Source organism: Psittacula echo (assembly GCF_963264785.1).
Source record: "Psittacula echo genome assembly, chromosome: 11".
Classification (NCBI taxonomy): Eukaryota; Metazoa; Chordata; class Aves; order Psittaciformes; family Psittacidae; genus Psittacula; species Psittacula echo.
Genome location: NC_137746.1, coordinates 11,518,587 through 11,806,944, shown reverse-complemented (window position 1 = coordinate 11,806,944; position 288,358 = coordinate 11,518,587). Strand labels below are relative to the sequence as shown.

The window sequence follows — 288,358 nt, the reverse complement described above, 5'->3', positions numbered from 1 at the left end:
GAAAACCCAACGCATTAAATCCACTCCCTGTCATAACCTTCTGATATCACTTGAAGTTGCCCCATGCCATTCTCTTGTGTCTGCTGTGCCCCTTTACACTCGTGTGCAGTGAGGGACAGGACTGTCTCCTTCAGCAGCAGCCGGACTGATGGGCACTGCCATGCGTTGCTTCTGTGCATTGCACACAACCATTGAAACCTAAACTAGGACAGCTACAGACAGTTGCCTGTGTATAAATCTGGGTAAGCAGCTTTGGAAAAGGTAACTAGATTTCTCTTTTTCTTGTCAGAGTTCAACAATTTGGTATGAAAACATTTCTAAAAGGAAGTCTTCTCTTCTAATGTTTGGGTTATTCTTCTATCACGTATGGTAGGAAGTGTCACTGGGATGCTTGATGCTTTCTTTGTGCAAAGACTGTGGGTGAACCTTCAGTGAGGCTGTTTAAACTAAAACTATTCTGAAGCTTGAAATGTGTAAGTCAGAAACATTTTTAAATTGCCGTGCTTTTGCCATTTTAGGATTATATTTTGATGATAATTTTTGTCGAACTCTTCTAGTGCAAGGGTAAAAGATCAGGTTTGGTTTTTAACAGCAGATCTGTTAAAAAAATTCTACAATCCTTATCATTCCTGGTTATCTGCTGATCTATAATCAGTTTTTCATCTGGCTGCCAGTGTAAATTTGGGGGTTTGAACTTTCCTTCAGATTGGTTGCACTTCTTGCTCTATTTTCCATCCTGAAATTTCAGAATATCTTAATTTTCTTCTCCTCTGGTCCTGTGAAGATTTATGATTTGACTGTGAAGCTGGATGCAACCCAGAGATTTGTAACCAGTTTAAATATCGCCACAGTTTGGATGCAGTCAGGCAAGTTTGCTTCATCTCTGAAGTTCCTTGTCATTTGTATTTAATTGGGATTTTTTCCTATTTTAGATGTATTCAGATAAAATTTTCCTGACTCATACAGGCTGCTGTCTCCATCTGAATTATCACTGTTTCAGGATAATATATATTGTTGTCATCCACATGGTGACATGTTTTTCCATCTTTTATAACTTGTTTTTCATGCATGGCATTTTCTTTTTGCTGTAGTCATAGGGGATGGCTGTTTTAGTTCTACACAGAATCACTTCAGTCCACTGCTTTTTTCCAAGGCAACTTTTTTGTCTGCATTGTAGCTGTTCTTTCAAGTCTCAGATTTATTTGCTTTAAGATGGCTATTTGTATGCTAAAATCACAGCCTTCAGAGCACTCTAACACTGGAGGTAGAATGAAAGCAGGGGACTATAAAATGTCATATAAATGAAAAGAAGAAGGCCTTCATTTTTCATAGAAAATGAAAGTTTTTCTTTCCACACTGACACCAGGTCAGCCTTTATTCCACACTATTGGTGCCAGTTAATTTGATAGTAATTTTTTCCACCTTGGTAACAGAAAAACTACTTGGGGCAAGGGATGTTTCTTTGCAAATGTGGGGGGTATTTTGGCTTTGGTTTAGGGCTGAACTCTTAGGTGAGATTCAGACACAGTTATAATAGACACCTAATGGTGAAAATAATAAATACCCCTTCTATAGAGGCATTACTCAGCTCCTCATAGTTTGACTCTTGGCAATGGCAACAGTCAACACATAAACTAACCTGAAGGCAGGCAGATAATTTCTTATAGAAGTAATGACTTAATCCTGGAACACCAAGGCTTAGGTAGCGTTCATATGGGGGCATCAAAACACATCTGAAAAAGTCATAAATGGTCTTCTTATAAAGCTGCGGTTCACGTCTTATTATTTCACATTGTTTTACAAGACAGCAAGTACATCTAGTTAGTCTGAACAAAAAGAGATTGTTCCAGATATGTTTACATCTTATCTTAATGACACAGCATCACTACAAAATAGCAGGGCACCCAAAGAGACCAAGTAAAAGGAAGATTTTCAGCAACACCGTAAGACCACAGTGCCAATGGGCTTTATGTTTCTCTTTTTTCAGGAAGGTTGTTTAAACCACCTAGGCCACTGGCAAGTACTTGAAACAGCTTATTTCAGTTGTTCCCTTTTTCTGATGCAGGTGAAAAACCTGACACTGGAGCTTTGCTTGTGCTGTGTTTCTCCTTCTCACCCTCTATTTCTAATCACAGGGTCTCACTCAGGTGGCGTTTTGATTAAAGTGGCTTATGTCTGTCTTGTTAAATCCCTTCCAGGGAGGTAGCAGTGTTCTTTATGGCTGGGGACCTCAGAGAGAAGGATGGGAGCCCGAGGCCTGACCCAGCAGAGGACATGTCCTGCCACAGCCCCACCAGGCAGGACTTCTGCTTTGGGGCTGCAACAATAAACCTTTCACCTGTTCCCTCTGCTCATGCTGTAGGTAGCCAGGATGTTGGAGAAGCCTCATGCAAAGAGCATCAGGAGCCTGGACTGAGCAGTTCTCAGAGTCTGGAGATGGCCTGGTGGTTTAGATGTCTCTGTTTCCTTCCCCATCCTCTCATCCCTGCATGTGTCCTTTTATTGCTTTTGGAAATGCAGTAGTGTTTTTTCCTAGTTGCACTTATGTCAAATATTTAACAGGGTTGTCTAGCCCTCAGCAGAGTGCTATAAAATGAAAAAGAAGAAGCCAGGCGAGCACATGTAGCAGGATTCCTGGGGGGTGGGTGAGAAGAGACAGGCTGTGTGCAATGGCAGGGATCCAGCAGCAGCATAAGGTATTCAGCCCTCCGTCAGTAACTGCAGCTGGAGATCACTAATAGTTCTGACATGTACAGTGTGTGGCAACTGATGTGAAGCTTTTCTTTTTTGAAGCACCTGAGAGAAACAATTCTCCTTTCAACATTCATTTGTCCCTATTAGGTCCGTGCAGACTTCCTACCCTGTCACACTATCAGTCTACCAATGTAGATATCAGCTGCACCATGTTGCTGAAAACAGCCTTTCTTTCATCTGAACTCAATTCAGCATTTTCTCCTCACGTTCAAATGATTTTCAACTGAAAGCAGCTTTCTTGACAGTAATAGCCATAAATGCAGCCATTATCAGCTCTAGGCAAAAGTCCTTGAGAATTTGATATAAAACTTCTTTCTGAAAACTTTCTCTGGACAAATGCACAGGCTTTTGCCAAAATATCTCTTGGCTTTGCATTAGCAAGCTCAGGGTTACACAGGACATGAAGCTTTGTCTTGTCATTTTCCCTGTACATATCTTCCTCATTTCATCAGCTATATAAATGCTTGCTACCATAAAAAATTGTTGTATGGATCCTTAGAGAAATATACACTTTTATTCATCACTGGATTTATTATTTGTTCATTGCCATTACTGTAAAGAATTTACAATTGACATTATTCACAGCCTTTTAGGAACCTGATGGAGTTTTACTGAAAATACTTGAACCCTCATTTACTGATCATCTCTGTTCAAACAGGATATGCATAGCCTGCAAGTTGTTAATGAATATTGAAGTTGATACAATTTTACAAGTGATCTGGGCTTTTCATGTTTTCTTAGTTTCAAAAAACTAAGCCACATCCCAAAGACTGAAATTATTCTGAGTTTCAGATGAAGTCTTATGTTTCTGTGCTAGCCCATTGTCCATTTTCATCTCAACCATCTATATAACAGAGAGGCTTGGAAGATTGGTAGGAATGCTGTCAGCTTCTAGACTGGAGATAGGAAGATGACCCAGTGGTAGGGATGATGACTTGGAGTAAGGTATTGAAGGGTATTGTATAAAAGATACAAAATTAGTGCGTGTAACAGCTTCATTAGCTGACACCATATTGACCCCAGTCTTTACCAGCCAGGTCACATTTGGACTGTGTGGAAATAAGTTGGGAGAAGGAGCTTTGGAGGAGCTCAGCTCCACCATGACCAGATCTTTGCTGGCAAAGCAGACTTCCCTGCAGTGAAACTGCCAGCACCAGAGCAGCATCCCTCCTGACATCCCTTCAGCTCGTCTGAGAGCTCTTTGAACAAGCAGAGCCTCTGCCATTACTAACAATATCAAAGGTATATCTAATAACTTCCCAAATTAGAAAACAAGAATCTCATTGCCTTTGAGCTTTTTAAGTATGTTTTTCCATGCACTGTTTTGCTTCTAAAATAGCTGCTCTCAAAGTCTTCACTTAATGCTTATCCAAAATTGCAAGTGTAGGGTATCTTTGAAGGCAGGAAACAAGAATCATGGTGGTTTTGATAGGTAGATAAAGTTATGAAGAAGTACACAGAAATAGTTATGGAGAGGACAAATAAACAGCCCTCTTCTCATTATGCTGAGTGAAGCCACCTTCATCTTGAAAACTTTTGAACTAAGATGTGACAAAGCACATTGATAGTGCCTCAGCACTGCAAAGATAAGGTTGCTTCTAAAAATTAAGTTATTTTTAGGCCTATATCTTTTAAATATGAAAGGTCAGTGTACTATTCAAGAATTGCAATTACTAGAAATGGCTTTGTAAGGTTCAGGATTGTATTAAAAAAGATCAAAGCCTTATCTGAGCAAGAGAAGGAATTACTTTCCTGTAGCCAAGTCAGCCTTCCCTTTTCAAGAGACACTCCACATTAATGGGCCCAGTGAACATCTTTTCACAGACTGATTTCTGCAACTTCAAAAGTCTTATTACCAGCCCAAAGGACCTTTCACACACTGGATTTACTAAATCCAAGTTTTGAATTCTTTTCAGTGATGTAAAGGAAATATTTAAAATTAGAACAGCAGAATTGTAAACCCAATTTCAAACATTTCTGGTTTAAAAAAAAAGATCTTAATAATGTTGCACTGAATCTACTCCCCTCCCTCTCTACTTTAACTGAACCATGGATTTTCTTCCCTTGGCACTAAAGCTGTCAGCTCAGCTTAGTTTTATTTCCAAGGAACTTAATGAAAGGGCAATGGCTGTCTTTGGGAATACATCAGAGTAATTCTGTGTTATCCTTGCGCATATAGACCAGACTCATCTCAGAGTGGAGAGTTTGTTGGTTCACCCTGGGGAAGTAAAGGATGTGGCTTATGGTTGCTTGCAGCCATCAGCAACAGAGGGACTTTCTCAGCTCTGCCACAGCCAGGCGATGCACGACTCTTCTTGGAAGGGGAGGATCACTCTTTGGAGCAGTAACTGAGAGCAGCAATGGGTGAGTCTGTCCTTCCTGTATCAGAAATGGGGAAACTGTGTGATAAAGGAGTAAAATCAGAAGCAAGACCTTCCTACATCTAGAGTCTGAGGACCACCAACCATCTGAAAGACAGTGAAAGGTGTCAACTCCTGCTCATGCTGGTCCCCAGGGACAGCTGGGACCTGGCTTGTATTATCAGTATCATCAGTGAAAATGATGGAAGTAACAAACAATAAAATTGTGGCTATTGGAGCATGTCATTATCATCTCCTTTCCCAGTTGCCAGCTCACAGTGAGATACATGGTGGCCTTTTGTCATTTTACTTTTTCAGAAAGGATGTGTGATCTTTTAGGTAAAAAGTCTAGGAGCGTTATTTTGGCACATGTCAAGGCAATAATATTCTTTGGTTACTGAACTTATGCTTGGGTATTTTCCTGGAAAGGATCACTTCCTAATTAATTGGCTACCGGTTGTTGCAGCTGAGGTGGATTTTCTTTGAGAAACTTGCAAGTGTCTACAAAATTTATCTGAGCTGGAACTGGAAAGAAGTGCGAGGGTAAAAAAGCTACAGAACCCAAAGAAAAGAAAGCTGTTATTTTCTTTTGGCTTTTATCTTCCAAAGCCTCTTTTCTTATTTTTAAATATTTACTAGTACTCCTAGCCCAGCTGTACGAGGTTTAAACAAGGAATATTTTGGCAGGTAAAAATTTTTCACCTTTAACATTTAGAAATGTTTATATTTTTTCAAAGTAAAAAAACCCCAAACAGTCTCAGTTTTCTCTTTTTTAATGTAATCTTTTGCTTTTGAAAAATTTATCTTTTCTGATGAAACGATTTCCACTGAGAAGTTCCCAGGTTTAACTAGAGCTAGTTAGTGGGATTCATCAGAGAGCTCTGTGTTTCTTTCTGTGCTTTCTTTCAAATAATTCATTTTATCTTATTAGTATATCAACATTTTATTTCATATCTTGATGGATAACATCATTGAATTCTTTACCATGATTAGGAATTCTTTTCTGTATCATCCATATATCATAGAACACCCTGAGAGTTTCTCCTGTGTTTCAAACATGGGTTATTCTACAGAGGAATAAATGGAAACATGGGAGGATTAGGGTTAGTGAGACTGACTGCTGAAGGCTAAGCTATGTGAAAAGGAAAGAGTGTTCCCTTTTGAGAGGAGCAGGAAAACACAGCAGCAAGAAGTGTGAGATGTTCTAAAGGAAAGATAGGGTTCTTCCTTCTCTGCTGCCCCAAAATACGTGTGGCCTGGGAGGGAAATGCTTGTAACAGCACGCATGGGAAAGGCCCTGGTCTGTGTGAATGGCAGTGATCGTCTTTTAAAATATGTGTGCAATAATCACAGATGCTTTTTTCTGCCTCTCAGGAGACAATAAAAGAGATTGAGAGTTTTGTTCAAAAATGTAAACACTGAGGTCAGCACTGCTGGGAAAGTAACTCAGTCTGTGAAAGGCACATTTGGGCTCTCTGTCTGCATTAGAAATACAAGTGAAGAAGTCCAGCACGTTGCTTGGATGCTGCATGGTCAGTGCACCCCTGTTCACAGCCTGGCCACCACCAGCCGGGAGCCAGCACTAACAGAGAGGCTCTGGTACCAGCAGTGCCAGTACTCAGGATCCCCATGGAGCCCAGCTTCACCCCTCATCGTCCATCCCAAGAGCCCCACATGAGGGTCCACAAGCTCTGCAGGACAGCAGCGGTGGCAGCTGCAGTTGTGAGGCAGGAATCAAAGGTGAAACATCAGACCTCAAATCCCTTTGGGGGATTTCAGTGTAAGACAAAACAAGAATAAGCGATGCTGATTTGAAGGTACATAGCTACCTCCACATGCTGAGAAACAGGGAAGCTGAGAAGAAGAAAACTCACTGAACCTAGTATTTGTGTATATGGTTACTTTATATTCTCCCTTTCTGAATTACTCATTTAATATCTGGCCACATGCTGCTATGGGCTTCAGGGAGAGATTAGAGAGGATAATTACTCTCACTTCTCGAAAGTCCACACAGCACATTCCCAGGATTGATTAGTTTCTTCATCCTTTAAGTTTTTGTCCCTGACAGCTTTGAAGCAAAGACAGACAGCTTTTTAATTTCCAGTCTTGATCCTGTCTCCTGATAACTGATATGGGTTACACCTACCTGACATTCACGATGCACACCAGATAGTTCCCTGATGAATAAAACACCACTGGCTTTAATTTCACATATGAGAAACTTCATTCAGGCTCTCCAGACGCTGTCATTTGGGAAACCCTGACAGCGGCTTCTGCCTGGTTGTTGGGGAAAGAAAAACAGCACTGCGGTGGCTCTAGAGCATCTGTGTACACGCAGAATGAGCCACTGCTAAACAGCTGGTTAAACTGGCTGTGTACCAAACTGATTAGAAGTCATGGCATTCATCTGGGTAGGGCTAGAAGAAAATGAGATATTCTTTTTAATGAGGAAGAAAATTCCAAGTGTGACTGGTTTTCATTAATTCTCAATCCAAACAACATCTCTTTTGTATCCAAATGGATTTACTGTGCTTAGGATCAACAACCCAGATTTTAAAATGCTTTGTAGGTGCTTAACTCTCAGACACTAAAGGTCCTGGCCCCATTGGAGCCAATGGAGAAAGTGAAAGCATAGATGGAGGCAGGGTCTTGTCTACTCTATCTTTAACAGTCCTCCTAAATCTTGGGTTTCCTAAGAATCCTCTGTTAGCTGTGAAAATACAAATTACTAAAGCTGGTGTTAAGTGATTAGTGATAGAATTGGTAATCAAAGAAAGAGCACAATTTTGACAATGATGTGAGAGAGGTGGCTGGTGACAATGGCAGTGTGACAGGATAAGGCAGCTGAAAAAGGAAATAGAAGATGGCCCTGTCAGGAACTTGGAGACATTAAATAATCATTCATTGAAATTCAGGAAACTACTAAAGAGAGTTGTATTTTTCTCCTGAGTTGCTTGTGGAGGGGACTCAGGCTGCCTCCTGAGTGAAGGCAAAGCTTCCAAAGCTCCAGAGACAACTTGTTTCTTCTGCACTAACCTGTTGCCTTCCTAAACCACACTGACAAAAAAATCACATCCTCTGCCTGAACCCAGAGAAGATGAGAAAACGCAACTGTTCTGGTACAATGAGCATTAACTTCACTTTGTTTCAAGCCCCATTTTCAGACTTCAGAATCCAGCAAACATTTTCTGTGTCCGATGTTTGAAGGAAACGTAAATTTGTTGAAGCTGTCTCCACCACTTTGAATCCTACTGCCCCACTCCAAAGACAATCTGCAGATGCAACCCATCAACAGGAGCCACAAACCAGGGGCAGCTCAACCAGGCATGTAGCAGGAGATGGGGAGGGAATTGATGGGGCAGCAGCCTCTTGCTCCTATGTACAATCAACCACCATGTTGTATGTCACAGGACAGGAAAGAGGGGATTTTATACAGCTGCAGCTTTGCTGTCTCTCATCTCCATCAGAGTAACCAAGATGGTCCTGGAAGACTCAGAAGATGGATGAGATACAAATACCAGCCAGTCTATTTTCTTACCCAGGTAACTGCTGACTGGAGAGTAACAATTCTTGTGTATTTGTGTATTTGTAATCTGTTTTTTTGAACAAAAAATTAGTCTAGGGCTGACTTATAGTTCTGAATGTCCTCAGACCCCTCTTTATTTAAAAGACAATCTCTGGAGCGATTGACTGCACACTGCTACAGGTTTTCTTACTACCACACAGCAGCCTCAGCGTGGCTGCTTTTGCAACCGTCTCAGCCTGATTACACAAACAGTTTTGTGGGAACATCCAGAGATCTCAGACTTTGTTTATGAAGCACTCCTCAAGACTGGGAAGACTTAAACCCTTGACTGGAGCCAAAAGAACAGATGTTCCTTTTCCCTCCTCAAGGCAAGAGCCTACGGGGATAAAAAACCTTAAATGGGTTCACGATAGGATATCCTCACTGTGTTTGCTTTCATCTAGGTAAAATGTCGAAACAGTGGAATAGAAATTTTAACAACTATAATAAGAACTCTAAACTCTCAGTGGAAGAGGTACCCATTCTCTCTGGCTTCATTTTTAAACACATATATAAACAGCAAAGACTGTTCATGCCTGATAGCATTAGAGAATCACTGTGTTGGGAAGGGACCAAACAAGGTCTGAGGTCCAGCCTCCTGCTCACAGTGGGGTTAATACTGGCTTCAGATCAGGTTGCTCAGGGTTTTGTTCAGACAAGACAAAGCAGCCTCCAATGACAGAGACTCTGTAGCCTCTCTGGACAATATGATCCAGTGCTTAACTGTTCTTATGTTTCCCCCCACCTTTCTTTCAGTCACAATACCCTGTGTTTCGATTTATGACTATATCCATCAGACAGAATTGCTTTTCTGATGACTTGTATCATATTTTGATTGCCAGGCAGGACTTTCGTCCAAAGAGCTCATTCAGGAATAGATCTTTTGGTGGATTTAAGGAAATGGCTGCTGCCTCCATTCTGTGTTTCAGCTGCATTTTGAGCTAAGCTAGTCCACGTTTTAATGTGAATGAACAAGCACGGTGGGAATGAAAGGATAAAAAATGCAACCATAAATCACATTTTGCCATGGCATCATCAGCAGAGTTCTGTCAATGTCAAGATGTGGCCCTGTATTTTTTCCCTTAAGATTAAAATGATCAAAATTACGTGGTTTGTTACATGCAACTTCTAACTCTTTAAATATTCTCCTTTTCTAGACATAGTAATTTTAAAGAAAGGTTCAAGCCACTGGTCCGTATCATTTTCCACTGGGTGGTGGCATAAGGGTATTTATTTTTACTGCACTAATTATTATAAAAACATAGTTTGTCACCTAAATAAAAAATAGTTTGAGTTTATGAAACAGCTTCCATCTAAGAATGGGAAAGTATTTCAAGCAGTCAGTCTGCTTAGTGACTATGTCAGTGAGTAACTTATACCTAATTTTATTGGCAGGCACTACAGAGAAAGATTAATGCTTTTATCCTTCAAAGAGATGTTCCAGCACTGGCCCTTGTGTGGGATTTACCAGTAAACAAGGGGGCTCTGATGTGCAGCTCAGCCTCCTCCCTTGCACAAAGTTTGTCTGCTTGGATAAGCTCTAGATAGATTTAGAAAAACAAAACCTGCATGACTGTTTCTCTGAAGTTCCAGTTTTGAAACACGTGTCCAGATGGCTCAGTCATGCAGCGGGTTTTCACAGCTACCGCACAAAGCACTGAGTAGTTAAGGGGAAGAAGCACTAGCATCCTGCTTATTTTGTCCTGCTTATTTTGTCCGACTGAGCAATGCTGTGCTTGGAAGGCACTGAGTTCATGTGGAACCAGTTACCTCAGCTCTAAATGCCAATGGGTGTGAAATTCCCTTATTCATATAGAGGGATATTTTCGATCTGCAAATTAGGATATTTTTCCTCCTTAGGAAATGACTCGTGGTGCTCTTTGGCCTAGCCAGGGCTGCTGTTATTTGGGTGACTAGTTTATTGAGCAGCTCATCTTACAGGAAAGCAGAATTGCTTCATGAGTAAGGAAGTATGTATGTAGTTGGTGCAGAATAATTAAATGGAAAAAGATTATTTTAATACACAGTTAGGGATAACTTTGCAGCTCTGCACAAAGGGTTTTGCAAGATGGATATCTCAGAATTTGCCTGCTCAAATAATTTGGCCCATAACTCCAAAATTCAGCTCAGCAGCCATGGAGTAATTGCTACTTATATCAAGACAAACAGCAAGCAAGTATCTTTTCCCTTGGAGTATCTTAGCTGGTGTAAATTGGTGTTTACAGTAGCCAGGGATGTGGTCTCTATTGTTGGCTTTTCTTCTTTTCCTTGTGATTGCTAATTAGCAAATAAAAGTGCAACGAATTAGCAAATGCATTAACCAGGGCTTTTTCTCACAGCCTTTGTGAGTCCTTCCTTGCTCCTGCTGGGGTTGGACTGACTCCTCATTCCAGTCACAGGTATTTTCATGAGAACAGACTATTTTTGTCATAGGCCACAGCTGTGGCTCTGAGAAGCCTGAGAAGATGAGATTAAAAACTTCTTTAGTGACAGCACAGCAGCAGCAGAGGAAACAAATCACACCAATAAAAACTGCTTTCTTTTTTATTTATTTATTTAATCTAGGATGAATTGAAACCCTTTCCAGCAAGTTGTTGACTCAGTCTTTGGTCCCTGTCTCTGTTCAACCGTACCTGCTCAAATCTTCTCCAAAACATTTTGGAGATCAGTTTCTACCCAAGCAGTCAAAACACTTGTGGTATCTTGGCTGGTTTCTCTTATCTCTCCTTCCTAATACTTACATTGCTTGCTTCCATACCATCCGTATGAAATTCCACTGACCTGATTGTTTTCCAACCTAATTTTGCCTTTATACACCTTTCCAGCTTCCTAACACTGTACTTCAATATGCAGCTTTAAGAAGTACATGAGCATCAAGGTGTTTGAGTGAATTCAGTACACAAATTGGACTTTAAAGTCTCAGCAACACTGTGTTTCATTCCTATCGCTGCTCAGGATGCAGCATTGTGGAAAACTTAACATTTAGTTATCAGGAAATTAAAGCTGCTGCATAATGTTTTATTTATACTGAACGAAAGGTTCTTTGGGAACTGTATGATACCATTTTTGCAAGTCTCAGAGAAGGACTTCAAGCACCACGGGAAATTAAATACAGGCATAAACATTCATAAATAGTGTTAATTTATTAATTAACCAAGGCTGGGGATTCACAGTGTAGATTAGCATGGTGTTCTGAAGTCAGTAGTTTTGAGCTCTAGTGCTGCAGCACTGTACTAGGAGGGTCAATGTTATTATTGCCATAGCAAAGATAGAAGAGCTGTGGATATGGACATGTCAGTGATTTCTAATGCATAAACAAAGGTACCCTCACAGAAAGCAGCTGTAAGTAATTGCCCAAATTCAGGATCATGTCCTGTACTATCCCACAATAAGCATAAGATAGCTAAACCCATTTCCATCTACCATAATGAAGTCTACCACTGGTAGGTGTACATTAATGTCTTACCCTACTTCTTTCATAGTAAATCATTTTGTCTGTGTTGTGGTGGGCAGGGAGGTGAATTATTGGATCTTGGGGAGAAGTAAATATTGTGGACCTGTAAGGGGTGGTAGGAAACCTCAAGAATAAAAACCAAAAACAACAACAAAAAAAGATCAGTCCTAAATAATGGGGAAGGTAACTGGTAGCTTAAGGATAGAGACCATCTCAATGACAAAACTGAATCAAGATTTTAAGAAACACAAAACACAGTGATGAGACAGGAGATTACTGGAGATTCCTTACATGACACTATGCAGGTGTTTAAATTCTGTAAAAGTGGTGTAAGGTCCTGGCTGCATCCTTTCTCCCTTCCAGATTCCTCACAAAAATCACAGCGATTGAAGACTGTCCACAGCTAATACGTCTTACAGCAAAACCAGGGTGTGCTAGGGAAGTGTTACTAAAGATGAGCCAGTGATGTGTATATACCCACAGTGCCGTGATGTGACACAGTATGACTTACCCACACATTCTCCAGACCATGTGCTGAGGTCTTTTCTTGGTAGAGATTCCTCTCCATCTTTGCAGAAGGGCATGAGCTCTGTTAACAGTGGGGTTGATGTGCTAGCCTCATCTTGAAAGGTGGGCTTTGCATTTCCCTGTGTATTTCACAGCCTCATTGCCTTCAGGAAAACCACTGCAGGGACGTTTGCTTGGGCTCCGTGGGAGCTGCTGCAGAAGCCTTTGCTATTTGATAAATTTTCCCAGTTTCTTGGCTCAGATAGAAAAAAAAAAAAAAGAAATGTTTCTCTTTTTACTTAATGCAGAGGCGTTTGAGGATAATGAGGCGCCTGAGTTTCCAGCATTCACCCTCTAATAGTGATAGATTTTAAGGTAATATATGATGGTAGCAATGATTTGACTAAAGCAGTAAGTTATGGCTTACTGACTGCAATAATGACTCAGGCTGCATTAAAAAAAATGTTAGGTTGATCAACGCGTTTTCCTTTTGACTTTTGTAGTTGTTATATAGCCTCTTGAGATGCCAGGCCATGCAGCAAACTATTAGCCTAGCAGGGAGCTGAACTACAACTGACAGCTCAGGCTTGTCCTGCGCACTGCACAGCAGCTGCTGGCTGTGCTGAGGGCAACTCTCTGCCGCACTGCAGAACAGGCCATCATGCTAAGGTCAGCTCTTCTCCTGCTTTGTGTAACTGATATGTTGCAGAAAATCTATGAGTTTTAAGGCCTTTTTTTGTAGCCTTTGTTAAGGCAAAGAACTACTTCAAGGCAAATCCAAGAGTAGGTCCTGATGGAGGTAAGCAGCTATTCTTTGTGAATAACAATAGCACAGTGAGGCCCTAAATGAGATCTTATTCAACCTTTATCATTTGTCTTCTATAAATCACCTTCCCTGTGCTGGCATCTCTTTTCCCTAGCGAAAAGGACTGACTAAGAGCATTTTATTATAGCGAGCAGAAGACAGCAGTGGGAGTAAAGAGTCAGGATGAGTTAATATTATATTTCAGACATATAATTGAGAATGGTCGTTAATACCTCTGTTTTGTACATCATATCAGGGAGTCAGGAGGTGATCTTCAAACAGGGCTAATGGTCAATGCATTGCACATACAGATAGTTCCTAAGCCAAAAAGAAGTGATTAATCATCTCACAGCCCCAGATGAAGTTCTGTACTTTCAAAGAGTGATCTGTGACATCTAAGCAGACAGCAAGGTGCAAAGATGAGCTTGCAGATTGCTTGTATTCTCTTCTCTGGTTATTTGGTATTGTCCATTGCTGAGACAAGACACTGAGCTGCTGGACTGATGCAGTTGCTCTTTTGCTCCTGTCACATTATCATGATGCTGCTGCATTGTAACGTGCGCTCCTCCACTGCCTGTGTGCCAGTGACACAGGCAGAGGGCAAGTAGCTGGGACTGTAGGTAACAGACTTGGGAGAACACCATAGGACTGAATGGCATCACAACCCTTTTCTTACAGCTAATGATGGGGTTTCTCTTCAATGATGTTTGAGATATCTCTGGTTCAGTTTCTTGGAGTGCCATGTTAGGGAAGCTACTCTAAATTCAGATACTCAGATTTTTTAGTACCCATCCATTGTCCTGTATTAGTGAAGAATTAAGAATATTAATACTATCTCCTGGGGACTTCTCCAAAGCTGGGAAAGATACTCTTGCACCCCCCGTAGCTTTCCCTGAGACACAGGTTCTTTTCAAATGTTCACTCCCTCTGAAACACGTTTTTCTATGCTGAAACAAAGTGTCTGAAGTATTCTGTTTACACCCTTTGACAAAATTTCTGCCTGCCAGCAAGAAAAGCTAACGGAAGAGGCCATGCCGCTAAATAAATCTTTAACTTCCATCATGAAGAGAAGGCAGGGTAGAATTCCTCTGGCATTTTCTCAAGTCCCACTATTTCTAATGATCCAGTGTTCACTACTTTATATTACAAACACTTCAGAGATATACCTAATTTCCAGTCTAGTGCATAAGCTGTTTTGAGGATTTTCAGATGTAATCTTGTTTGTAGCCAGGCCCCTGTGAAATTACCATATATTTTAAAATGAGAAACAATAAGTGTTTTCAGTGCAGAAATTATGAATGCTGTCAGCCAGGTAAAAAAATAAATGGGTGAAGCAGAGATTAATTTGATTTTTGTGTATGTGAAAATACCTTTAATCTGTATGAAAAGGTTCCCTTCTAGTTTGACATGTTGTCATATTTTTTATTTTGGGGTTTCTTTAATGGGTGAGTTGATTTGCCATCACAAAGCTTCATGTGTCTTTTACTCACTTACTTACTTGGTATTTGTTCAGTAGCAGTCTTAATTAGGTCCAGAACTGCAAGTGGCAGAGCTGTGGCAGATTGATTCTCCAGATGGGGCATTTGGCTATGCTTTCAGGTTGCTATCCCAGCTATAACATCATGTGGTGACACTGGTTTTGGGATCCAGGCTGGTACCTGTACATGGACGGTGTGCTGTGCAGACATCAAAGTTGTCTCTGAGCTGGTGTTGCATCGTGTGGGAGAGGAAGATCTGCCATAAGCTGACCAGAATTCCTAGTGCATGGAACCATCCCAGAAGACAGATCTTCTAAGTCTCAGTGCCTTGGTTTTTACTCAAGACAAAACTGCAAAGAGGTCTGGTGATTGCTCATTATTTTCATAATTCATTTTTTGTTATCAGCTCCTGGGGAAAGGACAGGTTGTATTTTTCAGAAACACTGTTGAAATGATAAGTCCCTCACAGAAGTGATCTTCGTCACAGCAGCCAGGAACATGCTGCATGCTGGCACAACAGGCAGCTTGCCAGGAGTCATCACTGCACTCTTCTCTCTCTGGCAAAATCCTTGAGAGCACAAAGTTTCGTGTTGCAACTGATGAAGTCCCAACTTTTTGGCTGCTTGATTCTGATTCCGGAATCCAAAATACCTCTAATGAGTATGATTACATATCAGTCTTCAGATGTTTACAATTCTAGCAGCTATTTAGGCAACTGTCCCCATGCCCCTGTTAACCCAGCACAGGGTGTTCAAGCAATACTCTCCTCAAAGCTGCACAGTGAAATAGCAAGAGTCAACAGACACTGAAGGAGAGCCTCCTCCTACGTACAAGACCACTCCAAGTGAGCATGGCAAGATTTGCAAGCTTGTCATGTCCATTTTGTAGTTATGCTGGTGGTACTGAAAGCCCCAGATCTCTCAGCCATCAACACTGTCTTTCAATACATTCACTCCTCCAGAAAAGCTGTAGATGATGAATGAATGCCCCAGCACAGGCAAAGCAGGAGCTTTTCCTCCTAAGTTAGTATTTTTCACTTCTTGTTTTAGTAGGAAAAAGTTACAATACTCTGAGCTGTTTTTATCTGTATTTAAGAGCTATATATCATTGCCACAGAAGCCATGCACATTTACTTATTGATTTTTCTTTCTATTTTTGACTGTTATTCATAGCTATGGTGAACTATTGCCAGATTGTGAGAACAGGAGTCTGTCATAGAGGCCAAGTGACTTCTTGGTTTTATAAGAGAAAATGTTTTGCCTTTGACCCTTCTCTGATAGTGTCATTTTACAGTGAGCCTCAGGCACCAGCCAACCAGTTTTGATTCTAGAGGGTAGTTGGCCTCTCTTATCTTGGTTATCTGAATTATGGAGGCATGACCAAAAGCATGCAGAGGACTCAACTCAGAGCAAAGTGGGTTAAGGAAGTGGTTTTCCAAGTTGACAGTAAGCAAGGATGGAGGGGAAGCAGTCTTTCCCATCAACAGGCATTAATATGATCTCCTGGGGCTACATGCAGTGTGTGAACTGCTGTGTCCTATGCAGTCTTTTAAGTGCTCTTCATTTCAAAATCTCACTAGCAATTAGTAAACCAGTTGCTTAGTTTAGGGACTTGGGGACATTCCAGTGGGTAGAGATAAGGGATTATCGTCCTGATTTAACCACACACTGAGTCACACATTCTTTGAAAGTTTGTTTGTCGGACTCTCTGATTTGATGTTCTGTTTTTCCATACAAAATAATGTCCTGAAGTGAGGAATTATTCAATTCTTCTTAAAGGCTAATTCACAAAATTGAAATCTTTGTAAAATGCAAAGGAAGAGCAGCTGAAATTTCAGTGGATGGTGTGCAAGGATTATGAATATGACTTCCAGTGAGTGCAACTGAGTCAACTAGTTTAAGGCTAAAAAGTCTCCTGAGGCACACCTTGGTTTAGCAAAGCACTTTAGCAGAAATTTCAATCAAACATCATTAAGCTCAATATACAAACATATGAATCTTGGTCCTATCACTTATGTGGTTAAGCATGATTAAAGTTGGACAAAATGGGAAAATTCCTTTCCATTGGTGATTCTCGGTTTTCAACCTTGTTTTTTGTTTGTTTCTGAATTGAATGGCAGGCTAAAAGAAACAGATGACGACAAATGGGCTTAATTTTTAGAGCAGGTTCATTTTCTGTTAATTCAGTTGAGACATTCAGCAGATTTAAAGAAAAGGTTCAAAATGCTTGGCACCTCTCAGGTTTTTAAGCATTTTTCATCTTCTCCATAATAAAAGAATATTTCATGAGACATGGGAAAACAGAACAAGGAAATTTGAAGAAATGGGGAAGTGCCACTGGCACTCTGCAAAGTTCAATTCCATGGAAATAGCATTGGATTTGACAAAATACTTCACAGTGGAAAAAAATGAAGATATTTTGCCTACTTTTTACTTTGAAACTCAGATCCCATAGTGAATACTTGCATGAATTCCAGACAGAGTATAAATCTAATATCCACAATAAGACAGACGGAAAGAGCACAGCATGCTGACAGGAATTTGTTGGTGAATTTGTAGCAGGAAAGGTCAATTTGGTTTTTCTTACCTTGCTATCTGTCATTGAGAATGGAGTGCTACAGTATTTGGAGCTACAGAAACACGTACAGTTGCAGAGAATTCTGTTCTAAGGGTGCAAAGAAAGCACACAGTGTTTAAAATCCTTTTCCCTCCCTTCTTCCTTTTTTCCTTTCTTCTTTCCTTCCTTCCTCCCTCCCTCCCTTTCTTCTTTCCTCTCTCCCTTCCTCTCTTTCTTTCTCTTTTATTCGTTTCTTCTCTCGTTCTCTTTCTCTCTTTCTCTCTTTTATTCAGTAGTTGTAGCTCACTTTATCAGAACAGTAAAAGGCAGTCTTGCCAGACCCAAGTGAAGATGCTAGTCTAGTTAGCTGCTGAAGGAAGAATACAGGACTTGCCAGACTGCACCAGATTGCTCAGCCAGCACTTTTAATCCTGTCTGTCCTTCAGCCTTTGCCAATACTGCACCCATGTAGGACGGAGTAATGAAGTGTGAGATTATTCCCCACACAGTGTAATTCCAGCTGACAGTGCCAGGATGTTTTTCATTGCCTCGAATCTTCAGATCAGCAGAGAGCAGTGACAGCAGAGCTCCGGCTTGTGCTTCAGCATGAACAACTTTTACACAAGTTAAACAATGTATAACATTGACACTGGCTTCTGACCTCAGTGTGTTTTGTCAGATCTGAGCAGTGCTTCCATGGTGGTCATACAAATAGCATTCAGGCAGCGTGAGCAGAAATTTAATTCCTGCTGGTTTAAGGGCATCTGTATTTATTTAAATGCACTGTTGCTTTTAATTCTGGTTGGAAGAAAACAAAAGCGGGTTCTAAAGGTGAAGGATGACATCCCCGGTGTTGAAGTGGAGTTACTTCTGGAAATTAGGCTAGAGTGTGACAGGCACTCTGAGATACAGCTCGCTCTCCTCTTCCTGAGGGTGGCTGTGCTGATCCAAGGTGGGTGATCCACTTCGCTGAAAGCTGGTTTCTGCAGCTGTGTAGGAGGGTGCTACATTGAGGAGGGACCTGGCAATGTTTCTGGCAGCAAAAACAAACACTGCAGGTTTTATCAAGATATTCAAGTATTTTTTCAGTTTCTGCAGAGAGAGAAATCAGCGCTTTTGGTGAGAAAAATATTGGGCAAAATCTTTGTCTTTCTTTACAGTCTTGTAAAAACTGTGAGTGTGACATTGCCCCTCATTTTCTGAGCAGCTCTGAACATCACCCACAGGAACCATTCAATAGAGAAACTGCTACACAGGCCTACTCACAGCCCTCTGATGTAGATAGTTGGTCTGGATTTATACTGGACAGTGGTCTCTGTCCCAGTTGGTGCAATCCCAGCCATTCCAGTCTGATGGCTGCAGGGACTGTAATAACACTAACAGAGACATGTCAGTTGGGCCAGAGCCCTGCGCACAGCTCCTTTTATTTATAGTGCATTAATGATGAACATAAATTATTCTGATATCATTTGTACAAAATTTTATTTGGTAGAAAAAAAGTGTTTGTTCTGAATAAGCATGGAAAAACTACAGTTCTGTCTCATTTCTTGACAGAAAGTCACTTCTTACGTTGTATCGAACTGTGGTAATTCATGTGTGCAGGTGACAACACAAGAAAGCTATGTGGAACTGGGTTTCCACCAAACAGAAAGTTTCCTGAATATGAAATATTTGATAACCCCTGGCTGATTAGTGAGACAGCCAAAAGGTACCTAGAAAAACCATCTCTTGTAGACAAGCAAGCACTGCATGTGTTTGCTGCAAATGAACAGAGCAAGTAAATCATATTGTCATACCGAAGGGCCATTTGCTTCATAAAGCTTTGCAGCAAAATGCTAGCTAACAGCAGGAGAGGAGAGGCTCTGTGAAAGAGAAAGAATTATTAATGGACTTAAGCAGTGTAACTGCAAAATCTTATTGAAGCTATGAAGAAAGCCATCACTCAAAACCATGGCTGCATCTAGCTATATGTTCAAAACGCATCGAGCTGTATGCCCTGCCTCTGCTGCAAGGAGTTTATGTTGAGGAAATGAAACAAAGCAGCAATGAGGCTGCATAGAAAGATATAACAATTTGTGTGTGTTGACAATATCTCTGCTAGAACCATTTCAGTGAGATCTAATACGGAAGTATTCTAGGTTAATGTCACAAAGTTAGATAAAATAGCACTTAGCACCCCGATCCTTTATCTGGATCATTTCTTGTCCCTGACAAGACATGTGATCTTCTCCTTTAGGATACACAAAAGCCCAGAAGGTTTCAGTTTCATGATCCTCCTCATGCAAATGTGTGTAAAACTTTCTGAGTATAAAGCCTGCACTTACTAAGCCATGACTGTACTAAGGCTTTCAGGGAGCAGTTCTGTAGAAGTATCACTGGGACTGTGGCAGGCCGGCTCAAGATCTGCTGCTAGGGAAGCATCATGCATTAGTTATGCTTTCCAAGTGGTATCAGAGGCCTTCACTGAGATAGCAATTTCAGACCACCCCATAAACAGCTAAGGAAGACAGGACAGAGCCAGCAATCCTTCTGTGAACCTAAGATGAGGAATGGGTTAATGAAGAGATGGAAAATGTAGATCACTCTTTACTCCAATGCCCAAAATACACAGATAACTATTTTCTCAAGTGACTAGGAATAGTATAAAGACTTTCCAATAAAATAGGATGAGGAAAAATAGTCTGGAGAACCTGATGAAGAATTAGGGAACTATTAGGGAGAATGTTACGCCATGTAATAGCCACTGTGAATTAGAAATAGAGATGGTAGAAAAGCAGAACCCCACAATGTGTTAAGTCTCTGCCAAGCCACCCTAACTGTATCCAAGCAGAAAACCAGTTTCTGCCATTTTACGTTCATTACAATCTCTGTCACTAAAAGCCAAGCTGCTTTTTGTTGTTTTTCAAGAGGAGCAGGAGTCTGTACACTTGGGTATGCATGTGAGGAAAGTAAAAAATGACAATATATTTGCTCCTTTTGAGGCTGACACAAGCTAAGGGAGATAAAAATATGCAAGTGAAATGAGCCCAAGGAGAGGGAGTGCAGAGGAATTGCTTATCACCACCTCCAATTCCTGCATTTTTGCCTTTAAATAAAATGCAGCTTTTGAAGAACAAAGATGAAGAACAGAACCAAATCAATAGGCAGAAACAGCTTTTCACTGTTTCCTTGGGGGGGGATTTAACAGCTCCAAGTGGGTTTTAGATCTTGTGACATCATCATTCATCTTTGGCCTTCTCTCACTCCACACTGTCAGCTTTGTTGAACTGCACTGCATGAAAAGTATTTTTCTCCTTTGGCATGGGACCAGCAGGCAAGAGACATTTCAGCAGTTCTGTCCTGTGGGGATAGCAACTGCTGGATTTTACTAATCCATCTGAGATTATTGCTCTGGTTCAGATAATGGAAACTACTTCTTCCCTGCTATAGGTCCCTCCCTTTCCTACAGAACTAGCTACCAGTTCTGAACTAGTTCTCTATTTTCAGGAAAAGAGAAGAGAGTACCTGACTCGTGGGTGGTTATTTAACCAGATAAGGACTTTCTCTGGGGCTTGTAATGCTTCCTAGGGAAACGACCATTGCTTCTTTCTGACAGAAGATTTAAATACTGAGCATTACTTACAAGTGAGAAAACACACACACTTTCAGATGTCATCTTCATAGCTTTGTGCGTTTATCAAAGGACTAATGAGGAGACATTACAGAATCTGATTCCCTTAAACCACTTAATTTGCATGAAAAAGACATCTAACCTGGTGGAAATCACTCCCAGGGAATGCCCCAGCACAAGATAACTTTCTGCTCATCGCAGCAATGCTGCAGCAGGTTTTCCCAGGGTGTTTTAGTGCAGAGGCTGTGTTTTGCCTGTCAGCCAGCTTTGTGCTAACTAGAACAGCTTTAAGGCTGCTCTCTCTTACACAGGGAGCTACGCAAAGAAGCATTCTTGCTCCTATTTTCATATTTCTTGGGTGAATCAAAGCTACAAGGACACAGAGAAACAGTCGTGCTTTTATTTCTACCTTTCTGAAGCAGAATGGAAACAAGAATGAGATAAGTTACCTCTGAAAAACTTTGTGGGGCAATACCAACACATAAACTGTCATTAAGTGAGAAAACCAGTTTTGCATTATTGAAGCCTGAGGTTTTAATTGTATCCAAGGGACTTATGTATTTATTCCCTGTGAAATTCAGACCTGTGGAGCACCATATAATTCCTTGGCATCCCCAGTGGCAGCACTGAAGATAACTCAAATTGTAACACTCCACCCCACTCCTGGGACTTCAAAAACCACAGCAATGGATGTACAGGCAAAATAGATGCCTATGAGATTTTGGCAGAAACTGGTTTGAGCACAGCATCTCTGGGGAGCATGAAGAAACAAGGCGTTCATTCCACTCTGATAAGTCGTGGATGCCTCACAATTTGACAAAGAAAGGTTTCCTTCAGAGACAAAACTGTCATGGAGCAAGTAGCATTATTTTGGATACCCTTTTGCCTTTGTTCTGTTGGCTACTCCTTCTGGTCCCTCTGCTCTTGAACATAATTTCTCTGTTAGAAAGTGTACTTCTAACAGCAACTCCCATCACACCCCAAGGATCCCTCCTAACATGAGCTTTGCAGAGCACAAAGGAAAGCAGTGTACGGGGGTGGCATTGTGTGGCCCTGCTGAAGTTGTAGCTCTTTAGTATATTGAGAAACAAGGCCAGGTTTCTTTCCAGAACATATTTAGACAAACATTTTCATCGTATGGAGCTACAGACCTGTGATATGAAGTGCTGAGGAGGGACTTGAGGGATCTTGAGCTTGGTGAAGAAACTTTTCCTTTCTTCTAACCTCAGTTGAGGAAATACGCTCGGGATTTATACCCTACTCCCTTTTAACCAGTGGGACAAATTCAGAGGTTCACATGTTATTCTGGCCTTCTAAGAAGAAGCAGATGCAAAGGCTTTAAAAAGTTCTTCAGCCAAGAGTTTTTGAGTTTTAGCTAAAGGTTCCATACCCATAGTAAAAATGGTAGATAGCTGTTGTAGTCGTAGTCAACAGGAGGGACCTGTCTCTTCAGAGGAAGAACAGAGCCACAAGAACGTGTTCTTCAGCCTAAGCAATCTGTAGTCCAGGAAAGTCCAGTGAAAACACAGTAGCAAGGTACCTCCTATGAAGAAGAAATGAGAGTACAGACTTCAATGTGGAAGCGTGTCAGGCTCTTCAGTAATGTCATGGACTTGCTGCTTGGTGGCCTGACCCAAAAGTTATGAACAGAGTATTGTGATTTCTCCCTTTATGCACCCAACATATCTGCATTCACCGACAAGCTTATCTTTCCTCTTGTGAGAATTAACATCTGAACCCAACTCCCCGCCTTCTAACAGATAATTTTGAAGATCTGGGGAAAAAAATGGCTAGTGAGATCACATTTTCAAAGAAATGACCCAACTTTGTGCCCAGCTGACTGGTTCCCTTCTAGTGGTTATTACCTTTTAGAAATTTGCTGTATAAAACACAAATTGTTACCAGTTTGGCTCACGATGCTGTGGGATGAGGAGCAGCCTGTGGAGTTTGAAGGACCTGTTTGTACTTTGCCAGTTGGAGCCATTTGAGCTGGAACAATCTTTGCTGTTAGTCAGGAAGTTAATTGCTGGGACATGAAACTGAGGTAGCATGTCTTATTGCAGCTTTCCTCTGAGATTACTGAGAAACAACTGAGCGGAAGAGAGTCTTAATAGCAATCCAGTATGGACCATTTCCCCAGACCTTCCGTTTCTTGCTGAAGATTTGTATTTCTTATTCTTTTAATGAAGGTTGTCCCAGAGGTCAAGAAATTCCTAATTGACACTGGCAAGCAGGATTATACATTAAACAGTGCTCCCAGCTACATGCTGGCTGAGAGGCTTCTGGGGCAGAAGTTCTAGGGGATCTCAGTCATTGCAGACCCCTTGCAGTGCTCAAAAGTGCCCTTTTTAAGTAAACTAAGTCATAATTTACAGGCCCCAATTTCATCTTCTGATTGAACTTGTTTGAGGAAAGAAGTCATATTTTTAGGCTTATTAAGTTGAATTTTCTGCCAGAAGCACTATATGACTGGATCGCACACATATGGAAATGAGTTCTTATCTGTCCCAACACACTCCTGATGGAGTTAGCTCTCAAGGACTTAATGGAGGCAACGCTGGTGTCTGGACAATTTTCTTCATAGCTGCTTAAAGTCCTGTTTGTTATGTGTGGTATGTCTAGAGAAGATAGGTGCAGTACTCATCCTAACAATATCAGCGCTAGCCAAGGCCTACAGGAGGATAATTTTATTGATGTATCAGTGTATGAAGGCCCACCTGCCTTCATTCCCATTTCAATGTTGTTCCAAGGAGGAAGGAAGTGGTGGCAGGGAAAGGCTTTATTTCATACAAGTTAGAGGTATCCTTTTTTCACATAGGTCCTGAAGGCTCTTCTCCCAGCCTTCAGCATGTCATAATGAAATGAGACTCCTAGAAAAGCACCTAATATCCAGCACACTCCTCTTCCTGCTTCAACAGCCACTGCTATTGGAGATGCTTCCGTCACTTCAGGACCACATAGCTCAGACAGCAAATGAAACATTTTGTGCGAAAGCTCAGGCTCAGGTTGGTGCTAATGTGGCTGGAGCTAATGGAGGAGTTCCTACGTCCCACTATTATCTGTGCATTTGACCCCCTTGCTTGAGCTTCTGACCCTGGTGGGTGCAACCATCAGGGGCTGCTGAAGCTGGATGCGGCAAGGCCATGGAGGTAGCAGTGGCTGTATCTGCCCTGCGCTAGTGGAGAAACCATTTCCATGAGGTGGCTTAAACCACAACACCCATTCACAGCTTCAGTGCCATCAGCACTTCTCTTGGTTTTCTTCTAAAATGATGAAGTGATCCCAGAAATGAATTATTGTTTGAAGCTATTTCTGAACATTTAATTTGTCCAGATTTTTATGCTGCAGGCTATGATTGCGTTTGAATAAACAGAGTCTGTCTGCCAGGAAACCTGTCTAGTAGGGATTTTTTAAGAGCAGGAATACAGCAGAGAGCATCTGCAGGCAGTGGGATAAATGTGATTAAGCATGAGTATGTGCCTGGAGCTCACAACTTGGTTTTACCTGCTGAGGTCTAAATTATGCAGTGTGACATGGCAGAGATTTGTGGGAATAAAACTATATTGGTGGGAACAGTAACACTTATTAACTGGAAAACAGATATTTAGGGAAATGATGACCTTAAACAGCTGTCCCCAGGGATGCTTAGAGCTTTAAAGAAACTACTTCCTTATTACCTTAGTAGTAGAGTCTGTTCTTACCCAGAGAGATGGACGCTGTCCAGAGAGAAGCACTCTCCAGTGTATTGTACTATCCATTCACTGCGTGTGAGAAACTTCTGTAAAAGGGCACTGTGTGAGTGTTTCTGGCATATATTGAATCCTTGATCTTTTCAATGCCTTTAAAAATTTCCAGTTATTCTGAACAAGTGGCAATTGCTTCTGTCAGTTTCAAAGTCTAAATATGCCAGCTTCCTGCCGCTTCTGATTGTATTAGTGATGGTGTGAGCTGCAGCCGCTGGCTCTAGGCAGGCTGCAATTAGATCTGACAGGGTCTGAAGTTCTGGTATGCTTCAGTATGGCACTAAGCATCACTCACGGCACCAAGATCAGTTTCCATTAGGACTTTCACCCTTGCTGAGACTAAGGGAGAGCTGAAATTGTGGGTTTCACACTCCAGAATACTTATATGAGAAGGTTGAGGGCTGAGCCAGCTCAGCAAGACTGTGCCTGTTTAGGGTTTTAATTAATGCTGTATTAAAGATGGGTTTTCATTGTGGTTTGATTGCATGCGCTAATTAGGTAAACAGAAATTCTGTAATTTGCTACAGGGAATTTTTCCCTTATGCTTGTTTTAGGGGTGGTACATTCAGAGCAATGACAAAGACAATATACCCACTTCTGCAAATAGATATACAGTGCCATTTAATGGACATATCTGCTTCCTTTCTTAGTCTGTAAGTAGTGACACCACTTTGCTGATTGCCATGAACAAACTAAGGTAAGAACTATGGGAAATGAGGCTGATGATCCATCTGCCTTTGAGAGCTGCTGTTCCAGGTACAACAAAAGGCTATTACAGACTCATGAGTGAATTTCTTCCCTTGCTCGAAGCTGTTATGCCTTGTCCAATCAAGAACGAGGAGCCAGAGTTGCTCCTGTCTCAGGAAGAAGATGAACACAGTTTGGTAGCAGAAGCAGGAGAGGGAAGTGGGGAAGAAGTGAGAGCACAGGAGACATGGTTTTGGGAAAACATGACTTTATGGGCAAAATTAGGCAGTAAAACTTCATTTCTCGTCATTGGATGAGACAACCTGTAAACTGCATTTGCTTGCAAACCCTTCACTGCGAAAAGCAGCTGAATCACTGCTGAGAGACTGAATCACTGCTGTTGCTGACACAGAAATGAGGGGCTTCCCATATGCTCACTTTATAATATTAGCTCCAGCATATGAATGTGACAGGTCTAGGAGCGAATAAAGAAAAAAAACATCAAAGGTCCTGACATGATGGCATTTCGGAACTATAACAGCCAGCATCAACCTGATGTTCCTCTGTGGCTTATATATATTGGAATCCAAATCAGATTCAAACCAGTTCTCCAATAAGGGGAACTGGCAGAATAGTGAATGTCCTCCCCAGGCAGCTGTAATAAGCATATACAGAACATATCATTCTGAATAAATGTAAAAAGAACATATTTTGTGGCTTTTAAAACATCTTTTTTCAATCTCCTAACACAGGATTGGTGAATCATCATGTGATGCTGTCATTTTTGGAAGTGCAACAGATGGAGGAGCAGTCATCAGTGATTCATCAGAAGCCATCTCAGGGATGAAACTGGTATCAGGGGGCACCGGTTATGGAAGACAGCTTCTGTGCATGGTCTGCAGAAACCCTGGACCACAATATTTGTGATGGGCGCATATATTTTATATGAAACTACTGGAAGCAATGTTACCAGATCATTCATAAAGGTGTCAAAAGCAAGGCAATACTACAGTTACTCTTGCCTCATGAAAATTACATCAGCCATCTTATGTTTATGCATAATGACACAATCCTTAATTACTCGATTGCTTACTAAGTTGATGGAGGACCTGTCTCCACCACTGCCCAGGGTGAACTTTGTGGGATAAATCAGCTGCATAGCAAAGTACTGTTTGTGTGCAAGGCTCTGCCTGCTTTTTGGAGGCATGGAAATTCAATGGACTGAATCAGTTGGCAGCCTGAAGACACAGAAGGAATAGATGCTGAGCAAGCCACCTGAAATCAGACTCCCCAGAGGTGATTGCTAATTGTGTCACTAGTTTTGTGGTAGCTGTGATATTCTAATATATGGCAGCAAGACAGTTCTGTAGCAGTTCTGGCAAAGCACAACTGCAGTGAATGCTGATTAGTGTTATGCTGTGAACAAATGAAGTGTTGCTGGTACAGAGGTGAGTACAGGAGAAAATTGTGCTGAAAGCATCCCAAAAATGTGCATCCTGATCAGCACAGGTTTGGGTTTTTTCTTTTGTCTGAGCAATAGGAATTTTGCCAAATTTAGCTGTAAATCTGTTATGCAAATAAACACCAGTGATGTGAAGCTCCCAGATTAGTGTTATTAGTGATGTTGAAAAAGTTAATAAAAGCTAAGTATTATATTTATTGAATAATACCACAAAGAGGAATAAAGTCCCTTAGAATCTGATTTAGTGTTGTCCCTCCCACAGGAATAGCTGGGAAAAGGCCACCCTATTTGTTATTTTTATTATAAAGCCATACAGAACAGGTAATACATTTCATTGTCATCTTCAGGGAGCTGAACCAGGGTCATTTGGGCCTCAACTTGACAACTTGCTTCCTCTTCCCCTCAAAGGTGAAGAGACTAAGGCAGTCACGTGAAGTGGCCAGCTAGGAGGCTGAACATTTTCTGATAAGTCTATAGGCAGGAGGAGGTGGGATTTTGCAACATGCCTGATACAGAAAGGAGGCGTAAAAGTGCAAGTGGAAATCAACATGCAGGTATGATGGAACCAGAGCTTGGTCTGTTCCTTTTGGTTCTCCAACCTTGTATGCCCTGGCTCCACTATGACCTCCATCTTGCTGAGTCTAGTAAGAAATAAGAGTTCTTTGATCCTGGTCCTTTTTTAATTTTTAAGGGTCTGCAGATCCAGCTCTCAAGAGCACCTTGTGTGTTTGATTCCTTTTTTATCATGGTTTCCCCTAAAAACCAACCAGTACAGTTTGTGAAATAAATGGAAAGACCATTCCTTTCATTTGCAGATAATAGCAAAATCAAGACAAGACAGGTTTGGAAAAGCCAGTTCGAAAACTGGGAATAGGGAAAAAAGGAAAACCCAGAGGGAAAGGGGTAGTATAGTCACAGGAATTTATCTTTAAATTTTGCTTTCTATAGTGGAGAAAGAGAAAGGGCTTCAATTACGTTTATCTTGCCAAATCCTGATAATAATTGTAATAACTTACAATAGTTGCAGAGGTGGTTATAGTGGTAAGAGAAAAACCTTCTGGAGGATCTGACAAGTTCATTTTCTTGGCAGAATTAGGAAATAATCAGCTGAAGAGAATCAATGGAGACAGACAAACACAACAGAGAAAGGGGAAAAATCTGTTCAGTGACAGGTCTAGGTCACAACTTCGGGATTAATCAGAAGGGACAAGTAGTGTAGCGTCCTGGGTCTCAGTTTAACAAGGTTCTTAACTATATGCTTAAACTTAAATTACTGAGCCAGTGTGTAAACTGACTCAGTAATTTAGTAGATGACCTCAGCAGGTTCTTTGATTAATCTCAGCAATATTAGCTTGTTGATGTTTAAGGGCACATTTATGCCAACTATGTAACTAAATTTGGATTCTAGGGGCCACAGCAGCAGACAAGAATTTACTTTCAGTGTCTATGAAAGAGAAGTAGCTAGGCCTGAATAGTTAATACATCTATTTTGCTTCTTGCCTGCACTGAAAATGAGATCAGCAATATGTTTATTACATTCCCTAAATCATCAGACACAGACAGCAACAAGAAATTTTCTAGCTGGCTGCTTGAGGACAAATTAACTCCTACTTCAACTCCATCACCTTTGAGGATGCTTTTCCCACAATGGCTTTGATGTTTAGTGGACAAAGTAGAGTGGAATCAAGAGGGGAAAACATTAGAAGTATCTGTTTGACCTGCACTGCTTGATGCTGCTGTGATAAAATGCAGCTTATTTTTTGACAGATGTTTTCGGAAGATCCATCCAGTCTTGAGCCCAAAGTACAAAGTTACCTCAGCTTTCCTGTAGCAAGTGTCAAAAGACTGAATATTCATGTTATCCCGAAATGACCCATAATGTAGAACTAGTTTCTCTTCCCCTCTGCTGACTCAATGACTGTGTACTTTCTAGCTAAATAACATTAGAGGGTATGGAGTTGACTTTCTGATAAGGAAGGGCCTTTTTGTTTTTCTCTGTTGTTGTCATCATTTTCTGGTTTAAAAATTATAGATTCTTTCCTTTTATTAAAGTTTAGCTGCGGAGTTGCAATTTTCCTTGATATTGCTCCAGGTCGGTATTTGTAAGGAGTAATAGTTTGAGTGCAGAGTGTCTCTGAGGTATTCTACAGAAGCCCATTTCCTGTAGCAGCATAATTTTTGGCAGCATACAACCATGAAGGAGACATGCTGGTTCTCCTTGTGAAGTAAAGCTGGCACTGAGTTCTACACTTCCGCTAGGAAATCATGGCAGGGGGGTTCTCCAGTGCTGCCCATTCAATAGACATGAGATCTAAGGGAGACTTTAATGGGAGATAGATAAGTCACTGGAAGATTTACTTCTTTGCTTGTTTGATGGCTTTACAGTGTTTTCAGATCTTTACAGCCCTCGTTCTGTCCCTGACAAGTTTATCAGGATTTTAAGATTTTGCATTCCCAAAGGCAAGGTGCAAAGTTTCTTGTCCCTCTAATACTGAAAGGGTTCACAATTCCCACAGAGGACATAACAAACCTGTTCTGCTGTTATTTATGGAGGAAAACTGTTTGAATTGTCAGGACATGCCTGCTTCCTTTGTGAACACATTCACAAATCCTAGGGGCTATTAAAATACAAGCATAACTATAAAAATACCTGCACCAGGTGGTCCTTATTCATGGCATGCCACTTGTCATTCTTGACTTTAAAAGCTTTAGTTGGCAGTTCAGTGAGCAGCATTTATCCTGTGTGACCCTGTAACAATGGAGAGACAATACTGAAAAACTCAACAGCAGAAAAATTTGTCCTCCAAATCAACTCAAAGACAAAAAAATTCTCATTTTACTTGAAAAGTCCCAAAATCGGATGAAATGAAAGGATAAATTGAAAAATGTAATTAATATAAACCACAGACTATACTGTAATAAAATAATTCCAAATAATACTTGATCAAAGTGCTGCTTGTGCTGACCTCATTTTTCTTAGCTTGAATAATAAAACCTTCTTCTTTCCAGTTATGAAGAGATTTTCAGTCGTAATTAGAGTGGTGTAGAGCAGACCATGTGTATAGGGGGAGTTTTACACTGAAGTGCCTTTGAAAATCCCAGTGGATATTGATCTTCTGGTGTATTTCACATTCTCATTTCTTTTTTTTAATTAGGTTTTTGAAGTGTCCATATGTGGTGAAACAACGCTGATGTGTCTGAGCTGTGACTTGTTAAACTTACTACCTCTGAGTACATTTCAAGGCATATTTTAGTATGATGAAGGAAACTCTTGGTCTTACATGCTGGAGTCTACGTTCGGCAGTGATTTGACTTGATCAAATTCTTTTAAACAAGTGTAGCAGGTCAGAATATCCATGCTTTGAGTGTGCATTTCTTAACAAGGTGTGATTCCACACTTTCTCAGAGCATCTCTTACATATGGCCTATCAACCCATAGTTCTCCCAAAAGAGGAACAGCTTATTATTAATTTGTGTCTATTTCCTCACAGGAAATCTTTTAGGATTTTACCACGGAAGGAGCCATATGATCGATGGAGTAAAGTGTCAGGAGCTGTTAGACAGACTAATGCTGATGGGATATAGCAGCTTTACTGCAAAATCTCAGATACCTTCCATCTACCAGACTCCAGAGACTCAAACTGCAGAATTTTCCTTGGATCTCAGGGGATGACAAGGTAAAGACAGCATGTGCACAGCTCCAGGTGTGGAGGTCAGTACAGGCAGCATGGGCACAGCTCCAGGTGTGGAGGCCAGTGATGGGATCTGGTGGGTGCCTTCCAGTCTGGAATAAAAAAACTGTGTGCCCAATCTCAGGGTACACATTGAGATAGAACATAAGGCAAGGTTCAAAGCAAGTATCAGATTTGGCTCCACCTGCAGCAGACGCTCTCACTCTCACTATACTGCCTGTGCATACCCCAAATAGAGCGTAAGCTGTTAGCATCCTAGAGACAGGCAATAAAATGTCTTACTCCTCTCCCTGTGTTCACACCTCTTCCCATCTTCTTTCTTCCTTCTTCTTTCCCGTTTTCTTTCTGAAAAAAAGAAACCTCACAAAATGAATCCAAAACCAAAAAAATCCCCAGAGGTAACTTATCTATAACTGTGATAACAGCATTTATTTTCATAATGTCTTAAAGTATTGCTACAATGCATGGATTTCTTTTCTTGCTGGTTCCATTGATCTGAATCCAATACAGGTTACCAGTTGTGGTATTCAAAGAGAGTTTTTATCAGCTCACAGCTTACAGTGCTGACCCTGTTGACATAAGCCATATGTGTAAATTCATTTGCAGTGAATAAACGAAGGAAAAAAGCTGAGGAAATTAAATCTCAGCAAAACCAAAGAGCTTGCACAGTATAGTTCCTAGAACATTTTGTATCGGCCTTGTGCATAAAGATTTGAGAATGTAACAGCTATTGCATGTCATTCAGCAATTTCCTGTGTGAGTCAGTGCAGAGGTATTTATCTCTGAGGAACTTGCAGAAACCTTCAATCTTAAGTCACTTGAAAAGAGAGAGAATTATGCACTTCAGATTGCAAACTGTAAATAAGCTCTGCAGTGTGGTCTGGAGCCCTGATCCAGTCTTTGGTGTCTGGGAAGCATTCAGTGGCTCTTCTAGCCAGCCTGTAAGGATCGCTGTAAAACTTCCCAGGGCTTTTGGTTAGACCCAAATAGAATGATGGTCTTTTGTAACTTCACTTTCTGTGATTCTATTAGAAAACCTCACTTCTCATTCATACAGCAATATGTCCATAAGGCCAAATTTCACTCTCGCTTTGGAAAAATAGCAGCTTTTGGGCTCACCAAGAGCAACATTGAAATTAACTTTAAGCAGTTGCCTTCAAGGCTTCCACATTCATTAGAGTTTACGAAGCATTTCGTTCATCAGTGTAGCTTTTCAAGTAGAGAAACTGGCAGATCATACCCCTCCTTCCACGTACAGCTCCCTTTGTACAAGTGTGTCTCTGTCCTTAGCTATGGCTCCTCCATGTCACCTTAGTGTAAGCAGCAACAGCTCTTTACTGCGATCGAGCAGTCTTAGAAAGTAACTGAAGAAACTGTCAGTAAAACCTGAACTTCTGAATTCTGGAAACAAGCCACAGCTCAAGCTGGAGGCCGTTAAGCTCCCTTTTCCTGATCTTATATTACCCTCTAGTGGCTGAGTCCTTGAGCACCAGAATCTGAAGTATTGTTTAACTCAAGGTTTTCAAGCATTGCCCTTTAACTGACCATATTTGACCTCTAAATTTCCAATAGGTTTTATGTTTTTTAAAAAAACTTTCTTCAAAACAATAGAAAACTTGTAGAAACAGCCGAATCACTTTATCTTTGAAGGAAATGAATGTGAGAAACAGCATATTTTTGCCAAAGCAGAAAAAATGGTCTTCAGCACTGAAAAATGGAGAACCACAGTCTGAAGATAAAAATAGACCCTAAAAATGGATAAAGGTCTATTTTAAACCTCCCTGACATCTTCCAGACTAGGTAACGAATGAGAAAGGCAGAAAAGGCAATGAGACTAAATATTAAATACTTCAAAGAGTTTATTAAAAACTTCCCTTTTTACTTGGGGTTGTTGGGAAGGAGCAGTTGTCCGGGGTTCCTAGGAATAAAATTGTTTTAAATTTCAGCTTCTATTTCTAATTTCAAATTCCGTTAGGGGTTTGGAGGAATCGACATAATGTATATTGATCAGTGTGTTTATCTCAAGGAATTTGGCAGTGTAATTGCTATCATGGCTTGCATTGTTCAGTTTGTTCATTCTTTATTATTCTAAATTTATCAAACAGTCAGAACAGTGTGTCTATTGCTATTAACAAATTGACAGACTCCCATTAGATTAATTCCAGTTAAAGCAATAAAATAAATCTCAGGGCAATTAGGTAACTTTTGACACTTCTGTTATTTACAAAGGAATACAGATTCAGAGGTGTATTTGCTTCAGAATAATTACATTAAATGCCATATTTCTCTGACTTTGGTTACATTAAAAATGTTCAGTGAGTATTCACGATGTGCTCTTTGCACTGCATGGTAATGAGTTATGTGATATTAACTCTGTTCTGGCAGGATAACTTATGTAAATAACCAACATGATTCTAGTTATGAATATGAGAACAGAACAATCAATTTGAAACTACATTGTTTCAGTGTGATTCTATTGTTTATTGTAACTAACTGAAACAATTCAATCAACTTTGCATAACTGCCCAATATATTTAATGGTCCTATTTTCCTCTAGTGAATCTTTCCATAAGAATTACAGCAAAGTAAACTGAGTAGACATTCTTGATAAAAACTTTCCAAATAAAACTATAATATTATTAGAAATTCATTGAGGATGTATTGGAGCTTGGACCTCCAAGCATATGAATATTTACGAATCACAAAATAGTCCCCAAGATACCATAAGATCAACATTTGTTTGTAACTGAAATAAAATGCATAGAATGTTTCCCCCTACCACTCAGGCCCTGTGTATGCAGCAGTCTTAAAAAGCAAGTTGTTGGATCTTTTACTTTGCTGCTCTCAGAATGAGGCAGCTGCCCAAAAGAGCATCCTCTCTTTCCATGGAACATCACTGTTGTAAAACTCAAGTATTGTTGGGGATGTTTTATGTCTTTCAGTCCCAAACAGCTGGGTACTGTAAAACCTCAAAGAAAAGAAATCATATCCAAATATCAACACGCACAAATGGAACGGCCACGAGGATGATCAGGGGACTGGAGCACCTCCCGTATGAAGACAGGCTGAGAAAGTTGGGGCTGTTCAGCCTGGAGAACAGAAGGCTGCGTGGAGACCTCATAGCAGTCTTCCAGTATCTGAAGGGGGCCTACAAGGATGCTGGGGATGGACTCTTCATCAGGGACTGTAGTGACAGGACAAGGGGTAACGGGTTCAAACTTAAACAGGGGAAGTTTAGATTGGATATAAGGAAGAAATTCTTTACTGTGAGGGTGGTGAGGCACTGGAATGGTTCAAAGATGTTGAACAAGACCTGTCCCAACACCGATCCCTGAGGGACACCACTCATTACCGGTCTCCAGCCGGACATCGAGCCATTGACCACAACTCTTTGCGTGCAGCCATCCAGCCAGTTCTTTATCCACCGAGTGGTCCACCCATCAAATTGGTGTCTCACCTATTTAGAGACAAGGATGTCATGTGGGACAGTGTCAAACGCTTTGCACAAGTCCAGGTAAATGATATCAACTGCTTTGCCCCTGTCCATCAGTTCCATAGCCTAAGGTCCAAATTGATCAGGCAGGATTTCCCGTTAGTGAAGCCATGCTGGCTGTCACCAACCACCTCCTTGTTTTTCATGTGCCTTAGCATGCCTTCCAGGAGAATCTGCTCCAAGAGTTTGCCAGGCACAGAGGTGAGACTGACTGGTCTGTAATTCCCCGGGTCATCCATTTTCCCCTTCTTGAAAATGGGGGTTATATTTCCCTTTTTCCAGTTGTCGGGACCTTCTCCTGACTGCCATGATTTTTCAAATATGATGGACATCTTAGCTTTCCCACTATATCACGACAGATTAATTAATTCTTCCGAGTTAAGAATAAAGATAAAATCCTATCCTCCCTAGGATATTAAGATAAGTTTTTCTGTGGTGTTTATCTCAAGCTGATAGCTTGTATGAAAACAGTGTTTCAATTTCTCATTGCAAAGAATGATCACATACTTTGAATACAGGAATATTGAAGCCTTTTTATGTTAAAGGCAGCAAACTTCCAGGGCTGTTGAGAATGTGAAACTGCTGGAAATATCACCATAAAGTTCACACTTTTCCACCCACGATAAAGCCAGACAGTGCCAGTGTAAGAGAGGCCTGAACTCTGTTTTTACTATCCCTTTGGATTTCAGCCTTTGAGACACTAAAGGATTTACCACTAATCCTTTAGAGCTATATAATCTGGTGCCCTACTGACCATTGATCTTAGAATCTGATTATTTTCATCCCCTTGATGCAACTCCAGTGAAGTTTTATATTTCAGCAGCAGAATTAACTTTTTCAGTAAAATCATTCTCTTTTAATCTCAATGCATCCTATTTTGTGTTGCTTTGCCTCATATGAGCATTGCTTTGCTAGCCTCTTTCCAAGGTTCAGAGATAACAGGACACAGGTGCTCACAGCTAATTCCTGGTTGAAACACCTTCCTGATCACACCCTTTTTGTTGGAAGGTATAAATTACTGTGGTGCCCAGCTTTGTTGGTTAGAGGGAGTTTTGGATTGTGTATGTTTTCTGTTGGAAGTCTCTGATATGCATGCATGCATCTATATGTTGTTACTCTAATGCTCTCTGGTAAGACAAAACTATGAGGAATTCCTTAGATTCGTGCTGAAAGCTGTATCTATCTAGCTAGAGTTTTCTGCTGGGTTCTCTTTGTAGTTTGTGTTTAAGCAGCAGGAACCTCCAAAAATGCAGCAATTAAAAAAGCTGAAGTATGTTTGAACTGGTCAAAAAATCTCAAGGTTTTTTACGTAGAATTACTTAGAAAAAAGTGGAGTTTTTTTTATGGTCCTTTCAACTCTGAATCTAAAGTCTCATTTGGCATACATTGACAATTAGCTTTCTTCCAGTATATTGCTGCCTTGCTTTTGCAAGTGGCTCTGGATTAGGATATGAAGGAAGTGGGAGGCTAGTTATTTAAAGTGAATGTAACAAATGTTGTATAAGCCTCATAAAGGTCCATCTGAATTTGATTCTGGCTGAGGCAGTGGTAGTAGTTCTGACATCTTTATAGACAATTCTCTTTCTTTTCCTGAAGTATTATTCTTCAACACCACACTTTAATAGTGTGAAGTCATTAAACTTCCCTTTAATTTTCTAAGCCAATTAAGGAAGTAGAAGTTTGTTTCCTGGCGGCCCACCTTCTTTTGCAATCTCTAGTGTGTATATTCATATGTAACTGAGTTTGTCATTCTACTAAATTAAAAATTTGTAAGTAAAAGATTGCTCCTGAGCCTAGAAATAATTGGGAACTTTAGAACAAAGTTTCTGTTTCATTGAAAATGCTCTTACAGGGTCCTAAATTCTGTAATCTTTAATTACAAATTCCCATGGATTTCAAAGGCAAATTTTCAACAATTAAAAACTGCAGAATTTAGTCAAAGAAAAGGGGTGGGTAATCCTTTGGGATCCTAAAGAGAATCATGTGGATGTGCTGGTCTGTTTCCTGAGGTGTTACTGTGTCATTAAGACCCAGATTCACACTTTGGTTCCCAGCACTCAACTGACTCTGCAAAGAGTCTTTCAGATGAGATTTCAGAAGCACTTGAAAGGTGCTTTGTGGACCTGTGGTCTTTTGACTACCTTGATTAGCCAAGCATGGAGCACAGCTAATGATGTCTCCCAGGTATATTTAATTACAAGTCCTGAAATGCAGTTAGGTTTCTGCTTTAGTGGCCTGTCAGTTGATTTGCAGTCAGATTTTGGCATATTAAGTTTTTCTTCTTTGAGTGCTTCACTTACAAAAGGTGCTCTCTTGGGTCCCAGTCAGTGTAACATGGTTTGCCACTATGAATGTGTAGAGTAACTGCTGTCCTTATCCAGCCTTTAAAAACCTAAAGAATGAGGAGTGATAAAAATGAGTGACTAAAGATGCTTGCACGGTTGTATGGACTGGGTATTCATGTCCAGCTGTGCATATAACTAAGTCTTCCCTGGTTATTTCCCTGAAGAAAGCCCCCTGTTTGACCACCACCTGCATTTCTTGTAATCTACCTTTACAGTAAAAAATATAAGAGAGCTACCTTGATGAAATGAATGTTTCTTAAAGAGTTGCTTGGGCACAGAATGTATTAAGAAAATAACCTAGGTAACCCCGCTGATGTCCAGCTGGAGACCAGTGGCGAGTGGTGTCCCTCAGGGATTGCTGTTGGGACCGGTCTTGTTCAACATCTTTGTCGGTGACATGGACAGTGGGATTGAGTGCGCCCTCAGCAAGTTTGCTGATGACACCAAGCTGTGTGGTTCGGTTGATACGCCGGAGGGAAGGGATGCCATCCAGAGGGACCTCGACATGCTTGTGAGGTGGGCTGATGCCAACCTGATGAAGTTTAACCATGCCAAGTGCAAGGTCCTACACCTGGGTCGGAGCAATCCCAGGCACAGCTACAGGTTGGGCAGAGAAGAGATTCAGAGCAGCCCTGCGGAGAAGGACTTTGGGGGTGTTGGTTGATGAGAAAATGAACATGAGCCGGCTTCAGTGTGCGCTCACAGCCCAGAAAGCCAACTGTATCCTGGGCTGCATCAAGAGGAGCGTGACCAGCAGGTCGAAGGAGGTGATCCTGCCCCTCTACTCTGCTTTTGTGAGACCTCACTTGGAGTATTGTGGGCAGTTCTGGTGTCCTCAACATAAAAAGGACATGGAACTGTTGGAACAAGTCCAGAGGAGGCCACGAGGATGATCAGGGGACTGGAGCACCTCCTGTGTGAAGATAGGCTGAGAAAGTTGGGGCTGTTCAGCCTGGAGAACAGAAGGCTGCGTGGAGACCTCATAGCAGTCTTCCAGTATCTGAAGGGGGCCTACAAGGATGCTGGGGATGGACTCTTCATCAGGGACTGTAGTGACAGGACAAGGGGTAACGGGTTAAAACTAAAACAGGGGAGGTTTAGGTTGGATATAAGGAAGAAATTCTTTACTGTGAGGGTGGTGAGGCACTGGAATGGGTTGCCCAGGCAGGTTGTGAATGCTCCATCCTTGGCGGTGTTCAAGGCCAGGTTGGATGAGACCTTGGGTGACATGGTTTAGTGTGAGGTGTCCCTGCCCATGGCAGGGGAGTTGGAACTGTATGATCTTAAGGTCCTTTCCAACCCTAACTATTCTATGATTCTATGAACCCCTGGGCTATCTGATAGCTCAGCTGTTTCCAGGCAGAAAGGAGTTTATATTGATGCAGCATACTCAGGTTGGTATAACTATCCTCACTAGAATGGTTGTGACTACTGCCAGCCCTACAGCTGTTTCTGCTCTTCTTCAAGGGGCTCATTCTGACACCATCCTGCTTAAACCTTATTTCTATGAGCAGTTGTCCACAATGTGCCCTAATTGCAAAACCTGATGTTGATTTTGCAGGTCTTTAGCTTTTCTAAATGCAGCATAGAAATTATTGGTAGGTGTTAAGGCAGCCAAGAAAGAAAAGCAGGAATAAAAAGTTTGCGCTTTCTGACTCTTGTGTATTGATGTGAAGTCTAAAGCTCATTAAAATGCAGCCTTGGAATAGTGGGACGAGATTTCTCACATAGGAGAGCCAGAGCCTTAACTTCAGAAAAATAGGTATTGTATGAGTAGGTTTTTTCCTTTCTCCTTTCTGGGCACTAGGGTATTTACTCAATAGAATGTGGATTATTTCCTTGCTGTTTGGTAGCTTCAAAAACATCTGTGTCTGAAGAGAATCAGAAAGTCAGATTTGAGCGCCTGTACCTGCCTGATGCCTTGATCAAAATTCAGTGCTTGTACAATTGCAGAGACTCTCCTGTGCCAGCTGCTGTATGTGAGCGCCTAATGAAATACAGCGCAGCACAAACCCTGCTGGAGTCGAGTCCTCACAAACATTTTAGGAAGTCAGAAAAAATGTCAAACTTTCCAGCTCAGTTGGTTGGGCAGATTTGGAGTTACCTATAACAGTGTTTAATGAGACACTTCGATTTCTGCTTAGGACCAACTAATGACTTACACCTACTAAAGAAAAGGATGCAGGGGCAGGGAGGGTGCATAATGCCAACATCTTAATACTGGTATCCACAAAGAAAGCAATATTGAGACTGAAGACTGTGGTTCACGGTAGCCTGCATTGGAGAATTGCCGCTAAGGTGGGAAATTTTATGGCACAAAACCTGACTTCAGAGGGCTAAGAAGCTGAGAGCTTATTTCACTATTTGTATTTGAAACAAGTCTCCACAGAAATGAAGAAGCCTTTTTCAATGAAAAGGGTATCTTTCTCATAACACTTAAAAGAACACATGGAATTTTTGTTCACTTCGAGAAGATGATACCATTCCTCAATTCTAAATATGTTTCAATGTGTGTGTTATTTTTTTTTTCCTCAGACCACACCGATGTTGTCAAAACTGTCTAACTCTCAAGGACTACAGAGAAAATACTGCAGAACTGAGAATCTGAGTTGGGAATGCTATGTCAGTGGTGTTCTGACAGTGTTTTAACAAGGGGATCTACGAAACAGCTCTTTTCTAGCAGCAGTGAAACCACTAGGGAAACTTGTGGGTATGTGTTTGCCAAGAGGAGAGAGAAAGGTTGAGATTCATGGTAGGAAGATTGTGGCATTTGTAATATTCTTGCGGCGTGTTTGTGATACACTGCTGTTGTTGCTTGGGTGATTAAAAAGGTTAAACAACTTCCAACACAGAGCAATGGAGAGGCTTGTAAAGCCAACAGGGGCTAATTTTTCTTTCAGAGTATTTTTCTAACTAAAGGGATAAATTGTCTGTGAACTGGCAGCAGAGATGTAGGGAGAAGTCCTTGCCCCTGCTGTGCAGTGCTTGGACATTTTTAGAACAAGCCCCTACAGACGAAAATAACAAAATCAAAGATTACGGGAAGACTTTGTATTCATGGGGCACAGCTTAATGTTCAGGCTGCCTCCACTGAGATGTAACTTAAAAGGTCTGAGGCTCCAGTATTTCATCCAGGACCTGAACTGCATGAGGACATGTCTGACCTGCTGTAGGAGTAGCAAACCCACCTGGCTGCTCCCTGTCTTGGCCAGGGCAGCCACACACAGCAACCAGCACACAGAGTGCTCCAACCGGTTTCCTTGTAACCTCAAAATGTCTGTCCTGCTTTCAGCATGCCACACACACCCCTTGGGCTCCAGTTTTGGGAAAAGAATATGGTGCTTGTCCATGTACCGTCCCAGTTAATGAGGGAAGTCTCTGGAAGAATGAGATGCTGGCTCTGCTGGACCTTTTGACTTGCTCCTTATAAAGCACTGCTTAGAGGAGCTGAGTTAATATATTTTGTTCAGATATTTGGTGTTAAGCCAGTTAATGGGACAAGGGCTCAGAGAGGACTTTTCAGTGAGATTTAGTAAATGACTTGGGGAGTTTCTTTTGCTTTTTTTGTGGCAGAAAGAGATGTGGTCCTTTCTTTAGGTGTTTCAGAAATTCCGTAGAATTGGAGGGACTCATACTCAATGTAATGTCCTTGGTCTTTCCTGCAGTGTTACTGAGACACTGTGCACTGGGTTCAGTGCTTAAACCATGGCATACTGGTTTTGTAACCTTCAGTTTTAAAGGCATTTTGAGCATTTAATGGCTTGGGAGGGGGCTGCTCAGGGAATGCTTTGGAGTAAACATCTCTTGTGTGGTCATGATGACAGGGAATTGATCTTGGTGATCCAGGTGTCTCTTCCAATTTCTTTTCTTTAATAGGCATTTCTTTTTAAAGAAAAGTTGTCTTAAAGGGGATAAATATCTTTTATTTATATTTTTTTATCCTCAGGGCAAAAAATATGGAAATGTGAACTCTGTGGCCATCACTGAAACGCATGGTCTTTCTTTTCAGTGTAAGCTAATTGGTTTTTTTTAAAACTTGGATCTACCAGTGAAGGGCAGTATATTCACACATGTGGAAAATGAAAAAGGAAGAAAGAAAATTGCCCCAGTGAGTTTTCCCATTTCATACCCCAATTAGTCTTGTAAGACATCTCTTGATGTCACAGGAATGAAGCTACCCGGGATGTTTTCCACCCACCGAGGAGGCAGGAAATGCAGTGTATGAAGATTACATTGCTTTCTTAAGTACTGCATTCTTGGGTTACTTTATGATTTTGTTCTTGCTAAAGCAAGAAATTTGAATGCTTATGCCTGGTTCTTTCCATGTTTGCCGCTGGCTCCCAGCCATGTGCACTAAGCTGGTGCTGTGCAGCTCGTCAGCCTTGGGAGCTGGCTAATGTGCAAGGAGGTGCAATATTTCCAGCAGCCAAGACTTGTAAGTACACCTGGAGAAAAGCAAAGTCTCATGTTTTGGCCCTGTGTCCCAGAAGTCCTTTGACTCTGAGCAATTGCCTGAGCCGTGGAGGAGCCCAAGGGTGGTAGCACAGCACTGACTTGGGTACATGTGCCTTGGGAATGGGCACAGCTGGTCAGAGGTGTCTGATTCACCCAAAAACATGAACTGGGTATAGGGAGAAATGACAAAAGGGAAGTACAGTGAAGAATTGACTGTACATTAGGAATCTTTGTGGAGTTTGTTAATTTTGAGATGAATTGAGAGCATCAATCTTGCAAGTGAGATCACCCTCAATATGAGTCTAACTGGAATTTATCTATCAGAAAGTGGAATGAAACTATTCAAACTTTCTATGAAGCTACTTGTTAAAGATCAGTGGCTTTCTGTTGCAGTAGATTAAGGTTGGCAGTGAATTTCTGATTCATAACTAAAAAGACATCATTGTCATCTTCTATGCTGGAAATTCTTAATACAATTTCTTTCTCATTTTTAAGTAATTTGCCTAAATAGAGAAGAAGACTGACCTTGTAATTAGAGCACATGGCAGAAGCAAATCGTGTGTTTGTATTGCTATAGTCAGGTAACTTAATCAGTATGTTAATTTCTCAGTATTAAATGCCATGGTAATCCACACCAGGACCTTGTGAATTCCATAAGAACAGTCAAGACTATTGGTGTGAAATTATTGCAGGGAAGGTACAAATGCTTAAATAATAAGTTAACAAAAGCAGTTGCAAACTACTAAGTTGACATGGAAAACTGCATCAGGTACTGTTTTCTGCTGTTCTTGATGGATTGAACTTTGACAGTCCAGTTGCTGATCCTTCTTAAACATGTTATCCCAGGGATGCTACCACTGTCACTGATGGGTTTCAGCCTTGGCCAGTGATGGGTCCATCTTGGAGCCAGGTAGCATTGGCTCCATTTGACATGGAGGAAGCTTCTAGCAGCTTCTCACAGAATCCACCCTTGTAGCCTCCTCCCCACTCCCACCCAGCTACCAAAACCTTACCAGACAGCATCATGTCACTTAGTAGTAGGTGAAAAGGCAGTGTGATGCAGAGACCAGTGTGTAACCAGGTATAGACTACTGTATATGCTTTGCAGGGTTTTCCAAAGCAAATTCACTTGTTCAGGACAGGTTCCTAATGTTTGCAATGCCAGCTCCCTTTGCATTAGTTCTCTTGTTCTGAAACTTGAAGCTTTTGGCTTGAATAATTCTTCATTTCCCATAATTAGATCTTTTTGTGAAAGCTGTTAGCAAGATTTCGTTTTGATATCATCTTCTGCCATTGCATGCTTGCATTGGTCACATGAAATTTGTTGGCACACCGCAAGTGAGACTTGTAGTCACATTGGAAAATACATTAGTTGCCCAATTTGAATGTCACAAATACTTTTGAAGTTTCTGATGCCAGCAATGGTCTCAGAGTGTTAATGAGGTCTGGGTTTAGTGAAAATGTTCACAAAGTTCAAATAAACTGCAGTTTCTGAGGGGGTGTTTTGAAAATCACTGAGCTTTGAGAATTCTGGATCTGGTTTAAGCACTGCAGATGATTCCTTAATATAAAATGAGCACAAACTAAAGCCTAGAATTAAACACAAGAAAGGTTAAAGTTGGGTATAAAATGCAAACTGGAATGTATAAATGGTGGACAAAATATTGTTCAAGTCAAGCATTTTATACAACTTTATTACCTTCAAAACAGAAGAGATTCTGCTGAAATGCACTTGAGGGGGATGAGCATGAAGGGAATGAAAAGGGATAAGAGACTGTATGGTTTGGAAATTCAGCAGAAGTCTGGAGAAAGAAACTCAGCTTGTCTGTGATTAGAAGGCTGTGGAGGAGAGTGTGTAATAGGTAAGGAAGGCAGCTGGGACACTGGAGATGCAAGGATGGGGACAGGATGGAGGCTGTGGGACAGAGGGCTGAGAAGGAATGATGCCAACCATGGTCTGCAGTTGCTACAGCGGGTTCTTGGCAGAGATAAACAAGGGGTTGGGGCTTCTGGTGATCAGTGTGACACCGCTGCCAGCAAACAGGGACAGAATCTGCCCAAATTACAATGTCAAACCTCATCCTACTTGCAGAGCTGATGGTCCTCCCTGGCTCCCACCACGTCTGTCTTTACCTTATCTGTGGGTGTTCAAAGGCTCTTGATGACCTAAACAGTGTCAGTGTGACATGACACGATGAAACTTCTGTATTTCCAGTTTGGTTTTGTTTATTTGTAAGTCTGTAAGAAAAGTACAGACAGAATAACCACAAAAAATTACTGAAATTGCAAGTCGGTTACTGAGATGTGCAAAAGTCCAAAAGAATAACTTCCACTTGAAGGGTGGTGGTGTGGGTATGGGAGGGGATGAGACTCAAACATCTCTACAGCCCATGTAAGTGCTGCAGAAGAAACTTGTATCAGAGCGTCTGTGCTCTTCTGTCAAACCAGAAATTCTACTGAAAAAATAATCTTCATAGTTTATTCTGGTTTATTTTGCAACAGTAAAAAGTTTGCAGGTACTGATTAGTGTTTTTGAGATGTGTCCATCTTGCTTTTCTTCTTATTTGCCAGCACCTGGAATATGACATTAAAATCCTCCTTGTCTGTACTTAATCTCCACTGAAGCAGTCAGAAATTCCTTAAGTCCTACTGCCATTTTGTAAGTCATATCTGTAAATACCAGGAGTGAAATCCTGACCCAGTACAATGAACACACGTTTTTGTTCATTCTAAGTTAAATATTCCTTTATTTAAATGGAGCTGAGATACGGCTTCAGTTCTTGAGCACCTCAAAATCATCAGCCAGATCTTGACTCCAAAATAGTCAGTATAACATCACCAGTCACAGTTACGGAGCTGTGTGTTGACATGAAAAATACATGACACAAGAATTGATTAGTTGATTGATGTCCAATATAACATGCTAGGATTTTATGTCAAAAAAAAGCATTCAAAATCAATACTTGAGAAGTTCTCCTCAGAAAATTAAGGAAATCAGCTTCTTTATCATTATTTTTCATAGGCAACATTGATTTTTCACAGTGTGAGAGATTGTTCTATGTAGAATATGGTAAAACTCTAAAGAGGAACTGATTGATCAGCAGGACAGGGTATGTACAAAATATCGGTATAGTTAAAGAGAATTAGCACATTCTGTGCTTTAAGGATGCTATTTCTTTAATGCTATTTACACTGTTGGGACATGCTTGGGCTTCAGTGTTGTTTTTAAATAATACACAAAAAACATAGTTTTTTTTTCTTATGCAGTGTTTTTCCATTGAATTTTGAGCTGGGCCATCACATCCTCTAAAAAGACACAAATATAATTCCATCCAATGCTACCCACTGGCAGAAGATAATGACAACATGGCAGCACCTTTGAGTTTGCATCAGAGCTTATATGTTCTTTTCCTGACATACAAACCAAGTTCACAGACCTGGGCTTACAGACAGATAAAACCCTCCTCCATCAAGCTGCAGGCATGCACACTGCACCTGCCTGATGACTTTTGAAGGTAATAATCTCTGAAATCACAGGTTTTCTGGCCTTTGTATTTCACTGGATCAAATTACCCTCCTGTCCCCAGCAAATGTGTTTTCTTCCCTTACTCACTGGATCTACAGGTCTTAATGTCGTTCTTTCTCATCATCCTCCAGCTGACAGCTACACAGAGATATTCCACCAGCCCTACTGTGACAGCAGTATCTGTGGCTCAGCTTTCATGCTCCTGGGATACGATCGCCTACAGACCTGTTACTCCTGGCTCTGGAGATGATTTGGAAGTAGAAATGCTGTCGACTCAAGTAAGAAAACCCAGCAAATGTATCATACTTTATTTTCCCATACAAGATTTCTGTGTGGCTTTGAGAGAGACATGGCAGGTATAGCAGAGGAGGAACAGCACAGGGTGAGAATTTCCAAGTTGCTTTGAGCTTTTCATTTAGTTTGGGAGTTTGCTTCATATGAACTTCATCAGAGATGCTGGAGGGGAAAATTTGTGTGTGCACACGTGTGTGTGTCTGTGCAAACACACCACTTTGCTCAAAGTGTAACGGCTGCTGCTCTTGATATTCACATGGCTGCTACAACAGTGCACTTGCCTGTGACAATGAAGAGCCAGTTTCAGGCTTCTGGGGTTTGAGGTCAAGTTAGGTCTTACAGACAGTTCTGGGGGAAGTACTACAGTGAGCACAGACTTACATCTTCTGTGAAAGGCTCACTATTTTATTACATAATAAACAGAGCTCCACTTCTGACTCATCACTTTGGTTTTTTTCCCCTATATGTAAATGAAACCACAGAGTTGTTTTGACTGGAGCTGGTTGTACATCCCTAGATAACCAGTCAGCAACTGGAAGCTTTGCTGAAGTCAAGGAGGCTATGCAAATCAGTGTCTGCGTACTCTGCCTCTGGCTGCTCTCAGAAGGAAACAACAAAGTTTTTAACATAACAGAACTGCCTTAGTATTTTGAAACTGAAAACTAGAACTGGGGGAGGGGAGAAATTGTGACTGCATCAGGAAAAAGTACTATTTTGAAGTCACGTTCGGTACGTTACAATGACTTTAAAGGACACACAGGTAGTCTTGCATGGCCAGGTTTAGGCTGAAGCTGTTTTGTCTTGTGGTGAGTGAGAAGGTGGACACGAGCAGCACCGACCTGCTCTATGCTCCTGGGGGAAGGTGCAGTGAATATGCACAGTAGTGTCAGTGGACACAGATGCAAGGTACTGAATGGTATTTCAAAACAGCAACTCTTTTCTCATGCTGTGAAGGAGGAGGCTGTGGCCCCATGTATTTATATATTAGAGCATATGAAGGATACCACCAGAATAGTGGGGTTGTCTTGCACCCTGCAATGAAAGCACATGGGACACCCACGTCCAGCCAGCATTGCTATCTGCTTCTGCACTGAGCTCCTCCCAAGACCTGTTCTCTCTGGTGGGCTTTCAGAGTTTGTTTTGGTTGCTTTGTTTGTTTTCTTTGGCACACTTCAGCTTTGTTGGGCTTGATACAAGTCTTTGTAAGGAAAATATTACCTTTCCTTTCTGAGGCAAAAAAGTTACCCTCAATGAAACTGTCCGACTCCTTGTGAGAGAAGAGTTTCCAAAAAGATAAAATGAGTCTGAACTGGCATTTCACTCTGCCATTGCATGGCTGTTTTCATACTTTTTCTGCAGCTTTTTTTCACTAGAGAGCTTGGCATACTCCAAACTGTGCAAATGGCCAGTAAAATGAGGGGAGAAAAAAGCATGGGAAAAAGGAAAGTCTGAGGGCTTCTTCTGGACATTCATTAATTTCCCAAATTTATCTTGGACAGATAAAACATTGCTGAGACTCAAGGTGGTTCCTTTCCAGTGAAATTGTGAAGGAAAATGGAATTTTCTTTTTTTACCAGGATTCCCCTTCCAATTTTAAAATATCAGTTCTTTTAGGAGGAGTGGCTTTAAATTTTCCTTCCCAAATGCAGATATGCTAAAGTTGTTTGTGAGGAATATTAAACTTAGCTGCATTCTGCTGGGTTTCAACACTATAAATCCTTGTTTAAAAATACAAAATGAGAAATGGAGGTAAAGAGTTTGTAGGTTAAACCTTTTAGCGAAGTATTTGAACAATGAATAGTGATAACAGACATAATCTGTATGCAACTACACACAATGTTATCTACTCGTGCCTTGTCCATATCATATAGTTTTATATGTGCTGTTCATGGAAACGTACCTAGGTCTTTTCTACCACTTTCTGCATTGCTTACAACGAATTCAGATTCAAGTCGAAGTAAAAAAACACCTCACGTTGTTGCAGAGTTGGCTTCCGTGGAAGCTATGTGATGACTCCAGGAACATGGCTGTGTTCATACCACATCCTGTGTCTGTGGTGTTTCTGCCAGCTGGCTCATGGAGCAGTGCCAGGCATACAATGCTGACCACAACCTGCAGTGTGACCAGCCCTTTCAACCAGCATGAAGTTCCTTGCAGGTCTGGACGGAAGTGTCCTTTCATGAGGATGCTCACAGTAGTTATGTATATTCATTAAATTCACTTGGTTGAGATAAACAAAGCGGAAGGTAGCAGTTCACGTACAAAGGATACTATTTGCTCTACTGCAGAATTTTTATTTCATCCAATCTGTTTATAGCATTGAGCTACCATTACTGGGCTGCATCCTGTGATAAAATGGTTTTCTGATGAACTCTCTAAAAATGGTTGACATCTTGTTTGCTTTGGGCAAGCAACAGTTCCTTTGACAAAGTGACTTATTGTTATGATCATCAGACTAACGCTCTCTGAAGTAATTCTTACTCTCAGATGTTAATTATAGGTGGAGAGAATTGAAACAGAACATCTAAAATGGATATTATTATCACATATACAAACAAGCATAGCATTAATGTTCTGAGGTAATCAGGCATGTGCTTATGGAAGATATTCTACAATGCAGGGCTTTCTCCTGCTGTTTCTCACTTACCTGTGAAATTCCATTGCTAATTGGAAGATAGTACAGCTTTGGCTCACAACATTAGAGGAATTTGCACTGTGGAAAGTCACAAAGGCAAGCAAACACCTTGCTCACTCAACACGAATCAGAGAAATAACTAGTGAATATTAAGTGTACTGTTTTCGTATGATGTTCCTTGCAGTAGCTATTACCACGGAAAGGAAGTAATGCCATTTGTGGCTGGAACCCACATTTGATTGACTTTCTAGTGCTGGGGAAACGTTTGGTGGAGTTACGAAGAAACTCCATTGTGTGTTCATTACATCAGTATCTATTGTGTAACTTCATTTAGCTTTGTACAGAGAAATTGAATTTTTGTTTTGAGTAATCTGAGGAACATCCTAGGGGATTTTGCCTATAGAAAGAGGCAATGGAAAAGCCATTTGAAGATGTAAAGTTAAAAGTGGAGTGACACACTTTTGGCTCAAATAGCTTATGAAGTCAAGTGGAACTTGGGTGCCGATTAATCTTTATGCTGTGCAGCTCCGCACTGCAGGGTTGGAGGCTGAGTTTAATTTCCATCCTGGTCATTCATTCTCCAGCTAGATAGAGTGATAACTGCCACCCCCCAAAAAGCAGTTAAGCTTCAGGGAAGAGCAGAGTTAGGAACAGACAGGAGAGTCACCAATCACTGTGTGATAGCTGCAGGGGTTATTTATTTACTTAACAGGTTACCATCCTCTTCCCTCTGTAATCTAGAAGGTCTTGGTTTCATTACCTTCATACTTTCTGCCTATAATGACAGCAGAACCCAGTAGATACTCTCCTTTTCTGATACAGGGTCAAATGAGCTCTCATACATGCAAAAAGCAGTCAATTTTAACTCAAATTGAGAATTGTCAGTGTGTATGCAATTCTGAAAAGCCCTGGGTATAAGATCACAAAAAAAAAAAAGGCACTGGGTTACATTTTTGGCAAAACCAACCCTAGCACAAATCCATGAACATCTTAAATGTGAAACATTTCCTTTTCTTTTTTTTCTCTGTTTCCTCAGACAAATTTAAGACACATCTCATTCCTTCTCAAGTCCAGGAATTTACTGACATTTGTCAATGATTTCATCTATGTGACAGACCTGATTTTTACGGAGCTGTTGTGCATTTACTCAGGATGATGTCAGAGCCACAGAAGAAGCAAAAGAGCACAATTCCCAATATGAGCAACTCCAGGCACATCCTCATACTCCACGGCATGATGGTAAGCAGAAAACATGTCCACTCCATGCAAGCAGTTTCATCATTTTTTGGGAAAGTACTGAGTGGAAGTTCCCGCATGCAAGGATTTCTCCTTACTTTGACACTTAAATTTCTTGTTGAATGACAGTTATTGACCAATCAGTAACCTCCCCAGAATAAGGAACAGTGGGTAGGTTCACACTCAAAATCTCAAAAGACATCCCATAATGACGTGAGAAGCTGTGTCTGCTTTTGCTTTGCTCAAACAGAAATGGAAGCTGTCACCTCCTTTCCTGTTTTCCTCTCTCTGCTCCTCACTTTCTGTAGTTCAAGCAGTAGAGACCTGGATCCTTTGATGAAGCAGCTTGATCCCAATGTCTTCACCCTTGCACCTGTACACAGGGGCCATACCAGCCGTCTCAGTGTTCAATTCTTAGCTGTTTGATGTTGTACCCCCTGAAAGCGTCTTTTTAAGAAACTGCAGAACAACAGCAACAACACTGGAGGATGTGACAATGTCTGTTAATCCCACTGCTGTTAAATCTTGAGGCAAGGCATTGCAATGTCACTTGCTCCCAGAGCAAAACTGCTGTTCAGTTGGCATCAACACAAACAAGGTATTCCTGGTTAGTAATGGCCATGGCAAGCTCAGGGCAGGGACCAGCCAGAGACACAGCTTCAGGCTGGCATTATTATTCCATTCTTACAGCTGGCACACCAGCTCCCACACCTGCCCCTGTGTTGTGAACGAGAAGCCTTCTGCAAAGATTTCATTCAGAAATGTGTGGTGGTGACAAATGGAGTTGTTGTGGTTAAGTATGAAACAATCTAATTCCCATTAATCTTGTAAGTCTGTATGTCAATGCAGCTAAGAATGAGACAGATAAAATACAGTTAAAAAACTAAAGACTCGTTTGTCTCTTTCCTCTGCCTGTTTAATTACTTTTTTGGCTGCAGATGGATCATTTTAGTGGTAAAAGAAATTTTTAAAAGACTTCCCCTTTTCAGTGTGTAAACAAGATGAATTCAGATAGCTGATCCGTATCATAAACCTTGTAACAAGAAAGCTGATACTGTTAAGAAGGGAAAACAAAATATATCTGGATCTCCTGTTTTATGGCTATGATAAATAACTGTAAAAAAGGATGAATTTTCAGGGACCATAATTTTAAGAAGTAGAATAATGCAATACAAAGTAAAGGCTAAAAGCAGTACTGCAGAAAGCGTGGTTTTGGACTGAAAGATGACACTGTAAAAATAACTTTTGGGGGTTCCAATTTTTTAATTTACAAAGAAATCAATTGAAAAATATTGAAATATTCATATGCTCCCTACTAGAGTTCAGATCTACTCTGAACATCTTTTTAATGGACCAAGTTAAGGAATGTGAATTCTACTGCATGCATCCAAGTTAAGCTCGTGGGTTGCTGCTCTCCCTAGTGGTTTGCTGTGTGATTAACTATGTGAAACTACAGGGCAAGAGTAGTTTTGTGTCCTTGAAATTCCATGATCTATGACTCAAGTGGATATTGAAAACCTGGGTTTCACATTTCTTCAAATTTTCCAGTGGAATTTCAAATGTCTGTTGAGAATGTTATACCGCTGTGGTGACCTTACTCTTTTAGAAAGCTCATTTATAAGCATCTTAGAACAGACTGTGAGCAAGTTTGCAAATCTCTGTTGCAGAAAATGTCTTGAAGACTGGCACATGCATTCATTGCCTATGTAAGCCAGAGGATAGACCCAGTCTCCTGATCCCCTCTTTTTGAAGACAGGCAGCACGCTTCAGGTCTAACCATGATCCATTAAAAACCGTGGAAGGTTTCCCTATCGTCAAGGTTGTTTCAGCTACAGCCTGCATGTAAGGGGCAACCCTTCTGCAGACACCTTGGTCAGAGAAGTCTGAAATGAGTTCTCCTGTCTAAGCATTGTAGCTTTAGTACCCAAGAGATTTTTGTGAACATTGGCGCAGAAACTGTTTTCACTGACATCTACACTGAAACACCATTATATTAGAGGGAGAAGGATTAGCCCTTTACTGTTTCCTCTTTAAACTTGGAACATTCCTTTTTCCACTGTACAAACTCTCTATAAATTCACATTAATCCAAATTTGGCTCTATCAGAAATAGAAAATAAAAGCCAAAAAAAGGCTTTTCTTTCAGCTTTCTTTTAAGAGCTTGCTGCAAAGTTCCAGAACCTGCTCACAGGTTACCTTTGCCTTTGCAGTTTATCAACATAAAAGCTATGTAAAGCTCTGAATTATGTAGTTTTAATTAGTCTAGGCTAGTACCAAGCAACCTTATTATTTCTCTATGTATAGTATTAATAACTCTCACAATTTTACAGAGACTCATCTTTTCTTGACATAACTGTTAATGTCTAAATTTGCATGTTAACACATGAGAATCAATTTTCAGCTTACATTGTTTACTAAAATCAGCTTCTGGCTATTGTGGTTGCAAAGAACAGCTGATGAGTGCACGCAGCTGCATACCAGCAGAAGACAGAAAAATACTGTTTAAAAAGTAAGTCCCTGGAGTTGATGATATGTGGAAAGGCCAGCAGGGCCGTAGCCCCTCCTGAGCACTTCTATTCCAAATGTTATGTGGTACGTAACAGCAGGGAGGATTTGCCAGCCCAGAGTCCCTCTCTTTTCCCCATTCTACTGCGGTTGCTAGAAACCATCACACGTCAAAGCTGCTAAATTTTTAGCACTCAGCGGTGGTAATACTGTAGTCCCTCTTATTACAACATGACTTCAGCAGAGCCAACGTTGACACAAGTTGCAGAAGTGAATGTCGTGTCACAAAGCAACCACTGGAGTCATTTCAGAAATTTCCTTTGACTTTCAGAAGTTGGGGGACGCTTCAGTGGTTCGTTTCTGAAACATCTTTGCTTTCCAAATAGGCCTTGTATGACCTCATTCATTAACAGTCATAGGAGGCATTAAAGCTCTTATTACATACTTTGAAATATCTATTCATCCCCTCCAGGAACCTGGAATTTTCTGATGGATAAAAAATGGTGCAACAAGATGCTTACCTCCTGACTGGTCACTGAATCTTGCTGCTGGTATCCCTTATAATATGGGGTCCCCATCTCAGTCTCTAGGTTTCAGTATAAAATAAATATATAAACATTAATAATTACATAGCAAAGTAGGAAGTTGTCATTACTTCCTTATTCTTCAAGGTGTATCCTTGAGTAATTTATGTCCATTTTCTCCTTCAAAATAGCAATAAAGGCAGACAAGAGAAGTATTTTTCCTAATGGTTACACTTTGTACTGACAGACATGCACTAAAAGTACAATTGAAATTCTATTAATACAGTGTTTCATACCTGAATATCAGCTCGCTCTGCTGGGATCCTGAGCTTGATCCGAAGTTGCACAGCAGTAGTTAGCACAGTGCCAAGCCTGAACAGCCCACCCTCTTAAGAAAGCCTCAAATCTGCTTGTGAAATACCATGTAAATGTAGACTTAGTCAACAGAACTACTAGTAAGAATAACTCCTCTGCTCTGCTCTACTTTGCTTTCCTGTCATTAATGCTATGATAACAGGCTGGTACATGAGCAGTGTGCTTGTATATAGCACAAATCATTTTCCCCAAAGGAGGAAGTATCTGTGGATTAGAAGGGCAAGGAGGAGACTTTACTTTGTTCTTCATAAACACATTTCAGTCGGGGTGGTGAGCCACTGGAACAGGTTGCCTAAAGAAGCTGTGGCTGCCCCCTCCCTGGCAGTGTTCAAGGCCAGGTTGGACGTAGCTTGGAGCAACCTGGTCTAGTGGAAGGTGTCCCTGCCTGTGGCAGGGGTTGTAATTGAATGAGCTTTAAGGTCCCTTCCAACCCAAACCATTCTATGAGTCTATGATAATGTCTTTCAGTGCCTTTGGCAATTTTTCCTTTCTCCCTAAAATAGGAGTTAATGAACGGCACTTTTATTTCTAGTTCTTCACTTCATCAGAGCTGCAGATCACTTGGCATGGGCTATGCTAGCCAGTGCAAAAGCAGCGTTCCTTCACCTATGATTCATGAGCAGCCTTTTCCTCATAAGGCCCTTGGATACTACATGTAGCCATAGGGATTTAACAAGCTCATACTCCATTAAAGGAGAACAATGTCTCATGTTTCTAACAGTTTATTATTCCTTTAATCCCTGAGACTGCAAATCCTAGTGCCAAAACAAATTCTTACAGTTGCTGAAGCAGAATAATTTAAAAAAGAACCCCAAACAGTAACCTGTCCTTCAAAGACTGTGCTATTGGCAGGTGAGTGAGGTTAAAATCAAATATTCTATATAATTCCGCAAAAAATTACAACGTAATGACTCCTGCAATAGGTGTTGTTATAACACCTCTCTCTGAGGCGTGCTTAACTTTTGCAATTCCTTTCTGAATTTGCAGCCCAAAGATTTTTTCCTTGTCTATTACTAACTTACTGTGAATACCCCAAAAAATGTTATATGCAATTTTAGAATTGCAAAGAAACCAAGTGTCCGGCCTCCTTTCTGTAGAAGTTGCCTGATAAACAAGAAATTGCTGCTTGAATTTAAGTCAATAAGTTACAACTTGTTTTTTCCCTTGACTTTCAGTTTGATATGTTATTTCCGCCACTCCCAGCACTGTATCCTGGCCTAAGTTATGGTGGCAGTGGATTTCAAATAGCTCAATGTCACATTCAAGAAATGAGTGAACTTTACATAAAGTGAGCAACTTGCATCTAGATCCTCCAGCTGGGTGTAACATATCAGACTTACCAAATGTAAACAAGAGATTTGTGATGGAAATAGAGGATTGATGTAATAGGAAGCTTTGCATTGCACTGCATTGCAATGCACTTAAAAAAGCAATGAACCATCTTCACATGCATGCTCAGGGGGAGGAGCTTTTGTGCTTCCTGTGTTAAAGAGAGGCTGGTATCTCTATCGTTCTGCGATGAATCTGTTTGTTTTATATCTCTGCCCAGTATTTTCTGAGTGACTGTGGAGATTTGCAAAAGCATATCATAGACTTGGGTACCCAAATCCCATTGATTCTGGAGTCATTTAAGTAGAAGATGTAATTTGGTTCTTAAAACTCTATTGAAATGACATACCTCGTTTTGCTTTTTTTTTTTATTCTTATGCAGGATAGTACTAGCTCCTTCCTCACATTATTTTTTCACTTCTAATGCTGTTTCTAAACACAGGTTGCGCGTATAATGGAGTGTATAGAGAGACATTCAGTGTATCGTGAGTTTTAAGTTGGTTGGGAAGACGTGAATTTACTGGGGGAGGAGTAGGACTAAGAGGCGAAAACCCCTTCTTTCCACTTCTCTTTATTTAGAGAAGCATGTGCTCTGTGTCTGCATGTATTTTATATCCATATTCAGCCCTACCCTGAGCAACAGTTAGCATGGTACTGGCCAATTAATTGGGTCAGGCCGCAGTAATATTACTGTTCAGCTTCTACTCTGGAGGTAGTGGATGGCATACCAGCTCAGAGCACAAGCGAGGTAAACTTCTTACTGTGCTCTCCATCCAAGAAGAGGTGCTCGAAGTCCCCACCTTGCATGGCTGCTCTAGTTGTGTCACTATGCAAAGAAATCACTGTTGTATAAACCTTATAGGTTTTGATTTGTATAAAAGTGGGATTTATTTTTCCCCTCTATTGCTTTGCATTTCCCTCAAGGTTTAATCTTGGTTCAGTGATTCCTTGTATTAGCTCGCAACTGGAATTTTTTAGGAAAATTCATTGATATACTAATATTACACAGTATTTCCTCATGAAGTCACACATGTTTGGTGAATTAAGTATAAAGAACAGAATTCCCTTCTTACTGCTACTACATTAGTAATAACAGTATTAAAATCTGATCTTTGGCATTGATCTCCAAATCAACATACATGCAAAACCAGCCAGATGCTAAAGGAAATTCCATATAGAGGAATCACACTAATTATACAATTTGTATGAATCTTCCTTTTACTAATGTCATGCAGGTTTTTTCCTGGGTTGTGGTAAAATAACTGTGTCATTCCACAAAGCAAAAATCATCTGTCATTCAAAAGAAAGGAAAACCATTTTCAAACAGGCCATTCCTGCCTAAAAGGAGTGTTTCCATTGCGTTAGAGGAAAGCAAAATATGGACATAGAGTTTCCACCATTCTCTTTCAGCATCATAAGGGAAGTAGGATAAAATAATCGGAGAGAAGCTGCTCTCCTCCAAATTTCCCCTTAAGAATATATGAGCTCATAATGGAAAACCAGACTGTCATCAAAGATATTTTCACAATCTCTATGTTTTAATATTTAAAAATTCCTCTGATGGATCATAGCAAACTATCCCATCATGGAAGTTCCACGCAGATGCATCTGTGCTTCATAACTGGCATCTAAGATTCTTGACATAAAGCTGGGGTACTGAACTACTTCACTTGCCCTGTAGCAATAGCTGAACTAAGGCAATTCTGTAGGCTTCATGCATGTATGTGCACACTCTAAAAAAGTGTATTTATTTATATTAATCTGTAAGTGTTCATGTGCCAGAACTGAGCAGGCATTAAAAGACTACCATCAGGTTGGGCGGATGCTTATGCTATGCATTAGTGACGTTACAGTCAAAAAAGAAAAGCCATAATACATGGTTGATTAAGTAAGCAAACTGGCAAGCTAAGATGGGTTGAGAAGGAAGTAGGCAACACGTATGTAAGGTTACTTGCGCCCTTATTTATCTGCTCACTGACTGAAGGCAGCTTTCAAGTCTTCCTGGTCGTTGCTAACTTGCTGTTGTACTTGTGTGTTATCACAAAAGTGAATTCTGGATATTGAAAATTGTCTTAAATGGGAAAAAAATGTTGCCTAGCCTAGATTGATCCTGGGGTCTTCCTCATTTGTGAAAGCGGAGCTGCCCTAAGTGCTTCCCAGAGGCTGCACTTTTAAGAGGCTAAGAATGCAAGGGGAAACGGGTGTCACTGCTCACTGGAGCTTTTTCCCTGCCCTTGCTACAAGGTCTTCCTTGGGAGGAAAAGCAGATGAATGGGAACATGGTGCACAGCCCAGCTTCCTCCTGATGTGAGTTTCAAAGGTAATCAGGGACCAGGATCAGGAGGAGATGATATTTTCACCTGGAACAGTTTGAATACCTTTCACTTGCCTGTGCACAAGCTGCTTCTGTCACATGTTTCTCAGCATGCCTTCTCAGACCACCAGCTTCTCTTTCTCATCAGTGAAACAACACTGACAGAGGAGCTGTCAGAGTCTGTGTGAGCGACTTTTGGCAAACTAGCCTGGATAACAGCAGATGTGAAGGTAGGAGTGGGAGTATAAACAGTGTATGTGAATGGAGGATCCAAAACTGCCTGAGAAGACATTTGTCCCAAACAATCATGTAGGAGAGGAAGACAAGCATCAGCCAGATGCAAAGACAGTTCAAGTGCTTGTAACCCACACGTCCTCTCAATATGTGTGTAAGACCGTGTGTATGTGTGGAAGGGGGAAATAAGAGCTTTTTGGGATAAGTGGAGGGTAGAGACCTATAGGTATTAATTAACAGTCTGGAAGTTTCTAGTACTCTGCCTTGTCTGTTATACTGTTGATATGGATCTGGAATGAATAGTTCACTGTTGCTGGTCAGTTCTCTGTCATGAATAAATCAATAAACCACTTTGATCCAGATTCAGTATACAGCATGTGAAGGGAGCAGTTTTTGTCTATGGCAAAGCCACCATTTCAAATCCGCTTCCAGGAGCTGCACTCGCAGCCTGCAGCCCTCTCGCTCTGCTCTTGCCAGTTCTGGCTGTGAGCTCTAGCAAAAGGAAATCTGGGCTGATGTTTGAGTAACAGGTTGGGTACACTGGGCTTGGCAGGGAAGTTGTTAGGCCCATCTAAGATTGCAGTGCTCTAGTTTTGCGTTTAGTCAGGTGGGAGTTAAAGTTCAGCAGCCAGAGGTGTACGTGAGCCTACTCAGGCTGTGCTTGAACAGGATGGTTGAGGAGAGAAAAGCATTCCACCGGCAATGTTGTATGTTTGTGTAAGGCTTTCAGCACAGTTAATGTGGAATCCTGAAACAACCCTCTTTCAAATTAGAGCACGCCACCCTGTCAGCTGTTTGCCTCCCAGATGTGTGACAATAAACGGGAGCCCCATGCACTGGGAACTGCTGGGGTTCATAATAAGTTTATCTCGCTGCTAATTTGGGTAGCTTCTCCTTTTGTTTTATGTTCTTGCCATATTTGGAGCACCAAATAAGCAACATATGGCAGACGCTTGTGTTGGTTTTTCCTTGAGGAAGACTTCCAAAGACCATGGCCTACAGCAGAAGGGACAGACACCCTTCTTTTCATTGCAGGATTACTAGATTATAGCTTTGATCTCTGGGCTATGGGAATACTCCTGCTACTAGAAAGCCCAGAGGGTAGAGTTGTGTCTCTTCGTGAATTCTGAAAGTATGTCAGGCTGAATTTCAAGCCATTTTTTTGCTTTTATAAGCAATGTATTTCTTCTTGCTTATAACTTTTCAGTCATTTTAGGCTTAGAACAGGGCTAGAATCACTTAGTTTTGGTTTGCCTTATAAAGTGAATGGTTTTCTATTGTTTCACAAATAACAAAAAAAATCAATAGAAACTTTGTCCTCATTTTCAAAGCATATGTTATGTGTGGGGCTTCTGTTATGCTTGAGGACAGGTCTCAATGGAACATCAGGTCGTAAAGAAAAAACAATAGGTTATACTTTAAAAGTGCAGTATGAAATAATGTGACAACCTCAGATTTTGATCTGGGAGCCAGAACTAATAGTTTAATTTTTGGTTAGCCCAAGTCTCAATTATTAGATGAAATGCAATTCTAAAACAGCAATTAAAAATTAACTTCCCCTTAGCTTCTGATTGCTGGGATTTTATTTCATGTAATTATCTCTTTTGTGCTTATCAGGTAGAAATAGATTTATTTTATTTAACTTTCTCTTTCTGTCTTCATAATGTATTTCCCATCAGATAGTTTTGGAAGTTTATTTAGTCTGTATTTACTCTTCCTCAGATGATGAACAAGGCTGCATGAGAGGGACAGAAAATCAGGCAGGAAAGGAAATGCCTCTGGCATGCCATAAAGGTCACTGTAACAATCTCATCATCTCATTTCCTCTTTAAAGTTTACCTGGGAGTCCCAACTCTTTTTTTTTCTGCTTTAGCTCTGCCACTATGTAAAAAAGGAACCCGAGCCACGTGTTGCAATTCTGTGGTATTGCGGTGAAACGGAGCATCCCTTTCCTTTCGGAGTTTAGAAGTGTTTATAAGGGAGCCAGCACTTTGCTTCCTTCAGATCACAAAACCAACCTGCCTGGAAACTTCAGCTAACAGGCACCGCAGGAAAAGGTGAGAATTCCTTTCTTCTCCAACACTGGGGCAACACAAGTCTGGTACCAACTGATTCAGGTGCAACTAATGAAAACTTAAAATTATTTATTTTAAAATGTTTTTAAATAGTAGTTGTGACATTTTTCACAGGACAGTATTTATATGCTTTTGTGCTTGAAGTTAAGCACATAATGTGTATATATATACCTCGTAGAATTGTTATCTAACAGAACAGCTGATGGTTTGAGGTAATAATCTTTTGTATCTTACCAGGATTCATTCTGCTGGGGTATGTCCATTGACAAATATGTATTTATGGTCAGACCATTCTCTGGATTAAAAAACATGCAGTGCCATTGACTTGGCCCTGCCTTGAGCTGGGACTGGGCTGAAGTGAGGCCCAGAGGTCCCTTCTCACATAAATCATTTTGTGATCCTCAGTGAAGGAATCTGTGCTGATTTACAGCAGCTCCTGCTCCCTGCGCACAGGGAACCTACGATGCTGGCACAAATTCCTCATGTATGAAGTGCTCAGGCAGCTGCACTGATTAGTGATGTTCTGAACTGGGTTTATCTCTGATCAATTTTGCAGTAAAATTTTGAGGTGGGGGGGTGGGGGATCTTCCTCTATCTTCAAAAAGGAATAATTTTCCATGAAAATTTTAATTATTTTTTTTCATACAAACCTGAATTATGAATCTTCTCCCTAAAACCGGGAGAAACTTTTCTGTTTTCAAGTTACAGTTTGTATGAAAGGCTGATACAGAACAGAAGGCATGTTTTACAACCTTCTCCTCCAGATTTTAGTTGATATTTCAGATATCAGCTTAGTGATGGATGCCATGTTACAATGAAAGAAATTAGCATCTTTTAGAAAGTTGCAAAATGTGTTTTTCTTTCACAAATTACAGATAATCCTGCCTGCAGTAGAAAATCATCAGGAGCTAAGAATGTTTGCCTTTTAATGAAGCAATAAACTGCTGATAGGCTGCTTGATAGTATCTGGCTTTTCGCTGAGAGTAGTGCCTCTCTCTGAGTATAGATGCAGTGTGAGCTAGTTTCTCTCCTAGATACTCTCTCTGGATACTTGTAGCTTCTGATCCCATTAATAGCTATGTTGTGAGGGGTTCAAAATCAGATGACTTAGCACTGCTTCAGAGACAGCTGACTTCTGATCACAATTTATAACTGCTAATAATAGCAGGAGCTGCCAGTGAGTGACAGATTTGGAGCACATACAAACTCTTCCTTCATAAACCCAAACAAATATGTTTCATGGCATATGAGAAGAAATCAGGACTACTGTCCTTTCACTGAAAAGGATAGTTTGGGAGGAAGAAAATTCCAAACCACTTAATGTTGTGTTTTTCATGTGCATTCTTTTTTGAAGTCATACTCCTGTTCATTTGATTTAATCTCCAGTTGAAAAGGTCTGAAACTATAATTTGTCGAAGGTTTTTATGCACCCAGTGGTTACTACAATATTTGGCAAATGTGTTTTGTGTTTCATGAAGAGCTCTAGCTGTATTTTTCAGTCAGGACAAATATACATTTATATATTGTATATACAGCCACATACTTGCATATTCTCATGTGAGATATATGTTTATGTCTCAAATGAACACAGCTACAATGATATACATACCCAGCTATTTCTGCAAATATAGCTGTGGCATTGAATCCAGTAGGAATTTTGCCTGAAATTGCTTGCAAAATTAATTAAGCTATGCAGCCTCAGGTAGATATTATAACTGGCACCAGTTAGGCAAGTGTCAGTATTGACACCAGCTCTACAGTGCATTACTGACACTGCTGTCACTTGTTCTCACCAAGGTGGGAAAGAATACAGTCCAGGAAAACACTTCAGCCAGTCCTTCATTTTATTTGCAATCCTTTGTTTTAGAAGGACTACTGACATGTACATACACCAAGAAATATATTTATAAGCTTTGTATGACTGGAATTTAATGTCTATTGATCCTTTAGTCAATGCTTTGCTCATGCAAGTAGCCTCAGTGACATCAGCAGGACTTTTCTTGCCTGAGGAATATTTAACTGAAGGACCTGGGAATGCTTCTGAGCTCCTGATCACATGAGACCTATGCACACAACAATTTCCTCGAAGTTCCGTGGTCTCTCCTCTAAACTGGTTTGTGGTGTCAATAACCAGCAGATCAAAATCTCAGCTTGAGCTCCAGTACAAACCTAATTTCAAGTTTTCATGTAGTCTAAGATCTCGTAGTTTACTGGAAGTGACTCTTGTTATTATCCTGCCCAGCATTGAGCTTGATTTCTGTACACACTCAATAATCCTCAATGAAGTTTAGTAATTTGTTTTTTCCCTGCAGATGTCTCATCTACTATTTGCCATACTTTCATTATTTTCCTTTGCTGCCCTTCTGGAAGCACAGTGGAAACTGAGGGAAAATGGTAAGCAGTCTTCAGTTACTGAGACCTGCAGCTACTGTAGGACACAAGGGTATTTCAGAGTCATGCTTGTGTTCACAAGTACATTTGTTAATTATAGTACCTTAGGCCAAGTTCTTCCTGTTTGTTTGTGAATAACTAGCTACCTAACTGGTATTAAAGTCCTAAAATGTTGTTCAAGAGCCATTTGAATTTCAGTATTAGAAACTGTCTTATTTCCCACTCTCTTGTTTCAAAAGTTTCAGTCATGAGGTCTGGAAGCAGAAACAGCATCTTGTGACTTAGGTAACAGCCCACAAATGAGCAAGTGAAGACTTAATTGTCAAAAAGAATATTTCATAGTAAAACCTAAAACCTAGAACTGGCTTATCCAACTTTTCTGGTAAATAATTTAAATGTAAATACATTTGTAAAAATACAGAGTCAGTTATAAGCAAATCTTCTGAATGACTTACCAGAAAATTGGGCTAAATTCAGCTGATCAAATTTGCTGTTCTTATTCACCCAGCGTAGCTCCATAATCCAGGTTGTCTTCAATGCAATTAGCCAAAAAGGACCCTAATCAACATGATGAAAATATTTTCAGTCTGATTGTGTTTTAATTTGCAAAACCTAATTAAATTGCTTTTCCCTGTATCTTTACATTTAAAAAATATTTATCTTGTGGGTTCCCTGGACAATGCCATGATGCTGAAAACTGTGCTTGTCAGTATTGAGAATAATCTGTGCTTGAAGTCTATAAGATTTACCTTGCCTGTGCTTCAAAGGTCCATAAGTAGTTTGGTAAGCTTTCAAGCTACCTGGAGTTGCATGTTTTCTGTCATTTTACATTCAGTGTTTGACACGTATTTCTTAGTATTCTTAGCAATAAGGTCTTAAAGCTCTCATTCTGGTAGCGAGATGCTCTGATGAGAAGATCTTAGAACTCTGATTTCCTGAGCTGAGCCTTGCAGTGGTCTTGACACACTAAGAAACGAATTTTTGCCTCTTCTTGCATGTAGAAGTGTCTCTGAGGTCACTGAGCATGGTTGGGAAGCCTGTGACAGCAGTAGTAAATTTGAGCAATGACAGTTACATTTGAGAGCTGATGGCACACAAAAATGTAGGTGAAGTTCTCTAGCAAAGAGACAAGAGAAAATAACATTTCTTTAATGGGATTGTTATTTTGTTATGTGGTATGTCTTCTGATTTGGAAGGGCCAACAGGGCTCTTCAGAATTACCAGATGGCATTTAGAAGACCTCTGTTGTAGTCCACTTGGCTCTGCTGTAGCTCAGCTCAGTGATACCCCATCTCTTAGTAATTGCTCCACTGGGACCAGGGTGAAAGGAGTACAGATTGTTCCCTGCAGAAAATTGAAAACAACAGCAGCTATGGGCAAATACACACCACTTACCCAGAGCTCCCACCTGTCTCATTGCTTACTCCCAGACTTTGATTCTGAAGTAGGCAAAGAATCATAGCTTAGCTTTAAAACCACAGTGGTTTTACATGCCATTCTGTGAGGAAAGGCCACAGGCCATGTGCCCAAGGAATACCTGGGCTCAGTGTGTCCTGGCATCCTCACCTTTAAAATAAAGGTACCTGCTTACTTCCTATGGTTATGAACTGCTGTAAGGTTCTCTGGGAACATGGAAAAAAAGATAAATCACTTCTTCCGTTAAAATGTCACCCCTATTGATCAGCAGGTTCTAGAGGCACAGTACATTTTTTAAGTTGAACCTCTTCTTTCAGTTAAGACTTCCAGGTGATGGTGAGGCCTTGGGCAAGAAAGCCAGAGATTTGTTAGTGGTTTTCCTGGAAAGTAGAGCTGAAAAAAGGGCTCAGCTCAATCTTTATATTGTTAGGTATGAGTAGCTGCTAACATGTCTTTCTTTGCAATGTCCAGTGTATGTCATAGAATCAGAGTGGAATAACGAGACACCAGCTAAAAGAGTGGAGCTCACCTGTAACACATCCGATGAGACACTGCCAGTGTACTGGGAAAAGGACACCGAGCTGAAAGGAACTGGAAAGACTCTGATTGCTGAAGTGAAAGAGTTCCCAGATGCTGGCAACTATACCTGTCTGACAGCTGATACCCACGAAATCGTCAGCTATGATTTCTTCCTCATAACTAAAATAGACTCCAATGGGCAAATGATAAGGTCCATTCTGAAAAGCTTTGACGGTACGGTCATCATATGCTGCGATGTATCTTGTTCAGCTTTGTGCCTTGGAACTTTGTGAGGTCCAGAGGGAGCTCTCTGGAGAAATGTGCCAGAAACATCTACTTTAAAATGGGTCCTCTTCAAATGTTTTACTGACAGTGAATGGCAAAGCATTACTTTTGTGGGTTTGTGCATGGAGCAGCTGATGAGCAGCATAGGAATCTGTTGCCATGGGATTAATTTAGACTCTCTAGACCTGTAGGATGGGGTGATGGTAGGAATGGTTAGAATCAGGATAACATCAATACTATGCCACTGCTTTTCTGATGGGGAATCAAGTGACTTGCTTTGCCTTCATCTCACAGACCCAGCACTCAGGAGAGAGTTTGCAAAACCAAGGCTATATGATTTGACATGACCAGGGACTGACCTGGATTTTAAATGCTGTCATTTGGGCTTCTCCATCCACAATTAACTCACTGGACAAGCTTGTGATGTTTGGCATTTTCTGCATGAACCTCACTCATCTGTGTCTGATATTGCAGTTCCTTACTGTTGTGCCAAGAACTTAGAAATTTCCAAGGCTTTTTCTCTGACTCCTGGGCCTAGATGTCAGATGCAGTAGGCTGGTCTGCCAGTCAGCTACATCCAGGGTGCAATATAGACAGTCTTGCAGTGCTGGGCAGCAGAAACAAAACACACGCCTGTACTAAGGCCTCATTCACTTCTCACACTGGAAACATTCCCCAGGTGCCCCAGTGTGTGAAGATGTGAGATGATCCACTGCAAGCACTCTCATGCACAGGGTAACAAATACAGAGCTTTGCCAACTGAATAGCTGCAATGTTTCTTTGTGAAAGGAACAATGCCTTTGTCTATATAAATCTCTTACAGACAGCTATCTGCAACAGCTGGGGTGTGCCCTAGCTCCTGTCAATAGCCATGTAGATGTGGTTAATGTGGGCCCATGTAAACCAGCCTTCAGCCACTTACTAACTGTGATTATATGGCCTTTTAACTATAGGTGGTTGTCCAAGGACAGTATGAGACTGTGTCTGCTGATGTACCCACCAGCTACCAAAGTAGATGGGAGCCTACTGAATCACTGTTTTCTCTCTGCTTTGACCTCTTTGGCAAAAAGACTAAATAAATCATGTTTTCTGTCTTTTTCCATCTAGAGCCAAACAAGACATTTTTAAAATGTGAGGCAAAGAACTACTCTGGAATTTTCATATGTTCATGGATGACAGAAAATGAGAGTCCAAATGTGAAGTTCACAATCAGAAGTCTAAAAGGGTAAAAGCTTGTACTTTCCTTAACAACCTCATAGTAAGGCTGGAACACCGTTTGTGTTACTCTCAGTAGGAGATCCTGGATTTTAAGCTGTTGAGGACATGTAGAAGGCGAGGAATCCCTCTTCCAGAGTCTGAACATGTGCAAAATATTTTGAGCCATCACTGGGACTAACTTTAATTATGGGCATGGAAGTTGCTCAGAAATTAATAAAGGCTTGAAAATGGACCAACCCCCACTGGACTGTTACAGCTGCTACAGTACAGCCACAGAGTAACTTAAGCAATAACAAACCAGTTCATGCTGGGGAGAGAGAGGAAGTTGAGCCAAAAGCAGAAACAATTGTAGTACCGAGTCCCTTTGCAGCAGATCCAGCGGAATGAGGGGAGTGGGAGGCTGCACCCACTGCAGAAGCCACATGCCACTGACGAGTCTCTGTTGAGGAACGCTGCAGAAACCTGCAGGGGAAATATGTGAGGGGAACCTTATGGGGATTTCCTGCCTCCCACTACTCTTGGGGGTTTCTCCAAAACATGGAGGGCTTAAGCAAATGTCACTTCAGTTTGTTAAAGAAGAAACAATTGCAAAGTGTTTTATTTTGCTGAATGCAAAAATAGAACTGGATTCAAGTAGTACTTTATAGGTGGCTTTTGTTATTTATTTCCCAAAGTATACATTTTAACCTTCCCTTATTTCTTCCAGCAAGGCTTTGGAAAGGGACAAGGAACAAAGTAAGATACTAGAGCTTGTCATGGGACAGTGGTAATAAGTAATGAGATATCCTGGTTTAGGTTTAAACCCTAATTCCTTCTGCTAAGGCAGGAGGGCTTTTGTGATTTATATTAACATGTAATATAGCACTGAAAATGTAAGAGCTAAGAACTCCCACTGTCCCGTAGCTGTTGAAGCACAGCCATAAAATGATCCAGGCAACATCAGAACATTACCTTACCAACTACGTGGTGTCCTTGTGGCAACGTATTCTCAGAACAAACCAGCATTTCCAGTACTTTTCTCTGTTCTGTATTCAGCTCTCAAGGAGACGTAATCTGCAGCAGCCCTGTAGCTCGCACTGATACATCAGTGACTGAATACACAGCCCAGTGCCAGAAAGAAAGCTACTGTCCCTTTGCTGAAGAGCACGAGCCAATTGAGATGTTCCTGGAGGTCATTGATGAGGTGGAATATGAGAACTACACTACCAGCTTCTTCATCAGAGATATCAGTGAGTAGATCAGGAATCATGATTAAGTCTTAGCTTTATTCTTGCCACCAATAGTGGAACTAACAATGGGAGCCGATCAAACCAAGCTTGGGAATCCCTGCCCTGTTCTACTGTAAATCTGTATCAAGCCCCCAGTTACAGGAACAGGGGAAAACAAATCATAGCAGTAGTCTGGAAGGGGATGAGGAAGTGAAGAATCAACATTTTCCTAGCTTCAGACCTCAAACCCTCAAACACTGCACCTCCCAGATGTTTCTGTAGCCTTCTTTATTAGATGGAGATATTTTGTAAGGGGTATGTGAGAGAAGTCAGAGAATAACCAATAACCCACCAGACTCTTCTCTGAAAACTGCAGATTTACTCAGATAATGGTTAATGCTCTCCCCCTGATCCATTCTTACAGATGGGCATCCAGGGCAGGGTAACAGAAACTGACAGGAAAGAAGAGGAGCAGTTGTGTCCATGATGCCACAGGGCACAGGAAAAGGAAGAAGCGTCCTACAGAAACAAATGCTTTGCTAAATGTCCTAACAGTCAGCAGGGCCTGAAGACATTCCTCTGTGTCCAACAGAGCCCTCTGCAACCCTCTGGGCAAAGAAAAAGAAGGATCTTAACCTGGAGAGACTCTGGGAGTGTGCTTAATTTTTCATAAGAAGCATACAAGGCAATTTGTATCCATCATGTCTACCCCTCTTTTAATCTCATGGGGGCCCTCAATGATGACTCCTATAAAACTACCAACAGTAGTATACCAACATCTAATATTATGCTGCTAATGAAAACTCTGCATTTTCTCTTGCAGTAAAACCTGACCCACCCCAGTGTCAGTATGTGGCCACAAATGGAACAGTGACCTGGACATATCCCAGAACATGGAACACACCCAAGTCCTACTTCCCTTTGACTTTCAGGGTCAAAGTTGAAAGTACAAAGAAACACAACAGCCAGCTAGAGGTACAATATTTGAAACCAAATTTTCTTGCTTGAACGGACAGTATAAATAATATAAACTTAGTATGCAAGAATTATGGACTAAAATTAAAAACTTAATAATAATAAAAAAGGGTGCTGAGATGCAAATGTGGCAGCGTACTGTCTTGGCACAGAGACCTCTTCCTAGTTCTGTGAGCAGTAAGATCCAAACAAGACACTCTGGGGTGGATGCAGTGATAATGTCACTGGGGAGATAAAATCGTGCCCAGCATTGCATAGCTGTGCTAGTGTGAGAAAAGTGTTTACTAATTCATTAGCAGGCTGTGTGGGTCCTAACGTGGGAAAATCCCTATTTCCAAACCAAAAAGTCTAGGATCTGTTGCACTGGTTTCCTTTTGTGCTGTTTCTTACCTGGGTAGCTCAGACTTTCTTTGTAGGTGACTTGGCAAATAAGGAATCAGTGACTCATTTGGTAGCATTTCTGTGGGGATTGGTGCAGACTAAAGTCTTGGGCACTAACCTTCCAGTTATTAGTTAATTGTTAACTAATCATTGGTACTCTGTATTAGTCTGAAATCACAGAATGGTTTTGCTTCATTTGCTAATGCTCATGGATACACACTGAAGGGTACACTACAGCAGTATGGCAATTTGCTTAGGTTGACAAAACAAAAGCAGAACTGGAAAGAAACACACGAATCAGCGGACCACAGCTCACGTCCTTAACTGCAGTGCTGCTCTTCCTTGGTCCAGCAGTCAGAAAAGCAAACCAGTGTAATTAGCACTCCGGTTTGTAAACCAGACACTAGAGGATGTCTTTTTCTATGTGAAAAAAAAAAAAAACCAACCCAACCAGCCTGTACCGGCAGATGGGGCCATTCCCCTTAGTGCTGACTCCTTGATTTTAGTGGCGTTAGCAGAGTCCCTTGTCCCTGAGGTAGAGAACACGGAGCTCTTCTTGTAACAGCCACAAGCCCTCAGTGGAAATTTCAGCGATACTGAAAAGCAGCAACTTCTGTCTTTTAGGGTTCTCACTCTGGAAGAAGAAGAAAAAAGAGAAAACCCCAGATAACCAAGTTAACCCTTTGTTTTAATGACTGAGTTTGGGAGTTGGATCACTTTACAACACTAACTCCAGTAGAAAGTGGGCTTTTAGTTTTTTACTGAGGCTTAAGTTTTCACAAGTCCTCATGACTTTGGTATCTGCGAGTGAAGACTGGTGCATTGGAAACAACAGACTGCCAGTGGAGTTTTTATGTTATGTGTGCTTGTTACAGTCTGTCTGGCACTTTATTGTATGTTCTGCTTGACCTTTACAATCTGCTGATGGAGCTGTGCCCTGTTCAGGTCTATGGCACTGATGAGCAGTCCATTCAGATTCCAGTGGCTGGGCCAAAGAGGAAGATCTCTGTACAAGCCAGGGATCGCTATTACAATTCATCCTGGAGTGAGTGGTCTTCACTTTGCAGGTAAGACCTAGAGAACCTTCTGCTGGAGGAGCAGGGGTGATTCCTTACCTAGGAGAGTAAGGTGCCCATGAACTACTTCTGCTTCTTAAATATTCATTTGTTTCACAGTTCCTTGTAGTCCTCACTGACATTTTTGTCTTCTGAATGTTTGGTTATTTAACCCATTTAAAACAAAGGAAACAATGAACTTAGGTTCATGGACGAAGGTAGGATTCTTCCTCGTTAGGCACTTACAAATATTGCCTAAGAAATAGATGAGCATTTGGTTGTTGCCAGTGTTGAATCAATGTTGAGCATCCAAATGCAGCAGACAACCCGTATATAGCCAAGTTCTACCAGTAGAATAAGAAAGGGAGTAAGAGAGAGCTCTGAGATGTTTGCTATTAGAAAGAAAAGCTATAAGCAGCTTCTGCTAGTCCTAGAAATGGCTGTTTCCTTGTTCTGTGAATTGATCAGTGTTCTCTGACAGCTCTAAATTACTCTCAGCCCAGTTTTCCAATTCAAAACATATTTTTAAATATGGAAATATCCTCCTTCAGATTCAACACCCAAAAGAATTATGCAGATTTTTCTCTTCTTCTTCTCTTACGTAATTTTGGGGTGGGTTTTTTCACTTAGATGTAGATGCAAATCTCTCTGACCTCCAAGTATCCTGAGTCACACTCTTGAAAAGTTGTAAACTTGTAGCCCTATTGAAACGTTTGAAATGAGATCACACTTCTGTCATGTTCACACGGGAACTTCTGAGCCTTGCATTGCATGGTCTGGAGTCCTTTAGAGCAATTGAGGAGTGGCATTTCACTGAATGGCTCAGACCAGCAAAACCTTACTGAGAAATGGACTAAAAATCTAGATCTAAGGGAAATGAAGATAGTTCTTAGTTCTTAGTTCTTATGTAAATTTCCTTTCTCTTATTTTACAGATAACCAGTAAGAGATTCTAGGAGAATGGCACAATGCTCCTAAAGAAAGCAAAGAATGAACTAGCACAAGAACATAATTAGAAGAAAATCTACATTGAGATTATTAAGAAGCCATGCTTACTTTTTTTGTAATAGATTGATGTGGTCCTGATTTTGGCAGCTCTTTTAAATTCCTTAGATTTTAGTAATACCTTTAGCATACATCATGTTATATTAACATGCATAGTATTTTGATGCATTGCTGTTAGCCATTATTATAGGTTCTGCATATTCTTGTATTGCTTCTATTTATTTATTTGTTTGTTTATTATTTATTTACTTGACATGACTTGCAATGCCAGATGATGGCAGTTGCTATTTAAATTGTTTCATGTGTTAATTTATTTGAGAAGGTAACGTGCTGAAAGAACTGTTTTAGTATTCCATTATTTAACTGTTTAATTATTTGATAACCTATTTATTTTAATTTACTATTATTTATTGTGTTGAAATGTATTGGCACAGAAAGCCTTGGCTGCATGGAGCAGCCACATATCATGTCTCTGGGCCATCGTTGTTGGCCACTGCGATGGCAGATGTTTTAGTAACAGAAGGAATTGCAAGTTCCGAGTCCCAGCAATGTTTGCTGCTGAAGTATTTCCACTGCCTGTGCTTACATCATGTTGATGTCCAGGTACGAACACTGCAAATGGTTGTTGTGTGAGAGGTCAATCACTCTTAAAGGCCTATGCCTGTAGCTGAGCCCAAGCTGCAATGGCAGCAATGGGAGCTCTGGCATGGAGGCAGCTTTGAGGTGCTGTGGTTGGGAAAGTCCTGTTGCTGTAGCCACCTCTGGTGAACATGAAAGAAAAAGGGAGCCAGTAGCTGAATATAATACCTCCTTAACAAAACTCCTTTCTTTCATGCCTGTGATCATTAGAGGACCTTTATTCAGTGACCCAACTTGTACCCAGTGCATCGCTTGCAGTGGTTTTTTCTGACAGTAACATTAAATCAGATCTGCTGTGCCACAGGCAAAATCACAGGGCACAAGTAGTCACGAATCTGCAACTGAAACCAAGGCGGCTTAAATGATTTAAGAAAAACTGCAGCTTATCTGGTATTTCAGATAGCAATTGGTAACTGGTTTTATCTGTGGATGTTAAACATCTGGTTAGAGTTTTAGAATACAGATTTTTATAGTTCATTTTGAAAGTATTGCCCTACTTCTGCAACATATGCTAGGTGCCTTCACAGAACCTTAGGGAAAACATCAAGTCCTGGCTCTGTACTGCTTACAGTGTAAGTGCCCAGGTCTGGAAAGAAGTAGAAGCAAGTGTTGAAGCCTGTACATTTTTGTAAAACCACCTAAATCCTGACTTCCAGGAGGGCGAAATACATTAAAATATCTTAAAAGATTTAGGCCTTAATCCTTGATAGAGAATCACTGAAATTAAAGACAGACTTCCATTGTGACCGTGCTTCCTTTTTAACAGTCTTAGCAATTTTAGGTGGTAATTTAAGATATTTAAACATTGAAATGTGGGATGTATCTGATATTTCAGAAAACTGCTGATAATCTAGCTACAAGTGCTGTTAGTATTTATTAAGGTATGCATCTTATTTTTGCTATAAATGCAATTTACTGTGCTTTTTTTACAAATAAACTAATAAATACATCTGAAAAACAAGAAAACTTGGTTTACTTATGATATTTGAGAATGGTTTGTATCACTTTTCACCTTCCTACCAGTATATTATACACTACTTTTGAGACAATGTCTGTAGGGAGAAGTAATGTTACTGATTAATGCTACCAAGTTCATGGCTTGTAAAACTGTACAGGAGAACACAGAAGAGTCATGCCTGTTAGTTGTCAGTCTCTTCTAAACCCTCTTCTGCAGGCCAAGAAAGGATTGTTTCTTTTGAAGCCTATGAGCATGCTGAAGTTCACTGGCCTCTGTGGTCAGGAGGTTTGCAACTGAAACTAGGCTGACACATATCTTGAGGTCTTTGAGGTTTCTCTCTAATACTGTTGGTACAGTGTTCAGAATTAATAGGACCTTCCTGTTCTTTGAATACCTGGGCTGAAACCCCGGCACCATTGAAACCAATCATTGAAACCTCTCATCACCTTTGATTCAGCCATTTTCACTCCCAGAAATACTCCGGCTGAATTTACAAGTATCCTGATAAAGACTATATGAAACTATTACCTTTGGAGGAAAATGCCTTTCTGTGCCTTGATCCCATAATGTGAGTTAAACCTCCGTGCAGGAAGCTTCAGTGAGGAAAGTCATTGGCTAAGATTCTTCAGAAAAATAGCAAAGCACAGCTTGAAGTTGGCTTCAATCCTTGATTATCCATATCCTGGGCCTTATATGGATCCAAGTGCCCCTGAATATCTGTTCTAGAAATTGTCAGTCTCCCATCTCTGGGGAACTCTCTAGATTCTATAAAAAGGTGTCCGTATCACAGCACAAATATTCACTATGGTGCCTCCATACACTGGAGATCATTTCTGAACGTATTCCATCCAGTCAAGATGTTATTTATATCAAGCTATTATTTATAGCTGATGTGTCTGTTAATCCTTGTACTTCTCTATCTTAATTCCTGTCCTGGTTGCACTGCAAACGACCTGAAAACCTTTTCCTAAACGTCACAATGAGCAGACTCAATCAGGCTGCACAATGTACAAAATTGCCTCCAATACCCTTATATATAAAACGATGTTTATTCCTGAGGCATCTATAGTTATTAATCATATAGATACATAATAGATCTTCTACTGGACCCCTGTCTTAGTGATCCGGCATCTCCTGGGAAGGGGCAGCTCCTCCAGCTTTCTATTCATACTCTTCATTCATCATATGGGTTTAGGTTTTGCCTACCACACCTCCCTAAATCTGCACTGCACTGAGACTGACTAATTCCCTCCAAGGCTTTTTGTGGGTGATCCTCATCTTTAAGATGGCTTTACAAATAGTTGCTGTACTTAATGAGGCACTAATAGGTTGCAGTAGGAGCTTGCTATCCTCTAAGTGCTTCACCCATTACAGCTGGGTAAGCAGGGACTGCTAACAGCAAAAGGGGGGGGGAGACTTATGTCTAATTAGAGGTTTTGTGAAAGAACACAGGTTTCAGGTCCAAATTCTTCACATCCACCCCTCCTTTCATGTTGACCTTCATCTTATGCCTCTTCTACTTAAGTCGTAGCTTCTCTTTTTTATGAGAGATTTTATAAAAATAGAGGTAAGATTTTTAATACGGGCAAGACCAATGTGTGTCCTCTAACCTTGTTCTGAGACATGATAAAAAACTTAAAAGAAAGCTTTCCTCAAATATGTCAGCTTGACTGACTTGAGTGTGACAAAACTTCGAAGTGCTAAGCACCTGGAAGTTAGATCTTAAAGTACAAAATAGAGTGTGATTCAAAATCAGTCCTATTCAGAGCTCACTGTCCAATTCATTCAGAACTAAGTGCTAAGCTGCTAATGCCTGTTTTATATATATCTGTGAAGAATCAAGTCATTCAGAAACATCAATGGTATAACACTAAGTAACTGAAGGGATTCACAAGGTAGTTGCACAATAGTAGGTATCACAGCTTTGTAATTTACCTTAAAGAGATCAGAAGACACAAAGAAAAAGAATAAAGATCAGCTTCAGCCTTTGCAGGGAGTCTGCTGCTGGGTATTTTTACTTTCTAAAATAGCACCTGAAAGCTTCAGTGGGGACCTGTCCCAGCTTGACAGCTGCAATTTTAACTAAACCCTTCTTTGATCTCTCTTAAGGTGTGCAAAATGGCAAACTCACCTTCCTTCAGGCAGATACCCAAATGTTTTGGCACAGTTTGATGCCTTAAGAATACATCATTTGGTTCGCAAATCTTCCATTGAGCAAGACTTTAGAAGTCTGATACATTAATTGCACATGGGTGGACAACCCTAACCACCCACTCACAACAAAATTGATGGAGCTTGTGTACTGGGTTGTGTATAAACATGCACTTGAATCACTAACAAGTCTCAGTTCCCACTCGTGACTCTACCAACATCTACCTTGGCTTGTGCATTTTTCCCAGGTATACATAGGGTGTGAGAATATGTTTTTTAGCTGTTTCATGTGTCATTTTTTTCAGCACTGTTGATGTCCTCAATATGAGGCACTCCACATGAATGGAACAAGCTGCTGCCACCAGCACTTTCTGGAATGCAGCAAGATAACATCCTCCCATGCAGAATAAAGCAGGCACTTAGCTAATGACATGCTACAGCAGCATTCCTGGCATCACATTTGTGCGCCATTCAGGGCTCCAAAAATAAAAGCAATGCATCAATAATTGTGAGAAATGTTCTCACTCAGAAAAATATGCACTAATATTTCATCAGATATAACAGGCCCATTAAAGTGAATAATCGTGTTCAGCAAGCAACTGCTTTTTCTTCTTCTAAATAACAACTCAGAGAGATAAGAAGTTGAGAAAAGACAAGATACAATAAGGAAAGTAGAAAATTACCAGAGGCCCACAATTAACATATATGTATTCAAACAGTACGTCCCAGCCAATGGAAACCAGTACGAAACCTAGAAATGTGAACTCATAAGGACAAATACAATATGCCACAAAGCCCCAAAGCAGCTGATTGCCAGCAACAGCTGACATTCACCTATGAGAATCACAGTTCAGGTGGACTGATTCCATTCACTGGAGGACTCTTGGTTTCCCACATCCTTGCCCCACCACCAGACCATGGTAAGAACAGATTCGTTTTTCAGTCTCTCCAGTGATGTCTCTGGGCAACCTGTTCCAATGCTGACTGCTCTCATTGTGAAATTTGTTTTCCTCACCTCTAATTGGAATTTCTCTTGCTGCAATTTGCTCTATTTCCTTACTTCCTTTCACTGTGAACCTCCAAGAAGAGTCTGACTCTTGCCTGCTCTGTACATCCCTATAATGTAGCTGAAGAAAACAGTGAGACTTTGCCTTCTTTCTTTAAACTGAACAAACCACTTCTCTCAGTCTTTCCTAGTATGCTTCATCTCTCTAAACTTCTTTGTGGATCTTCGCTGTATTTGATACAGTATTTCAGTATCTTTCTTGTGCTGTGGAGCCCAGAACTGTACACAGAACTCCAGATGCAGCCTGAACAGGGGGAAACAATGATTTTTTTTTCACTTCATAATTACATACTTACTAATACAGTCTACTATGGAGAGCTGGAAATGTTCACTGTAGGGGCAAACCATTTGCTTGTGTTCAGCTTGCCCATCAAAAGAATTGCTTTATTTTCCTCTGAGCTGAGCTGAGTGTTCTCAAAGACAGTACTGTGATCTAGGTGAACCCTTGGCCTACCTGAGGATGACAGGATGACAGCTGGTTGTCAGACCAGCTCTGTATGAGGACTACCAGGACAAAACAAGCCTTTGCAAGCTTGGACAGAAAGATGCCTCAAATGAAGCATTTTTTCAGTCAAATGGTGACTATTATGGCTAATGTGAATTCTGCCCATTTTTAAAGCTAGGCATATAGATACAGAGATACTTTGGTATCCTTTTAAATGGGAGGTGCAATAAATGTTTTGTGGCACTAATTTTTATTGAGATTTTTCATGAGTATTACTCCACTGCAGAAAGTGGAACAGGCTGTTGTTTTCTGTGTATGGCATTTTAATTCTCAAAGCTTCAAGATAGCTTTGATGTTTCCAAACGCTAAAATCTCCAGAACTTCAGCTGACCGCCTGTTGTGCCATGCTTATATTTAGTGTCTATTTGCACACCCTACAGTATGTCACATATTGTCACAATATGTCACAGCTTCTTGTCAGAACTGCATCCCTCCTATCTGAGTTGCCTGGGCAAGCCCTACTAAGCTTAAGGTCCACTGCTCAGAAAATGAATCTTAATTTGATTCAAAAGCCTTAATCAAACCACTTAAACATTACCAGAAAGAAAACATTCACACCATGGCTTTTCAGTTACAGGTCATAGAATAAACGTAAGGAATCCTGTCAATAGCAAGGTCATTTTCAAATGATGAGAAAAATCTGACCCAAAATCTACATTCCCCATTAGTTCCCTCCCACTTCCGAAAGTCCTTTCTTCCTTTCCACACCAATCCTCAGAAAATCTTCCTGCATCAACTCAGAAGACTGCAAAGAGATGTTTATATTCTTCTGTTAGAGGGATGAGATGGATATCGAGGTTGCATCAGACAGTAGACTTTGTAGCACCATATTAGGCAAGACAGTATAACCAAAGTGGCAGATTTCCTCATACCAGTGTCAAGGAACCTGCATGTTCTGTCAAGCTGCAGTTTTATAGTTTGAAGCCATTCTCAAGAGACTTGTTTGCTCAAAAATCTTCAGACGAGGAGTACCTTCTGGGTGGTTTGGGTTTTGCTCTTGTTGCCTAATGTTGGTAATTGTCCATCAACCAGCAAACATGTCCTGAATATTCTCCAGGAGTTTATACATGCTCTGTGGGAAGCTCTTCAGGAAAGATTTGGGCTTTCCAGAACAAAAATTTCACAAAGCAGCAGAATCCAGACCAACCTCAATTTAAATTACAGCTGTCTTCTGCCATATCCACTTCACAGGAATATGCACAGATGTCCAGGTTAAGAGTAAAGAACAACTTAAAATTAAATATCTGAAGTTAGAGCATTTAAAGAAATAAAATCTACAGGCCTGCAGCTCAAACCAGATCTTTGTCTGTCCTGGAACTGGAATTTGATGGCATCTGGTTTGGGTTTTTTTTTCTCTCATAAAGTGATGAGAACTTATCCATTTATTCACCATTTACATTCTTTAGAAACAAGATTATCTATATCCCTCTTTGACTGAATTAGTGGGGCCCAAGGTCTACTTGACCTATCACAGCCTTCTCTGTAAGCACTCTCAGTCCCTCTGTCTAAGTGAAATTAGCATGTATGACCCTAACTCCTGCATGGGGAAGAAGCCTTAGGCTATCTTGTGATGTAGGGAAGATGATGACTGAAATACTGTGGATTGTAATGATGTGCAGGGATCTTTCATATTGAAACAACTTGCAAATCTACATTGTAAATCGCTAAAGAGAAGGCAATTCTGGAAGGTTCGAACCAAACTATAGGCTCAAAACTCCACATAATTTTGAAATTTATGAAAATTAAGACTCAGCGCTGAGTCTCCCATTGTGACTGTACCCCTTGTATGCATTATAAAAGGGAGAAAATTATGCTTATTGATTAAGTCACTAACACACTGGTATATTGGATTTGTTTAAAGGATCCCACATGATATGACACCTATTGTGCTGGAAATAGCAGCAAAGGAGAAGACGGGCAGGCAGAGAAATCTTCTCCTTATCTCCATGACAGCAAAGTAGGCAGCAACTCAGCGGGATGCACAACTGCTGTGAACTCCTCACTTCACTCAGCAGCGCATTGCAGTGTCTTTGCTCCTTCTGTCACAAAGCTTTGTTTCTGACCTCTGAACTGGAAGAACATTAAAAGCAGAAAACACTGAAATTCTGGGGGATCTTTTGAGCTGTGTGTGAAGGTGAGAGCATTCACGTGAAACATAGACATTTCCAAGCAGCAACTACTACCACAGAGCAGTCTGAAAGGGCTCAATGTATGGCCATAGTAACCAGCATCACCTCTATCCACAGCTAGTGACAAGGCTTTCCAAAGTTTCAAGAGATTAGGAATTATGCATTTCAGCTCTAATGGCATGAATGTTTTGGAACACACCCAGTGCGAATAATTTTCCCCTGGGAACTATGTTCAACTCTGAGGGTCAATATGGCAATAACAGCAATAAGTAACCACCTTACTGAGTCACTCCCTGAACTCGCTAATGGAGATGGAACAGTTAATTAAGCAAGGAGCTTAACCAAAGTACAATACATCTCCTGTATCAACACAATCCATGCTGTGACACTCATCTTTGCCCTGTACTTATGACCTTCATGTTGTACAGAAGACATTCTTATTGACACTACCCATGGGCAACACCTTCTTCTAATTACCTTCTCTACAAGGGGGATTTCATCATCAGGGTTCCTGCTCTGTGCGTGCGTGTATATATATATCTGCTCTCACAGATACAGGAATACACATCTCAGATAATCTTACTGGAATACCAAGAGCACAGGCCAGCTGTGAAACAAGTCAAGAACCCATGAGTACCATGAAGATAACAGGTGCCTTTGTGCTTCTCACACTGGCAGTTCTTTGCGTAGCAAGTGAGTAACCATTTTATTTTCTGATATATTATAGTTCTCCTGTTCAAACAATGCAAGCTTCTCAGTCTACTGGGATAGAAAACAACGGCTGTGTAGCAGAAAGCAAGTGAAATTTTACGCTTGTGCACTATTTAGCAAACAATAGTGCACCAGCTTTACAAATTCCAGCTTAAGCAGATGAAACCTATTCCTTTGATGATGGTGTGAATCAGAGCTGCATTCTACATTGTAAGTAAAAAGTGAACTGTAAAGCCTCAGAACTAAAGCAGGATTTTACCTTCTTATTTTTTTCTTCCATCTGAGCAGGAAGCTTGGAGCTGATGTGATACCTCTCCTACCACCCTGACCAAGCAGAAGACAGTTGATTATAACATGGGCCATATAATAAGGCTATGAATAACCTCTTCATGAGATTAGTTTGCTCGGCTGGAGAGAGCTTTGAGGTGCAGGTTGCTCTGTGGTAAAATAGGGAGCTGAGAGCAAGTTCTTGAGCCTCCACTTGGCAATTTTTTTTTTTTGGTTTTTTTTTTTTTTTTTTTTTTTTTTGTTACCAAAAAATATGGAAAAAAAAAAATAGAAGTGGAGTTACAATAATTGAAAGAAGAGAGTCCAGATCTTCACTGCCAGTAGTATAACAGTTCAATAGCATTAAAGAAGCAAAACAACAAAAATGTTAAAGCCAATATCATGAGCCAAAATAATCTTTTTCCATTTTGAATAGCTCTGAAATGTTTGCTTTGAAAATTGTCTCAAAATCAAAATTCTCATGAGAAATGTTGATTTCAATGAAATGGCATGCTTTTGATGGAAACTGTTCTGTCAGTGTGCAGTGAGTGCAGAAAAATAAATGAATATTGTTTTCTGAAGAATCCCAGCAAATCCTTTCCTTGAACTTTTTAGTTTATCTGGTCTGCATTAAAAATGTATGGATCAATACTTTTTGAGCCACATCTTTATTGCATTCATTCCCAAATACATAGTGGCTTCTAAAAAGTTATCAGAGAAAAAAATAACATCTTGATATTTTTATGGGAGGGGGTTATATCTGATCCAATTCCAGAATAATGAAAATTCAGTCACAGTTGGAGCATTTTTTTTGCTAGTTTTCTTCACCATGGACAACTTTATTTGTTGGGAAGTTGTAAGCAGCTCCATGAAAGGAAGTTTCAGTGGAAGGCTCGATGGCTTTAAAAACTAAAACCAGTTACACTTAGTCAGAAAGACAAATGCTTGAGCTGCATTGCCATAATATGTTTTCTTCCTGCTCCTTCTGTACAGAAGCCTCTGCCTGATAACTTTTATCCCTTGGAAGCCACAGAATGACAGTTACAGGACAAAATACATTCCTAAAGAAAGCAGCAAGTGTGTCACTGCAATGGAGACATGCCAGCGTTACTTGATGACTTTCTGGGAGGTGTACATGTCATTGTGTTGAAGAAGCTTTTTGAAGTCCCACCTGAGAACAGGGCTCCATTATATCAGATGCCATGTGTATACAAAATAGGAGCCAGCCCTTCTGCCCAATAGTTTAGAATCCATATGAACCAGGAAGGGAAAACACTTTTTAAAGTGATATTATGATCCAAATTGCATTATTTTTATTATATATATCTAGTATTGTATTTCAATGAAGATACTATCCTCATCATTGACAGAAATCCAAAGCAGAAAAAGACCTTGTGATTGCTTACAGCCACATCCAATATTTAATTTTTTTAAAATAAACTTGAGAATTAAAACCCAGGTATGCTCTACAATTCGTTTATCCTAAACAGACTGGCCATTGAACGTAACATTGACTTTGGGTCTCTAATCTTTTTCTGGTGAAAAGAGGAACAATATCTTTCCTCCCCTCCCACAGCAAAGGCTGTTCTAGCTGCTGACACAGATTTCTAAGGTAAGCAATACAACAAGGTCCACTTGTTTAATAGGTTCTGACACCTGCAGCTTATTAAACATTGAAACCCCAAGTATTTACTTTCAAGCTAGTAAGAGATGTAGTGTTGCTGGAAGGGCTGGTAGTGAAATCATCCTAGTTGCAAACTGAAGGTTCATCAACAGTGGTTTTTAATTTATCTTTTGTGATTCTGCTTGCCTTGCAGATGCTGCCAAAGAGAATGAGGTGAGTAATTTTCTTCTTTATTGCTCTATAAAAATATGTAGTTAGTAAAAACATGAGGTCAGATAAAAACATATTAAGCATTAATTAAATGGTGTCAAAATATTAAGATTTCAGAAAGAAATCCCTTATTAAATGGTGTCAAAGTATTGAGATTTCAGAGAGAAATCCCTGAGTTTGAGATATGTGGTTTCCATACACTTGACCTGAGAACTTCCAGATATTTTCACTTGTACTGCGTAGTGGACAACAAATTGGGCAAGGCCAAATTTTAAGTGAGAGAAATCAGGATTTTTTTAGTATTTACCTGCTGATGACACTTCAAGGTTTTCTGGTGACTTTCAGATCCTAAATCACGTACCTGGAGATTTTTATTTCCGACAATGCTGCAGTGCCCATTCTGGGGTCAATCTCTGACAGAAATGGGGCACCAAATAGTAAAAATCCTTACTCAGATGAGCAGAGACAAGCCCCCTCAGAGTCCGGTGGACAGCAGCATGGAGTGAAAATTTGCACACACATAGAGCTGGTCCCATATTAGCACAATATATGCAGCTTTTGATGCCTAGAACTACACCAAGACATCCATTTTTTCCCAAGAAGAGCCTGTTCCGCTCTCCACACCAAACTATGTATCTTCCCTATTTCACCAACTGTTACACAGATGTACATGGCACAAATTTGCCTAGTTTCTGGCTTTTTTTATTAACTAATCCTTGCCTCTCAGAAGTTGGTGACTGACCAGTTTTAAAATGCTAAGTTACAAACTACAGAGATTCCTTCCCATGCCATTGCTGGGTTACGTTGTGGGATTACTTTTGCAGTTGAGGATAGGTGTGCTGCCTCCTGCTTTACAGCCAGACTTCGAAATGTGTGAACAGCCAGGGCTTTGGAGGAGAGGGAAAGGGCCAAGCAAAGGAAAAACCTACAAAAATTAACAACCTGTATGCTTCCCCCCCCCGGATTTAAGCCTATTATTCCGAAAGGGGTGATTGGCTAATGACTCTTTTTGCCACTGGAGACCTCTCAGTCTGTGCTGAGCCATGGCACAGGGCCTCGGCTGCTGAGGGGACTGACCACACACAGCTCCTCACTTCACTCACTTGCAGGCCCTGGGCAATGACTACCATAAAACCAATCATACAATCTGTAATAAATTCCAGGGTTTGGCTGAAGTAATACTCCTGTCCTTTACTAAGAATTACAATGAAGGGGGGGAGGGAAGGGGGAAACAGTCCATAAGAAGAGAACAGCAAAGCTGGGTTCTGTTTTAAATATAGAAATCTATAATACATATTTTGGCTAGATTTTCAGAAAGCAAAAGCTGCAGACAGTGTCCTTCCAAAGACTGATATGTTTCAAACTGTCACTAGACTAGCAGCAAAAAAAGCTCATTTTAGTTACAACAGCAGCTAATATGACAGGCAATTTCCTAGGCAAGCAAATCCTAGGCTTTTGAGGGTGACAAACAGCAGATTAAGTAGAATATGTGCAGTGCACAAGGACTTCTTGCTTGTCAAATACTAGGAATGAATTCTCTTGACAGAAGATAAAGCTCCAAAACTAGGACAGGAGTATTTTCAGTAATTTCTTTTATTAGTTTGTACTCCCATTTTCATATGTAAGCCCGTAATGAATACAGCCCCACTATCAGATGAAGGCCTTTCAACAATTTGTTTTCATGATAATACTTAAATAGGACTTAATTCCACTTGGGCAGATCCTTTCACCTTTCACCAGTGTAAAAAGCATAAAGAGCTGATACTTGTGCAATAAGAGATAGAAACCCTTCCCACTCTTGAGAACTAATCTCACCTGAATTTACTGTCAATTGCAATCAGGTAGAAAAAATATTGACTCCTCTTTTGTGTAGATGGAAAAGGGGCTGTGTTTTTTCAGTGACTTATTCTTATACTGATAGACAGCAAAGTCTCTAAATGTGCTCAGTACCTGACATGGGTTGCATCACACACATCTCTCTTAGAAGGAACATTTATTTCTTTAGGCTTAAGCTCAGCAAATGTAGATGGTGGTGCCCCTTCCCTTGTCTGTGCTGCTCTAAAGCAGCTGGCAAACTTGTCCAAAAATTTCATATATTCAATATTTCTGTACATAAATGGAGAATGTTAGAAAGATGGATTCAAAGAAAATTGATGCTGTATTTGCAGGTAGACTGCAGTGAATACAGTCGGTTAGAGAGAGGAAGACCTATTTACTGTGAAAGACTCTATCAACCTTTCTGTGGCTCTGATGGGAAAACATATAACAACAAGTGTTCTTTCTGCAAAGCAGTGCTGTAAGTACAATACTATGTAGTTACTCTTGAATATGGCAAAAACTGAGATTAGCTCAGTTATCTGGTTTTCCATTCCACCTAACTGCTGTCATGTTTTTCAGGGTCACTACTCCTCTGCTCCTTTGCTTAATCTTTATAGACTAATTGCTTCTCCCACCAATAAGGTCCAATTACTCTAAATGAATGACCTTGATATTTGTGTGAGCAGCTTCTTATTCTAGCACAAATGGTAGAAGTCAGACAGTAAAGAGAAGAGTCCAATGAACAGCACAGGGTTAACAAGGCACCTGAACCCAAATCAGACCAGCTAAGAATTCAAAAGTAGTACCAGATATACTTTGCTTTTTAGAGATAAAATATAACTTTTTAAAAGGCAAAATGTTTACAGATCAGAGCCTTCCTGCCTCCTACAAATGTTTATAGTATCTTTTGTGTTTAGCAAGTTGTTAGCTGAGGACTTCAGAGATATTTTAGTGCATAATGTTAAACTTATTGTCTGCAATGTGTATGTCTTTCATTCCCTTTGCAGGAAAAGCAGAGGTACCTTACAAATGAAGCAAGCCGGGGCATGCTGAATCGATCCTGCATGGTAGAGAAGAGTGCTGAGAACAGCTTTACACTGCCTTATCACAATCTCTTAATTTAATTTCATTCATTCTGCCTGATCTGGTGATGGTGAACAAAGCACACAGTAGCTTTTTGAGCTGTGCTGTATCATTTGCTGCTTCTCTCTGCTCCCAAGTGTTGGGATTGACACGTCTGTCCTCCCTGCAAAGCACCTCCTCAGAATTCCTGATTCTGTAGCAAATTGGTTTTCACATGAAGCCTATTCTTCTGACAATGCTACTTGATCTTAGTGGACACGTCTGTGCAGGCACTGCCTTTGTTTTCCTTGTTGAAGTGTTTTCTTTCATTTATTCAGACTTTTGCAGATGGTTTTTTTCCAAAGGCTTCAGCTTTCCCAGGTAGTTCTTTGATTCTACCAGGTTTGCAGCTAAATTTTGCATGCTCATTTTTCCTCCACCTCTCTACAATTCTGATTCATACGTGTTGTTTAGCTACTTAGTCTGCATGTTTATTAAAATAAACGTTGACTTGGTTTTTTTTGTCCATGGTGATCTTTCTAGAGAATAAGTTTATTGCATCCACTATTCACAAATGAGATACTTCACAAGTATACAGAAAATAATTATAGAGCAGGAGCTAGAGAGAGCGGTAAAAAAACAAAGCCTGGAAGACAAAAGTTGTCTTCCACTAGATGGCCTCATGTTCCTGGAATTTATCCTACAGTCTGGCTCTCTTTTTTTCCTTCAAATGAAGCAGAACTGTTACACTGTAAGACTCTATAAACTTCATAGCAGTGCGTTGGTTAAATCCTGCATTTAAATGTCATCATTAATGATTCTGTTCACTTCTGACAAATTGGCAGCTTTTAGGCCTGAAAAAAATTCTGCTCTTACATCCTTAATATCTTCATTATTGAACTAATTTGTCTTTTACACTTGAATAGTCAGACAAGGAAATGCATTTCCCAGAATTAAAACTTATGAATGATTGACTTTACTGGGGTTACACAGGAATGAAATTTTGGAGCTGGAATGTGGGTGTCATATGCTGTCTGGTACTCGATTCTCCAGACGAGAGAGGCTCTATTTCATTTGCTAGTCCACACTGATGTAGCTCTAGTCTTTAGTCTGATTTATAATGTGACCTGCCTGAACTATTTTTATGGTGACTATTACACTTAGCACATATAGAACATCTGAAAGAATGATAAAGCTGAAAACAACAAAAAATGAAAGGAAAAAATGAGGATAATGAAGTGCTAGATTAAGTATGTAAATGGAGTCCAACCAAGCAAACACAATAAAAAGTAAATACTCTGCATTTCTTTGTCAAATAATTCTAAGTAATGATTGTATTTAACAAGGGACATATCTTTCCTGACTCTACAACTCCCTGATACATTGCATTTCTGGGGAAAAAAAAAAAACAAACCAAAACAACAAAGCAGTTGTTACTGAATGTTCTGTAAATCTTGGCCAGAAAAATTTCTTACCGTTACTCTGTGCTGTTCCCAGTCACAGATGTGTCCCATGAAACCACAGATAGCAGGATAGAAGCCTAGACACTGTTTTGGGGATGGAGTGGCGTTTATTCCCCATTGTGGGAGCTTTAAATTTGACAGTGGTGCTCTTAGTACATCAAAAACCTACTCAACACAGGATCATTCAAAGGCCACTGAAACTTATAAGGTGCTACCTATGACCTTGGCTTTAATTCTCATCTTTCAGCAATCATAAGCAGAAGATGCTTTGATGTTCTATTGAGGTTTTCAACTTAGAACAAGTGTTAGCCAAATGCCACGATAAAACAGGAAAATTAAATATTGAGACTAACGATGATGGGTGAAGAGTTTCTACACAGATCACAGCCTCCTTGCTCTTTGTAACTGAAGTCAGTATTAATTAGCCTTTTCACAAGTCACAGGACTGACTACTGCTCTGAATGCTGAACCACGCAAGTATGTGAGGAACATAAAGCTTGTACAGTGAGGAGTGTGGTCACTCTCTACATAGTATCTGAGAGACTGTGTTTCTGCTGGTGTATTTCTCTCAGGAAACTTTATGTACAGTGTGTGTAGGGAGAAGTGGTGGAGGGGCTTGTCTTCAGGGGCCATGTTCTTCATGAAACAGAAAAAACACAGTTTATTACAAGCAAGCTATGGCTCCCTACGGTGCCAACTTATCAATGTTATTCCAGAAATGCTGGCAGAACAAATCACATTTACATTCTTCATCTTTGCACTTTGTTAACAAAGGCCATTTCCATGAAGCCAAATGTTTGTTTCACAGTGACAAGAGAGCTGCAACATTCTCTTCATCATTAAGGTTTTTTGATTGTGGGAAGTTTACATTGCTATGAACTATTTTCTGATGGATATGTTTAAACATTTTTTTCATGAGAGTGTCCCAACTGCTGAAGTAAGACATCAGACTGACACATTTTCAAAAGTAATTTACACTCATTCTTGCTTTGGAAAGCAGACCTTCCTTCTAAGTTAGTGAATAACACACTCAGTAAATCACAGATCCTGAAACTCAGCATGTTCAAGCATCTTCAGATGGTGGCAGTGACAGCACCATGAGCAAATGATTGAATATCAAGCAAAACCACTGGACAATGTTTTAACATGACACAGGAATCCACCAAATGGAGATCAAGACATATAGACTAGAGTTTAATAACCCACAGGATCTCTTGAATTTTGTTCATCTCTTCCTCTTCATTAGTCCCCACACTGCACCCTGAAAGAGAAAGAGAAGAAAGTAGTAGATAAACGATACTGGAGATGAATATATCAAATGCTGAGAAAGAATTCAAGTCAAAGAGGCTTATTTTTTGTGGAAGGTAAAATACATTAACACAACTAAAGGTGAAATGTAACAAATACTACAAATCTTAGGAAAAATGAGAGGAAACCTTCAGGAAAAAAAAGCTTGGAGATTTTAAACCAGGAAGCTGGACAGCACTTGTTTGTATCTTCTTGTTGTCTTTCCAGGCTTACTTCACTGCACAAACCAGAGTGATATAAGGAAGAAATTCTTTACTGTGAAGATGGTGGGGCACTTGAACAGGTTGCCCAAAGAAGTGATAAATGCTCCATGCCTGGCAGTGTTCAAGGCAAGGTTGGATGGAGTCTTGGGTGACCTGGTTTAGTGTGAGGTGTCCCTGCCCATAGCAGGAGGGGTGGAACTAGATAATCTTAAGGTCCTTTCCAACCATAACTATTCTATGATTCTCTGATATAATCTTTACTGATTCCTAAGGATATATCTGTCAGCTGAAAAAAATCTGTAATGAAATACATATTGATCATACTGCCTTCTTTCTTTTCCTGTGATTGCTTGGTGGAAAAGGCTCCATTTATTCAGCTAAGCCATGTACTCAAGGATCCTACAGGCTGCCTGAAAGACTAATAAAGGGTCAGGTGCAGATGGCATAGTTTTCTCTTCTCTATGAAATAAAGCAGTTGGAAATCTTTGTAAGTCTAACATAAACAAAGTCACATGGACTTTTTTGGTGGTTTATATGGTTACCTTCCCACTCTCTTTCAATGTAAACTTCTGTGAATAAATGATGGAGAACACGAGAATGGTGGCATATATTAGGAAAATACTGATGTAAACTGACACTGGGGCGGCAGGGTGGTGGTGTTCCATTTTTCTCTGGCCAAAGATAGGAACATTACATACCATTGAAGTATTTCCTAAGATCACTCTTAAAGAGTCTAGTGACATTGCTATGTCTTGATGTTTCAGGTAAGACATTAAGACATCAGACTAGAAAAGCACTGCAGTAAAACTCCTCCATTGGATCACCAGACTATTCAGGTACTTCCAATGCACTTTTAGTTTCTTCTTTAGCTAGACTGCACATATTAACATTAATTAGATACATTGCTCATAAAGAGATGAGTTCTAAATCTGTACTAAAGTAATTAGAAATTGTTGGCCAGAGCCACAAGTGCTCATGACCTCTGGCACAAGAACAGCAAGACTTAAGGGCTGTGTGCATGGGCTGGTGAGAGAGGCTCGTCAGGTGGCTCTATTATCTTTCGGAATACGATATGTATAAAGCATGAGGATGTAGGCTGGTACTGCAACTAAAGATAAATCAGTGGCAGCAGAAAAATCTGCCAGGATGAAATGCTAATGCTCATCAGCTAGAGTTGTTTCCTGTTAAAGAGACAAGCTGAGAAACTTAAGGAACCTAATTCTTCTAGCACTGAATGAGAGGAATTAATGGAGGACGTTGACAGAAAATTCTTTTCTTTAACCTAGGACACAGGCTAAAGCCACCACTATAATAATAATTCTGTTTATCTGGAAGTGAGGTCTCAGCAATTAGGTAGTAGGAATGAAAATGAACAAGGTAATATTGTAAGTTTCTCATAGCTCAAAGGCTTGTGGCTCTGAACAGTCAACCTAAAAAGATTCTCAGAACAAGTCATCTTGCTTTAAACGTGTCTTGCTGAAAACAAATGAGTAAAAAAGCCAAACTTTGATGTTTACCATGATTATTCGGGGATAATTTCTGCCTTCCAGCTTGGCTTGTTACAGCCTAAATGGATATTGACACCATCTGCTTTAGTATATTGAGATACTTAACTGACTGTGTCTGTGGACCAAACCTCCGATACTATGTTTCCCATGCAGCCAATGCACATCCACGAAGCCCTGTGAGTTAGAGATCTAAAACAGTCCACCATGGACCCCTGCATCTACCACAGATCCCTGGAATCTTAATTTGTTTCTGATTATTTCTGACATGGAACAGTAGATGAGAGCAGCTGAGAGCAATAATTTCCAACACAGAGTGTCTGTGCTTTTTATCATCTCCTGTAAGCGTCATGTGCTGGCCCATAGCTGCAGATAATGCTGAGAGGCAGACCAGCTTTTGCCACATACCGGAACAAAGAACATGATTTGTAAATTGCTGTAAATAGCATCTGAAGAAAATGCTGAAGTGGCCAGACAATCCGGACTGTCAAGTTTGTGTGATGGAGCAATGACATAGAAATATGGGGAAGGAAAAATGCACATAGCTTGAATGAGGGGATGAAACATGCTCAGATCCTGTTTGCTACAAAATAAAACAGAGCTAGACAGATATTGGCACTGAATGGAAAAATAGAAGACATCTCCTTGCATTTATTGAGGATTAAAGTTTTCAAAACTCTGCACTGAAAAGGTGCTCACATATCTTTGATGTAGCTATTTATATGTGGAGGAGAAGGAAGGATTTTCATAGTAAGGTGTTATGACATTTTCTTTTTCACTTCTGTGACAAGAGGTAATGAAACACAGGCCTGAAAATCAGATGGGGCAGATTGTCAAAGAGAAAATGCCAGTGCTATAATAAAGCTACTTCACCTATCCATAAAGCCCACAGTGTATTTTCTCATATTGTTGTTACTGTTATCTTTTGATACTGTTGTTACTGTCATTGTTCTACCATATAAGTACAGCAGATGAAGAGCATCGGTGCTTCACCTGCTCAATGTAAGAGATGGACCCCACGCCTAAGACCGATTGATCCGGAAAGCAACCTGTTGGGGGAAACATAAGCACTTTAATCAAAGCCTCTTATATGTCAAAGATGTATGAGTGAGCCAGCACCAACATCCAGGTCCCATGACTCCTACACCAGCAATTACATTTTTAAAGGCATCAGGGCAAGATGAAAAATTGCCAGCTGTGTTCTACAGTTGCTATTGCATAAATCATTCCTTAGCTCAGATCAGAATCCTATGTCTCTGGATTGAAGATAATGTCAGGTGACTGACTGGTGAAGTATAAGGGAATATAGTTCATATTCAGCTGGCTTCCTTATAATGTGTCAGTGCCTGGTCAGCCTGGAGAGCCGCATTCTAACTGCTCTAAAACCAGCATGATACTGCAGTGGCTTTTTTACACTAAATAGCTCAATATCTCATGCTTGTTGAGTGTTTCGAGTTACTACAGTTATTCAGTGCTTCTGAATCTTTTAATAATACAAAATATTTGGGAAAAAAAAACAAACAAACAACAAAACCCAACAAAACAGTTCCTTAGTGTCACAACTTAAGAAAATGCGAGCAGAAGACATTTGCAACTATTTGATCTGAAGATCATAACGTCTTACTCCATAACACTCTCTAATTCATGGCTGTGTGAACTGGTTAAAAAAAATATCATCACCAAAATACCAGTGAAGTTCTCAGCACTGTCATGTGCCAAGAAGGAGACATCTTAAAAGTTTAAGCCTGGTAACATTTGGGTTCTTGGATTCAGCAGGAATCGGGAGACTGAGGCAGTAACAATCTTCCTTGGGAATCACTCAGAAGGAGGCACAATCAAATTTAAATAGTAATCTAAAGTGGGCATCTGAGTGTCTTTGAACAACCCTTAAGCATGTAGTAAGATTTTCAAATTCTATTTTACAAATGCTTTGACAGTTTGGACAATTTCCAGTAATGCAAAGCTTTGTATGCAAGTTATAGACATCATGAGTTACATGAATTAACTGTCCATAAAGGGATAACTTTGCAATCTGTGGGACATGAGGTATGTTAAGCTATTGAGACACAGGCAAACACAGAGATATACATTAAAATTCTGAAAAACTGAAAAGATTTAACATTTTTTCTTTCCTTTCTTAATAGGACTTAATTCCAGCACAAGATAAAATTTCAGCACAAGATGGTCCCAGGGCTCACTAATTACAACACTTTCCCCCTGTTATGCCTAGATATTCTCAGGGATAACAGGAAGTCAGCTACAAGCATGACAGCTCTAGTATCTCATTCCCGAAGGTTAATGATCCCTCAGTCCCCCAGAGAACAACAGCCCCTTAAGAGAGTAGAGAAGTATGTTACATAAACCTTACACCAATTCGGGCAAGCGCCTTCAGACCTCTCAAAAGCAGCACCTAGAGGCTGAGGAATGTGGCCATGGGAAAGGCTGTTTTCCCATCTACGCCGCTGAGATGCCACCTCCTGGGAGAAGCGCAGCATATCTGTAGCTACTGGCCTCCCACTACCATATCTTTGCTCTTTCTGAGCACAGCTGAAAGGTGATTTCAGCTGACACAGAGCATAACAAAAGAAGAATAGGATTGCTTCTGCTGCTGCACCCAATGTACCCACTTTCATGGGTAGTTCCCACTCCTGTAGTGAACAAGCCCATCATTGCAAGACCAAAGCTGCATTTACTTCTACAGACTACACTTCAGCGAGGCTTTACAGGAGGGCTTGAGGATTTTGACAGGGAAGGACTCACACCCTTCCAAAGAGGGGAATGATAAAACAAGAGAGTTCCCTCCCTGCTCCAAACAAGTGAACTTGTCTCAAAGTTTAACCTTGTTAAAATAGAATATTTCTAAGTGAAGAAAACACAAAAATGTGAGGTGAGATATTTAAACCTTGATGAAAATACTACTGACATGTAAGAGGAACCCCGTATGTCAGAATCCCTTTGATTCACTTTTATCAGGTATCAGCTGCAGAGAGAGGAAAAAAATACTAACATGCTGATTCAGTGATGCAGGTGAGATACATTTGGTACCAATTTCTTCTAAATACAGAGAGAAAGATTATCTTTGGAAGGGAATGATGATCTGTTGGAGTTTAGGGAATGTTAAGGTATTTTCTAACAAATATGTTGATGGGATAGGTGCAGATATAAGAGAAGTGTTATATAAACTGTTAACCACTTCATATGTAGATGGTACCTAATTTTGTCATTAGTTGGGATGGAGAGCATTCATTGTCTCAGAAGGTTAAAGCTTAGAAACATCACTTTGAGAGACTGGTAAGTATTGAGAGGCTGTGAGTTGTAGGCCTTTGGTTTTTTGTTTTGTTCTGTTTTTTTCTTTAAAGCCTAAAGGGATGCATTAATTCCCTTAAGTCTTTTATTTTTGATTCAATGATACCTGTGTTACAGAAATAATATTATGAAACCTCCCTACAGTATAAACTTGTAGTGTGTACGTTCAAATAGCTTCCACCAGCCATAAATAAGATGTCCCAACACCCTACATAAAAGGAAGCAAAGGCAATGCTCTGATATTAGTTTAAGAAACAATAGCCTTTTAACTTTGTAAACTTCTCAGTAGTATGCTATATGTGATGCAGTGTACTATTTCATTTCAAATTTGACCAAAACCAGAACAGTATTTTTGTTGATGGATGTTCAGCATCTCAAATTTCTAACTGTTTTGCTTTGGGTTTTAGTTTAGATATACTCAAGTGACTCAAACTCTAAACTTTCTTATAAATAAATAGCAGTGGAGAGAAAAAGAAATAGATCAGTTATACATGGGTCTTTGAAAGCAGCTTGCTGGTTCTATGTGATAACTGGGTTTCTCTTAAGAAAAAAAGAGGGTGGTTTTGGTTTCTGCTGTTTATCTTGTAACCACTAAACCATTCATATACTGTGGCTGTTTATACACAAGTCTAAATGACAGTTAAACCAAGCTGCCCTGCCCAAATTTCTTAATTCAGTTTAGTCTCTATTGTGTCTTTTTAGCAGTCTCCTCTTATTGCCACTCAATACATGCCGCTTGCCTTTGTGGGGAAGGCAGGAACAATAGTTACTAGACTTGAATCCTGCTATTGATGAGCTACTGTTTCCCTTTTCTTGTTTTCTTTTCAGAGGAGGCCTCACTTGCCTACTTTTCCCTATGTTTTGGGGTCTAAACTTTTTGGATGCTGCTATTGCCTCTTTTAAAATCCATGCTGACTGCCAAGAAGAGGGTCTGTCCCTCTTTGTGCAGCTGTTACTGTTCTATGTTCAGCAGTAGCATCAGTGGCACCATTTCCTCTCTTTTAGCAATCAGCTTAAATTCTGTCCTGCATGTGTTCCTGTCACTGGTTCATTCTTTCCTGATGCCTTCTGCTTTTTCTCCACTGTACTCAAATGATCTTACAGGAACATAATGTGCCAGGGTGTGAGAGGCTTGTATGAGGTATCAGCCAGTATATGTTCCTGTTGTCTTTGCTGTAGGTAGCAGTGATGATGTGAGAAGTTAGCTGAGGGATGAAGAGAAACAAGACTTGGACATAACAGTTATTTGGTTTTTATAGTCATGAGAACTACCTCTGACATGTAAGAGGAAAAGCTGTTTGCATTTCCTGAAGCCATTTCACAGCTGGGGTAACATCAGGCTAAATGTGAATGCTACCATATGCATTTGCAGTACAATCCCTCAAAAAGAGGTGGTCTCAATGCATCCTGCACGTGGGTTTTCCTAATGACTTCTCAGTGACTCATTCTGCAAAGTCAATCTGAAAACTGATTTTGTTGCTTCATATTTCACTGCAGTGTTGTGGGTTATTCTGGAGTGATCATTAGACCAGTAACTGTGAACTCTTTGTATGCTGGCCTTCACAATAAACCACTAATAGTCTGCTTGGTAATAAATGGGCTCTGTTACTCAATTCCTTGGTGTTTACATGAAATTATGAAATGCGCCTCCAAGGTGTTTAGTAAATTGTGATTTTTGCTGGGATCCATCCAAATGCACTGAATAAAAGATGGCCTAAATGTAGACCCACAAAATGCTGCAAATACACTTTGGCAAAGGCAACTAGCAGGACTCCTGGGGCCAGGCTAAAGCCTCTGCAGGTAATGTATCACTACCACATGTCAGTGCATACAGAACTGTGCGTTAGGGTATAATTTTAATAAATTACACTTCTCTCCCTATCTGTGCAAAGTGACTTCAGGGTTCTGGTATTTTAATCCACAGCACCTCACAGGTGCCACACAGGTAGAGTTGCTGTTGTCGTGCCAGAACTCATCACCAATCTCTCAGGGTTTCTTCAGTTCCTTTCAAAATACCCAATTTATGGCCCTGTACCTCAGCTGGCACTTGGTGCTCTCGGGGATCTGACCGGGAGCCCTCCACCCTGTCACCGGCCGGGCTGCGGCCACCACCGGCATGGCGGCCCTCAAAGCGACGCCACACTCAATATGTCGGCAGCAAAGCCCCGCTCCTCGCTGCCCTCAACATGGCTGGCACCGGAAGTGGGACCGGAAGCGCAGCGGCACTGGCGGAAGTGGACGCGCAGGAAGCGGCTGCCGGGGTTAACCCTCCCCCTGCGGCCACAATAACAGGGCGGCGCTGAGCACAGGTAAGAAGGTGCTGGCCGGCGGCAGGGCTGGCCGGCTGCTCTCTGTGAGCCGGGGGCTACCGCCCCTTATCCGCTGGCGATGGGTGGGCCCGGTGAGGTGGAGCGGTGCCGTTGTCTCTGTTCACCAGCTGGGGCTGTGTCCAGCTCGGCGGCCTTGGGGTGGCACGGCCTGGGGCCGGTGAGGCCGTTCTCCGGTGTGACAGGTCCTGAGGAAAGCTGCTGTCCTTCCGGCTGCTGCCGGGAGAAGGGAAGCCCTGAGACACCGCGTTAGGGGTGGCTGCCGCCCATGGTTCACCCCCTCCCTCCCCGCTGAGGGAACGGCGCCGTTTGGGCTGGTGCAGCGAAGGCGGCTGTGGGGAAACCTGCTTTTATATCGCTTATCCAGCAAAAATAAACTTGTTCTTTTTGTTGTTGTTTTTGCTGCTCCAGGTTGTAAGGAAACACCCCTTAAACTGACGCCTGCCAGGCGGTCCCTAGCTGTTTTCTCCGGGTTTTGTTCTAAGGCGGCCCTTTCTGAGCGTCCCCCCGGGAGGTTTTAGCCTTTTTAAAGTCGGTGTAGTAGTTACTTACCATTGAGCTGTTTCATACACGGACTTGTGAATTGAGTGTGAGAGAGCAAAGCTCTGTTTTGTCAGCTTTATAAAATACCTGAAGGGTGAGGGGTTTTAGGTTGGGTTTTGGTTTTTTTTCGTTGCTGTTGCTGGTTTTTAATGGGGTCAGCTTCCTAATGTAGAATGAGATGGTAAAGCTGCAGACCTTAGCTGAAAATAGTATCAAGAGGAGCATCTGTTTTCTAGAAACTGCTGCCTCATAAGAGACTAGGTCGTTCTTTTTCCCCTGTTATTTCATGACAGGAGCCAAACTAAGCTACTGTCCAAACTCAGGGGGCAAATTGTGCTCGTTACGTTGAAGTCTTACAGGATTCTTTCAGTCTTTTTCTCTATATGCTGGTCAGTCTGTTAATATCTTTCTTACTTTTGCAGTCGTTTCAGTGCTGTCCTTTAGATACTGCTGTATTGTTCTCCATCATGTGTCTGCAACAGTCTAGATTTTTTTACATGGTATCCTGCTCTCTGTTCAAATTAAGTCAGGTGACATTCACTGGGACTCTGTGTAATACTGGTTTTCATCAGAATCCAATCTCATGAGTAGTTTGAAGTCAATTTTTGGCTCTGTGAGGTTGAACAACATTACAGTGCAGTATTATGAGCATACTGATGCCTTCCAGTATGCACCAGTAGGAAGGGTAGTGTGTGTATGGGCAACAAGCTCAGTGTCTTTAGCTTTGGCTGGAGACGTCCCAGCCAATTCAGAGGAGCAGAGACATGTTTCATGCTATTCATGGGCAGAAGGTGCTAATTTAGGTTTTTAATATCACCATTTAAAAATAAAATTAATTATGACAACATACAGTTGTATATTTAAAATGCATATGCGAGTGTGTGAAAGCACGTTTTTCAATAGTTAGATTACAGTGAGGCTACCAATATTTCAAATTTTATGCCAGCATAGAAATCCTTTATGTTTCCTTTTTCATTTTCACAAGGTACTTTGTTTTTCTTCTTGGTTGCCACTTCCACATAATGTGAAGCAAACACTGCGATATTCTTACATCACAGTGAATGCCGTAACAGAAGCATCTCTGTTAAGTTTTCCAAAATTGGTCTTTTTTTTTTTAAGTTGTTTCTCCATTTAATATTAGTATTCAACCTGCTAAACAGGTTTACTGCATTAATGATGCTTTACCTGACTTACCAGAAAGCATTCCTTACCTAAAAAGCAGCAGAGAAGCCATTTCTCTTGCTGTTCATATGCATGAGGTGTTAATGCAGTTATTTTAGTGTTAATATTAAGTTCGTATTTATTTAGTTACTACTTCTTGTAATTGATTTGTGTGTTTTTAAGTGAAACATACAATTATTATTTCAATCCTTCTCTGCCTGTATTGTGTGCTTCGGGAACAATGTAGACATGAGCACATTAATTCAGTAAAGAGGAGAGGATATCCTGCACATTGTTGCTGAGGCAAGGTCTTTCAATTTTTCTGGGGCTTTGACCTTTAAGCAACCTGAATATTTTATTTGGTATTTGGACCTCTAAGAAGAGCTGATTTGAGCATCTTTAATAGGGATTTTTTTTTTTTTTTTTTTTTTTTTTTTTTTTTTTGAATGATTGGTAGAAGCCCATTTTTTATGAAAGTAAATTTATGTATTTTTCGGCCAAACAGAAACTTTGAGCTTTCTTTTTCACTAGAATGTCTTGTTGGTGTTTGCTTGGTAACCTCTGTAGTCTCTACATGGCTTTTTTGTGATTTGTCTTGATCACAGGATGATATCTCTGAAGACATTTTATTCACAAGAAGAACTGATCTTTGATTAAACCCGTAGTGATTTTCCTCTTTGTCAATTTCCCTTAGCTTAGAGGGACTCTCTAGTTTATCTAATCATTGTCAGCTTATGTCTGAGACCTCATGTGCTAGGAAAACTAACTTGCTGGAAGCATTTTTCTTTTTGTTATTTAATTCATCTGCCCTGGGTCTAGTCTATTGGCACATTTTGCTGTTTTGTTGGGTTTTTTCCAGCAAATGAAACTTAACTGGTGTTTCCCCCTCTTACTTTCTGTCCTTTTCTCTTCAGTTGCACTGAATTTACATAACATTGTAAATATTTTCTTTCATCAGAAACCATTGCAAATATGGGTCCCCGGCGGAAAAATGTGAAGCCATGCTCAGTGAACAGGGAAGGCTCTGAGTCTACCAAAGCTGATGAGCCAAAAGATTACATGAACCAACTCTCTCATGAAGTGCTTTGTCACATCTTTAGGTGAGTGGCATGTCAGATGTCAATTTATTGTTTATTATATTGTTTTCGATTTTTTCCCATTCTTAACTGTATCGATGCTTGTGTCACTTAGTACTCAGAAAGTTTAGATGTACCATGAGTGAACTGGTGGATAAAAACTGGATAAAAATGGGTAATAAATGGTTATTTCAGGCCCAGAATTAATTTGGATGCTTAGAAAATAAATTTTTATGAATGATGAGCAAAGAAGAAATAAATTCTTTAACTCTGTTCACCAGTGTATGGTAACAAGTGTTTAAATATCCATTTCAGTGCAGAAATGTGTCTCAGATAGTACATAGTTGACGTGTAAGATTTGAAATTGTTTCATCTGCTTTATACTGTGCAGAAGGGAACTTGAATGAACATACAGTCGTACCTACAGCACAGTAATCCAAGGTGTTCACTCATTATATTCAAAACAGTGCTGTACAGACAGGTTCTTTAAAAACAGTAGCTCTAAATGTTTGCAAATTGGGCATGCTAGTATGTACTAGAAAATTAAAGTTCCTTTTAATTTAAGTGTGTAGAAACTATTGTGGCAAATGATTTGGCGAGCGGTATTTAATAGAGAACTAAAAGCATGTCTCCATTTTAATATTATACTTGTACCTCAAATACTTATATTCAATGTCAAAAATTGGAATTCCGCTAAGCAAAATTTCATGCTTTATTAGACTGCAGTCTGACATTTCTGTCTGAATTGATATTATCATGTTAGAAATAGGTGAATTTGTGTAGTCATGCTTGGGATGTTCTTTAGTTTGGAAAAAGTTGAAAAGGATCCACCTTTGATAAATCAGAGGGGTGTTTTTTCCTCTCCCAAAGGTACCTTCCCTTGCAGGATATCATGTGCATGGAATGCCTGTCCCGGAAACTGAAGGAAGCAGTCACTCTTTATCTGCGAGTAGTGAAGGTTGTGGATCTATGTGCGGGCCGTTGGTGGGAATACATGCCCACTGGTGAGTAATACACTCACTCAGGATACAGCATTAAAATGGTATTGTTCAAAACTACCTGTGCTGTGCTTCCATTTGTAATGATGTATGCAGGGTAAATTTTCAAGAGCAGTAAAAGGACTTAGATGTTTAATTCCTTTTGACTTTTATGAGATTTGGGTGGCCTCCTTGAGTAAGTGGTTTGGAAAACTCATCTGGGCACGTGTGTGTTTATGTGTGTGTATATATATGTTGGATATTGCTGTAGCAGAAACAGGGATTTTCTGTAGCAATCTGTAAATACAATCTGTGTTTGTCTGATTATTGTAAGGGAGTTTATCCAAGGGTTAATCCAGGAGGAGGCTGTTCGCATGCAGGCAGGAAAAAATATAATGGAATGAGAGAGCAACTCATCTGCCAACTCTAAGCAATGTAAGAATAAATAAGTTTTGATGTCACACCTCAAGCCATCTTCAAATCAGTAGATAAATTTGGCAACCTAGGTCAACTCTGTGAGTATTAGGATTTCTGTTGGATTTAATTTACACTGCTGGGATTCAATAGGGAAGAGAGTGGAAACAAGTGAATTCTGAAAGTCAGCAGACCTACACAGTTAGATTTATTAAGGCTGATATCAGGTAGGTGGTTAGACCTAACTTAAGATAGTTGTAAATAAGGTAACTTACTAGTTTAAAATTCTGTTTGTGTTGTCTTATGATAGAATGAAATGCTTTGCTTCAAGAAACGGTGCTGTTTCTTTGAGAACTACGAGCTGTGGTGAATAATGATGAACCGCATATAGATGATCCAGCTGGGCATTTTTGAGCCATGTAGTTGCTAAATGGCATACCAGGAAAGACAGAGACAAAAGCCTGACAATCTGCAGAGGTGCTTTATCTGAGAAGGGAGAAAGAATAGTTAACCCTGCAGCTATGTAATTCCAATGAAGGAAACATATAGCAAGTCTGCAAAGCTCAAGCCAGAAGAGTATCTTTCAGCATTGTAGAATTTATACTACCATGTAAAGAGAACAGTGTATTTGGCTTTCCCTTTACAGCTAGGTGTCTGCTGTCACACAAATGCCAAATCTGTTGTTGTCATCTTAGGTTTCACTGATTCCAGTTTCCTAACGCTGCTGAGGAAGATGCCAGACATTGAACAACTTTATGGTCTTCATCCCAGGTATCTTGAAAGACGCAGAGTCCGTGGCCATGAAGCTTTCAGCATTCCTGGAGTTTTAGAGGCTTTGCAGGCCTGTCCAAATCTGCTGGTGAGTGGTTAGACTTGAGAGAGAACCTCCTTCAGCAGTTGAGGTGAGGCATGTTAACAGGGCAGAAGAAATGTGGCAGGGACTCATTGCTTACAGGGCTTTGTGTCCAAAACTGAGCTTTGTATTCAGATCAGGCTGTGCAGAGTAGCAATTAATTGTGACCATATTTGCAAATGAGTACTATTTTCAGTTGTACCAATGGGAATCACAGGTGCTCTTAAGTGCAGAAATAAATCAAAACTGATTCCTTTGCTTTTAAAAAGACAAGACTTGCTGCAAATTCAAAGTGAAATAACACACTGCATTAGGTATGGTGTGTTATTGAGAAGTTTACATGGTTAAGAGGATGTTGTTTTCTTGGACTGGTGTTAGAGCATTTGCTTTGCTTCCTTTTATCCAGGGTGTTGAGACCTCTCATTTAGAGCTGGTGGAAGCTATTTGGACATACATGCCACAAGTTCACATTTTAGGGAAGTTTCGTAATCGTAATGGTGCTTTTCCAATTCCTCCTGAGAACAAGCTGAAAATTCCTATAGGAGCTAAAATTCAGACTTTGCACTTAGTAGGTGAGTGTGGTAATGGTGAAGTAGTTGGCTTCAACACAGGGGGATTTAGTGGCTTTGAAACTGTCAGATTGTAATTGGTTTTTAAGAGAAGGAATTTGGCATGTGGCATTTTAAAAATATTAGTTGCTGTATACATGATAACAGATCCCCAGGGCAAAATCTAGAAAAGCTGTGTTGACAGACTGAGGTGTTTAAAATGTTTACAGCTTTTCTCATATGCCACAGGCTTCCTTTTAAAAGCCATAATGTAAATCCAAAGAAATTGGTCCTGGAATTCATAGTTTAAAGCTTGTTTAAGTTGTGTGTTTTGTTTATGTTTATTTATAGGGGTGAATGTCCCTGAGATTCCTTGTATCCCAATGCTGAGGCACCTTTATTTGAAGTGGGTGAGGCTCACCAAACCACAGCCTTTTAAAGATTTCCTTTGTATCAGCTTACGCGCTTTTGTCATGAGGAACTGTGCTGGTAAGAGGGATTCACACGTGAAGGGGATGTTTTAACATGTAGGAGATCTAATTCTGTTAAAGTGTGTAGGACCAAACTGTAAATGGAAATACTAGAATGCAAGATTCTGAAAAGTCAATTACGTTCATGGTGTTGGATAGAAATGTATACCTTTCCTGTACGTTATTTGGTGCTGTGTAGTTCTGTTGACCTCCTGACCTAGATAAGATATATGTGGGCATTTTTTAATTCTCTATTATGATACATTGGTTTGTTCTATGTAGGACCCACAAATTCTCTGAAGTATGTTCCTCTAGTGACAGGCCTGGCATCTGCTCGAAATTTGGAGCATTTAGAGCTGGTTCGTGTTCCATTTCTTGGAGGACTTATCCAGCATGTGGTAGAAGATAGCTGGAGATCAGGTATGAAACTTCCTATCCCTCATGCTTCAAACAAATGAATAAAAATATTAGCAAATACTGGAGGCATGTGAAGCTTAGCTTTTTTGTCTGTAGCATATCATTTCTTTATCATTATTTTAAAAGTATCAAATTTGGAACTATGGTTATGGTGCTAAATGTATCTCTGTATTGAGTATCATTTTGATCTTTTAACTGCGGTTAACTCTTGATTTATAAGCTTGCAGCTGCATGTGTTGGTGAATCAAACTAGCAGAATGGGAGGGGAGTTGAATGCAAATGTGTTTCTATTGATTTCCTAAAAAAGATGCATTATGTTAATTCACTTGCTAAGATAACAGTGACGGAAATGTGTGAGGCTTAAGGTTTGATCTGTGACTGAAGTGAAAGTATGTTTTGGGTTGTTTTCATTTGTCAGGTGGTTTTAGGAATTTGCACACTATAGTTCTGGGAGCTTGCAAGAATGCACTTGAAGTGGATCTTGGCTACCTCATCATAACTGCTGCACGAAGGTATGGGCCATCAGATCTTTCTTTTCCTCCTTCTCCTGTTTCAAAATAAGCATCTTAGTAATGAAGTTCAAGAACATGAAGCAGCAGAACCACCTTCAAAAATTGAAAGAATACACATTTAAACTTTACATAACATATTCCTTGATTAAAATAACTGGAGTTATGTCTGTTTCAGAATCTCTTTGTGTCATAATCTGCTGGCTTAGATTGATACCTGAAAAGCGCAATGCTGCTGTTCTCACAATATTGCTCTGTAGCTGACAAATACTGCCATAAAGATAGAATAAATATCCTCTTAATCCTGCCATCATTGAAAGAATGTTTTCATTTTATTATGAGAGAGCATCTACTTGAGTGGTTTCTATGGCAATTGTGTTTTGGCATGCCTTTTAATAGGAGCAATTCTTAATTGCATTCAGGTTGCATGAAGTGCGGATCCAGCCTTCCTTGACCAAAGACGGTGTTTTTTCTGCTTTGAAGATGGCTGAACTGGAATTTCCACAGTTTGAAACTCTTCATCTAGGATATGTAGATGAGTTTTTACTACAGTGTATGTAGTTTTTTTATGTATATAAGTTATCTGACAAATATAAGGATTAAATAAGTGGATGTGTTTTCAGTCATTTTCTAAGAGTGATTAAAAAGAACATTAAAGTATCCATGTTGAGGCTGCTGATCTCATACAGCCTCAGAATGTTTTTCTTCACTTCCTGAAATTAAGTGGGAAAAGGCTCAGCTTTATTGAACTGAAGTAATAACCTGATCCATTTTGCAAAATCGGACTAAACTAGGGAGTTAGAAAATCATGCTATAAAAAGGCAAGTTTCTGAAATTCACTGCTGTGTTTGCTACTATCTTTTCCATAGGTAAAATGACCAATGGAGACTTAGTGAAGTATGGCTTGGCAGATGTGGTTGAAAATCCGGGGATTATTACAGATATTGGTATGAAGGCTGTAAATGAAGTTTTTTCTTGCATCAAGTATCTGGTCATTTACAACTGCCCACATCTACATAACCCAAATAATTGGATCACAGGTATTGCACACCTTTGAAATTTTGGAGATATTATATGAATTGCTGTGACACTTAAACAGAATTATTCTGCTCATAGTACTGCGTGTTCCATGCCTTAGTAAGTGCAGTAGATGATGCTTGGTTTGGAACCATAATGATGCTGGTAACATTCACAGTATCACAGTATCACAGTATGTTAGAGATTGGAAGGGACCTCAAAAGATCATCTAGTCCAATCCCCCTGCCAGAGCAGGAACACCTAGATAAGGTTACACAGGAATGTGTCCAGGAGGGTTTTGAATGTCTCCAGAGAAGGAGACTCCACAACCTCCCTGGGCAGCCTGTTCTAGTGTTCTGTCACCCTCACTGAGAAGAAGTTTCTTCTCAAGTTTAAGTGGAACCTCTTGTGTTCCAGTTTATACCCATTACCCCTTGTCTTATCATTGTTAGCCATTGAGAAGAGCCTGGCTCCATCCTCATGACACTCCCCCTTTATATATTTATATACACTAATAAGGTCCCCCCGCAGTCTCCTCTTCTCCAAACTATAGAGACCCAGCTCCCTCAGCCTTTCCTCATAAGGGAGATGCTCCACTCCCTTAATCATCTTTGTCGCCCTGCGCTGGACTCTCTCCAGCAGGTCCCTGTCCTTCTTGAACTGAGGGGCCCAGATACAAAAGATGTCTGCCCTGAAAAGGGTATAGTGAAAACTGAGATAGGAATCCTTCAGGACATCCATTTCTTCTCTTCTGCAGATCATTCAAGGTGGACCCGACTGGTTGACCTCACCCTGGTGCGATGCCATGCGATAAAGCTAGATTCTTTTAGTCAGTTCATTGAGTTATTGCCAAGCTTAGAATTTATTTCTCTGGACCAGATGTTCCGTGAACCTCCTAAGGTGAGTCAGGGGATGGTTTTGCTTTTATTGTTGCCAGCTCATTGGAAATATGGTGAGCTCCAGTTGTTATGCATTCTGTTAAAAGTTGTCATTAATTAAATAGCTTGGTAAATAAATTACTTTGGTTTGCAGTTGCTGTTGTCATGATATGTTAGGGAGAATGATGCTGCTTCTACAGACGGGAGCAGTGGCAAGGTATGATCTTGTATGAATATGTGACCAGGAAATAAGACTGGCATTGATTCTATGTTTCTGTTGAGGTCTCTGCTGCTTTTCTTCATTTTGCTGCTGCTTTTTATATGATTTTTTTCACACTTTGGGATTTGTTTACAATGCTAAGAGGTTTTGAAGATTTTGTAGTGGTGGAATGGGGGCAGTGTTCTCCTTTTGGAGTCCTTTCAGGGCTTAGGAATTTTATTTCTTGATGTTGTCCCCTCTCCCACACTGTAACACAAATCTCTGTATCAGCTGTTGTAATGTAATGAAAACTGCCTACATAAAAACCTGCTTTCTTTGATCGTTAATTGTATCTCGAGGCTACTGTGTTCTGGGAAGACTATGTAGTCTGCTGTTTGTATTGATGTAATATGATTTCATAGCAAATGAAATACCATTTAATAAAGTAAGATTATATGCTTTGTGGAGTTCCCTTTCATTAGGAGCTTAACATAGTGTAAGTTCTCTGGGTTGCCCAACTCAAAATAGACCTCTGCAATGTAGAGTGTAAGGAAGTATTAGGGACAGTTTCCCTGTTCTTCACATGCATATTATTCTGCTATCCTGGATACTAATGACAGAATATTTTTTCTGTGGGCATTAGGATATCTTGTTGAGATAATGTGTCTGTGTTTTCAAGTCTTAATGGTTGCTGTTTGCTTTCAGGGTTGTGCTCGTGTGGGCCTAAGTGCAGGCACAGGAATTGGTGTCTCATCTGCCCTTGTCAGCAATCAGAACTCTAACAATGACAATGACAACAACAACAACCACCAGAATAACAATAATCCAAACATCCACCACAACAATCACCAACACCCAAATGACCAGAATGAGGAGAATGAGCTGCGGCAAGATGGTCAAGTGGAAGAGCAGCAGATTGCAGCTGAGGGTAATTTCTGATCTCTGAATCCTTTGTAGGAAGTGATTTTATTTGCATTGCCACTTATGTAGGGTCCTAGAGAAGACAGGAATATACATTGAAAGCTTGTGGCTTTTTCAGTTCCTGGTATGTAACTAATCTTTTCTAGAGGGCTGTCTGCACATCTGATACCTGTGAGTTAAAAGCTGTCTTTGTACTGTATCTAATAGTTGTTACGAGCACATTACAATTCAATGATACGTGTCAGTACAAATGTTAGCCATGTCAAGTTTCAATGTGGTAGTCATCTGTGGGAGTGTGAAGTATTTTCTAGGCTCCTCTGGTCAGAGTTGGAAGTACATCACAGTGTCAGATGGTATGTTTTTAAATTTCACCAGCAAAGGCAGAAGTTATCCAGGTTATGCAGCTTACTGCAGTAGAACAAGGCTTTTGATGAGGAGTGGAAAATTTGCAAAAAGTAAACCCCAAAAGTTAGGATGGGGCCTTGGCTAGAGAGGTAAAGAACAAATCTATAAGAGGCTGTGCAACCTAGAGACTCACTGAAGGAGTTGAGGCAGCTGTTTCTTACTTCTTGATTCTGTGACTCTCTGTGGGTACTGGTTGAATTCATCCTATGCTTATGAGCTCTGTTCCTTCTGTTTCCTCTTCTTGACCTCACTTTAATCTTTCCAGCGCTGAATGAGATGGAGGAGGTAGCACAGGAAGAAGGGATGGCTGCTGGGCAGGGCCCGAGTGAGCTCCCAGTTCACAGTCAGGCTGTTGTTCCTATGGAGATTGATGAAGAGCAAGCAGGTAATTCTGAGTTTGAGGAAAAAAAACTCCTTTTGGTATCCTCTTCTTGAGAAGGTTTAAACTTTTCAGTGTTAAGTCTGGTTTTGGATGGTTTTCTTCAGCTGGGTTGTCTGGTGTGTTTGCAGTAATGCTGCAAATACAGCTTACTGCTATGAAGAAATCTGCTCTGTTCTAAAGTCTGTTTTATGTTCTTCAGTTTTCTTTTACATATGGAGTAAAATATCTTGATCTTCAAAGTGTTATTTTTATGCCCAGTATAATAGAAGACTCAGAAGGGCTGAATGAGCTCATCATGTTCCTGTGTTGGTGTTAGTGGCCTGACTTCTTTCACTGCGGCATGTGGATTCTTTTTTGCCATTTTTTTTTCTTTCTTCCAAGCCAGAACAACTTGTTCCAGTGTTAATTAATTTGCATTAGTGACACACATTAATGACATAAGGAAGTATTGATTCCTTTTGTAGTCGCTATTTGCTGGACAACGTAATTTTCTAGTAATTAGCCAACAACATGAACTGACACATGCATATGCTGGATCTGTTCAGTTTTTCACAGTAACTCCTGAAAAGGTTATTTGACTTCATGTTCATTTCTCGTGTTACTCATGGACAGATACATCATAGTGGTGGGCTAATGCCTTTGGTTAGTAGCCAAGAGAGGTAACTAAAAAAGCACATCTATACTGAAGCTTGATAGTTCATGCTTTTTCTTCCCACTGCTCATCGTGGGATTTAGAAGGATAATTGCAGATGTTCTGACCGACATTTTTGCCTTTGTGGTGGAGGTTTTGGGGACTGCTTGTAATATGTGGTTGTACTGTTACTCATGCTATTGTGGAAGAACCTTTAAATTGTTCGAGCAGAGAAACATTACAGAAAACCACTGGTTTGTCTCACATTGTGACACTCTTAGTTTTCTAAACTAGAACACTAATGCTGAAATGCGGTGTTTTGCTCTTATATTTGGATTTTAATGAGGGAGCTACAGAATGGGTGGCTAGATTGAATCAATTAAATCTTCTGTCATTTTTTCAAACACTTCTGAAAAGTTCTTCAGCCCTTTATCCAGCTTGGCTTATTTTTACATGAACTGTTGGCATTTTTCTACTGTTTTCAGGACCAAGTGGCATTCAGCCTGTTGTAAAAGCAGCACCTATTACAGTCCATGATTCAGACAGTGAGGATGAGGAAGAAAACATAGGGACTTCAAGAGCCTGCATCTCTAACAGCATTGCACAGAATTACTCTGATGGAGAAGAGAAAAGCAGAGATCCAGTGGAAACTAGAGAAACTTCAGGTGTGGAACAGATGGGTTCCTGAGCACTGTTAAGCAATACTTATGCTTAAGCTTCTATTTTTCCATCTTGTTCTTTTTTATTTCTAGTTTTGTCACAGGCGTTCTTGTTTGTTTGCCCCCTACTCTGTTCTTCCTGTTACAAATCTAGAACGAAGGTGTAAGGACACATATCTCAGCTCCAATCACATAGTTGCTATACAGAAACACAAAATCAGCGGTGCTGCACTGGTTTCCATGCAGAAACCTGCAGCTTCTCTTTTGGATTTCCAAGTGCACAGAATTTGTCCTGTCTGTGAAGCCGAATTTGCAGCTATGTTATCTGATTTGTTTGTCAAAGCACCGCTGTTGAAACAAAATGTGATCACTGGGGCAAATACTTGAGCATTGTAAGCTTTTGGTTCATGGTAGCCCTGGGAGAGTGTCCTGAAGGGGAAACTTTTAGATCAACTTTGCTTTGATGGGAGCTTTGAGGGGTAGTTAGAATTCTTGGGCTGATGTTCAGTACTGTAGCCTTCACTTCTGAACAGCCCTGACTATTACAGTGCATGTATATATTATTGCTAGTAATAGTAATACATATATATATTATTATGACACATTCAGATTCAGAGGCCTAGAACTTCATGGTGGTATGACAACTATACATAGACACAGAAAAAGACTTTCCTGTCTTTTGAGTGTTTGCTGTAAGCTGCATATCTGTGGCATTAAGTCTGAGTCCTGGGTCCAGTGCCATTTCCAGCAACAGAGATGACATGCTATTTCATGTAGTTTGCATTCTAAATGAAGTAGTTTTGTACATATGCAAGATAGGAAGAGGTTGAACTGTGATCTATAAGTAGTTGACAGATGAAGTACATATACTATTAAGCCTTAATGAATATTTAATTAGCTAAGGAGTTAACATAAATATCCTACATTGTGTAGGACTGAGAAATGTACTGATCTGGCTTAGTTTTTGCAAAGCCTAGGATATATCAAAGCTGTAATGTATCAAGTATCTTCCTATTGTAACTAGCAGTCTCCCCCTGTCATTTTAGTGCGTTTCAACAAGACTGGTAGTTTTCACCTTGAAATCTGTAGAGTGCTGTGCTTATAGCATAGATGTCAGTTCTGGTTTGAGGGTTGAAATAACCTGTGATTGGAGACAATTTGCATAAATATTTGTAGTGCCAGTAAAGTCTTTTTCAGTCTTGGTTTAGTGTAATTAGCTGAGAGGATTAAGACAGCAGACATTAAGTTCCAGTTGTGATTTGTACACTATTCACTATGGGTTTCTTATTCATCTGTAAACTGAGACTAGTGTTACCTATTGGCACCACTTTCCATAGCCAGGAGGGGGAGCTAAGAATTGTTATTGAAAACATAAACTTCAGGCCTATGTTTAATTCCTCAGATTTATTCCTCATAATTAAGGAAATGGAAGCCTCTAACCAGCATGGTTTTCATATTTTTGTGCTTTGGCCTTTTTAACCAGTTAGCTGCTTTGTGAAAATATTAGTCACTCTGGCAAACATGCATCTCATTTACTGACAAACACCCTAGCACATCACTGCAAAAATAACGAAAAAGATACTACAGAGATCCAGCAACTGTGTAAGGATACTATTAGTTCCCATAACATGTGAATAGATAGCAGCATGGTGCGATAGGATTTGTCATTGGCCTGTAGGCTGCCTTCTGTTTTAAGTAGTGTATAACAGAGTAGTATTCAGCATTTATTTCAGCTCTGGTTTAGGTTGGCTCATTGCTCTCTCTTGCTTAACTCTTACAGTGAGTGGTAAAGGCAAGACACCCCTGCGGAAGAGATGTAGTGCCAGCCAAGTGGGCCAGACAAAGCAGTTCCATACCGAGGAAAGCAGCTGTGAAAAAGGTTGTCAAGTAACAAGTGAGCAGATTAAAGCAGACATGAAAGCAGCAAGTGACATGCCTGAAAGGAACAAAAGCAAAGATTCTTACCCTGTTTGCAGTAATGCTACAGGATCAACGGGAGGATCCAGCTCCTGCTGTGCTGTTTCTCCTAGCCCTGACTCTGCACAGACAGCTAATAGCCACTCTGCTGACACCAGTCCAGCAACTGGAGATGAATCCAGGCAGTGTGCCTGCTCACCTTGTAAAAGTGAAGATTCCAGCGACAGAGAGACTGAGGAGAACTATGTTTGTTCCAGGTGTACCTGCTACAAGCCACGGGATGCACAACAGAGGACTAGAAGGTGTTGCGATGGGGAATGCCCATCCACGAGTGGAATTTGCAGGAATGGACCAAACAGCACTGGATCAGATTTTGCACTTAGGACTCTGCCGAACCGTGGGCCTCTGGGAGAGACAAGCAATGAGAGGACTAGTGGGAGTGCCTGTGAGACTGCTGCTGAGGGGGAGAGCACAGACTCACAGCAAAGGAGCTGTGAGATGGAGTATAAAGAAGAGTACCCTCGCCGACCACTAACAAGAGCTAGAAGCAGGCTGTCCCATGTCCCTCTGGTGTCGGAGTCAGGTATGACCTGTATGTATGTATTAATTTCTGTGTAAACTACTGGGCTAACATAAGACAGTATTGAACAGCTGCGTCAGCCACAGATAATACTGAAGTTTAACATGAAGTTCATTCATTAATAGTTTTAAACGAAGTGGTTTGTCAAAGGGTTGGAATGTTGATGGAACAGAAATGACTGACTTCACTGCCATAGCTAGGTAAAATAACAGATCTCTGTAAAATAACAGAGTGCCAGTGTCTTTTTTCTCCATGCAAGTATCTGTGTGTGTATCCATACATGCTAAACAGTGTTTGATTTGCTCGTTTGGAAACCAAATGCAACTTCTTTTGACAGCTTCTCTCTTCCTGTGAAGGCTGTTATTTATTGAAACACAAGACTGTCTCCCCCATTAAAATTATCCCTTTTAAAGGAAGAAGACAGCAGGTATGCTCAGATGTTAGCAAAAAGGCAAAAGTTTATAACTGATACTTTATCAACCATTGAAGAAGGCCATAGTTATAATTGAGCTGAGCTTGTGCACCTGCACATTGGCTTCTACTTCCAAGTGTATAAGGCATTGTGATCAAACTTGTTGAAGATTGTCTTTTTACTAAATAGGTTTATGCTTCACATCATGTAAAACAAAACAAGAAAATAAAACCAAAATCCTGAAAGGCTGAAATGAATCCAGAAATGCTGGGAGAAAAGAACAGATGTGAGAGAGGAACTTGCTGTTTCTTCCGCACATACTTTCCAAAATAATCATCTTAGTCTGGCATAGCCCACTTTATAATTTCCTCATATATCCAGGATTTTTTGCTGAAAATATCTGTCAAGCAAAATAGAAGAGTGAAATGTGCTAGTTGGAGAACTGTATGCATTGGAGGTAAAAAAGATTGATAGGAAGTTCATATCTCTGTTGAGATGGAATTATTCAAACCCAGTATATACTAGTATTATTCCAGTTTATCTGAATATTTCCAGGTGTTAGTGAAACCTAAATCACCTAGAATATTGTTCTGTAGCAAGATGCATCTCAGATTGAGAAAATGATCCTGCTATTAAGTTTAAAATGCCTGTTTTCTACCTTGCTCCGTTTTTTGACTAGTAATTAGTGTACAAAAATCAAAAGAGAGTATTTCCTCTCTATCATCATCCATTGCCAAAACATGAAGTGAAGTCAGTCAGATCGAAGTATTAAATTAGGGTATCTTTCTGAAAGTATCTCTGTTTTCATGTTTCAGTTATTAGTCAGGAAAAAGATCTGTTCTGCTCATGGAGAAAAATGTGTCAGTATTTTCTGTATTTAGCCTATACAAGTCAACTGTTTTCCCAGCTCCATACAATTATGTGTATGTCTTACGCACTTATTTTCCTTTTCAAAGCATCAGATACTAGCTGAATGCCTGAGGCAGAATATGAGACTTGATTTCTCATTTTTATCTTTTAAATCTGTGTTTAATACATAGGGCAGTGAGGCTTCTTCTACCTTGCTGTTGCAGTGCTTTTCTTTACTATCACAGTATATAAACTCATTGCAGTATAACCTGAAAATGCTTTGTTACAGAGTTGGAAATGTTTTTTACATAAATTGTCTAAAAATGTGCCTTGAATACAAGTGCTTTCTATTATTCTAGCATAAATGGCGTTGTGCTTTTCGGCTCCTGTAACAAACCTATGTTTGATAGGAGTGGGTTTTTTTTCTTCTTAAATTATTTACTCATATTAAACAGTGGAATAAGACAAATATTAAAGAGAGTGAAATTTTAGAAGCATTATCACCACAGACTGACTGAAAGATGACTGATGTGTGAAGTTTTGATTATTACTTTAGTAAAAATGTGAGCCACTCTTTCTTTTGTAAAAAATGTGGGGTTTTTTAAGTTGATTAATTTGCATTTTGTGGGGAAGCAAGCTTTTCACATTTTAAAAAGTATATTATGGTAAACCTTTCTGTGAAGATTTCTTTGCCTTGGGCTGCACCTTGAGCAATTCAACACAAAATTGGAAAGTTAAGGAAGTATTTCACTATGTGTAGATAATCTAGGAGCTGTCAAAAAAATTCCCTCGGGATGATTCATGGGTGCCACAAGTTGAGTACTTTAATATTATATCTTTTAACCTGTGGATTCCCTAAAGCAATAGCCTGAATTCTGGAGCTCATGGGCTCAATGAATGCCACATGTTAATTAATAGTTTACATGTATTGGTGGAATTTGATGATGATCTTAGGAAAAGAGGAATTTTTTTTTAATGTTAATGATAGTATAGCATGGAGTAGTTTGTATATAGTCTCTAATATTTTGCATTTATGTCTTGATCGTGGGTCTTTGAACATGTGTTTTAACAGAAAAGTCAAAAGAAGCTTAATTTTAGTAAAATATGTTCTTGATGCAGTAAAATCAAGAATGTATTTCTGTGATGTTAATCACAGAAAATTAATTCTAAGGCAGTTTTTTTTCTCTATAGGAAGTAAGGGTGGTCATCTGTCATGATTTCTTTTCAAAGCTGCATCTTTTAAATCAAGGTGGAACTTGATGTCACTGGTGCATGAAGTAGAATAAGAAGCAGTTTGGGATCATCAAAGAAGTTTATACCTGAGCAATATTGGGAAAAAGTGATGGTCATAAAGAGCAGGCTTTCAAGTAGTTCGAGATTATTTCTAATATTTAGAACATTACTTTAAAATGTAATTTAAATATTTCAGTTCTTGTATTTATCAAGGATATTCTCTTTGCTGAAGAGAACCAAGTGTAACCTAACAGTTCATCTTCTGTTCTTTTCTTGGCTCCACATCTGTCTGCGATGTTGAGGTTATAGGTTCAGCATTCCTGTGTTTTCATCTATAAAGAGCCCACCCCCCATCCCCAAGTTATTTAGTATGACTGATTCCGAGCAACAAACGTGAAAGTGTTTTTTGTGCAAGGAAGAGAGTTATTTTCAATACTCACACAGGTATTTTGGCTCCTTATGTAAGAAATAGATTTCCTTATTGGACGTTTTCAGCTAGGGACTGCCTCTGTTGTTATCCTGAAATGTATACAAAGGAAAGATTTTTCTACTTTTCTGTTCCCAGAGGTGGCTAAGCCAAAGCCACGACAAACCACAAAGCGGAAAAGGACAGCTGACAAGTCCACAAGTACAAGTGACCCGGTTATTGAAGATGATCATGTTCAAGTAAGGTCTTTTTCTTTACTTGCTACAGGTTTATTAGCTGGGGATGGCCATGAACAATGATGTAATTATGCAAGCTTATCTTCTGTGTAGAACCAGATGAATTATAAATGATGTTTTTGCTCTTTTTGGTGTTAACCACATACAGGAAATTTCTGTGTGAGGTGCAGCAATACTTTGGCCCAAGAAGAGCAAGGTATAAGTTAAAGCTAAACTTGAAGTTTGGTCAGATGCTCCTGGCTATAGTGCTGCAAGAAGTCCTGCCTTCCCACAGTGTTCTTGATGAGCAGGGGAAAAAAACCTATTGTCTGGCATTTGTTTTTGAAATGACAGCACAGGCTACTGCTGTTAAAGGAACCGCAGGATATGTAATTACCTCTGGACATAGCAACTCAGCTGTTACTCTGCAGACTGGAGGTTCTCTTATTATATAAGTAACATGAGTTAACTCTTCTGGAGTGAAGATCAGTCATGGGAGGAGAAATTGCAAGGTCTGCCTTCACTGTGTACCCAAGGCTTATATTCTGGCAGAGGATGACATTGCTTCAGGGGGTGACTCTGAACATCAAGTCTTACTTCTCTTCTGAGCTCTGCTGTAGAGGAACCTGCCTGTGTTTATATTTTTGTCTCTGTCCAATGAAGAACTTAACCTCACTGATACAAGATAGCTTTTGTGAATGTGTCCCGTAATGCTTTTCTGGTTACTAGGGTGCATTACAGCTTTTGTAGTTAGAATAAAAGATATTTTGGGATATGTGGCTTTTCTTCAAATGTGTGATTTTGAGAGAACAGTGTTGTGGAGTGGTCTGTGGGTTTGGTGTTCTTGTGTTTAATTAGAATCCCGTTAATAGCCTTCTCCAGCTGGCAGTATTTTAGGGTTTTTTTCCATCCTGTCTTAGATTTTTTTTTTTATTACTTTTTTTTTTTTTTTCACCAGGTTCTGACTTTGAAATCCAAAAACCTTGTTGGAATCACCTTGACTAATTGTGGCATAACAGATTTGGTACTGAAAGACTGCCCTAAAATGATGTTCATACATGGTATGTAATTAATGTTATGCATCCTTCCTCCATCCGGCATTATTAGAAATTTCTGCAAGAATTAAAGTCAGGCCACTGCTTATTTTATATTCATCAGTTGCTTTGCTATGTGTCAGACTGATGCTTATAATGCCAAATATTACTACTTCTCAGTTTGGCTGCCTCTTTCCCTGTAAGTTGTAACAAGTTTAATAAAGATTAACATCTGAAAATCAACAAATGAAATTATATGACAGGAAGATGGGATGTTTATTGAAGAGTGATAATACAATAATTGGAAGTTGATTAAATGAATTTGATACCTTGTCTTTAATCTCATTTCTTCCTACTTCCATTTTTTTTTTTTTTAGCTGACATGATGATACTTTCATGCTTGACATGATAAAAATCTGTTTTCAATTATGGCACTTAGGCTGTAGTAGATTCACATGCCAGGGTGTGTGTGTGACTAGGCCTGTATTGCAGCATTAGATCATTTATTGCTTTCTGCAACATCTACATTAAATAATACTTTTTCTTCTGAAATGAGGTATCTCTACATAGCAGAGAATGAAGAAATCATTTCTTTATACCAGAATAAAGAACACGCTTCTCAGAAACCTCTGAGAATAAAGAACTTCTCAGAACACACATTAATTTTGAAGAGTTTTTATTACATGAGCAGCATTGATAGAAAGGAAATAGCTTGATTTTGCATTCTGTGGCTTCACAATGCTCTGTATTTGGTCTGATTTTGAAGTCTGTGGTTTTCAATTGTGGCAGTCCACAGAGCATTTCAGGGGCCTTTGTGGATTGAACTAAAGTCTGAAAAAGGTCATTGTTAGATTAAATTTGACACAGCCTTCTAAAAGGACTTTTCGTACAAGTTCACAAATTGAAAGGTTGATCATAATGTGGAAGAACTGGACAGCTGAATCTATTTCTTCAATATACTTAAGTTGCCAGCTAGCCAAGCTATTTCAATAATTGTCTGTTAGTTACATTACTTGTTTGCCTTCAAACCAGTTGGCTCCTAAGGTTCATTTCTTTTAATAATTTTGTTTGTTGATTTATAGCTACCCGATGCCGTGTATTGAAACACTTAAAAGTAGAAAATGCGCCAGTTGTCAATAGGTTTGACTATGCCCAGTGCAAGAAGTTAAACATGGATCAGGTACTAGATCAGATTCTCAGGATGCCACCAGAAAGAAATCGGATCATTTATCTTCGTCCAATGCAGCAGGTACACAACCAACTTTCATTTAATTGTGAACAGACCTGAAGTTCTGCCTGTATTCTTTTACCACTCTTGGCTTCATGTGTTTTTCAATGTAAATGTTACAATAACAGAACTCTGAGAAACTTATTTCTTAAAACTTTAGCCTATCAAGGTTTTTATTGCAGAATGGGGTATCTGGATGATACTGAATGTTAAGACTTAATGCTACTCTTTCCAATATTCATTTGCATTAGAAGATCCTGTAAAAAATTGTGATGTGTTGAGTTTATTCCAAACTGAATAACTAAAAGTAACTGTAAGAACCTAGGACTGCTAAGTCAGCTTGAAGTTATTTATAAGCAGAAGAATGACATAGGTATTTGGAATCTTTAGCTATGTCCTGTTAGATTTAGTAACAGCAGTTATTGTTTTGAATACTGCTTTGCTGCAAGTGGCATCCTCTTCTGATGCTAAACAGTGTTGCAAAGACAGTTGTGTTACTGGGAGCCACCCTTTCCTCCCCCAGACTATGTGTAGGAGATGTAAACACTGACACCTAGTGAGTGAGTTGTGGAGGTCATTTGACAAGTAATTAAGAGGGTTTAACTTAAGATCTGGAATGTTGGGGGGTTTTTTTATCCAGCCCTTGGAGCATCTCTGTGGCATCCTCTGGACTCACTTGAGCAGGTCCACGTCCCTCTTGTGTTTGGGACTGCAACAAAAATAATATAATTTTATAAAAGTTTACTTACATACTGGAGTTGTAAAATGCATCAGAAAATAGACATTTCCCATCAAATTCAACTACTTGAAGATTCATTGGCAAAGCTGCTCTCAGAAAGTTTTACTCTGCTTAGTCATGTATTTAGCTGCGTGTGCTGTTAAAATTCCTTTTCATTGGACATGTTTCCTCAGAATTTGGGGGGTTTGATAGATGTCTACTCTTGACTTTAAAATCACATCTTTTTGTTTCTCTTGGTCACAAGTCTGTTTGCTGCCCTTCACAGGTTGACACACTGACTCTGGAGCAAAAGATATTTAGTGGCCCTTACCCGTACCACATCTGCATAATTCATGAATTCAGTAACCCACCTAATGTCCGCAATAAGGTGCGCATTCGGAGCTGGATGGACACAATAGCAAATATCAACCAGTGAGTACTTGCCCTTCAGTAACTTTACAAAAGAGGCACTCAATGCTGAATCAGATTCAGCAGCTCCAGCTTCAGTCAAGCTGTAGACTTGGCTGTGTTTTGTTAGCCAAATAAAAAAAACCCAGTTTGTTGTTGAATTCTAGATGGTGCAATGTAGAATTTCAATGTCAGTCCACGTTTTGTTTTAGGTACATCTTAAATAAACTAACCATACAAAAATACTGTCGAATTCTCTTATTTGGTTCAATCCAGCAGTGATGCAGTTAGACATTGAACTAGTCAGGATGGCTGAGGGGTATCTTCAAACATGAAAACAAGTTTCTTTTATTAAAAAAAGAGAAAAACTGATTTGCTCCAAGAAGGAAGGTTCGTTTCCGGGGAAGATGATTACTCAGTTGGATTTTTCCTTACAGATGGAAAGCTATGCTTAAAAAGTAGCTTAACTCTCATCTAAACCTTACGTACTCTCTATGCTTACTCTCAAAAGCAAAGGGATTGCATACTGAGTTTTTGTAAGGGTCTTAGAGGAGTGCTTTTGTGAATTCAAGCTCATTAAAGGAAAGGTTGTGTAATAGGATTTCTCATTTGGTTTCTCTCCCTCCTGCCTTCACATTTCCTATCACTACTGGCTGTAATCTCTTCCTCCTCTCCAGAGAGCTTATTAAATATGAGTTCTTCCCTGAAGCTACACGAACTGATGAAGACCTGAAGAAATACACTAAGTACCCTTGGGGACGAGATATTTACACTCTAGAAGGTGAGTGTTTATAGAGACCTGGAAGTTGATGATCAGTTTCTTGCTAAGATAAGTGACTTTGCATCAAGTTAGAAGAGACATGAATAATAACTATTATGAGGAAAGTGGAAGACCTTTGGGGAATTGAAGTGAGAAGGTGCTTTTCCTGCATTACAGTCACCAATTTATGAAAATTAGTGAAGTTTACTTTATGAAGAGTGCTGATGCTGCAGGAGTGACATTGTCCTCTTCGTATCCTCATCCTGTCTTCTAGGTGTTGTGGATGGTGCCCCTTACTCCATGATTACTGATTTCCCATGGTTAAGATCACTGAGAACAGCAGAGCCAAACAGCTATGCTAGATATGACTTTGAGGATGATGAGAGAAGTGAGTAACCTTTTTTTGGATGTTTTCAAAGAACTTTAACTTGTTGCTTGGTCCTAATGCATTCCTTTGTTTTTCAATTTTCTAATTCTTATGAACTATCTGGCGCTTAGCCTAAAAACGTGATGGGTTTGTCAAATCCAGAAGAATGCATGCATCTAAAACACACACAAGTCTAATGTGATGTGTAGTCCCAGCAATTCATGTTCTGTGGAGTTTTCTGGCATTAAAGGTTAGCTGGACTACAGCCTCTGGCTTTATTTTGGGAAAGGTTGTTACGATGGGCTGAAGAGAGTCCAGCAAAGAGAACTGAGATTCAGAAACTTGTGAGAAACGAGGAAGGAACCCTGGAAATAGAAATGATGTGGGTTTAGGATAGATATGCCTGTTTCTGTTTTGGAGCTTGTCTTATTATATTATAGTGGGCAGTTCCTAGGACTCAGTGAAGAACCTTGCTTGGTAGCAGGGAAAAATATGTTCTTCCATTACTTTAATTAGGAAAATCTTGGAATCTCCTTCATTAGAGGTATTTTTAATTGACATAGTTTTGGCTTGTGTTTTTAGCTCCAGTTCAAGGGAATGAAGCCCAAGAGAATGAGGAAGAAATCTTTTTTGGCTATACATTTCTCTGATCTTTTGTTTGTGTTTTTTGTTTCTTTGTCTTGTTTTTATTTAATTTGGAACTGATTCATAGGTTTAATTTGAAATTTATCTGAAACATAGACTTTATTTGAAACTGATTCATAGACTCAGTATGTAGTCTGAGTTACAAAAAATGGATCTGTGTTTGATTTAAAAGAATAAATAGATTAAATATGATACTAAAGCCATAAAGGAAAAAAAGACTGTTGCTTTATCTTAATTCCTATTGTTTATAAAACATTGAAGTGATCACTGAAAACCTGAAAGTACATCAGACATATTTCAGGGGGAAGGCTTTGTTACATGCTGGGGTTTCCTTCACTCGCAGACATATGGACTTTGTGTACATTAGATCAGTATTGGAGCTATCAAAAAGTTTAAATATGCAGAATTCTTTTTCTGCTTGAATAATATTCCTTAAATGTGGTTGTTCAATGGAAGATTTTTCTCTTTGCTTTGTTTGCCAAGACTCACCTCGTTTAATGCAAAACAGAGACGCTTATGAATTTTGTTACAGGAAAGATTCTAGTTTTTATTCTTATGTGCCTTCCACAGCTACTATTTATGCACCCCGAAGGAAAGGACAGCTGTCTGCAGACATCTGCATGGAAACAATAGGAGAAGAGATCTCAGAACTGCGCCAGATGAAAAAAGGTGTATTCCAGCGTGTGGTGGCCATCTTCATCCATTACTGTGATGTTAATGGTGAACCGGTAGAGGATGATTACATCTGAGTGGATCCTCTCCTTACCCTGTCATCATCTCTCAAAATTCTGACTGGCGCTGCTGACCAAGAAAGCAGGTGGATTCCTTCCGAATGCAGAGCATTTTCACTAAACACATATTTTGCTGTTGCTCTCACGCAGTTTGGAAAAGAGTATGTAGTAAATGTATAATGAAAAGTAAAAATTGTATACTAAGATTTGTACATAGAGGAAACAAAAGAAAAACTTCCTAATACCGAGACTTTATTTCATATGTTTATACAATTTAATTTAAATTTCATTTTAATGAAGGCCAATAATTAGAAACAGGGAAGAATATTTGAATTTTTCAGCTCATACAATTCATAAGAGTATTTTTGTTTTCTTACAAACACAATCCCATTTGCTGTGTTCAAAAGAATCATCAGAGTCTCTTTTAATCTGTGCCTTTTTCTTGAGCATTTAAGAGTTCAGTCTGAGTAAACCTGTTGAGCATAACCTTTGTGTCTTGTGTGCATTTTTCAAAGGGAAAGAATTATTCTACAGCTGTTGCAAAGAAAGCCAAAACCAGAAAAAAAGAGAAGTTGATCTGTGGTAATTTCTAGAGCTGATTAAAAACTTTTTTGGGGAATGAAAAAGCCCCACATTTAGTGCCTTGGGAACAGAAGATATGTTCTAAAGCATTTTATACTGTTAGGTTTTGTTTTAATAGTGTATTTGGTGCTGTAACGTGAAAAATAAGTTGCTAATTGTTGGTTCCACTCTCTTTAACATAAATCTGCACACACTAACTGGCTGAAAGCCCTATTTCCCCTTAAGATAGGCAGGAAAAGGGACATGTAATTGCTTAGTTATAGCTGTGTCTGTACAGGAGCCATCTGACTCAACCAGTGAACTTTTGAGCTGATTCATGCTCACTCATGAATGCAGATTTTTCCATACAGTCAGTAAATAGCTGCTGCTTTTTGCCCCTGACTACTTGTTTTTATTGTTATATACGAAATGTCTCTGTTTCCCACAGCATCTCTAGATGGTCTGTGTGTATGACCAGGATTTGCTGCAAGTCCAGTGTACAGGTATAAAAATGCACATATAGTTAGTATTAAACTGGGTGGTTTGTGTGCTATTAGTAATGTGCCATATGAGGGTGGGAGAGCTCTTAAAGGCTAATTTGCCATGCTGTGAAACACCGTCTGTGTGCGTACAACAGCTGTGCCTGCAGAAATGCACCTTCTCACGTGCGCTACCATCAACTATGGCTTGATCTAGCATTCCTGCTTTCTTAAAGCTGCTAAGTTAGCAGCCTAACAAGTGACAGTTTACTAACTTACTGTGGTGAAACCCATAGAGCAGATTAGTTATACTGTGATATGATTTTACACATTGTTGTTAATGATTTTAGGTTTTGAACTTTGGTATAAATATGACTACTGGGGATTTCTATGATGCTTAGCTCTGTTGAATTGAAGAGGCAAACCTGTTCAACACTGCATATGTCCCTCTACAGAAAATCCTGAGGTAATGTGGAAATGGAAATACATTAGAGGAAAAGAATGGTGCTTAATGGAAGCAGCAAGAGATTTGCTATGGTAGCGTTTCTCTTGTATGTGCTCTCTCTAACTGGAGGTGGAGTGCTAAATACCAGATAATGATGTGAATGCTGAGGAATTTGCTTTAGTGCAGGATCAAAGTTAATGGTTTAGTTGTAACATATTTAACCGCAGATAATATACTCAGTAATATTCAGGCAAAACATAACTGTGACCCTTTTTAGAAGTGTTTTAAGTAATCTGACTCATTGATTCAGTCGTGTTTACTGTTTAACACAGCATGTACAGGAAAATGTTACTGTGTTTCTAGCGTGTTGCACCAGATCTCCATCTGGCATCTCTAACTTTAGCCTTTTGGAGAAGTATTTATACAAATAATGAACTTATTTATATTCAATATTTCTTTCTGTAAGCAACTGAATCTTGCAATACTTTTAACCTCTTAAACATTGCACCCATTTTACACATAGTGGTAATGTAGCGACTAAATTCACTGTGTCCCTCTCATGAGAGCTCCGAGTGACTGTGATTGTATCTATGGTCTGGCCAGGGGAGCTGCTCTCAGTGAAGACCAGGATCTGAAATTGAGGAAGGAGTAAGGCAGATGAATTGCTTTCCTGCTCAACCTTTGTTAGTTAAATGAATAAATAATTATTACTCATATATGAACAGGTACAGTTTGTGTCAGCGGGAGCTGCTGTACAAACTGGAATTTGTGTGCCAGTCTCTGGTTTCAGTAGTGGCCTTGTTTGAGCCATGCACACAGGACACTGCCAGCTCCTGGTTGTGAGGGCTGGAGATGCTCTGGTTTGCTTCTTGAAGGACAAAATGTTACAGTTGTCATTTCAGTTTCTGATTCCTTCTTCAGTGGATCCTTGAGTCTCTCCCCTGGGGAATGTGTTTACAGTAAAGATGGCTCTGCAGCAGCCAGATTTGCTGATGGGGGGGGTGCAGCAGTCGTGTTTTCTTCTGCAAGTTTTTGATTCTGTCAGCTGAAGAGGAATGACTGCACCAGCAGGTCTGTGAGAGCAAGGGAGCTGAAACCCGGTAAGAAGCACGAACTTGATCCACATCCGCGTTGCTCATGGGCTAGGCCACGTCTGAGATTTCCTCATTACACTAAATCTTTTCCCATGAGGGTTACATCTCCTTTGCAGGACTCAGAACCAAACCGCTGTGCATATTTGAGCTCTCCAGGTTGGATTTTTGAGACCGCTTGCCAGTCTGATCGCGCTGAACCGGCCAGACCGGTATCCATAACCTCGCCGTTGCTGGACTTGCTCTGGGTGTCGGTGACGGGCCGGGGGCGGCTTGGGGTCGTCGGGCTCTTGCTCGGGTCTCGGCGGCCGGCAGGGGGCGCTGCCCGCCCGGGCTGCCGCTCTACTGAGAGCCCGGCAGCGCCGGCTGCGTACAACGGGGGCTCCTGCAATGTTCGGTTGGTATAGCGAGTTTTGGCAGCCAAGTTTTGACTACTTAGGGGAAGATAAGGCTTCGAGTGAAGGTGTTTGGGGTCAAGATTTGTTCTCTTGTTTTAATTTAAGTGGAACTTTCTTTTCAGACACACTTTTCACTCCTTGCGTGAGATGTGAGTCCTGGTGACACAGGCTCGACCTCTTCTTGAACAAAGAATAGCTGATACAAATAAATAAATACCCTTCTGTCAGAGCTCTAGATAAACTAAGCAGATATCAATCACTTCCTTTCCTTTTGTCGGTGCTTAAGCAACTTGATTCCAGGAGGTCAAAAAAGGTACAGCAGAGTGTGTTTAGACATTTAAGCGTAGTATGGATTGTACAATGCCACAGTTAACAATCTCTTTTAAGAAAGTTTGCAGCACCTAGAAAAGGTGATACTTTATTTCATTTCCTACATTTATCTCCAAAAGACCCTATTGCCATTTGGAAAACTATCGCCACATTTATAGAAGTAGATGGAGAGATACCAAGCTCTAGCAATTCTGGTTTGCAGCTTCCAGGTTGTAAAGGGATATGATCTTTTATGTCTGAGCTTCTCCCCATCTCTCCATTTTGTTTTGGTTTTGGTCAGTCTGTTACTCAATTGCCATGTCAAGCCCTGGAGGATTGCCTAGTTGTTATACTTTCCTCAGGAAGCAGTCCAGATGCCTTCTGTCTGAATGTGACAGGCTTTCCTCTTCACACTGAAGTCCAGTCTGACACCTCTCTCTTGGTTCCTGGCAGGGGGAGCAGGCTGCTGTCACTGCAGATAAGATGGCTGAGTGATGCTGCTCTGTTCATCTTTCTACAACAGGGGAAACTCTGGCTGGGGCTTTTAGCTTTACTGTGCGTCAGCTTTGAAATGAACTATGAAATCCATTTACAGCCCATTTATCAAAGTGATTTGTATCTGGATATCAAAGCAAGCTGTTTGCTGGGGTTCAAAGGCAGCTTTGCAAACATTGAATCTAATAGGTAAGGAAAATGACAAAACTCTGATATGATTATGTAATTTCTGTCTCCTGCTTCCTCATGTGCTTTCCATGCATGTGGCTTCAGGGAAAGAATCAAACAGGAAGAAAGGATCATCTTCCCTATGTTAGCTCTGATTTAACAGTCCTTGCCAACCATAAGCTTCCTTGATGGGTTATACCTTTGTTAGATTCGTATGCCCGTAGTGCAGATGCAGTAGTCTCAGGGATCTCCTCTTACAGTCAGTGAAGAGAAAGAAGCACTTCCAGGGCCTAATTCAGCTGGCTGAAGGCAGGTACTGACCCATTGGAAAGTGAGTCTGAGATGACTTGTGCCACTGCAGGCAAGTGCTTGAACTGCTTTGTGATTCCCTTTCCCCATAGCAAGTAGGGGTTGGTAACAGTTCGTCTGGAAAGATGTGGTCATGGCTGTGAGTACCTCAAGTGCCTGAGAAATTTCATCTAAATAGAAAGTGCATAACGTAAATAGATAAAGCAGGAAGCATGCTTGAGGTGTGAGCACTGTGGAGAGAGGAGCACAAGACATCGTGTCTCAGAGGTGGGCAGTATGCTGGTTCTTTCTTTTTTCTCTGATTTAGGAGAAAGACAAAATCAGTGTGTGGGTTTTGAAAAGAAAAGGATTTTGAAGGGTTTTATTTGAGGAAAAGCTATAAGGAGTTGATAGAGGTAAGAATTCTGCCATCACCAGTCTCTAAGCTCTTCAGTGTGTTAGAAGCAGCTACAGACTCCTGCTGTGCCCATGATTTCTGCTCTGAGTTACTAGTTCAAGCAATTCAAACTTAATCCTTCATCTGAGGGAAGACATGGCGTTTGTGTGTATCTGTGTGTGCTGCATGTGATAACAGGACAGCCAAATCTGAAGACTTTCCATTAGTTCATTAACAGTCATAGGGTGTTGAGTTAAGTGTTCTCCACTGCAGACTTGTTATAGAGCAATCACCAGCTTTCTGTTTGCAGGGAAAAACTTCTGCTTCCTTTGGTATGATGTCTGCAAAGGTGGATTTCTGCTCAAGAGTATTTCCTGATGTAGATTAATATCCTCATCTATGTCTCAATCTGTTTCTTCTCCAGGAGAAAAAAGGTACAAAAATCAGATTTTATACTAAAGTTGGACTCTGGCTTTGCTGGGCTCTTTCCAACCTGTCAGCTGAGCAAGGAGGGGAGCAAGCAAGTGGAGGCTTTCGGTTTAAACATGCTTGGTCTAGCAAAGGGTAAAAAAACTGGCAGTTTGAAATGGGAAGTGAGTTTTACTCTTGGGTGAGACTGTCCACAGGGAGCCAAGCTGGTGATGCAGAGCTCAATGGAGGCTCTCAGGGGTAGAAAACTCACCTCTCTTGGCTGCTCTAAGCTTATGCAACAGGAGCACAGATGTTCACAGCTTGAATATCTGTGTGAAGATGATTACCAATAATGATCTTGGGACTGCCATTGAGGGCTGTAAAGGTAGTAGCAAGTGAACTCTTTCAAAGAGAGTAATGATCAAATGTCATAGTATGGAATAAACATATCTGTGTTAATCTATGTAGTTTTTAAAGTAATCTCTGGATTAATAGCTGTTGTTCCATCACTGGCAGTATTTGTTGCAATAATGCTCTAGACTCTCCTTTGTGTTTTCTGTTTTTCACAGATAGAGGGATGCCCTTGAATAGGGTTGGATTTAGAGATTAGTGATAAAAAGATGACTGTTGATACGGTTTGACAGCCTTTTCAGATACTCATTATGTCAAGAGCCATGTTTGGTGGGTGAGATTCAGCTGTCAGGAATATGAAAACAGATTCATTACTTAGACTGCTGGAAAGGGATTTAGTTCTGATATTCTGGATCATTGCCTGACTGAAGTACCCCTCATGCCAGCTGGACGTCCTCATTTGGGGCCTCCTTAATCTTGACTTGGAAGAAAGCTTCAAGGAAGTCAAGCGTGATACTTACTCAGCAAGGAAATACTTTTTCCTCGTGTCCAAGAGGACTAAGCAGCCCCCTTCACAATATGTCTTAGAGAAACAGACCTTCGCAGTACAGCTGTTGTGTAAGGAGCATCAGTTAGCACTGCATTCCCATTCTGTTGTGGTCCAGTGTTGTGGTTTAAGCCCAGCCAGTAACTCAGAACCAGACAGCCTCTTGCTTATTCCCCCCCTTTTTTCCCCCTTATTATACTAAGATATAATACAAAACCACTACCGCCACCACCGATAATAATACTGATAAGGGAAATAACAAGGGGAGAGAATACAACCACTCGTCACCTGCCAACTGATACCCAGCCTGACTCGAGCAGTGATCTGGGCCTTCCGGGTAACTCCTCCCCAGTTTCTATATTGGGCATGACGTGCTGTGGTATGGAATACCTCTTTGGCCAGTTTGGGTCAGGTGTCCTGTTTCTGCTTCCTCCCAGCTTCCCCTCCTCCCTGGCAGAGCATGAGACTCAGAAAGTCCTTGGTAGGAGTAAACATTACTGAGCAACAGGTGAAAACATCGGTGTTATCAGCGCTGTTCCCAGGCTGAGAGTCAAAAACACAGCACTGCACCAGCTACTAAGAAGGAGAAAAATGGCTGCTACTGCTGAATCCAGGACATCCAGGAAAGATATTTAGGGTTTCTTTGGGAGTTTCTAATGGTTGATTAAAAGAACTTCAGAAGATCAATGAAAATAATTTTAAAAGACAGAATTCTGTAAATTGTCAAATAATGTATGCTAAAATAATGTTAAGCTCTTCTGCCAAATCTTTGAAATCATTTAAGTAATAAGCATATGCTTCACAGGAAATCTGGGTTTCCTAATAGCAAAGGCAATTTCAGCTCAGTTTAACAAGAAGTAGTAGAACTCCAATATTGGGTAAATTCTAATTAAATTGTATCTGGTTTTATAATTGTGTGAGAAAGTTCCTGTTATAAGGTAAGTCTATAAGATGCTGAATGAATATGATTGTTTTGAATTCTAAGAGATTTAAGCTATATAAAAATTGAAAGAAAGCAAAGCTTTTGTATATTTTTATTGAGTTCATATTAGTGGAAAAAACCCAACAGATTCATTGCCTTTTGGCATGATAGTACTCAGAGATGGCTCAGGAAATCTGATGCAGAGAAAAAGATTGGATCCTAAGCTAGTGAAGGATTTACAGTTGACAGTTACAGAATGAAAATGCTCTCCTTGGCTTTAGCGTTTACAAAGACGAGTGAGGAAAACTCTTCAGAATGATTCAGAGTCTGCCATACGTAGGCTGCCTGCTCCAAGAAACCATCATTTTACTGCCTTTGTTATGTATTTTTCATCTGTGCGAGGAACTGAATGGACACAATTTGGACCCAGGTGATTAGTTCTGTTGCACACTATTCAGTCAGGCCAATGACAATAAATATCTTAAATACCTTTTGATTCTTTCTCATCTTTGCTGGGCAGAGCCTTTTTTTAGTGTATTTCATCCTAAAAGCCACAATCCTGTGGTCAAGTGATCTTTAGGTCAAAGGTATTTCTCAGTAATACCTAAATTGAGAGTTATTTTGAGATGCATCAAAGCATTTAAGTACAACTAATACACTACTACTGGTTATTCACAGAGTTCTTTATCCCGTTTAGGGGACAGTAGGAGAAGGCATGGTAAAATAAAAACCATTGTAAAGTGTGCTGAAGTCAAAGGCAAGGTGAGTATCATTTAGCCCTCCCAGCTCTGACTCACATTCAAGTTTTCACTGGTTACCTAACACGTTTCCAATGTACATGCTCCCTGAAGTGTCCTTTCTTGTAACAGAGACTCATGGAGGACCAAAGTTTGCAAAAAGAGACTCTCTGGAGCAAGGGACTCATACTGCTCAAAATCAAGATGACCCCAGTAATGGTTTTTACTGCTCATATGAGTCCATTTTGCATTGTGATTGTACTCATTCTGCAAGTTCAACCATCAGCACAGTGACTCTTGGACCTGTGACTCCTTCAGGTAGATATTCCAGGCCAGGGTGTGGGCTGCTATGATTGTAAGTGAATCATAACTAGTAATGAATTAAGCTTATTAATATGACAGTATCTCTGTATCAAACAGTGGTTGCATGTGCCCTGCTATCTGCTTGTGACTGGAAATGTGCAGAGAACAGAGAATAAACAAAGAGGATTTCAATGTGCCCAGTTTGGGTTTTCTGCTCAAGTCCTCTGCACATGCGTACTATGTGCATGACCTCTCTTTGAATTATATGCTTCTATATTGAGATTGGGGGGTGATTTTAGCCTTCAAACAAGCTGAATGTGGAAAATGTAGAGTGGAGCCAGGCACTATGTGGGTGAGAAGCAAGTAAGGGCTTCCCACACGTCTCTACAAATACCCCTCAGCTGCAACACTGTCCCTCAGTTTCCATTGTGAGTCTCTTCTAAGCAATGCTAATACACTCCAACTGGAGCGTAGGCACGAAGGCAACATACCTTGGTGTAATGCAAATGGAAGCTGTTGCCTGCATTTTTAAGCCACAGTTGTAAATATTTCCATTTCTTACTGTGTTTGGACGGGCATCGGATCCTGCAATAGGAGCAGGTCACCTACTACATTTCTGAGCTAAATGAGAAGGCTTTTGAAAGTTTTTGGAAGCATTTTTCTGAATGTTTTGCTGAGATACAATTTCTCCTTTTTTCATTGCCCTCTCTAAGACTAAAAACTGAAAATGTATTCAGTGTTGAAAGAGCTGTGAAGGATAATGTGAAAAGGACACTTCCCCATAAGGGTTCGTCTGTCTGCATGGTGTTTATGAGCCTGACCTGCTAGTACACTTGGGATGCAGCCATATCTCCATACATCTCACTAGGCAACACAGCTGCTGACTGCCTCAAGGACTGACATTTACAGAGCATGTATCATCCAGTTATTGTTTCACATCCTTCCAGACAGTCTTGATCATCAGCTAATTAAAATGTATGGTCTCTTCTGCACTCTTTGTTGGAGCTTCTGTTTTTCAAACACAGCTTCCATTGGTGACATGTTTATTATGTCTCTGGATTTTACTTTGCAGCATGGCTGTGGCTTACTTTTTATCTGAGTAAACTGAGCATGAGAGAGATGGAAAGCTGCTTAGTAGAAAGGATGGCTCACTTCATGGTGTTGTGCACCCTGACACTGTCTAGGGCCCCCTTGAAGTCAGATGGCCCATGGGTTTAGTGTTAGGCTGGGTTTTAAATTGCTTCTGGAAGCAGTCATTCTGTTGCTGTCCTTCCCTCTTCCAGCACAAGTAACCTCAATGCATCTTTGCGTTTGCTTATCTGGGCACACATCCTGTTATCAAATGTCATGCAAGATCTCTGAAATGCTTCTGGAGCCTATGAAAATACAGAAATAATGAAATACAACTGTGCTGACAGGCTGGCCTCCTGAAGACAGTTTAGCAAAAGCCCAGACAGCCAATTTCTTATTAGCTAGCTGTTCTGCTAGCACATTACCTCTGGCGAGGAAAAGTGTAGTCAGTTGTAATCCAAGAAAACAGCTACAGCAGGCATCGTGCTAACGCTTCTGAGGCTTACTGCATTCAAAACAATATCAAGTGTTACCAGCCCATAAATGTGATGGTGTGATAATGTGCTGATGAGTACTAGTGTACTGTGAAGAAATAAATACACAGTTATTAGAGCAAATCTGTGAGAGATGGCAGGGAAGAGATGGAAAGGCAGCATCTTTTTTCTGTCAAATTCACTGGGAAACACAGAATTATATCCTACTCCCCATTTGCAAGTACCTCTCTTGAGTATGATCCCATAGCAGTGACATCTCTCAGTGTAGAAATAAGAGATGAGGTGGACACAGCATGGGCAAGGGAGAAAGGGGGCTCAGTAACAATCTAAGCAGAAGTGTGAGGAGAAAGAGCTGGTGCACGAGAACTTGGAACAGGAGGCAGGACTGTGATAAACATTAGGGACTTGTGTAATGACCCAAGAGCTCATCAGCATTTTCAGAGCGATGGTGCCAGATTCTTCCTTGCTGTTACAGCTGTTTGAGTATATTGTGAGGCAGGTGGGAAGTCTTACTTGGTAGCATCTTCTATTTTGAGTGAAAAGAGTACAAGAAATGAGCATGAGCTGGAATTTACTGCAATGTACATAGAGGATTTTTTATTTTTAGAAACAGCCAATGCATTACACATCATTCAGCACAGGCAAAGACTTTGACACCGCTATCCAAAATGGTCAAGGAGAAGGTGAACCCAGAGGCTACAGGAGCAGCTACCTTTAGCAATGGAAGTTGAGTATGGGTCCTTTCCATTGGACAGCTTCTTTTCCATAGAAATTCTAACATTATTGATCACAGAATCATAGAATAGTTTGGGTTGGAAGGTTCCTTAAAGATCATCTAGTTCCACCTCCCTCCCATGGGCAGGGACACTTTCCACTAGATGATGATGGACATCATCATTTGCTGGGTTCACAGAAGCGTTACTGAGATTATTGACTTATTCAGCAGGAGCCACCAGGTCATTCATGACACGTTTCCTGAATCCAGTAAGCAGTTAGCCAGAGATGACACAGAACATGGACCTTTTGTGTTTGGTATTTCATTCAAATATGGTGTTTCGAATTGGAGCCTTTTTTTCTGTCAGAGCTTTTGATGATTAGATTATCAGAGCTTAGATTGGATATAAGGAGGAAGTTGTTTACTGTAAGGGCAGTGAGGCACTGGAATGGGTTGCCCAGGGAAGTTGTGAATGCTCCATCCCTGGTGATGTTCAAGGCCAGGTTGGACAGAGCCTTGGATGACATGATTGAGTGTGAGGTGCCTCTGCCCATGGCAGGGGGGTTGGAACTGGGTAATCTTAAGGTCCTTTCCAACCCTAACTATTCTATGATTCTCTGATTTTAGCTAGTGAGCTGCTGATCCCATTGATAGAACCTTCTGAACATTGCTCATGAGTAAAATGCAGTGTTGAGAAGTTAATTTTAAATTAAGAAGATATATATTACTAAAGCACATAAAAATATAAGAGAAAACACTTTAGGGACAACAGCAGAAACAAAGAACACCATCACTATAGCATCCCCATGCTGAGGGTTCCACATCACTGAGTGATTTCACACCAATATATTGATGCTTTTTAATAGGGATGGAGAAAAAAGCTTTTCCAGGATTTCTTTAGGAAATTTGATACTTGAGGTGAAACCAAGACAATCTCTCCTGCAGTCCTGCATATCAAATCCAGACAAAACCCCATGGGAGCAGTTCCACAGAGATGTAGATCATAGGAATGAAGTGGCCCTGGATGGATTTTTTTCCAGACTTTCAATAATGGCCTATTTTTTTCACCCACTGCTCTGTTTTGGTGTCAATAATAGAGTTGAACTGATAACAAGTTCTTTTGGAAACACAACCTTATAAAAACAGATCATTGCCAAACTGTTCCTAACGGTGAACCAGGAACTGGTTCAAACTATGTCACCATATCTTTTCAAACAGCTCATGTTCTTCCCATCGGCATCTACAACCACAAACACCAGTATTTTGTCTCTTTGTAACTGCTAGCAATTTTCTGCATTGGTAAGTGTCTATCTTCTCATTAGGGCTCTTTCTGCCCGGTGTCCTTTTGAATCCTAAAGGAAAATTATGTAAAGCTTTGTCAGCAACTTTTGTGTGGAAGAAGGGTTTAAAGAAGTCAGACACCATGGTTAGGAAGCCAGGTGTTCTTACCATGCACAACCTTTCTTCCTACTGAGCAACATTTTTGTTCAAAGCAGGATTTGTTTGTTTGTTTTACAGTAAATACCTGTCACATAGCAACATATTACTAAATAATAATACATATAATGTTAAGCTCCTGGGTCTAGAAGCTTTTAATGAAAAAAAAACCCACATGTTCCTGATAAAAAATAATAAATAATGTCACCATTTCTTTTTACATTAAAAATATCTGTACATCATTACACAATATAACAAAGAACAATTTTATTTTCTAGGCCCAGGGTGGCATCTCTGGGTTAGGTCTTCATCTAAAAAGGGTAGAGGCTCATAGTCTTCATCCTGCATACTTCCCACTGCATGAAAATCATCTTCCCAAAGTTGCGAAGTCTACAGCATTGCCTACCCTTTCCATGCAAAGATGGAAGCAGCTCACAAGGAACATAGCAACATCTACATGCAGGAAGCAGCTGAGGACTGAGATCTTTGCAAACAGAGGTGTGCATATGAGGATATTTGAAAGTCTTGAAACTTCTTGCTTCAACTGGAAGAGAACAGAAACAAATAGAAAAATAAAGGTGGAAAACGTAAGTAGAAGTCTGTCTTCCTAATGTAGCTTTTTAGATGGTGTAACTTTAAAGATGGCACTTGGTGATCTATTACAGACTGACTCTGTCTCTTGGCCAACCTTGCTTCTTGGTAAGAATGCCCAAAGTCTGCTCAGATGAGGACAGCACTGGCTTTGAGGGCCACATCCCATCCATTGGCCCCTGAATGGCAGAGGATGGCCGCTGTCTTTTAGCAGCTGGGCTGGATTGTGATAGTGCTTGCAGGGCCTTTTGTTAGCAGTGAAATGTCCTGTAGGTCCCACTCCAGCTTGTCAGGCAATATATATGTCCTATGAGTCTTCTACCAAAGAACTTGGCCAGGAAACACAGTAAAGCATTTATAACGAAAGCTCTGAAGGGTAGGGTGAATCAGCAGCTCATGCTGACCTTTTACCAGTAACTGTAACCAAAGGGCAAACATTTCCTTTTATTTTGCTAAAGAAAACATAGTGCTGTTTCTCTCCTGACAGTATCCAGTCACCACTGGGCAGGATCTTGCACAGATAAAGTCTCACCTTATGTTAGGGCTTTACCCAGAACTTGCAATCTTTTAGGTCATATCACAGAACAGAAATGGCTTGTGCACAGATGGCAGCTGGGAAGGAATAATGGAAGTCCATGTCCATGGGTGGTTTGTATCTGTGTTGTTTCCTTACATCAACAGATATCAGCTCACTTCTGGAGTAAGGCTCTGAGGCAGTCATATAGCCCAGCTGTCCTTGCAGATATAGGAAAGCCTCCTCAGCCATTCTGTTCATGCACCTTTCCATGCCCCCATCAATCTACCTACATGCAGCTGGACATTCATGTGAAGTCAGGGCAGGAGGCACCATGACAATGCAGATGAATAAGTTTTCACAGAGTCCTGCTGTCCAGGAATCCTTTGGTTATCCTAAAGGAATCTGTCCCTTCAGCTGAGCCATTCCTCATCTAGGACTGTGATTAGAAACAGGACTCTTGGGATTCAGGGTCATTGTGGATGGGAAGCTTCTCATGTTCCTGATGATGCCCGTTATGTAAAACAGTGTACCTGGAAGTGGAAAAACATAAAGAACAATTTGTTTGTGCTAGTTAAAAGTATAAGCTTATGTAAAGTGAGTTCTTAAAAACCCTGAAGTACACCTTAAGAGACAGTACATCTTACAAATATCCACATCCCACATTAAGCAAACATGAATCCCTACTTTGTTCCATGACAGGACTAAACCTTCAGTTTGACACAGTCAAGGCAAGCCCTGAAAACCTGGTTTTCATTTATCTAAGGTGCATCTGGCAATGAGAGGGAATCGGACCAAAGAACTAAAAACCACTGATCCTCTGCAGGTGAACTAAGCTACAGGCACTTCAGTTAATGTCTTCAGTGCAAGCATGTAAAGGATCATTTGAGACTATCTTGAGAAGTGAATACTTGAGATGAAGACCAACATTTCAGAGCATTTTCACTTACAAAAGTAAGTATATAGTATTGTCTTACTAAATACAGCACTTACCAGTGCTCTTCAGGTCTTTTGTCCTTGGGAGGTATCATGTGATTCATACACCTTTCCTTAGTTCAAATGCCTACGGGGGAGTCAGGTCTCTGTTAGGACTTTCCTTTCCTGAGTGTTTAGAGATGTAGATGCATTGTTTCTCTTAGTAACAAATGTCTAAGACACACCTGAAATACCTGCATCCCAATAAACATTAAAAAAAGAAAAAAACCCTGAGAAAACTATGAGGAAAAAAACCTGAGAAAACCCTGAGAGGATTATACCTGTTCTGCTGTTAGCAGAAGTATTGTCAGCCTCAGGATCTGATTGAATAATCATCAGAAAAAAAGTCAGGAACTCCTTATTGTCTACATATGCAAAAACTGATCCTATGACATCCATTTACTTGGTATTAATTATCTGGATGCATCTCTTTCTCCATTGAGTATACTTGGGACTTAGGCTCCTAATTAAGGTGCTTACAAGTCACTGAAATGTCTGAAGTAGATGATCTGAAGATCCTACAAATGATATATCCATTAATTCCAGTAGATCAGCAATGGACTCAAAATGAAAGCCAGGGTATAAACTGTACTGTCTGTCTGGGTTTCCCTGGTGACTATTCCTGGAGGAATCTACCCTCTGACGTACTAGATGCTGGTTTTCAATATGGTCAAGCTAGGCTGCCTTAATGCAGATGTCTGTATGTGCAGATACATCCACGGAACATACCCCTTTAGTACTCCATCACTTCAAATAATGATCATAACTTTCAATAAACGTGCTAGTTCTACCGACAAGATACAGACTTGATGTAAGAAACAAGAAAAGACATTTTGCATCTGACACTGAACAGACACTCCGATTAGATGACCATGAAGCATACAAGTCATAATGCAATTTTAATTCTATATATCAAGTCAGACATGGCACATTGTGTGAGGCCATCCAGCAGAGAGACCTCTAGCATGGTCTGCTACAAACAGTGATACAAAGGATGAGAGCCAGGAGACCCCCTGCCCTGTGAACAAGGCAGACATAGTTCAGAGCAACTCAGGACTTGCTCAGAAGCACAAGAGACAGGCACTGAAAGCTGACTTCATACAGGATATCCAAAGAGCCAAACCTTCTTCCTCTTCTGCAGTAGTCAGAAAACAGTTGTGCAAGATCAGCAATTTAGCAGGAGATGCCATTTGTTACAAAGATGCATTAAGCTAAAAAGAAGTCATTAAGGTGTCCCAGGGTCTCATGTGGCACAAAGTGTCTATCTGAAGCCTCTGGCAGTTAGCTCAACAATTCCAGCTGTTTACCCTGTGGGGAAAGAGGAGGGGTAGGAGAGGAGGAAAGAGCATTCATATACAGGGTGCGAAGGCTGCACTGCAGAGGTGATGCCTTGCTCTGTCACTGGCACATCATTCCTAAAAATCTTACCAGCATCTCCAGGAAACTGCTACAGGAATCCTCTGCTGGCAGGGGTTTGTTTTCACATAGTGTAGTTTTCCCCTTCAAAGCTACCCGCCAGCTACAGGGCACCAATTTAATGTTGGATAAAAGACAAGATTATAACAGCCCTGCTTTTTCTTCACACCATCACGTCCTAACTGATCTGCTCTCTGAAAACACAATTAATTTTTCAGGCATCAGTATCTAAGGGAAGCAATCTTCAGAGAGTAAGCATAGCTGCACTCATTTTTGCCTCACCTAGAGGAACACACAGCTAAGGCGCCTCAACTCCCACCCAGCTGAGAAGCCAAGCACCCTGAGATTTATCTTACTGACCAGAAGAACACAACACTCGGACCTTGCATGTGTGGGCTTGAGTGTTTCAAGATGAATTTATCAAGCAGGTTTGAGTAATGAAAACAGCTGAGGAAGCCGTAATATGTGAGCAGTAAAAAAATGAAAAAGGTTTAAATGCATTAAATAAATGCTGGGCAGCAAATTAGTTGCTCTGCTTTCCTGCCTATAATGAGTTCCTTCGATGGGATTTGTATACACTGGCATGTTAAATTACCAAGCTGAATTATAAAGAGCATCCCAGGCTACTTCTGCCCCCAGTAACCAACTCCTCCCAGAACTGGGGGTGAGGGTTTCTGTCATTTCACTTGACAGTTTTACCCAGATTGTAAACACCACCACCCAGCAATAAAGCCCAATAATGAAAAGGCTTTACCACCTATAAAGGGGCCCTGCTGCAGGCTATTCACATACTTGCCAAATGGTACTTTAATTGAGATGATGACCAATTTGGCGATAATTGCTTCTGCATCTCCTGCTGCTTCTGACAGTCCAATGGACTCTTTAATTAACTGGTTGGATTAGCTCTCAGCACAGCAGAGGGGAGCTGTGTGGGTTTACTCTCTCTAGACCCGCGGCCAGAACAAGGAGCTCCAGCATTATCCTGAGAACTTGGAGAGAGCAGAGGAGAAAGCATCAAGGGGATGCAGTGGCTGTTTGTGATCTCTCCACTTTTGCTCCCTGCAGAGCTATCCCAAACACCGCTGGCACAGTTTGTTAAGGAAGCAAAGCCAAAAACTTGCTGGTCTTTGGCTTTCCCTACTGTAATGAAAAATAGTCACTGGTTTTCACAGAGCCTGAGGTCCCTACTTAGCCCTCTCCTGATGGGCAAATCCCTGGCATCCAGCTCTGTCCCCCAGGATCATGCCTGTCTTACTGTAAAGCAGTGCAATTTCGGGCTCCTGGCTCTGAGCACAAAACCTAACTGCATCCATTTCCTTGGCAGAGCATGACCAGGAGGAGGGGAAGCAATATCCTGATGGAGTGTGTGCCACCCCTGTGCCAGAGCCCGCAGCCACTGGTCCAGTTTCCAGAAGGGAGCCTCTGTCTGGAGATGGTGCCTGGGACTCTCTGGACAACAGCGAATGGATGGGAATTGGAAGAGATCTGGTCTTTCCCAAAAATGCTTCCTACCAACTCTTCATGCTTGCAGTACCTGTGTAAAGCTGCCTATGCTGGTTATACATACCCACAGCTCCTCTGCACCAGAAGCGCTGGGGCAGCCCAGCCTGCACTTCTGCAGCTGGTTTACCTGCGATTTACACCCCTGGTTTTTAATGGTAGTCCTTGCTCTGACCACTCGTATTCACCCTTCCTATACTCCCTGCAAACCTGAGTTCATCAGTCTGTGGGCAGTTAGTCCTGGTGGCTGCTGCAAAGGGCAAGGTGCCCCTCACAGGTACAGAAACTGTGAGGGTTTGGATCACATTAAAAGGTACTGCTCATTCATAACAAACTGAGAGCAAAGACAGCCTTTCCCAGCTACAGCTGAATCCCTGCACTTCCCACAGCCTCTGAACAAATGCTTGGCTCAGGATTCCCTCAGCAGCCTCTGTCCCTTTAACCCTGGCAGGAGAAACTATTTTACCTAAAGGGTCATAGTAATAGCAGGGGAAAAATGAACAAAATGAATGCCTATGACTGTCGAAGCACAGCAAAGCCTTCAAGTGGAATGGAGGTGGATTGCTGTAGGAAGCCGCAGCCATCCCAGCCCACTGTGAGTGCACAGCTGTCTGCTCTCAGTTCAGTAATACACCTGCTTACATTATTAACTACTTCCATTTCTGAACTGGCAGAAGGTGGTTCCTGTTGTCCTGACATTCACTGGAGACTGAGGTGAGGCTCTGCATCTGTCCCTGGGCTGGGCTGGGAAGGGTTTGCCTTTCTGGGGAGGGATACAGGGAGCTGTTAACTTGCTGCTCACTGAGACTTTAGTCACCTAAATCCACTGCCACTCTGCCAGGAAAATGAATGGCACATTGTCACCAGGGAGAAAAGGGAGTTTGCACACACATTCAGACATCGAGAGGTCAGTGTTGCTGCAGAAGTAGGTGGATGGGTGCATTTATGTAGCATGCATGTATTACTGGTACTGCCAGGATAGCTTGGGTCTCAGCTGGGTACACAAATGGCTGCAAAGTCTGGGGATTAGACATAAACCATACGCAAAGCTGATAAGCACCAAGTTTCATTGTATTGGCAAATCTTTTTGATAATCTTTATATTATAAATGCAGAATAGTTAACACCAGAGTTTCTAAATAATACAAAAATAGAAGAGAAAAACCTTGTATAAAATTATTTCATGTAATTACTGTTCTTAGCTGCTCATACTAAATCATTTGAAGTCTGTAATATCCTCCACCACTGGCCATACCAGTGGCCTTATAGATGTGCTACCTGTGAGAGTCTCCTGCTAGCCCCACACTCACACAATTCAGGAAAATTACCCCAAACTGAAATGAAACTGTGGCCCTCAGACATCCCTGTCCTGGGATTTGGGGGTTGTGGCTGGTGGTTCATTAACGACTGCCTGCTGGATTGATACAGGGAATTCAGGCAGAGTCAGGCAAGGAGCAAGTTTTAACTGTGGTATTCTTAAAAAACTGAAATAATAAGAAAAGAAATAAATGTGCAAGTTTTGTGGCACTGGAAATTTGCCTGAGTTTGTGCCAGTTTCTATGAATTTGTCTTTAAAAAATAAGCAAACCTCAATAATTCTGTAAAAATGAGAAGCAAAACTTTTCCTGTAAAGGCACTGCAATTTGTTGCTGTTTTGGGGAAAATTAATATTTTTATTTTAACTTTCTTTTTCCCAACTGCTTTCATTCCAAATGAAAGATTCCAAATCAAACCAAGCGTTAAATTTGAACAAAACTGAAACTCTGAAAAGTCAAAATCCATCCATGTTTCCCTGACAGTGGCGCGCTGCAGTCCAAACTGAGCACAAATCTGTTGTGCTGAGCTCTGGCAAGCTCCTTTTGGGGATAATGCATCCCTGAAAAAACGTACAGGCTCATTTAGTTACAATTAGGAGATTTAATGGGTTGGAGTGGATGTTTAATGGAGGTCAGAGCATTTGAGAAACATGCAGTTATAGAGACTTACTTGCTAGGTCAAAAATAATGAGTTTCAAGCTAAAATCAGAGGTATAAAAAATGCTTTTCTCGCTCCCCCAAAATTGTCACAGTTTCAAATATTTTCCCTTTTCTGATGTGAAGCAAGACTGCAACTTCTCATGAGACAGAAAGATAAAAAACCTCAAAAAAGAGCAGCCCCCAATTCATGTTCAAGGCCTTTTTCTGTCTTTTCTCAAGGTGACTGATCCAATCAACCACTGTGTTACTGGCAATTTTGTATGAGTGAGCACTCATCTGAGTGCTGCCTCTTTCATTTTCTCCTTGCTCCAGTTGTTGATTGCCAGCACTCCAAATGAAACGTTTCAGAATATGTTTCCTCCTTCATATCCAACTAGAAACCACCCCAGGACCCAAGAAAAGTTCTTAGTAACAGCTTTTGTACAGCCAGTTTGCACCTTCGAAGGCTGTGACAATGGTTGCAGAGGCAACCCAGAAAACACAAATATTTCTGGTTATTCTTAACGAACCCATTCAGTTTTTCCACTGTTCTCCCATTCCTCCCACCTTTGGTTCTGCTCCCAGCAGGCTCAGGGAGGCAGACAGGAATCCTGCACCTTTGCATTTCATTCTCCACTGCTTCCCCTAAGTTCTGCCTGCAAAATTCTGGTGACCCCATGGCTGTGCCACAGCTGTGGGGTACAAGAGATGCCAATTGCTTTGGTGCAGAAGAGCAAAGCTTTAAGCCATAGGAGAGCTGCAGCCTTTTTTCTGAGCAGCTCACCAGCAGCACAGCCCTCAGACTGCCCACTGAATGATGATCTGCCAGACGTGGCATCTTGGGGTAGCCTGGGTAGGACATATTCGTAAGGAGATGTGAGGGCCAGGAATTAGAACCTGAATAATGTCCAGAACTGGAGAAGTAGAGATTCCTTCAATCTGAACAAAGAAACCCTGACACTCTGTCTCTGCTCTCATCTGTGTTCAGATCAGATTCTTAAGTTTTGATGTAAAAATAAGGAGGCAGGAGGTCTCAGATACAAAATATTGCAAAGGAGTTGAAATGAAAAGAATTGTTTCCAGATCCATCACACACTTGAAGCTTGAAAAGTGAAGCTGGTATAATAGGATTTCCAAGAAGGAAGGCAAATAGGTGATGATCACTCCCAGTTACACTATGAAGCGAATAACATCTTGTTATTTGCAGAAGCACCCAGTAAAACTGTTGGGACTAGAGAAAGACAAGATGTTACTATGTAAGAGTAAATGATACTTGTAAGTGATAAACTGTGAAGATGTACACTTTGTTGAGCAGAGAGTGCCATTTTAATAATGGAATCTACCATTATTGTACTTACCTGCATAATGACTAGAGACCCTAGACAGAGTTTGCACATAGGTAGAAGCTGGCTGGAGCCACGTTTTAAGTGGAACTGAGCTTCCAAATTGCATAAAGAATTTAAGCTTTTCTTGGATTTGAAAATTGTGTTGGTCCATAATTTATCTTTCCCTGTATTTGTCTTTAAGTCACAGCTGCCAAACTCCTCCCTGGTTTCCTATCTGGAATATATGCAACACCACTATTGTAGCTTCACACTTACTATAGTGTCCATTTCGCAAAGCTCCATTTTTTTCTGATGGACTTACAGAAAAGGAATAAATAACTCTCTTCAACATCCAATTGGATTTACGGTTAACAGTCATTTGGCAGGGCAGAGTAGGTTATTTTAATGAACACATCATTCTGAAATAAGCCTTTCACCATCTGTTCAGTTCCATAATTATAAATGCAAACAACATAATTCATAAATGCACTATAAAAGAAAGGGAAAGAGAGAACAGCTTAAGATGACTGTTTGTTAGTTATTCCAGACAGTGATGCATCTGCTTACTTTATTCCCGTTCCAGGAATAGGTAGAAAACAGTCTCTTAATTCTGTATTTTATGGCAGTCACTAACCCATCGTAAATGACTGCCTGTAGATGATAGAAATATCATTAAATGCAGTATGGTTTCTGGTTGGTATCATTATTTAGCCATATCTATGATGGATGTGCCCAATAAGGATCACACAGACCACCTTGAATCACAGTGGGCCAGGAATAAACTTGGATATGTTTTCTAGAACAGCAGGAAAGAGCCTGTGCCATTGGAGTGCCTTCCAGGGTCACAGGAGCTAAGGGTAAGGATGACGATGCTGTTGTCTCCCTGAAAAGATGCTTTTGACATTTCTGAAAACTAGGAAATCTTGGAAAACAGTCAAAACTGAGAGGAGCGTAAACATAAAATCCAAGAAACCGTGGAATTGGATGTTATAATCTGTGACATTTTTCAATTTGAAAGAGGAAAATTTAAATCTAAAATACACAAAATGCCAAAACTCAATGAGAACAAAAGATGTTGCTTTGTTCTCATTTCCTGTTGAAAAAATCCAAACACACAACCCAAATTAAATGTATTTTGATAAAACATTTGATTTTAATTTTCAAAAGGCCAGTACAGAATTGTCCCTCTCTCACAATTACCAGGTTCATAGACTCCATGAAATTAAAAGCTTTCTCGTAACTGCAGTCTCTAAGCTGAATGACTCATGCTTCCAGCCACTAAAGTGAACTTCCACATTTGGCCATCAGTAGAAAATCATTATAGCAGGATAAGAATACCCTCTACCTACTCAACATGATTCCTGTGGCAAAACAGAACCAGAAATTACAAGCTTGCTCTGTTTTGTTGTTACATATCAACATTGTAGAACAATGTAAATGGGTTCCATATTCAATGCTACAAAGCTAGCAATAGATCTAATAGTTCTAGGATGAATAGCTCCTGATTTTTCTTTGTGGGTTTCTCATTTCTTCCTGTTTCTGAGATGAGCAAGATACTTGCAGGATTTCCTAGCAATAAGGTTTAAGCTTTTGTGTATCATCTTTGTGCTGCATCTGATTGACCTGCAAGCCAGAGAGACCAGCGTGTTATCGAAGGTGAGTTTAATAAAGGTAGGTCTTTCACTGCACCTTCACATGACTACCTGTGATCTGCTTTGTCCAACAGAAGTCAATTCAAAGAGAATTTTTCATCTAAATGTGTGAGAAACCAATGAATATAAAAAGAGTGCAGGAACTCAGAAAACACAGTGAAAACTGCTCGAAGAGAACTCCCACAAATATCAGACATATTTCCTTTTAACTTTGTAGAGATGATACATCTAAGGTTTGTCTCGTGTGCTCCCAACCAAGTGGGCTGGAGGAAGCTGGATTTCAAACCAGATGAACCCAGGCGTGGGGATGGTGCTGCTGTCAGTATGGCTGGCTGCTCCTGCTGCCTGGGAGCTGTTAGCCTGGACTGCAGACGGATGTCTCCATCCCCTCCTCCTGTGCCTATTTCTCTTCATTGCAAGCTGACAGCCTGCAGAGCCCACAAGATATGGTATGATTATCTGGGTAAAGTGGCTTGAGTAGATGATTCGCTAAATTGCCTACTGGAGCTCTGGTGGAGAAACAGGCGACTGGACATGGTTGGTATCTGTCTATCCCCTTGCAGCCAGGCCCAGGAAAGCACAGTAATGTGGCAAAGAAAGTGACATCAACCCTCTGCAATAAGCCTTACAAGAGGGACAGTCCTTTGCCTTTAGTGTCTTCTATTCCAATCTTGGGGAAGGTTCATAATTTATCTGTGTGTAAAACCCACCTAGTCACTGGTTTTGATTTCTCAAGCAGCATCAGCACCAAAGAGAAAATATTCCTAAGCTCTAAAAATGACATAGCCAACTTTGAAGTCTGTCTTAGTCTTAGCATTTGTTAATTTTTTAGATAAAGAGAAGCAAATACCAGTGGACCATTCCTCCTTTGAGATGATGCAGTCCTTTGGGAAAACATGGGTAAAATCCACAGAAATATCATCAAAAGTTCAGTCTTCCCATTGCAGCTAAATGGTGAAAATTCAAATCTGAGAAAAACATTTGGATTGCTAAATTATTTATACGGATATGACAGGAATGTAGAATTTCAAGTCCTTTGTAGCCAAATGTAAATACAAATTTGTCTCTATCTCATGACAAGTGTTTATTTTTTTCCACTCTTGAGCAGTTATACTGAATATCTTAATTATCTTTAAATCAAATATTGCTGCTCAGACCTTGCGAGCGGGAACTAAGCTCTCATCATTCTTTACTAAATTTCAGCTAGAAGTTTTAAAACCAGCTGTCTCCAGCCCACATAATCCAGCCTTCAGTACATTTTGTAAGACTTCTGCATGCCTCCTCAGATTTAAAATTAGCAGAGAGTGCTCCAAGTAAGCAAAGCCCTTGAGTGAGAGAAACACGCTGCTTCTGACAAGTCACAGGAAACAAAGAAAGCATCATCGATACGTTTGCTTCTCTCCTTTATTCTTCCATTGTTGCATTGTTCTGAAGGACGTTTTCCTCAGCTGAAGCTTGCCTTTTCTCTCACTCTTACAAGCCACCTCTGGCTGCTACTTGCTCTAATGAACTGCGAGCTCCAGGACATGTTCCCAGGACACTTCAGTCAAACATGGGCCATGTGTTCCCATATAGTACCAGGAAAGTCACTGTGGCTACGAGAGGGATGTCCTCCAAAAGCAGAAGCGTGCTGGTGGATATGTGACTGCACCGACAGACAGGCGCTGCTGCTTTAGGTTGATGTACAATAGAAATGTTTTTTGTTTTTATTTTCCTGGCAAAACAAGACCAAAATCCTCTCCAATTCATTTATTTCTGTGTTTACACTAGAAGCATATCTTCTTTAAGGAGGATGTTTAGCTCCTTTGAAAAGTCCAGGCAAATAATAAACTGAAATATGGTTTTGAAATAAAATGTCAAAACATTTCAGCATCTTGCTTCCTTTTCATTTTCTCCTGCTGAAAACATTTGCTGAATTTGGCCCAATCGGTTTGTTTCCCTCAAACTGCAACTATTCATTAATATTCTTTTTATTGCCAGGCTCTATTCATGAGTTTGGTCTAAGAAAACTCATAGGAACCCATTAAAGCTACTTTAACTTCAACAGCTAAATCCCAGCACACTGGTCCTTTGCTCAGAAGACTCTTGTTCAGTGAATGCGGGAAAATCATATTGGTCCCTCTGGTAGAGTGCTAAACACAACCCTTCACTTGGCACAGGGAATAGATTGGACAGAGACTGATTAATGAAGATAACTAATTAGGAGCCTGGCCTCAGTCAGCCAAGGCATTTCACATAGATCAGCAAAGAAACAGAGTCAAATTCAATAAAAAGGAGGGCTGAAGGAATGTATTTTTATATGTCATTATCTCTGGGTACTGGCTAAAACCTTTTACATAATGTTATAATGGCTCATTGTTGCACTGAATAACAACCTCTTGAGATGATAATTACATTCTTGATAGACATAAAAAGTTAAAAACAGGAATATGAGTACAGTTACTTTAATGCTAAGCAAATAGACAAATGCTAAGTGTGTGCTAATAAGAACAGAGATCAGCTAAGTTCTTCAGTGAGCTATCTGAAGAAATAGTTGATGGAAGATTACCGGGCACTCAGGTCACCTCAAGACTGCAGAGGTGCTTTTCCTATTTGATTGTTGGCAAGCCATGATGTTTCTTTCATTATGGATAAAATAGAGGTAATAATACTTACTCTGTATGCTTTGTCTTTAGATTTTTAGCCTCTTTGGATCAAGCATTGTGTCATTTCAAATATGAATGTGTCTGGTACAACTAAATCATAGCTTGGTTCAGGGCTGTGGTGCACCACCAGCAGCAATTAATCACATAAATATAGTTTGTTTCAATTTTAAAACGTCAGAAACATTTTAAAGGACAGAGCAATCTACATCTGTAGGAAAGGTGGTTTATTTATTGAAGAACTTCTTTCCTCTACTAAATCCTTCGCACCCTCAGAGGCTGGGAATATCCTGCCTCTGGGTCACTGACTGTAATGATGCTCTCAGGCTGGAGAAGTAAAAACAGGGAGATGGCTGAGCTTGCTTTGGACCTCCTGTTTCTCGTTGCTGTCACAATAATTAGACTCCACCTTTCCTCTAGTTCTTTTAGCAGTTCTTACTCAAAAGGCTGAAGCCTCCTGTGCTGTAATGGTGTCGCTGCAGTTCTGCAGTGCTGTGCTTGTGATGCTGGGCTGGCATCGGGACAGGATGCTCTCTTTGCACAGAGCAGCACCCACCGCAGCTGCCCTCTCTTCTGCTGACCAGGTAACACTGCTGTCCTCTTTTAAACTTCAGCATCTCAGTTTTACCTGACATGATTACAGACATGGGGAACGGATGAGCCTGGCCAGGCACTGTGCCTGTTGTTCCAGACATACAATGACCCGGTTTATTTTACGTTGCATCTGGTGGAGATTGCTCTGAACATTCGATGTTTGTCACTGTTGGCCAGTTATTAACTGTAACATGGATGTTACTATGACATGCCTGAGATGATTCTTAGTAACTTTTTAAGTAAGAACAGCAAACAATCTCTGAGTGGGGCTTGGAAGAGGTGAGAAATACAGGATGTGATTCAGTGAGCATATTGTGTATAGCTTGTGTATCTTCCTGCCTACCTAATTCCCAGCTCTTGTCTTATGAAACCAAACCTTCAGTAGCAAGCAGCTGGACACGTTAAATTTGTCAATGTAAAGCAGTGCTACCATTGAGAAGTTTAATACTTTGGGAGAAGGTTACCAGATCTCCTCTGTGAGCCAAAATCACTGGGATGCTGGTGGCCTGGTGGCTTTTCAGACATGAACCAACAGGGCTCAGCTGAACCTTAAGTAATCCTAATAACCACGTACCTAAAACACACCATCACTGCGGCCAAGGAGGTTTTTTTCTGTCAGCCTGACCCAAAGCAACAACACTTAACTGAGAATGAAGTTTCTGTTTTCTGGAAAGCTGATAAAACTCTCATTGCTGTTGCCATTCTGCTCCCATGGCCTGGTTGCATTTTCCCTTTCATGCTCAAGCAGGTGCCTGTGCCTTCCAGAGCTGTCAAATGTGGCAGCCTTTAAACAGCAAAACTCACATTAAAAATAATCAGCCTCATTATACCATTAGCAGTTGAAATCCTGTCAGAACAAAGCTGCCACGTTTCTCCAGCACATCCCAAAGGCATCACACTCTCCCCTCACTAGAAAGATTAGCAGTTTGTATCTCACCTCTGGCTGGGTGCAAGGATGAGAATCACAAGTGCCCCTATGCAGAAAAACACCCAACTTGGGAGGTGTGAGGGATAACAACTCCCAGCTCCCCTCCACTCTGTTCATGGAGACCTGTTGGGGCACTGCCACCCCCAGCTCTGCCCCTGCCAGCTCCTGGGGCTGAGCAGCGCTGTGGATCTTTAAACAGAAAGCTAATGTTAGCTAGTGCCCCTCCTGACCCTGCTGGAGGGCTTGAAGACGCTCCTCACCTTGAGCACTGAACTTGACTACCGCAAAATAGCAGCATATGGTGCCATAATTTAAAAATAAGCCTGCTTTGATTTTTGTTTACAGCTGCTGAACAAAGTCTGGAGAAGCAGCCTTGGATCTCATGCCAGAGTGAACCAGGGGATGAAGAAGGCATCACCAGCAGGGTCCCCAGGCACCTGGGCTGAAAGGTACTTTTTTCCCATTCTAACAAGTCCAGTGGATGCATTAGAGCTATGATGGATATTATCAGCTACCCCATGCCTCCTCTATGCTGATAGGGCTGTATGACTTGCCATTACTTTATCCAGCCTAATTTCAGCCATCCAAAGTGTGTTTCTCCAGCGGTTTCATCAAGAGACTACTTCATGTGCCAATGCAAACAAGATGATGGAGTCAGTCCAGAGATGTTGACTTCTTCCATGACAGATTTTCAACTTGTTAATGTTGTGAGAGTTAATGTTTTCACATGAGAAACAAAAACTTGGGCAATTAAGAGCAGAAAATAAGCTAACCTTAAAATTGACAAAGCAGCTATTTGTTTCCAGTGATTTAAATCCATTTGCTAATTATAAACACCAGGGTAAACAAGTAAGCAAATGAGTGAGGCCATTCAATGCCATGCTGCAGAAGACAGGCACTTTCCCTTTTTTTTCACATTAACTCTGTATTTCCATTTCTTTCCCATTAATGTTAACTTTGGCACTACATTGTATGCTCTAATTACCTGCAGATTTTGGCCTACAGTTCATTTTTGCACCATAATTAATGCAGCATTCATAAGAGGCCCAATCTGATAATTAGGAGAGTACCTGGAAGTGCTCGCTTATGTTAGAAATACACAGCAGCATATCAAGAGTGGTTTATAACTACCCGCAGATGGGATAGCTCATAATAGGCTTCCGGTTTTTAAGTAAGGTGTTTCAATTACTGAAGTACAAGCAGGATCAATTAAGAATATTCAAATGAAGGATAATGAATTGCTTTTAATAAATTCTGGCTGAAAGACAGAAGCCAGAGAGTTGTGGTCAATGGGGTAGAGTCTAGTTGGAGGTCAGTATCTAGTGGAGTGCCTCAAAGGTCAGTGCTGGGGCCAGTATTATTCAATATCTTCATCAATGACCTGGCTGAGGGAATTGAGTGTACTATCAGCAAGTTTGCTGATGACACTAAGCTGGGAGGAGTGGCTGACACGCCAGAAGGCTGTGCTGCCATCCAGCGAGACCTGGACTGGCTGGAGAGTTGGGCAGGGAGTAACTTGATGAAATATAACAAGGGGAAGTGTAGAGTCCTGCATCTGGGCAGGAACAACCCCAGGTTCCAGTACAGGTTGGGGAATAACCTATTAGAGAGCAGTGAAGGGGAAAGGGACCTGGGGGTCCTGGTGGATAGGAGGATGACCATGAACCAGCACTCTGCCCTTGTGGCCAGGAAGGCCAATGGCATCCTGGGGTGTATTAGAAGGGGGGTGGTCCGTAGGTCAAGAGAGGTCCTCCTTCCCCTTTACTCTGCCCTGGTGAGACCGCATCTGGAATATTGTGTCCAGTTCTGGGCCCCTCAGTTCAAGAAGGACAGGGACCTGCTGGAGAGAGTCCAACACAGGGTGACAAAGATGATTAAGGGAGTGGAGCATCTCCCTTATGAGGAAAGGCTGAGGGAGCTGGGTCTCTTTAGTTCAGAAAAGAGGAGACTGAGGGGTGACCTCATTAACGTTTATAAATATATAAAGGGGGAGTGTCACAAGGATGGAGCCAGGCTCTTCTTGGTGACAACCAACGGTAAGACAAGGGGTAGTGGGCTCAAACTGGAACACAAGAGGTTCCACTTAAATTTGAGAAGAAACTTCTTCTCAGTGAGGGTGACAGAACACTGGAACAGGCTGCCCAGGGGGGTTGTGGAGTCTCCTTCTCTGGAGACATTCAAGGCCTGCCTGGATGCCTTCCTGTGTAACCTCATCTAGGTGTTCCTGCTCCGGCAGGGGGATTGGACTAGATGATCTTTTGAGGTCCCTTCCAATTCCTGATATTCTGTAATTCTGTGATTCTGTGATTCTGTGAAATTGAGACCTTGCAATTGGTACAATTAGATCTTTCATCTGCTAGGAAAAAGCCACAAGCCATTCATCAAAGCTGTGGAATGAAATAGTGGCAAAAACACTTGGAGTGGTTTCCTTGCACACTGGAGATACCACAATTCCCAAATGTATCGCAGACCAGCAGCCATCAGACCTAAAACTGGTTTTGCTTGTCAGGCTTCAAATGTGCCACGGTGTCAGAACTGTAGCTGTCTGGGAAATGGGTGGGTTTTCTGCAGTGACATATCCAGTGAAAAATGACAATTGCAGTTTATTGAAATCTTTTGGCAAAAAATTCATCGTTTCATGTGCCTACTTTGTGTGTGCGATAACAGAACTTTTTTGTGTCAAAACAAGACTTTCTATAAAGAATTACATGGTTTATAACAATTTATAGCATATGCATGTTGTTAATGTCAGTCACTAGTTTAAGTTCCTTTCTGAATAGCAAACTATCACAAACTCCCTCACAGCATCTGGGGCTCACGCATGTTCCCTCCTACTCCACAGCCTGCCAGTAAGTTTTCTGGTCACCGGGGTACATATCGTCCTTTCATGCCTTTTGTAGGGCCAGTTCACACATGTGCCCATGCAACATCTGTGGTTTGGTATCCTGGTATCTTCTGGGCATCCTGAAATTTGTGTTGTGAAACTGTAAATATCTTAAGGCAAATAATGGTAAGATATGAAAATCCTATTTTCTGTTAATGGAATAAAAGAGCCCAGTATTAAGAGCGGCACTAATAACAATGATCCTCATTAGTGCCTTTAACATCTCAACTACTATCTCCTTTGGTTTAGGTTAAGTTATCTTAACTTCTAACTTAAGGTAAAGTTTCTTTGGCTACCGTAGCTGCTGCTTTTTCTCAGCTACATGTGCTGCTCCCAGGGAAAGATAGGTCAGGTAGCAAACACCAAGTTTCACCATGATGTGTTGAATGGGAGTTGCCATTCCTCTTTCCTCCCTCCTCAAGGTTTTTCAATTTGTATTTCTATGATAGGCATTAACTAGCACATTCCTGACTTAGACTGCTTCTCTCTTACAATCTATTAAGTATGAATTCATAAAACTTTACATGTCATATTATGAAAAATGTTACAATTGGCAAACTTTGGAGCTGTGCTTATAGCTACTGTTATTTTGCAAGCATTTTATTAGGATTAAATGTCATACCACAGATGGTGACATTGGCAGTGGGTACTTGATTTGAGTAAAATCCTCATATTCTCCTCCATTCTCTTCCTTGGTTTGATAAGTGCACATCATGTTTTTCCTCAATGCACTAAGGACAGCAGCAGACCCTCCATGCTCCACATCATACTCTGTGTTTCTATATATGCCCAACTTGCAAACATTGATTCCTTATATCACTTTCATAGACAGTTTATCCTCATTTTTAGCTTGGTTAAAAACAATACCAAAATAAGTCAGTAAGTACATCTTCCTTGGTGGTTGTGTTTTCATTCCCCTGTTGTTCTTCAGGAAAGATGATGCTTCATTTGCTCATCCACCTTCCCTGCCAAGAGCTAATTCACAGCTAGGTTATATCATCTTCATGAGTGTGCTGGGGAGGACAGGAGGTGCCTTTGACAGCTCCTTCATTTCAGCACGATTCAGAGGTTGCTGAGTCCTCATTTTCTGTTAGCTATATCCCCAAACATCCTGTGATAATAGCCTGTTATCTGACTTCAGCCTTTCCAATCGCAACAGGAGTAGTTCCTGGACATCTGCTAGCAAGGATCTTGTATGAGTGATGCCAGTTACTGCTCCCTCCAGGCTCAGGGACCCTCTGAACTTCTGTGTGCAAGAAGGGCCTAGAAAAAATTTTCTTATCTGAGCATCATAGCAAGCAGAACCTCATCTGTTCTGAAGAGGTCCAAAAGAAAAACACCAGGCTCAGTCTGAACATTTGGAAACAGCATGTCCAAGGATGCTTCTCCAAGCATCAGGAGAGGGAAAAATCTGAAGCAGAAAGAGCATAGCTGCAAACAGTTTCTAATTTTTGGGAGTGTGAAGGGAATCCAAGAAACCAGGGAGCATAATCAGAGCAGATATTTATTCTCTGGTGACTTTCACAAACTGAAAAGGGACCTTGGCAATCCCTTTTGAGAACCTTTGATACACAAACGCCTTGTAGATTGGAACATGACACTTCAGAGCTGTATTGATCAATGTATTGGCTTTGATCATAGGAGGAGGTAACTACTGCAATCAAAATGTCTGACAATCAGCTGGGAGAAACGCACAAAATAAAGGGTGTATGGCTGATGAAGTCATATTCCTTCCCCTGCTGACACAATTAGCTTTCAGTTTCTGGGGGGAAATTTAGCTTCAGGTGAAGAGAGTAAATTACTCCATTTATTCTACTTGATGTAAAGTGAACTGCTGGCAAAACCCCCCAAATAATTATTTTATGGATAATGATTCTACAGGTTGACTCAGCCAACTTTGAGTCCTTTAAGCATATATGAAGCTCTGGAGTTTGTTGAAATGGGTCTGTGGAACATATATTTTCATTGGCATTCAAGGCACATTTCATAGTTACACCTGCAAACAACAGAGAACAACCACCAGGTACATGGCACCTGAATCTGAATGCTGTCAAGATAGATCAGAAACATACTTGTCATTTGTGCTGTGGCAATAAACATTGTATATTTTAAATATCATACAAGTTCAGAATCAAGAGACTGATTTGCTTCAGATGGGATAGATAAACCCAAAGTCATCAAATCTTGCAGCGAGACTACTACTCTTAGAACAGGTACAAGCAGTCTCCACAGCACAAGAACCCAAGCACAGGTGCCTGGGAAGAAGAATGATGTCCCAGCAAGCCTCAGGAGCAAAACTTCCCTTCAATCCACAAACGAAACTTCTATCTGCATGAGAACTGCTATTACCTTACTTTAGGAATTTCTTTATAGTCTATCCAGCACAAGAAATATCAGTACCTTATTTAAACAAAAAACGTTTAAAATGTAAAACCAAAACCAGACATAAAGTAAGCAAAACCCCATCTGTGTTTTTCCTCAATTTATGCTGGTTTAGGCCCTTCAGCCTAAGCCAACAAAGTTGTATTGGTCAGGTTTGCTTTACAGGGTGGGACCATGACTATGTCCATGCAGCATTTTCCCTGAGACATCTGCTTACCTGGCTGAGCTCTGTGTGTCTTTGTATCTAACGGCATCTCAGAGGCTGTTGCTGCCCAAGGGTTTAAAGAGAAAGTGTTTCTCTGTCAGTCAAACGTATCTATGAAAACAAGCTGGGAACTTTCAGATAAGGGCTTAAAACTTTGAGAATACCTGCATGTGCTGCCTTGGAGGTCGGTTCCTTCAGGCAGAGCTGGTTTTCCTGAGCCAGGCTAACCACAGAGGCAATTTCTTTCCCCTCTCACATAATGAATCTATCACTGGTGGCCCCAGAGCTTCAACCTATGGACCTGGTGTCCAGAGCACCACAGTCCTATGCTGTACAGTCCTTCAGATGCATCAAGACCAACATACTGCAGCTTTTCTAAACCTTGGCATAAATCGGTGGTTTATCACCCACACTCTGTGTCTCTTCGTGTTTGTACCTGTATGTGTAAATACTTTATTTGCATATATTACCTATAAATACTACACTACTTCTGCTATTTCATGATTTCTTTTAGTCCTTCTGCAGATACGAGTATCTTTCAGGGCTCACAAAGCTTGCAGGCCCTACCTGTCCATTGCTTTATATATTGCCTTCAAATTTAAAGTGCAGAAGCAAACAAGCCCAGACTTCTGAAAGTTGTGATATGCCCTTCCTTGGCTTCTCTTGGGCCTTTCTATTTTCTGCTTCAGAGAAGATGACATAGTCTATAAATCTCTCCCTTAGCTTCTGCTTTGGTAAATAAACGTTGCTCAGATTTATGTTTGTTCCCTTCTTGAGGAAAAGCAAAGCAATGATACATGCAGCAAATGGAACAGAAAATTGTATTTTACCTAGCAAGTTTCAAATGTAACTGACTTAAGTTTTGGCTCAACTACAACAATCACTGATCCGTCCTCTTAGGAAATGACCACAGTTTTGTACCTACTTTGTGTTACATTGAGGCAATTTAAGATGAGCTTTGCCCAGTGATTTAACAAAAGATCACGCACATGATTAGCATGATACTTGCTACATGTATAAAACACAACAATGTTTTGCCCTCTTTTTATGCAAACTCATCTCTGATTCTATAAAAATATGAAGGTGTATTAGCCCTTACAGGAGAGAAATACTAGGAGGTGTGCTGGACTTTGCCAATGTTTGGGGTTTATTATTTTATCAATGCTCAGGCTAAATCCCTTGCTTGCACTTCTGACATTACCAATTCTTTTTAAAAGTGAAATGATTTATCCTAGAATAGAGATCTCTGATTTGGCCAAAGCATGTGGTTTTCACACACTGTGCCTCTAAGCCTTTCACTTGTGCTAGCAATCACTTGTTATAAGCAAAGTCAAATATTTATCTTTGGGTGTCTGAAGTGTGGCACTGGTTTCCATCCAGAACTGTGCTATCTTAAAACTAATATCTGAGAAAAGTATTCTCTGGAGAGGGCGTTTTCACACCCTTGGCTAATGAGCGCACTTGAGAAGTGTGATTTCAGTCATACACAGCAATGAAATTCAAAGCTTCCAAACATCCCCTGTCATACTGAGAATATCAACACTGAGCTCCTGGTTAAATGTTCCTGTTTCTAAGCTAGATGTGACCCTGGGAGCTCTGAGTTTCTACTCCAGCTGCTCACGAGAAGAGGAGAGAAGAGCACCTGTTACAGAATTCGGTGCACCTATTTCCATGACATGTCTTGTTGACTCTGAAGCTTGCAGATAGGTGAGTTAAGTTAAAACCTCTGGGCTGAGGACACCACAGTAAAGTACAGGTAAAGCAAGGATAGAGCCTCAGGAGCTCACTGCTCTCTCTTCTTCACAATTCACCAACATGTAATGACAGAAGAATCTAAAGGACTTGGGATACTGAAGACACTTGCCCAAGGTTGCAGCTTCTGCCGAAGTTGTCAAAGCAGCCAACCTCAACTTTCTTACTTTCTCTGGAAGCCATAGAGCAATCAGCCCCCAGGACACCTCAGTAATTACCTGCATGGTCATGGGAAGGATTAGAAGAAGAGCGATGATCACAAAGCTCACAATTCTCAGTGCAAAACCACACCAATTATGTCAGGAAAATACAAGCAATTTTATTCAGTCACAAAGGCCATTCCTGTGACAAGCAACTCACCTCCTTACTTCAGCCCCAGCCTGTTTGCTATTTTGGACCTATCAAATGGGTCTACACTTCATGATCTCCACACTGAGCTTCCAGCCAGATCTCTTGGTGTTTTCCCTAATACTGTAGGATGGGTTATCTGAAAATAAGCCTTATTTAGCAAGCAGAGATGGCAACTATACTCATCCTGTGTTTCTACAGCAGTCTGGAAATTACTTTTGAACAGGACCACAGATTTGGTGGCTCCAGATAGACTCATCACATCATATACCATTCAGAAAAGCAATTCAGTTACCAACATGAAAGTAATTTCAGCAGATTATATTGGTGCAAAGAGTGTTTTTTCTTGCTGAGCTTTACATCTGAGTGATTGAAAAGCACTAAGCAAGATCTCACAGTGATTAACAGCAGTCTGAAAAATACGGTTTCAGCTACAAAACTTGATAATATACTGCCACTTAACTCTGGTGGGAATTCCCAAACTGGCTGTGAATATGCCATGAGGACACAACACCAGGACATCGCAGTACTGAGACCTCAGACTATTTAGGAGGATGCATGGCTTAACAAAGCAGCTACATTTTAAGAAATGAGGCTGTCGCGGCTGAGAAACAAAATATGGAGAGAGGCCACCTATTGAGACGATCGATTGTATGGGCATGAGGTTTGAAAACCAGAAGCTGAGAAAAAAACCCCATGTATCAGGAGACCCAAGGATAGCTGCAGATTTCTGCCTGGACACGGGCATGCCCTAAACACACACATAGCAAGAGAACATCACAGCTGAAGCAGAAAAGGTGAGACACTGCAATAGGTCACACGGGGATTTCTGGGCAGGGATTCCCCACTTCTTGTAAAAAATAATAAATCTCTGGCTTACTTGCTCTGACTTTTTTCCTTTTTTTTTTTTTTTTTTTTTTTTTTAATTTGCCCAGAATAAATAAGCCTCTTGTTCGCTTTTTCGAGGAGAGATTTCTCTCCTGAAGTAAGAACTGATGACAGAAATTGCTGGAATTGTCCTTTCATTCTGAATAGGCTAAGAGATGCTAAGTTCTCTCGACTATATATATGGTGTGTGATAATTCTGTTACACAGACAAACTGTGCTGCTATCAAAGATCAGAGAAATGAACAAACTTATCCAGCTGCTGCCTCAGGGAGGGCTTGTAAAGGAAGTCGTGTGTATATTTTGGCAGTGCTTTATCCGTGCTACCAAGCCTCCAGCTGCCAAGGTCCGAGCAATTTAATGTGTATGCCTGTGTTTGGCCAAAAAAAATGCATGTATTCAGGGGCTAAACACAACCTCATTCAATAAACCTGGTTGGTGAGGCTGCCATGGCAGTGCCACTGAACAGCATGTTCCCAGTATGTGCCTCCATGAATTCAGTGTGTCACAACCGCTTTGTCTGCCCAGTTTTGAATTGCACAGTTTCATCTTCTCCAGCTGTAGATCATGTTGCTTAATTAATCTTAATTAAGTGTTGCAGGCATCTCTTGAGCTCAGTTATCTCTTTATTTAATTACAGTAACATACCATATAATGTTCTCTGTTTGATGGGATGTTTTGAACAATAGTTTAATCCAGAAACTGAAAGAATTAATTAGGTCTTAGAATATGTCTCTAAACGGGTGGCCAAGTAAACTGCACGTTTGTCACAAATGCCTGGACTCATTAGTCATCACAGCCTATTGCTGATACTACACACACAGAATAAGAAACACATTGCCCAGTTCCGTAGCTCTCAGATCTCTGTAGGATCTTCTGAAGTAGGCATCAGACTAATGTTAAACAGAGATATCTGGCATTTGTCAGCTGAAAGGCTTGGCCACAGCCCAGGAGAGTTTACAGTTTCACTCTTGTTCCATAAACAGGTACTCCCTGAGAACTGGCTCTTCTCTGCATCCTCAGCTATGGTCTATGGTCTGAGGCATCTCTCAGAAGGGATCAACTGCCCAGGGAAATCTGGTACACAAGTACCACCGCTCCTGGAGAAGCTTCTCAGTGTCTGCAATGGCTTCATGGCAAACAGGACACTTCCTTCCCTACCACCTGCCTGTGCATCTTTACAGGGCTGTACTAATTTGTTTCCTCCACAAAGCTCAGAGCTGCTGGCCTCCTCCTTTTCCTTGCCAAAAAGAAGCAGAGTCAGCGAAAAAATTGAACATTACAGCAAAACACTTGCAGCAAGGACAAAGCTGTGCAAAGGCAGGGGACTCCTTGGAGCAGGCTGTAGCCCCTGAGCTCCTGGGGCAGCATGGCCATGACACTGCTGCACTGCTGGGCTCCGTGCTGCTCGTCAGTGTGACTTGTAGCCTCCTTTGTTGTCATGGTTTTCTCACTTTGCTGCACATGGCTGTTATTGCTTCAGCAGTACAAATGAAGGGGAGCACAATGTCGGCTGCACTGGCAGCAAGGTGAGGTACGCACCCCTGAAGATTAAAATGGGCACTTTCTCTCTCCCCACTCACCAACCCACCCAGACATACACAGTCAGTCATATACACTTTGCCATAAAAATACAATACTTGCTAAAGAAAAACATGCAAAGCCTGACTGGTTTTCTATCAAAATTTCCACAAACTTTCTGCTGCTTCTTGAACTGAGCAGGGAAGGTTGGAAGCACCAGCAATCTCTCCACATGCAGGACACTTGGGTTTTGCAGGTTAGGAGGCAGATGAGAACGTGATGATCCTTTGACACTCAAAAATAAGTACTGGGGGTGAATTACTCCAAAGCAGCATGCAGCTTTCATTCATACTTCAGGAATCGGCTTCATCCAAATGGGGAGAAAATCCAGCTGGCCCAAAGCCCTTACAAGCATAAATGCTGGTTTTCCGGTACATATGGCAGTACCATTCAAAGAGCTATGACAATGATACTGTTTATAGCTCTGAAAATGGCGCTGCCATCTGCACCATGGTGCAGCGGCTCTCGTCCCCAGGATGTGACTCTGCAGCAGGACCCTGCTCTTCTACATGCTCAAGTGTCCTGCTAAACACAGCGCGACTCCCAGGCCATTAGCTGAAATAAATGAGAACGGAGACTCGATTTTGGTTGAGAAATCCCTGCCATCTTAAGGAAAAGCACCCTTGAAGTTCCCGTTGTGGTTGTCTGGAGGAAAAGACAAGGAGGCACTGGCTGCACAGGCTTCTGCTGCTGTTGCTACAGTTGGCAGTCAGGGAAGAACCAGTCCCCAGTATGCTATTCCCTGCAAATGCTAAGAAAGCTGTCACAGTGGTGCAAATGGAATATAGTGACACAAGACCACGTGCACACGCACATACACATGTGCCAGTTTCCTCTTTTACCCTGTGTTTTAACAGGAGAAAAAGGGAAAGCCTTCCTCTCTCTCCTGATTTCCCCCATAAACTTGTTCTTTCCTTCACTTTTGATTGAAGTCAAGGTGTTGCAGCGGAAGAACACTGCGCTCCCCTCCCAGACTAATCAGTAAATGCTGCACAACATCAGACATTAATTTCTCCTGGAGAATAAGCACATGGCATCTGCAGGGCATGATGCACACACTGCACCTATGTAGCAAGTTGTCAGATATCCACTTTCCAATCAGTTCCAGTGTGATGCTTGCAATGAAGCATTGATCCTTATTATTGCCCTTTCCAGCTGGAAGTCAGATCTAGGCTGGGTTATTTCCAGTTGCTCTTTGAGAGCAGTCTTCAGAATTGAAAGGTTTACACTTTGAAAAATTGTGCAGCCCCTCACTGGTGTTGCTGAAACATCTTTCCAAGACCACAGCAGCCATAGCTCCTATCAGAGATTATCCTCATCACACTAACGATTGTTGAGGTAGGCATAAAGAGAAAAATGAGCCTTTTCTTCTCCTTGGCAGTGGCCTGCAGTCTCCAAGGGTAATTGTGAGAAAAGTTCTTTGTTACAAGTTGAAAAATACTTTTTCTCATGTCTGAAGCATTTGAACCAGGTGTGTTCCTACAATGGGCACTGACAGCTTTGTTCTCAGTGCTTTTAAGCCTCATAAAAACCCCAGCAGGATCTCAAATAACTTTTCTGCAGCCTCACTGAGTATCTCATCAATAACAACTGTGATGAAATCCACTGGGGGACATAAACAAGGACAAAAAGAGAAGCAGAAGAACAAGAAGCAGTTTTATCATCCCAGCCCTGTTTCTAGCCCATCTTAAATTGGCCCAGAGCTGATATAACCTGTGGTGGTGACAGTGGCTCACGGGGTTGGCCAGAAGACTACTGCCACGCTCTCAGTAGCTGATTGCTCTAAGCTCTGCATCCTCACCTACACAGAGCATCCCTACCACGTACATTTTTTGCCTTCAGTTTAACAATCAGGGATGGTATCACAACTCAGGGGTTTAGAGGGAGGTTAATGCAAGGGCTAAAATAGGATTTAGGGAGTTGAGTTACAGAAATATAAACAACTTTATTTTCTATTCACATTATAATAGAAAGGGTTCTAAAGGACAACAGAGTCTCAGAGAAAACATCTGCATAGTTTTGAGCATGTATTTTCTAAGTTTTAACATGATTTTAAAGACAAGACTTGGCAACGCTTTGAATTTATTTGGCCCGTGAAGGGAATACATTACACAAGGTGCTGCATTGTTTTATGAAATCATTGTTCAAAAGCACAGTCAATCCTCCCTTTTGAATACAATTTCGGGGAGCTATGGATCTGCTTTCTGTAGTATTTCAGGAAATGCATGCTGTGAAAGCTTTGTAAATAACTGTTGAAGGGACCAGGAATGTAGGAGTGTGTTTTTATGTTTCTCTGGCTCTGTAGGTGATCGTGGAAGCTCAGCAATGGCTTAATGGATCTGTTGGAAGACTTCTCCCTTTGACCAACCCTGTGGAGATCCATTTGGGGACCCCACAAATGTAGCTTCCTCCCAGAGTGAGATTTTTTTATCAGCAATTAGTTTGTACCAAAACACTGTAGTGCAGGTTCATTCTGCCCTGATGCTCCAGCTCTGCTCCGACTCACAAAGTGAGCCTCTCATTATCTTTCACTGGTGACACTGAGGAAGAGTCACCCACCTCCTTAACAAAAGAAATAGAGTAATCCACATTAAACGGGAAAGGCAGCCCCAACCGAAGTACTGTTCTTAACTAGCTCTATCATTACAGCCTGCCAGAGCTTATCATTTCATCACAATTTCATGTTTTGGAACAGCTAAATTGACTTCCCAATGAATTATATGGTTCAGAGATTGCCTTGGCAGCCTGCATGGGTTTTTTTGCAGACCCTAATCAAAGTAGTGGTGACTTTAAAGACTGTGACAAATAAGGACTGGCCTTATCAGCATCAAATTGTGAAATATAGCTCTGCACATCTCACAACCAGGATAGCAGGAGTCCATCCTGTAAAGGAGCCTGCCAAGCCGTGGGGTCAGATCCCTGATTGCTGCTAGTTATGTAGAGCAGTGTAAGAGGCACTGGACTGTGCTGATCTAGGATGAGGTGTCCCTGCCCATGGCAGAGGGGTTGGAACTTGATGATCTTAAGGTCCTTTCCAACCCTGACTATTCTATGATTCTGATTCACACAAGTGTGAACTGGCTTGTGACAGTGGCATTTGGCTTTTTTGTCTTTGCTCCTTTCTGAAACTGAGCTACTCTCACTGTTGCCCTGAGCTGGAGGGAGGTATTTTTCACTTCAACCAGGAAAGTGTAAAATCCTACCAGACCAGACTGGTAAGGTTCTGTTCCTGTTTAGCATAGACACAACTGACTACACTATGGAAAATCAAGATTTTTTTGTCTCTGTGACGAGCGGAGCAAGTGCAGAGGTGTTATGTTCAAGTGTGAGTGGGTCACGGGATTTGGCAGCGCCTCAGTTAGCTTGGATTGCTCCAGACAGAGTTAATTATTTCACCATAAAGCGAGTTAGGAGCACACAGAGCTGGAGAATATAGATCACCATTTTCTTGTTCTCTTCAGTTGAGGTATTTGGGAGAACTGCAGTCAAGATGGATTACAATTAAGTGTAACCACGACAACATGTCAAGTAGTGTTTGGGTAGGGATAAGAGCATGTGGCCATATGATGGGAAATGGCAGTGGAGAAATTGTTGGAGGGAGGAAAGCAGACACAAAAGCTCACATGAGGACATTTCACAAGCACCTGACATACAGAACCGAGGGAATAACAGACATGTTAGACATCTGTGTCTGAGATTTAGACCTTTGAACACTGTGCTCAACCCCCATCTAATTATGAATGCTCAGTAAAGTTTTTTAGATCCCTAAATGCAAAGAATACAGAAGAGTTACAAACCTGCTTCAAGCAAAAACTGCAGGAGCCTCCTAATCTAAGTCTGAGTGAGTCTTAGCTTTCCAGCTCCATCCCGCCGCTTGGACAGGCTGGCACTGGTGACAGCAGTGAGCAAAACCATATTTGGAGTTCAGCCTTCAGGTCATTTTATCCCAGAGAGAATAAAACCTGGTTCTTGCCCATCACCTCCAGACTTGCCCCTGGTTTTGCATACCGATTCCTGCTTGTATTTTCTGTGGAGTTTCCTCCACTCTGCACAAGTATATTTACATATACATGCAGTACAGGATGATTTTTTAACTTCTGTAGCTAATGCCCCTGCTTAGGAAAAGGAAGGTGATGTTGGTGCCGTCTCTCAAGCCAATGACTGCTGAAATACGGCAATATCAAGCAGCACATCAGCAACTGTGAAGAACCTGGATGACTTGCCCTCTGCACTCCCTTCCAAAGAAACATCTCAGAGGAATGTGACCAGCGGAACGAGGGCTTCTTTCACCCCACCTCACTCTTGTTGCCCTGTGAGCCAGCACAGTTTATGTCCCCCCATGAAGCCATGGTGAAAGTGTCTGATGGCCTGAGACTGAATTTGTACTCTGTGCATGCCTGTTAACAGACATGCAAATACGAGCTGAAGACAGGCAGCTGGTCCTTGACAGTTGGCTTAGGTAAAGGGGTAAATTACAAAATTACAATCCCCACTGGGAGTGCTCATAGGCAATGGAGTTCTCCTTGAACTGAGATAGTGCTTGTTTATGGTGTCCTTCAATGCTGTAGAACAGTGTCTTTACATAGCTGAAATGTGGCTGCATGGTGCTCATATGCAGAGCCTGGCCAGGAAAGGGTTACCAGAGACAGAGCAGGGAGATGGGTAGGGCAGCAGGCAGCCTCACAAGCCTCATGAGCACCAAGTCCCTCTGTGGAGAGGAGGAAATAAAAGAGCAAAGGTGAGAGAGCAGCACTGCTGGGTGCTGCAGTGGGTGCGGTGATTAAAGGAGCTCTGTTAGTGCTTGGCTGTCCTGGAGCTCATTAAAAGGTGAGGAAAAGATGTAAAAGATACTATGGGAGGGAGTGATAGCTGTGCTAATCCTGCTCTTATTGACAGCTATTTCAGCTGAGGGAAACTGTGGGTTGGGAGTTATGGGGTTTGTACCTGGGCTCTTCCAAGTGCTTCTCTTTGTCTTTCCTTCTCCTAAGTGAGACAGGGTGCTCTGTCTCCTCTCTGCCTGTCTAGCTGTATTTGGCTGTGGGGCTGGGGAAGGACCTGAATATTGTTGAAAACTGGAGCTGCTGTCATAGCCTTTGAGGCACAGAAACTGAATTCACGGGGGATGAAATAGTGTGAAGTGATTCTGGCAGTCATCACAGGGAGACTGCTCTCCATGTCCTGGACACTGCAAAGGAGGAGAAGCCCTCTCCTTTAAGGAGCATCATGGGTGCTTTTGGACCTGTAAGTACATCCAACTGGGTCTGAAACACCCCAGAGTCTTCTCCTAATCCTCCAAGGTTCAATGATGGCCAGCAACTGGGGAATGCTGGAAGTTACTGAGTTTTTTCTTTTCTCTAAGCAGCGCTCAGTGTTCCCTTCCTGTTCAGCCAGGAATGCTACCTCTGTGCTTGAGGTCCCTACTTTATGTTAGTCCGCTTTAAGCTAGCAACTTATGCAGCTTCCACTGCATTCAAAAAGGCATTTTGGCAACCCTTTATTGCTGAGGAAGGCCTTTTATTTCTTACAGCCTTTGAAGGGATGGTGCCAGTTCTCCATCACTGGTTGGGAGTTCTGCAGTGCAAAACTTCAAAAGCAGGTTGAGCACCAACACAGGGAGCAGATTGCAGCCTGATGACAGCTCTGACTCTGCATATGCTGCGTCCTACCCAGGGAACCTGACTACGGAGAGTTACAGATGGCAGAAACAGAAACTGTGTTCTCCTCTTTGAACTCTGCTGTCTTAAAGCAGCTGTTGAAATCTGCTGCCTCTCTTCAATGTCTGAGTGTCCTAATGAGGAATAAACAAAAGCATTGAAGGAAAAAAGGAGAGAAACCCCCTGCCTGCCACAGATCTGTTGGGGTAATCGGAGGTTCTGCAGGTACTGTGAGGTATAATCTCTCCAGGTCTGTAGTTTCATTACCTGGATGCAGAGAGCATGGTCTGGAGATCAGGTGTAGGGATTGGTAACAGAGATGCTGGAGCAGCTGTGGGTGTCTGACACTGAAGAATCAGATGCATTCTTGTGTCTTTTGATGATTAAGTATCAGTTCTTGTGACTTTCAATCTCAGTTTCAAGGTAGGAAGATTGCCATTGCAACCACCAGGATTTTCTTGGCCCTAAAATGAACTCTGCTCTTTTTCCCTACCCTCTTTCCAGAAACATCTTGAGCAGGAAGCCAGTTTCACACTTATTCCCTTTCTCTTTTTAATGTTGAGCTAATTGGAGCTGTGTGTCTGGAACTGCCTGGTCCCTGGAGCATTCCCATGATGCTTGTCCCACCGTGGGAGGAACTCAGCTGGAACCCTGCACACCATCTGGGAGAAGAGGAAGCCTCAGAGCTGTCAGAAGGTTTAATGGACTTAAGACAGGTACTGGAGTTTTCCATATTGCTATAAGAACCTCTCATGGTTGTATCTAAACTCAGGAATTATAATAAGTCCTGTATCCTTCATGCAGAGGTCAGGCTTGGTCAAGCCAAGAGCCACAGAAATCAACTCTGTTCTGGCATGTGGTGTCATGCAGCCCTAATGTGAAATTAATCCCAGCTTGTTACTGTCCTCTGTATCTTATTCTATGCCTTTTGTGGTACCTACTGGTGAGACCCTGTGCTACTGTAGAACAGCCCTTTGAGCGAGATCAGTCATCACCAAAAGACAGCCAGCGTTCCTGCTGCATGTTATCTGCAGCATCCTGCAGCCAGGAGCCCATCCTGAATGCGCTGGGGTGAAACATCCCCCTTCAGCTGAGGTTTCTGCCTCAGCTACACAGATCTTAAGCTATACATCAAATGATCCTTTCAATTGTGTTACAATAAATACAGAACAGACACACACACAGAGCTGCAGTAATAAAAGAAAGGACTTACAGAGCATGTTCATGGTTAGACAGGAGCTGGTCTACTGCAGAAGAGCAGGAGGAGCTTGGAGACAGAGGAACAGCCACTTTTAGTGCAGAAAAGAGGAAAGATGGACAGTGAGGTAGTAAGGAGAGAAAGTAAAAAGCACAGATAGTTAATAGGAAAATGCTTTCCAGCTAGCCCAACATTAAACACCAAGAAGTTATATTCCGATAGTGTCAAAGTTAGAGCTACATCCCCAAGACTCCCACTAAATCAGGGACACTGATTTTTACACTAGTGGTAGCAATTGGGTTAGAACTGTGTGAGCCACCAGGTAGGGTCCTTCTTTATGAAACACTTGGGGAATCCTTTAGCTTTTCAAGAATGTCTTTTCCTGTCTCACAGGTAGGATTTTAGACAGGAATTCCCTGCTGAGCACACTTTCTAAAAGCTCTCCAGTGATATTGTCTTCCTCCTATTAATTTCATGAGCACCAACCAGACCACTTGGTCTGTTTAAGGAGCCTCTTTTGGGGAAGCCACCTGTATCTCTTAAACAGTAGTCTAGGAAGTAGTAACTACGTCACTTAATTTCTACCTATGATAACTATGTTCACTGCTAAGAAATATGATTCATGGAGGAAATGTGGACCTGCCATAGATCCCTGGCTGGTGATCCTTGAACCTTTTGACTGCTCCAGTATGCTGGAAATGTCTGTCTGCTTTTTCAAGTCTGGATAGGGGAGTAGTAGTCGAGCTCCCTGATTTTGTCAGACTGCAGTGCAGGAATACAGCAGTTACGATTTACTTTTAGTAAAGGTATAACTGTATGTGGCTGCTAGCCAGCACCTGGTGCTCGCTTTAAAAATACACTGCTGTGGGCTGTGAACAAGGTACTGCTGGTCTCCCACCAGTCCTCTGAAGTGTAACAGAGAATTACCAGTGCCTCTTCATGCACTCAACAGCTCAATCTCCTGTCCTAGTCTGCATTTTTCTCCCAACTGGCTGACACGAGCCTGATAAAGTGCAAATGGAGAAGAAAAATTCTTTTATAAACAGCAGCAGTTCAATGCAGAAAAGTTGAGAGCTGCTTACTCCTTTTTATAGAGGGGATTACCTTGGGTTTCAGTGGGGTTTTTCCCCATTGGCAAGGAGCCTGGAGATCTACAGGCACGTATTGGTCCCTGTTGTAGATACTGAAGTCACTGTTCTTTTCACCTGGGCTACCCCAGGGATGAAAAGCACCCTACTGTCTGTGTACAGCACAGGACCTTGCTAAATGTCTCAACCAGTTGTATCCTTGGGGGTATCTTTCATTTCTTTAGATAAAAGTAAAATAAAAGTCATGTTGTATTTGAGAATTTTCTCTACTAAATAACTGTCCTCACTGTTAGAAATTTGTGCCTTATTTTCAATACAAATGTTCCAGTTTTAGTTTTCAGCCACCAGATCCTCTTTTCACTGCGTTTTATACTAAAGGTTGTCCTCTGGAAGCTTTGATTAAAGACCAGCTTCCCCTTTAGGCACCAAATAAGAGATCATCTCTGAATTCCTCGCTCTCAGGCAGGCTTTCAAATAATATTTCAGTTATTTTGTGCTTTGTTCCCCCTGAGGTCACCTCTTTATTTCTACTTTATATTCCTTTTATTTCTTCATTCATGGACAGGAGAGAACCTTTTGCTCTCCTGACCCATGGGGGTGCTGAGCTGCTGGATTTGTGTTCAGCTGCCTGTCCTTGCTTACATACAAGCCTCATCCTCTGTGGACCTGTCCCTTCCTCTGATAGACATCCCCCCCCCCCCCAATGAACAACTCACAGGGATCAGAAAAGGGGACTCTGATCCCTTAACACCTGGCCAAAAAGGGAGTTTTGGGGAATTAAGAGGAGAACGTAGCTGAAATCTAACTGCAGTGGTATGAAGGCTACCTATGTTTGCCTTTCCAGCCTTAGGGTATCATCTCCACTCATATACCCGGGCCATTAGAGGTACACTTCCAAGAACCTGAGCAGAAAGTCTTGAGATTAAAAGATGAGAGTTTATCCCATACTTATTTTTTTACTTAAAGACATACATGCATTTTGCACATCAAAAGGATCTAATTGCCTCCAAAACGCTCAGCACCCAGGTCTGTACTGGAAGCTAAAGGGAGAAGCACTGCTGAAAATCAAAGCACTTTTGTTGAGTCTGGGGTACTCTGAAATATTTGCTTGTAAATCTGTGTGTGTGTGTGTGTGTGTGTGTGTGTGTGTACGTGTGCATGCACACCCACACCCACAGACTTCAACCATGATGTGTTCTTCTGGAGCTGTCCTACCTCATGTGCACAGCAGCCCATACTGCTCAACCATTAATCAAGCTGACCATAAGAAGCCTAAGGTAAACATACACAATTTTACTATCAAATTTTCCGAGGCAAGCCCATGTGAACCCATGCACATGGGAAGAGAGATTTCTGAGGAAATTAATTTATCCTACAGCTTATTTTAGAGGATTTTTATGAGCTTGTTTCAATATTTATTAAGGACAAAGGTTCTTTCAAAAACAGAGAAAGAAATGGTGCGTAACTAAAGTGCATAATTCCCTAAGTTTTGAGCTGTTGCTTTTATGGACTCTTGCATCCTGTTTTCTTTGCTCCCATATGATCACAGATGTTGAACGGGGCTCTGCGTAACAAGGGAGTTCCAGGGATGCTGAGGTGCTGCAGAAGGTGCATCTCCTTGCTGCGGAGGTGGATGTGATGCTCCTGCTGGGATGGAGATGAGCAAATGTTCCCATCTTCTGTGCTGACAGTGCTGCCATTGCCAGGTGCTGTGCTGTCGATGGTATGAAACTGAGCTCTTTGAAGATCTCTTGGTAACACTTCTTGAAGTGTCTTTCCTAATTGCTTTCTTGCCTCTGAAGTAGTTGCTTTGTTCAGTTCTTGTCTCAAATATTGTATCAAAGTGTTATAAAGAGCTTTTATTGCTAATAAATACTAACTATAGTGCTATAAAAACTTGTCAAAAAAGCACCATAGGGCATGAATCACACTGAATATATTACATGTGCCTTTGATACATTAATGTAAGCCATTACTGGTTTTTTGCACTACCAGGCTGATGACAGATTAATGAATGATAAAATTATTCATACATAACGTTAGCAAAAGATACAACTGGCTTCTTGGTTTGTCTTTTCTTAGGTTCAAGTACTCGAGTTTGCCTGCTTGGCTACATTTCATGTAGCAAATGCTACATTCCAGCCCTTACAAAGTGACAAATTCATGCTGTGTTTCCTTCACTTCTTAAAAAAAACAAAGCATATTACCGGGGTCTGCACTTAAAAGGGCTGTTACATGTCTTTCCAGAGGTGGTTTCGCTTCAGTGGTAGAAAAAGCACTGCCAAGACTCAGACCTTTGGAGACTTTGAGGCTAAAGGAATTTCAATACTTTATTTTGAGAGAGGAAAAGACTTCAGTGCAGTATAGTGCTCCTATGAGGATGTCACATTATATGATGTGTGACATAACACAAAGGCAAAGCACAAAAATGGAATAAAAATATGATGGGATGTAAGGAGATGCAAATTAACTTTTTGGCTTTTTCCATTCATACAAATAGATGTTCATGAAGATAAGCTAAATTTAGTCTAAAATTATATATGTGTTGGATGAGCTGGAAGGCAGTCCAGAAAGAGTTACCCTGTATAGTGGTGTTTCCCAAGCTATGTTGGCCTGCCTTCTTCCAGGGCAAAATGTAAGCTGATGCCCTTGCAAATGCCATACCAATGCTTGGCTGATACTATGGACTGCCTCAGTACCTGCCTGTTTTCAGGTATAGGTAAGCTAATGCTCGGTTAGTGACTGTGATGAGTCAGTGGTCTTTGCAATACTGAATTCTCCTGGAATTGAATGAACTCACTAACAAAGCCTCTTACTAGCTTCAAAAGAATCAACAACCGACTTGAAAGAGCATCTTTCTGAACTAGAACAAAGTTAAGGATCTTGAAAGCAAACACATCCAGCTGCACTTGGATTCACAGTAGACGTAGCAGCATTTGCAGGGCTTCAGCTGCTGTTATAAGCCTCAGAGTGCATTCCCACAGCACTGGTGTATTTGATGTTGTTACATAAGGAGGCTGCTGCAGGCAGTAATGGCTGCTGCAAAAACATCTAACAAATACTGGCTTATACCTGACATTCTTCCCAGGTAATAGATAGAGCTTTATAGATGAAACTAAATGCTCTTTAGTACTATGTGTCTCTTTAGTTACTGAAATACTGTGCTGTGTTTGATGGGCTTACGGAATAGCACAAATCAACAGCTTAATTAACATCCCTTCTGTTAAGTCTGCAAGAACATCTCTTCAAAGATTGTTAGTGACAGCGACACTTAACAAGTGTCAGTCAGAATGAACAAGCATCCTTGAGGGACATGATTGACTTTGAAACTATTGGCTCAGTCACTGCCAAGAAAGGTTTAACAAAGCAAGATGTTTATTTTGATTTGTGTGCGGGGAAACAGCATCAAAGAAAAGGAAGAAAGCAGGATGGACCCCTTCCGCCTTTGCAGCACAGTACAGTTCAAACAGCTCAGCTATATCCCAAGGATTACTCCATTGTGCAAAACTCATTTCCAAGCCTGTGCCTGTACTGTGTCTGTGTTTTCTGGAATTAAAGTCCAGCTGAAGACTCTGTAGTAGGAGTCCCTGACCCTGGTATATGTGGAAGCACACTAAACTAAATTGAGCTGCTGGTAGAGCTAACACATCTTTCTCCCTTGGTGAAAGAAAAAGAGGAATAATGCCAGTGAATCTATCTGTTAGTTAACTCCTCAGTCTAACAGGATAAACTTCAATTCTGCAGGAAGAAGGGAAAGCTGTTGGAGCGTTCTCAAAAATCCTCATGTTTTCTGCAGTGAAAGCATGAGACTGAGCAATCTCAGCCAGCTCTGCATGCAACAGTGCCTGAGCCGTTTCTGCTCTAGGGTCAGAATGCCTCTGTACTTGGAGTTAATTTATAAACATTTTACATAAAAAATGCTGAAGCTCAGTTTAAGCCAAATATCTGACATCGGGGGAGGAAGGAGCCTGCCTCTTTATGACCAGAAGTTTACATGTTATCGCTCCCTCCAAATGATCTTTCAGAAAAAAAATGCATGTCCCTTGACAGAGTGTGATGGCTGAGTCCCACTGTGGATTTATCAGTTGCCATTGACACCACAGATATCAGCAGAGACCTCTTAAGCTTCCAGAAGATGATATTTCCTCTAATCTAAACAAATCAGTCCACCCTTAAACTTCTTTGCTGGTGGTCTGGAGCCCTGCAGCAGATTCCTGCCAGGTCACGGTTACAACCTCCCAGCACTGCTCAGGAAAACTCTGAGCTTTTAATGTAAAGCAGCAGCTCATAATACCCTTCGAATACTCTATGCTTGGATCTGTTATCCTGGTGGCAACAGGAACATGTGTTCCTGCTCACCTGTTTCCTCTGGTCTGTAAGAAGTTGAATTCTTACAGAATAGCAGACGTTACCAGAAAAGTTCATTCCAGCTGCACAGAGACTACAGCCAGTCTTTCCTTATTCTGGTATCTCAGAGTACAGTTGATTATACTTGATGTGGAGCGTGCTAGTAACATTTTCTGTGCTTCAGTGACCTCTTGTGAAGTTCATAGACTACGGATTTGAAGTTATGATTGTAGAATCGTAGAATCATAGCATTGTTCAGGTTGGAAAACATCTTTAAGATCACAGAGTCCTGCTGTTAACCCAGCACTGTGAAGTCCACCACTAAACTACTTCCCTAAGTAAGTACCACATCTACAAGTCTTTTAATATCTCCAGGGATGATATTCCCTGGGAAGCCTGGTCCAGTGCTTGACAACTCTTTGGGTGAAGAAATATCTCCTAATACCCACTCTAAACCTCCCATGGCACAACTTGAGTCTATTCCCTCTTGTCCTATTGCTTTTTACTAGAGAGGAGAGACTGGCGCCTACCTCGATACAATCTCCTTTCAGGTAGAGAGTGATAAAGTCACCCTGAGCCTCCTTTTCCCCAGGCTAAGCACCCCCGGTTCCCTCATTGCTCCTCATCAGACTTGTGCTCCAGACCCTTCACCAGCTTTGTTGGCCTTCTCTGGACACACTCCAGCACCTCAATGTCTTTCTTGTAGTCAGGGGCTCAAAACTGAACACAGTATTCAAGGTACAGCCTCACCAGAGCTGAGTACAGGGGGATGATCACTTCCCTTGTCCTGCTGGCCACAGGTTAAATCCAAATATGGATTTGTAAAATAGCGAGTGGTTAACTTGCTTTTCATTAACTACTTAAGTAGACTTTGGGTATAAGATGCCGTGAATATAGACATCAAGAGACAGGAATTTTTAGTAAATTAGTTAACTGGAGGTAGCACGAGAAATTAATGACATATTTTTAGAGAAGAAACAGAACCTGAAAAAACACCTGATAGTGAGAGCTATTAGAAATCATGGAAATGTTCCCTACAAAGGGTGAAGAATATGCTTTGTCTCTGGAAATTTGAAAACAGACTTGGAACTCTGACATGTGTCAGTCACAGGTTCCCCCAGCCAGGAGTTACTAATCTTGCATGTTAAAATATGACTACTTTTCTGATTACAATGCCTGCAAAATACAAAGGCTCATAGTGAAACAGTATTCGGATTTCAGATGGCTTGACATCAGTAGTAAGAAAATACATCCACATTCATCCCTATCATGTAAGAAAAAGACTTCAGATACTAAGGAGCTTGTACATCTCAAAGGAGATGACTACATTTACTTTGTCATTGGTAAAAGAAAATCCACATTTATGGCTCAATGAGCTCTTTAAGCAAGAGAAATGATGTAGTTTAATCAGGATTAAAAGAAGGCATGGGGTCAAAGGGAGAATTCAGAACAATCATCCATTGATAGGGTTGTGATCAATGAAGGAATCATATGCCAGGTATAACATGGCAACAAGACCAAAGATGAGCTTCAAAACTGCCTCCTAAATGTGGCTACCTGAACTTTAAAAATGCTGTCATCTATGACAGATGATAGTAACACTGAAGCAGCCTGTGATAGCCACAGAAGAGAAAGAGAAATGCAGAACTAAGGACTGGAAATCATCATCTAATGCAGGAATAGCCTTACTCAGCTGTATGCAATGGTTGATGTAGTATTTGCAAGACATTATGTACTCCCAAAGGCATAAATAAAGAAATACTGCATCTTTACTGGTGGCAAAACCACATCTGTATCAATTCACAGGTCAGGTCATCTATTCAAGATGCAAATGCGTACTGAGCAGCAGATGTTAGCAACTATAATCTTTGCTGTGACAAAGAAATAAACCCCAAAACCTCAAAATGGTGAATTTACTGTTTTGCAATGTTCAGTTCAAGATGGAAAAATGCTTCCAGCTGACTAAGAACTGAAATCACAGGTGGATGAGCACTATAGAGAAGCTCACAGCAGGCTTAGCAGGTACCTGAATTTGATGAGGCATGTGAACCAGGCAGGTTGGCACCAGCAGCCACCCAGAAGCTGGAAATACAGGCAACAGTTAAGGATCCAGAAAGTGGCAGAATGGTAAAAGGCAATCTAATAACAGTAGATATACTGAAAGTGCTTGACACCTTCCTGGAGATACCAAAGAGTTGCCCAAAATGTCTTGCAAATAACAGGGCTCTTCTCTCCCACAGACCTGTCAAAAGCCTTAGAAGCAAATTTAACTACACCAACAGGGAAGATTGCCACTGTGTGAGTTTACAGAGCAACAGGGGGTACATATAATGCTTACATAAATTCTCCTACAGCAATCAGAAAGTAAGAAGGTCATTGAAAAATTAAAAAGAAAAAAGCAGTTGACCTAAAATTAAAATGCACTTAAACAATTAGCCCTGAATTTGAGAGATGTCTGCTGCCACAAGGAACAATAGACTAGAACAATAATTGCTTAGATTTATATAGCGTTTCTAGCCCTAGGGCATGTGGAGCTCTTTGCAAATGCTGATGTACATTGCCTAAAAAGACTGTGACTTTTTAACACCTTAATCTCTGGTGAGGAGGGAAAGATCTTGGTGGGGAGCTGTGCAGTTGAAACAGAAGGAAGTCGCTGGATAATAAATTGCTGTCCATAATAGAATCTATCCAGGTACCAAAATTAGTTTTAAACCCTGTCTTGGCCCTCTGGAATGAATGAAGAGTGTCCCAAAGGGCTTGGAATCAAATTCAGTATGTCAGCATGCATTATGAAGGATGTATTTATTTACCTAAATGTAATTGATTAACTTGCATTTAATTATTTAAGTGGTATGTTTTCAATAGGTCTGGGCTTTGCCATGTGGCAGGAGGAGATGTCAAGCAGCCCAGCTGCAGGGAGCACAGTGCCATGGCCAGCAGGGCTCCTCTCTGGGCATCGGATGCCAGCCCCTGGTGCAACAGGGAACTGAGTTCTAACTACAGCTGAGAGGCAGATAACCTATACACTTCATCCATCTCACTGCACCAGTCCCAGCACCAGCTGTTCAGCCTGTCCTGTATTCCCAGCACAGGACACTGCTGTTGAGAATCTCAACTAAATACCATTACATCAGAACAAATTCATTTTTCAGCAGAAGCTTTCTACTTTAGGTGCATAAACCTGAATAAATATCCAGCATTGTATTGCTGATTCAGGAAGCAGAGCTGGGATTGAATTAGGCAGCCCAATAATGGTGGCTTTGTATCAGTAAACACTCAAGAAAAATCAGATTAGAACTTTCCCCAGCAGTTAATGTCCTGCTTTTTCATCAAGGCCTCCAAAGCAATTAAAATTACCATTCAAATCACTTTGTGCAGAACAGGAGCTGCTGGCTTTTACTGTCAGGAGACCTAGAAGGATGAGAAAGTAAACATGTGGAAATCTACACCACCTTTACTGAATGAGTCCCACCTGACAGATGACTTTCCTATTTTTGCCATGCACTCCTTTCCTGTTTCCCTGCATCATCTTTTGCAGGAGAGAGGAAAGGAAACTTTGAGGAAAGCTGCAGATGCTGAACAGGAGGGAAGCAGGTGGGAGAACGCAGTAGGTGCCGAGGCTTTGCAGCAAGGGAGGCATTCTTCAAGCCCTTCGGAGAGCACAGTCAGAGCTCTCCAGGGCTCCATGTGGAAACTGTTTCCATTCCAGGCCAACGATTGCAAAATGCTGGGGACACATTGTTCATTATGCAAACTGGCTGCGCAAAGCTGAGAGAAATAAGAACCAGTCATGAATGTCAAAGACCAGAGAGGTTTAATTGGAAAAGACAACAATTAATGTAATTACTTAAAGTTTCCATTTGAATCAGAGAGACAGTGAAATGAAACCCAACAATAATTGCACAGAGAGGAAATGTCGATCTGCAGCAGGATTCGTAATCCCTGTGCCTTCTTCCCCTATTCTGCTTTTCCTATGGGCACCCTTCCTTCCAGCACCATCCTCCGACAGCACTCCAACTGTCAGCTGGATCACCAAACTTCTGTGAACAAGATTAGCTCCCAGTTTTCATAAACAATGACCAGATTAAGAGAGGCTTTGCAGAGAGTAGCAGGGCTGAGCCAGGGGTTGGTTATGTAGGTTTTGATGGTGATATATACAAAGAGTGAGCAGGATGCAGGGTGGCAAGGACAGGCAGGCAGCTCCTGGGGTTGTTGGACTGAGACCAGCTTCACTGGATGGCCCGCAAAGTACAAAATCCCCACTCTTTCCTGCAGAAGGAGTTCTCCCAGTGAATCTCAGACCAGAAAGCAAACCTTAAGTGAGTTCCTGCCCTGCCACAATACACCAGTTGCCTTCATTACCCAAAGCACTAGTCATGCAATTAAAAATAGACAGAAGTGAGTTAATATTTCAGTCACTTCCAAGCTCAAGGTGCCCTTCAGTGCCTTGGCTTCCCTAACAGAAACAAACTGATGCAGAAGAGTTCTGATCTTGAGTCTTGTATTAGGCCAGATAACAAAAGGGAGTTTATCTTAGCTCTAATCTCTTTTTCCAATATAGAGACATATTGAAAGAAATTACCTCACTAAAATTGAAGGAAACTGTGGTATTTTAAAACCCTAATCCCTTCTTTCCTCTGTAGAAAGTAAGATAAATATCTTGATTTGACTCAGTACAATTACAAGAAGCTTTTCTCTTATCAAAAGCTCTCGGTTTCCTCCGGTGAGGCATTTATTGAGCTGTGTACCAGTCTTCAGCAATGCCCTGATTAGTGGTGAACCAAGTGGGTTTTGGATGAAGGAGGGTACCAGCCTCCTTCAACACAGGGTGCAGCGCAGATGCCAGCATCTGCTTAGCCAAGGGCAGGAGTCCCTGTAGGAGCTGGTTTGTACTGGGACAGGCAGTTTGCTTTGGTGGCAGGTGTTGCACGGCTTGGCTGGTATGTGGGACTGGTGTGGAGCCAGTGAGGACCAGGGAAGGATGTGCTCACACACTGCCCGCACAGCACAATGTGATGCCATCAGCGCCCCATTGTCCCAGGGATGCAGAGCAAGGGAGGGGAGCCAGAGTCACCCCATGAGCTTTGCTCAGACTTTAACCTTTTGCAGAAGAATTTTGAAGTGTCAGAAGAAAAAAAGGAAAAAAAAAAAAAAAGTCTTAAAAATGTTCAGCTTTTAAATTTAGCAATGATCCCTGGGAAAGAAAAGGCAGGGAAGGAGTGGGAGGAGGAACCTTACCCCAGACTTCACAGATGACAGCTGAGAGGAAAGAAATTAGTGTCTCGACTTCTTACCCTGGGGATAACCCAACCTCAATGAAAAGCTGATTGCATTTACAAATACAAAGAAAGGTTTCAGCAATAACATTAGAAAACACCCACAATACAAAATCAGTCCACCCCCACGCAAGCTGGCGGTGCGCTGCATGCGGTGTGCTGGTGGTTGGTTCAGTAAGCACAGACACGCTTTGCCTTCCCAAAACCACGACAAGGGTAGAGCATGGGCTGTATCTCAAGCAGTGAGTGCAGCTTCGAGAGGTTCCCAACTACCATATCTTGCCATAAGCTCCCACCCACACACAGCTTTGCTGCCTTCACTTAATGGTGCGAATCCTGCTCTTTATTTTCCAGACTGTGCCAGAGTCTCCTTTCCTCTTTTGCAGCCCTCAGCAGTGGGGATTCTTTTCTCTAACGTCTGGATTTGAAATGATGTGGGAAGTGGCTGGTATCTGTGACCAGGCAGGTCCCATCTGCCTAGTGGTGTTTGCGTAGCAGGAGCCCAAAGGCAACTCTGTGCCAAACAGCCAGGCAGCTCCCACTCCCTTCCCTTGGGGTGACATTACAAGACAACAGAAAAAGCCTGGAGATGTTTCTGTGTCACTATTACATAAAATGGAGCCAAACCTTCCCCAGCACTGGCTTTGTTCATGGCAGCTTCGAGTGTGTGTGCGCTTTTTACTACCTGAAGCAAACAGCCAGGCTGTAGCACTGGCCTTGGCTCTCCACCTTCTTTTCCCAGTTTTCCTTTTTAACATTTGCATTTCAACGGTGAGAAGAAAGCTGCTGGAAGAGAACTAAGAAGGATGGTCCATGGCTCGGCAAAGGGAGCATCAGCGAACAGTGGGCTCAGGCAGTTGTCACAGGGGAGCAAATAGTAGGACAGTGCTGGGACTGGAAGGGAAGAAACCTTTACTGCAACTTCCCATCAACCCGGCCGTGGCTGCGGCTGCTTTTCCATCCACACATCTCCATGAGCACTGCCATGCTGGATGTACATCCTGACCATTGCAAATGCTTTTGCCCAGGGTGGATTCAGGTTCCTTGGCAGCACATCAGCTGCCTGGAGGAACTCTGGGTGCCACCAGCTGCTGCAGGGACCCTGTGCTGTCACCTCCTTGCAGAAGTCAGGAGATACACAAATACATCTTTCTTCAGATGAGGGAGAGGGGGAAGGAAGGACAAGACAGTTGTGCACATGATGATGCTCCATCTTTTTGTGTTTGTAGGTTGTTTGATGCTGCACAGAGAAACATACATCCAAGCACTTGGCTGTGTGTGAAACTATTTTTATGGTGATAACTTCTACTGTTGTGGAACATCTAGATTCGCAGATCCAAGGGAATCTTCCATGCTGCAGAGCAGATTGTATAATCTCAGCCTGCACTTCCTGACTCAGCCGATATCTCCTGTTTGAGCCTGATATTTATAGCACTCTGTGCCCTGCTCATGATCCTTCACAACTCCTAGTCACAGTATTTGTGAATGTTACACTAGAAGGCTGTTACTGTGGAGAAGACTGATGCCAAGTTGTAAAATCATGCAAGGGAAGCTGGAACATAAGTTTGATTGTAAATATTGGCAAAGCTTCATAAAAAATGACAAGAAAGCTCCTTCAAGAAACAACAAAACTCTTTTTGTTCAGTTGTATCAGGTCTAATGATCTCCTATATTTTTATAGAATAATGAAATCTAAGTGAAACCCAAATTATCTCTTGACTAAGATTAACAACATCAGCAAAGGAAAAGACCTAATAAGCGCTATATTCTAATTCACCAGTCTGAGCCTTTTCCCTCGTACAAGATTGTCTCCCTGTACTATTTTTAACTACTTTGTCCAGCCTAGGTTTAAATGGCAGAATGAGATGAGACGTCTGTATGCACTGTACATGCCATCACATACCCACTCTGAAGGAGAAACTGGGAAACAAGAGCAAAGGAAGAAAAGAAATGTATTTAGAGAAGTAAGACGGGTTATTTCAGCATCACTGAAATTGTGCAGCATCCAGAGCAATGCTGAACTTGCACCCTGCTGGGTGCCCTCAGAGCTAGTACAACAAAGCAATGGATTGAAAGCAAAGGGACTGAGGACATCTCCATCCTGGAGACCATGTTATTCAACCAGCAGAGACTCCTGTCATCACCCAGTATGTCCTGAACAGAACAGGCTGTGGGTCTCCCTTGAACTCATTCTTGTGTTCAATACCTGTTCTTGAACTAAAGAGGTTATTACAAAGAAATACAATCTTAACTCTTAAATTTCTAGTGGAAGAAAGCTGCATGAGAATCAGTGGTCGTGGCTTATGATCTATGTTTTTAAAAATTAATACTCTCTGTCTGATGCAAGTTTGTGCACTTTAAACCTCCAGGTCTTTCCCTTGCTACACATCTGTGCATTAGACTTACATAGCACAAGCAGACTTGTCTCTCTACTTTTCTAGTAGACGATAAATAGTTTGTCTGTCAGGACTATTTTGATACAGCCTCTATTTGAAACCTTTAACCATATGTTATTGTTTCCAGCATCCTCATGGAGCATGGTACCCCTCTGCCAGCCCTGCCTGAGCTGGGTATGCAGGCAGCATTGGTTCCATGTCTGTGGAACAGCCCCCTTCACCTTTCAGGCTCAGTAGCAAGCAGGAGCTGATATTCAGCATTGAAGCCTGTTTTATACTGGCTGTTCATTGTATTAGCATGTGGTCTGTGCTCAGTGTGCCAAGAGGCACAGCCATAAAAAGGCACAGCCATAAAGACCATGTTTCTGTAATTGTAGAAACATTTTCCTTGTGCTCAGCTAACCAAGTAATTCAGAAGGCAGAGTAGCCCTGTGCTGCTTGATCATATTACTGTTAGTCATCTAATCTGGTGCTATCTGAATATGTTATCAGAAATTATTTGTTTTTCTCCAGAGAGGAGATTAAAAGTAAATTGCTTATGACCAAGACCTGTTCCTGAAGAGTCCTACTAGATATACATCCACTAGCAGATGGCAATTTATATGATTTACAAACCAAAGGGGTGATCTAGTTAATACACGCCATGCTGATGTAGGTACCAAGTCAAACATATCATACTTCTTGCAAATTGCGACCTCATAAAATAGAATTAGCTTGGAGAATCGAGAGCTACTTTCATAATCTCACATTTACCAGTGAGACAGACATTAGTCTGTCTTCTCGGATTTTTTTATACCACATTCTAGATCAGAAAGTCTGGACACCATCATTTAAGGACAATGTCCTTCCTTTCTATTTATCTGTGGGTGCGATTTTCTGCCGAACTTGGATCCTGGGAATGCGACAGAAGCACCTCTGGATATCAAGCTGCTGACCCACAGGGTTATGAACTTGACTGTACTGCAGCCACTGCCAGAGGGGAATAGTAAGGTAGGAAGCACAAGAACCCCGTTCATGAGGTCTTCTGGGAAACTGGGACAACTTCTGTTTCTCTTGATGTTCCCTGATGGATGTAAAATCAGCAGGATGGGGGAGAAAGCTGGACTTTACATAAGCAGTATGGTCAGGTATTGACAAGACCTGAAGCGGTTCAGCTCTCCTGGTTTCCACAAGGATCAGAATTAAGGCAAAAGCAGGTGTTTATGGGCTCCAAAGGCAGCTTCCTGCTAGCACAGTCATACCATAAATAAGATGATTTTTGTAAATTGAAAAAGCTTCAGCTTGTTAAAAATTATACGTTTTCCTCCACTAATTTTACAAAGAGGTTGTTTCAAACAATCACTACCATGACGGCGGGCAACTTGTAAAATTCCATGCTTGCAATTATTCCTGGTCACTTTATATCCATTTGTTCTTGTGACAGGATTATTCCTTAGTTGAAATAATTCCTCCCTTCCCAGGCTTTATCCTTTGATGCATCTAAAGACAGCAATCAGATCCCCTCTCAGTTTCCATTGTGCAAGGTGAAACAAGCCAGCCATGCTCTGGCTGTGGTACGAAGCCATGCGGTGCTGCTTCTGCTGGCATGGGGAACTGAGACTTGAACTGAAATGATCAGAGTGGAAAACTCATCTTGAGCAATCTCTGATTGCACTGCCCAGAGGGCTCAGCCCTAGGGCTGTGCCAAAAGACAGAAACACTCTTTGTCACCTCTGAAGTCACCCTCTTTAAATGTTTGGATTGATATAATATTTCACACCTTGGGATGAAGAGGTCTCACGAGGCTTCTCTTCTTAGTGTGGCTCTGTACAAGGAAAGAGCAGCCTCTAGAGTGACCCATAGAGCCACTCATGTGATACTCTTCCAGCAGTGCTCGTGCTGCATGATGTACACTCTTGGCCATGCCTAATGCTAGCCTTGCATACTTGTAACAGGGAAAGAGTGAAAGACTGGTCAAAAAGGCTGCCTGAGAGCACCCAAGAATGTCAGCGTTGCTTATCCAGGCACCCACAGCTGATGATAAATGACACTACTGCAAATAAAGGGAAGTCCACCAAGATTTATGTCTATTGCATGAAAAAAATCATTAGCTTTTCTTGTGCCTCTTGCTAAGTGCTGAAGGGTCTCTAAGGACAGAGCCCTCCCAGGCACAGAAAAGGACATTTCCTCAGGTCCTCCTGCAGGGTATAGTCAGCTGAGAGTGGCTCCCCACAGGCCTGCTAACCAGAGTTACTCAATCACAGGAGCATGGTAGTTTGCAGGCAAACATAATGTTTGCAGCTATTTGCTAAGATGAAGCAAAATAAATCCCTGCCATCAATGAGAAAAATCAAAATCCCCCCAGCCCAAACATATACAAAGGCAGCAGCTGCACCCCAGCAGTATTTCATCAGTTTCTTTGCTAACAAAAATTACTTGTGCCTCTCAACAGAGAGTTTCCACTAAAATCCTGTCAAAAAAAAAGGACTTGCATAAACCCCCCAAATTTGCAGGGGACGGAGGTGGCAGGCGCATGTCATCGTTTCTTGTGTTTCTCAAGCTTTTGCTCAGCTTAGTGGGAATGTGCTTCATCAGCACATTCACAAAGGGGTGAAGTTCTTGCCTATTGGACCCATTAATAAGGCAACTGCTGGAGAAATTACAACACGCATCCTCAAACTTAGCAGCCTGTAATTGCTCCAAGTCTCACAAGCACAGCAAAATATATGCTGCTTACACCGTGCCTCCAAAATGACCTATGGAAATCCAGTGTGAAACAGCAAGCAATGAGGCAATGAAGGAAAGAGCAGACCAAGTCCAAATGATCCGTCTTGGGGCTAATGAACTTGTAGCGAAGAAGATGGTAACATATGTCAAAGCTCTGATCCATCTTGCAGCATCATTAAAATTCCTAGGCAGGTCCTGCCAGCCAGGAATTTTAACTCTAACGACCTGGTTTTGTTCTACATAACAGTATAGCTTTGGGCAGTAGTACCCTGCCACTGGAATTCTTTTCTAAACGATACTTCAGTGATAAGAAAAACAGATCACAGAACATCTATGGCGAAATCTGTTCACTTTGTGTAAAGGAGGAAAGATTTGGAAGGGAATTCATGTTGTAGTGAGTGCTAAAATAAAGAAAAATCAATTTTAAATCAAAGACGTGCATCCTTTGTGTTTACAAATTAAGTCACAGTGAAGATTCACTTCCACTTCAATTGCAAATTTGGTCAAACCAAGCTAAAACACCATTTTTGTTATTGATGGTTTTTGTACCCTTCTTGGGCCTGTTTGTGAATTTTGTGCACCCAGGTGCCTACCTGCTGCTTGCCTATTTCTCCTTAAAGCAAAGCCAAAAAACCTTCAGAAACTCTGGAAGAATCATAAATATTGGATTTTACCCTTTCAGCTAATATGGTCGAGCCTCCAGGCGGCCTAGAAGAGTGAATGAGCAACGTAGATAGCTGGCTTTGAAGCTGAGGGCAGTAAGACATCCTGAGTTTGAACCCAAGCCTTCATCTTTCACCCCTGGGACAGCTAAAGATCAGAGCCTTTTACAAGTTTATCCAAGAAGAGTTGTGCATTTACTGAAATATCTCATTTTTCTTCATTTTTTGATTGTTTCTGTTTTTTTCTTAAGCCGCTCTGAAGCCCTTCCTTGCCCAGCCTGGCTGGCTGCTGCTGCAGCCCAGAGCTGAATTCCAGGCTTCCGCTGCAGCCCTCGCGCACGGTACTCTTTCCAACATCACCAACGCAACAGAGTGCAACACTTCCCTGATAACGCAGCCTGCAAACACCTCCTTTCCAGAAATTAATTCCCGCTGGGTTACCTAATTATGCATCTCCATGATTTCCATGCACATGTAAGAGAGAGAAAGAGAGAAAACAGAGGGGAGGAAAATATCTAGCATCATGCAGCAGCAGATCTGGGCTCAAGATTCTTCTCTGCTGATACTGAAATGGTTTGTAGGAACTCCAGCAGGGAGGTCTGAGATATTACCCTGGCTGTGCCTGACCTGCCCCCCCATGCCCGCTGTTGCAGTCCCTCCTTTCTCCAAAACACCTCCGCCGGTGCCAGCAGCCACCACTCTGTTCCATGGGAAAGTGCGGTAACGAAGGTGTGTGTCCCCATCTGAGGCTAAATGCACCTTTGCCAACGAAGCGCCCGTGCTGGAAGAGCTTTGCCAACCACCAAGGGACGTCTTTGCCTCAGGAGGGCTGGAGGAGAAGCACGCGAGCAGAGGACTGGGAGCCTGCACTGGCCAGGCTGTCGGCTGGGCTGTGCTGGGCTGGGCAAGCCCCTTGGCTGCTGCTGTGGAGGAGCGGTGGGATCTGCTGGGGCTTTCTGAACCTCGGCAGCGAGTCTGTTATTCTGCCTCGGGAAGCTCTGCAGTCTCTGCGGCTGTCTTAGTGCCTAAGGAAGGATAAGAGATAAGAAGAACAGGAGGAGGCAGAACAGGAGGAGTTATTTTACTTGTAAATCCTTGAGAAAGACCTGCTGGTTCCACCAGAAAGCAGCTCTGAGTAACTAATCTCTGTGCTTTCTGAGTCCAGCCACAACTGCAGTCCATGAAATCACTGATAGGCACACATCACTTCTTCCTCTGCTCCACAGGAGCTCTGACCTTCTCCTCCCTACAGCCAGGGTGAATTTATTTGTATTCCAATAGATCCGTAAGCCATGGAGTTGCTAAACTTCTAAGAACTGGAGACCTGAGTTGCTGTGCTGCCAGTTCCAGCAGCAGCCAGGAATCACCAGAGCTCGCTGCAGCTTGGGAGATTTACTGGCACAATTACTCATGTTCCCTCCTGGGACCAATAAGACTCCACAGCAGAGCTCTGGCGTCAAGTGCTGGCTGCACACCGTGGTTTACTGCACACTTCTCCCAGTGTTTTATGCACCAGCAGAGTGCTGATACGAGTGTGGGCTGATTGGCTTATTAATGTAATTCTGTATTTATGAAGACAATGAACTTCCAGCCCCCAACGTGCGGCTGCTTTTTTTTCACTTTGTTCCTCTTGGCTCTTCTAAAAGGCAAATCAGGATGTGTTTTACTTTGGAGAAATAAAACTGGCATTGGCTTTGCCTGAGCAGACCTGTCTCTGATGGAAAATGAGTAAATAAACCACTCACTGTATCTTTCCCTGGAGAGACCAATACACTGTACTGCGCTGAACTGTGCACTTCTGAGAGGAAACGGGGAATGCACCAAAGTGGACTCCTAGACTCAAGCATTCCAGAGTTTGCCTACTCCAATCATTGCTCAAATATATGTTACTCAAATTCATCTTTGCTGTGGCAAAATTCAGAACTTGTTTTTTCCAAGAATTCAAGCAATGCTGATCTGGGTTCCCATCCACCTGTGCAAAATGAGAGTTTAATGATTCACGAAGGCATGAGTTTGTTGGTTTGTGTTGCATAAATATCTCTGTGTAACAAAAGATATGCAAGCAATATGGTTAAATGGGAAGACAGAATTGTTCAGATGATTATGGCATTTTGTTTTCACTCTCATGGTGCACAGAACTGAACAAATGCTACAGTCATCCAGAAACCCATATCTATTGCAGTTAATAATTGTACTAATTTTTGCCATACGTTAGTTGAGTGCTCATTGCAAATTCTCCTATCCACTCATTATTCAGAATGATTCCCTAGTCCTCTCAATGAATGATATTCCAAACCACAGGTTATTAGAGCTATGAATTGCAAATATTTACAGTGAATTACACAATTTGTGCTGTAGCCAGAGAAACAAAACTTTGTATATGACATGTGCATTGCAATCTCAACCATTGAAAAATGAATAGGGTGTGAATTTCAGATTGTAGCCACACCTGCAAATTTCAATTCACCATTTGCCTGTGTCCTGACTGAATTTTGCAGTCGATGGCACACATTAGAATTGAAATAGGTGAATATTCAGGGGTAAAAAAAAGGGGTTCTGGCAATTCCTACGCTTGCAGAAAGCAAAATTGGAAAACAGGCAAACCAAAATCTTCTCTCAAAACTGAATATTGAATTCTAACACTCTTTCCCATCATACACACATTCAATTCTGACCAAATCCTATCTCCCAGCTGCTCGTGACATCTTCAGAACACGTTTTGTGTCACGTCTTACTATGCCCAACGAACGTATGTCTCTCACACCAGCTGGTGGAAAGTTCAAGAACTAAATGGGTGACAGAAAATCCTTCCCCCATCTTCTGGTTCATAACTTAAAGTGAGGGGGTTGCCAGGGAAATAAGAAAGCTGCGGTCACTCTCATATCATAGTTGAGCCACTGTGCAGTCGCTTGCCTTGCACCATCGCCACTGCGGTTGGGTCTGGCCCAAGGAGTGCTGTACAAAGTCTCTCCCTGCTGGGTCACCCAGAGCACCAGTCTTCATAGATCACTTGAAAAATAAGTTATAAAAGAAAGAAGGAATGAGAACTGCTTCCCAAGTGGTCTCAGTCTGCGTGTGGTGAGAGCATCTGCCTCTTCTCACTGCCGTGTTTTATTGCACTCTGCTCCTCCTTCTTCTTTTTTTCCCATTCCTAATATAAATGTGAAAAATCCCAAAATGGTAATGTCATAACATTGTGACACTAAAATTATCAGAAGAAGAATAGGAGAAATGCTGTCCCTTCCCTAGAAGGCACTCTCACAGGTCAGGTGCCTCTAAGAGCAAGAGCCTGAGTTTCAAGTGACAAGCATATTCTTGCACTTGGAAATGCACCTATGAGTTGACTGTGAGCAAGGACAGAACTGTTTGGACAGATACAATTGAAGGAAAGTTCAGATCTTCTCAAGATTGGAAGTGGAGAGGAATTAAAAATCCCAACCTACCTAGTCCTGACTCCCTCTGAGGCTAAATGACCCATGTCAGCTTAATACAAAATACTAATCTCTGCAGGTTTTGGGGAAGGAACTCAGCACGAGGCCTTTCCCGCTCCTCACTGTTCACCCTGACAGGGTACAAAAACCAGCTGTAAAATCTCACTTGTGCAACCTCCCCATTTGAAGTTCTTGGTCAGGAAGAAACAGCTTTGAGGTTGGAAAAGAAGTGCGTGAGCCAGGCGCTGCCCATGCAGCTTCTCAGTTGGGTTGGTATGAAGTCAGCCCATACAGGAAGGTTTCAGTATGTCAGTTACTAGGCACAAATCCTTTATATATCCAAACTAGTAAAGAAATATACATTACATCTTCAGAGAACCCACCTGACTAAATTTCTCCTCCATCCACGTTGAGTCCAATCTTCTCTACATTTAAGAAAGAAGCACTGAAGAAATGAAAATTTCTCAAGTAATATTAACTGTCCAAAACCTACAGTTCATTGGTTTGCTTTAATCCCCACACCTCCATCAGCACCAGTGCTTAATCTGCACCAGGCAAAGAAGTCACACTTTTCTCATCCATTACAAAGCTGAGGACAACAGAAAATAATTGCTCTCTGAAGTGCTGATGCACAGAGCTGAATCCCTCCAGGGATTCAGGGAGGGAGGAAGGGATGTGGCAGCAGGAAGCGAGTGCCTTCTGCAGAGGTGGAGCGACACAGAAAGGCAGAAGGTAATCTGATTTGTGCATGTAGTATGTTGAAGAGAAGCAACATGCTTTTATCCATCAAAGTACTTGCAAAAAGCTAGAAGTGGACAAGATGCCCTGCACAGGTTTGCTTCTTACAAATATGATGGTTGTCACACCTAGATTGACAGGATTGTTATACATTTCCATGGAAAAGTTGCACGTGGGAGCAGAGTGGTACAAGTGGGAGTGAGAAGCTAGAATGAGGAATGCCTGATCTCAGCTCCATGGTGAAATCCATCATTTACTGCAGCTCATCAGAGCCTCCCCAGCTGGCCTGAGTGGCCAAGACTCATGCAGGGATGTGTTTCCAGCATTTATCTCTATGGCTCCCCAGCCAGAGGTACCGGCTGGCTCACTGCGGGATGGAAAGCTGAGTCCAACAAGGGCTGCTCTCTCAATCCTCCTAACCACAGCAGAGGAGCATCAGCCTTGTCCCTGGGAGCACAGCTCTGACAGAAACACAGGCTGAGCATGGCACAGTGCCAGGCATCCATCACAGAGGGCTCTAGGACCATGGCCCCCAAACAGTTTTTAATCAGCAGAAGATAAATATGTTGCAGTCTCCTTCATGACTTAGAAAGCTTGAGAGGTCTGTCTCAAGGCTGTGACAAGTCCTGCCCCATCTTTCATCCATTAAACAGCTCAGGACTCTTTCCAAAGCCAGCAATCACTGCAGAAGAGACCTTAGGGCAAACCTGCAGATGAGGCTCAGCTGGGAAGTGCTCAGTGTCTGATTTAGTCTCTGGGCAGGTTCAGCTCTGAATACAGTTAACAAATCCTTTATCTGCATGTGAAGAGCCAAGAATCCATCTAGCAAAAGAACCAAATCTCCTCTAGAAAGCTGCATAGAAACATCTCTAGTTTTATCCAGAGTCTGCAGTTTGTTCTGATATTACGGGAGATAGTTGTTCTTCCCTCCCTTCCTCCTGTGCTCTGCCTCCCACCTCTCCTCTTGATGAGAAGACAGCAGAGTGTGTCTCACACCACAGAGACCTCCAAACCCCTCTCTACCCCCACAGTGCAGAGTCCACACCCTCTCCTCTTGCAACGAACACATTGTGGTACTCAGTGAATGGTGTGGGGCTCAAATTCACTGGGACCCCAAGCTGTCAACACCAGGCTGTAGCCCACGCAAGGCATGCTCAGCTCCTGGGGCTCCCACAGAGTTTGGGAGTTTGACTGGGTTACAGTGCAAGGCAGACACCCTGGGAACTGCTGAGCTGCTCAAACAAAATGGCAAGCCCCCCTCCTCCCAGAGACCCACTGACGTGTCCCAGGATCACAGTGTTTGGGGAAGTTCATCCTCTGCCTTTCATTAGTTCAGAAGCTGCAGCAGTGGCTGGTGGGCCATCAAAGGAAGGGAAGGGGCAATGAGAGGTGTCATGATCTCTTTCCTAGAGAAGACAGAGCAGGCAGCATCCCCAAGGTACTCCCCATGGGGTCAAGTTGTTCCCACCAGACCAGACAGCAGGGCTTGCCAAAATGCATACACAGCCTCTGTATTCTATTCTTCCCTGAACACACCTCTAGAGAAAGTGTGCATGCCAAGACATGTCTGCCATCTACAAAACCAGGTTGTCTGAGCACCCTAAGGATTTCTGGCTGCTTCTCTTGCATCCTTCACCTTTTAAACATTCAATCAATCAGATATTTCAAATGCAAAGTGAAACCAAACCTCTACAAAAACTCTAGAGAAGTACTCTTTCTTGTGTCTACAGGCATTTTGCAGCATCCGAGAAACACTCACCTTAGTACATGAGTTGATCCATTTATTGTGGTGGTGGAACACGGGACCGTCTGCCCCAGGATGGAAGGCCTTCGGTATCGCTCATCACCACAGCACAGGATGATGAGGAAGGCACGTCTGAAAGACTTGTTCAGGAAGGCGTAGAGGAAAGGGTTCAACCCTGAATTGATGTAGCCCAGCCACAGGAAAGCCGTCCACAGCTTCCCTGGCACGGTGTAGTTTATGAAAGGGTCCACTATGTTTGTGATAAAGAAAGGGGCCCAGCACAGGCAGAAGCACCCCATGATGATGCACAGGGTCTTGGCAGCTTTGGTCTCAGTCTTCATGCGGTGTGTGCTGTGCTGGTCCGGGTGGTGCTGCCGGCCGTCGGTGGGGGCCCCTGCGCGCTGCAGCACCCGGATCTGCCAGGCGTGCTCCCTGGCTGTGATGTAGATGCGGTAGTAGGCCAGCACCATCAGGAGGAAGGGAATGTAGAAGGCCACCACGGAGCAGGTAATGGCGTATGGCTTGTTGACCATGAAAATGCAGTAGGTGGAGTTGGAAGCCTTGTTGAACTGCCTTTGCTGAATCTGGGACAGGGGCAGGAAGAACAAGGACAGAGAAGAAGGAAAGAAGTTCAGCTCTTCTCCAATACCAGCAGCCTGTTTCCTAGGGGACCTCACCACCGCTTTCTGATACTATCTACTCCCTCCCCTCTCCCATCCACAGTACCTGCCTTACCCCCTGCTGCCTATCCTGCCTATGCTCACACTGTGGGCTCTGTGGTACTGCAGGCCCTCAGGTCTTCTGGAGCAGCCCATGTTGCAGCTCCAGCATTGCAGAGCACGCCTCAACCTGGCCAGTGAAAATCAGTGTAACTCCCCAGTTCAGACACAGCAAAGGGGAGCAACTTCACTTTCTGCCATGTTTTTCTGCAGTGCTCACTGCTCTGTTCAGGGTGTGCTTTTACACCACAGATGCAAAGTTCCACCCAGTCAAATCCCACAGGGGTATCAGGGGAGGACCAGATGGGCAGGAAAGGGACCAGGCTGCAGCAACGGGAGGGCAGCTTCAGGCTGGGGGTGACACTGAACTTCCCAGGAACAAGGCTGGTGGCAGCAGCCAGAGAGAGAAGTCTGTAGATTGAGTCCATTGTCTGAGATCTCATCATTGACTTGCTGCATGCATGCATGTCCTGAAGGTGGTTGTCTAGAAGCAATTTTGGCTTTAGCACCTTGTCTAGAGGCTGGGCAGCTTGCACCTGTTATTCTCCATGAGCCAAAAAGTATTCACAGCTCCTTGGCTAAGACTTGGCATAGAGGATGCCACATCTCTCTAAACAAGCTCTTCTAAACAAGGTGTTTTCACAGTTTGCCATTCTTAATTCCTGCATCTCTACACTAGAAGGAGAGCACATTTGCAGCTCTTAACTCCTGTCCCTGTAGATGGGATCCTGCAAGTGGAGCCAAAGTGCAACAGGGAAAACTGACGCCTGCTGAAATGACTTGCACAGGGGAACTTCACCTTCTCCCCTCCTTCTAGGCTCACAACAGGACAGGGATATTGATAGAATTGGCCCAAAATGCTGTCCCTTCTGGGGAAGTTTGGGTTTCCTGGCTCTTCAAACTTCACTAGCATGGCAAGAAGGTCAAGGTGAACTAAGAACTCCTGAGGTACCCATCAGGAGCCAGCTGGGGCTTGGCATGTTTTTGAAGGACTACTCGCTGAACTGATTAACAGATTTGAAATCCTCTCCCGGAGCCATCACTGTCTTCGTATCAATCCTTGCAGGACAGTCGTTTCAAACCCCCTTAAAGACATCCTCCATAAATTCAGCAGCCCCTCTGCATTGCTAACATGAATTTTCTCTTTCAGCCTCTCTTGCTTTCTTTTCTCTGAATATTTGTTTTTAAAGAAGAATATTCAGCACCAAATATATTTGGTATCAGGTTGGTGTTCCCCCTTAGCTACTCACCAGATCAATGATGCCAATGCTATTCCAGCCTTGCATGATAGGGAGGAAAGAAATAAATGTCGGGATTACCCAGCACCCTCCAAGCATTACAGCAATGCGCAATGGAGTCATCTTGTTCCTGTAAACCAGAGGCTGGCAACAGATAGCATAGTACCTGCAAGGAGAAAAGTGAGACCAGCAGTCATCAAAGGAGACATCCATGTCTTCTAAAAATAAAGCTGTAAAGTATTTTCTCCAGGTTGTTTCTCCTGCCTTTCAAAGTAGAGAAAAAATGAGCCTGCAGCCTGTTTCCATTGACTGCCTCTTACACAAAGAGCTCAGGATATTTTCACAGCAGGAATAAATAAGGTTTCAGAGTGCCTTACAGGGGAAAGCTAGTATTTTCTGTTTTCCAGCTAGGGAAAATGAGGCACAGATCAATGCTGTGGTTTGTCTGAGGTAGCGGAGCAAGGGAGTGACTTCATCCCTCCTCTTCCTCTGCAGTTAGTCACAAAGCTGTCTGCACCCTCCTTACTGTGATGAATGAGAACACCTTCCTCCCATTTAGCCATAACTGAGTAAATGTTGGGGTTTTCCTAACTGCAATGGACATTTATTTTGACAAGACTGCAAAAGCTGTTATTGCAAATTACAAAAGTGTTTCAAAGCCGTGAAAATGTCAGTGAAATAAAGTGTGCTTTTCCATAACCAAACTCCCTTTCTACCTCCCAGAAATCTGTCTCTTGTCTGGTTGGACGTGAACCTTCTGCCACAAGGACAGGGCAAATGGGGCTTCTAGTCTTTTCACTGTCAAGGGGACATGCTCTGCACAGTCTTTTCTCCTCCTGAAACATCCAATATATTCATAGTACAACAGGCCCCTTCTCTTAATATAACAACTAGCCATGAACTAAAAATGCCTTCACAAAGAGATAATAAAACAGCTCTTCTGTTTGTTTGGTCCCTGAGCTACCCACTTGCTAGCAGATTTCTACATCAGGAAGGCGTATCAAACCTCAAACTGGAAATCTAATTGCTCTGAAATTAGCTTATACTCATAAGCTTAGCAGATGAGCAATCATATCATCCTATTGCAGCTTTTTGGTGGTCCTGACCTCACAGTCTGTCTCAGGTTCCCCATGATATATTTTTGATCTTCAGATTTGGGGATTTCAGCACGCTTTGTAGAAACAGAGCAGTACAGATGTGCCCAGAGCTGTGACAACAAACTGGGGTCCAGAGACACATGAAGTGCCCATAAATTCTCAGGTCTTCTAAATAACTAAACCTATCATTCGGCTATGTGCCTGATGAATACATTTTCTTAGTGAATGAATAACTATCATCTGGTAGATGTAGCTTCCAGGTTTGGCAAGCACAGAAGTTCTGTAACATGGGGCCCCATAGGATATGAGCACTGCATTGAAGATGTGGCTACATTTTCAGTAACTATAAAGGGACTGAATTATCTGTCAGAGATGTTTCTGAGTCAAGCCTCAACATCAAGGTCCAATGTGTATGTAGAGAGAGCCTCACTGCTGTTTTATGAGGTCAGCAGAATCATGAATTAGAGACATAAAATTGGGAAACACACGCTAAAGCTGGACCCCTAGCCTGAGGAGATGCCCATGAGGATTTCTAAGTGCCAGCAGCACATTAAAATATGACATATGTGAAAAAACACATATACACAGTTTATGTGTTTGTATTAGAGTGATGACCTTGAAGTCCTTAACTTGTTTCATCAAGATTTGAGTGGGAACCAGAAGTTTTGTGCTGAACAGGCAAACAATATATGAATTTCTGAAATTTTTAAGACTTTTTTTTTTTTTTTGTCATGTGGAATCAACTGAATTACTTTATTTTGATAAAATCAGTTGATATATTCCACACAAAGGGCTGAAAAAATATCAAAGTGTCAAAAGAAAATGTTTTTTTAAAGTCTCTCTGAAATAAGATTTAAAATGTCACAGGGGAAAAATGTTGAAAGAAGCATTCAACTATTTCAATTTCATCATTTCCACGTTCCCTTCTGGTTTTGTGTGTGCATGGAAATCAGGCTGTTCCTCTGAAAAGTTTCACCTCCAAAGAAATACTGCATTTGACAGTAACTGTTATTTTAGAGCAATGGGTGAAACGTTCGTCTTGTGGAGCTCACACGAACAGCCATGGCAGTCAGTGGGTCTGATTCCTGTCCCCACTAACATGGCCCTCACATTCCTTCCGTGAGGGAAGAGGAGAAGCTGCATAATTTACAGGAGCAGGATTTACTTAAGTTTTTGGAGCTTGCATTCATTGGATCATGACTGGAGAAAGCAATGGTATCCAGCCTCAAATATATGCAAAACTCTACTGGGTAAGGCCCTGAGTGACCCAATTAAAGGAAAATAGATTTAAGTTTTTCTGTTTTGAGAGGAAGGATGGATCAGAAACCTCCAAAGGCCTTTCCAACCTGCATTTTTCTCAGTCTATCAGACAATGAGGACCATCATGGTCAGATTTCAGTATCTTACTGATTTCAGAGGATAGAATAAATATTTCCTTTGTTCCTAGGATAATTACCCTCTTCATGACAGCCACAATGTGTTTGAACAACCTTGTCCTCTGTTGCTACAGCTTATTGCATTTGGATTTCCCCTGCTCTCCAGATTTCCTTTCCCCAGGAAATAAACTGACCTTCGAATTCAAACAGGTATTTTCGGTAATGTTTTTGAGTGCTTATGAGAACAGATGGTGCTTCTCTTGGCATTACGCGCAACTGCTCTTCTGACTCTAAACACAATGGAGATAGAGCTGGCATAATTAATCGTTTACTGTCAGAGAGATACCTAACACAAAGTGCTACCCAGTGCTGGACATCAAAGGAGTCCTGTAACATGCCTGATGGCAAGTTACTCAAGTCACAAGAGACTACACTTATTTGCAGAAAAAGGAAAAGAAGAAATTCAATGAATAAATGGGAAAGAACAGCCAAGACACCAGCTACCATTTCAAAAGTTGAATAAGCAAGCAGAACAGGAAAACCACGACACATTGCTAATTAACTACAGCAGGAAAACAATTCTTCCAAGCAGTTTGAGCTATTACATTTCTATACCTCTATCTCTGCTGCAGCTGACAGCATTACACTGACTTGTACATGCTATTAAAGGCCATTAGAGTAAAAATTATGCCTGCAAAAATGACATCTTAAGCTCTCATATTTCTTCCCTCCCAGTGATTCAGCAGCAATTTTCCTCCACTTACATGTCAGAAGATTATATAGATAGATTTTTTGCTAACTGCTGCTACCATGAGGTCCCTTGTGTTCAGAAGTCGAGCTGGGTTCCTGCTGCCCTACACTGTTATGGGTAACAAGGTTCCACAATCAGAGTGTGGGTGACAATTTTGCTGAGGGAGGCAGGGAAGCACACCATCCACTTCTCCATAGCTCAGCAGGATTTCCATTCGATGGCCCCAGGAGTCAGAGGACAGAAATCTGTGTATGCTAACTGAAATCACTGAAGTCACACTAATTTTTGCAGTAGCTGGTGATTTGATGTATGCAATGGTTTGGGCATTTAAGTAGCTATTTATTCACTGAGAGAAAAGTAATTATGTCACTAAGATTATCAGTAGTTTTAGTCAAAAGCTGAATTAAAGACATTTTTCTATTCTACATTTCTGCTTTCTTTCAAGCTAAAGCTGTTTTCCTGTGCCCATAAACACTGTTTATTATGTACTGGTATGACAGTGTGATGGATGAATATAAGGTGTAATATACACACATGATTAATATGATGTCCAAGTTTAATTAAATATTAATTCCTACTATTATCAGTCAAGACCGTGTTTCTGCAGTTCGCTGAAAATGTTAACTTCCCTGTTTCTTACAGCAGAGCAGATAAGGCAAAACACATCCTCTCCGCCACCTCTGTTGTGACATTCTTTGTTGAAGGAGAAATACAAAGAATCTCTTCCTGGAGCTGTAGAACTTCCAAGTAGCTCCATAAAGCAAAGGTTCTTATAATACTTTAACTTCCCCATATCAGACATTTACCACATGAATGACTCAAATGCTAACGTTTTACAGACGGCTCAGAAGAAGAGAACCATCACTCCTATGGCCTTATTTATGGCCTTTATGAATATGCCTAGCTACTGAGGATTTGTGACCTGCCGACTGTCACCTTGGCTTTACGAAACAGTGCAGTGGCCAGATTCTGTCTCAAGGAACAGGAATGTGATGTTCCCTGGTCATGCAGTGGAATTTCCAGTGATATGGGAGACTGATTAGTGCCAAATGGGTCAATTCCTGACAGTGGACCTGTCATGTTATACGCACTCTCCCAGCATCTCCAGAGGGATGCCAGTGCACCTCTATTACATTCACAAAAGCTATAAGAAATGCTCAGGCTTCAGTGCCCAGTGCCCCAGTCTGTGGGGCAACTTCCTCCTTATTCCTACACACATCATCAGCTGGAGCTGCCACAGCCACTCAAACACACAATATCCAAGAGCTGTAAGAGCAAAATATCTTATCCTTTCCCACCAGGACTGGCACTTTGCCTGCCGGCGAGCTCCTCTTTACAGTCAGTGCTAAACATAAAACCAGAAAGCAGACAGAAATGCCTGATGAGCTGTACATCAGCAACACATTTGTACCTAACAGCCTTCAGCACTTTGGGTAGAGAAGGCACAATATCACATTCCTAGGCAACAGGATCATGGACAGCTTGCCTAATGTTAAACTTGCATATATGTGAAAACAGGAGATGGCAGATAAGAGGAAAGCTGTGAAGCCAAAGAGAAAATAGACAGAAAATGAACTTCAGTTATAGTCTTGCCTTGTACAACTGAATGCTGAATCTGCTGTGTTGGCCCAAGGCTTTTGCAGAAATTTAAGCGTTGTAAACCATGGGTGTTGTTGCCATTTTGCCTGTATAAAAAATCCCACACCTACATGCACAAACATGGCCTGCATGCTTCTTGTATCATACCGTACCTCTCCTCCAGGAAAAATAAGTCTTGAAAAGCACGTTAACTTTTAAGCAATGCCACCTGTAGTTATTACAAGTTTATAGTTTCTAGGTTCTTGTACACAAGAAAGGAAAGACTGAGACTGAGAAACAGCACTGCATTTCAACACACTGGTGGCCTAGATCTGACACCAGCATATTTTAGCTGTGGTCCATGGCAAGGACAGCTATTTATGGTAGTGACTGTCTGCATGTTTATCAAGCACCAACACTATGAGACTCCTTTTGTGACTAGTATCTGTGGTCAAGACTGAAATCAAAGATCCAATGATCTACATAACCAGCTGGTACAATAACATTAACATACTCTAATTTCTGTGGTTAAAGAGAAGCGGGTAATGATACAACAGCTGGCACATCTGGCCATCCATCAGCCTGGACATCCAAGTGCCTCCTCGAGCAAATGGCAGCAGAAAAGCTACCCTGGACACATCTCTAGAAAGCAGTACTGGAGTCCTCAGTTTCTGCCTTCGGATCAGTGATGCTCTAACCACACCTCTGCTCTTTCCTTGCCTGCTGGCATTACAGAAATGTAATTCCTTAACTGCATTAGATAATTCCTTGCCCTTGGAGAAAAATTAAAGCATCTCCCTGGTTTGCAATACAACTTTGTCTGAGCTATGAACATGTAGACACTACCCTACAAGAAGCTCCTTAGAAAGCACAGATAGACAAATACACACCCACCTTTACTAAACAGACTGGTTCCGTGGGTTGCCCACGTTTAAAACCGTTTGGTGTCGTGTGCATGTATACAATTATATATATACCATATGCTTTGTCATCACTGGGGCCAAAATCAGACAAGGAAAATTTACTGAATACGCAATTTTTTATCCCCCTTAAATAATCTATAAAAAAATAGGGAGAAACTGTGGGTGCTACTAGTTCTATCTCAAAGTCAGGGTGCAACAACCATGGTCATAGAGGCTCTGTGCCAACCATGCCTCAAACACCAAAGTGGGAATGATTTGTTTGTGAGCTCCTAAGGAAAGAGAGGCCAAAGAACCAGAAGCAGCAGACAGACAGGCTTCAGCAGCTGCCAGCACAGCGAACCCTGCTCTTAACCCACCAGCCAGGAGGAGGCTGAACCTGGCAGAAGGGCTCCAGGGGCTACCCCCAGGCAGACAGCTCAGATGCTGAGGATGCTGAACTGCACTGATAGAAAACTCCTGCAGCAGAGACATTCATTTCAGAAGAGAAAACTCCTGCAGCAAAGACATTCATTTCAGAAGAGAGACACTCCTCCTCGTGGCACACAATATATACATACGGAGTGCGCTAGGCTGGAAAATCCCCTTTGTCTTTTTGGAGCTCTACTCTGAGGCACCACAAAAACCCAAATCTGAGCATGGTTTTGCATGCTCCTCCTCTCCCTCAGTGAATCCAGACTGGGCCAGAATCTTCAGCTGACCAGGTGATGAAGTCTAAGGAGCTAGGATCTCAATTCATTGTGTCTTTGTGAAACTAAAACAGCACTACTGGCTTTTCCGATATTTCAGTGAAGCCAGATTCTGGCCTCTGTATAATCACATTGTTGCATTTTTTCGGAGAGAACAGCTGTTTCTTTTCTTTTTCCCACTGAGCAAATAAACTTTGGTCTCTGCCTGCGCCAAATAAAACAAAGTTGTGCATCGCTGGTCCAGAAACAAAATAGTCCTAAAACGATTATATCTAACAAAATTAAATTCTTAATAGAAAAACAACGGCCTGCTGGCGTTGAGATAATTACACTGAGAAAAACGCTAAAGAGAACAGTTAATTTGGGACTGGATAAATTTAGCTAGTAATACAAACAAATGTATGTTGCCAAACAGAGATAGAGGGCTCCCTCATGGTCCCCGTGTGGGCCACTGTGTGCTGAGGGTTATTGGCAGCAACAGTGCCAAAATACATTACCATATTTCTCGAGGGTTTGTAAAGATTAGTAAAGGACAGTGCACCCCTAAGGGTGTGCCATGGCCATCTGCTCCGTTATTTTTCCTAATGCTCTCGGACCCAAATCCTGCAAATCCCATGTCAGTTTTCTCGCCAGGCTGAGTGCCAGCATGAATAACTCCACAGTTACTAGTTGCATCTCATAGCCTTCATGGACTGGCTGCATTTGCCCTTGCTCAGTCCCTTCCCATGCAGGCTCTCTGTTTCTCCACTTTAAGCACCCGAGAGCTGTATGAGATCAGATGTCTTTCCAGTTGAAAAGGGCACAGGGGATTTGTGGACCGATACAAAACCACAGCTGGAATTCGCGTCATATAATCAGATTGCCAACTGTCTAATCATTACTTACTGATAGCCTAACCTGTAACTTAATAAGTCTCCCCACTAATAACCTCTCCTCAGCCCTGGCCAGTTGTTTTGCAGAACAGTGCTGGGCACAGCTCCTTTCTCCTCATTCTTGAGAAAGACATCATGCTCCTGACCCTGAGCTCCACCGTGGTCCAGGCATCCTTTGGCTAGCCAGTCAACCCCTTGTGCCTTGGCTGCACAGTCTCCAAGGCCATGCAAAAGAGATGAGCATGGAGAGTGGCATGATGCAGCGCTGGGAGCAGGAGGCAGCAGAGTCAGCCACAACCTAAACCTCATTACTCCTGCTAACACTCAAAGCTTGGCACTCTTCCTGCACCCCCTGCACGTGCTCTCACACTGTGCTTCCTCCCACCCTGCACAAGGGAGAGGGCTTCTTTTCCACACAGACTGCCACTGCAGAGCACTGGGTTTGTGAGTCTCTAAAATATCATCTCTCTCAAGGGATTGTGCTAATTTGATGCCTGAACAGTACATTAATGTTAATTAATGTTTGTAAATGGTGCAACAAGCATCTGTCACTCTGGTGCTCCAACACTCTTTGGATACATCTGCTTTGCTTTAGCCTCTATTTAGCAGCGATTATGTGGTATGTTTGAATTCCAGTAAGATCAGCATTGCATATACAAACACACAGTTTGGTCTGTTTTACTGTGCGTTACATAGCAAATGTGCAAATGTTTCAAACATGCCCAGCAAATAATGTACCTAGTGCTGAGCAGAGATGGAGACTTCACAGGCTGGGACACCAGGAGAGCTGGAAGAAGCAGAGAGAGGGTGCGAGATGCTTTGGCTGCAGGAACAGCAGAGCTGCCAGATGTTCATCTAACCCCAAGATAAAGACATTTAGGACCTATGCCTCTGTTTTGCTTTAGACTGGGGTTTTTTTTTGTTTTGGTTTTGTTTTTCCCCAAGGCTTTGAGAAGTGATTTTCCCCAGGTTCCAGTATAGGTTGGGGAACGACCTGTTAGAGAGTAGTGTAGGGGAGAGGGACCTGGGGGTCCTAGTGGATGGCAGGATGACCATGAGCCAACACTGTGCCCTTGTGGCCAAGAAGGCCAATGGCATCCTGGGGTGTATTAGAAGGGGGGTGGTCAGTAGGTCGAGAGAGGTCCTCCTCCCCCTCTACTCGGCCCTGGTGAGACCGCATCTGGAATATTGTGTCCAGTTCTGGGCCCCTCAGTTCAAGAAGGACAGGGACCTGCTGGAGAGAGTCCAGCGCAGGGCGACAAAGATGATTAAGGGAGTGGAGCATCTCCCTTATGAGGAAAGGCTGAGGGAGCTGGGTCTCTATAGTTTGGAGAAGAGGAGACTGCGGGGGGACCTTATTAGTGTATATAAATATATAAAGGGGGAGTGTCATGAGGATGGAGCCAGGCTCTTCTCAATGGCAAACTATGATAAGACAAGGGGTAATGGGTATAAACTGGAACACAAGAGGTTCCACTTAAACTTGAGAAGAAACTTCTTCTCAGTGAGGGTGACAGAACACTGGAACAGGCTGCCCAGGGGGGTTGTGGAGTCTCCTTCTCTGGAGACATTCAAAACCCGCCTGGACACATTCCTGTGTAACCTTATCTAGGTGTTCCTGCTCTGGCAGGGGGATTGGACTAGATGATCTTTTGAGGTCCCTTCCAATCTCTAACATACTGTGATACTGTATTGCAAAGTGCACTGCAAGTATTGGAGAAAAAAATTGCCTTTTCTGACAGGTTACTGTATTTGGAGACTATCACAGCTTATTGGTCTGTTTATATGCAGTGCAATTATTTTTATTCCATAGGTACAAAGAATCCTTCTTAAAAACCTAAACGTACACAAGTCCATGGGACCTGATGAAATCCATCCGCGGGTCCTGAAGGAGCTGGCAAATGAAGTTGCTAAGCCACTGGCCATCATATTTGAAAAATCAGGGCAGTCAGGTGAAGGTCCAGACAACTGGAAAAAGGGAAATATAACCCCCATTTTCAAGAAGGGGAAAATGGATGACCCGGGGAATTACAGACCAGTCAGTCTCACCTCTGTGCCTGGCAAACTCTTGGAGCAGATTCTCCTGGAAGGCATGCTAAGGCACATGAAAAACAAGGAGGTGCTTGGTGACAGCCAGCATGGCTTCACTAAGGGGAAATCCTGCCTGACCAATTTGGTGGCCTTCTATGATGGGGCTACGGAACTGATGGACAGGGGTAGAGCAGTTGACGTCATCTACCTGGACTTGTGCAAAGCGTTCAACACTGTCCCACAAGACATCCTTGTCTCTAAATTGGAGAGACGTCAATTTGATGGGTGGACCACTTGGTGGATAAAGAACTGGCTGGATGGCCACACGCAAAGAGTTGTGGTCAATGGCTCGATGTCCGGCTGGAGACCGGTAACGAGTGGTGTCCCTCAGGGATTGCTGCTGGGACCGGTCTTGTTCAACATCTTTGTCGGTGACATGGAGAGTGGGATTGAGTGCTCCCTCAGCAAGTTTGCAGATGACACCAAGCTGTGTGGTTCAGTAGATACGCCAGAGGGAACGGATGCCATCCAGAGGGACCTCAACACGCTTGTGAGGTGGGCTGATGCCAACCTTATGAAGTTTAACCATGCCAAGTGCAAGGTCCTACACCTGGGTCGGAGCAATCCCAGGCACAGCTACAGGTTGGGCAAAGAAGAGATTCAGAGCAGCCCTGCAGAGAAGGACTTGGGGGTGTTGGTCGATGAGAAAATGAACATGAGCCGGCTTCAGTGTGTGCTCGCAGCCCAGAAAGCCAACTGTATCCTGGGCTGCATCAAGAGGAGCGTGACCAGCAGGTCGAAGGAGGTGATCCTGCCCCTCTACTCTGCTCTCGTGAGACCTCACTTGGAGTATTGTGTGCAGTTCTGGTGTCCTCAACATAAAAAGGACATGGAACTGTTGGAACAAGTCCAGAGGAGGCCACGAGGATGATCAGGGGACTGGAGCAGCTCCCATATGAAGACAGGCTGAGAAAGTTGGGGCTGTTCAGCCTGGAGAACAGAAGGCTGCGTGGAGACCTCATAGCAGCCTTCCAGTATCTGAAGGGGGCCTACAAGGATGCTGGGGATGGACTCTTCATCAGGGACTGCAGTGATAGGAAAAGGGGTAACGGGTTCAAACTTAAACAGGGGAAGTTTAGATTGGATATAAGGAGGAAATTCTTTACTGTGAGGGTGGTGAGGCACTGGAATGGGTTGCCCAGGGAGGTTGTGAATGCTCCATCCTTGGCGGTGTTCAAGGCCAGGTTGGAGCCTTGGGTGGCATGGTTTAGTGTGAGGTGTCCCTGTCCATGGCAGGGCAGTTGGAACTAGATAATCTTAAGGTCCTTTCCAACCCTAACTATTCTATGATTCTATAAAGCACTGCAAAGCAAGCAGTGTTGTCAGTGCTGCTCCATCCCAGCTGCCAGGACCAGTGGTGCTGTGGAGATAGAAAACACATCAAGGATAGGCTGAGTCATCCATCCCCGCACAGAAAATCAGGCATTCATCTACCTGCTCTGATCTTCTCAGGGCCATCCACCACTACCTCCTCATCTATTCTGTCCTCTGAACACTGTTTTGGAGTTAGTTCTCACTGTGGGAAAAAACAGAGATTCGAGTTTCTGCCAGCAACCTTTAAAGCCTAGACAAGAGGCAAAAAGAAAGACACGTTGCTCTTACTCATACCAGAGTAAGTAATTGGAGCTGACCTGAAAGTTGCTTGGAGATGACTGCAGAATATTATAAAAATTAAACTGTCTGATATCTTTCCAAATCTCAGCTATGTTTGCACAGGACAAGTGAAGGAGACACTTTGAAAGCCTGTTGTCCAAGTCCCAAGAGGAGAATTTGGTGCAGCAGCTGGAAATTAGGAGACTTTGCTAGTCTGTGACATCCTAATAGTGAACAGCACCTGTTGGGTACGCTGCTCAGATGGGTTAGAGGATGGTTACTCTGCCAAGTCATTAATCACTATTAGACTGTGCTATCAGGTACCCACTTTTTAACTGATATGCACCAGGAACAGCACAACTTTGAGTTGTTTGCAAAAGGAAAAGGATTTTAAAAATTGGCAAAGTGCTGAAGAAATAGTGGGATTTAGAAAACTTTTGTACTTGTATCTATTCAAATGTGGCTGAAGTGTGGACATTTGCACTTTTCATCTCTAGCACTGACATGAAGAGAGGCTGAAATTTATTCCTTCCCTTTCTCAGGATGATCGCAGACCAAAACACACCTGGAAGTGATGCTCCAGGAAAAACACAGTAACAGGAAGGAAGGAGGAAGAAAATCAGGAGGAAGAAATAAGCAGAATTAAAAGGTGGGGTTTAGCCTTCTTTTGGTATGGAAAATGGATCTATTATTCTGTATCCACCACTCCATCCAAGCTGTGCTGAAAATCCTCATTGTCCTGCTTGCTGAGGAGGTTTGGAACTGCAGTCAAATTCATGGCAGCAAAAGTGAATTAATCTCTGTGAAAAGGACACAGGAGTGAAGTGGGACCATTACTGGTTACAGGTGACCTGCAGCATGACACAAGTGTAATACTCCCCCCAGTGCAGAAGGAATGGACCATGGCACATCCTTAGGGATGTGCTAAGGGCCAAAATCAAAGAGTCTACATTCTCCCTGACTTCTTCTACCCAAATGCCTCCTCTGAAAGCCAGAGGAAAAGACCTCATGTTTCATTTCAACTGGAAAATGGTTTATTAAACAGGCCCAGCAGGTTAAAGAATTAATGTCATTGGTCTTTGTGAATGTTTAGACCTGACAGCGTTGCTAGCTAAGGGGCACTGCGGTTTGGATCTGCAGACATCAAGGACTGCTGCTTGCATGGTGGAAAGCAATCGCTTTTATACAACCTGTTTTCTGATTTACCTGATCAGGCTGACAGACCATGCCAGTGAGCAAGCACTGCAGAAATGTAAAATAACATATACAGTGATAATTCAGGAAGAAAGTATTTTGAATAGACTGTTTGGGACTTGAAAGAGCTCAGGAATTAGCATAGAAATTCCTGGTCAAGTTAGGACTCTTTTTGTGCTCAAGGATGATGTCCAGGTGGATGTTTAACTTCAGGAGGACACAAATAGGCCATGGCGAAGTTGCATTTTGAAAATCATGTTAATTAGCCAATCAATAAGAGGAAGAAATACAGGCTTAAGAGAGGAAGATGGCTAGGGAATGACCCACCTTCACAACAGTTTCATTCACAGCAGTTCAGGAGAGCCAGTCCAGTGCTACAGGAGGGACCTTGGTCTGTCTCGAGCATCATGGTGAGTGGCCTGAACTTGACATTGGGTTCTGGGAGAACCCAGCAGCCTTAGCACTCAGTCAGATTCATGCTGAAGTGTCTGATCGAATAGAAAGTGATGAAAGCCACGCAGCTGACTTGAGATTCTTCCCTCTACATGAGACAGAGAGATCTTGGGCTTTCTCTCTCAGCTGACACTCACTATCAGCAAACACAGACATAGTTGTGCCTTCTTGTACTGGGAGAAGAAACACACCTTTTGAAACTTCTAAGATGAAAACCTGGCTTTTCTCATGTCAGTGGCAAAGATGAACTTTTACAGCAAGACTGGATGGCTGGGAGAGGTATATATGCCCTGCAGAGATTAGAAGATAGAGAAAGCTTTCTATGGCAAATTCAAGTGCTTTAGAGAGAAGCAGTCTGTCTCGGGGATGTTGCTGTTAGTGCTCTGCTAATGGTATTATGTGGTGGTCATTACCCTGACAAGCACTCGATAAAGCCATTTTGAGAAGAGAAACAAGAAAAACAATGTACCAGAGAATTACCTAAAATTTAGATCAGCTCGGCAGCTAGTCTGCAGAGGTGTCATTCTTCAGCATGAAAGCAGCAAGCAACAGATAAAGGTTGTGATAATTACCCATGCCTGCATCCAGCCACCAGCTTGGAGAACCTTTTCTCTCCCTCTGCCTGACAGCAAAGAACAGCACATGTATAGTAAACACGTGTGAAAGAGAAAGAGCATTTGTGTGTCCTGAAGTAATTCCCTGACATCTGGCACTTTCAGGTTTGTCAGCTGTCATGGAGATTGCCGCAGTACTTCTGTATCCCAGGCAGCTCTGCTCCCTCACCCCTCAATGTGCAGAGGCTTTCAGCACACCCAGCACTCATTAATGAATTCATCCTCAGCTTCTTTTCAAGCATTTTGACTGCTGCTTAGTCTACCATAGCCAATATTGAGGGCATGGCAAATATTGGGGGATTTCTCTCTGTCAGTGCATTTATAAGGATGAATCTACAGGCATTTTCTTAAAGTTTGTTGGGGTTTTTTTTGCTGTGACACTTAGCATGATCTCCAGCTCTTGGAACCTTCAAATTCAGAGCCCTAAACAGTTTTTTTCCCTTATCAGTTTGGCACCAGTATTGGTGAGTTTGTGGTTTGGGTTTCTTTTTAGCCAGTGTGTCCATTTTTCATTCTATTTTAAAAAATCATTTTAATCCTGAAGAAATAGGAAGAATGCTTATAGGAAATAGGAAGCAACAGGTTCAAATACACACTTGGTAAACAGATATCTTTAAAAGCAGGATAATTTTATCACAGAAGGCCAAGCACTTCAATGGAATGATGCTGATACGGGACTCATTCAAGTGCAGTGCCCACCACCCTCAGATGCCAGTGCAGGAGGGACTGCACCTTCCCAAAACCTCCTCAGAAGACATGTAGAACAAGCCTAGTGATTTAGTTTCCTCCAAAGCACAGTTAGAACTCCTGCTTTCTTTCAAGATAGCCGTTCCCTTCTTCCTTGTAGTATTCTACTCATTATTGTCCTGGGATGGGAGAATGGTGTGAGGGTCTCCAGACTCATGTCCCCATTTCCCTCTGTCCAAAAGAAGGGGAATCATCTATGTGTTGCTGCAGGCAGTGATGCTCACCCATTGCTATGGAGCTCTGCATCTGGCAGAGAGAATTCAGGACTCCCTGGGCAAAGAATAAAAGAGCATAGAAGTAAGAGTAGAGCTATAATCCTCCTTAAGCCATGCATTTCAACAGCCCTAGAACCAAGGCTGTCTTCAACCCCTTCGCCACACCCTGACAAGGCTGTCCCAGGAACATGGGATCCGACGAGGACAGGAAGCAGGAGAAAGAGCTCATGGCATGGCAGAGCTCTGCAAGAGGGTAGCACAGGCAGGAGAAAGGGGGGAGTTTTCCTTCTGTGCACCCCATAGGGGAGGTTTCTCATCCCTGCAGTTGTCAGAGATCAGGAGGTGAAGGGGAGGTGTAAAACAATATTTTCCGTTCACATCCCTTTCTCTACACAGCCCCATGTTTAATTAAGAGCCTGGAGAATCAAACTCCAATGTTTCATGTAACAAGACCACATACAGAGCACAGTGCCTAACATCTGCATTACTGGTAATTGGCTCAAACTAGGAATGTTTTTAAGATAATGAGCTTCCTCTATTTGCGTTCCAGCCATGTAAACTTCCAGATTAGGAAACGCACAGTAGCTGTTGCAGATCAGCTTCTCTCTGGCTACAACACTGCCTGTGCTGGTGCCCCTCTGTCCTACAACAAAGACATGCTGCCCATCAGTGGAGAAGTCAATCAAGCACCTTTTGAAGTCTGGCTGTGTACAGACTCTTTGGATGAAAGGTGTTATTTAAATATTAGCTGTCATGACGACGAGAATGATTATGGTTATTTTGGCCCTATTAGTAATAATAAGTAATAGTATTTTAAAGGTATTGAAATCTCTGCACACAGCTCAAATGAAAGCTCTAAATATTGCATATTAGAATAGCCAGTCAAAATGTTTTATTCTAAGTATTTATCTTGTGAAAACTCTTGCTATTCTATATGGGAAGTTCTGTCATTTACCTTGAAAAGCTGCAAACAACAGTAAAACAGAATTGTTTGCCATAAATTGTTAAAGACTTCAGCTTCATCTTACTTTTGCAATAAAAGTTCTAAAGAAAAGGAAGTTTTCAGCATTTTCCACGGAACCCATACACATTTTTCACCAGCTTTACTATCCTTGGTAGCCTTTACCAATAAAGATGTGCAAATGGATGCCTTAGAAAAATAGCCCATAAAATTTAGGGGGGTTGTGTGTGCTCTTTTTGCTCTTTCTTCATATAATTTAGTAATATATGTCACAAGGTCATTTAGTAATACTGGTTTTTGTCTGCCTGTATGGCTGCTAGCAGCAGGAAGAGCAGTTCTGATAGCATTTGGAAGATATGTCAAATATTCTTTTGACAAGAGAGAGAAAGACAGATAATTTAATGGTTTTGTGCCTGGGAAGACGGGGTTCAGCACTACATATGAAGCCATGAACCAGCCAAGCTTTGCCCACAGCCCCTGGGAGTGAGCAGCACCTGATGTCATAATGGACAGCAACATCCCTGCTAAAACAGCATCTTGTGCATGATGCACAGGATTTGTCTTTGGATCCATCTTTAAGGTGTCTTTTCTTTAAATCAGAAACTGTGCCACGTCTGGTCATTAATGCAAACAGAGCTGTGATGCAAAGCAGCTGAGAACCTGGCTTCCTCTATCGATATAAATCTCATTCTTTTCAAGTTTTTCTATACTCATGAGGATTCAGAGACCTCCTGCCAAAATCAGCTACTGAGAGAGACTTATTGTTCTACAGTTCCCAGCAGATTCATATTTCCCTTTGGCTACTGCTGAAGAGCAACAACACTGAAAAAGCTTAAAGCAACTATAATTATTCTTTATGCCCTACTGTTCATACCTGTCCAGTGAAATACAGCAGAGGTGCAGGATTGATGCTGTGGTGAGCAGGACATCGAGGGATGTCCGGACCAGGCAGAACATCTCCCCATAGATCCAGTTGTCCTGAACCAACTCAATGGCTCCAAATGGCATCACCAGCACTGACACCAGCAGGTCCGCAAAGGCAAGGGAAACAATGAAATAATTGGTCTTGATTTTCCTGCAAGACAGATCACAAAATTAGGGTGTAGAATAGTTTCACTGCAGCATCCTTTACATGCGGACAGAGATTTAAGCTCTTGTTTGGGTCTAACTTACTTAATCACACTAAATGGTTCTTTCTAATGTACTCCTCATTTTAATGGTCACTGCTGGCTTGTTCCTGGGTCTTAGAGCTTAATATCCACCATGTTCCCTGCAGAAACACATCTTTCTGCTCACACAGAAGAGGCAAATAGATGCTCACAGGCCTCTCCATGTGCCTCAGCCTCACAGCTTGCACTGGAGAGTTTGGGGTGGAGAAGGGGAACTTTATTTCAACTTGTAAATTGAGAAAATCCTTCCAGAAAGCTCTGAGAAGAATCTAGACTGAAGCTGTAATTTTAACTTGAAGAGTACTTTTTAAATCATAACAATAAAATAGAATTAAATCCATTAAAAAACCCACGCAGAATATGAATAGAGACTGTTAAATATCTCACTCTGCTCCTGAGGCTGGTCTGACAACTCCCAGGGTAGCAGCAAAGCATCGAGACAGGAGCTGTGCCTGTGAAAACTCTCCCTCCCTCCAAAATCACTGGCAGCATTTTGCCAGGCTGCAGCAGTGCCTGGCACAATGACCACAGGGCCTTGGTCTGCATGGCTTTCTGAGGGCCTTATTAGGAAACCTGAGATGGAAAAGGGGCAGAGGACAAGATGCTTCTCCAAGGAATTAGCTCTGTTTTTAACTGCTCTATCTGGTTTCTTTACATTGTAAGTGCTAAAAATGTAGCATATGGATACCAAACTGATCCCCCCACCCCAGTGTAAATCTGAATGTGGAGGCACCAAGGCAGTGTGGGTCTGACATCGCAGTTGTGCAATGTATGGACAAAGACACCCCTTTTCATGACAGTTTATGCCCTCAGCTGCGGACATGGGTCCTGTTAGATGGGCATTTCCCCCTGGCTGGGTGGGCTCACCTGAGCTGCCTGTCCCGGCACACGGCCACCATCACCAGCAGGTTCCCCAGGATGGCCATCAGTATAACGGCGGAGATGAAGGTGAGCAGCACGATCTTCTCCGCTACGCCAAAGCCCTCACTCGAACTGGGGAGCACACAGAAACAGAAGAGAAAAGAAGCTGCAGTGGCACTGGGAGAGGGTTGCCTGGGCAGTGCTAAGGTGCTTGGGCACTTCTTGTTGTGAGTGTGAGAGCAGCATCCCCCCACAGCAAAGCAGCCTTCCCACCAGGACCATTAATAAAGAGATTTTGTGCTTATGAGGAAGGCTGCAAGGCTTGTGCTCATCAGCAGAAAGGCTACAGGCAGAGGATACCCACAACACCCGCAGCCACCCACCTTTCCCAGCGATGGGTACACCAGCGTGTACAGTGAAGGAGCCCATCTCTGAGGGCTGGAGTGAACTGTGCCTGATTTCTGAGAGTCCCTTCCAATTGAGAGCCTTGGGATGAAAACATTTTCATTCTGTTTTCACCTCGATAAATGAAGTTATTTTCTCTGCAGAAGTGTTTTGGTTTTCTTTCATTTTTCCATTCTTCTCAAAGTTTTCCTCAAGATGAGCATTTTACACCTTGAATTTTGAAATCTATATAATCTTTTCCCTTGTTCTCTCTTCCTTTCACTCTGCAACACAGAACAAAAGCCAGTCTGGCTTTTTTTCTTTTTTGTTTTTCTTTTTCCACAATTAGGGAAAAGAAAATAAAGTTTAAAAGGAACCTGACATCCCTCTACCCTGACGCCCATAATTTCTTTCATTTAATGACAAGAAAGAAAAGAACAAGGAAGGATAACACAAGAACACAATGTTGGACATATTTTAAATCTGCATTTCTACAAATATCTTGTCAAATGTCTCAAAAAAGTTGGGTTTTTTGAAGCCTGCAAAGCAGGGAGGTAACACACAGCACATAATAAATAGTGTTCGATTCCTCATAAAATAGGTTTTATAACAAAATTCTGAGCCATTTTTCTTTTAAAACTATTTCCAAATATGAATCCAGAACAAAATGCATCCTAAACCTTTGCCATTTTGTGTAACTTTCCCTATGACTTTACACTGGTGAGAATCGGTGTTTTTCCATAACTGGCATTAAGAGAAGCATTTGACACTAATTCAGCAGTGAAATTTCTTCACAGCACACAGAGCTGGCATTCAGCACCCGGGATTAACGTTGTGAGATTGTGCAGGTAACTGAAAGATTGAAGTGTTATTCTGATTTACTTTGACTTCCTCCAGGGTCATTTCTTATTTACTAAATACAGCCCAGACTTTTACGCTTTCTCTCTTTGAATTGTCCTGGTTTTGGCAAAGCTGAGAAAAATTAGAGACTGCTGAAGTCCTGCCTCTGCTACCTGTTAATAAGCTTCTAGGAACTGACCTCACCCTGAGTCTGCACTGCAGAACATCCACTTAATCACAATCTCAATTTTTTGTCCTAAAAGCAACGCCACTTTGAGTACAGCTTTTTTTGCCCACTGCCTATTGCATCAGTGGGTTCAGATCGCAGCCTGCTGCAGTTGAACTCTTCATACTGAGTATGAACAATACCTTAGGAATTTCTTGATTTTCAATGTTTTAGAAGGAAATACATCACTGTGAGAGAGATGGGATGTTTATGAGCAAATAAAGAACAGGAAAAGAGATTCCCTGGCCTCACACTAATTTCACAGAAAACAACAGCGCTAGGCAGATACATGCAGGCTCAAAACCAAGTGCAATTATATGGCTAATAGGAAAGAGGTTCAAGGCAACTGCATATCCTATCTTCATAAAGGTATGCCCATAGGCCAAGTGGTGCTTTCTCACCTGTGACAGCACAGGTAGCTTTTAATTCCAATAATCTTCTGTGTGAAAACTAAAAGATTAATAAATGTCACATACAGTAGACACAACTCTATAAGGTTTCAAGGCAAAATGTCCCTTAGTGCTGCCAGGCACATGGCCTTCTGAAAGTGGGCTGCAGAGGTACAGAGAAGGGGATACGGGTGGCTAAGGGTGAAGGGTATCAGGTAAGGAGGTGGGTTTTGTCCTGTATTGGAATGAATGATCCCAACCCAGAGGTAAAGGCATGACTGCTTCTTTTGCCCTGCCTGTTATCAGTGCAAATGTCAGTAAACACAGTCCTGCTTAAGGTAGGAAGGTCTCTGGGGTTATGCTGAAGCAGTCAGACATAGCCACAGGTTTTCATCCAGCACTTGTTTTTGTGCAAGTCAATTATAGATGCTAAGATAGGAGAAAGGCAAAGTCAAGATGTGTTTTATTTAGGATCGGAAAGTTTGCACTTAATTAGAAATAGATGTCTACTGAATTTGACACTTCTTCAGTGGGGGCAATTAATGCTCCAAGAAGCTGGCAGCTCCAGGCAAATACTTCAGTGTATGCAGAAATGTTGACAAGGCTCTGCCTGAACTAAATGTGTCCTTCCCAGTTTTTACTGGAGAGCGCTGCTTCCCAATACCTTGGCTCGTTAGTTCTTGGACAACTCTTGCAACAAGTGGATTTTGTGCCTGCAAAGGTTGCACTGCAACTGCTGCCTGCAATTTGGCTACACTGGCCCAGTCACACTTATTCTCATCTGACAGAATAAAATTCCTATTGATCAAAAGGAATTGCATAATCCATCATTCTGACAGTGGCCTGTAGGAAACAAAATACCTACACACATACAGCAGTACCTCCCTTGCATGCTCTCTCATGCCACAGAGGTCTGCACCACAGTGGGCTTGTGCTTAACAACTTGTGGAGGATTCATTTGCCTTCCTCTCTTTGGTCTGTCTTTTGAACTCTCAGTACATGGTGAACACTGTCTCTGGGCAGCTTTCCTTCTTGGTGTCACAGTAACATGCTAAATGCAAAATCAAGCAAATAGTACCAGTTTCTGTGCTTCTTAATTACCAGCGAGCACCCCAAATTCCACACAGAGATTCTTTCCTCAAAATTAAAGGTAACTGGCATCTAATTCCTTATTTTAACACTGAAATTCCAAGCCATCCTAAAGAACTGACCACATGGCTGCTCCTAGAATAGGTGTCCCTTCTTCCCCTGCTAGAAATCATTCTCCCTCTCTCCCAACCATCCCCACATACAGCTGATCTGCAAGACCTTATTTTCCTCGGAAGCAAATCCTGCACTGGAGATTGTGGGAGGCAGGAAGGTGGGAGCTGCTGACACCTGAACCTGCACTGTAGCCAAGTCCTTTGGAAAACGATGAGCAGCCAGGAGCGGGTCCTTCCCTGTGGGCACCATGCACAACAGATGCACAAGAGGTGCACACACGGCTCTGAGCCCACCACTTGCCCAGCTCCTGCAGGTCAATGTTGCACAGCTGGGGAAGGTCAGACACCTGTCAAGCATCAGTATTTTGAGCATGACTGAATGCCAGAGCCTTCATTAATAACATTCAGTAGCAGAAGACACCATGAAAATTAAAGTGAAACGGAAAAGAGCTTCAAAGGCAGGTCTCAGCCACAGGCCTTCTAGCTGGGTACCAGGTGGGATGAAAAACACCAGGAACGATGAGGATGCTGGGATTAAAGGCACCTTGACTGCCAAGCTGTAATTGTACCTGCCTAAATAAGCTTTCACAATAGGCTAACATTGCTTTGTGGCGACATCTGTGAAACAAAATGTCAAACCACACTGAACAGCACCGTACAAAAGATGCTCCTTGTCCTCCTGAGTGAGCATGGGTACACACACATATGGTGGCACAGTGGTAAAGAGGGCGATGATGGTTTAGTTTATACAGAGCCAGGCTGAGTTAGATTTATAGTTTGTCTTATCTAGCTTTGCTCATCCTTCTGCTGTCCCTAAACAATTCTCATCACTGCTTTATTTGAGCATCTTGCAGCTGCACTTTGCAGCGTGTACAGAGGGGGAGCGACACCTCCCTCACCCCAAACCCTGCCAGGGTGGTGAGCTGTGGATGGGGCTTCTCACTCAACCATACAGTGCCTTGGGAGGGGGTTGACACTGAGCCACATGTCACCAGACATTGCCCTGCTCAGAGACTGAGGGGTGCTTCAGCTTCAGCCAGTGTACACAGGCACCACTGCCCTGAAAGCACAGGCATCCTATTCTGCATCATTTGACTTGGCTGGCCACAGCCAGAGCTCTGAACAGAGGCCAGCAGGTCAGGAACACACACTGGCACACTTGTCGAGGAAGCATTTGCTGTGGTAATAGTTTCGAAAGTGTTTGGGAGATTTCTCCAGGGAATATTTCTCTCATGCCATGTTGCATTGCTCCCCTGGGGAACATTAGAGAGCCATATGCACCACTGGCAGCGCAGGAAGGATGTTCATCTGGGCTGTTTCTATACATCTGCCTTTTAAATAATCTATCACAAAGTAGGAATATTTGTTAATTATTCAGTCTCAGTAATTCAAAGCTGTTAATAATGAAAGAAGTGGATATTGCTGTAAATTAAAATCAATGGTTTGCATAACATCTTTTATCAAATCTGAGCACTCTGGCTTCCAAGCATGCTTCCCTGTTTAATAAAGTAGAGATTGATGGGTTTGCTATTATGAGGAAATGAGATTCAGACAAAATGATTGTTGGTTAGTAGGAATATAGAAATCACTTAAGGAAAAAGGTGAAATACCTATGTGGAATGAATGCTTAAAACCCATACATGGATGTATTTAAAAGGCTCTTCTGTATAGTCATTAAAGAGAGTAAAAAAAGTGTAATTATTTTTTCAAGCTCAGTTTCTACTTTCCTGTAAACACCGCAAGTTTTCTAAATGACCTCAAGTGCTTCTGCATATTTTATGCAGCAATTAAACCACACACATCAGTCATGTTGGTAAGACCACGTACATTGCTCCTCTGGTTTTCGTTACACATCACACCCTGACCTCCCTGCACTGCCACAGGAAAATCCTCTCTAATAAACAGCTCAGTGCACCTTGGGTAATACACAGACACTCCTGCGGGAGTGCAAGATGGAAAAGAGAGTGAGGGTTGAACAAATAAGACTTGGCTTTTGGGGACAGAGAACCACAGCTGATACAAAGAAGGCTGAATGGCCCATTTCCAAACTGGAGACGAATAGCTCTGCCTGCAGAGGTAACCTGGAGGAGCATCTCCTGGAGGTAGCCAGAAACCATAGTGAGCACTTCATAACAAGGGATGTGTGTAATCATCACTGAAGGAGATTAAAAGCATGGAGCAGTGGGAGCATGTGAAAGAGCTTTCCTGATTTAACAGTGGCCTCAGTGTATGGGGAGTACATGGAAGAGTTGGTCCGCTTTGTTTTCAACTAAGCCATGGCTTTTCCCTCTGTAACTCCAGCTGACATCTGTAAATCTATCTGACATCATGTGGTCTTCAACCACAAATAAGCTGTCGTTTCCCTCTCCTCCTTTCTACTCCCCTGATTATTCCTAGGCATAAAATCAGAGGCTGTGTTAAATACTTCAAAATCAAGATATGTTATTTTACGAGTAAACCTAATAATGCATGTCTCAGTATAGAAACATGACAATAGGGAAGATATTATTTGATCTATGGCTTTCCAACTGTTATCATATTCTTTTGTACTGCCACCTAAAAATATTAATCATAAGTCAGCATTAATCCAGAAGCGTGTAATTTCTTTTAGTGACTTCAAATGCTACATTGCCTGTGCCGCTTCACTTCAGACTGTGCAGATGGCAGGACAACTTCTAACAGATTCAAATCAATTATGCACTTCACTTCTGTTTTAGAAACAGATTGAAATTAATTTAAGTATTGACAAGCCAGAAATAAACAGCATTCCACGTATCAAAATAACTCAGTCATATGGTTAGCTTGAGTGCTTTCTTTTTAACCAAATAAATTGCGGCGGTGGGGTGGGTGGGAGGGGATGAGGTTTTCTCCTTTCATACTGGTTTGAAACAAAACTATTGATAACATCACTGATCCTGCACCTCCGCTCCTACATATCTCCTGGAAGCTGAATGCTACAATGCTTGGAGAATTGTTTTAAGCAGGTGATAATACTGATTAAAATCAATTGTCAAGACGAAGCAAAAAAGACAGGCTATTTAAATGTTGTAAAAATTGCTGTGTGGGGGCTGTGCAGTCAATCAGTACGTGCCAGGAGCACTCTCCCATTCAGGGGTGGGTGCACACTGGAGCCTCGGGACCCCAGGAGACATCAGGGCATGAGCTATGGTTCCAGCCCTGCATGCTCCCTGGGCTGTGAGACTGCCCAGATTCAGGCTGACAAGCAATGCATAAGGGGCATCAAGTGCCAAACCAAGTAGAAAAAAAGCAAGCTTTCTGCTGGTCCATGCCATTTCTTTAGCTTACATCAGCAGAAGTTCTTGCCTTTTCCAGATGGAAACTGGATGTGGGGCTGGATGATCCTGAACAATGAGATGCTTTATCATCATCTTCATACAGGTGAAGGTCTGAGACTGAGAGAGACAGATGGCAGTTTGCACAGTTACATGGGTAATGTGTGACAGAGGTAGGAGACAAACCCAGACCCAGTGAGTCTCCAAGGAACTGCCTGAGCCTCAGGACCTCTCCCCTTGCAGGGAAGTTAGGTGGGAGTCCAGCAGCCACGTCTGTCTCTACTTTCCATACAACGAAGGACGAAACCTGGCTCTGCTCTTCCCCAGATCAAGTGTTACATAACTTACACCCACATATGAACGTACATTGCTGTGAGGCTGATGCATTTAAGTACAATCCTTGAAAACCATTAGACTGACAACTAAGATAAAAGATAAAATTAACTTATGAAACTAGCATTAGATTCAGATGACAGTGCTCACATGGAGGAAGGACAGCTGCTCCAATCACTTTGTTTGGATCCACTAACAGCTACTGCAGGAGAGCTCTTGTGCAAAGCCCTCTGCAATGACAAATCACAATCTACTCAGAGCTGCAGGACCTCGGCACTATGTTTTGTTCCTTTAATACACTTTCAAGTCTTCACATTTTACTCCCAACACCCCCCTCACTTCCTGAATAGTCCCCTTTCATGTTCACACAAACATAACTATACTTTTCGGATATGCAGGGTCTACTTATTTTAATGAGGTCAGCATTATGAAAAATCAAATCTCTGGTTTAGGCATAGGAAGGAATTTAGGCACACTACAAAGCACAGCAGAGATGTTGTAACAATCATTTTTCCTTTGTAAATGCTGAATAAAACTGAAGATCAAAGATGCCTTTAATCAGAAATGCCTTGATCAGTTCCCAATTAGAATTGCTCCTCAGAATTAAGCCCACTGCATCTTCCAAACTACAAGTCAGTTCAAGGAAGAACAGAAGATGATGAAAGAAGCACAAAAATAAACCTGACTTTTGGTATATATTCCATATTAATAATGAGATTATCCTCTATTTTCCAGGTAAGTTGCTCTTGCCTATCTTATGTCATACAGAAGTCTTAAACAGAGCAGGCTGTATGTTCAAATGACAAAGACAGCATAGTTATATACTCAGGGGATCTGATTTAATGAAGCATCTTAGTTCCCAGCAGCATTCCCATTAATTGTCATTCATTTCACTTCCATATGCTATAAATGTTGAAAACAGAATCTAGCATGTACTTTCAAACAGGAATCTTTGTGATTCAGTTATTGTACAAAAGAATTTTACTTTACAGAGCCATGAGCAACATCACCATCACACATACATGTACCACTATCTCAAGCTTTATCTCAGTAGTTTAGAAACAGAGAGTAGTGATGCAGACCTGTGACATAACCTCTTCTGTGATAGGCATAAGCTGGAAAAATCATGCTAAACATACTCTGAGTGCCCAGATTTCTCACAGAAAACTGTGTGATGTCTCCTGCAATAACTATGTGCAAAACTGAGACTGATCAAGCAGAGCCCACTTCTCTTTAAGGGTGAGCTGCTGCTCCTGGGCTAAAAGCATTTGTTTCCCTGTCTTATAGGTTTTCCCATTAGGAAAAACCAAACGTAAGCCCTGCCGTATGCCCACACACTTGTTTCCCCAAAGATAACTCTATGAAAACACCCTGATAGAAGGTCTTAGTCTTTATGGGCATTCTTTTACTGAGTTCTCATTTTAAAACCAGGGAAAACCTTCGTTCCCATCTTTTCCAAAAGCAAGGAAGTTGCAAGTCTTTCAAATCAACAATCATGAAGACTTTGCTCTGCTTTTGCAAGCAGTATTTACAGCCAGGGAAATATTGTTAAATGAGAGGCATTTAGTCAAAACTGGTGAAGAGCCCTGGCATCAGGCTGTATATTAAAATATCCACCCTGTGTACTTTTCCCACTGCTTGGGACAATAAAAAGACAAATACAGCTATTGGCTGTCTAACTTCTAATATTTCCTGGATAGTTTCCCAGTTTCAAGGACCTAGAGGAATGAAAGAGTTTCTTGTTGTTACCCCTGCTAATGGAAGACTTGGCACAGACAAGATAATACATTGATTTCTGGAATACATTTTATTTGAGACTCCCCACAGACACCCTGTGTGGCTCTGAGCCACATGAAACCAGTTCCCAGCTCATTCATTACCAGACGATGCCAGCAGGCACTTTCACTTCTTTTTGAAGACTGTTGGTAGAGTTCATCTGTTTGGCTCCCAAGGTGTGTGCCCCTTCGAGTGGTTGACAGAGTGATTGCCTTGTGTCCCCAGGGAATGGTGTGCCTCCTTAGTCCCTTCTTCAATGCCCTGATTTCTGAACTGCCCAACCAGTTCCCTGTACCCCGACACAAAACACATCGGTCAAGCTTGCAGAAGTCATCATTGAGAGGTCACACATTTCCAACTCTGCTACCTCAATTTGAGCTTTACCATAAAGACATGAGTTTTGTAAAGCTAATTCCAGAGGTGTCAGCCAGAAACCTTTCACTTGTTCACCAGCTCATTTTGTATGAACTTCACTATTTTATTTGGGCTCTAGACCACTGTTTTATTTGGGCTCCTTTATAAGCAAGGACATGAAAAGTCATTGATTCAAGAACAGAGCACTCAGATTTCTTGTTTTATTTAAACCTCCTTCTATATCCCCAGCTAAGTGCATGTTCTGAATACTCTCCGCAAAAGCCTCATCACATTTCTCGCTTCAAATAAACAAGTGAAGATGTCAACCTGGGCAAGCAGCAGGATAGAGGAAAATCAAGCAGTTGGAACTGCTTTGTAGATAGTAAGTGCAAGCATTCTACTCAGATGCAACCCAGATTGCACCCAGAAGTCCCTGCATTTCTCTGAAGCCAGCCTAAGAAGCTCCGGAAGTGTTCGTTCAGTTGTGATTTCCTTTGGCTAACAAGTGCAAGAGCTTCCAGGAGGAACATCTCACCATGCTCACCTGCAGAAGCCCTTGACAAAGATTCCTAGGGAAGCTGTTACAGAAGAGAACAATGTGAAGAGAAGAGACTTTCTTCCCCACAAAGGAGTGAAATGACCTTGAGGCATCAGATATGGACTTTGCACGCACAGGTTGGTTTGATCCACAACTGGGAGCGAGCTGTTACCTCTACCAGCTACCTCACTGCAGGCTGATTTTAAGTTTTTTCCAGTTTGATTAACTGACCACTTGCAAATAAATTACACCCTGATATACTGGGTACCACAGGTCTATAATCTTCTGTGCCACTGATTGAGGAAACTGGTCCAAGAACTTTGAAAGGAAAAGAAGAAGAATTCGAGGGGAAAACAGAGCTCGCCCTACTGCAAATAAAACCTATTGCCCAGACATACTTGGAAACAAGCAAAGGCCTGAAGTTTGATAAAATACAGCAGAAACATAGGATCAGTTTAAGGGTTTAAAAGCTTATGGAGGAAGAAAGGCTGGGCACGTCAGCTGTATCGTGGCCCTATTGGTAAAGTTTTGAGACAAGTGAAGAAGAAAAAGGTAAGCTGCCTGCATCCAGCATCTTAGATACACCTATAAAATGACACTGCAATCTCAATGCTCTTTTCAAGTGTTAGAGAAGGGATCAACCAAGCATAGAGACACAAGGTTCAAAAAGAGCAGACTGCAACAGCCATTTGCTTTTGTGTGTAATTTGTTCCACCTCAGAGCAGGGAAACCAGCTTCCAACCCGGGGTTGGCAGGTTCCTGCCAGTGCTGAGCAGCCAGGCTGCTCAAGCAGGGAGGTGTGTTCCCATTGGACTTAAATTCTCTGCTTAGGGGTCTGCAAGGTTGTTGGAAACACAGTACATCTGCCAGTCATAAAGCACTGAAAACTTTAATTAGTGACATTTCTGGAAAGCTGCTGCAGTGCATCTTAACTGAGGATGAGCACAGAAAGTTACTTTGGTTTGCAGTTCATTTTCTGCTCATTCAAACTTCAACAGGTATTTCAGGTGAGGGACACTGTTAGCTGAATCAGTTTACAGCTTTGACCTCCAGTGAAATCTTCTGTCTTACAGTGCGTGACTAAGACTAATTCTAAATAGATCTTCACGTTGCTGCAAGGAGACAGCATCCACAAGGGCTTAGAGCGTGGCTTACAGGAGAACACATAAGCAATACAAAAACACTAGGTGCCTGCACTGGACTAGTCCCAGATCTGCTGGGCTCAGGAAAGCATACTGAACAGTAGCTGAATTGCAAGAAATAAAACCTCCATGTTTCACTGTAGCTGCCAGCTCAGCCCAAAAATCACATCCCCATTATGGCCCATAAAAATGGAAATTGCAAATAATGACAGTAATGGGACCAAATCTATTTCAGCTGCTTGGGAATGAAGGAAAAAAAACCAACGTATTCTTCCACTGTAGCGTGGCCCAAAATCCACAAAAGCAGTTTAATTCGAAAAGAAGAAAGGCAGTCTATTAACCTTCCAGGGATGTCTACCAGCAAAGAGGAGGTTTACCTTGATGCACAAGCCCCAAACAAGCTTCTCTGGCAGCCCATGCCTCCTTTCTGCAGAGTAACTCAAAATCTGTCTGGACTCCTGTGACACCCTTTAGTTGCCCATGTCCTCCAAATACCCAAGCCACTAACTGGGTGTGCTCAGAAACATGCCACAGCTCTTGGGCAGCTTCCTCACTGCTGAGCTCTCAGTCCCAAGAACTTCTTGACTAAATTAACATGAATCAGGTCCTTCCTGAATATCTTCTTTAGTTAGATGTATTTATTCTCCTCTTACACTTCCCATTAAGTAGACAACAGCCTGCCCTCAGATAAATCCTCGGAGGTCTCAGGAAGCTCATGAGATTTCATGGTTTAAGCCCAGATGGTAACTCAGAACCAAGCAGCCGCCCGCTCACTCCCCCCCTCTTCCTCCCCCTGCTCCCAGAGGGATGGGGAGGAGAATCGAAAGAATGTAACTCCCATGGGTTGAGATAAGAACAGTCCAGTAACTAAGGTATAACACAAACCACTGCTGCTGCCACTAATAATAATAATGATAAAGGAAATAACAAGGGGAGAGAATACAACCGCTCACCACCCACCAACTGATACCCAACCTGACCCAAGCAGTGATCTAACCCTTCCTGGCAACTGCCCCTAGTTTATATAGTGGGCATGACGTGCTGTGGTATGGAATACCTCTTTGGCTAGTTTGGGTCAGGTGTCCTGTTTCTGCTTCCTCCTGGCTTCCCCTCCTCCCTGGCAGAGCATGAGACTCACAAAGTCCTTGGTCAGAGTAAACATTACTGAGCAACAGGTGAAAACATCGGTGTTATCAGAGCTGTTCCCAGGCTGACAGTCAAAACCACAGCACTGCACCAGCTACTAAGAAGGAGAAAAATGGCTGCTACTGCTGAACCCAGGACAAAAGAGCAAGCCCTGGTAAAGTCTCCAGACTAGCCTACCAACAGTGAGCAATGAGCTGGCACATCACCACAGGCCTATGATCTCACTGTGGGAAGAAAGCTTTGAAAACAAACAAACTTTGTATTTTCAGGTCCTGGCCTTTAAAACAAAGTTGAACAGAACTGAAATGCCAATAGATAGAACTCTGGAGATACAGAGATGGAAAATAACAATCTGAGCTCTAGGAGCCAACTGGGAGCTCGGATGATTTTCCAGATTAGGCTAAGAAACAGGGGACCAACTGAAGTAATGTGTTTACACATATCTGACATCTGGAACCAACTTCTTTTAAACGACATGCTCTTGTTCAGCACTGTACCCAGTGGAGTCTGCTCTTACCTCTATCTGGTACCCTGCTGGAACAGTGACCCAATATTCCCATAGGGAGGGTGCTTGGGCTGTGAAAGTCACTTAGCAAACAAACAAGCAGATACTGAGTGCATTAAAGCTTTAGGGTCATTGAAAAAGCAAGGAAAATCTGCCTGCTGTTAGGTGGCAATACTCTGTGCCTACACACAAGAGCCACAGTTAGAGATGAACTGTAAGTGCCCAACCTAAGGCAGTTGACAAGACAGGTATGACCCCAAAACAGCCATGAGTTTTCCTCTGCTCTCACGTAGGCACAAGCTTATGTGCCGCAGGAAGGGAAAGGCCCTGCTCAATTCTCTCTCCTTCACTCTGACCCATCAACAGAAGGATAGCTCACCCCATCCCTCCCTAGAAGCAAACAGGGCCCTTTTCTTTCTCCTTCACTCCTCACTGAGCTTATAGCAATGCCAACATGCAATAGAAAGGTCAGCTGTTGGGCCATTTATCACAGGTATACCAGCAGAGAGCCGGAAACCCAGCATCTGTCTCCAGTGGCCCTCTCCAGTGTTGATATTCTGTTTCAAATGCCTTTTTTTCTGCAAGGAGATATATATATACACATATATACATATATATATATAAGTTTCCAAATTTACCGTTCCTCAAATGTGAGAAGTAGAAGGGCATCTGTCAAGCGTGAGATTAAATTCTCCCTGTAGTCCACGGATCATATCCTGGGAAGGACTTGAACTGGATAAGGTCATACTAAGCTTTCAACGTTTCAGAGTACAAACTTCATGAACCACAAAAAGTCACCTGCAACAGGCAGACCCTTCACCTCTCCACCATGCAGGTGCTTAAAGGTAGCTTGGCCTCTAGTAGCTTAGGTTGTACGGAGGGATACAAGCGCAAGGACTGAAATTGTCTCTTTGCAATGTAATCCCAGCAGTTCACAGTACTAATGCCACCTTGTCTCTCCATAGGATGAGGAACCGATTGCTTTGCTACATTTTTCAGCATGCCTCAAGTTGGAGTCTTCCTTTTTGACCCTTTCTTTAATGACCTTCCCTACAATGGATTCACACCAAACACCCAAGACTCCCCAAAAGCTTCATCTCCACAGGGTCCCTGTTCATCAGATGGCAAAGTGCGTGTTCAGACAACATATACTTTTCCTTAGTGTTCTGTCTTTGGGAGGCAGACACAAGACACAGGATGGCAAGTCCTTGGTTAACAGACGGGGCAACGGGGCAAGCAAGTTCAGCCAGCGACTGAGGTTCAGACCTCCGACTGTTTCCCAGACTAAGGAGTCCCATCGCTGATGTTTCATTGCCACAGTACTGTAAGGCCAAAATAAATAGTGGAAAGACTGAACTAAGAAAAGGAGCACATTTATTATCTGTGTCATAGATGCACTCTGCTCCAGGGTAATAGTCTATCAACAGCCATTTACACTACTTGATAGCAGGTCCTAGAAACAGGCCAAGTAAACAGTACAAAATGATTTGCTGCAACACCTTTCATATCTGAGATAGTAGAAATGCTCTTTCCCAAACAGTGAATGGCTCATTCTGCAGCTGCACACACTATCGCAGCAGGATCTGCAGCAGGTAACAGCTCAGTGGAACTCTCAGCATTGCAGCCCTATTCCCAGGACAGCATTCCCAGAAGCTGAAATACACCAAAAAGTTAATTTTTATGGCCTAACTCTTTGACAAGGGCATTTTCATCTGTGCAGACTCCTCAGGGCACACTAATAAAAGCAGAGTGAAACATTGCAGGCTGCATGACAACCTTACGTCCCTGGGGAGGATCAGCACATGGAGACAAATGGTGGAGCTGCCCCTTTGCACCCTCTAACTTATTTCAGAGAGCATATATGTCCCATTTGCTCCACAGCTGCCATAAAGGAGCACACTGTTAATTTGCAGAAGCTGGAGCCAGGCTTAAAAATTCCATTAATTAAGTGTTGGCGGAGGTGTTTGGAAAGATGTTCCGATAAATATAGTGCTATAAAGTGTTTCCCTAGAAACTGAGAAAAAAGTTGAACAATATGAGAAGCACCCAGGCTGGTAACTGCTACTCCTCCCGCTGAGTGGTGCCTGGGCTGCAGAGAGCATTCAGCACAGAGAACTTCTTTTGCAGGGCATTTCGGATACTGAGGATTTTTCATTGGTAGCACAGGAATACAAAAGTGAGCCCTCACACCATGCTTTGCTTCCCTGCGCCCTCCTGCTTCACCCCTCTTCTTGCACCCATTGTCAGCACATGGGAAACACTCTGCAAAGTCTACAGCTACAGGTTCTGAAATGCCCCATGTTTTAGTGCTCCCAGCTCATGGACTAGTACCTACTTGCCCTTGCAGGACTTGCAAAGGCTAAACTTGCAGCATTTGAAGGGGGCCTATAAGGATGCTGCGGAGGGACTCTTCATCAGGGACTGCAGTGACAGGACAAGGGGTAATGGGTTAAAACTTAAACAGCGTAAGTTTAGATTGGATATAAAGAAGAAATTCTTTACTGTTAGGGTGGTGAGGCACTGGAATGGGCTGCCCAGGGAAGCTGTGAATGCTCCATCCCTCGTCGTGTTCAAGGCCAGGTTGGACAGAGCCTTGGGTGACATGGTTTAGTGTGAGGTGTCCCTGCCCATGGCAGGGGGGTTGGAACTGGATGTCCTTAAGGGCCTTTCCAACCCTAACTGTTCTATGATTCTAAACAAACCCAGCAACCAGCCACCTTTCAAATGGCTGCTTATAAAATGGGTCATTTTGCTCAACAGCACAGTTTACACATGGCCATACCTACAGCTGATATAAATCAATACTGTTAAGTTTTGTCTCATAAGAGATCTGTAGGGTTTTACTTCACTCTTTTCTGGCACTGTGTGTTCTGCCTGCCATTACGCTCGGAAGTAGATGCACTCATCCACATCAGCTCAGCAAGCAGAACAAGACATCATACCACTTGTATACCTAGGGACAAAAACACAGAGCCGTCATCTACGTGCTCCTCTGATCACTGCACCATTCCTGCCTGGGGGATGCAGGCAGAGGAGACAGGACTCTGTAGAAAATCTTCTCAATCAGTATCGCTGTCTCCACAGAAGTGCATGAGCAAATACCTTTCTGGATGGACACTGCAGGTATTACAGGAGGACTAGAGCTGATCTTCCCTTAGAAATGGGACTAGGAAAAGAACAGTGTTGTAGGCTGATTTTGGCTTGTTAAATGACATTTTAGCCTGGTATTTCTCACCTAACAGAAATGTGATCAAAGAAATCGAGATAAACAATGATTTAATTATGCAAAGTGTAGAAGCTGGACAAGTTTTGTAAAGAGCTTGTGTATACATGAGAATAAACACTTACATTGCAACCTGCTGCAGGAATCTTAAGTTATTTGCTTTCCATGAACCTCCACTGGCAGGGCACTCAGAGCACACAAGCTCTTTCATTAAATCCTTCCGTTTTCTACACTTTGGGCCATTCAACCAGACACTTATTTTGTTCCAACCACTCAGCACAGCCTCCTCCTTGCCCAAATGCCCACCTCTGCTTTTAGCCCAGTTTTCTGCCTGTCCTGCCTCACAGCTCAGTCCTCACCCCCCTCAGTCCTCATTGCTGGCTGCCAATGTCTTAAGGAAGTGGGGACCAGAGCACACTCCAACTCCTCTCCCAGGACATCCCTTAGCTTCTTCTGGGATTTCAGGGATATGACTCTTTTGCTCCATCTCTCTCTCATTGCTTACTATTGCTCCTGTTTTCCCCAGGTTTGGATGGGGAGAAGATACCCAAGACCTCTGCCTTTTTCTGCAGCCAGCCATCCTGCCAGTGTACCAGCTTTAGGTAACAAACCCATCTTAGAGTCAGCCATCAACAGCACCGCTTCTTGATGTCCATGGAGAAAAGGTATCTTGGGCCAACAGGCAGGGCTCTGGATTTGGGACTCACTCCAACATACAACTTGATTCAAGAGGGCATATAATTGAGAAGGTCTGTTGTCAGAAATAATGTTTACTATGCCTCTGTATGAGGGCTTTGGGAACAGCAGCTAGGGTAAATAATGGAATATTTTTGCTTCCAAACAAACACAACTAATTCAACCGATTTGATTCCTTGTTCCCCCACCTTGCTTCTCATTTCTCAAAGTCAAGACAAGATTAATGAACCCCACGCAGTACTGCTGGAGGGCTCTGTGTTTTCCAGAGTAGTTCAAGGCACAAAAACACCTTCAGCAACAAACTGAGAAAACTAAAGCTGATAAAGCCAAGTTTGGAAGCAATTAACATCAATCTAAAATTCTGCTGGTTTGGGGGCTCAGCTTAAAAATAAAAAGCAATTACTGTTGTGACAAATTCAAATAATACATTGTTTCTCCACAGTTGATTTAGCAAAGGGGAGTCTGCCTTCACCAACAGCTGCAATGAAAAGCCTTTTATAAAAGCTATTTACTTGCACTGAAACATCTCATGATTTTTTCACCAAAAGCTTATTTCACAAGAGCATAACAGCCTCTCCCCAACACCTGAGGAAGCAACAAACCTTCATACAGCGTGAAGCACACAGAACAGCTCTGCCCACACTCAGAAGTACCCACTCAAATAGGAGAGGTTTCTCCTTGTTGCCCAAGAGCTTGAGAATGGCTCCAGCCAGCACAACCACAGCTCTCCTTGCCCAGTCCTGGCTTTAAACACCAGGCAGCTGCTCTTCTACTTCTCCCCTCCCAGCTAAGAGCAACAAGGGCTGCTCGTGCTGGAGCTCATATGGGACTCCATTTGTCACAGTGGGGAGAATCAGTCAGTCTTGAAGATTTGCCACAGACCTACACAAAGAGTTTGGTGCGAGGATGTGGAAAACAGCCCAGTTCTCAGAGCCCAGAGCACAGCCTTTGGGGTTAAATTGTGAACAGAAACGTATTTTAAAAGCTGCCTCAAGCACAATTTTGCAGTCAATATTTAGCATGCAATAGTAGGGTGCTTGCCCAATGGAAACATCAGCCAGAGCATGAAAATCAGTTTGCAGTCTGAGAAATGTTCAAACTGCCTGTCATTAATAACTGCAACTTCCCAACCTGTTGCACTGCTGTAAATGACACCAGAGCATTTCTGTGCCAAAGCTCTTGCAAAAATTCAAGTCAATGGTTTTCAAAGTGCCAGCAGAGCATCTCTGAGGCAGACCAGGAGCTAGAAATGCTGGGCTTGCCATGCAGCACCCATAGCAGTGGGATGAATGAATGAATGCGCAAGGAGTGCTGGAGCTCAAAGAAGGGAAAACGCATAAGAATGCCAAACCACACCATTCAGAACTGGTGTGGATTCGAGTCACCTGTGCTCCCAGCAATGTAGTCAGATTGATCTGCCATGTGATAAAAGGAGGCTGGAATGCCAATAGGAAGCTTTACATTATTCCTGGCTACAGCAAATGCTCCATAGTGACAAGATAACAGTCTTACCAAAGGTCTATGAAGACTTTAATAGTCTTTAGTGAGGCCATTGCTCAGTCCCTGTGAACAGCACATTTGCTATCTACACTGGCAAGGGCCCAAGAGAAGCAGAGTCCATCCCTGTTTGGATTGCTCAAGCAAGGTCTGCAGGTGCCCTTCTTGGTACACAGAAATCCTCTCAGTTTTCAAGGGCAGAGTTGTTATGTACCTGTCCACACTCTGCAAGAGCCACCTACCTGCTTTGTACACAGAGAAACAAGTCCACAGACTCCCAGGTAACTTCTGTACACAGAAACTATGTCTATTTTCTCTGGTCATTTGGCACAACAGGAGCAGATCAAAGCAGTTGGTATTGTGGCCCCTACTTCTCCACTCTATGCAGGACATGGGGAGATACTTGGATTTTCAGATTTAGCCCAGACTCCTGCCTGAATATCCCCACCATGCCTGAATGTGGAAGCTGCACAGTTTGAGCCCATGCTTCAAAACCTTTAGTTCTCATTGTGGACTGCAGAGTGTGTGATGCAGGGCTGCTGGTTTAGTGTCTTCCAAGAGGAATGTAGTTTTCAAGTCTCCTTTCTAAGTGCTATGTGATCTGAACTGATGGACAATGTGTGGGGATGACTGGGAGATTCACCTTACTGCTGTTCTGCACTGAAATGCAAGTGTAGGCGCAGTGGAACAAACTGTAGCTGAACCATCTCTGTATTTTCCTTTTGTGCTCAAAGAGATTCAACCTTTTTCCACTTTCTCTGAGGCTGTCAAAATCCTTCTGTTTGTGTGAAAGTGAAATTGTCTTAATGCACTAAAAAACAGAAAAACTGAAAAAGAGAAATGCAAACATGTTTTGAAGGTTTGTACAGATTTACAAGAAACACCTTGTCATGAGCAGGCAGGGCAGCAGCCTGCTTGCTAAAACGCTTGTGCCAGCTCTGGCTCCAAAGAGAAGATTCCAAGTGCTACATCACAACCTTCAGATGGAGGAAGGGGTTTGTGCCAGTGAAGGTAGCAGTGAAGGAATCTGCAGGAGCTCCTGCCCTTTGGTGAACGGCATCAGCAGCAAACAGCCTTCAGTTCACCATGTGCCTACTGTGCTACAACTGGTCAGGAGGAAGGACTGCTGCACTCTTGTTTGTAGTGTGCCCAGCTAATAGCTTTATAAAGGTGTTGGAAATGAAGAGAATAAAGGGAATAGCTTACACACACACACGCGCCCCCTCCCCATACTCTAACCAATTCCAGTGTTAGAGTTTTCATTCCAAACCACTTGACAGTATCTCATTAGCCTATTGCCTATAATAAATGTGTCCAATAACAATCACCAAGTCACACAAAATTAAAAATTACATAAAATATAGATCAAATACGTGCAAGGCCATTTATTTTTCTACTCTAGAATTAAAGAAAATGAGGTCTGCCACCCCCTTGGCTATGATAAATACAAGCTCTAACGCACAGACTGTCTAAACTTTCCAGGAATGCGTCTCCAACCTCATAACTTTTTGCAAAATTCATAACCAATTCTTTCCACAGAAATAAAACATTTGTACAGTTGAAGCTGCCTGCAATGCTTCAGGTAGCTACGGAGATGTAAAGCCACTCATCACTTGTCATCCTCTGAGGCACCTCATCAAAACCTGTCAAGGGCAGGAGCTCTGTGGCCATGGCCATCTCAGTTGGCTGGAGCAGGACAACTGTGGAACTTGCTGCTCCAAATGTTGCTGTTCCACAGGGCTCAGCTCTAAACAAAGTCAACCCATCCCCACTCTCCTCCCAGCCCACTGTTGTCCTCATGTTGTCAAAACATCTCCCATTTCCCCAAGCTTTGCTCCCTTCTCGTGCAGCCTTCCCACTGGAGCATCCCTGAGCCCCATAGGGATGGGGAGGCAGAACCCCAGTGCTCCCACCTCTCAGGCTCACCACATACAGCTCTGGAAAACAACACATAGAAGGTCCTTGCTTTGACAGAAAACATTTGGCTTTTCACATCTCAGCAAAAAAAGCTGGAATTAGGGCAGATAAAGGAGAAACTTTAGCTACTTACTGGTGTCTGATAGCAAAGCTCTCAAACCCCAAAATTCCTGGTTTGGAAAGTGTGGAGTCAAAACAAAACCATGTGCCTACCACAAAGTCAGCTTATGCAACCAATCACACAGAATGAAGGAGTGCCTTAGTTCAGCTCAGGAAAAGCCCTAGGAACAAAAGAACAGAAGACATTCCTGAAGTATAACAAAGTGAGATCTGACCACAGTGTTTGATCAAACAGCTCAGGAACAGTGAATCTATAGTGATTCACGAGAGCTTTCAAATTCCCATGGGTTTTCTGCCACCTGATTCCTAGGAACACCTTGTGTTTCTTCTTTTAACATCTAAATGGGAAGTCAGAGGAAATAACTCACCAAACAAGGATTTCCTCCTCAGAGGTCCTTCCGCTGCCCTGTCAGGGTCAGGCCACACTAAGCGGTCTCCAGGAGACAAGAGTCTCTTGAGGAAACTCTCTCCAAAACACCTTTCTACAGGCTTGTGCAACTGGCATTTTCCCGAAGGAAACCTCCCTGCAGCTCTGCCCATGCGCTCCTGGAGCTCCCAAACCCCTTCCTCCCAAGCACTTCTCATTGAATTCAGGTTACATCACATACAGGAAAGTATCAGAAGAGAAAGACGAACTCTGATAGGAATCAGCTTTATTTGGGTTTGGGTTTTGGAGATTGCGGGAAGAGTAGGGTTTTTGCTTGGGTGGGTTTTGGACCCAATTATATGATATGATATTATTAATTATATTATATTAATATATAATCATAAATATAAATATTTATAAACATAATATATAATTATATTATTAATATTAATTATATTGAAATTGGGTACAAATAAAAAACTAATTTGAAATGAAAGTTTTAATTAAAATTAAATTTAAAAAATAAGACGAAACAGAATGATCTGTTGGTTCCTACAAACAGTGAATGACAAAACTCCAACAAATCACTTCAAAACACCCATGCTTAGTCAGACCTACTCAATGTCTGTCTCCGTGTGTGGCAAATGACACATTACTGAAAAAAGGATAAGATAAATATAATGTCACACTTCCCCTCCAGTACAGCCTTCCTGTGCCCAGGCACTTGTGGTTCAGGCACTCGCTGAGCCAGTTTCTCTGTGTTCCTTGGCGTTTATGAGCTGACATTTTCCTTCTATAAATGATGCAATGTATAGTGGGGAATTTTTTTCACCACCATAAGAAATGGAAGATTTTTTTCCTAGTGTCTTCACAGGCAGGAAAATATTGTAGGGAATATTGCCTGGTATCAGCACCTTACTTCCCTTTACAGAAAAACAGCAGTAGCCTACACATTTAACTACACTTCTGGTATTAAAAAGGCAAGACGAATTTCATTAAGCAAAACACATTACCTCTCAGCGTTGATTACCAGGTTACAAATGTGACCTGCTAAGTGTGCATTAAGCAGCGACCTGGAGTTGCTGGTGACTTCCCTGACACTTGAGAAGGTGAATGAAGACCAGAGATGTTCTCTCTGATAGTACAGCACTCTGAGGAGGCTCATTAACAATAGAAATTGCCTTTGAAAAATGTATTATCTCACTCTGTGCATGCAGCTGGGGAAAATGGGTTGTGGCTTGCACAGAGACACATCCCAACCTGAAAGCCCAAGAGCTAGAAAGCTATGGGGACAGGGTGGCACGACAAGATCCTTTTTGAGGTGCAAGACCCTGTCCCCCTTTTTCTGTACAGCACTTCCTGCTGATCTCTGTTCAGTAACGCCTTAGGGAAAGGCTTCTTGCAAGACCCAAGTGTGTAAATTGAATCTGCCTCTGTCGGAGCAATTTTCTCCAAGACATTTCCCCATGTTTTTGCCACCTGAGGGTCCACAAAGGGGAAGAGTGAAGAACTACTCCCCACAATAAAAACCTGAGACATCAAACAGATACTCCCCGAGTGGTTTTTAAGCAGAGAGGTGTACGTTTCCACAGAGTTAGTGCAACTGAAATACTGCTTCCTCCTGTGTTTGGGCCAGCAGCATGGGTTTAGTCCCAAGTTTGATGTCCTTGTGTGAAGTGGGTTTGGTGGGTCACATCTGACATTTACACAAACAACAGGACGACACTACATCCTCACAGAAGCTACAGGACACCCCAAAGCAGGCATTGCTGCATGAGTAGAAACCCTCATCTACAGACAAACAGAATATAGCATCCTGTAGCTTTGCAAACACCCACACAGCTGCTGCCCCCCTGCAGCTCACTAGTGACAAGACAAGGTACAGGAGGAGCCATGTAGTTTACCCTACCTCACATTAACATCAAGTTCTTCCATCACAGGCAATAGGCATAGGTAGCTGGGAGTTCAATGTCCATAGAAGAGACCTCGTCCTGCAGTGGAGAGAATTAGAAAGGACAGTTATAAGCTACAGGATCTCTCTCACAGATGCACATTTGCCCAGTGAAAACTCCCATATGCTGAATTTTGCTTCTCTGTCCTGGCTTCTCTTGCAAACAGAAGTCTTGTAGACATGTCAAATGAAGTCATACCATTGCAGAGCTGTCACAACACAGTTTTCTGTTATCTACCCTGGCATATTTGTACCTCACAACACTAAGGCTCATGCCTGGACACATAAAATCAAGCTGAAGTGATAGACAACCCTTTGTGGTTGTATATACAACACATACATAACTTAGGGCTAACAGAATGCTTCAAGGTCCTAGCGGGACAGTGGCTCTACTGAAAACAAAAGTTCCCCCTCTTATGAGCTTCCAAGTCTTCACCTGAAAGCTAAGATCAACCTCTAACACACTCCATGGTCATCACTTCTCCTGGGAACTTCTGGAATCGAGATTCCCAAAGGATTATTTCAACTGCAGCAAGGTAGCAAACTACTGCAAGGACCACTACACCAGCACAGAGAAAAGACTCTTCTGGTCAAATACCCGGTTTCCACAGGGGTGAGGAGAAAAAGCATAGGCAAAAGTCAGATGATACCATGCATACCACATCAAAGACTGTATTTATCACAGCCCTCTGCAGACACCCTGTGTTACTGGTTGAAAGGTCCCATTCTGTGTAGTGCTGCCCCAAATACTAGCAACATCTTTCCTTTAGGTACTACAAATGACTTAGTAGAAAAATAATTAGTAGATTATGTAGATTAATGTAGATTAGTAGAAAAAGAAATGAACCCAAAGCATTATACCAGTGCCCAGAGCATGCCATGCTGCACCCAGTGAGCTCTGGGTGCTGATGTGGGAAGGGCACACTCATAAATACCCTTGGTCAAACCATCCTGTCCTTCTGCAAGGTAAAACTCCCAATGACCTTAGACAGACCCATCTCTATGTATTACCAAAGACTCTCACAGCTGAAATAGTCTTGTTTCTAGAAATAAATGAAAAATAAAAGGCTTGTAAAAAAAACCAAGCAAAAATGCTTGGTGAATGAGTTTCTGTTTTTACACAAAATTAAAACATTGACTTGCCACTAAATTAAAATAGGTTTCCTGTGACACTATATTGTACAGCCTTATGAATACTTAATAGCAGTACTGTAATTACAAAGGACTAAATTATTTGCAGCTCAAGTTAAAATAAATGTACTTACTCCCAGTAACACAGATATAAATATTAATGGGGTTCTTAATTCTATCAAAATTCCATCATGACTCCAAAGAAATGAATGCACCATCTTAATAAAGAGCTGCTATCAACCCAATGGAAAAAACAGGGTAAGTTTCTGACTCAGACTTTCTAGATACGATGCCAGGTTCACGCTGCAAATGAACACCCACTAGCCAGGCCTGGCTCAGTGTTTACCAGAATTAGTACTTCAGTAGGTATAGACTATACATAGCTTTACAAGCAAAACTTACTCAAGTCAAAAGATGTTTTTATCTGCGGGTGGAAACCTTCAGAATTTGGCCACTATTTACAGCTCAAGCCTTCAACTGCTGCCTCTAAAGGCACCACAGAATCCAGTGATTTAAATACTGCTGTATTTTGCAAATATATGGGTGAGAGCCTAGAGGTTCTGACCAAGTCACCTGTGTCCCTACCTGACGTCCAACTTTAATTTGCCTTGTTTCAATAGGGACAGGAACATATTCTTCCCTGTCCTGTCATTTCAAAAAGGATAAATATGAATCAAAGAGAACACGTTATAAACTGCAGTCAAAACACATGTGATCCTGATCCACCTCCTTTGCCTGCCAGTACACTGTGTGAGCATTAGTTGATTCTGCCTTACAGCATCCTTCAAAACCATGTTGTCATCCTGGTTTACCGTGAAGGCACAGAGCTTGACTGAACCCCACCAATGAGATTCAGAGCAGGGCAGAAGCAGCCCCTGGACATAAGATAGAGATATTAAACTTATGCTGAGATAGCACAGATACGTCACAAGGAAAATCTAGTCAAAGTCTGTTGACACTGATTCAGGGGAAATTGTTCCTTTGCCATGCAGAAGAGCAGAGGCTTTAGTATTTACTGCTACAGTGGGAAGTTATGAAATTGCTTTGCTGCAGTCCACGCCTGTTACAGTTCTGAATTGCAAGGGAAACGTGTGTGCGTGTATGGGAGCCAGCAAGAGCAGAGGGTGGGAACATGAGAAGACAGAGAAAATGTCACCTATCTGGACTATCTCCATCTCCCATGCTCCCTTCAGCACCAGCGTTTAAAAGGTACCTTCAGAAACTTTCTAAACCAAGCAAAACTCACAATTTCAGTACAGTCAGGACTGCTGTCTTACCTATTCATCAAAATGTACTTTTCTATATAGGCACCAGCATTACTGTTCCTTCAGTCAAAAAAAAAAAAAAAGTTTTGTTTCCATTAGTATTTTCTTCACTTGTTTTAGGTTTATTTATAGAGTAGAAATAACATTTTTGGTACAAAATAGGAAAAAAGTGAAGGTTTGAAGGAGTTTTATAAAACTAGGAATTTTGTTTTCAAACACCCAGCTACATCTCACTGTGCTGTTAGGTGTGTTTGTGTGACAGCCAGTGACCACATTCTGATGCTGCACCTCGCATACGGTTTACTTTCTCTTCTAATTCTTTACATACTCCTAAGCTCTGCAGTCCCAAGAACATTTTTTCTTCCCTCACAAACATGTTTTCTTTTCCCCACAAATATAGAAAAAAGCAACATCTGGGTCTGAATGGACAACAAATTGAATCATCACACTCCACAGCCCTCTGGGATCAGAAACCCCCCACTGCAGTACAGGAGACCTGCAGTGTTTTAAGGGCTGTTACTTTCATCTCTCCCATATGATGAAGCATACAATGAACACACAATGAAAGGACATGAAACCAATGACATTTTTTAAGTTTTTGTCAGCTTTTCCATAATGGATTTTGAAAGGGAATCTTCCTTCCCTTTTGCTCTCCGCATGACACAACAGTGGTCAGACTTGTAGTCATTGGAGTCCCCACAAAGAAAAGTGATGTCAATACCATGTAATAAAAATCTCCACAAGTTGTTCTGTAAATACACCTGGCTCACACAGAAGGGCTGGTGCTGTTCTTTATTATTAAAGGGATTACTCATACTCAATTAGGAAGCTGTTCTCTGCCTCACAAAGATAACACTGCCCTCCTAACTCAACCCTTATGCCACTCGGCCCATCATATGTATATATTCCTTTCAGCACAAAAGAGCTTCTCTGCTGTTATGCATGATGGTGAAGCACGTGGAGCAGTGCACGTCAACGCAGCCAGGTCATGTTTTCCTGAACATCCAGCCTGCAACAGCTCCTGAGCTGTTGGAACCTCTACAGCATGAGCTGAGAGCAACAGCCATTCAAACCCATGGCCTTGCTCTCCTGGGCTCCAGACCCTTTCCATTCTGGGTTTGCTGAGAGCAGCCCCGCTCACAACCTGCCAGGGAAACCAAAGGGGCTCCAGGTCTGGTTTCTCCTACAAATCTGGTTCCTGGCTTCAAGCACAGGCTCCTGCTCCGACACGGGTCCGCTCTGCTGCCCAGATGGGAGAGTCAGGCTGAGCCTCTGCACTCCAGATGTGCATTAATATGAGTCTTCTCACACATGTTGTCTTCAGATTTGCTACCAGGGACTGCAATGAAAAGCTCACTATGACATTCTATCTCAGGTTACTACATGGGACCAAATTCAGGCAGCGAAGTCTTACTCTTTCAGGTGTCAGCACAAAGTTAATTGTGATAACTCCTGCAAAATGGAAGGAAAACTTTGCAGCTATTTTGTATGTCAAAATTCTGGTTTGGGCTCATCTTGTTTGTTTATTTTTCTGTAAAATTTCATCATTTTATGTGCACCAAAGCTACACGATATCTGCACCATCACGCGCTCATGGAGACCTCAACAATAACAACTGAAATCTTCTATAACAGAATTAAACAAAAATCTATCATGGAACTCAAGCAAAAAAACAACCAAACAAAAGAAGCCTCTGCAGAGAAACTCAACTGAAGTTGCTGTTTTGGCAGTATTTTCACTTCAGCAAAGCACATTTTTTAATGGAAAAAAAAAAAAAAAACAGGCACAGCATCTCCAGCAGGCTTGAAATGACAGCTCCATAGACTTCCCTTGTGAGGCAAGAACTCATTTTATTCTCCAGTAATCACTGCCACCAAGAGCAAGACAGATACACCACATGTGTATGACTAGTCCTACTCAGCACTGCACAGGAGGCTGGCTCTGGTTTGGGAAAAGCAATACAGTAATAAGTCCCAGCAAGGCTGCACTGATGGCATTCAGGGAAATCAGAAGCCACCCATCTATCAAGATGAGACCAGCTGCATGCTTGTGCCTCGCTCCTTCATCTGACACAACACATAGTCACCTTAATGGATACTCCCCTACCTCTGCCCCTTCTCCTCCTCACCTCCACACTAGTGGTGGGTAGGAAAGGGAAAATGCAACAAGGAGATGGATAAACTGATGTATCTTCCCAACCAAGCTGTAGCGACTCTAGGGAAAACCACTCAGTGCCTGGAAGGAATTAGCTGGTGGCCAGCAGTTAATCCAGTATCTTAAGCGACCACCAACCTGTCAAGTGGTAGACTTGGTCTGCCCAGTAAAGATTAAAAATGTTCCACTGGACAACAGCAACAGCCACAGCAGTCTTGCAGGGCATCTTCCTTGAAAGGCACTGATTAACTGAGACACTGACACATTCTTCATCCAATATATTTCCAACCCACTCAAGCCCCATCTAGTTCCACTTCCTATCACTGCTGAACTGCTAACAACAGAAAAGTTGAGTCATTCTGGAACATTTACACCCCCATTTCCTGCAGTGCTGGATTGTGCTGCTTCCTCACTTGTGACACCTTAAATGAAGCGAGTCTAGGGTGGACTGGGCAGTCTAAAAAGCCCATTTCATTTTACCAACAGACTAATATCACACTGTTCCTTCTGCTCTACTGCACCACAAAGGAGGGAGCGAGATATAAAGAAAACCCTATATTAGTTTGAGTGTCTCATGCTCTCCATGAAGAATTGGATTTCTCAGTGCAGTTCTCCAACTTCACTCTTCTCTTTATAAATGTAAGGTAAAAAAAAAATTACCTTTCCCTCATGCTTTGCCAACTTTATCTTTTTAGAGCAGTGTGGTGTGCAGCAACGATGACTTGATGCAGCCTCTGACGAGTAGAGATGTCCTGCAGACACCCATTGTAGTTGGGTAACACAGAGCAGTGGACTGATAAAAAACGATGCTACATGTGTCTGGAAAGCCTGTTTAGCCTTCCCTGAGAAACTGCTCCTCCACATCTCAGGGTTTAAGCTCTTGGAAGTACACAGAGTCATTTAGCTTTCATCCAGTATTTGTGATTCCTGATTGAGGCCAGAGGAATCACTCTAACATAGAGTACTACTACTATCTGAATCTATGATTTCAAGAGGCTCCTCACTTTCTGTAATGAACATCTGCCAAATTAAAGCTGTGATTGAATAATAAAAAAAAAAAAAAAAGCAGTTTCTCAATTCCCACCATATTTCACATTTGGGGCTGTGGTTTCTATCGTAGCTCCATCTTCATCATTATCAGAGAAAGAGAAGCTGCTAGCAAAGGCTAACAAGACAAGATCTTTCCAGACCACATTAAACTGATGCTGTGAAGTGACAATCACCTCAGCCCAAAGTTAATCTCTGGCTCATTACTGCAGAGCAGTCCAAAACCCTCCAAGGGCTCTAAGAGAATATCCTGCCCATGACAACACTTGAAGAGTAGGAAATACCCGTGATCCAATTTGTTCATTCCCAGATAAAATAGCTCCATTTTCACCACCCATTTCTGACACAGGCACTGACCCTCCCACAGCACTTCTTGCCTTCTCTGTCACTGGTGTCTCTTTTCTCCCCACAATGGACAAAGCCGATAAGTCCCTTGACATAGTGCTGGACTGGTTTTAATCAGTAGCATTCCAGCAGGTCAAAACACAGTACTTAAACAAAAATATAGAAATAGAGGCACAACATCACCTGCAGCAGACATAAGGAATTTTTTTCATTGAAGATTTATTTCTCAAAACAGCCATCTAAATTCCTAGAGAGAGCCTCTGGCTTGACAACCCAAACCACAGGCACTGAGTTTAATGGGCTCGTGCTCTCAAAGGACGCAACAGTCCCAGGTAGCACGAGGGTCGCAGCAGAAGCCAGCACCCTGTGCTCTCCTGTCTGCAGACAGGCAGGCTTTTTTTCATGTCAATCTGGCCTTCACAGCCTCTCAGCTATAACCTCTGTGCCTTTTCAACCTCACCCTAAGCTGTTCTGCACTTTTCGAAAACAGAATTTAGATTTCATATTTGAGTACCAAAAAAATACTAACAGACAGCACAATATAAGGGGATGTACCCTTAGAAAGGGTACATGGAAGGAATTCTGCCTACCTGTTCTCTTGGACCAGATATTTACAGCAGTAAAGCTTCTATGGGCTATTCAAGGGTGACTTTGTTCCAGTGCAGAGACATCTGTATGAGATCCTTGTCTATACCACGCTACATTTTTATAAGAGGTTTGAGAAGAGAAAGCAGCTACAAAACCTGAGGGGTTATTTACCATGACAGTGGTATTATGAAATTTCATAACTCACTGCTCTCACCTTTAGCAGTTACCATCAGTTAGTAACCAAAACACTCCAAGTCTTTGACTGTAATATCAAACCTTCAGCATAGGGAGCCAAGAGAAACATCAGGGATATCGGTCAACAAATGAAGGCAAGAAGGGTGGGCGAGCCCAGCAAGTGCATCAGAAGCATGGGTAGAAACACAGGCGGACATGATTTCCATTACACTGTCACAAATGGGTTTGTGGGACAAGCCACAATGTTAGCACTCCTTTATCAGCACAAAGGACTTGAACCTATATGTGTTTGATAGGGATTTGTACAGAGCTACCATATTTCCTTTTTGCTCACAGATCATAAAACTTCCCCATAATTCACTGTAAACTTTCCCTCCATAGAAAACACCTTCCAACTACTCTTGTTCTCCACCAGCACATACCCGGGTATGGAGACCAATGCCCTAGAAAGGCACCAGCTGTGTTTTCTATGCCTGCAGTCAAATAAACTTACTTTGTTTATGCAGCAGGGAAATGTACACTATAAATGCTAGTAAATATGGAAATCCTTCAGCTTTGACGTGGTGTAATGGTATCGAAGGTAACCCACAGCTACAGGACGCCCAGCACCATCCCTAACTGAGCTCTGCCTCTACAGACAGCTGTATGTTTTACTCAGGATCCTTGCTTTTGTCACTTCTCTAATAAATTACTAGCCAGTATAGTGCCCTCCTACTGCAAACAAACTTTAGAGACAAGTGCTAGTGGTCTTGTAGCAGACGTTAACCCATACCCCAACAAGAACATTGCAGGCAATGATGGGCAGCAACTGTTTCACTTGGTGGCAAACCTCTCATTTACAACAGCCTAAGGCTTCAGCCTCTTGTTTAAAATGGTAACCTGCTCCAAAGCAAACAGAAAATGACCCATGGAAAATGCACATTACCATAGGCACTCATCTTATCACAGAGACACTGCTGTGATGTTCTGAGCACTGCTAATGAGTACACGCTGGTAGTTGCCACCTTGAGACAGCCAAGGGAAAGAGCAGTGAAAGGATTCACCTCCCTCCTGTCACTGAGTGTTGAAATGTCACAGGGAGAGCTTGGAATCACTCCCAGCTGCTGTGATACTATTCTCTACTTTGCCTGCTGTGCAGGAGAACCTTTTTCACCTATTTTGTTCCTTGTTTGGATTCCCATCCTACCTGCAAACCTTTTTGGGTAACACTGCATCACCCAGGCCAAAGAGAAGAATCGTGAGTCAAAGCAGATGAGCAAGTCAGGAGAGATTCCTCATCGTGCTCTGCAGAGAGGAGCCCTCCAAGGCTGCCACTGCACTGCAGGCACCATGATTCATTCATAGCACAGAGGGACTAGAGCATAACTCATCGTCTGCACCACCACCTTCAAGTCCTGCCCGATTTCCTACATGGGTCATTGTGCGGTGGGTATGTTCCACCCCCCACATGGAGGTCATGCATGACAATGACTTTATTGTGTTAGAATAAAATTCCTCTCCTTTGTTTTTATTGCGGCCATAAGATGGTTTTGCAGCCTGTGAAATGCAAGCAGGAAATCACCTCCTGCTTTGAAGCCCAGAGCCGAGACACACCAGCCTAACACACACTGTGTTTATGGTTCCGCAACCCCTGGACTTCAGCAGAAACAAGAGTATTTCCTGGCCCAGGTATTTGTGTTGTAATTACTCATGTATAACTAAAACTAGGAAATCAGTAGGGTTGTGCTGAATTACATCTTCTGTGATTTCAGCTGTGTAAAGGATTTAGATGAAGCTTTAGATCTCAGCATTAAAGATTCCTTGTTACTTCTGCCTGACTAAACTGACTGATGCGAAGTTCTGAGGTATATCTGCCTAAATACCTTTGCAGCAGAGGACATATCACAGACTTAGCTGGAAACCTATAACCCATGGTATGAAAGCCTACAGACACAGACCTTACCCTCTCCTGCTCAAGGGTGCCAACAGACCTGCTGTGACACAAGCACTATCCTTGCAACAAAAAACCCCCAAACAAATCCCCTCTCCAACTCTCTACGCGTTGGGGGGGGGAGGAGGGGGGCACCCGGGTGGGTTAAAACAAATAAACCAATGCAAGTGTGAAGCTATTACTGACAGACACATCTCTGAGCAAGGGCACTGGTTTAACTCATTGCATCACATTCACTCCACACACAGTTTAACTCATTGTATCACATTCACACTCTCTCATCAACTTTCTCAATTGCCACAGGCAGACCAGAGCCAGGTTTCTGCTGCCCCTGCACTGGGGTGGAAACGCCATGACACCAGCGGGTGTTTTAGAAATGAAGCAGATACAAAATCCCCAGGGCTCCCAACTGCAGATACATGTAACCAACCTGACTAATGGCTCTGCTGCCATTTCTTCACACTCCATTAAAGGATGACAGCTTCTGGGGAGAAAACTGTCAGAGTATGTTCATCTTAAACCTGATCTGCCTCTGGCTCACTTCAAAAAGCTAGTTAGTTGTGCAGCAAGCTAAAATAATCACAGTCCCCTAGAGACTGCACAGCTCTCCAGATCCACACAGAGTATATAAAGTGCACAGCCATCATCTTTTCTAGTTGAGCTGATACCATCAAGGAAAGCCAAAAGGTTAATTAATTAATTACTTTTTTGAAAGATAGAGATGATGCGAGAGGGAACATGTCATGATACATTCTCAGCACAGAGGCTCTACACAAGAGTTTGCTCTAAATATTTCATAGCAGTAGCAGAACTACTTTTGAGATGATTGTAGGTACTTACATACTGCAGCAGTAAAACAGTGACCTTCTCTGATGCTGTTAGAGGGCAACAATTGGAACACGCAATTCTTCTTGGTACAAAGCAGTTAAAACAACCTCTGTGGGCTCAACACTTAACCATGCTATGCCAGTAGTCATACCAATACCCTACATTACTAACAGCCATCCAGGGCAATGGGACTTAAACAACAGCCTGTACCCCAGCTGCAGCTGATGAGCTCCCAAGCTCATCATCCCAAGTGGAAGCAATAGGTGATATCATCCCGGAGCAGATACATGTAAATCAGGGCAGGGTGGGTCCAACAGCTGTGCTGGCAGGAGTTGAGCAGAAGTTGGGTCTGGTGCTCCTGGTTAGGAAGCATGCATGTGAAGGAAGTGTTTTTCCCTGCCAAACTATGCTGAGCTCAGCACATTCCAAGATGCTGCTGATGTTTTCAGCTTCCTTTAAATTAAATTACTAACTCACTGAATCCTCCTCAGGTCATTAAAAGTGAAGAAACCAAAATAAACTTGGAGCAATGAGACCTTGAGGGTTGGCCCGGAAGGTCATTTTTTTGTGGGCTAAAGCAGTGAGCCTTATGGCACTCCTGATGGGAAGGGTAAAAAGGATGCAAGAGCTCATAGGGCAAGCTGCTTTCAAACGGCTGTTTCCAAACAAAGAATGACAGGACATGCTTTAGGTAGACTGTGAATTCTCATCAGCCAGACTCTCCAGGTAAAACAAGCTGTCCAGACACTAATTGTGTCTGGCATCAGGCACCTGGCTGCTATGAAATGTCATGTGGCTCGTTTTCAATGCTTTCACTGAGAACAGTTATTTCCACCAGGACACGTACTTAGAACAAGTGCATTTTTCAAATTCTGCTCATTTCAGGCTGCTACTCCCTGAAAAATGTTCTCAGGCTGGTTTCTGTCAGGCTATCTGCAATGTATCCCCATGCCATTGCTTCTCTCATGGGTAGAGTGGTAATCGCATCTCACTTTCATTGCAGGCTTCCTCAACCCCCTGATTCCTGCTCTGCAAGGAATCAGCAGATCCCCAAAGAAAGAGCTGAAAATTTGGCAGGACATGAATGCAGAAGGCTTTACCCCTGGAGGGACTGTTGAATGAACACCTGAGGATGAGATGTGCTGAAAGAGCAGTTACCCTGGGCCAGGATTCAACTTGACAGAGCTGGCTGTGTGGGTTCCCTCATCTTGAGGAGGGTGACTACATTTGGCCAAGACTTCTACATGGGACATCATTGTGCTACACTAAGAGGAAATGCTTACGGCATTAAGAAATGGTGATCATGGCAGCTCTTCACGTTTCTGAGAAGCAAACAGAAGAAAAGCCAAAGCAGGAATATATGAAGAGACATTGTGTGTGCATTGAAGAGTTTAGACAATATCTAATGGTTTTAACACAGGTGAAAACAGTGAGCTAGAACAGAAGGAAGGATGTAAACAGAAAAGAGCGATAACCGCGAGGTCACAGACCTGCAGCACAGAGAAGCCTCCATGCCGACAGCCCCGCAGGGAAGCATGGGCCATTTGTCATAGCTGGATAGTATATTCAAAAAACACTGCTATGAGAAGAACAGGAAAGCTGGTAGGTGTGGATACATAGAAAAGCTTGGGAATGGTCAGAAAGCAGTAACAGTTGTAGACAAATCTGTAGGCTGTAGAAGAGGTGGACTTTGAGCATATTGGGAAGAAAAGAAAAATTCAAATTTACGTTGATCAGCTGGAAAACGGTAGAGGTGTTGACCATGATTCAGGAAAAGCAGACACCTCTAATAAACACTTCTGTTCTATTTTGGGGAAACGTATCATGTGGTGATGAGCTTTTCCATCCCCGCAAATATTAAACGAAAGGTTAAACAGCAGTTGCACTTCAAAATTAACGAGTCTAGGTAATGGCATCTTTTAAAGAAAAAAGACCTTTTAGAGAGCTGTGCAAAGAGCTTTACACATGATTGATCTTGATTTCCAATAACCTTGGACAGTCAAACTTAACCAAGAAATGTACCAATATTTTGAAAGAATCAAGAGGACAATCTAAGTAATTATAAGACTATCAACCCAACCTTGCTTTCTAGCACAATAATAAAATGGCTCATACAGAATACAATTCATCAGGAATGAAAGATGGGGAATAGAATTTGGCAAATCAGTGTGGATTAGAGGAGAATAAATTTGCCATCTTGATATTTTCAGTGATACCAACAATAACATTGGTGTAATAATTTGCTGTATTCAGAAAATGCTGACTTCAGAAAAGCATTTGATTTGGTATCACATGAGGTTTTGATAAAGAAGCAAGGACAATACCAGCTCCATACAAGACTCTTGAGCAGAGTTAAGCCCAGTAGAGCGAGGGGTCTCAAATATACACGCAAACATGTAAATACTGCCTAACAATTCTGGATTTAGCATGGTCCCCTGGGAATCTGATATAAGTATTTTACTTATGTCAAGAAAAAGTCCTTTGAAATTATCACTTAAGAGTTTTCTGGTGACCAAGATCAAGGGAATTGATAAATTTAACAGGCAGCATACTGATACAGAGCAATCCGGATTGCTTGGGTACATTTTGCAAGAAAACAGTATGCATTTCAGGAGAGCCAAGGTGAGACAACATATTTGAAAGCCAAAATAAAGGAACTATTTACAGGACAGAGACATTTTTGGCCTTGGAAAGAGACATCTCTGAGAAGGAAATGAGGCCCCTACTCATCATCAGCAAAATGCAAGTGCCTACCGACTCTTGTACCTAACGTAATTATCAGAACAATCTTGAATGAGAAAGCAGGTAGAAGGCTGCTATGGTATCTTACTCCATGCTGATGTTGACACATAAGAAAGATATTGGAAAACTGGAAATAAATAGGAGAAAAGCCATGAGCCTCGTGAAATAACTGGAAGAGGTGTTTTTACCACAGGATGCTTCTGGAGAGAAATCTATTTTTTAATCCCAGAAGAGGCTGAAAAAGGACTTAGCATGTCCTGCAAGTAGTCAAGGACAACCCCGATGGCAGAAGATGTTCTAGGGGCTGAAAGTTGAAACCAGACAAATTCAGACAAGCAAGAAGATGCATATATTTGACTTGTACTTATTCTGACTGCCGCAGTCAAGCAGCACAGCAGGACCAGACACTCCTATCGGGAGGCGAAGTCTTTGAGCTGAGCTGATGAACAGAGAGCAGAAATGGGAGCTTCCCCAGACAGCCAGGCTAATGGAGGGGAAAGCTATGACTGAAAAGATGAAATTGCAATGTGAAGGCATTGCAGAAGCATCCAAGCGTGTGAAGATTGAGTAATGTATCCAAGACTGATGTGTGCGGCATTTATCTAGTAGTTATTTGCCATCTCTAGTCGCTGATTTCAGTCCTCCATTCTTTAAACACAGCAAGTCATTCAGTGGAAGGAAGATTCAGCAAAAACCTGTGAATGCAGTTAACTGATTGAAGTATTTTCTTTCCTTTCACATATGAGGCGCCAGAATCTCACTGCCTGTCTAAGCAAGAGAAACTTCTGATGTTCAGACAATGGTATTATGGAAACTTGATTCTCAAAATAGCAAGAAGAAGAAAAAAAAAAAGGCATATGTAAAATACAAACCTGTGCTTGAAGAGGAGAACTTTCCTTTCCCCTCTTCTGTAAGAGAGAAAATAATTACCCCTTTCTACCCCTTGAGACTTCAAGCTCTTTCAGATGAGATTTAATCACTCAAGAGAACTGTTTGGAGTTTTTGTTCAAGATTTCATGCAAGTGAGAGAGAAGCAAGTGCCACTTCAGAGCCTTGTGTTACGTTAACTGCTAGGATCAAGGGAGGCAAAGAAAAAGACCTGCATGTTCCCAAGTAGTCCTAACTGTGCCTGAAAGCACTCGCATCCTAAACTAATCTACTTACTCCAAATACTTGATGACTTACTGGTGGCATTCAGTAAGAGGTAACCAACTGCAACAGACTTGCTAATTACTGTTTGACTAACCCACCGCTGTTTTATTATCATGCTAAATAAATAATATCCACTCTCCTCTGGCTGTGTTTACAGATCTGATTTCCCAGTTAGCCTCGACTGGAAGTTGTAAGCAGTTCCCAGTGGCTCCAACGAGACCCGATGGGTGAGCAGCCCTGCCTCGTACCTTAACAGCAAGGGGATCAGCACAGTGGGACAGCCACTGCCTTGGCCAACAAATGGCCAGCCCAGCTGACGTCCTCAGAGCTGGAGTTACAGACTGATGCGGCCACAAGGGAAGTGCTGAGGATCTGCAGGCCTGGGAGCAGGCTGCAGCGTTCCAAACATGATGTTTTAGAGGCAATGTACCAGTATCGTCAAACACCAGATGTTCCATCCCACCATACGCACTTTGGCAAAACTGTTGATTTGGGAAAACCGACTGGCAGGTCCAGCCCTGCATGCTTTCCAGCCACTCTCCCTAGTGATGTGCTCAGATTGAAGGATTGCAGCCTTTCTGGACCATCTCCTGTGGAGACTGGAAGGTCCAGCTCACATTCATTCTCTCTGATACTACCGTTGCCAGAAGACTGAAAACCCTGATTCTACTTGGCCACTACTTCTCGATGCCCAGTCTCCCATTCCTCACTATCCAAGCAGGGATGACTGCCACACTCCATTTAATTTTGAACTTCTGGAAAAAACTTCTAAAAAAACATTTTGCAATTCTCATGTTTCTCATGAGAAGATCTGAAATTTCCACTTTTTATTCCCAAGCACAAAGAATCTCTGATTTCTGGCAGTTACAGGTACCACTGTAAATACTCTAGAAAATAAATTAGCCTGTAAGAAAGCTCATGGGAACAGCAGATTTTTAACTGAATAATGTGCACTACTTACTATTTTTGAATTTGCAATGGCAAGGACTAGCAATGAAAACCTGGTTTAGTCACTAAAGCAATACAACTGGGCAAAGGAATCAATGGTGTGTAACTCGTATGTCCCATGAAATGTAACAAAAATAGCTGTAGTATCAGCTTTGGTCTAAGTGTGACCATCTCCGAACAACTGTAGAGACTCTGAATTGTGCCCCAGGAACAGCAAAGCAAAAGAAGATGCAGAGGAGAATTCACACCTTGCCCAGCACATCTGTGCCATGCTCCAGTCTGTAATTTCCTCCTTGTTGTTTTAAGTGGCAGTACAGCAAGTACAGCAGTGCATGGGGACAATACAGCACTGCTCTGCAAATTGTGTAGCTATTTATAAAAGCACAAAAAGTGGCTTTAAAAGTTGCTACTGTGGTTTCCTGTCATTCTGTACTCCCTTTATGGAGTGCAGAGATACACGGTGGTGGAGTAGCTGCAGCCTACAGATGCAGTTTAGTATTTTGAGACTGCTTTTAAAAACTTCAATGTGGGTGTTTGCCAAAGGATCTTTTTTTACATTTTATTTTCTTCACTAGTGAAATAATCAACTTTTACTCATCTTTACACAGCCCATCATAAAGCAAATCAAAAAACCTACTTGTCCTAAGAAGCTGCGAAGTACTAAATTAGCCAAAAATAAATGTTCTTGCTGGGAAACAAGATCCAGATGTGTCTGCCAGACTCCTTCCATCCAAAGCTGCAGTATGTAAGGGTCCACAATACAGCCTGGATATGAGGAAAGAAATTTCACTGTTGAAACAAAACCGGATAATTACTTGAGAGGAATTTCTATCATTGAGCCCTGGATGTGTTTCCCAAGGCTGGAAGGGAAAGTCAGTGGGGGTTTGGTTCACATGATGTTAATGGCAAATCTGGAGTCTCTGTCTTCTTTAGCATATGGGTGCAAGCAGAGGTGGGACATGAGAGGAAGAACCACAGGGAAAGAATTAAAATGAAGGGTTTGCATGTGTACCTTCCTTATGCATGGCCAAGAACTGCTGCTGCCAAAAAGTGGCTAAGCCACCAGATGGTAGTTGCTTCTTGCTCCTTCCATCACCTGCTATTATCAGGACAGGTTTATCACAATATATCTATCTTGTGGTTCTCCTGCACCCTTAGGAAAGTAATTTATGTATTCAGTGCCTATTTCCCCTTTCATCTGAATCAAAAGCTAGGGATGACAGTGTTTAATGCAGCCTTGGCATCCTTGAAGCACCAGGAACCAAACAGGCCAGGCAGCGAATCAGGCCTGAAAAGGGCTCTAAGGGAACCTATAAGTCCTCCATGAAAGTGGCCCAGGCAGAGACCTTTATTTTAGAGTTCCCATAACATCTACTGCTCCTTCATCACGTTATGCTGCTTGTGTGGAGCAGAACTGAGGTCTTTGATTTTAGCTTGCACTGTTAGCACCACTCATTTCACCTTCAGCCAGCTTAAATATAGAGATCTTAAACAAGTGTTATTATAAACTGAAATTTAAAAACCTATTTCCTTGTTTTGTATAATGTACAAGACGGGAAAGTTACAAATCTGTCTGCAAGGAGAAGTGTTGTTTATAGCACGAAAAGCCCGGTGATGTCAGTGCAAGAGAAGCATCTGCATGTGCTGCCCTGAGCGAGCCCAGGGCTGTCCTGGGTGCACACTGAGCTGTCCTCAGTGTGTTCTGTTTGCTCCAAGATGTACAGCTGGGCATGATCTGGCACAGCATCTACTCCAGCTACACCCCCAGCTGCCCATGTCTCTCCCACTACTGCTTCGCTGCCCACACAGCTAAGTGCAGAACACAGAGTGCCTGCATGGCTCTGTTAGCAATGACGATGCTTCAAGCCCATGAGATTACATCAGTTCAGTCTTGATGCTTTCGGAAGCACTCACTAAGACCTCCCCCTCAGGTATGTTTGTGCCAGTAGAGCAAGGCAGCTTTGGGACCACACACATCTCATGCCTGACCGCCCTGGAGCCAACCTATGCCAGCCACCTCCATTCAGTGGCTGCAATCTTTTTTTCATGTGTCTAAATAAATCATCTGAGACGGACCCACAGTGTTTGAAAGAAATGAAGAAACATAAGAATATGTTCAAAAGTATAAACAAAAGCAATGCTCTCCTGAAGAGCTGTAGAAGCAAACCATGTACAGCTCCTCTCCAGCCTGTCCTCCCCATTCTGCCTGTTTCCTAACCTAATTCTTCTAGTCTAAATGGGATGAAATTATTCTATTCTGTTCTATTCTATACTGTTCTATTCTATTATGTCCTGGTCTATTCTTCCTATCTCCAGCACCACTGAAAGCATAATGACAATCATAAACATTACGTTAAACTAATTTCAGGATTACAGAAAGGAACTTCTCCACACAATTAGCAAGTGAAGGAAGTCAACAGTACTGCATTCACATGGACTGGGGGAATCCCAGACACAAGGAGGTTAAAGGTTAACAAAGACTACAAAATCCAGCTGGTAGTAGAACTGGTATTAAAAATCAGCTTTTTCTCAGTCTGAGCCTGCACAACATCTGCATTAACATCAGGTAACATCTTCTCCTTTCATGAGTCTCAAGCAGGATTCTGCATTTTGGAGTGGCCTTAAGTCACCTGCTGGACCCGCTTTCTGATGATCAGCTATGGAAAATTAGATGCCATGGTTGACGAACAATTTTATTAACACTCTCTAGGTCAGCTGAGTTTAATATCTGGCTCCTGGGCAGTTCAGATATGGTTCCCATGTTAAGGCCTGTCATTGACCCAAAAGATCAGAACTTTTCTCTCCTGCAATGCTGAGGTGCAGCATTAAATCTCTGTGTTGAGCTGTCACCCAGTGTTAAGAGTACGGGATGCCAGAATAAACTACCAGAGCCTTCTCCCACTGTACAATTGGGATTCATCATTCTTGGTTTGCTGTCTGATTGCCATACAGCTCACGCCCTCCAGCCACGTGGCAGCTATAACTTACCCTGCTGCACCAAGCAAAATCTTTCCAAATTCAACACCATCTGATCAAACAACTATAAACAGACTAAATACTAGCACAGCTCTTGATGGCTGTAACTGTTAAAATGTTTATTCGCTCTGCAGGAAAATTAGCTTGTGCTTTGGAATGGTTATGGCTACTAACACTTGTCTAACTTAAAAAGCTTTTATAAGGCTTCGTAAATTTCTGTTATTAAATATAATTTAACTTCTATCTTCTGGACAGCAACATTTTTTTTGGAGGAGGATTGCTCTAAAACAACTGCATAGAAGGCTTTTAACTAAGATTTAATTCCTGTTTAAGCAAACAAGATCACTACACTAAGCAATGGAATTGTATTTGTCCAATAACAGGAGAAAAGGACTTCTCTTGTGTTCCTTGGAAAATCTTATGGAAAACAAAAGCATGAGGAAAATATTTGCATTCTAAAGCTACAGCAGCTTAGAACTTCATCGGAGCTTCAGGTAGGACTAAGTCTCTCACCATCGGTCTAAACGGGGCACAGACCACAGCTAGAAGTACCATTCCTAACAGGAGAGTGTTTCAGCAGCCTACATCAACTGTATTTGCTGGTCTCAGTTCTGAAGTACCATGACTGTGTTTCTACATGCACATTCCTACACACCTGGAGCCTGAGGGACACATGTGTGAGTGGTATCATGACAAATTAAGTCCACATGCACTTGGCAGTGTCCTCAATTTCCTGTGCCCTAAAGACCTGCCAAAACTCATGGATGGAGAAACCGAAAAACCATGCAGGAAAGGTGTTTCTTCACAACAGCATACACAAAGGGGAAAAAGTTTAATCCTCCCCAAACCTCATCATTTTCTCAAAGTCCACCATACTTCCAGAATCTACATCACATACACAGGCTAACGAGCTCTCAGGAGTAATGCTGTCCCACGGCAGAAGGAATCACGCTGCATTTGGAAAGCATGAGATTGGATAAAAAGCCTCAAGGAGATTGCCTTCATGAACAATTCCTTTAAGCATATAGAATATGCTTAGGTTTATATTTCATAAAACTTGTTGAACCTCTCCTGCTCTTCTGGTTTTGTGTTCTGGTGCAGCAACACCTGAAAAGGTGATAGATCCTGATGCAAGGGTACACCCTTGCCTGGCTTGTTTGCAGTATGTACCCAGACCCTTCTTGGGGCCCACTGGCTGTTTCCCAGTGTCTAAGTTCAAAAGATAGTTTCACCTTGGGTTGTACCATTCATGGCAAAGTCAGCAAGAACAGCTGAACACTCCCTTTCCAGCCAAGGTGGTGGAAACACTGCCATCAGCTTCTGCAAGTTAGCTGGGTCCCTGCTAGAGAATACAAAACACCAGACCTCGGAGAAGGATTAAATGAAGGTCAAGAAATAGATATCCTCTATGGAGGATGTGCCAAGTGCAGCGGGAGATGGCAGCCCTCCGGTGACCATGCCCTCACATCTTACTACCAGATACCAGCTCCAAAACTGCCACTTCTTCCTTACAAACTCAAAAAAGAAGGAGAAGGTCACATAAGGCTTGTTACACGTTCATGACACAAGTTTATGGTCTCTCAATGGGAAACACAGGCAAAATGACCATCTGTAAAAATTATTTCCAAACCAAGCAAGCTTTCACGGTCATGCAAGACTAATAATTTACCATTTCTGTCTTTTTATCTTTCCTATTTGTCATTCCTGGGAAAACTCTTCAGGATGAGTCTTGTCATTTTCTCCAGGATTCAAGAAAAGTCTGATCTATGCTTCTCTGGAATCTCTTCCCATCACTCCTGTCCCTGAGCAGCACACAAGCTGTTTGCTCTCAGCAATCCTTTAAGATCCTTCCATACACATACATTTATCATCACATACTTTTCGCCTTAGAGTTTATTTTACCCTGAAATCTCTTGGCTCCAGCAACGCTGCACTTTGTCAGTGGTTCCTAACTTGCCTTTTCAAGAAATTATTCCTGAGAAAAAACAAATAAAAATCTTAACTCTAGTGTTGATTTTCCCACTACATCAATTTTCCTATTTCCTTCGTTAGAATTAAATATGATTTCCACCAGCACAAGAGATCCAGCTAACAGTGCTATGGCCATAACCTCTCTGTAAATCCCTTAGAAACTCTCATAGCTCGCAGATCTTTGAGTGCTGGTATCAACTTACCGACTTTTTTATCATAATCGTAGATGTTAATATTATGTATTCATCACAAAAGGTTTATGTGAATACAAAGCACTACATACTCACTTAAGCGTCGATATTCATCATTTCTCATTCATCAATTTCTTAGCTTGAGTTGTGCTCTCTGTACTCCGCAGCATGGAAGGAGTGAAGACAAAAGAAGCCATGAATCCTAACAAACCACTAGTGCTCAGGAGCTTAAAACACTTTGACAGTAACTAAGCTGCTTGCCTCAATTTTATTTTTGTTTTTCCAGAAAAATAAATCAACAGTAACCCAGTAAAGATAGGTAGGCAAACTGGGCAGAATGCATAAATACTGTTCTGTCTCCAATGATTTTTTCAGATGCATAATCAGTTCATACTAATGCACGAAACTTCCAGATTTTTGGAAGATGCTCATGAATAACAGCCCCCTCAAGTTACAGCAAACTGAATCAGATGCTTCAGCTTTTTGTGTTAGCAAAATTGTTCTTCACTGACTTTCAGGACAATGAAAAGACAGGAATGTTGATCTCAGCTGCAGTAGGGACATGTCTTTGGTGCAGCCTTTAGCCCTATGCCCTCCCAGAGGAAGTGCTCCTGCCCTGCCCACCAGCTACCTCCTGCCCATGGTACAGCAAACAGCACCTCCTTACACCTCCATGGACAGTGGAGCTGCCTTTAAACAACCATAGTGCACTCTGCTAGCTCAGGAAGCTCCTACAGATCCCATACAATTAAAACAACTGTGATGGTAGACAAATAATAGTAAAAAAGTCTGAAGACCATATGGTCTACAGCAGAGGCTGGGAAGGGACAGCGGAGGTCACACTGTCTGCTGTTAAAGTTAGATGTGGATTTACAACTGATTGGATCTTCTGTAATAAACCTTCCTGCACACCTGACTTCCCCCAGATCTTTTCTAACATCCCTACTAATGAATGAAAGCATTTTTGTAGGATTTGTAAACACTGACTACAAGGGGTCATCAAAGTTACATCACCCGCAGTGCAGCTAGCTATAGGTAGGGCTTTTGCATGTGACTAACAGCCACAGGAACTGCGGATTTAGGAATATTACAATCTGTGCATGTGTTTCAGTGGGATTTTGGACCTTAGTTCCCAGCTCTCGACCCTTAACCTTGGAGATCCCAAATGTGTCGGCACCATTTGAACCAACTTTCTCAAACCAGTTTCATTTCTGTGCCTTCTCTGGATACATATGTGGCTCTTGGTTACATACAAAAGTAGTACAGGTAACAAGTTTGCTGTTAAATTTAAATGTGGATTTATAACTGATTGGATCTTCTGTAATAAAGAAGACAGATAATAAGTAATTACTCCCCCAGCCTTTACATGGGGACCATGAGACATAGGACATAAGACCCATAAAGCATTCATACACAGATAAATTATCCAGCAACATGGTGATACGGCAGTTTTTACAGCTCAGACCAAAGGTTTTCTGAGCTTCAGCAATCTGGGGTGACGTTTTTTAACCCATTTATGTCTTTTTTTCATACAGTTCTCTCAGCTATTCCATGACAAGAACACAAACTGTTGATCTGGTGGAGGGTTTGGAACATGCCTCCTACTGCTCCTCCTCCATCCTGGGCTCCAGCAGAGGAGTGAAGGTAGTGGAAGGTAAGGAGGGCAGGCTGAAAGCCAGGAAGGGAAGAGCCCTCTCAGCCTTTCAGTTATCCAGAGCTGGCTTACAGCTTTTCAGCAACAGAGACATCTTCCTCCCCATCCCCTCTCTGTTTTCTGAATGCAGGGGAAGGTGCTCCCTCAGGCGTAACTCCACAACTGCACAGCTCCGAGAACTGTTCACTCGGCTGTGCAGAGCATCAAAAGGAAATATCAGTGAGATTCTGAGATCCCTTTTTGTGAGGCCAGGTTTTGATGTCTGTGCTCACAGCAGAGATTGCTTTATTCCTGAAGCAGTGATGTTCAAGGTTCTGTTTAAAAAGGGAGATACCGGCCGATAAAAGTGGACACCAGCTTGCTTCAGCCTCTCCATCAATGGGCTGCTTCGCCCTGCCTCAATCAGTCAGTCCCTCTACTGCTTCACTGTATCCCATCCGCACTGCTAAAAACCTTCCTCATTAAAAGCAACAGATTGGGCATTTAATTCTCTCTTTGCGTGGCAGGAAATTACATCAGGTCCTGCTATAAATGATCCAGAAGCAAAGTTTCAGCTCACTTAGTACAAATCACTGTCTCTAATAAAGGGAGCTCATTGAAAATAGCTCAACTTTTATCACGCTGGTTACCTCTGAAATTAGTTCACTCGAGGAATTCATGGGCAGCAATCAGATGTTTTCCTGCCTGCTTTTCATCGCAGCTCATCAGAAATTGAGATACAGTTGGGGAAAGGGCAGGGCAGATAGCCTGAGATGTGATGAGAGAACTAATCCATCTTCAGAAGAGGAACTGATTTTGCATTTTTTTTTTCTCCCTGCGTATTTTACAGTAAATAAAGAATTAAGGAAGATTGCTGAAAATGTGTCCATTCAGGCAGCAGCTGAATTTCCTGCTAATTGCTTTGGGATGGCAAAGGAGGAGGGAAAGTGTTGGGACATTACAATAACCAGTAAGTGGTGCGATTGGTGACTACCCAAAACCTTATTTTTTCATGTATGTCACTAATGATAGAAATTAGAGACATGGTCTTATAAAACCCCCCTATTTACTGAATGATGGCGAACATAGAAAAAATACATCCATCTTACAGAGAGAGAGAGAAGTGGAAAGCAATTTATCATGGCATTTATCTTGGCTGAATAAATAACGCACAGGCTCTGCTTCCCCAGCTTTCCCTGCACCAGCCTCATGTCTGATGCAGCTCCTGCAGCCCCAGCTCCCCAGCAGAGCCAGGTCCCGGCCTGCTGAAGGCAGGATGAAGATTGGCTTTGCCAAAGCCCACCATGGAAAGGAGCAGCACAAATAAGATTAACCCCCACCATGCACTAAGTCTTTGTTCCTCTACCTCTCAGGAAGGTCTGGGCTCACAGGGGAAGAAGCTGCTAGGAAACATATGCAGTAAGCACCAAGAGGTACTTGGATATACATCCTGGATACACTCAGGAGGAGAGCAGGAGTACCTGCAGTTACAACATAACCTTTAAAAAGACCCGTGGCACAAGCATAAACTATCTCTGTACAGGGAAGCAGGAAGCACTGATCTGACACAATCTCCTCCCCTGTTATCTGTATCTTCGGTTTATTATATTTAACTGTGCTTTTGATCTGAAGGAAGAACTCCTAATGGAGAACAGCATCAAAACTTTTCACCAGCACCAACTTAGCAGATCCAATAAGACCTCTGACCACCATCAAGTCAGCAGATCCAGTAAGTAAACAGTTTTTCCCCATGAGGTTTCTTTGTGATCTTGGCTTTTTCACAGAAATACAGATTACGCTGAAACCAGACTTTTCACGCAGGAAGTTTCCATTTGTCACTTGAAAAAAAAAAAAAAAAAAAAAACAAACAAAAAAAAACCACCAAAAACCAAACCATTGCAAAGAAAATCTGCTGGGTCTGTCATTTAGTTGTTTCAGCTCCATGTTTCTCTTCAGACAGGCTGTAAAACAGATTCTTAGGTCATGGAGAGAAAAATCAGATGGAGAAAAAGGGCTGGGAGAGACCCTGAAGAGCTGTTTAACCAGATCCAACTACATTTTAACCTGCTGCAAATGACGTTTGGGGATAGAGATTCCATGTTCTCCTTATGCAGTCTCCCAGGGGGAGTACACACAGGGATCATTCTAGGGTCTACCCTGTATCTTCCTTGATGCATTTTATTGCTGTGACTTCTTTTCCTACCCCCCAACAGACACTGAGATCTGTTCATCACTCTCCATTCTGCACACCCCTACCTCTGACAAGCAGTGCCACGCATCTGGCCATACCAAAGCTGACACGGAGCCCAGCCTCCCCCAGCCCTACTCTTCTCTCCTGCTGATTTATGAGAGCTCTCCTGATCCCTCCCATACCTTCCCCAAAATGCAGTTCCCAAACCTGAGAAGTGATGAAAGGAAGGCCTCTGTATGAGTGCACACCACATTCCTCTGTATGAGTACACATCACATTCCTCTCTCTGAGTGCTGCTGCTTTGCTTGCTTTTTTTTCAGCATTAGTTGGTGGGTTTTGTTGATTCTCTGCTTTCTGAATATAACTTCCATATCTTTCCCCATTCAATACCTTCCTAACCAATCATTTTCCATCCACTTCTTGTGCAGTCTGTGATTCCTGCCTAAGCACAGCTCCTCCTCATCAGGTCCATAATCTTTATGTGAGGGTCTTCCCCAGCAGTTACTGTGATGAATACAGCAGGACTCCTGGAGCATGTCTCAGGAGAGAGATTTCTGAGTTTTGCACTCGATCCATCCTCATAACCTCTTGGTCAGGAGAGGTGGGCACTGGAGTTGTGATAAGGTTGACCCCTACCAGGGGCTGATGGGAAGCAGACTCTCTGCACCCAGTTCCTGACATGACTCACATGCACCTCTGTCACCCAGGGTATGAAGAGGTGTCACCAAGAGCTACAGGCTCACAGTGACTTCCAGCAGGTTTCCATGGTTCATGATTGAATCCAAGCAGAGTGGACCACACTGCAGTGGCCATTGCACATCCACCATGCCAGTGGAAGAGGCAGACGTGGTTGATTCCCTAAAAAGAAGCCTGCCATGTGCTAGGGAAAGCTCAGCAGAAACCCTGATGCAGTGCGATCTTAAAATCTGTTTAGGAAAACTGTCTGTATTTATAATCAAGCCTGGATGTATGACTGTGGCTTCATGCTCATTCATACAAGATCTGTACACTCCCACCAGTGAAAACGGCATCTTGATGTTGAGATAGGAGCCCATGATCTCATCTTCCTTACATGGCCAAGCACATGACACCACATTTACGCCAGCCTTGTACTCCATCCACAGTGCTGGGCTGGCTGGAGGACACACAACACCTGACCCAGCACATACAGTACCAGGACAAAGCCCACTCCATTTAAGAGTGTTTTGACAAACTCAGATGACTGGGAGACGCCATGTAACAACTTGGTGCCTCGCGTTTCTGATGGGGTACTGGGTGCCATCAGCCTGAACTTGTCCTCACGTGGGAGCACAGCTTTACCGCACATAACTACGTTAAGATGTGACTTCACAGGCAGCTGTTTACTGTAGAATTTAGAAGACAGTGTTCCCTGGACCATACTCTTTCCTCAACCAATGTGAGCACTGCTAATGATTTCTGTTGTAGCTTAGCATTGCTCACAAAGGCCAGATAGATGAGGAGACAAGTTTACAAGAGAAGAGGCTCCAAATAGTCTGGCAGTGCCTTCCCCCTACTAACAACAGAGCAGTGGAGCACATAAGGAGCCCCTGCCTTCCTTTAGCTGAGTAGCAGAGGAATCCTAATTCACTTGTTTAAAAAGTTCAGGGGGGGCAGAAGAATTTAAACTCTTGCTAGAGTTTCACTGTCTAAGTAATGCTTTTGTATAGGGACAGCCAGAGGAAAGCTAAAGGGATGAAGACCTTTCCCCACGAAGTCTCCACAAGCAATGTGGATAATCCATCTCATTGCCATAAAAGGAGGGAAATAATGTTGCTCTGTGCATCACAGCAATCCATACAAATTCTCTGGGATTTAAATTATAAATCTCTTTTAGTGTTGCCCACCCACCTCTTATTTCCCTATTTAATGGGAAGACGAAAATCTCCTTTAAAAGCAGTTATCTCCATGAGCTCCACCACCATGCAATGCATACCCTCTTCCCTTTGCCAAGCTGGGGAGGTCTCCCTGGAACACAGAGGTCAGTGGATGCTTCACGGGGACATGAAAGTACACCTGAAATGGGCTGGACATGAACTCCTGGAGGAAGACAACCTTGTGGCTGGCAGGCCAGCGGCCAGGGCAGACCTCTGCATGTGCAGGCTGTGACAAGAGGAAGGGAGAGCTGGAGAAAGCCTCCCATGTGCCTCTCCTTATACTGCAGCTCTGGGCAGATGAAATGCATCTTCCCTCCCTGCATCCTCACTTGGCTATGCTGGGCCCCATCAAGTGCTGGGGGCACCTTGCATCCAGCCCAGGCTGCATCACTGGGAACAGAAGGACAAGGCTGTCACTGTACAGCCCCAACAAGGGACACTGTCCCTGGAGGGGTAGCAGTGATGTGGAGCTGGGCAGGCCTGCCCCGCTGTGCTGGCTGCTCCGTGCAGCGCTGGCTGTGCTACACAGCATCCCGTGCCTGATGCTATTTTTGCCTGGGGCTGGAGCTTCAGTGAAGGATGATAATCAGTGTGCGCTGTGTTTGCCATTTTTCTTTGCAGAAGTCTTTGGGGTCCGTTTCTTGCTGTTGTTTTTAGCTGGGGTTTTTAAGTCTTCATCACCTAAAAATGTTTTTGTGTGCCAAGCTTTCAGTCTCTCTTGGGTTCCCTATTATCAGATCCTTGTTCTGGGCTCTCGTTGCTAATATTTCTGTGTGTTTGTTTTTAAATAAACAACAGCTCTCTTAGTAAATGTCCAGAGACCCAAAGAGTAGTGAAGGGTCTGATGTTTGCTACAGAAAAGGAATGTGGCTGCGGAAGAGAGAGGAATTGACTGGGAAACACTGCCGAGCCAAACATCCCAGAATACCTCACAGCTAGCCTGTCAGGTGGTGATGCTGAGAAGGGTAAGGCAGGGAGTTCTTGGAATGTGGATAAACACGGATGAGCCAAAGAGAAGCAGTCCAGCTGCTGCCACCATTACCATTCTTGCTAATAATAAACAATGGAGCGTGCTTGCTCCATTGTGCACAGTCGTTCTCATCTTCAAAGTGCCATACAGAAGGAATGCTTGGCTGCTGGTGACCCTCCATCTGCCCAAAGCCTTTCCCTTGCCCTTCTTCCTGGCCAAGTGAGTCCTGGTGTGGTGCTGGCTCTGGAGGTGCAGCACAGCACATGGAATAGCAAAGCAAGACAGGTTGTGCCCCCTCACCCTCCACAGCAACCATCCACTAAGGGCTCCAAAATCCTCCCTGGAGAGCCACCAGCTGTAGGTGAAAGACAGGCAAGGGCTGGACTATGTAACATCAGATGCAAAATGTGCTATTATCCAATTTACCCAAGAATTACAAAGTAACCTGAAATATAAATGAGCTTTCAAAGCCTGCTTGGCTCCTCACTGAGCAAATTTCACCATCCCTGGCTTGCAGGCTTGGCTCAGAGTGATGAACACACACCTTGACACCCAAGCAGCGCCGCAAATGGGAGGAACCTGGAAACGTGAGATGCCAGCTGGGTCCCCATGCTGTCCGTTGAAGGAGACAACCCTAAAGCCTGCCCTGGAATTAAAAGCTCTTTCCCCAAAATGGTGTTAAAGCAAAGTTGAAGACTTCCTTGAAGACAAAGCTGGCAGCCTTGTCCAGACCCCTGAGACTGAGCAGGGAAGCTAAACTTGGCACCATCTGCTTCAGGCCATACTGTACCCTGTTCACCTCTCATCCTCCACCTCACAATGCTTGCAGCGCTGCTAGGCCAAAAACATCTTCAGAAATGTCCTCTTCAGAACAGGATATTTTCCCTGAAATTATTTAGGAAGGTAAGAGATGCTAAGAAAGCCGCTGTGTGTTCAAGAGCTCACCCTTTGCAGACCACGGTGAGCATCATCTCTACTACATCCCAGCACTTACATATCCTTCCAGGGAGTTTCAGAGCTTTCTGCACATCCACACTCAGTCCATGCTCTGCACAACCCCCTCCCCACCTTTTAATTCTTGCCTTCTCCTAGAACTACTCAGCAATGCCCTTGCTTCTTCCAGAAAACCCCAGCAAACCACAGCTCCCATACATTCTGCCTTCAGCACTTAAGTCCAGGGAGACCCAGCAAGAACCAGACTGGTACGACAGCATCATCACAGCAAGGCTGTAAATAACTCGTGTTCAATAAAGGCCTGGGGTAGATTGTGGCACACGGCAAAACTGACTGATTGAATGGTAAAGCATTGGAAAGCTGAGATTTGGGATGGACCACTTTATAAGGTGGTCTGCCTATGAGTTTCTGAAGTGTTCATCAAAGGTTATGTTTTAAAGACAGGAAAATGTGATTCCCAAGCAATACCCAAAACAGAAGGTGTTGGATTTCACTGGGCAGAAGTAACCAAACCATTTTCAATACAGAATTAGTTCCTGTTACATTGTGGTTAAGTTCAACTCTTCCCCTATTTACCCAGCTTCCTGCTTAGACTGCAATAAGAATCCATCCCTGACCTGTATGCACTTGAGGTTCGTTCATCACCTCTGCAGGTTATAAACCAGGCTGAAAACTTCCTGAGTGGGTCTTTTGCTAAAATTTCAAGGCACTGTCTGAGGTCTGGTACAAGAGCTGCAATCCAATTCATTTGCCAAAGGTCATTTTCCTTCATTTACTATCTTGAAGGATAAAATCCACATGCAACACTCTTGCCTCTATCTAATCTTTTTCGGTATTAATAGAGTCTCCATCTCCTGGCACTGAGATGCAGCATTTCCTCTTTAACCTGCATATTTCCCTGCCATTATTTGCTATCAGTGATTTCATTTACCACCTTTCCTAGTTATTGTGATGTCCATCATTCTGGCAAATGATACCGGGGAGCACACTGGAGCTTTCCCCACCTTGTCTCCTTAGCCCAACATCTTTTCCTCTCTTAAAGGCAGCTCAAGTGCCTTTTTGGTCCCTGTGACCTTGTTAGCTTTAAAGCAAAACCAGGACAATGTTCTGGCTTAGCAAAGTAGAGTCAGGGAACAACAAAAAAGTTGTTCCCTGCTCCACCAAAGACCTGTTTATCCCAGCCTCTGCCATGTTCCTCATGAGAAGGCTCCAGCAGCATCACCTACTCAAAGGGATGGTGGGCTGCATCCTAACAGTATAGGCCTGGGTCAGAACTGCGCCCTTGCACAGGAAATTTAATGGAACAAGAGCTGGTAGCTCAAGGAAAAGTGAATCTTCATTAAACAGAGAGGGAAGGAGTGAAAAAGATGCTTAAGTGTTCTGCTTTCTCCCTCGCCAGCTGACTAGAGCAGGTTGGACTAACACATTTTGCAGCTGGGTTTGCCTTCAGGACTCAAGCTGCCAGCTAGCACTAATCCATTTCAAATGCAAACACCCTTAGGTCTTCATTTTTCGGTAGGTTCTAAATTCAGGATTCCAGCTCTTAAACTGAAAAAAGCCCCTGACCCAAATCCCTTTATAAAAAATAGTTAATTTGAAGAAGTTAGCCCTTAATAGAGCCCTAATTCTCTTTGACATCTCCCATGCAATTCACTGGAAGCACGGTTTGCCGAGTAGGACATTTTTTTTACGTAATGTATATTTACCAACCAGATTTTATACGCCAGCCGATAATACTGTGGTGAACTTAAGGGCAGTTTATTGGCATCCCATCGTCATGGCATTGTAATGTAAAACATCACTGTGCCCCCTCTCTTCCCCCTGTGATAATTTCGGAATATATACTTTAAAGTCACTGTTGAAGAAGCTATTCCAGGCAAAACCAACCCAAATCCCAATGTCAGCATTTCTAATAGAGAAGCCAGCAAAGCCTCAAGTTATAATCCCCAAAACATCACATCTGAGATGCATGTTGCATTGAATTGCAAAGTCCCCAGTGACCAGAGCCCATTGTTCGTTCTCCTGCTGTCCCTGTAGTGCCTAAAACTGAGCTGAAAATCTCATACCCTTCATAGGTCAGTACAGTTTAAGAGAGAGCTGGACAAGAGCTGATGCTCTAGGGAGCCACAGAGGAAGGAGATATTCCCTGCTGGAGCACTTTAACATGTACAAAGGAGGATGCAAAGAGAAATTGTTCTGGTGCATGCACGGCATTTAGGAAGGGTGTTCCAGCAGCTGCCCAGGGAAGCGCCCTGGAAGACTGAGGATGATCACAACTATGGACATGGGACCTTGCAATTAGGTCTTCACAGATATTTGCACTCACTTTGCCCTGACTTCACAACAAACTGTAACCCACAGGTCTCACACCGTGTTGTCTCATGAAGAGCCCACCTTCCTCCTCTCTTTTAGCAGTTACTTCCTTCAGTGGTAATGGTTACTCAATGGATCAGGGAAATCCTGAGCTGAATGGGCAGAAGAAAGGAAATTCCCATCTTCCTCTGATTTCCTACTTCCCTGCTTAGTTTTTAATCACCACTGTGCAAGTAATGCCTGCTGTATTTTATTAAGTATAAACAGAAGTGCAGATAGGGCTGGTTGTTTTCTTCCATCAGTTAAAACAAAAGGGATCCAAACAGTAAGAAAATGTAGCCAAGCAGAGTGCACAGAAAGCCATGCATCATAAAAGGCATCTTTGCAATTAGTTTTCAATCAGATTCTGTGATTTATCCCTGACCAGCAAGGCTCTTAAACTCATACCAGAAGCAAGATGCTTACTTTGCACTTCTTTCACGTGCCCCTACAGTAAATGACAGGGTGGATTATTTAGCCTGGCTCCTACTGACAGACTTTTGAAGCTGCTAATGCTGAATTGCCTGTGTCTGAGAGCAGCTCCATGTGCAACATGACCTGAAAGTCAGATCCAAGAACACGGATAACTCCAGAATGGAAAGCGGATGAATGCAAAGAGGAGGAGGGAAAGAGAACTTCATCTTCCACCAGCAGCAACTGGCATCAAGCAATTGGCTCTTATGTGCTTGCACAGTGGGTGTCCCATTTACTTCTAGCAAATACTCACCCACCCTCCTCAGAGTGAGGGCAAAGAGTGACATCCAGAGCAGTGACATCCAGACCCATAGCATTGCATGTCACAAGCAAATCCAGCCCGAAAAAGTCTCTTGTACCTTACAAGTATCCCACAGTACGCTGACTGGATGTTCCTTTCTCAAAAAAATAAAAAGCAACACAAAACCAAACTTCCTTTCCTAGAAAATATTTCTTTTTCTAGAAATCTCTTAAAATTAAGAAGGATGCTACAAACCCCAAATATTGAGTCACCTGCTGCCTGCCCCATCCAGCCTCCATCTTCCTCCCTATTCGGCTCATCCAGGTGCAAACACTGTGCACATGCGAGTATTCGCTGCTTTATGCAGCCTATGGAAGCCAAGAAAACTTTCTGTTTCCCACACATGCTCTGGGGCTTTAGACCACAGCACCCTGCTGTGAGGCGAACCTCTTTGCTTCACCTTTGGCTGTCAGTGGGGGCATGCAGAGTGCTGTCCTGTAGGACAAACAGCACCCACATCTCTTGGGAAGCTGCTGTGCTCTTCCTGACACATTTCAAACAAGAAGACGAAGCACCAAAGTTCTCTGTTTCTCTCACTGGCATTAGCAGGATACCAGTTGTTCACCTAAGGTTAGGAAGGAAAGGCCTGTGATATCCTCCTAAGGCATCAAGTAGGTCATGCCTCCAGTGGACAGCATCCCCACGGCAATGAGTTAATTCTCCTGGCTTTATCCCAGAAAACACTGGCTTCAGAGTAAGTCCTGTAATCCATTCAATACAGGCAGGTGTTTCTTTAATGTCCAATGTCCACCGGGACTTTTTGGTATCTAATGTTCAGCATATGCACATTTGTAATAAATCTGGTCTGGAATTCAGCTGAGCCCTGTGTGAATGATGGCACAAAGTCACCCACGGATGGGGAAAGCATGGAAGGAAAGGAGCTGCCCAGCTGGAAGGAAGGATGGAGAGGGTGGCTGCAGGCTGGCTCCTCTCTGAGAGTGCTCCCACACCAGAAAGACAGCATCCCCTGTTCTCCTTCCTGCCGGTCCCTACTCATCTGCCTGGTAAATAGCACCTCACTTCCCAAGGCGCCCTGCTCATTCATGCTGAAAAAGCAAGGCACAATGCAGCAGGCCAGGTCCGGTCTCCAGCAGCGAGCCCTGGCTCTCTTCTCTCCCCATACATGCTCCACCTGGCACTGCACCAACCAGAAGAAGACCGCGTGTCTTCATCCTGAACAAAACTCCCAGGAACAGCCTGGAGTTCACCCCAGGAAGGGGTCAAACCACTGAGATGATTTCCTTTGATTCTGTCCTTCCAGACACTGTTATATGGCTGCTTGGAAACCCTCACAGTCAAGTGAGCATTTAAGCAGGGCTTGGGGTTGGGTTTTTTGTCTCCTATGATTATTAAAGAAAACAACTGGTTTATTTCCTTTTTATTATTCCCCATCTGATATTTTAGAATTAATCATGGAGACATTTTCTTAACTACAGTTCTTCTTTTGTTTGTGTCTTTCTTTTCCAGGCAGGAAAGCAGACAAGACAACCACAGAACTCCTTTCCCAGCTTTAAAAATCCACAGATTATATTAGTGATAATATTACTGTCAGCTTCAGGGAGGGCAAGAATTTCAGCTTTGGAATCTCTTTTTCAATGGATAAGCCCCCTTTCACTGGCATAAATCAGTGCAGTACCACAGTAACGCAGAGTATATCATCTGTGCCATGGACACTGCTAGACCACAGGCAGTGCCTGGGGCTCTGCAGAGTTTTAGTTCTAGCTATAGAATAACTAAATAACTAAAGCAGAGCTTTAGTTCTAGCTATAGAATAGCATAGCTTCAGTTTTAACTGATCCTGCTGATAATCACTTAAAGAAGCCACAAATACTCTTCTCCAGCTTTTGTGGTCCATTTGAAACCAGCCTGGATCTCACCTTGCCAATCACCTCACTATAAGGGCCTGGTTGTACACACTCTTGTTCAGCCGAGCAGACTCATGCATGGAAAAGTTCATTTGTTGGATCCAATGTTCAGCTGCATCCTTCAAGTCCTCTCAGGGAGACCTCTGAGAAAAGCTTTAAAAGTGGTATTTGTGACCTCCCTAATGTTAAAGCAGGCAAGGTACACGATAAAATACATTAACTCATTTGTTGCCATTCAAATTAACCCTTCTGCACTTGAAGGCAGTATTGTGAGCTTTTCATAGATGCTGTGAGAGTGGCTGCTCAGATGCTGAAAGGGATAATGTTGAAATTTACTCATTTCAAGGACTTCCAAGCTTAAAGGTGGAAACCTGGCAGGACAAGACACAGCATAGGTGTCCACAGGCCAGAGCCCAATAGCAGCAAGAGTCAGACACTGCTGCAGTGCCCATAGCACAAATGAGGACATACATGGTTTAGGGTTTTGTTTCTGAAGACAAAGACCCTGACAGGGACCCTGAGCTTGGGGTCCCACTGAGAAAGATGCAGTGCAAATGAAAGGGAAAACTGATGGCCCAGGCAAGAGCTGACTATGCCTCACCCCCTTTAATGTACAGCATCAAACCTGTCTCCATGGGAACTATAAGGGCAGAACTTGTCTGTGCCATCTCAAACTGAATCGGGGGGAAAGAGTCAAAGAAAATAATGAGCCTCACAGCGATGTGATTCTGAGCAAAGAGAGCCCAAGCAGATGGAGGAGTGAGTGCCCTGCTGTCACCACACACCAGCTCTTTGCTTCACTCGCTCTCAGCTGGGGTGAGGTCCCTACCCTGCTGCTCTGGTGCTTGCAGCTGTAGGCTGTGCTGCTGCAATGCAAATGCAGAACAGTAGCCACTGACCACGGCTTCAGCTTTGTAGCATGTGGCTGAACACAGCCCTCACCCAGGCAGAGATCAGAAGACAGGCACCGGGTTGGGAGGGAGGCAGAGAGAGCGTGGGGATGCTGCTGGGAATGGGTGCATGTGTGAGCGGGACCACGCAGGACTGATTTTACACCTACACAGGCTTTAAACAATCCTGTGGGTGTGAGTACCTTTACAGACGAGGAGATGAGGGCAGCGTGGAGTAGGTGAGGATGAGATATACTGAAGGCAGGACACAAAACTCCTGCCTTGGCTCTATGAAATACAGATCCAGAGATCTTGGGAGCAAAGGGTAGAACCCAGAAAAAACCACTTTCCCTGCTCAACTTTGTGCAACAGGTCCAGATCCAACCCCTGCTGCATGAGGCACAACCAAGACACGGCTCTGTAAAACCCAGACCACCCGTGAACAAGCAAACCCTCCTGTCTGCATCAGGACATGGGAAAACACCCCAGCATCACCAGCGCGGAAGGTCAGCAAGCGGCTTTTCACCATTACCTTCCCAAACCAGTCTGGAGGCAGGAGCCAGGTGGGCTGTCACTGCACCCCAGCACCACTATGCCCTGTGCTCAGGGATGACTCACCCTGGAGAGCTGCTGCCACCCCTCCACCCATCTCCACCAGCGCACAAGCCCCCGGGTGAGTGCACCTCCAGCTATTCTCTCTAATTGTTCCTCTAATCACATAACATTGTCAAAGTTCAATTTGTCTTCTTACAGAGTAATTTGCTCTCCACCATGCACGGCTGGCTGTGTCTCACTGTAACCCATGTGTCTGCAGCCACTCGGATGCATTAGGGTTGAGGAGGGGCCTGAATTCGATTATTTGTTCTAATAGAAATAAACCTAATGGAATTACACAAGACCATATTAAAGTCAGCTGCTTTGACCATACTGGTTTTGGTTTCATGTTAGCTGAGAGAACAAGCATATGGCTCATCCTGCTCCCTTCTGACCCACACATGAAGGCTCCTGTGGGAGGCAATCCACCCTCTGCACCAGCTCAGGCAAAGGTTAGATCATGCTGGCAACCACCAGCTTTTTCAGACAAAAAGGCAGCCCCACAACAAAATGCACCAAGGAGAACAGGGAACCCCAGGAAACAGAAGTGCGAGGAGATTAAAAGTGAAAGCCACAAAGCACTTTTCTTTCCCATAAACTGCAACACAACAAAGTGCCCACGTGGCAGCAACCTCAGAGCTGCAGCTCATCCTAAACTAAATGCGTCATTTACCTTTCTCATGGCTTTATTCCTACACACACACAGGAGGCAGGAGCAGAAAACATGCCAGCATCAGCCTTCTGGAGACCTGAAGGTACCACCCTGCTTTTCCACCCTAGACATAATCCATGCATGGTGAGAAATGATGCCACACATTGGTTTTTTTTCTTCTATCAGTTCAGAGAAGGAATGAGTGATAAGACATCTGAGGGCAAGTGTGGGCCACAACTGCAGGCCTGAAGGTAGAAGTTGCCATCGCCAGCTGAGCCCAGTAGGGAGAAAACCTGGAGTCAGTGCAGAGCAAGCAGAAAGGGTCCCCCTGCTTCTCATCATCCTTCTAGGCAGTGCTCAGAGTGAAAGACATTGCTTCCTAGAGCAACCAACCAGCTTCCAAATAAACACCTATACCACTTAATTTTGTGTAATGGTCTTCTTAGACTCGGAAATTTTGAGAGACTACCTGAGGAATGAAGGACAGGAATGACAACATCCAAACAGGGGATGTCTCTAACCTGGCACTCATCACCGTCTTTTTCAGCAACTGTGCTAGGGAAGTCATAAGTGGATAATTAATTAATAGTCTTCCCATGAGGGAAGATTTTCTTTACCCTCAGGAGCTTAGTGATCATCATGCCCTGACACAAGAGGCTCTATTGACTTGGCAAACTGTCCCTCCAGATGTTCAGATGCAGAATTCTCAGTATTTATACCAACAAGCACTGCAGTCCTTGGGCTGTACCCTTGGGCGGCTTGAATTAGTGTGGCTCCTCAAGGAAATAACTGAGATTACTTCCATCTACCCAAGCTGGGTGTCTGTGAACCATGCATGGAGCAATCCTACCCTGCTTCTCTGCTCCTGTGGACCAGTAAGTGCTGGGAGGACAGCACTCTCCTGCTTTTCACTCATACAACAGTTTTGGTTTCAAACACAAACCCAGAATGAGTATTTCCATATTGTGTAGTGTGACAGCTGGATGTGCAAGGCAATATGTTGCCTCCTCACATGTTCTTAGCATACACACCATATCCTTCAGTTGTTGCTTCTGCAGTGTGGGGAACAGCCAGAAATGGAGTGAGTCACCACAGAGCACACCGTGGTCCTCACCTCAAGATGCTCAGCTCCTTTCTCTGTCCCAGTGCACCACAGCACCAGGATCTGTAGTCCCGCTCATCCCCCACATTCCCCTAGGCACTGCCTCCTGCACAGGAGCAGGGGTGTGGAAAGCAGTAGAGACCTGAGGTGTTCTCAGAGGAGAGGTGGGGAATTCCAATCTCCTCTTTGGCACCCCCTTCACCACAGGCTGCCTGCAGTCCTTTGACCCACGTCAAGCCATACCTCCCTTGAATTCATCTGGCAACCCCTTCCACCAGGTCTGAACAGACAGTTCTCACCCAAAGGACTTAGACCCCTGTGGGCAGGCACCCTTATCTGGAGGAGTGCCTTGCTCTTCATCCTGCCTCAGATTTCCTGGAGATAGGGACTACTTGGAAAAGGGGAGTGAGTGTGGAAAAGTCCAGGTGTGCCAGCTGGCTCCAGAGGACGGGGAGTGGGAGGTGGGGGAGAACCACTGATGGAACTCACAGGAACACAGTTGGCTCAGAGGAGCCACATGTTCAATTTGGAGACTTCCTAGAGGGCTTTAACGAGCCAACAAGTGCAATCAGTGTACTTGCTCCTCTTACTTTTAAATCAGTGTTTGTGGAGTACCGAGGAAATTAAACTATTTATGTTTATCCCCATCAGGGGACTGTTTAAGGAATTAAGATAAACATACCCGGTGTGTAAGTACTAATTCCTTAAACAAACACACAGGTTCACTCATATGTTTGTTTTTCAATGGTGTTATTGGACAGTACTGACAGTGTCGAGGTCAGGCTGGGAGGGGAGAACAGAAGCAGTGAAGAGGAGAGGAAGGCTGCTGCTGCTCCTTGCACATTGCAGAGGTCCCTTTTCCTGATGGGAGCACCAGATCTCTGGGTCCCCCTTGCCTAGAGCAAGGGTGGGAGCAGCTCTCACACCACTGAGCTGCCCCAAGGAGTGGTACTGCACAGAGAGCTGCAAATCCCGAGCTGCTTCCCAGAGACTGAGCTCAGCCTGGCTATACATCCTCTACTACTGCAATGACAAAATCCAAGTAATCTAAGAAACTCTACCTTGCGTTTGCTATCCCAAGCAAAACCAGTCAGCTGCTATAACATGGGACAGGGAAACTCATTCTCCTTGAGAAAACACAGGGCAATACTCCCGTTAAAAGGAAGAGATTTTATTTTAAAAGAGATATGAGGCCATAATGACATCACACACTTCAAAGCACAGCCCAGGTCAACTGCCGCTGCTGTCTGGGAGTTTACAGGTGGCAAAGCAGGACCCAGCTCCCTCCTCACTGCCCTGAAGCAGCAGAAACTTGCAGCTATGTAACGTTTTAATTACTCACCCTTCTATGAAGTTTCTATGAGGGAAGTTTCTGTTTTGAAGCTAGGAAAGATGCCTTGTGGGGGAAGGGTAGGGGAAATAACACTGTTTTTTCACTCAGACACAGCTCTGTCTCTCCTGGTGTTAGATCCACAAACTGGCTCCAATCCCAGTACCTGAATCAAAGCACATAGAGATGCTAACTTTCCTCAGCTTCAGAGTAAGCCTGAGACAGGTCGGCATTCGGCAGTGACGAAACACTCAGCCACAGCGGCAAGAGCTTGAACCGCTACTGAGCTCGGATGTGACAGGGAAAGCTTTGCCCTGTGGACCCTGGGACATGCCTGTCAGAGCACGGAGCTGGCGGAACAGCCAGAGCTCTGTTGCTGGAAAACACCTCCCTTCCTTCAGCACCTTCACGAAAGCCAAGCTTCCCACTCCTGCAGATCCCTGCCAGGCTCCCTTCCTGGCAACTTTCTCTGTGACACCGGGCTCCTGTCCTGTCCTAGCCACACCAATGCATCCTGCCTTCCTGCGGATCTCTACTGGTAACTCCAAGCAGTTCGCTGAGTATCACGGGTTGAACGAGAGCAGAGGCATCGGAGCCGGCAGGCACACACGCCGATAACAACACCCGTTGTTAACAACCACCCTGCCCAGCCGCTGTCTGTTGGTGCATCACAGCCGGTAACCTGCGCTGCGGCCCCGTCCGCACCAGCCACGGTCCCAAAGCCGTGCCGCTTCCCACAGGAACGCGGCGCTCGGCTCCTCTCCGCCGGGATACCCGGTGACCACACCGCCCGTTCCCGACCCGCACGTGCGCTTCCCGCAGCCTCACCGGCAGGCACCAAAAGGCGGCGCGAACCCAACCCCGGGGCAGATTCCCGGAGCGGAGGGCGCAGCGCGGATGCCGGCCGCCGCCGCCGGGGGCCGAGGCGCACGGGCTGCGCTCGGGAGCGCCTCCCGGTCCCCGCTCCGCCAGGCCGGTCCCACCCGCCGGGGGCTCCGCTGTCTTACCATGGCCGAGCCACAGTAAGTGGCACGGCGCAGCTCCCCAGGTGCGGCTCCTCATCGCGGCGGCGGGACAGGACGGAGCCAGGCTCGGCTCGGCGAGGTGCGGTGCGGTGCGGTGCGGTGCGGTGCAGGGGGGGACCGCGCTCTCCGCCCGCGGGGCTGCGGCGCTGCCTGCCGAGGCGCGGCGGGAGCGCAGGACGAGCTGCCCCCGCCCCACGGTTCCGCCCCGCCCCGGGCAGAGGGGCTGGCCGCACCCCGCTCCTCCCGCAGCGTAAAGCTGGGTCTGTCGCGTCCCGTCCTGTCTTGTCCAGGGTGGAGGTGGCTCTGCCGCCCCCCAGCAGCCTCATCCCGCAGCTTCCTCCCGGAGCGCTCCCAGCCACGTGTCCCCCGAGTTTTTATCTTTGGGTAGGGCAAATCTCCCTCGATCCCGGCAAAGACTTTGTGATGCTCCTCTTGGCTTTTAAAGCCAGGTTCAGGGGTCTGTGTGTTTGTCTGCGTGTGCGTGAAAACGGCAGAAGGGAACTGGAGCCGCACTGCAAGGGCATTTTTTTCTCACAGAGTCAGCCCAGCTCCTTTGCACAAATAGAGCTTTGGCAGCTGAAAATCTGGCCCTATGACCCTCAACAAACCTCAGTCTTGGAAGACAAGGCCACCACAACCAGCTCAGCATCTGAACTTTTACAATACCTATTATTGGACTGAGCATAAAAGCAGCATCTCCAGGTGTGGTCACCTTCCACAGCTGGATCTGCCCTTTGTGTTTTGGGGGTTTCAAGCTACAGTGTCTTCCTACAGCTTCTCCTTTGGAAAGTGCCTGTAAACATCTCATGTAAACATGAGGCTCAACACTGATAGCTGCAGGCAGGATTTCAGACCAGACTTGCTTTTGGAAATGAAGAGATATTTCTCCAACTACCAGCACTCAGCTTCAGCTGCAGCTCCAGGGTGTAGCTAGATCCCCTCCATCACCAGTACTTCCAGGTCTGCATGAGACAAGTGTCCTCCATTCCCGTTGTGTAACTGTGTGGACCCCATGCAGTGCCCTAATAAATGTGCCCCACAGCCACTGCTCATACGGGTAACTCACAAATTGAACCCAAATCCACAGGGCAAGGCCCTTTGGTTTGGCCTCTCTATCTTTATGTAACTTCTGCCTACAGATGTCAGCAGGTTTGACTCCAAGACACAGAGTCTGTTGAGTGAGATCCATGGCATGGATTCAAGGCAGACTGCTGCACCTATCCAACACCTCTCAGGCTCTGTGGGTCACCCTGAAGGACATCACTGTGAGCTCTTCAGGCTGTCCTTTCTCAGAACAGAACTGCACTGGAACGGGGTGATCCAGAGTACACACAAGTTCAGAGAAGTAATTTGGTTTGTAGCAACCCATTTCATGTCCTTTAATCACAATTTAGGTCCTTGCATCTGGGAAAGGGGCATCTTCAGTGGTGTGTAGATGCAGGAGAAACCAGAGCATCCAACAAACTGCAGTATATGTTGCTTGCTGTGTATCTATCATCAGCTCACCTGATAGGACCCATTTTTTAAAGATCTGAGCATTTTTGGCAAAGATCTTTCAAGCGATTTCTCAAAACTTTGGCGGTATTTTCAGCCGTTGCAGCACACACGCCTTCCCAGGCTGCCAGGCCTCGCGTTTGTTGCATGCATTTGTTCATCACTATAGTAACTGAAAGACAGATAAAGAATAACATTAAGAAAAGTAAAACTGAGATCAAATTCACAAAGGAACACCTTATCTGGATTTTCTCAGACTTGCACCACCGAGGACGAAGTGGATGGGGCTGGCCTGGGTAGAGCTGAGATGGGTCATTTGAGACTGAAAGCTAAAGTGTTCCTGAAACAATTTGTGTTGCCTTCATTTCCTTCTCTGTAGTACTAACATGAGCTTTCAGGTCAAGTCATTATTCTAGCCTCTAGCTTCAATACTGAGTATATGTGTGGTTTGATGTCTGTTCATAGAACGAGCAGTGGTAGCTGTTCTCACAAGATCTGAGTCCTTAGAGCAAGCTGCTCACTTGCCTTTGCCATTGTTCTGAGTCAGAATCTCCAACAGCAGCTACTAATGAGCCTGATAACAGGGAAAGCATCAGGGTGCAGAGCCCTAAGCCAAGCACATGCTACAGTTTGCACGTGAGCAGGCAAACTGTAGCTGGATGTGTTTATGCACTTTCCTAGCAGGTGTTTAAATGCTTCACTGGATTGAAGACCAGCAGCACCATGGGTCAGGATTAAAGCTGTTCCATCAAGTTGGAGAGTGATGGAAAAGGCAACCGAGCACTCCCTTTCCTGCTTGCACTGCAGCAAACTCCTGCACCAGCCTTGCTGTGCACTTAGAGAACTGGAATGCTAGAAGGCAGATTCAAAACCTGCAGTCAGAGGAAGGTCTTCACATCTTGGGCCCCCATCTCCCCAGAACCAGTGGTTAGAGCCAGGGACAAACCATGCTGTGCTGGCAGGAGTATTGTTTGTGTCCTGCTGGAGGTTTGGTTAGCAATCCCAGCCGGCACCCATTCACTGCAAGAGCATTGGGTCCTGGTTGTGCTCTCTCTGCCATCCAGTTCCTCACCTCCTGACCCTTTGGTGTGTCCATAACACCAACATGTTAAGGAGAGTAATATTCTACACCATGAGTTCCGGGTGTATACGGAACCATTTTCCCATCCAGGCAAAACCTATAGCTTACAGCAGCAAAGTGTTTTGCTGTCTTGCAGAGTGGGCTGGATGGATGGAGAGCCAAGGGAGTCATTCGCAGAAGCTTGAACAAAGGGAGACCCTTGCATAAAGATACCCAAGTATACGAGCAGTGCCTGAGCAGAGCGGGGTTACCTGCCAGTGCTCCACAGCAGTCCTGGTCTCAAGATCCCAGCACTCTCTTTGCTTTACCAGATGCAGACCATGAAGTGGGGAATGGATTTTGATGCATGGAGGAAGCGGAGTGCAAGACCCTTCCGTCGCTGCGTGTTCCTGAAGCCCAAAACCAAGTCATGCTGAACCCCAATGCCGTCATCGGTTTTGGTCATAGTGCATCACATCTCCTTTTAATGCCAGTTCCTGTCTAGGATTATCAAAGAGTTTATTCAAACTGAATGGAATGCCTATAAAAATGTAATTAAATTATTAAAAAGAAAAATTAGAAAGGATTAGAGAGGGAGATAAGGCAGTGGCTTTTTCTTCTTTTTTCTCCTTCCTCCCTTTTTCCTTCTGTAACAACAATAAAGCCAAAGATCTAGTTGAGAAGAAAAGTGGCTGAGTGATTCATCAGGACTGAATCACAGTCACTATGCAGTGGAATTCACTGCCTTCACTCCTGCAGTAGTAACTCAGCCGCTGCTTTAGATCACTGGCTGTGCTTTCAGGCACAGATATAAGACAGAGGGAGATAAAATCAACTTAACAGAGACGCTTTCTGGTGTGTACCGTGTGTCGCCTTTAAACACAGCATGGTCTCCCTTGCCCAGTTGCATGGGATGGGTTTTAGTGAAAAAAGAGCCTGAATAAATGAAGTTTCTTAGGGTTCTACCTGCCATTAGATCATGCAGCCCTCCCACTCTTCTTTCTTTCTATTTGATTTTATAGAACTTCTCTCTTCCTATTTGCTTTTAAGTGCAAGCTTCCTCGCTCTTGCTGAGAGGTTACCTCTGAAGTCAGCACTCTGCTTGGGCCACAGCATCTCCTGGTACATAGACCTAAGCTGAAAAGTCCAGATGCAGTAGCTGAACACTTCAGATTTCTCAGTAGTTTGGATCCCAGTCCATTTTGTGAGGGAAACCATTGTGAAGAGGTGAAGCGGGAGGAAAATTCTGGTCTACATCTGATTCACAGCATCAGCTGATTTGGTGCTTGTCCTTACTTAGAATTATGTCTCACTGTTGTCACCCCCTCTATTCTTTACATTACTCATATTTAGTCCAGGGAGCACTCTGGATGCTGCAGCACTGCCACGTATCCAGGTTCCCAGACTCATGATAAAAGTGCTCAGCCTGAGCTAAGGTGGGAAGAAGTTCAAAACTGAAGTGATCAAAGAGAAGAGGGTCATATTAGTGATACCTAAATGGAGAGGCCTTTAAATAAACTCCTGCATCTATAGTATGAAACCTGACTGTTTGCAGAGCCCTTTGATTTATTCCCCACACTTTTATCACACTACCTGGATATATTAACCTAATGTCCAGTTTAAGGTAGATCTGACTTTAAGGTTTAAAGCAGAACGTTTGCATTCACTTTGAACAGTGTAACTACCACTGTTCATAATACAGACATTGTTAAAGCAAGTTTCATCTGAGGGGCACAAAATTCTTTTGTAAGCATTGAAATGCCCTCTCAGAGCAACTCTTTGAGGTATTTATTATCTCAGGACCAAAGAAGAAACCAAAGCAAGGGGCAACCGTGGCATCACCAGCTGGAGATGGAGCAGGGACAGGCAGCTCCCTGCAGGACAGGGCAGCCTCTCCACAATGGGTGGCTTGAGCTGTCTTTTACAAAAACCTCTTTCTTCATCAACTGCACAGCCCCAACTTTCAAATGGCCAGAGATAAGTAAGACCACCTACCTCTTTCCTGGTTCCAGTCATAGTATTCCACAATATCCAGATGGAATATAAAATAAGTCAGGTATCAGGGCACAAGTTTGTTTTTTTTATGGGAAATAATGTTTTTTTGAGACAAATGTCACATTTACAGTCCATGAGCTGGAAGCTACTAAACAATCCTTTTATTTAAGGGATTTAAGGATGAGAGAGGTGAAATGACAGTTGATAATAAAGCATCCTCAGCAGACGTGGGTACCTGCAGAAGTGCTGAATGCTGCTGCAGCTCAGCTGGGGAGGATGCAAGGCAGTGTCGGTGCTGGGGCTGTGTTCTCTTAGGCTGCCTCTTCTCCTCCCTCCAATAAGGCCACGTCTGTTGCCACATCCTCGCAGGCTGGCGTTGCTGCTTGCTCTGGGTACATTTTGGGTTTTCCCCTCAAGCACTTGCACAGCGATTCCCAAGTCAGAGCAGTGTCTGATGGGGTTGGGTCCTCTGCTCTTCAGCATCATCTGCTCTTTCCTCCAGTTCCTCCAGGGAGTCCTGGTTCATCTCGATCCTCTCTCTGCAGCCACAGAAGTGTGACAGAACTTTTCATCATTTTATTTTAATCAGTTTTTAAGAATCCTGTTTCTAATGAAAATTTTCCACCTGGTTCTTTTCTCCTGCAAAGACATTTTGAAAGAAAAAGACCTGCCTACGAAGCAGCAATACATCTCCTGCCTCCTGCCATTACCCCCAGTGCTGACAGAACCTTGCTTCCCAGCACCAAGGCATGGCTGGGTGCTTGTCTTCCTGCACTGCAGGAGATACTGGCTGCTGCTGCTGCTGGGAGGTTGGGACCACACTGCTGAAACCAGAGACAAGATTCTGGTATAACCTGGCAGAAGACAGGGAAGCCTCAGTACAGGGGAGCTGCATGGAGGCAGCTGAGGGCTGGGGACACCGGCATCACCTCTCCCATCAGGCAGTAAGGAGCCCCTCTTCCTATAAACTGCCACTGCCAGGAGGGAGAGCAACACAGACCCTTTCCCCTCCTCATCCCTGCTAGAGCACATGGATGAACCTGATGTGAAAAATGCAAGCAGCAAGGAGCCAAGCTCTGTGTGGAAACCTCCTGGAGCTCCAAAGGCCTTGCAGTCCTGTATCACATGCGAGCTACACCAAGCTGTAACCCTAGCTGCGTAGGAGCCCTCGCTGGGCTTCATAATTCATATGCATATGAGTCTGTATATATTTCCATGAGTACTGCATCTCCACGTGAATGAGGGTAACTATATGCAACTGTGAATAAAAAAGCTGAGTGAATCATTCATCATGGATTATTGATAGGATTAATTTTACCTCTTTTTCTACTCTCAGGATGCCCACAAGCCCCCCGAATTTATTTTCCCTCTTTCATTGAATATTTCTGAAGATGAAGTAGATGAGACCCAAGTAATTTCTCTCCTCTTTGCTTGGCTGAATGAGATGGTTGCAGTCAGGTTAACCACTGCAAATTCCCACAGAGAGCAAGTGTCTTCTGTGGCATCTGAGCCTAAAAGCTTCAACATCTTCCCCCCTGAATATTCACACGTGTCATGTGCAGTCATGGGGATCTCAGAGGAAAATGGTCTCAGAGGGGGACAAGCAGAAATGAAGGAGTTTCATGAGCTAGCGGGAATGACTGCTGGGTGTGTGAGACAGGGCTGCGCTCGGCTGCTGGGTGAGGGAAGAACTGTGGGTGTGCGAGCTCAGCTCGGCAGGTTCCACGCACAAGTGTTCAGAGACTGTTTGAGCTCCTCTTCCTGTCAATGGGGAGAAATCAGCTCCTCCGTGGACTCCAGGCAAAGTCCTGAGCCTCCACACTGCCTGCGCTGGCCTTCCAGGCAGATGACAAGGGTGAGGAAACCCAAGCCAGCCCACAGCTGGGTACTGATGGTGCTGAAGGACCTCTGAAGGGTAAATGGCAGAGCTGGCAGCCAACAGGTTGTACCCTCACCCATTCCTAGCAGAGAAAGGACACGTGGCAGGGCTCTCCAGTGGCTTTCCGCATGGCATCAGCACGAGATCATAGCAATACACACTCGACATCAGAGCACATTTAGGTCATGATCCAGCAGACCAAACCTGGGCTTAATAGTCACACTCAAGCAGGGAGGAGGTTAGTGTGGATCAGATTCTCTGCCATTTCTCATGTGCATTTCTTTTCCATGTGCATCTTTTCCGGTAGGGCAACTGCCTGCAAACAGAACTTCTTCTTCACAGATTTGAAGCCCAACACATGGCTGAGTAAAGCCAGGAGCTGGTTTCCCAGCAGTTTTGGCAAATGCTGGCTGATGCTCAGCCTTCTGCACCGGCTTCATGCCAAGGAGCCTGGTGCGTTCAGTCAAACTGTTCGCGTGCAGAAAGTTAACCTGGCTCTCTTTCCCACCGGAGCAGCCAGACTCCAGCTCTATGGGAGCAGCAGCCTGCTCAGCACTCCCACACTGTGGCCTCTCAGAGGCTTTGCACGCACAGACCTTCGCTTGCTGGGGTCCACACGAACCAAAACCCATCAGCGTGAATGCCCATGTGCCTCGCATGCCATGTGCTGCGGCTCCTGGGTCTCAAACACTCATTCAGCCAATGTGATTCACACCGGTTTGGCACATCAGTGCTTCTCCAGACAGGACATTGTCGATCCCGTCTGCGGGCATTTGTCCGTTGTGTTATTCAGTGTGACAAGCACATCCTGTCATGTCCCATGTGGCTTTCCCTTGGCCAGCCGCTCACAGCCCAGCACCACCCCGGATGGTTTTAAACGAACAGGCCAACAATTGTTCCCTTGCAGATGGCTGTAAGCTGTGCTGGGGACCAAGGCTGCTGTTTCCATGGCAGCACGTAGACGATTCCACTTGCGAGCAGCCCTAAAATTAAAATACAAACAAAAATAAACCCATGGAATGACTTTTTTCCTTCTCACTTCTTGGCCTCTGCGGAGCGTTCACCCTCTGCTCTGTGCCAGAAACCTTGGGCTGCCACTGTGGCTTTCCCCACCAAGTGAACAGTGGCAGTGGTGTTTGGGGCATCGCATGCTGATGCTGCACTGCACAGCCTTGGAAACACAGCCAGGTCAGCTCAGGTCAGCACTGAGGTGGGAGCCTTCTAGACCCAAGGCCAGCAAACCAGCACTGCTCTGGGGTGCCCTTGACTACCTAGGAAGGAAAATTGAGGCTCCTCCTGGAGATGAAAAACTTATTTCTCAAGTCCTTTCCTTGCTTGGTGAAGCAACCTTATTCCTGACCATTAATTCCCCATCAAAAAAATCTTCAAAGAACAAACCCAAAACTCAGATGAAAAAAGAGACTTTTTTACTCAGAGCTGTTCAAAGAGAGAACAGACTGGAGCCTGCAGGTGGTTTGCAAACCCTTTCTGGCAATTGGATGCGTGTCTAGCACACAGTTACAGCCAATGTCCACACAAGCGCAGTAAGTGCTTGAGTCTGTAGCCACCCTCCTGCACCCCAGTAGCCACAATGGCTGGCACTTCCCAGAATGGTGCTTTCAGACACTGTAGTGATTGCTCTTATGTTTCCAGGATGACAGTCAGAGATCTGCAGCAGCTCAGCAGAACAAAAGTTAAAACAAAGATGCCTATCTCAGAGCTGTGATACCCACATGTTTGGGCTGGGCTTTGACAAGATGGGCACATGGAGTCCTCTCCCACGGCCAGGACTGAAAGCCACAGCTGGGATTTGCAGAACTAGCCTGGGGTCTAATAAGAGCAGAAGACAATGAAGTATTTTCACTTCCAAGAAACAAATACCAGCAATTCCCCATCCAAATTTAACTCACCTGTAGTGCCTTGTTGTCCTAGGTTAACCTTCAGCCGTTTACACTTCTCCTGTCTGCAGTTTCCATGCTGGTTTTGGCAAAATGCATCACAACATTTGCACAGCCTGGAAGGGAACTTCATTGTGAAGCTTCTCAAAGACAGCAGAGATTTTAAGCTAAGTAATGGGCACAGAGGTGCAAGGGCTCCACAAGAGGAAATCACCTTTCACTAGCAGCAGCTGCTGCACTTCCTCTTCGAGGCCACACACACACACAGAGTTATTTGTGTGAACACAGTTTCTAGGGGGAAGATAGAAAAATAGAAGAAAAGAAAGAAATGGCTGCCTGTGGTCTAGCCACAGCAGCACAAAGCATCCCAGCAGTATTCAGCCCAGTTGTTACAGTGCTTGGGGAATAAAAGCAGTCCATCTAAAGCCGTGCTTTCTCTCTATAGTGGCTTCCTAAGGAAAAGGCTAAGACTCTCCAAGCCTCCACTGATCTGTGGTTAACAAGTCCCTCAGCCAGAGAGGACACTGCTGCCTCAACTAATCGTTCTTCCATTAATTCCTCCCACTTTTGGCATCTGGCAAAAAGGATTCCTGCACAAATTACCCCTTGTGTGAGGTGCCCTTTTGCTTAACTGGAGTGTACCACAGGCCTGTTTCAGCTGGTGCTTTCTATTCCTCACGTGGAAAGAAGCAGGGAGCAGTCCTTCCCTGCTCACACAGCACTCCCAGGGGCTTCTCACGAAGCCAATGCTTTAATATTCACTAATATATCTGTTTGCTTCAGAAGTGCTTGCACAAGATGCGGAGATCTTGACAGCTCCAAGAGCCTATGAACAGGTACATGTCTTCAAGTTGGAGAGGCAGTAGCTGCTTATGAAGGTGGATAAAAAGCAGTATTAGTAGCAGACCTGCCTACACGCTCCGAGGAAGCACTCTCAGGAGCTCACCCCACCAACAGTGCAAACCCCTTCAAGTCTAACATTTTCTTTGCAAATACTCATTTCCCAGCCTGCATGTGAAGGTGGCACCTGCGTGCCACCAGCCTCTGCAATGCACTGGGAGGAGCACATCTCCTTTCCTGTAAATGTTACCTGCCCAGCATTGCCTGCTGCAGGCACCTTCCCATCCGCTGGGCTGTTGTCTCCACACTGGCTGAGCGCCTCTTCCCCACAGCAAAGAGCAAAATGTTCCCTTCTCATGAGCAGGACATGGAGAGGAATGACCCCATTGCTTTTGAGACACAGTGTCCTGGACAGGTGACGGTGGAAGGAAGGGTGGTAGGAGGTGAGCACAGGACCTAAGTAAACATAGAGGGTTCCATTGTGTCTGCAGCACCTCATGTGTCATCAGCCCTTAACCTTTGGTTGATGTAAGCCGCGGCTGCTCACCTCCCAGATCTTAAATAGTCCCTCTTCTCGAATGCACCACACTGAGGATATTTCAGCAGCTGCATTAGCTCCTTTTGGATGCTAAGGGCACGCAGGAAGGTTGCCCCTTCTGTCACCCTTGGCTGCCCACAGAAGGCTTCCCCTATGCAGTGCCCTGGGCTGTGCACATCCTTTGCAGGCAGGGAGCTGACACCACCCTGGCCTCAGCAGTGGCACCCATGGGGACAGCTGAGCATAGCAGTGACCAGACTCTTCCCAAGCCCTCTGCCCTGCTAGGGCAGATCTGTCAATGTGCAGGGTCACCCAGGCCCTGACTGCCTTCATACCATGGCGAGAGGAACCACAGAGGCTCCTGAATATTGGTGTCCAGGGCACTGCATAGGGCAGCCACGACAGCTTTTATCCGTGTGAAACAACAATGCCATCCAGTGGCTGGTGAGCCCGGCTCCTCGCTGTGCATCACCACAACCAGAACAACCTTTACCTGCCTTGATTTTCAGTTCGGAATAGTACCTTGTCTCAAAATAAATACTCTCCTGACTTAAACACCCACAGTAAATCTTCTGTGCCCAAGTGCTCTCCCACCAGCTCACACCCCAAGCAGCACAGCACAGAGCTGCAGTAACAGGGGACACTTAGCACTGCCAACTGCTGCTTTAGAGAAAATATGGATCTGAAAGAGAGGGCCAGCATTTGTTGGAAGCACGAAGATCCAATTAAACATTCTTTTCTTGAAAAACAAAATAGCATAACACAGAAAAGTGATGAACAGATTCCCTGGCAAGGACGGTTTGAAATGGAAACAACTCTGAGATGTCAGCGTTAACCACTGTTATTTCTCCTTTGCTTATCGAACTTCAGTACCTGTTATCCATTACCTGCTTTGTGGGTCTTGGTTGCTGTATGGCTTGGCATGTATTTTACAATATGTTTAATCTTGTCTCTAGTTTCTAAAGGAACCACAACTGTACCTGCTGGAACACATCTCTTGGTCACTAAAGAAAGAAAATAAAGGAAAGGTTTTCTTCTTGTTGGACTCTCTTTTTTCAGCCTTTAAGCTTAACAAAGCACCTTTTCTGTACTTCCTCCCATTCATTCCATGGGCTATATACTTTTTCTAATGATGCAACAGCTATCTTCTTAGGCTTTAGTGATTCCCAGGAGCCGGGGCTGTTCAGGCACCCACCAAAGAGCCCCAAAACTGCAAGACCTGACAGAACTACAGGACTTTGTCATAGATGCCGAGGGCAGCAGATGACTGGAGCTGCTCAGCTCATTAAGCCCAGCTTCATGTTCATGCTCTAAGTTCATTCACTCCATCTCTCAGGTCTTTTTAGACCTAGCAAATGAAGCTCATTTCAGTCCCTCCCCCTGCCTTGCCATTTATAATGTATAATATGACATAATGTACCACCTTCATCCTGCTTTGAGGCTTCTCTTGCTTTCCCAAAGGCTGTGAACCGCAGAGGTTTTCTTTGCTGCCCAAAAGAGGAACACAAAGCATTTTCTGCTCCTATTTTGCCCATCAGGATACCACTATGCAAGCTCCTGCCTGCCCGACCTGGGATCCTGACCTCACTGTCCCTGCACCACATGCCTGATGGCTGCTCGAAACCAGGATTACAGTCTGTTAGGGGCACATTGAAAAACAATTTCTCACCCTCACCTTTTTTCAGTGATAGCAGCACCAAGGAAAAGTTTCTCTCTGAGTTTCCAAGACCTGTATTATTGCTACATATAAAACCCCAGTAACACCATCATTTACCTGAGCTCACAGCACTCGCCTTTGCTTTAAACCCTCTGTGGAACATCACTTGCCCCCAGAGTTTGATTTGATAGCAGCTGTAGATTATTTGGGCCATCACTCACTCTCCTCTGCTGTCTTTTCATTGAAATTGAGGCAAACAGCTTGAAAAGGAGGAGACAATAACAACAAATCAGAGGCAGAAGTTTGGTGCTTCTGAAATCTCCCCAAATCCTTGTCCCATGCAGGAGGACCATGACCATCACCTTGTAACAAGAGAAGGATTCAGGGGGAGTCCCCTTGGTTATCAGTGCAGTTGAGCATCCAATCCCTAGAGTTTGCTGCCTTAATTATTTTTAATCTTGACTATTACTGTCATTATTAGTACTAACAAGTACTTCAAACTCCCAAAGGACATTATAACGTGCAGTAATTAGCCAGCCAGATGGTGGCTGCCAAGAAAGCAGTGTGGATCTCAGCAATTCCCAGGCTGTGGTCCATATCTATGTCCGTGCCTGTGTCCAACCCCTCCCGTCCTGCCCCCTCCTTGTTATCCTCAGTCCCGCTGGCACACGGTTCCCACCTTGGATGTCCCAGTCATCATCACCAGCAGCTGAGCCAGTTCATTAGCTAATAGCTGGGATGTCTCGGGTGGCCAGGCAATCCTTGTCCCCTCCTGAGGAGCTGCTCTGGCTGTGCCAAAGCAGCACGAGCTCTGCTCTTCCCTCATTCTCCCTTACCTCTCTCTTTTCAACCTCCTGGCGCATCAATGGTTTCCCTGGTGGATTATTCTTCCCCTAATATGCTGTATCTAACTGGGAGCTGGCCCATGGCTGTCATGACAAACCCATATCACTCAACACTACTTTCCTCTTTGCTAAACAATCAGCAATGTTTGACCCTTCAAGCCAGTGCAGGGTACATATGGAGGTGGTGTGGACGCCACACATACGCTGGCACCAGTGTTGCTGCTTCCTGGCCTCATAAAAGGTCCCATAAGGGGTCTGCTGTGCCAAGCTTGTCCATGCTGGTGGATGGCAGTGCTGGGTAGACCTGCACAATGCATTTTCCTTATCTACCTGGCCCCTGGGGAGATGCTTGTTGCCAAACTGAGATGCCTCCCGAGGCCAGCCCAGCCCTGGCACTTTGGGCAGTGTTGTGGTATCCTCAGCTGAGGTCTTCAGCAGAGCAGTGTCTGCAGCTTAGCCCGCAGGCACACTGAGCAGGCCCTGTGCTTATCTCAGCAGTCCTCGCAGGTCTTCAAGAGAAGCTGCAAAACCACAAGGAGCTGGAAGAACTACCAACCTGCTTTCCCCAGTGAGGTGTCCTAAGAGCTAGTGAGATGTGAGCTCCTAAGTGACTAAAGGCACACCAAGAAACAAAGCACACACTTGTAACTAGGAGGGAGCACCACCAGGCGAGTGAGGCTGGTAATTTCCTGGGCAAAAACCAAGGGCAGCATTATTTGTCACTAAAGAGCCTTGGTTGGGCAGCACGGGCCCTGGGCTTGCAGTGGTAAAACAGAGGTGCTTTGATCTACCTCCCTCCCTGGTGAACTTTCTTATTAAAAGGCAGAGAACAACCAGACACAAAGTGGAGCAAATTGACTCCATCCAATTCCTCTCCAGGCGAGGATGAAACAAGGGCAAAGAGCAGAGCTAGTTCAATAGCAACCCAGCAATTGCAGAAAGGTTTCCCAATCACTGGGCTGACTTCATTATTTTGTAGGAGACCACAGAGATCGGCAGCTCCTGCTACTTGTGGGTATCCTGGACACTGCAGGAAGTTTGCCCAGAGTAATCTTCCTCTTCAGCTCATTTAATCTCTGTCCTTCCTCCTTTTCTTTCCCTCTGTGAGAGCTGGGAGCATCTCCCTTTGGGGTGGCATTGGTCCTATGGGAAGCAGGATGTGACTGTTGCTGGTGGAGCAGTGCGGGTGGTGGGGTGATGGCACAGCTTTCCCTTTCAGGGATGTACAAGAACACCCTCTCCCTACCTGCAGCCAGCCTGAGCTGTTCAATGAGCTGGGATCCAGGGCATGTCCAGCCATGAATTATCCTCTCTGCTTGTTGGCACCTGTCTCAGGTGGAATGAAGCTTCTGTCCTCTCTTCATCAGAGCCTACCATTCCCAATTACTTCTGCATAGCCTGAGCGAGGCGAGATGATTCTCCCCACGTCTATCTTTCCAAAGTGGCCATCTCCCAGTGTGTAGGTACAGTTACTCATGTGTGTCAGCTGCTAATTCGTCCAGGCAAATGCTTGTTAAGTGCTCAGAAAAGCATCTAGCATGGGATGTGTAATGCAAAGGTTGTTATTATGCCTGTGGGAGAGTGGGCAGGCTCTTTGCACCATTTACTCCCTTGGTAGACATGAGGAAGCATTTCCCAACCTCCCCAGGAAGCTGCTTGGCTTCTTTAGACGTTAATGTTCATCACTCATGCAACTGCCGTTATCGCTTCAGGTGCTGCCGAGATAAGAGGTGCCACTCATGCTGTTAATGTAAATCCGCTCTCCTTTGGAGGAGAGGCTGTTTGTAAGCAGTGGAGAAGAGGACTGCTGGCAGGCCAGTGGCTGCTGATGGACAGATGTCACCTCTGCTTCTCCAGCACTCCCAGGGGTGCTGAGTGGCTGATTAAGATGAGGATACTGAGCTGTGTCATTAAACAAAGACCAAAATGTCACAAAAAATCACCAAAATTTCACAGGAATATCACTGAGAAAAGCCCCATCTCTTAGATTCTGTAGAGAAAACAAATTGAGCACATTCCCAGTCAAGTAATATGGGGGATTTTGCATCTCAAAAGCTGCTGTGACTTCACTGTTTCTGGCTATTGAAAATTTGGAAGTGCTACCAAAAACATCACTTGCAAAGCTGTCTGGTTTGAGCCCTGGTAGCAACCTTCAAGGATGTGACTCTTATCACTTCCATTTTACAGCAGGTGGAGGAAGAAAAGAAACTCAAGGCAAAGAGGGTTTGGATGCTCAGTGATGTGCCTGGGATGGTGCAGGGAATAGCATGATGTGGTCCCGTCCCCCTCCCCAGGCTCTCACCTTCAGGCTGCATCACTCCTGTAGCCTTCATAGCAGGGTCCAAACATCACAGGGGGACTTGGAGACGTGGGAGCTGGGGGTTCCTTTCCATGTGACTGCAGCAGGGTAAGGCCTCAGGCTCTGCTGGCAAATCCTCACAGCCCAGTCGTGCTGAAAGCTCTGCACAGGGAACCTGACTTGGAGACCTGAGGCTGGGAAGTGGTGCGGCAGCATTGTGCCTGAAGGAACACCTACAAGGCTGGGTGTGTGAGTGCACGTGTGTGAGTGTGTACACAAGCTGGTGTGTACATGTGTGTGAGTGTGCACACTGCCAGCAAGGTGAAGGAAGCATCCTTTGCCAGCAACATCATTTATTTGGTGGCATGAGAGAAATCACATGCAGTCATCAAGTTGGAAGGAGAAATCCAAGAGGAAGTATCTGTGAAAGCAGCCTATTGTTTGTGACAGGGACTCAACAGTGCTTTACAGTGCACTACAACAATCTTCTACATGAGTAAGTATGGAAAGTACTTCTTAAGCAGACGTGTGGAGCTCAGGTTAGTAATGAACTTGGAGCATGCAATAAAAACTTGGCACAGCTAGTGCAACAGCCAGGACAGAAGACCTGTCCTCCTACCTCTCGTTGTCTTTCCCTTGAGCACACAGCTCAGGCAGGGTGGCTAGGACCAAGCCCTGCAGCTCCAGGCTTGGCTCTGCAAACAGCTTTGGAGACACAGACCGGATTTCTCTTTCAAATCACCAGGGCATCATCCATCATCCACGATGATACCTCTGCACAGGGCACCCACACAGCACCCAGGGCACTTTGTACTAAAGGGTAAGGGTGAGAAGCAGAAAAAGGGAGAGATTTTTATCCAGTGGCTTCGGAGGAGTTTCTGATGTAGCTGTTCCATGACTTTGGATGTTTTAAATAACTCCAGGATTTAAGCTCTGGGGTGCATGCTCCTCACTCAGTGGAAGAATTTGGAAGCTGCCATGCACGTGTCAGAGCAAAGCCTTTCTTCTGAGAAACACAAGTAGAAATAGGGCACAGCAAACCCAGAAAGCAACCCAGAGTGGGAAACTTGTAGATGGAGACACAGACACCCACAGAGCTCAGCCTCCAAGCCTGACACAGCTGGATTATGTTACCCTGAGCCACTGTACACTGATTCCTTCATCCCCAGGCTATCTCCAATGAGGTATTAACTGGCCCTAACCTTTATTATTTCTCCCCAGAAAACCCAGTGCTATCCCCTGCAGCTCACTGCTTTTCCAACCCAGTTTTGTCTGCTAGGAAAAGCTTTCATGGGTAAACTCTCCGCACATGTGGGCAGCATGCTAACTGCCTGATTGCAGCTACAGATCTGCAGAAGCAACTTCTTGCCGTTAAACAGAGTATGTATTTCCAGGCACAGGCAATGGGAGCGAGGAGAACAGCCCTCCATGCAGCAGTCAGTGTCTCGTACACTTTCTAGAAGGGGAAGCAAATACCCATCAGCCACGACAACCTTTATTCCTTAAGCTTCCCCAGAGGGAGCATTTCAGAGCATCAAAAGGATTTAAACCTGTCCAGCTGCTGCTGCGGCATAATTAACAGTTGCACAGTCAGCTCCACCGGCAGCAGCTGACAAAGCCTTAGCAGCAATCCTCCACTTATCACACTCCCGGAGTATTTATAGATTCACAGCAAGGCAGGGGGCAGAGAGAGAAGGAGAAGAACCGGTGAGCTGCCTACCAGGAGGGATAACATTTGCTTTCAGCTGCATGGCATTTCCTTGGGCCCTGGTGAAGCACACGGGACATCCTGGGGTGCAGCAGGTCAGCAATGGGATGCAAGGGCAGGTCCTCTTGAGTGGGAGATGTGGAGGGTCAGCCCCCAGCTGAGATGTTGAGGCCTTTTGGCAAACAGGGGCACTCAGGCTGCTGCAGTTGGGTGCTGGGGCACACAAGGGTCCTGTGGCCTCAGCAGGAGCCCTTTCACCACCAGGAATTAACCCACTGTTGTTGTGGTCCCTTCATGCTCACATCTGCCCCCACCAGGAGATGCAGGTGGTGGGAGGCCAGCCCCATCTTCCATGACACTGATTATAAGCTGACCTTGGACTATGTCATTTGTCATTCCTCATTCCTCATGTCTCCTCTATGTCATTTACAATCCAAGGCCTTGCCATAGGAGCTGAAATAAGAACAGCAATTATCCCTGATCTACCTTGGAAATCCGTGAGGAATGATGGGTCACCAGGATGTTTGACTTGAAGGTTGGAAGGTCATGCTGGACCTGGCAGATCTGGGCAAGCAGCCTGGGCAAGGTCTGCCAGCAAGATCCCAACTGCTCCGGGCTGGAGAGGAGAGGGAAGGAGATTGGCATCTCAGTTCTCCTTTCCAAGGAAGGCATCCCATAAAAACTGCCTCATATCTCTTTGGCATTTTCACAGCTCTCCCAGCTCTGAGAAGAAACTGCTCACAAACAGCCACATCCCATTGCAGAGGGCAGTGTTAACAGCCACTCTGACAGTAATCTCCTCTGCACTGTGTTGCATCAGGCTATACCCAGGAATTATCAGCAACGGTTTTATATCCTGCTGTGGCTTTATGACCCCACCAAGATCATAAATGCATCTAAAGTCTAACCAAACCAATTTGATTTTCTCCATAAACAGTCTTATAAAGAAAATTACGGCAATGCTATTCCAAAGGGGAAGGAAAGTCATAATCCTTGCAGGTAACAAGACTTTTCTCCTCTACTGACTTGCTGTTCAGGCATAAAACTGCCCCATTACTCATTGCTCCATGGCTGATGCAAAATCCTGATGCAGCCTCCCTGGGGAGTGGCTGTGATGGGCTGCAAGGACCCTTGGAGAGAGGTGCAGTGTGCCCCAAGAGCTGCCCCGCAGCTGCACCCACGGCACACTGAGCACGCCTGGTCCATCCAGCCCTGCAGGGCTCATACTGGCCTCTTCAGTCAATTTACCTTCATCTGACACTCACAACCTTGCTCCAAGGACCTGCAAGCAGCTGGGCATACCATGCTCTTTAATCCATTTGAAACAGACTTTTGACCACAAGAATACATTTTCCTGAGCAGAGCCAGTAGGATTTTGTTTCCATACACTTTATTTACAAGAGATTCTTGTCCCCGGGCTCCTGAGTGGCTCTAGCCAAAGCTAGAGTTCCCTTTAGTGGGATGTCTTTGGTGCTGCATTTCTAGGATGAGGCCAGGGGAATACTCACATACTAAATATGCAGCATAGAAGGTGTTTTTACAGATGGAGCTAATGAAAGAAAAGCTATTCTGATACTTGGCAATACTGCGGAGCCTTCTCAGCTCACACCAGGGACTCACCCTCGGAATGCAGAAGCAGAGCCAGCAGGATGCTGCCCATCCCAGCCCAGCAGAAGGAGAGGTCCCTGTGTCCATTTCAAGGCTCCCTCCAGCTGCACACCCAGTGGTGCTGGAGATGCGAGACTGCCCTGCCCACTGCTACCAGTGACAGTGACAGCACTGTGCATGCAGCTGCCCGGCATCCAGCCGTGTGTGTGGAAGGCAGCCCAGACTCTGCCAAACACTGGGAGAACTGTGGCCATTGCAAGCTACAGCACAGGTTTTCCTGATTTACAGTGTATGAAGAGCAGAGGGGGCTCTCAGATACCTTTTCTGGGGAGGAAACCTGTAATTCCAGCCATGGAAGTCATGTAAACCCCCGTCTATCGATAACAGCAGAGGAAGGCGCCTCTCCTTCCCCGTGCAGCACACAACACAGAAGGCAAGCAATGTCAGCTGAATGAACCTCATACAGCTCTCTGAAACTTCTTCGTTTGTAAGGGAAGTGTTTTGCTGTTGCCAAGTTTGTTGCTGTTGTCTCGTGGCCATTGAGGAGCTGCAAACTCCGTGCAGCAGGGTGTTTGCAAAATAAATGAGCCTCTGCAATCTGTTTCCCGCGTTGACTGTGGCTGTGTGGGAAGAGAAGGGCAGTTTGAAAATAAAGGTGGCAAAAGATGAATATACATTAGTGAGTGAAGGAGCGAGCGGGACTGGTGGCTCTCACCCCTGCTGCAATTAGGCCATAACCTCCACTGCTGCACATCTGGGGAGGTGAGTGAGTGGCTTTGCTGTCTAGCACCCGAAGATGCCTCGGGGTGTTCGTTTCTCCACAATGCAATTTGTAGGGGACTGCACCACAAGAGAGGATGCTGGCATCCTGAATTTCCCCAGTTATTCTGCATTGGGCCACAATACGGGCACTGGAAATGCACATAGAAGGAATTGCCACATAACAAGATACAGGTCTGTTTGTGAGCTTTTCTGATAGGCCTGAGCTGGTTGCAGCCCCTTTCTTGTGTGTGGGTGTGCACCTTGAGCTGCACAGCCAAGAGGCACAGCACAGGAGCTGCTTACCTTCATGCCTGGCCTTGGAGCCTGGGGCTGTGATTCCCTGTGGGGAAGCGGAAAGCACCACCAGTGCTCCTCAGAGGAGTGGATGTCAGACCTTGCCTACAGCTCCTCTCTCCTTGGCCTTAGTGTCCCGTTTCAACCCTCCCTCTCCCCAGTAACCAGTCTGATGGTGGTTAATTCCAGGGTGCCACGGGGAACAGGATTTTTAGGCATAAAGCTTGGGTCGATCACAGACCCCTGCAAAGCTCCCTCCTGTGATTGCCATTGCAGCAGCGATACCTGTTCTGTGGCAGCATCTCTAACACAGGACAGGGCTGTTCCATGCTGGGGGCCCTTACAGCCAGCTCCGAATGTCACCCGGTCAGTGGGGGCACGGCTCCAGCCCGGAGGTGCTGCCGCTCACCTCCTGCTTCCGCACATCCCGGCAGGCGAGTGCTCCGGGCGGTGGGTGCGCTCCGGGGGCTCTCCCTTCCGCTCCGCTCCGCATCTCCTCCGGAGCCGGGGCCGGAGGCAGCGGGCACCGGCACAACCCCGCTGCCCCCGGCCGCCGCGGCTCCAGGGACGGAGGTGCTCGGAGCCGGCCCCGGCTCGGGCAGCGCAGCGCGGCTCGATCGTGCCCCCCAGCGCCTACCCGAGACACGCGTCCCGGCTCCCAAGGCACCTCCTGCCCCACAGCCCTTTCCGACAGGGACAGGGGTGAAAACCCATCCAAGCCCCTCTCCCACAGGACAGGCCTTGAAAAGCCGCTCGGATTATCCACCAATTGGCAATGTCCGCTGAAATCCACACCTTCCCCATGCCTGCCCCATGTCTGCTGCTGACAGTTCATCAAAGCCTTTTTTGCATGTTCTGACAGTGCAAAGACTAAAACTGCTCTCAAGTACCTCCCAAGTCCGTCCCCATTAGGCAACAGTCCTTACACACAGCTTTATAAAGACACTTGGAAGTTCAGGTTTTCAGCATCCTGGAGAGCATCCTTGTCCTTGCTCTCCTCCCGACGGACACGGCACCACCATTCAGCAAACCGCACGGCATCGTGGATGCTATGGAAAGCCAGCTGCCCACCACTGTCTGCCTCGCCAGCCCAGCCTCCCTCCTGGAGCCGGTGGCGGAGGGAAGGGTTGCAGTTGGCCAGGAGTACCTGGACGCCAATCTCCTTATAGTCATGACGTGCCTCCTTTAGCACTGAGAGACCCACAGTGTCTATGAACTGCATCGCCCCACAGTCAAGGATGAGGGTGTGTATGTCTACAGAAGGAGGACAGGCATCCTCTGGAGGCTTCCCAGACCTTTTCTTTGCTTGTTTCAGGCAGACAAACCTGGTGCCAAAAAAGCTCTTTCTGTCGCTTGATTCTGCATTTGCCTGGGCCTCCACCTTTTGGTGCTTAGCAGCCAGCAGGACAGGATTTACCCCTGTTTTCTGGTAGAGAACAGTCTTGAAATAGTCCTTGTTGGCATAGTAGAGAGATGACTCGAAGCGGAAGATTTTGATGTTGGCAATGCTGCTGAGCTGCTTGTACGTGGACTGGTCCTCATAGATTTCTGTGCTGCTGACCTTGCCCAGCAGCGTGGCCCGGGGTCTCTGCGTGCGGAAGATGACACAGAGCAGAGCGAAGCAGACACCCACAAGGAGCCCAATCTCTGTGGTGATCAGCGTGGAGCACAGCATGGTTGTCCACCACACTACCGTGTCCAGCTTGCTGAGCTGCCACATGCGGGGGGTGTCACAGAACTTGCTCAGGCCCCCCCGCAGGTTGACAATGGTGACCACCCCCAGGATGGAGGTCTGCAGTGAGTAGAAGAGCGGGGCAATCCACAGCAGCACTAGCAGCAGCACCAGGGAGGTGACCAGGCCAGAGACCTGGGTCTGTGTCCCCGTGGACTCCTTCAGCAAAGTCTTGGTGAGGGCTGCGGAGCTGGCAAAGCAGTAGAAGAAGGAAGGGATGAGGTTGCACATGCCAATGGCAATCATCTCTTGGTTGGCACGGACAGTGTAGCCATGCTTTTTGCCAAAGATTTCTGCCAGGGAGACGGTCATGGCAAAACCAATAACAGCAATGGGCACAGCATCAACCGCCAGGCTGGAAAACAGGTTTATATCTGGTAGAGTGGGTTTCCTGAAACCAGTGGGGATATCCCCACAAACATCAGACTTGTATCGCTCTTCAAAGTTAAAGTAGTAAGATATTACTGTGGCTACAATGACTACCAGCAGCTCTATGGGGAATGGAGCCTTCATCTTCTCCTTATACCGGTCATTGATCTCTTTGACAGGCACTATAATGGCCAAAGCAACCAGGCTGGTAACCAGGTCACAGATGTTGGTGTTCTGGATGTATCTGAAAAGGTCAACCCATGTGAGGATGAAGGACCCTACCCCTTCGTGACGAGGGATTTTCAGTCCCAGGAGATACTTCATCTGGGAGGTGATAATGGTGAGGCTGGAGCCGGTCACAAAGCCACTGAGGAGAGGTTCTGACAGGTAGACAGCCACAAAGCCCAGCTGTAAAACCCCCAGCAGGATCTGAAAAGCAAGCCAGCCATACCTTTAGCATCGATGAGAAGGGCTGGAAGAGGTGGCTGCCAATTTATGTCAGTTTGCTTCCACTTATATTCTGTCTGCTGAGCAGTCAGTGAGGACTTTGTCTTCATTAGTTAATCTGGGGTATGACAAACTAAAGAGACCTACCTATAACACTTGTCTGTGGCTAGGGTGCCATACAAAGAAGCCTACAAGGTCCCTACCACTGTCTGCTTACAAGCAATAAGGGCACATAGTTAACACAATGTCCAGCCAGCAGCCCCATTAAAACAGCACTCGGTGGCATATAACTGGTGTGATGCACAGAATATTAGTTGTGCCAGTGAAAGAGCCTGAAGTTGTTCATTGACATCTAGGCTCAGGCAGTGGGGACATCCCCAGGGAGCATGGGATTCGAAGGAGCCCCTGCTGATGGCAAAGGCTTTCGAGAGCTGTTCTTGCCAGCCCCAAACGTGCTCTAACCTGCACGAGGAGCTGGCCCAGCTCCAGGGCTGGGGTGGTGGGAAAGTGGCTCTTTCTCCCTTGCTGTGTCTGATCATAAGGACATACAAGGACATGGCCTGTCATATGGGAGGAAACAAATCCCCCCATTCAGTCATGTTTGTGGGTTTCTAAATCACTACATTTGATTCAAGAGTGTCAGGATCTAGCCACATCAGGAAAGGTTTCTCATGACTTGTAAATCTGAACCAAGACAGGAGATTCGAGATCTTTAGCACAGAGAAGTTCCTAGCAGGGAAAGGTTGGAAAAGAAACAGCAGAACAGCAAATATTTGTACCTGGTAAAGACCGACCAGAAAGCTCAAAGAAAGGGCCACAGTGATGGCATAGCAGCTCCTGTCACAGGCACTCGTCCCATTACTGGAGGAGGTGGAGTTGCTCAGCAGCGAAGAGCCAGCGCTGTCGTCGCTGTACCCTGCTAGCTGTAGATGCCGGGTCACAGACTGCCCGATCATCAGGCACAGGACACCGAAGGAGCCCACAAAGTTGTGGCGCGAAGTGGCCATGACAACATAGATGATGTTGCAGAAGAAGTTGGTGTAGATTCCGTAGATGGGATCCTGGTTGGCTAAGAGAGAGTAGGAGATGGACTGAGGGATGGCGACTATCCCCACCAGGAGCCCAGATATGACATCCCCAAGCAACTGCATCTTGACATTGTAACGGGGAAGCCAGTCCAGCACTGGGAACAGCCGACAGAAGAAGGTGATGATGGTTTGATGATTGAACGTGCAGACCTCTCTGGCTTTCTTTAGGATGAGTTCCTTGGTGCTGAAGTCTGCAGGCTCATACTCCTCCAGTTTGACATGTATAAAGTTTGCAGGAGGCTCTTCTGACATTGAGGAGCACAGTGTGTCTTTGCTCTGTCCTGACTTCTGTCTTGATGTGTCCTCCATTGCACCAGGAGAGCTAAGGCAGGAGAGCAGGCAGTCATGAAGTGTTGTAGCTATGTACATAAGGTGCTTTGCTTAGCTCCAGGGCTCGTGCAGATTGCATGGATAAATAAAGGAAAATAACTTCAGACAAACCAAACAGAAAAGCACTTTCCCATGGTGCCAGTTAATTTGTTGGTTTTTATTTATGGGCCTGATTAACCACAACCCTGAGACCATGGTCTGAACTGCATTCACACTGGCACAGGTGCCCACATCAGGGACAGAGCTACAGAGCCCCCTGTGCTCCTTCCTAATATACCTCTTGTTTTGAAACAGTCCAGCAAAATGGGCTAAAACCAGACAATATTATTTCACTGAACCTAACACTTCATCGGGAATTCTGCATTTCCTGATGACACATTCACTTAGGCAAAACCTGTTTTGAAAACACTGGGATATTCCAAGTGATGCTTTGGGAATGTAACACATGGATAAAGGAGGCAACGTGCAAAATAATTTTTCCTTTAACACTTCAAAATACAAAAGGACATTGCTGACTTGCATCAAACAGGCCCATCACAGGGGCTCCTGTCTGCAGAATGAAAGCATCCCACTTCTTCAGTCTGGTTAAGTAACACAGGCACCTCCCAGAGCTGCTCCAAGATTTTCAGTCAAAATGCAGGTACAGCAAAACAAACCTTTTTGTCAAAAGTGAACAATACACACAGAGAGTTCTCCCAGGAGGAGATCCAGAGTAGCTGCAATTTGGACAGAGAACTGGGAAGATGAGAAAGCCCATTCTCCTGCCCTATGGGTTTGTTTCACATCACTAGTCCAATCCCAAGTCTCTTACCTCTGGATGCACGGAGACACATGGGGTGTTTTCTCACTACCTGGAGCTTCTCCCCTGTGGGCAGACCTGTCTCCTCATCTCACAGCACGCATTGAACAGATAAAGCATGAGGCTAACGACTGCAAACTATTGCCTTCGCCTTCCTTCTGGACCCTGTGCCACTTCCCTTGGGAAGAGATCTGAGTTACTCAGCCAAGCAGTTGGCCTTTTTATCTTGCTCCAGCCGATGAAGACAGCACAGCCAACCAAACAGAGCCGTATTTTGAAAACAAACATCGTTCTAGGAGAGTATTTTTGATGAAAACTTGCTCTGGCCATTAAAAATAATTGAAGGGGTTTAAGGAAGTGCTGCTGCCAGGTAACAGTATTGCTGGTATCTGGAGATGTGTTTGCTAAACAAGGAGAACGATGCAAAGAAATCTTCATGTCTGTGCTATTGCTCTGCCCCTCCCTGAACTGAGAGTGCATGGTTGCCCAAGTCCTGCCGGGCTTCTCCTATCAGGTTTTCATCTATTCTGGACAAGCTTTTGTTCCAAAAACCAACCAAAAAGCAGAACTTGTTCCAGAATGACTTTTCTTTCCCAGTAGGTGCCTGCCTGCTCCCCACATGCCTGTATCACTGCCTGGCCACTTCCAGCAGCACCAGCTTCACAGGGGCTTTGTCAGACACAGTTCTGCACAGACAGCAAAGGGGTGATGATGACACTGGGTACTTCTGGGTAAAGAACTCACGATGTGTCAAACCTGCACAATTCACCTTCTGCACATGCCTTTTAGAGACCAGCATGGATTTTTTTTGCACAAATGAAGGATTTTGCTTTGCAGAAGTAAGCACAATTCGGTAAAGTGCAGGTTTGCATTTCTTTTGTAGGTAAAGGTGATCAATTGCATTAGCGGTCAGGGAAAAAAGGTAACATTCCATCATCCTGCGTTGAAACAGCAGCCTCATAAATACCTGCTGTAAGTGTTCTGCCCTTGTGATCCCTGCAAACAATCTACACCAGGCCTCTCAGCACACACTCCCATTCACCTCATTCTTCACCCTTTGCTTTCCATCTCTTTTCCATCAACCTAGTCCCTAAGATTTTGCTGGCTGTGCCATTGCTCTATGGAGCAAGAATAATGCCTGCCAGTGAGGCAGCTTGGCCCCTTCCTCTGCTCCTGGCACTGACTGTGTTCTGGGCTTGGAGAGGGGGCTGAGACCCCAAAGTGTTGAGGGAGATGGTGTGGGCTATGGAGGCTATGGCTATGAGCTATGGCTGTGGGCCATTTTCATAAGGCTTTGATTTAGATGCTGGGGAGACACCGTGAGGGAAGAGAAGAGGAAGATGAGCATCCTGAGCTACATTTATCTCATCAGTGGAAGCCTGTATCTCAGTAATTAGAAGTAAATAAATAAGACACATCAGTGCTCTCTGGCAGCAGGAAGAAATGAGAGCACATAGTAGGGGAGACAGCTGCTCAATGTATTTAGCTATTTATATGCATTCTTTATTCTCTGCCAGTCCTCCACAGCTCATATATTTTCAGGTACATCTGTTGATAGCTCCCCTTCCCCTTCTTTCAGTAATGGAGTGTATCTTTCCTTAGCCTTGCCATTCCTCCTGTCTTTAAAAGATGATCCCTTCATATGCTTTATAATCCTTCCTAGACATGGCTCATTCTGTGTCTTGGCCTGCCTGATGTAGTCTCTACTTACTGATTTAGATTTTCCACCTTCTTCCTCAACAAATGACCCAAATTTCTATTTTCTGTATGGTTCCTTCATCCTGAAATTCAGTCACTGAAGAACTGGTGAGTCAGTCACCGAAGAGCTGGCCAGGCTGGTCTTTTATGTCAGCTTGTTTGCTGGGATGACACACATGTGAGCACAACTCATCTCTGGGTTTCGATCTTATTTAGGAAGCATTAATTTCCAGTTCTGGATCTCTGACCTGTCCACCATGAAAATGGGACAAAGCACTTTTCCATTTGTGACAGGATCCAGGCTCCCTATAACCTCCCCCCTGCCTTCACAGCCTCTGCTGCTTTTCTTTCCTACTGCCACCTTCACTCACATAATCTGGAACTCTTTTGTTTCCTATGACTTGCTTTACCACCTGATATTGCTAGATAAGCCATACAGCCACGCTCTTCCATCTCCCCAGTGCATAGGTTTTGGGGAGCAGTTCTTTTCCATTCCTTCTGCCTCTGTGCCTCCCCTGCCATCCTCCCCTACACTGTTTTTCCTCCCTTTCTTGTGCTTTTATACACTCAACTTTAAAATATTCCATACTTTCACTGCAATTACACTCCCAAGCTCCTTGTCCCAGCTGGCTTCCCCATGCATTTCTGTTCTGCAGAAGTTCTCGCCACTGAACTCTTCAAAACAGCAAACCTTCATGCTAGGGCAGGTTCTGCGCGGTCCTCTCTGTGATGGAAGTTCAGGCCGTGATTCTGAGATCATTTTATGTTCTCCATCCTGGCAGAAGGGGTGTAAGAACATCGTGACACTGAGCACTATGTACATCTCTGAAACCACTTTTACTGCGTGAGGTGAGGCAAGGGCGGGAACCGCAAACACATCACCTTTGATCTCGAAAATGTGCATCAGACAGCTTAAAAAAGAAACCCACAGCAGAACTTCATGTGACCTTGAGCCGAGTGAGGCTGCACTGCTCCAAATGCAAGGTCACTACAGCTAACTGCCGAAACTGTTTGTTTTCAAACTCATCTTCAAGAGTTGTTCTTTATTGCCACTATAAACTCACTTAACTGTTTGGCTCCATTCTGGGCAAGGCTGGGTTGGGCAGATGGTATTAACCTGAACCATGCAACTGTAGGCAGGATGTTGCCTGCCAGTAATATGGCACCCTCTGTTTTCAAGACAAGCAGAAAGCATGAAGTCCCAAGTTTGCACTTATGGCATAGTATATGAGGAATGTAGCATCCATCTATGCAACAGCCATTGCAACCAGCTAGCAAGAGAGCAGCACAAGTCAAGCTCCAGGTACAAGGAAAATGCAACAGTGGGCTGTTGTGTTTTCTATCCTAAAATAGAAAAAAACTATGAAATTGTGTCTGAGATTGTTACCCAGGCACTTTGCAGTGGGTAAGTGTTGCAAATTCAAGTCTCTCATTTCCTTTGGAACAGAGCTAACCGCATTGCACAAGGATTTTTGATTTGCCTTAAGGCTTGTAAATACACTTACAACTGTTTGGCTTCTGGAAGCCTTTCGAATAGCAGCACAAATGTCTTGGCGCCATAAATGGGCCAGCCTGGCTTAGTACACGGCTGCATCCCTCTGCTCCACAGTTACTTATCACACGCAGCTTTATAGAAAAACAAGGCAAGTGAGCCAGGTAATGGTGCCAGGTATCTAAGAGAGATGCTTGTCTTTCCCTTCAGATATGGGACTTGACAGTCTTTTCAGATGGCTGCTGGATCAGTTCCACTTGGAAATGAATTGTCAATACGCATACATTTGCAAAACATTATCTTCTTTTTTAAGGGAAAAACAAGGAAAAGAAGACAAGCCCAGAATTGGTCCCACTGCTGAGATACAGCAAAATGCCACAAAAGCATCCGAAAGCAAAAAGCTGAACAGAACCTCTCCAGTGGTTTCTTGGAAAGCAATTATTCATGTTTCTGCAAGAGATAACAACAGAGAATGTGGAAGCAGTACACCAGGTCATCCCAGAAAACAGAACAGCTTTTGCAGCCTCCCACTACTTTGCAGGGAAGTTTATGCTAACACGCAGGGATCAGAGCAGAGCACGCAATGTGAAGATGAAGTTCTCTCCAGACATGAACACTGTGAGGCCAAAAATGTCACTCACCCTGTGACTGCGCATGGTAATTCAGTCACAGCACTCCAGAGTTTGAGAGGGACCAGGGAACCTACAAATAAACATGATAAAGAGCATCTATTTAAGCTACAGCTCGCTCCCAGCAATTAACCATGCAGACAGACATGCAAGGCATGCTTTTTAGTCCATTTTGAAAGCTGTGAGATGGACCAGATGTCCTTGCAAAGCAACTAAGTGCAGAGGTAGCAGATCTAAAAGGATGTGGCTGCAGAGGTCACACACCCATCAACTGTGCAGCCACTGAGAACAGTACACAGTGGTCCACTCTGCTAACATCCTGCTACAAGCCCTTCCTCCAGCACTGATGCCCACTCCTACAAGATGGAAAAAAAAAAAAGCATTTCCAAGCACATCACAAAAAGCATTTTAGGAGCACTCCCAATTTATATACGGAGGGCAAAAGTAATTCCTTGCTAACTTCTGCAGCACTTCATGATGTTTTCATGTTTTTCGCTGCATGATGAATGTCCAGTGCTTATGACCCTTTTCCAAATTATCAAGTTGGTAATTGAAAATGCTATAATGGCTCTGTAAACAGATTAAATAGATTACAGATGAATGCAGTGGAATAAAGTCAGGGAGGCACATCTTTATTTCATACTGAATTGGCATTCAGCCCAGGTCATTTGGCATCAGTTCAGGCCCTACCCATGTGTGCTGTTCACGAGCCCTTCATGGCACCAAGGCCATGTCGGTGGGATGCTGCTTCCTCCTGTAGCTGTTGGCTGGCTCACAGGGTCACCTTACCTACAGGGCACCACAACTTGTCCCACTGTAGCATGGCAGGCTCTGTGTCAGGCAGAGCAGTGCTGGCTCCTGAGCTCTCCCAGCAGCATGCACCAGCTCATTGCACACCAAGGCAGTGGACAAGCAAGCTATGGAGGGCACATCTCAATGCCACAGGACAGAAAAATGCTCCTGCAGATGGGTAAGAAACCCAGAAACTGCAGCACATCTCCAGCTACCTGCTATACAACAAGACTGGATCTCCCATTAGATTTCAAACTGAAGGAGAATCTTTTCCACACAACCAAGCAGTGACACAGGCTGCCACAGGGTATGGTGGGAGTCAAAAGGTGAGAGTAAAGGGAAAGGGAAGGAAGCTTCATGAAGAAGTGCTGCAAAAGCTGTGACAAAGGTCTAAGTGCTCAGGAAGTTTCTAGCCTGCTGCTTACCAGGCACTGGGAGGGCTCTGCCTGGACCGGACCCCTGGAGCACCTTTCCCAAGCAGCTTCCACCAGCCTGTGACCCAGGAGACAGGGCTGGGAGTGTCTCCTCTAGTGCAGGAATATGTTTGGTGAGAATTAGTTGTTCACACATAAGATAGAGTCTTAAGGAGCACAGGTAAAGGTGCTGTTGATTGCCCTTTAGCTCTGTATCAGCATGAATCAGTCACTCAGCTGAAGGCAATGGCTGTCCCATGCTTCCCAAGAGAGCAGAAAGCGCCTGCTGGCATTCCCCGTAATTGAGTGCTCTACAGCTCTGTTGGCACCAACACAAAAATAACAGCATGTGCTCTGAGGCTTCCTAAGGTAAAAGGCATCCTCAGGTAAGAGCTGAGCAGTGCTGGATTAAGAAAATCTTATGCAGAACTCAAGGACATGATAATGCTCACAGTAACTGCCCAGAACTGCACCCAGAGCTGCTCTAATTTCTGCTCTCTGACCAGCCATGACCTGACCAAGTCATATAACCTGTTATGTCAACACTGAAATACACTGCAGCTATTTTGTAAGGCTAAATCTGTAATACCATGTGCTGTAAGTACACATATTGTAAAGTGCAAGTAGCACCAAACCTGAACAAATCAGTTTCCTGCATCTTCAGAATACGGACCTGG

General features: G+C 43.0%; 4 protein-coding genes and 1 pseudogene across 10 annotated transcripts; 3 read left to right on the top strand and 2 right to left on the bottom strand.

Moving 5' to 3' along the window:
* Positions 1 to 60,324: 60,324 nt before the first annotated feature.
* Positions 60,325 to 67,476, top strand: IL12B (interleukin 12B; the record flags this gene model as incomplete). Its single annotated transcript, XM_080627165.1, has 6 exons — positions 60,325 to 60,406; positions 62,291 to 62,572; positions 63,731 to 63,848; positions 64,877 to 65,070; positions 65,873 to 66,024; positions 67,351 to 67,476. The coding sequence occupies 6 exons, from the start codon at positions 60,325 to 60,327 to the stop codon at positions 67,474 to 67,476; spliced, it is 954 nt and encodes a 317-aa protein (XP_080483291.1).
* A 9,065-nt stretch (positions 67,477 to 76,541) lies between these two features.
* On the top strand, positions 76,542 to 81,595 carry LOC308225909 (ovomucoid-like; the record flags this gene model as incomplete). Its single annotated transcript, XM_080627133.1, has 4 exons — positions 76,542 to 76,605; positions 78,708 to 78,727; positions 80,893 to 81,020; positions 81,550 to 81,595. 4 exons carry the CDS (start codon positions 76,542 to 76,544, stop codon positions 81,593 to 81,595), a joined length of 258 nt encoding a protein of 85 aa, XP_080483259.1.
* Positions 81,596 to 91,618: 10,023 nt separating this feature from the next.
* Positions 91,619 to 117,263, top strand: FBXO38 (F-box protein 38). 6 transcript variants are annotated; one of them, XR_013957793.1, is made up of 24 exons: positions 91,619 to 91,698; positions 94,379 to 94,520; positions 95,367 to 95,500; positions 96,583 to 96,746; positions 97,147 to 97,312; positions 97,640 to 97,777; positions 98,041 to 98,178; positions 98,594 to 98,687; positions 99,107 to 99,237; positions 99,554 to 99,724; positions 100,459 to 100,601; positions 101,484 to 101,706; positions 102,370 to 102,489; positions 103,603 to 103,782; positions 105,557 to 106,276; positions 109,333 to 109,433; positions 110,368 to 110,470; positions 111,526 to 111,692; positions 112,676 to 112,821; positions 113,475 to 113,578; positions 113,832 to 113,945; positions 115,140 to 115,382; positions 116,310 to 116,364; positions 116,691 to 117,263. XR_013957793.1 is itself a non-coding variant. In XM_080627060.1 (22 exons), the coding sequence occupies exons 2-22, from the start codon at positions 94,393 to 94,395 to the stop codon at positions 115,316 to 115,318; spliced, it is 3,564 nt and encodes a 1,187-aa protein (XP_080483186.1). In that variant the 5' UTR covers positions 91,619 to 91,698; positions 94,379 to 94,392; the 3' UTR covers positions 115,319 to 115,873. The 6 variants fall into 6 exon arrangements, 4 of the variants coding, with proteins under 4 accessions (XP_080483186.1, XP_080483187.1, XP_080483188.1 ...); XR_013957794.1 differs by having other exon boundaries at positions 115,140 to 115,461; XM_080627060.1 differs by lacking the exons at positions 116,310 to 116,364; positions 116,691 to 117,263 and having other exon boundaries at positions 115,140 to 115,873.
* An 11,206-nt stretch (positions 117,264 to 128,469) lies between these two features.
* HTR4 (5-hydroxytryptamine receptor 4) lies at positions 128,470 to 258,223 on the bottom strand (the record flags this gene model as incomplete). The annotated part of the gene is given in 8 exon segments (XM_080626923.1): positions 128,470 to 128,557; positions 180,303 to 180,871; positions 182,257 to 182,410; positions 198,270 to 198,470; positions 199,432 to 199,557; positions 221,283 to 221,338; positions 221,342 to 221,364; positions 258,157 to 258,223. Coding segments are annotated over 8 exon segments (1,284 nt in total).
* Positions 258,224 to 278,826: 20,603 nt separating this feature from the next.
* On the bottom strand, positions 278,827 to 281,897 carry LOC308225772 (sulfate transporter pseudogene; annotated as a pseudogene). Its single transcript has 2 exons — positions 281,220 to 281,897; positions 278,827 to 280,422 (listed from the first exon to the last, which is right to left on the bottom strand). The product of its transcript is annotated as a sulfate transporter pseudogene (transcript).
* Positions 281,898 to 288,358: the final 6,461 nt, after the last annotated feature.

Bases quoted from the DNA above. Each gene is read 5' to 3' on its own strand.
- FBXO38 (XM_080627060.1), top strand. From the start codon at position 94,393: ATGGGTCCCCGGCGGAAAAATGTGAAGCCATGCTCAGTGAACAGGGAA. The intron at 95,501-96,582 runs GTGAGTAATACA...TTGTCATCTTAG, and splicing joins GTGGGAATACATGCCCACTG to GTTTCACTGATTCCAGTTTC. The intron at 111,693-112,675 runs GTACACAACCAA...TGCCCTTCACAG, and splicing joins ATCTTCGTCCAATGCAGCAG to GTTGACACACTGACTCTGGA.